Raw genomic sequence first — 282,500 nt, forward strand, 5'->3', positions numbered from 1 at the left:
TGTTTTCCTTCCTCCTCCGCCCTATCCCACAGGAAAGCTGTTTTTATTACAAGTCAGAAACCTTCACCTTCCTTTGCATATTTATCATTTTCACAATTTTCAGACCCCGCTCTTGAAAACACCTCCTCTTATTCCCTGAACGTTGGACTGATCTCTGCGACGGCCTGCGTCTGTTCTTCCAGGTCCTGGGTGATCGGCGCCATCGCCCTGCTGTGCCTGCTGGGCCTGACCTGGGCCTTCGGCCTCATGTACGTCAACGAGAGCACGGTGGTCATGGCCTACCTCTTCACCATCTTCAACTCCCTACAGGGGATGTTCATCTTCATCTTCCACTGTGTGCTGCAGAAGAAGGTACAGAGTTCGACCTCAAACGCGTTGCACGGTGTGCCAGTCGGGCGGTCGGGCTCACGGCTCTCTCCCCTCTCAGGTGCGTAAGGAATACGGGAAATGCCTGCGCACCCACTGCTGCAGCGGTAAGAGCGTGGACAGCTCCATCGGCTCAGGCAAAGGGAACGCCTCCCGCACGCCAGGACGCTACTCAACGGCCTCCCAGGTGGTGCTAAACTCTCTTCTTCTCTCCCGCTTCATTGCACTGATGACTCATTAGGGGCGGGACTTATGAGCTGACTCACCAGTCAGCAACCAGCCTGCATGCAGCAGTGGAGGATTACAACAAATGTAATTGGTTACAGTTACAAGTTTTCGGATTGAAAATGTAACTATTTCAATTACTCTATCAAAGTAATGTAAATATTGACATTTGATTAAAATTTGATTACTTTTCCAAATTTTGAGCAAATGCTCAGACTGTGATCCAGAGGGAGACAATTCAACTGGAAAACAAGTGGTAGGGCGCTCTAATTCCAAATTTGGCGGGGGAACCGATTAGAAGCATCACAATAGTGTCAATCTTTCATCTGTGGAGGGAAACAGAAAAGGTTGGTTGGTGCTCATGCCAAAGCAACAAAAATGACATAAAACCCAAACACTTTTTTGTGACGAATTAAAATCGTAATATTCCACAAATGCCACATTTGTAACTGATTACAATTGACCTTACTTTGTCATTAAATTATGTAACAACGTTACATTTAACTCGTTAATCTGCATGAAATCCGATGAGGCAGCTGCGACTATAACTTGTGCTGCGATACCCTCTCTCACTGCACGCTGAGAGGCTTGACAAATAACTGTGCAATCAAAACTTCCAGATTTGAAATCTACCAATTCTCCATTTGTGCTGAGTTGCCCTTAAAACATCTCCGCTGTCTATTGTTTAGCTGTGGGTCTTTCCCGAAGCTCAGCGAGCTCATGCCGACTTAATAATCTGCAAAATCGAATGCCGCGTACCCCCTTTACACAACAAAGTGAAGAGATTCTGAAGATGCCTGTGTAGGTTTGTGCCATTGATTTAAATGGAAAACAACCATGTGCTCGGAGAAGATAGCAGTGTTTGTCGCCACGGCGACGCTGACTTAAGCGCTGGCTCGGGCGCCGGGCGAGGAACCGCTCGCTGATGCAGATTTGTTAGTCGGTGCCAAAAATAACACCGCTCTTTGTGTAAGCGGCGCATCTCCCCATGACGCGCGAACAGATTCCTCCCACGGTGACACCGGCTATGGGATGTATCTGCTGCACGCGCCGTAATTGAACATCATATTCATTTTCCAAAGACTGTGATTTCTTCCAGTCTTCAATTATAAATAGCCCCTTATAGTCGGTGCACACCGCAGCGTTTGCCCACGATCTGAGTTCTGCTTGCAGATCAAAGCTTTTAATTATACACAGCGCTTTGACAAGATGGCGCTCACTCCGCCTCTCTGCGTGAGTGAGGACGGTGGAGGAAGCGCTTGGAGAGACGCCATCACTGACTCTGCAGCGCTTCTAGAAAAGTGACTTGAGTAGGGTAACAGTTCTCATTGGCCGTGGATGTTTGACAGGGTTATTTTAGGTTCTGTTTTTTTAGGTTTTAGGTTGTTGGTTTTTTTTTTTAGGAAAACGAGGGCAGGAGATACGTACGGTCAGGCTAAAGTTGAAGAAGATATTGCTAGGAAACAGCAGCAGCCATAACATGGATTCAGCAATGGTCAATCAATCGTGGACAGAAGGGTTCATCCAGTCACCTTCCAGGCCTCTCTTCCATCTGTCGTGGCTTCCGCCGGTTTTCTGTGGCCTCTTTCCTATTTGAACACACCAGGTAAACGCTGTGGATTTGGTAAAGAATTCCCTATAGCGTGTCAGGTGATTCCACCCGGGTGATGGCGATTCCCGGGTGGCCGCCGTCCACGCCCTTCACCGCTGTGACGATCAGGGATGTTTTTCCTCGCCAGTAGTAACGCATTCACAGCGGGGCAAGGGGTTTGCATCGGCTCCTCTCTGTTGAGCCTGGAGGTGTTGGAGACAGTCGCAGACAGTGACGACTTCACTCCTCAACCTGTCCGCTCTGTATGGGACTGCTGCATACTTTAAGGGTGGAATCTTTGGCTTCTCTGTATTTACCTGTAACTTTTGTGCTAAACTCATCGGTTGGTTGCATATGACATCGATCTCAGCCTGCAACCAGCTATGGGACCTAACCATAGGCAATTACCTGGGATAATTAACCAGAGATATTCCAAGAGCTGAACTGTACCATTAACTCATTAAGTCCTGATGCACCTCGAAGTAGAGTTCATTGATCCCCCACAGCAGACTCAGCACCAGATTAAAAAAAGATACTGACAGCACCTGTTTCTTTTCTTTCTTTTTCCTTAATTATAGTTTCTTGGCTAGGTTGTTTTTTTTTTGTTGCTGCGTTTCACTGAGTTTTGAAGCTTGAAGGAAAAAATACTTCTTCCTCATCCTCTCTGACATGTTTTGACGTGTTGTTTGTCCCTGCAGAGCCGCATCCGTCGAATGTGGAACGACACGGTGAGAAAGCAGACTGAGTCGTCCTTCATGACCGGCGACATCAACAGCTCGGCATCGCTCAACAGAGGTACCGCGTCGACACGCCGGCCCTTACCTCAATCACGACTCGCTGGCTTTCCAGCTCGTCGCGTTGTTTTCATTCTATGAGTAAAAGCCCTCCTATCCTATTGCTGAGGAACACAACAGATCAAGTCAATGACTTCGCAAAAAAGTTCCCCTCAATGCTCAGAATACTCCAAAGAGGCGTTTTTGACAGTCGATTGCCTGTGAATGCCAGAACAACTTCTTAAAGATGGGAAATGAGATGCATCAGAGCCGCTGCCGTCTGACACGCTAGTAGCTGGAGATGGTGTTTAGCGTTGCTGCCTCGTAGAAAAAAAAAAAACACTGATTTGGAAATAAAAGGCTCCGACTAAAAGGATAAAGTCCTCCTGAAGTCGGGCTGTCGCACAATTCCGATTGGTTTTGAACTGCTATCAAGTCAGACAGCTGCGAGAGAAAAAAAAGGACGTCATTTAATCCAAGCGATGAGAAAACGCTCCTGGGCAGACGGACTTTGCACGAGCTCCGCTAAGGTGCCCAGAAATATGCAGTGACCTCCATTCTCGTGTCACAATCCAACATCACCTGCTTGTGAAGCGCTCAGTCTAAAAACTGGGCACTCTCTCTGAGGTGTGGGTGGGTTTGGGGGGGGACAACGCAAAAGAGACTCGGAATCAGTCGGAACTCCGTCCCTCCCAGACCCGCATTAATAAACAATACCTCCCCGCAATGCGTTTGACAGCGGCTGCTCCAGAGTCTCTTGTGTCGCACGGGAAAACAGGAAGCTGGGCTTCCGCCGACATCAAGTCAAACCGCCGACCTTGCCGCCTTCGCCCCTTCCCACCCCCCCCGCCTCCATGGCGGGCTTTCACGTGCACGCCGCTCTCGTCGACACTAAGGCACAGTTACAATGATGGATGAACGTCGGACACAGGGAGCCCAGTGTCAGGATCTCAGTAATTAGGCACTCAGTGTAGCGCCATAAACAGACTCAGCCTTCATCCACTTTGGGGAGAGAGAGCCGGAACGGGGGCCGGGGGGAGGGTTGGAACATGTAGAGGGGGGGGGGGGGGACAAAAGTCGACATGGTTCTTCCATAAAGGCAAAAAGGCAGGATAGAAATTATTAACACTGGCGTGATTGTTTTAATCTTGTCTCCAGTCGTGCCTTTTTTTATTTCATTTTTTTTTTTATTTTTGCAATCAGGCGACTCTTACAAGAACAAGCGGAAGATGCTAACAGAACCATGCTCGGTCCAGACTCTGCCCCTCCCCACGCCGCTATTAAGGGATTATGTGGTGAGGAGCAAATATGCCCCTACAAGCCCTCCTTCCGTCCCCCCCCCGCGATCACTCCCCCTGCCGCCTCCAACGAGCTGCCGGAGTAAGCAGACGGCGGCGGCGGCGGCGGCGGCGGCGGTGGATGTGTTCCCCGCAATCGTGTCGGTCGCGCCGCATGAATAATTTATGTTGGCGGGCGAAGCTGAGTGAAGCCGGGAGGACTGTGATTGATGGAACGCCACACTGTAATCGGGGCGGCGGCCGCAACATTACTGTCATCACCTTAAAGCAACTTTTACCACCCATCGCCGTACTTGGAGCATTGTCGGCATTAAAACAGAAAAAAAAAACCCAGACAGTGCGTGAAACGAAGAAAAATAGTCGGGAGGTTTTAAAGCACTGCTGATAAAGGACATTTACGTTCTCTGTCAGCCTCCATTTTAGCTCCCTTGGAAAATAATAGTGTTGTATCATGCTGGCAAACAGGAGGGGGAGAGGGCGGTGTAAACAGGAAATGAATGCAAATCACAAATATTTTTAGCGCAGCTGCATCCTGCCGAAAGCCGGAGAGGGAATTATTTTTATTAGCACCAAAAAATAAACAAACAAGCGGTTTGGAAAATGCCGCCATTCATGTTAGAGACGGAAGCTTTGGGAATCTACAGCAAATGACAGGGCTTTGGAGCATACAGGTTCACACCTGTGTCACAGGATGCGGATGGGAAACTGATGAGTCACTCAGCACAGAAGTAATGGCCAACTTGAATGAAATTCCGAAGGCTGTTTGAGCCACAACTCATCAAGGAGTTGGACGACAGGAGTTTTTGCTGTGTGAATGAACAGACAAATATTCAGCCCTCAAGATTGGCAATGCTGCAGGCAATAATAACAGAGCAGAATGTGTTTCTCACGGCACCTGTCGAGGCTTTCTCAGACCACTCTCGGCCAGTTTTCAGAGATAATAATAGCAGGTTTTAAAGCCTTCTTTGCAAAATGGGGCGTGTAAAAGCTGTTCTCTTCTTGTCAGGGAGAAATGGCTCTCTAACGTGTGGCCACAAAGTCCCCGAAAAATATAGTTTGTCTAAAAGTTGTCAAGAGTCGGACAAACATCTGCCAGATATTCTATTATGTTAGTTATCAGTAATTTGCAAGAACGTCATCATGATGCCTACCATAGCCAGGAAAAGCTAGGTAGCTATGCATGCAAACAAACGTGATGTTTATTTGTAATATTGTCAATCACATTGAAAAAGGAGGCTTAAAATAACAGATTTTTCAGGCCATCTTGATAGCCAAAAGTTTCATAGCGAGCAGCTATTGGGCGCCTCAAAGATAACATTAAATGTGTTTACTTGTAAGCTGGTCAGCCAAACATGCTAACTTGAAGTCAGATTTGTCAATTGTATTGTTCGCAATCGTTTATGGCAACGATACAAGCTGGTGAGCTAGTTAGCCAGGCATGCTAATACTGCATTCAACATGAGAGCTGGCGTTGCAGATTGTGCTATACTGTGATGGCATTCTTTTCAGATTTGTTTTTGTTTTTTACAGTAAAAGGCTATTGTTTGCTGTCTTGTACGTGCAGAAATGTACATGTGTCGTGTTGGCCACTTCAGCACTCCTCCTCAGTTTGTACCTGTCACTCAGCACCAGTCCGCCGCCTGCCTGCGGAGCACAAAAACATACGCTAATGGCCAACGCTAGCAGCGCAATTAACACACTTGCCATGCGTCCCATTAGTCATGTCAGTTTGGCACGGCCGCATTCACGTAGCTAAAGACCCTCAGCCCCCCCCTCCCTGCGCTTTGATGACCATGTGATCATTTGGATGTTAATGGCTGTCACTGCTCTGCTGATATGTGTTGTTCTCTTGTCTCCTTCGGCCAATTTCTCTCTCTCTCTCCCTCTCCCTCACTCTCTCTCCCTCTTTCCCTCTCTCCTGTCTCTATGCTCTTGTCTCCTTTTGTAACTTCCTGTCTTGCTCTGTCTCTTGGCTGCTCCAGGGGCTATGGCTAACCATCTTATACCTAATGCACTCCTCCGTCCTCATGGCACTAACAATCCCTATAACACATTGCTTGGGGAGTCTGCAGTCTATAACAACCCTCTGGGCATGTACAACACACAAGGTGTGCAAGCTTCTTTTCATTCTTGAACATTGTGTCGACGGGGCAGTGTCTTTTAGTTCCGTGTCTGGAGGAACTGCGCACTTGCGTTGGCCCGTGTTCTCTCCGCAAGAACAGAGTGAAACGCCTCTTGATTGGAGATTCTCAAAAGTAATGAGCCTTCGCTGCGCTTAAATGTCAGCAGGCGACCTTGAGGTTTTTTTCTTCGCACGGCTCTGAATGAAAGACACTGCTCTAAAAGAAAATGTATTTGTGAACGCATTGGACCAGCTATAGCTGTATCACACAACTCCAGCAAATCAGGCTCACTGTGGAGTTTTTTTTTTTGTTCAGTTGAGGTGTGTGTTGGCTTCGCCATTCGCCTGCAGTCAGACGCACATGCGTCTTCCTGTAGACATTTTTGCAACATTGAAGAGCGGGCAGCCTCGGCAAGCCACACACACCTGAAGTCATTTTTTTCTAAATGTTGTGAGTTTGCCGTGTCTGTGGTGTGTCCGTTTTTAGCCATTCTTGCTTTATTTGTGCTACTTTTAAAAGGGGAAAACGTGTTCTCTAATAGCTCACATATTAAAGACCGTGATTGCAAAGTAAAGATTAACTCAACGATCTCTTGCATAGACTCTTTACAAAGCAGTCATTAACAATATCCTTTGTCTGATGAGAATGTTACCTTCAAGTCAGTGATATTTTTCATTATTTAATTGAAACAATATAGAAATATGAATTTGACCGTGACACCAGTATAATTACTGTCTTGATGACGGCGATGTTCCGAACGGTTCTCGCCCTCTGGGTTGAGCACTACAACTGAATACTGCGCCCTCTCTCTGAGCGGCGCAGTTATTATTTTATCCCGACTCCAGCAGCACTCTGTCTGAGGGCTGCTGTGACTTAAGTGAGTCTGTAAAAGTGAGGGAAAGTCATGTAAACGCAGGCTGTGATCAGCGGATAATTTATGTATGCAAAAAAGCGCTGCATCCAAGTGCTTGTTGGGGGAGGAGAGGGGCTGTAATTCATTTAAAGCCGACATGGCTGTAAAGGGGAAATATTTGAAAGGATGAAAATGCTAATGCATCAGAAGATTTACTGGCACAATTGTTACGCACAGTGCCTTACCCTGCTGATTGTGCACAAAGCCCTTCCTCCGACAGGCCTCAGAAAGATGTGTTGGGTTACTGTGGGAAGATTGCACGGCAACTGGAAAAACTAAAAAAACAACAAAAGAAAGTTGCATCCCAGAAAGATTCCCTCGATGCACCATCGGCATACTGTACGTGCACATTTCTGTTCTATATCACTGTTTTGCTTATTGTGTTTTCTTCTTTCCTCTCCCTCATGCTGTCCCTAAAGAGCCCTACAGAGAGACAAGTATGGGAGTCAAACTAAACATTGCTCATCAAATGTAATTGACTTTGGCATTACTTTCTTTCCATTCAATGCTGACAAAGGGCGAATGAAACAAGAGGAAAGAATCATTCCCTTTGGAAGTACCAGTTGTGTTTTAATGACAATAGGTTCCCACCATTCAAACAAACAAACAAAAGAGCTGTTCAAATGTAAAATCCTGCAGATCCTTTGCAATTTGCCCGACTTCATGCCAAGACTGTGAACGTTTCAACAGCGTTCAGGTCACAGTCACCGGAACAGTGCCGACCTCGAGCCAAATACCAAATCCATGTGTAAACTCCTCCAGCTCATGCGCAGCTAAGCAGCCGTGCCTTCGTAAATAGCCAACTCTGGGCTTTGATCGCGCTCATGCATTCCTTAAAAATGTCTTGTCAAATTTACAGGAGGTCAGACTGCTCCAATGGCCTTGGGCTAGTCTGAAATCTCGTCAAACACGGGCTTTGATGTTGATGCCGTGGCCTCGCTCTAAAGTTGGAGCTGCTGAAATATGAAATCTGCATGTTGGTGCGGCGGAGAGAGTGCAAAATCCGGCTCCATCCAGCGTGGGCGGATGTCAAGTTGTTTTAACTAATTCATGTTTTCGTTCTCGTTGCGCTCCTGCGGACAAAGCAGACTTCAGTGAATCACTTGCTTTCCTTTCTTTAACAGTCCTGCCGCTCACATGGGACAATATGGTCGGGGCTCTCGCTCCACAGCAGATGCTCTGTTTCCATTGTTTTTCTTTTGCTTTTTTTTCTTTTACATTCTCTCTCACGTCAGTTGCATGGCTTGATTGTTGCTTTTCAAAGCAACACACACAAGCGCTGTGTACGTCTGTGCGTGGTGCTGTGCTGTGCTCGTGCTCGTGCTCACTGTTGTCGTGCTTCACACGCCCAAGTTGCCGCTTTCATCACTGCAGTCAAAACAGTCCGTAAGATCCGACTGAAAGTAAAATTAGCCAAATAAAATGCAAGGTAAGTTGGAAAGTTGTGATCTTTGTGGTATGCGAAGGATTCAGATTTAAAGATTTTTCACATCCCGGGTGTGAATGTGTGTCGGTCCGCTTTCAGGTCTGGTCCCGCCGACTTATTTCTCCTCTCTCTACCCCCCCCTCCCTTTCTCCCCCCCCACACACACACACACAACTCCCCTCCCACATCCATGTCTTGTCCATTCCAGAGGGAATCCTGAACAATGCCCGGGATACAAGTGTCATGGATACTCTACCACTGAATGGTAACCACGGCAACAGCTACAGCATCGCCAGCGCAGAGTACATGAGCGACTGCGTCCAGATCATCGACCGGGGCTACAACCACAAGGAGACCACCTTAGAGAAGAAGATCCTGAAGGAGCTCACCTCCAACTACATCCCCTCCTACCTCAACAACTCCCACGAGCGCGCCAGCGAGCAGAACCGCAACCTCATGAACAAGCTGGTCAACAACGTCAGCAACGGCGGTAAGGACGGCGGCGGCGGCGGCGGCGGCGGCTACGGCCTGGCACTGGGCCTCGGCATGGGGGTGAACATGGCGCTGAGCCTGGACGACCACTCGGCCTTCGGCCCGCACCACGACGAGGGCCTGGGCCTGGAGCTCATCCGTGAGGAGTCCAACTGCTCGGCCCCGCTGCTGCCCCAGAGGCCTCCGCCGTCGCTGCAGGCGGTGGAGTCCCTCCACAACCACCTCCACCAGCCGGGGGCGCCACTCCCCCCGCTCCCGCTGACCCTCCCCCTCCCGCTGCCCCTGCCCCACCACGCCTTCTCGTCGGGCGGCGGCGCCTCGTCCTCGTCGCGGAGGAGAATCCCGCAGGAGAACAGCGAGAGCTTCTTCCCACTGCTCACTAATGAGCACGTGGAGGACGAGGGCTCGTCGCCCAGCCACGGCCACCAGAGGGACTCGCTCTACACCAGCATGCCCATGCTGTCCGGCCTGCCCGACGCCTCCGCCGTCAGCTCCACCGACGGCTACAAGGACGGCTGCGGCAGCGGCGACCCCAAGAGCCCCGAAGCCAGCCTGGACGACGTCTACTACAAGAGCATGCCCAACCTGGGCTCCAGGAACCACCTCCACCAGCTGCACTCCTACTACCAGCTGGGCCGGGGCAGCAGCGAAGGCTTCATCGTGCCGTCGGACAAAGAGGATCTGCCCCTGGAGGAGCCCCCCCACCAAGAGCCCTCGCACCTGGTCACCAGCCTATAGGCATCCCGACACCACGCACACCCACGCACACTCACACTAGTGTCATTCCCACCGTCATCTCTCGTCCCCCACAGCCCCATTGTGCCATCAGTCGTCGGCAGTGGTAGCCTTTCGTTTTTTTACTGCGTGTTCTGAAGTGGAGGCAGAGTCCCGGGTGGCGGGACAACACTCGGGGGGGAAGGGAGAAGGAGGGGGCGGGGCAGCTCTCCCTACGTGACTACCATTGGGATAGACGTTGTGGGAACATGTAGATGTTGTGTTTACCCCTCCCTCCCTCCTTCTTTTCAGACTCGTGTGGTTTTCGGTGTGCTCTGTCTCTGTGTGAAAAGGAGACGATGGCCCACATGGGATTTTCAGGCCTCTCGGATCGCAGTTGCAACAGCGGAGGGCAATTGAATAGCCCCCCGCATCTGGACTATGCTGGCCTCAGCTGTAAACTGTGACGTTGTAAGTGGACAGTAGGGGGGAAAAAAAGACAAAAAGGACTATTTTTATTATACTTCTGTATCTATATTGACTTTTTGAAAGATTTTCCTTTTTCGTGAGTTGCAGCACTTTTTTTGGCTGAAGTGTCCCTTCAACAATGAATAAAAGACAAAAAAAAAAACACAAACAAATTTTGAACAGTTACCATGAAGGAATTATTGATCGTATGCTTTAAAGCATCACTGTTCTGTTTTTTTCTTTCATTTTCTGTAATAACACTTGTTTAAAGAGAGAGAAAAAAAACAACTAATAAGAGAATTAAGAGATATTTCTATGTAAATGTACAGAGAACTAGCATTGAACATAATAGTATGCTTTCTTTTCAGTCCCAAGCGAACCTTTTGTCTCTGTAACCGTAGTGTTTAGGAGCAACTTTGTTCAGTTGTGCTGGCCTCTCTGGGTTTTTTGGTACCAGTCTGTTTTTTTCTTTTTTCTTTTTTCTGTTTTCTCGTTTGTCTCTCTCTGGAAAAAAAAAGACCATTTAAAAAGGAGAAAAAAAATACAAAAAAAACCCAACACAAACCAGGCTCTTATCGTGCCGTTATTTCTTTGAACAGCCTTCCAAGTGTTGTTTTCCAGATCTCTCTTCTTTTTCGGTTTCATTTCTTTCATTTTCGTTTTTGTTATTCCATAAAGAAATGGACCTTTTATTCACCAAGGACGTGGCCCAAAGTAGCCATGGCGAATCATCTCAACAGAGAGGTTCACGGTGCACTCCACATCTCCACTAGCTAGAAATTCGAACGTCCATGAGTCTCCTGTGTAAAAAAAAAGAAGAAAGAGCTTTTAGAATGATTTTCTTTTCTTTCCATCTCCGAGGACAAAGTCTATTTATTTATTTGAATAAACTGACAAATGGTGGTATGTTTGAAAGATTACTTTTTTAATTAATGGCTTTCATTATTCTGTTATTTATTCTTTATTTTAGTTTATTTTTTATAAAGGATTCCAAGTTGAATGGCCTCCCGAATAATAACTGCTGTGAAACAGTGAAATCCAGCAAATAAATGACGGATTCAGATCGATAATTTAGCCCTGACGAAGGTTCTGCTGTTTTCTCCACCTTTTGGAACATTTTTCTATAAGTGAAGCGGTGGACCTCTGAACAATCAATTCTTTATTTTTGTTTGAACCATCATTATCATTACTGTTAATATTCCTCATTATCCTCCTTTTTTAGTGCCAATAACATTTTTTGTTTGTTTGTTTGTTTGTTTGTTTGTTTGCCCAGCATCGGTGGATGTGCTCTGTTTGCTTTGGTCTGCTTTATGATAGAAGCAGTGATTTCATAAGCTGTAATAAATATTTCAATATCATTGCCTGTGTAACCACTGGATTCTTCGCAGATACTGTGTGTTTCGTGTGACTAAGATAAGCTAAAGTGTTAAAAGCATGTGGAGCAGAAATCCTGACTGAAGCAGTAGTGGAGGTAAGAAAAATGCAACTCTTCATTTTAAGTCCTGTTACAGCCTTTTTTTTTTCTGCAACAGTGAAATAAAAGCAGGCTCTTTTGATATGTACTGCTATAATAAAAGTATTACTATTAAAAGCTTTACCCATAAAAATGACTTTAACACAGTTATTGTGATTGTTAAGTCATGTTGATATTGCATATCATAAAGCTGCTCTTGTGTTTACGAGATTGAATACAGTATATAGGCTCCCCAGACATAAACAACACTCAAGGCAAAACAGTTCGCTAACAGCTTAGCTAACTATTTAATGCAAGATAAAACAACATAAACCTAATTATTAATATCCGCATTCTGCTTCCCCTTTAAAAGCTTTAATAAAAAATACAAAGAAATGACATTAAAAAACTCAACTAAATTTACTTTACAATAACAGTTTTACTTATCATGTGCATCTAATCAAAACTCTCTTGGCCGCATAGGAAAAGGAGTAGAATATCTTTGCCCAGTTAAGTTGTGTTTGTGGGGGGGGTCATCTTTTCAAAACTCTCTGTTGGCTCAGTTGCTCCATGCTCAGTGGGACTCCATCTGCAATAAATTCAACTGAGAAACAGGCAGCGTATTATAAACACTGTGAAATAGACAGCAAATAAAAAAAAAGATGAGGATCTAGTAAGACGACAAATAACTTAACTTTCATAACAGAGTGGTTCATAACATCCCCACTACCGGCTGCACCCACTGCAAACATTCACGATACGGCCGCCCTTTGTTTTCCTACGGAGCCACAGCTGTGATTGACGGCTGAGTCACTGCAAGAGATTTCCAGAGATGCCTTTTCATAACACAGTCTGGGTCTGGGTGGGTTGAGTCTCAGCTCTTGGCCGTGTGCCGGGGGTGGGGGGGTCATCGCTCGGAGATATGACTCCGGTTGACAGAAAGAACTCCAGCCGTCACCACTGCTTCACTTTGAATGGCAAAAAGCTGGGCCGGTTCATGAAATGGGCACTCGCGTCCCCCGTCTACTTTATTAGCGAGTTGTTACACGAGCCCTCAAGGCGTCTCCGGCTTTGACGCTGCCCAGGAAACACGCTGGTGTTGCAGGAAGCGTGCAGTGTGAGTCCCCTCAGCAGCTCACTGGAGTCTGGGTTAGAAGCTGGGTCAAAGCAAAAGGATTGAGTGAGTGGTTGGGGGGTATGGACGGAATACTTGTGATAAAACTCTGTGGAATCGCTGAGAGTTCACAGACTCGCACTTGCTCACAGTGCTGTTTGCACGGAGTAGAAACACTTCCCAAGGCTGCTTGCTTCTGTCCTCGTGCTTCAGATCTGAGGAGAGAAACTGCAGGTGGTGAAACTGCATTGGACTGATGACCTGATGGTGTTCCAGACTTTGGACTGAAAACCCGGCAGCCCCAGGTTCAACACATCCATGAAGCTGTGTTTTCTCAGTGAACGCTGACATTAAAATGAATGACAGGACATGGCGGTTGTTTCGTGCTCAGCTTTGTGTTCAAAAGCTGAAATTCTACTTGTGAAACCCAAAATGTTGGGAATTTGACAATGATAACGGCCCCTGGACGGCCCGTCTCGCCTCCTCCCTCTGTATCACTTTGTGTTTGAGTTATGCAAATCCAGGTGTGTTGCCCCGCCACCCACTGATTGGTGCGCTGCTGCCCTGCTTGCTGTCCCGCCAAACTCGATTGGTGAGCTCGGTCCCGCTTCCTCCCCTCGACCCCGCCTGCAGTCTGCCGCTCACCCAACCGCAGCGACCAATTACGGGACAGCCCCGTACTTAGGCGGCCACCTTTCTTCACTTCGGGGGGCGACTGAACTCCCTGCCAGTACGCCTCGGGACAGTGCACCGTCAACTTCGAACTTTGTGAGCGAACTACATTAGAGCGGCCATGGGCTAGATTTTTGTTATATCATCTATTTTGAGCTTAGAGCTAACTTTGTTTTCAATAGTGCCATTCATGTTAGAGGTTTTAGGTTTTAGAGGTGCTGTTCTTGTATTTTGGTTTTGTAAAATAGATAGCGAGGTTTTCTTTTCTCATTTTGACAACTTATGTTCTAATTAGATAGTTCTCGTTCTTTTTGACGAGTCTCCTTTCGTTATCCTTGTTTATTGATTTATCAGCACCAGTTGGTCACCCTACGGTGTAGTTTTGCCTCGTTCTTTTTGTTTAGGATAATAAAGCCTATTTTAATCTTTTTACACCTCCTGGTCTCCTGAGGGTTTTTATGTTACGATCCCTCTCCTTTTAACATCGCGAGCCGGTCGGACCAGTTGGCAATTTTGCTACGCAATTCATCCAAACTCCCTTTCAGCCCCTCTGTCTTCATGACAGGTTGTTTTGATCTGCATGTTTTCTCCCATGTTAGGTCTGACCTGTTCAGGGGAACAAGAAGGAGGGACGCATGATAAACTGAGAAGAAAGAGTCCAAGTCTTCTCCTCTTCCAACTAGGTCTTACTTAGAGACCACCATTTATGCAGGTTTAAGTTTGCATCCTTGACAAACCTGCAGAAGGCACTCAAAGACACACCAGGCCAGCAGTGCTGGGGTGGCCCAGATGTGGGACATAAAATAGAATAATTTATAGCCCCCATCCTTCGCTCGACCCAAGTTAAAAAATCAATGGCTAAATGCCTGGCAGAATCCCAAATGGAACGAGAATCAATGTCATCTCCAGTCTCGAGTATTGCAACAACAACCGAGGGCCTTCGCCGTGCACCAAAAAAAAAACAAAACAAAAAAAACTCTCCCATGATTTAATTCAAGATAACATTGATTCAAGATGGAGATGGGCGGGAGGCTTGAGGCGTTGGGGAGGCAGTGTTTTCCATTTAGGGATGCAAAGTGAAAAATTGGCCTTTTGTTTGTTCTCTCCCACTACTAACAAATTACAGGAATATTACAGGAATTTTTGAAGGATCAGTTTTGCAAAATTTTTGCCATCAAATGTTTCTGAATGCCCTTGTTGACCAAATCCCTGGTGATTCTTTCATATATAAGGTGATTTATCCGAACTATACAAAAGGGAGCAGTAGTTAATTCAAGAAGACAAAAACTTCTGCAAATAATAAATAATAATAATAATAATAATACATATATTTCATTCTTATATATATATATATATATATATATATATATATACATATATATATATATTTATATATACATATACATATATATGGCTGGGCGGCAGGCAGCCATCAGGTGAACTACATGCTGCTCGCGTTCTCACTGACAAACTCCATCCTGTGACCTGCAGTAACACCCGAGTATTCCCCCGATGGTGATTACCGCCTCCCCGACTAGTGCGGCTACCTCTCCTGCGGCCTGCGCCCTGAAAATGATCCTCTAAATGAACTTGCAGAGGGTTTTTGTGTCTCCGTGAATGTCCCGTAACACCACATAACCCTCCCCACCCCCTCCCGCCACTGCACCGAGGGGCCTGTTGGCTGTTTTCCTCAGGAGACGACATGCTGTGAGGCTGCCGGTAGCGCCAGTGTATCATTGCCATCATCAAACAAGGTAGTGATGGGACATGATGTGGTGTGTTTATGACCAGTGACCCAAAGGTGCAGGGCTGGGCTCGAGGGACTCACTCAGGACTAAAATTTGGGTGACGTAAATGCCAGAGGCAGCAGACGCACCATACATATACATTACATTACCTTTTCTACATTACGTTTCCATCTCCAGTTTCCTCTGGGTCTTTTAACAGCAGCTTGCAGCGGTCACAACCGTTGAAGCTTTAGGTGGGAGCTCTTCGAGATGTCTACCATTTGTTGCTCATTTCGTTCAGGGATGAAAAGTTGATGCACAATTATGGTCATTTAAAAATGAAAAAAAAATAATTCATTGATCCCAACATAACTGTATCCATAAACAATGTTTTCTGATAAAACAAGAGATTATTTTTCCCACTTTCCACCTAGCACTCATTAGTAAAACCACCTGTTGTTGGCAGCACCGAGTCCTGCAGGTGGTATTATCCAAGTGTGTCCGCAAAAGTGGAGCCGCTGTATCGGCAGCACTCAAAGGTCATTGTTTTCAGCAGGTCAGCCATACAAATTGTGCCGTAGCAAGGTTGTGACAGCCATAATGACACTGTAATTACACTCTCGCACAACTCTCGATGAATGATAAAGAGAAAAAAACGAGGCGATAGAGGTAAAACAGTCCTGTCTGGGAGCCAGATGGCACGCTGTGATGATATCTGGCCTGCACTCAAGGTGGACAGCAGACGAGCCAGTATTCTGACAAACCAATAGATTCTGCACCCCACCCCACCCAAACTCCCCCATTCATCCAACCTCCACAGCAAATCAACAGAGATAATCTTTTGAATTAAGAGGAGGGGGGTTGGTTTAAAAAAAAAAAAAAAATACGATGGGGTGAGCACTTTGACGAGATAAGTACCTTTTGTCAGGGCAGCAGTGGTATTTTAATTAAATATATGAACACACGGCCCTGCCCCAGATGCTCAAGTCTAAACAAAGATAGCATCATCTAATCAGAGCCGGGCCTACGGGGGTTTCAAGGGCAGAATTATTTTCCATTAGGGTCCTTCTCCTTGGGGATCCAGCCAATTTTCTTTATTATGATAGAATCAGCATAATGTAGATTAGCTGGGGCGATAGCGCCAGGTGACGGCCGTCCGTCCCGGATGCAACACCGGCGAACTCTCACATGTCCAAAGTCACATTTCCAATGTTTTTTAGTTTTTTTTCTGCTGTGGGATGAAAGGTAGTTTGGTTGAGAAGGGCAACTGGACTTGTTCTTGTGATCTTGAAGACGTTTAGCCTCTGATCCAAAAGGCTTCTTTAGTTGTAAAAAGGGGTTGTAGAGTCGCAGGTATTTAACCACCAGGAGGTGTGAGTGGGTCTAAACCTGATGGTACCTACTGTTAGCAAAGTGTTGATTTTTCAAGAAAAGGTGTTGAAAAATGCACAAATACTAATGCGGTTCAATCTTGCGTTTACACGAAGCCAAAATTTTCATTGAAAATGCACAGACCGAAACCGCACTTTTTCAAAAACACTCTTCAGAGCTCTAAACCCCTCCCCCGCACATGCAACCTAAGCGGCCGTGAGGTGCAGACCACCACTCATAACAACAACAACAACAACCACGTCGGGCAACTAACTTACTTCTACTAATGACCAGCCTGCAGTTTTCCCAATTAACCTCCACTACAGCAAACCTCAAACAATAGAGAATAATAACACAAGGTGCTCTTGGATCCATCGTGGATCTCATCTCAATATCGCATCTGTAATTTGATGCCTTTTGGAGATTTTTCTATCTTTCCTTGGCTTCTTTATGGACATTAATACAAATTTTTACCTGGGGTGCCCAAACTTTCGACCCCCACTGTATGTATATTTGTGTGTGTGTGTGTGTGTGTGTGTGTGTGTGTGTGTGTGTGTGTGTGTGTGTGTGTAAACACACACATATATATATATATATATATATATATATATATATATATATATTTTTTTTTTTTTTTTTTTTTTTTTTTTCATATAGCTGTTTATATGTATGTATTTTTTTTTACTTTATGCAATGTACTCTTCTGGGAAAAAAGAAAAAAAAAACAATAAACAAAGTTTGGAAAAAAGAAGAAGAAAAAGAAAAAGAAGGCCCCATCTTCCCCAAGTCCCAAGCAGCCACGGACACCGGTTAGTTTACAAAATAATGGCAACTGGTTTATTCAAACCAAAAGTTGGATTCACAAAAGAAAAATAGCAATTAAACATAGGTTGAGTTATTGGCTTCAGGGTGGACCAAGGCCAAAATAACAAACTAAAGGTATCCTGACTGACAGGCAACCAAAACAAGAGAAACAAATGACAAACAACTCACCTCCCTATTTTAACTAAACAGGAGAAAACTACATAACAGAAATGGCAGTCCACCCTGACTGCTCAGATTCAAAGCCAGAAGATGAAGGACGTGTAGCCGGTTGGGAGACGAGGAGGATGAGGAGTGCCTGCTGCCACCAGACTCCCGCCATCTTGGCTCCTTTTGTCTCTGGTGGGTTTCCTGGCTGCAGCCAATCACGGGCCAGGGTGTGGAACTTTCCACCAATCACAGTGTTGTAACGGCACGCCTATTCTAATAGTAGGTACCATCAGCCGTAGCCTCGCACATACAGCTCCTGGTGGTTAAATACCTGGGACTTTCCAACCCATGTTTAGATCTGAAGAAGCCTTTTGGATGAGAGGCGAAACATCTTCAAGATCACAAGAACAAGTCCAATTGCGCTAACTCAAACCTTCTACCTTAAGATGACCTGGATGACTGAGAACCTTCACAGACCTGTGGGATGAAAGTGAGAATTAAAAACAAAAAACAATTCTTTGTGTGCGGTCCTGCTAATAAACGGTGTTCCCTTGGAATAAGATATGCATGTATATGTATATATATATGTATATATATATATATATATATATATATATATATATATATATATATATATATATATATACATATACACATATATAATTTTTTTGTGTGTGTGTGTGTGTGTGTGGCAGTGGGAGTGTTTGGTGTAAGTGCGGTGCCAACCCCCCCGCCGAGATAATAAAAATGCATACATCTGGATCCTCTGTGGATTCTGTTGATTGGACGCCGCTGCGATCCAACCTTTTAATGAGATCTCCTAATGGGGTGCTCATGCTAATGTGAACACATCTGCCTTCATGGCGGGGACTACTGGATGCTATTACCAACACTGGGTTGTGCCCCGGATGCTGGTGAGTAGCGGCACACAGTGATGAAGTTGTTAAGAGTCGCACTTTCTAATTGGCTGAGCAGGCCCAGATGTGTTGTGAGCTGAAAACTCCCCCAAAACAGTTCCCTGCTGCCAGAGCCACTGGCGCCTGAATCAGTGTGCAATTATTAGCGTCCCCCCCCCCCTTTCCCATCATCCACCCCACTTTTTTTTTTTCCCAGTGAACATTATCATAATTGCTTTCAAATTCAAATTGTATTAATCCGACAACGTGCAAATGCTGGCTCAGTTTGTGCCACTTTTTTTTCTTTTCTTTTTTTTAATCCCTCCATTGCCGGACACATGTTGTAAAACTTGTTTCTAAGGATTTAAACTCCTTTAATTTCAGGCCTTGAACAAAAGCTTTAAAAAAAACACTAATTGCCCTGCTCTCATTGTACACCCCTAATTGGCTTAATCTTAAATCAATGGCGCTGTGCAGCAACCCAGTCCAGTTAAATCCTGCAGATTGGAGGTGGAGCAGTGTCCGTGTACATTTCAGCGTTTTTTTGTGCAATTTTACACAAAAAGTAGAATATGTATGTATATATATACATATGTATATGTATATATATACATAGACATACACATATGTGTGTGTGTGTGTGTGTGTTTGTTTCTGCTTCTAAACAAAGGTATGTAAAGTTGGAGCAATTTCTATAGATTTTTTTCAAACATTCTCATCATTATATAAAAATAACCTGAAGTATCCGTTTTTGTTTTGTTTTTTTTCCATCACGGTGGTACTGGATAAATGCATTACTCTCTGATCCACCTTCATCCATCTTTTGGAAAACAAACACATTTCTCGACGCTCAGTCACCAAACTAAATTGGAGTGGCTCAGCCAGGGACATTTTTTCCTGAAGACAAAGGGCAGCGAGTCCGATCAGTCTATCTGAGATCTGCCGGACTGTGCTTTTTGTTCCAAAATGTCATGGGGCTGTGAGTCAATAAGTCACATTTAATGATTGAGGGAGAAATTGTGTTTCCCTTTAATGAAGCAAGAAAACAGTTTATCTGGCCGGACTGACCTCAGGCAATTACTTTAAGCACATTTCTTAATCAATAAAACACTATTTATATTTATTTTCCCCCCTTCTGTGTGCCAGTGGAATAGCAGCCGAAAAAGAAATTAACTGTAGTCTGTGTGTATCTGTACACATCAATACCTTGGGTAGTGTTGTACTGTAGCGAGGTCGTCCCCTTCGAGAGTTCTGCAGTCCCCAGACAGTTGGAGAGGTGGACTGATGGGGCTGAGGGACTTTAAGAATGATCTCTATGCTGTGAAGTTAGTAAACGACAGGCCAATTGACTACTTTCTGATTTACTCCATCTGATTGATAATGTACATAATTCTATGAACTGGTTAACTGACTGGATAGGTGGGCGTAGAAAAGACCAGTTCTGTCTGGCTGTCTGAGGGAAATGAAGCACTGAGAGATCAACCGACTGCCCAAAACATAACTATCGATTGTAACCTCAATTGTTGAAGACTCTTCTTCTCTTTGGCCCTTGTTTCAAGGAGAGGATTTCATCTCAACACATTTTTACCAAGACTTTCAATATTATTTCACAGGGTTACATTGCAGTGCAGTTTTAATGTTCTCTGTATTATTATTTTATTATGCTTGGTGTATTATTGTTACATGGGCTTACCTTGTAAATGTGCTCTAGCAATAAAGTTTAATTGGATGCATGGATGAGTGGATGGATGGAGGGACGAACTTTGGTCTGCGCTGCAGCTTCACAAGGACTAAAATAACAAATCCAGGAATAACCCTGCAGATGGATATCTGCACACGGCCGTGCGTATGCCTGGCTGACCTTGCAGAGATCAGAATTCCAGATACAGTAAGGGGGAGGATGCTCCAAATTAAAGCACAGGGCAGGAAATTGAACTGTCAGACGGATGGAGCGGGAGGAAGAGGCGGCCTGCTTGTGCAAATGCCACACTTAATGGCACCCATTCTGTATACGTTGTGGTGGGAGACTTTTCTTTGTGTGCACCTGTCATCAGTGTGATGTACTGTTGGGAGGCGCGCCAGTGCTCCGCTCAGGTATTTACATTAAAGATAAACCCCGAGTGCAGCGGCTGCAAATGATGATTTCGCTGATAAATGATTCAAAGGATATAACAACAGGGCAAGGACATTTTAGTGTCACGCGTGTGCGCCAGGAAGGCGATAATAAGCGTTTATTTATGATGATCAGCTTGTTTGATGTGGGTTTACAGCAGCTGCTCCCAAACTCTTGAAGTTAATCAAGGACTCGTAATCTGACAATAGAATAGATCTTGTGCCACGCTGAGGACGGTTTAGCTTTAAGTGTTTGTGCGGTAAATGTAAATTATGTTTTGGCAGTATTCATAAACCTTGAAAGAGGATTTTATTTTTCCATGTCAGCCAGTGCTACATATTCAGCATTTTCCTCCCCTGTCCTCCTAACACCTCACTGAAACGTCAGTTAATGAGTTGTATTACTATTATTTTGCCAAGAAGACAGGAGTTTTCTTTTTAGTCTCCTGCTAATATAAAAACACCTACGTTTGTCATCGATGTCTCACTTAGCATTTATTTTTTTTTTTATATTTTACAACAACCAGCAGGTATCAAAAGTGGTTTACAGCAAGAATAAAATAACCATTACAATAACCAGAGAGCAACACATAAAAGTGGACAGTAAAATGGTAATATCAATAATAACAAAGCTTTGTTGAGACAGCAAACAATTATAATAGAGGTTTCAAATCAAATCATTTTTGTTGAATCAGTTTGTTAAAGGTATTGATGGATGTCATTTTTTTACACTTAGCATTGATATATTCAATAATCTTCTTTAAAAGTACATTGATTAAAAAACAACAATATCTGTCATCTGTCAGATATTCGAAAAAGCAAAAGCAAATCTTGATGTAATTGTTTATTATCTGTTTCTTATCGCTCAAACCATTTCATCATTGGGATTAAATCCTCCCATATCCTCACCATCTGTCCTTATGGCAGTCAGTCCTTCAGGTTGCACCTCTCCTGCCCGACGGTGTCAGTAAAGTTGCTGTCGTGCAGCCAGTGGGACTGTCTTCCTGCCAATCTCGTTGTGTCAAGTGTGAAACTAAAGGCCGAGATCACAGCTGGGAAACGGCCCAGAAGGAGGCCTCCCTCACAGACAGTTTGCTCCTAATCCCTGACAATACCAATGATTTTAGCCATGTCGATGTGTCCTGGCTGTTATTAGAAGCGTCCGAAGGTCCTTCTAGATCCAGCAGAAGACAGATAATCTCTCGGGTCATCCTGCTGCAAGCGTCGCCGCACATCTGTCAGCCTTACAGTTGGAGCATCTTCTGCGCATGATCTTGACAACCCCACCATTTCACCGTGATGTCCGACATGACCTTACATTGTCTCTTGAGATATGGGTCCCTCCTCCTTCATCCAACATAATGACCTGCCGCAGCTCACCGAGACTTATCCCAACTGGGGGTTGCAGCTATTCGTTTAGATCTGCTGCCGACTGCGTGGTGTTCTCTTCTTCCCAGGAGATGGGCTAACCAAGACAAGTCTCTCAAGCCTTTTGATGACACTAGGTATCCACTAGATCTTACGTGACTGATCCAAATGGCCTTTTCTTGGCAGCAATTTAAGGCCACAGAAGACCAACAAGATAAAAAGTCTCAGCTTGTGCCTTTCTTGCTCTGTCACCGAAGTAAATGCAACCATGCGTCACCAGAGAAAGGATGAGGAAGAAGTTGGATTCCAGGGGAAGATTGTGTGAATGGGTAAAGACGAAGGGATGATGAAATAGCTCATTTCTTTTTTTGCGTGTGGCTCCAAAAGTCTCTTTGTGTCCTTCTGCACATATTATGCTTTCAAATGATGTCTTCCAGCTGCTATTACCTTCGTCCCATCATCCTTTGCATTTCACTTGCAACAGATTTGGTGGTAGAGCAAAAGTGGCCAATTGCAAAAAAATAAATAAATAGGTAAATAAAATCTAAGGGACAGCCAGATGTTACAGTTTACCAAACTGCAGATGCTCTATCATGTTTTTAGATCTGATGTATGGAAGCATTTCACTTTCATAATGTCAAAAAAGTTCCAGAAAATGTGACAAAGCAACAGAAAACTGAAGTTATTAGGACATGATGGGATTTCTGAGTCTGTAATGTTCAAAGTCCACATCAGCTGCACCTCCGGGTTACTTTTTACCTTCATTAAATGAAAAAAAAATCTAATTGTTATCATACTGTGTTTCATCCAATTTTAGCAAAGCATTAGGATGTGACAAGGTCGTGGCCAGGTGTGGTCAGACAGGTCGTGTCCCAACAGAGTAGCACTTCTGACAGTTTCCTTTGAATGAGTGATTGCAGAAATGAGTATCCAACTAAATCTGCAGCAAGCCGCTGTATCCTGGCGGAAGCTCCGACAGGACAAATGATGGGGCTGCATTAAATTAAGTGAGCCCTCCAACGCTGTCGCATCACCCTGAGCAGCTGTATCTCTGCCTCAATAGTGGCGCAACTCTCAATGAGAGCTGCATTATGGGTCATCTACGCCACAGCTTGTTTAGTGTTGCCGCACAAACAGTGTCAATTAAGTGCGCATCTCGACGGGCCACATAGACAGTAAGCAGATTGATTAGATTGTGCGTTTGGATTAATTCTTTTTGAGTGTCTGATGTGCTGCCAATGAAATTAAAAACTAATTTAATCCTCTGGTAGGCTGGAGGTTTCTTAACACTGAGAAAGGAGTTGATGTTTGTGGAAAAATGGTAAGTGAGTGTTCTTCAGTGGAAAGATGTACATAGATCTCAGATCAGAATGCTACTTTCTAATTAGCCTTCACAACGAGCGCCAAATGCCCATGCAGGATATTCTAAGCACAAAATCTAGCATTTCCTTTGAATTTCATGTGCATTTTATTCAAAGTTGCAATAGGAAAGTTCACTGAGCGGCATAAAACATTGGTCAAATCTGGCTTTTTGGTGTTGGTGTTGGTGCCTGAGTCTGTCCTGACACGTTTTTACCCTCCTTCTTTCAGCTGCCTGCTACCCAATATTGGGGATAAATAATTAATTGTGGCGGTGTTCCAGGTAAGGTTATCGGTGAGTTCAAGGTGCCACCAAACAGACATTCAGAGGCAAGTGTCCAGCTATAATAAGTACAACTTCAGTGGATTGAGATTTGTCAGTCCTGCACCAAAAGTGGCCGTTAGAGCTAACGGATGGCTCTTTAATTGGCCAGTTGTGGCGATACTTTGTCACTCCTGATGACGGCGGTGTCTATAGCAGCTTTGTTGAATTACCCTCTCTGCCGTATTTCAATTCTGATGTTGCCATTATCATTATTATTTTTATAAGCCTCCCTTCCTCAGCTCATACCTCACACCCTCTCTGTTCTACCTCCCCCAGGATTATAGAAGATATGAGTCATGCACGAGGATTAAGGTCTGTCCCTGGAGATGCGTGGCTCTGGTCAGCTCAAAGGATTTAAGTAAGGTGAGTGCAGTTGAATATCTGGTGCTCGCAGAGCAAAAGGACCCTTTCCCTTAAGAGTGCATCAGCACTCACTCAACAGCCAGAAAGAGGATGCTTCACAATCGCGCACATCCTTGGGTTTCGCACGAAGGTCCAGTGTGTTTACTTTACAGCCAATATTGCGTGAAATGGAAAGAAAAATACATGCTTTGGTCAGTTTCAGTGTCATTTGCCACTGATGAGCACATATTTAGACATAAAGAGCAGCTCCTCATATTGTGCCACCACAGCTTCTTTTTTTTTCTTTTTCAGCCCAGACTCTGCTGAAGGCTCGACTTCCTTTTGACGTTTCTCTTAACTCACCCGCAGCTAATGCTTCATTTATATGCGACATCATGCCTCCATGGTAACTGCTTAGAAAGGTGGCTGCCAGCATGACGTTAATTATTCAGACTCCATGTTCTTTATTAGCTTAATATTTCCAGCTCAGACCTAAGCCACTCGCTTAGCGAATCGAATCGCGCTGACCAATCGGGACAAAGGAAAACAACGTTTATCTTTGTGGTGCAGGAGGTCAATGTACCAGAACAAACCAAGAATGCTGAAACTTTGTTCAGCTTTTTTTTTTTCCCTTAAGCATTTCTTAGTGGAACGGATGCCCTGCCGCTCTGTGATCGCTGAGTGCTGAGCTGAAGTGAACCAGTGACTATCATCGCTGTCTCCCCATAAAACAGGCCTAACCAGTGTGCGGCATTTTAGTCAGCAAACAGCATGCCACTGGTGTCAGATTTTGTGAACATTGCATTTGTCATTCACCGTCGCGTCTCACCGCCGAATCTGGACTTTGGTTGCACATGCACTGATGCGGGTTCGCACCTTTTGGACCATGATTGATTAATGTCAACACACTGGAGGAATGTTTTTGCTCACAGGCTGCCTTGCAGAAATGGCCAGTCATAATTATCACATGCAATTAATTTCTGGCCCATAAAAAAACGCCCGGTGAGATGATGCAAAGGGTGGGTCCTTGGACCTCCCTCTCCTGTGCTTCCTGTTGCTCATTACAATGTGTTGGCTGACGATATGCCCCAGTTTGCTGTAGAAGTGGGAAAATGTGCAGCATCGGAACACATTTCTTGGGGAACAAAGAGAAGATTCTTCTCTGGACCCCAGCCGCCAACACATTTCTCCTTTTTCTTATCCCATCCTCCAATCCTGATAGTTCCTCCTTATTTCCTCAACTGCTGCCCACCCACCACCTCCCCCTTTGCAAGCTGGACGTCGACTCTTCACAGTTCATTTCAAATTGACATCTCGCAGAGTTTAATCTCCAGAGGAGGAGACTGGGTGCATTCCATCACACAGACTGATTACAAAAAAACCCGGGCCGTTGTGAATGGACAGAGGGAGAGACAGAATAAAAATAAATAAATGAGAAGCTCAGATTGACCCAGAATACTGACAGCGAGGAGGCACAGTCGGCTGCGACTTTGCATTTTGGAGCAGCCTCCTCCTTTATCTCTTGGTCCTCTTGTTTGTCAGTCGAGACACTTGCAGCCTGCTGACTCCAGTCCGCTCAAATATTCACTGATATGATCCGGGCGCCTGAATGACAGGGAGCCAAGGGGAGGAGGAGCCCGCTGCATAAGTGCATATACACGTGCGTGTGGCTGTGTAGCTGTGCGCCCTGGCATAATGACATGTCTGTCTAAGGAGCTTCCTGACAGCTGAACTTCCTCTTTAGAGAATTAAATTGTCTTTTTCATACATGCAAAGAGCAAATGGCTTGATGGGTGGTAGCTGCCTGCAGACGTGACTGTGAACAGGCAGTGCACTAAGCAGCTGCAGTGGAGAAGTGATCCAAAGCGGTGGCTTTTTGAATCCTTGCAAGGAAGCTGGATTCCAAGCCCCCACACCACATCCATCTTTAAATCATCCAATCTCAATCCTTTTATTGTGTTATTTTGTTTTTGCTATATTTTGTTTTTTATTGTGCAGGATTTGTTTGCGTTCCGATTTTTTTTGTATGTTTTGAATGGGGCTGGCGTACAACTTGCTAAGCATTTTCGAAAGAACCTTGTGATGGTTCAACTATTTTTAAACTTCAGATTAAAAGGCTGCCTCGATGACTCATACAACATCAGTCACACAGAATCTCTGCATACACTCACTAGACAGCGTCGCTTCTTGTGATGTGACTACTGAAGCTATCTGTAACCGATACAGTGCATCAGTTGTTGCAGCACATACATTAATGCCTTCATAACTCATTTCTTTTCTTGTAAGCCCTCTTCATATTGACGCTCTTACAGTGCGGGTATCGAACTGCTTGGTGATGAATGGCTCATGCTTGTATGTGGGATTAGAGTGCAGGGCATATTATAGAATACTGGGGGCGTTGTGGTTACATATCAGCCATCGAATCGATTTGAAGGTGGATTTTGTAGTAACAAAAAACAACAACCCCCCCCCCCCCCCCTCTACTCCCCCCACTTGCTAGATTTAAAGATATAGGAGGGTACATCAATGCTGAAAACTGTTTTTTTCTTTTTAACTCGTATATGGGATGGCTGCCTAATTAAAAACAGAGCTTGAAGTGTTGAAATGAATGCTCACGCCTCGAGTCCTCCCTCAGTATCTTCCATACCAAATCCCCGACCTCGCTGGAATAATCAATTTGCAGCTGTATCCATGTTCCCCTCCGTCGGCCACTGAGCTACCTGCAGCTATAATTGTCATTTTACTTTGAGCTGCGGCAAGCCGATGAATTACTCTCCTTGGTTTGACCTTTTTTTTCGGGGGAAGGTGGGTAGATGACGGGTTGGGAGGATGGGCTCTCAAAGTACGATGGAGCCGAGCTTAGTGTTTGAATGTTTGCATCCAGGCAAAGCCACAATCAGAAAATGTTAATGGACATCTTATTTTTTAAGCAAATGCAATGAGAAGCTGTGTTTGATCTCGATAATTAGTCCACCGCCGCTGGTATAGATTGCTTGTCCACCCCTGGATCTGCAGGTTACAGCCGGCTTTAAAGCTTCATGCTTAATTCATTCTTTCATCCATGCTTAATTCCTCCCATTGAAGTGGCAGAGAGCCTCTGTATGAAAGCATAATGGAAAGAGAGGCAACCTCATCCTTGTGATGCTGCGGTCAGTCGCCAAGCTATTTTAAATTCACTATCTCACTATTCCATTTAATTTAGATAAATTATCTTGAAACAATATATAATTGTATATCTTCACTTCATTTGTCTCCACCATGGGACTGGGTTGTTACCAAGTCTGCCAGTGGTGGTAATGGGAAGTTTAGGATAATACATTTTATCAACAAATATTTGTTTCTAAAATCAGAAAATAAGGTGATTGGAATGGCTAATACTAGTATATATATATACATATATATATATATATATATATATATATATATATATATATACATATATATATATATATATATATATATATATATATATATATATATATATATATATACATATATATATATATATATATATATATATATATATATATATATATATATATATATATATACATACATAGATACAATCCCTCCAGCTAGACAAAAGGCTTTGAATTTTTCCGTCACAATTGATATCCTGTTCTCATGCAGACAGTAGAATTTTGATTTTCTTGTCTTATATTGTAGTTGTACTGGATCTTTAAAAAAATAAATAAGTAAATGTCCCACATTTTACCTTTTCATTTGTTTTTTTTATTTGTTTGTTGTTGTTGTTTTTTGTTTTTTGTTTTAAATCTGGAGCGCAATTTTGTGAGTGCTTATGCAGGGAAATTTGACTGATCGACAATCCTCGTATTTATCCCTCTCTTTAGCTGGCTGAGGGTGTTAGGTTGTGACATCACAAAAGGCAGATTTCCAGGAAACAATATAAGTAAAGGATGAACTTTTCTCCTGACTGGTCTGACTGAGATGAAGACACTTGTGCATAATACTGAGTCTCAACTATTAAAATGTGCATTTTGCACATCCTCGGCAGGCGTCGTGCAGCAGCACAGGGGCCTCTGGCTTCAGAAGACTTACAGTATGTGAAGGTGGTGCATTAAGGCTTAGTGCACTTCCCCGCCGCTCAGATTCAGCTCCACCAACAGTCATTCATTGTCACAGTCATTACATGGATCATTCACCAGTCACCCCCACCACTTTGCCAGAGGTGTCGGGCCTCTCTCTGATCCGGCCTGACGGCTAACGCGTGCCCTGACATTTCAGGCAACCTTCTCCTCTCCTGGTGGAAATCCTACTGTGGCACTGGTTGTTTTGCTGAACTGGTTGTCACAGGTGCCCTTCACCGCCCCTCTCCTTTGTCCTGTCAGTCCTTTTGTCTTGACATTTCAGCTAAAATGAAGTTCTTTGCCACTTTGTGCAGCTGAAAGGATAATAGTTTAGCGAAACAGAGAACACCCTCTGAGTAAATATTACAGAAATTGTTGATTGTTGGGATTATGGAGAGACGTTTAAGTGTATGTTTGTGATCTACGTTTCTCCACTACGCACAATCAAGCGCGTTTTGATTTAGAGTGTGTGATAAGCTGTACAGTGAGGTCACTCAGAAAAAAACACGAACACAGTCGTGAAGGAGACGTCAGTCGGCCTGGGTGTGTGCACGGCCACAGACAAAGCTTTTGGTTGCACACAAAATTTTGACTTGTTTTCAATCAGATTGAATACAGTAAATCTCCATTCTGCAGCCAACAGTGTCAGGGATGTGCACTGCATGAGCACACCTTTTTTCAAATTCCTCCCCTTATGGAGAGCCTCATTCTCAAGAAAAGCTATTGTGCGGTTCACCGTATAAAAAAAAAAAAAAAAAGAAAAAAAATATCACTGCTGGGCAAAATGAGTTTGACATTGGTCCATGGTAGAGGCAATGGAGGGTGACATATCCAATATCGAGAGACAGTCAGGGCTAAATATTTGTGTCAGCCCGACAGCTTTACTGTGAAGAGATGAGGATGAAGGGTTCATTTGGGTCTGGATTTGAACGCAGCATGCTGTGGACTCCAGGTGTTAGCTTCATTTTTTTTTTTTTTGTAGGAGGCTGTGGCACAGAAGTGGAGCAGAGCTGCAGTTAATTCCAATAAGCGTTTTATAGCCTGTGCTTTAGCTTCAAAATCAGTCGAATAAGTAAAATACTGCATGGTGTGTTGAGCAAACCTGTAAAAATGTAACTGTGGGTAACAATAATAATAATAATATTTTACCTTTTTAAAAAAAAAAAAACAAAAAACAAAAGATGAAGTTTAATTGAGCATCAGCTCTCAGTTTGCTACGATGACCTGGCAGCATAAAAGACAAATGAGGGCATAAAGGAAGACATTGACACAGATTACATTACAGCAGTAATTCAGTTCAACATGTTACACCCTTCATGAAAGAGAACACAACTTACAATATATATTGCAAGGTTATGGGTTCTGAAACAAAGCACAGACTCAGCAGAGAACAGAAATTTTAATATATGTCGCTGGTGGGACGAGTCTGTTCTCAGAAATTTGGGACACATGCATACATGCAGCAGCTCACACAACAAGAAAAGCAAAAATGCAAAAGTATCTTGAGTGCCGCACAGCAAGCTGGATGCAAAATATTGAAATCAGCAGAGCCACCAGCTGACCTGTTGTCATCTAACTCTTTTTAAAAGATCTCAAAGTTTTTCCTGCAAAAAAACTTTTCTCTCAAGTTCTGCCGGGTTAAAATCAACACAACGCAACATTCATCTTGCTATTGCTGCGATCGTTCAAGACGCTCGTCATCAAGCTCTTCTCCGCCATTTAACTACCTCTTGTACCTTGCTGCTTTTAGCCAGCCTGCTCTCTCACATCGCTCCACAAGTCAGCCTCCAGCTGAGATAAGAGCTCAGGAGCGTGTCACAGTGGAGGAAATAGCCCCTGTGAAGTGATGGGCTGGGTTTTTTTTTTTTGTATTTTTTGTACTTTTTTGGAATGGCAATCAGTCTCTGAAATTTGTGTGTGTCTGTGTGTGTGTGTGTGTGTCTGTGTGTGTGTGTGTGTCTGTGTGCGGGGAGGAAGGGGGGGGAGCTGAGCCATCTGCACTCCGAGCTGTGTCCAAGGTCAACCCTTTAAAAAAAAAATCCATTGTCACCCTGAGCCTTAGAGTTTGAAATAGTAGAAAAAATGTCAGGAGAGAGAAACACTACAAGAGTGCCAAATGGAGGATAAAAATATATTGCGCTGACCTTTTGCTTCTGAATGCTGTAATAGCTTACAAACCTGTCAAAGTGTCGTTCAGGTGCCGATGTGACGAGTGAGTTGCCGCACCGTAGCAACAGTAAAAATGTGAACTTATAAATCCTTAATGCGACATGCTAATGTTGTGAGGGTTTTTTTTATTTTTTGCAACATAAATCTAAATACATTTTTTATATGGTTTTTGTGGTGTGTATTTCATCACAAACACTTGTGGCGTGACAAGAAGCGATTATTCACACACAACTTAGTAAATGTATGCGTGACTGAGGGAGACAACTGTAAAATGTGTGCTGCTCCTTAATAAGATCCGCACACGCAGCCTGCAACCTTCCCAGAGCCGCTTTATCTTCCTTTTATCTACTCTTCTCCCTCACGCGGTGAGGTGAATCAGATCAACCTCTTGTTCTCGAATGCAGCATGAAAAGATACAAGTCAAATTTCTGTGTTTCCAGCTCAAGTGCAAGGCTGACACACCACACTGAGATCAATTTAAAATGCCTGTGTCTTTGCTAGCCCGTCCGTATTGTGTGAAGGATAGGCAGGGGAAAACACAGGGGATGTGTTGTTTTTCACCACGATGTAACAGCTTATTTGTAGTAGCGCTCTCTTGCTCTGCATCTGGAGTCTTTTTCCTGTTCCTCGCAGCAGCAGTGCGATGGGAAGACAGTGCAGGTCGCGTCCTGGAAGGCATGAAGCGATTTCACACGTCATGCCACTCTAAAAAGAGGAAAGAGGATGAAACTTGCTATTATCAAGACGAGGTGCTGACCCTGTTTGTGTGCCATCACAGCCTCCCGCACAGCACCAAGTTTTAGCATCTTGCTCGAGCTGGTGTTTTGTTGGACCTTGATGCATGCTTGGTAAGTAATGACAACAAGGAGGTGTCATCGGGCAGAACCAACAACTGGCTGTGGGTGTTGTCGCAATACTGGGACAGGTGTCAATGTCTTCTGACACAGGCTGATTTTCCCAAATTGTGTCTCGCAGCACACACTCTCACACAACATGCAGATGGCAGCTTTTGGAGTTGTTGGATTGTGTATTTGATGAGTTTTAAGGGAGGGAGATCTAAAAGACTCAGCTCCATTTTTCACTCAGCAGCTGGCGTCTCTGTCCCCTAATCTCCTGACAACAGATGACTATCGGCAATATGGTGATTATATTGAATTTGCCAAAAAATGTCAAACTATGCCTTTATTAACGGATTGAGATAAAAGAAATAGATTGGTTTGCCACTTTTTCACCTTTCATCATTTCCATGCTTGTTAATTTGATGTCTTGACTTTAACCTGCTTTAAGAACCACAAGTTATTAACATCTTTTTTTAAAAGAAGCAAACTACCTGTTGACAGTTATTTTCTGGCTCTTCCTGCCTCTTACTGCCCTGTTTACAAATTCAACAAAGATGTGCGTACTACACAAACATATTTTTGAGCGAAGCTGTGTTTTGAATTATTTTCCCGATGAGCCGCACCACTTTACTGAGTGTCATGTGTGGGAAAGGCGAAGACAGAGGTTAACAAGCAACTTGACTGCTGTAATAATTGACATTAATACATGTCCATTTGTGTCGGAGCCACTGCGGGGCTTCTCTCCGGGAACATGGCCTCCCATTAGCACCCTGCCGTTCTCTTTGATGTGCAACCGTAAACAGCAGTTGTGCCGCACTACTCACCAGATTAAAACGCTAATTCACTCTGAGGGCTTTCCAGTGCGATAAATAACGTCCGGCTCAAAGTTGTGCACAATCTTTCAAAAGGTGGCTCTTCACTGGCTCGAGCCTCAGGAACAAGTTCTCTTCACAACTTATAATTACTTCGGTTACTCAATGGACGTTTCCTTTTTAGACTTCTTGTCATTTGGATTTAGTGCATATTTCACATTGTCTTATATCAGCTGGGCTTCAGCATGTTGACTCACCAGATTATTAAAAAAAAACTGAAACAACAAAAAGCTTTGAAAGTTAAAGAAATAGGTGCTTACAGACATTACAGACACATCATTTTTAGGAAGGCGTACTGTAGCTCCAACTTCCATGAGGGACTGGGATAAAATGCAGATATTCTCATTAGTGCTGCTTTCATTTCAGTTGTGAGCGTTGAACTCTCTCTCGTGCTTTGAAATTATGAATGTTAAAAACAGTGATGCCTTACATTTGGGATTTTTATGTTAAGAAAAAAAAACATACATGAGGGTGCATATGTTCATCATTATGCAGAGTCGGCTTGCTGGTTTAAAAGTTTGTGTCCTCTGGGGATTTTCAATCAGAAGGAGCTTTTTACCAGCATCCCGTTGTCGAGGTGCTCCACAGATGTAAAGCACATGCTAATGCCTGTCACTACCTACCTGCTTTGCTACAAGGCTCTCCTGTGCAGCATGTCAATATGTTCCAGAGCAGCTATTAGTTTAGATCCCAGATTAAGCCAGAGTTGGACCCAGGATCCCACCAGACTTGTTAACAACCGCTCAGTCTAATGGAAGTCTTCACCAATCCTCCAGCTGGAGCCCAAATGGCGGATCAACACCAGCTTTTTGCAGATAATAGCGTGGCTGACTTTGCCGCTGGCGAATCACGTTGCTGGCACAGCTCATCCAGGTGGTTGTTGTGTCCCGGTGTGGCAGCTTGTGTCACAACTGGATGTGACCAGCTGGACAATCAGCCAATTTATCACGGGACAACATCAACACATTGCACCTTTCTGATTTGGTCGGGCTCACTTCCTGAACACTGCATTAACACAGACTGTTGGCTGTGAACAGAACGTTTGCAGCCATGAGCTGCTGCCATCAAACATAAACCCACTAACAGATTATTTTCATCTGTTAGGAAGACAGTGATGGCCTGATAGGATAATGTGTGCTGGATTTATTGCCAGTCAAGTCATTAGTCAAGTCATTGCTTATTCCGTTCTCTGCAAGAGACAACTCCAAAAGTCTTTACCGTACAGAATCTTGTCTGGTTTCTCCTCCACATGACGAGTGGATTTGTTGGTCACTTACTATTCAATAAGATTATTGTGAATACGGTAATATTCCAAGTTCCAATATTGCAACTAATGTTGTCATATTGTATGTATGGCAGAAATGGTGATACTTCTATTAATGTGTTCATCAATCTTTTGATGAAGCTAGAAAATGGTGGAGTCATCGATGGACTTACTTGCGTTCGCCTACCAACCTAACATTGCAATGGACAACAATGTTGTCATTCTAAAGGATTGAGCTCTGTCATCTGAAGAATCCTGGACGCACTGTGAAGATCATCATTTTTTAATATCATTATTTCTCCATTGCATTCAAAGATATAGGTCACAAGAGTTGACCTCCCAGCTCACATCTTGGACTGTGGACTACATTACCCATCGTCAACCAAGAGGTATCATCGGCCCTTCCTTCCTGCCACGGTCAGAATATGAACACACACTTATGGCCAGTCTCTGCACTATTTGCACTGCCAACTGTTGACCTGGATTAGGACATCACACTTAAAATGTGCAATTTAATAAATAATTACTGATTATCAATCACCATAAATCATTTCTGTGTTGTTTCATTCAAGGCTTATCTTATCTTATCTTTTCTTATCTGAAAATTACCACAACTACAAAGGCCCTGTTTTCACTTGGTCACTTGTAACTGTTTTGGGTGATTGGATCACGAGAACGGATCTCGCAGCATCTGTTCGCACTTTGCCATTAACATGCGTCTCAAGCGTGCCATTTGTGATCGCATTGAACGCTCTAAATTGCCCGTAGGTGTGCATGTGAGTGTGAATGGTTGTCTGTGTCTATGTAGCCCTGCGATGAACTGGCGACTTGTCCAGGGTGTCACCCTGCCTTCGCCCTAAGACAGCTGGGATAGGCTCCAGCAGACCCCCGTGACCCAGAATAGGAATAAGCGGATATAGAAGATGAATGAATGAATGAATTTCTCCATTTCTGCACATCTATGTATGTACCTGCTACATAGTGAGTTGCGATGCTCTAAACCAGTGGTCCCCAACCACCGGTCCGTGGGTCATTTGGTACCGGGCCGGACAGAAAGAATAATTCACTTCTGTTAAATCAATCCTGTTTCATTCATTATCTGAGTGAACAATTTTATTTTGAAAAATTACCGGATTCTCTCTGTTACGTCCATCTTAACGCTCAACTCTTGACGCATGTCAAGGCGCTTGTCTCGGTCATCTGGTACGTTACCGCGAGATTAAACCCACAAGCAACATGAGTGTCGATCGCCATCTCTTCCTGCACAATGACCCAGATTATAAAAAATTGTCGATTTATTAGCCTTAAAACACACTTTAAATCTATCTTTATCTCTATTGTTTACATTACATCAAGGTTTAAACATCCTCTTGTCTTTAAACTTCAAGCAAAGTTCCACAAGCACATTTTTCCAAAATTGTTTAAACCCCTTAATTTAGCTGATATCTGCATTGAATCAGGTGGGCTAAAATGTCAAGGTATTGTTTTTCTCACATAGTGTTCTTGTTGTGGTTCTCACAGTGTCTATGTTAGAATAGACTTCATGAAGCAAAAGTGTGTGTGTGTGTGTGTGTCGGGGGAGGGTTGGGGGTGTTCTTCCTTCTCTGCACAGTGTTTGTGGGCTCTGCTGGCTGGAGTCAAAACAAACACTATTGTACCAGCAGCCGGCAGTCAGTGAGAGGTAACAGCATCTCCTGGTAGGCTGTGTTTTGTTTCTCCTCAACTTTTCCTGGATTTCTGCTCCCCGGAGCGCTCCCCCTGACTGCCAGCCAGCAGGAAGACATCAGACAGAATCGAAAGTCAACACAGCAGCTGTGACCTTGTAGAGCTGCCTAAGGTGTATCTCTGCCCCCTGGTCCGTCAGCTGTCCCCTCTGTCTGGGTTAACAAGCACCTGGATATTTACTCACCTTATCAAGGGCAGAAAGAGCAACTCTGGGGAAAAATCATGACACAGGGAATACTACCTTGCCCGCCATCTGCAAATCTCATTGTAAGTTGTTTCCTTGTTCAAGACATCAATCATTTTGACTTGTTGCAGATCATTTGTCTACGTCCATTTCAATTGCTTCACTTAGAAACGCAAGCCCTTGACCGCAAGGTGGTGCTTAAACTTTGGCCCACATAAATATGTCAGTAAACCTTCTTGGTTTGAAGTTTTACTCAGGAAATTAAAGCAGGGACTGCAAAGAAAGTTTGAAGACAGTCTATTTCCTTATTTTGTTTGAGTGACAAGCAGTTTTTTTGTTTTTTTTATAATATTGATAAAGCAAATAAAGCAACAAATGAACCAACAGCTTCTATTTTCTATTTTTCACTTTACTTTATTTGTAAAAGGACAGTCTACAACTCAGTGTTGCCATTTGATGCACTGTACCAGAACATAGCTTCAAGCTAATTCTGTGGTACCGAGACAGATACAGAAAAAAAAGAAAGGAACTTTAATCTACAAAGGTTGCTAAAAAGGTCAGAGCAGCTTGCTGAAATTTTACCACAACTGAAGGGATTTTTACATTAAAAGAAGATATATAAATTACAGATCTTCTTAGCATACAACATGTTCTTAACTTTGGAAAGACTTTTCAGTGGCATGTTGTCACTGGTAAGAAGGCATTCATTTGGATGTAGAACGATGTGAGATAAAGTTGGCAATAAGTAATCTCGCGTGATTGTAAATCATTTCTACCCCAAGGCGTTCCCAGGCCAGCCGAGAGACCTCCACCTTCCAGCGTGTCCTGGGTCTTCCCCGGGGTCTCCTCCCGGGGGGACATGCCAGGAGAAGCGTGCAGCAGGCTTTCGAAACAGATGCCCGAGGCGCCTCAATGATAAATAATTTAATAATAACAATAATTTTAAGGAATGAGTATTTGTGGGAACGGCACCAGATCAGAGTTGATGGGACCTACGTAATCTCATCTGATCTAATTGTGGATTCATCGCTCAACATAACGTTCCTCCACTTGTTTAGGATTGCAGCACTAGAAGCTCAAAACAAGAGATAGTATCAACAGCAAAATAAGCAGTTTGACATTGACAAGGAAGATTCGACAAGTTTGACATTTGTTTAATTGCCATTATAAAGGGAGATAGGCTTTCTAACAGTGCGCTTTATTGCTATTTCCTCGCTTTTTATGCAGAATTGAGGTCCAAAGCATTTGGGAAGCATTCCATCTAGCATGTCAGTTTACCCCCATCTGTCTGGATGAGATGGAAAGAGTGAAAATATATTGAACCTACTATACATTTCTGGACTGTTTGATTGTGTACACTATACCATTTACCACACTATACCACATCAGACGATTTGAGACTCATTTGTGCATTTTCCCCAGACGTCACTAAAAATGTATGCACTTGACCTCGGTTAAATCTATTTTCTTCCAAGCAGACTGTCTTTTATCCCTTCATCACTTGTGCTCTTACTTTACATCTTTACATCCACCTGCAGGGTTCGGCTCCTCTTTCTTGTCACCGTTCGGTAGTAAAGGTAGGTGAGAAACAAATTTCGAGGCAGCATTTTTTTTTTTCTTCCTCCGGTGTGTTGAAAAAACGCGTGCCGCACCATTCATTAGTATTGCTGGGCGCACTGATCTGGGAACAGCAACCTGAACTGTGGTGAGCTTGCAGCCTTTGAGCTGCATCACTTCATTAGGCAGAACAATTACTTTTGGCCGGTGGTGGTTTCACCTGGGTTAGGTGAGAATTGAGAGTGGAGACCTGCGGCTGATGAACAAGTCGCCGTGACCTGCAGCCTGATTGTGAGGAATGGAAAAGTCTTTTGGAGCCTTTATTGCTGACAGACCTTGAATAAAATACAACAAATGGAATTTACATGTCCGGCCAATGGTTTCACATCTCATTTTGCTCCTCCACTTTGATGCTATTTATCTAAGATTGAGAGATGTGTGTCTTGAGAGGAAGAGCATCATCCAATGGCCTGCCCGCTCCCTGCCTGCTTGTTTCACCAACCACCCATCTCGTCTCTATAATGGTATCCTCCCAGTGCAGCTCTGGTATTATTCTTTATTGCCTTGCATAATAAACTTGTATCCCCCCTCGTTACAAAATTAAACAGCCACCATAAAATCCTCACTGGTGCGTCACTTACTTGCACCCCTCGCGTGTCACATTCTGATGATCATGAACACCATCGCTGTGGCCGGCCTGGCCTCGCTGTAAATAAACGCACATCCCATGATCCAGTCTGGTGAATAGCCGCTTCCATTGACACGCCAATGACTAACGCAATAAATAAGCCAAGGAGCTTTTTGACTAATTAGCTTCTGAATCATTTCTGCGTGGTCAACAGGTGACTGACATTTAAAAGTTTCATTCTGGAGGCGTGAAAAATCAGAGCTTAGAGAAAAACAAATAATATAATCAGTGGTGGGCTGTGCATTTCACACTGAAGAATCCATACAAAATCACATTCACACATTACCTTAGCCTCTTATAAGTGACCAAGTCAAGCAACACTTCACACTTAATCACAATTATGAGTATGAAACAAAGGTCACTGGTACTGTTAGAAATTAACCCTTTAGGCACCATGGTCGCAAAATTGCGACAAAGCGTCATTGCTGAATTAAACAGGCCATAGCGGCAAATATGGTGCTGAAAGTAGTTACTACTTTACACCAGGAGATGGCAGACACCTGTGGCTTCAATCTGAGCAGCATTTGTGGGGGTGTTGATATTCAGATTTCAAATTCGCCTCAGTCGAGGAGACGAGGAAGTGGTTGTAGTGGGAGCAGAGAGAGAAAGACAGCGAATTTTACCAAGAATACATCGCCGAGAGGTTTGTTCGTTGACGAAGTACTTCGTCAAGTAATGTCGCCGGTGCGTCTTTACGCAGCGGCAGCGAGTCGATGCGCCACGACAGTCACCAAGCAGCGCATGCTTCGCCTCAGCGTGGCCGGGGTGTAGTGGGAGTAATCGGCGAATGAGGATGAGGGGACGTGGTGGGGTAAGCAGGAGTGCTCAAAACACCGCTAATGGTGACGGAGGGCGCGGGGAATTAGTGATCAACGTGGTAGAAGCTGTGGGAGGACACGCCCAGCCAGTGCCGTGGGAGGCAGCAGGGATGTTCGCGGTCACCCTGTAAATTACAGTGATGATGGCTGAGTCTGTTTGAGATATGTGGAAAATGATCAAAAGTGGATAAAACATTTTGATGAGCCTGTGGCGTATTGTGGAGACTGACATACAGATCCCTGACATCTGAAATAATACAAAAACAAACAAACAAAAATGTACTCCTTTCACAACGTTTGGGTCATACTGAAGATTTTTCCTCAATTACAGTCTGGCTTTATCTCTAACTGTCAGGCCGGGACTTGAGGCAGGACTCAGATGCAGAGGTTTAACAGAAAAGTAAATTTATTTCACAAGCAATTGTCCTTAGATCAGAGAGATCAAATAAACAGGCTATAAGAATCCTATTCTCACTGAGCTGGCAACAAAATCAAAATCACTCGCATGGAGGAAAAATGAATGAATAACTAACAAAAGTATACTCTAATAACAAATCTATGTTTTAACAAAAAATCACTCACAAGGAGGAAAAAGGGTGAATTCCAATTCCTCCCTTAACCCTCAATCTCAACCCTCAATCTCAAAAATGCGCGCTCCCGCGATGTGCAAGTGCTGTCCCGATTCTAAGAACGTCAAGTTGAGGGCCAAGTTTAAGGGCTGTATCGCCCTCAATATTGAGATTCTCCGGCACCACCCTTGGCAGTAAGGGCTACCCAGAAGGCATTGCGTATTTTCGCCAAGACATCTTCGAAAAAGATCGCGATGTAAAAGCGAGCTACAAATGGAAGTATTTTCTTAGTTAATAAAGATATAAATGTTACGAAACCATTGTATTGTCTTAGTTTAAGACTTTTTTATGGATTATTGACACCGTTGTTGCGTAACATTTTTTTTTTTTACTTTACAAAGTTTGTCAACCGGACCGGCGGTCCCGGCTTCACGTTACTTGTGTACCTCGTTGTGTAGCGAAGGAGGACTTCTTCCTTTTTCGCCGTCTTTTTTCTTTTTCTCCTTCTTCTTCTTCGTCGTTGTCGTCTTCTTGACAGACTGGACGTAGCTTTGGCGTAAGGCCGCCCCCCACAGTCTGAAGACGTAACTGCACTTAAGGGGTGTCCCATTTCTAAGCCCTTACACTTATTTTTGAGGGCCAAAGACTGAGGGTTAAGGGCGAGGGTTGAGATTGAGGAGTTAAGTGAGGAATTGGAATTGGCCCAAAGACTAACTAGTTGGCTGTGGCTGTGGCTGTGGCTGTGGCTGTGGCTGTGGCTGTGTTCGTGGCTAGACGTGACGGGCGAAGACACTCTGGCACAAGACAAGGGGAACGCAGACTATTTGAACACACAAGGTAACAAGGCACAGCTGGAAACAAGGGGTAACTGGGTCAGCCGAACAGGTGGAACATGAGGAGAGGTTGTGATCTGAAACGAGAGGAAGTTGTCAAAATAAAACAGGAAATGACGAGACAAAACCCCAAGACGAGACAAAACCTCACCACGGTGTGACACTAACCAATTTCAAGTCAAAGCCATTTGAAATCAAAATTAAGTATTTTCTTGAAAAAAAAAATCATTTTATATGATGCGAAAAGAACAGACTATGGAGAATAACTTCATCATATTTGCGGGAAAATGTACTGTAGTTTTCGAAGTATGTATCGGTCAGCAGAGAAGATCTTGCTGGCCATTTAAGCCCCCCACTGCATTAATTCAACCTTTGTACATTCTCAAGCCAAGGCTCACCACGAGTTCCAAGGGAGCACGCTCTGTAATGCACACCGCCACCTGTGCGCTTCCTGGCTGCGGATGCATTGCTGTGGCTACAGTAGCTACGGCAGGCCCAGCAGAGGTCATTTGCATGGTTTATGACTCTGGGTAAAAGGCAACGTGAAGCTGGGAAATGGGCAGGGATTTCCTGTTTGTGTGCATAAGACAGAGGAGAGGAGCGCGAAGACTTCCAGTGTTTGGGTGTGAGAGCCAACTGCTGCCTTCCGTGTGCACCGTCCACCGACTCTGAGATGTGCTGATAGAGGGGAGTCGAACTGCTTGGAGGTACGTTGTTACGCCGTAACAGGACACATGTTCGCCTGGCCGGCCCGCTGTGATGCTGCCTTTCTCCCGTTACTCTTGCTGCCTTGCTCTTTCCTCCTGAGGCCGGCTCAGGTTTTTTTGGGGGCAGTGGCGTCCTCCGTTCCGTCTCAGCCTCCCCCAGCAGCCTTTCAGATGCACTGCCCCAAGAAGAGAAACTGCTTTTCTTACTTGAAAGCACACAATAAACTGCTCCTCAGGCTCATCTCTTGCTTTTTTTTAAAGATGGAAAATAAGAGTCGCAGGGGATTTCAAAGAATTGCTTTTTTTCACTCCTTGTTTTGCGACACAACGACAGAGCAAAATGACACAAACGCACACACGCAGATCGTTTCATTTCATTTCATTCACGTGTTTTGGTGCGTCAGTGTGGGAGGCAGCAGAGAATGTTGACCCCGGGCCAAAGAGCTAATGATTTACCCCCAGGCTTCTGCTGCCGGACGTAACAGGTGGTGCCTACCTTTGAACCGTACTGCACTTCGCTCACAGTCACAATCTTTTTGAATGACACGCTGTAGTGACGCCTTAAGTGGCTCCGTTCACATGTTTTTTTTTTTTTTCCCCCACCCGATTGTTTCCATTGTTTGCAATTAGCGGGTAATTAGCTACTAAAAGCGAGTGACAGATTGCCGCTTGAAGTTACTGGAGCTTTAAAATATTTCCTCCCTGCCACTAATTACCTGCAATGGCTAATTCAATATCTGTGATATTGCCATGACAGACTGACAGGAGTTGAGATCTGAGAAAATGTTTGGCGCTAGAGAGTTGGTGACAGGGGTTTTGGTGCATCGTTTGAGCTGTAACGCTTTACCAAAGTTGACCACGGCTGCTGTTCCAGGCTGTATTGACAGTCAAGACGCCACACTCCCCCCAAAAACCACTCCATCATTTCTTACAGGCAGCTGTACTTTCGACTCAGAGAATTAAACTGCGGGTGGTCTGGAAAATATTCAAGCAGCATCTCTGGGTCATCTGCTGGAGCTGCCACTACTGGTGGACATGAGAAATAAGGTTTAGGATGCCGCCGCCTGCTGTTTCTGCTCTGCTCTCCCCTGAAAAAGAGTTTGCAAGCAGAATGTGAATAATGATACACATGCTGAGCTTCATCAGTCCGAGGTGGCCTTTAGACAGCAGTGTGGCAATAAAGGAAGAAAAAGGGGGTAGATATGTGTATTGTGTTGCATTATTGCTAATGGTGTGTTGGCAGAAATTCACTTAGTTTTCTAAAGTGATGTTGTTTTGCTTTGACCAAGTGGAATTCACATTTAATGCAATTTCGTGATTAGTTTTACAAAGTGACCTGGTCATTTACCTGATTCACACATTTTCTTTTATATTTGTTCTTGTAATTACATCACACACATATATATACATATATATATATATATATATATATATATATATATATATATATATATATATATATAAGCAGAAAAAATGCAATTGCATTTAAAAAAAAACAAAATCACAGCCAAAATAAACTAAAATAGGTGCATGTGTAAAGTTAAGAGTTTAGAGTCAGTAAGTCACATGGTGTCAATGCAGTTGAGTGATAAAGTTCCATTGCAAATCGTTTTACATAAACTACTGCCGGCCAAAGGTGAGAGTGGAAACGGGCTCACTGGCCTTCATTCAGTCGGGACGTCCAAGGCCACAGTTCTCTTTGAACCACTTTTACGCTATCCAACGATTGAAGCCCGTGGCCCTCTGCAGCATTTTTAAAATGACCTCAATGTGCAGTGAAGAGAAGAAGAAGTGGGTTGTCAAATGGTTTGAAAGGCTTTTATGGACAGCAAGATATTTTTCAGGGTTTTTTCCCTTTACTTTGCTATTTCTGGTGATTTTTAAAGCAATAAGAGTGGGTCATCATCTGTTAATGTTCAACGTTACAGAAATTCTAAAGCTGTCCTTGATGCACTCAAAGCTGAAGTTTTTTTTTAAGAGCACAGTTATGGGAAATATTTCAGTTGTCCATGCAAGAAAAACAAATCATGTTTTTTGATGGTCACCAGCTGAACCATGACATGTAGAGTGAAGAATAAACACTAGACTGGCCCCAGTGCCAGTCGTGGCTTGGACTCGGTCCCTAATTACAAATAAAATAATTATTATTGTGGCTGTAACATAAAATGCTGGTTAGATACAAACATAATGCAGCTATTCTGCATACAATAATGGGACATTATTATTATTTATTATTATTATTATTATTATTATTATTATTATTATTATTATTATTATTATTAATTTTTTTATTATTATTATTATTATTATTATTATTATTATTATTAGTAGTAGTAGTAGTAGTAGTAGTAGTATTAATATTATTGTTATTATTATTATTATTATTATTAGATTCCTCCCAGTTGCAGCTGGCTGGCTTTCAAACTAAATCATTGTCTTTCTTCTAGACAGAACAAAATGGTGCTTTATAGCAACACTACACACTCAACACCATCAACACCTCTTACCTGGAGATCCGAGGCTCTCTCACTGATAGTTGTTATGACACTATTGCCAAAAAGACCGAATATGTTGTCTCGAGCGCCTGGCCAGGTGGGGGCACTGTATCAGATACAGGCATGTCGTTCCTCTTTTTCAAAGCCAGTGAATCAACATTATGCAATTTCATCACTGCAATCAAAGTGCAACGCATAGATTTGTTACAATGTAAAAAAAAAAAAAAGAAGAAGGAAAAAACAGCGAGTGCGATACTGCCAATATTTTATTGACCCCCCCCCCCCCCACTCTGCTACGGTAGGATCGACTTGTGCCTGGATGTGGCTATTCTTTGCTGAAATTAGGAGCAGATTTCAGTCCCATCTTTGTAGTATTGATCTGATACGATACCCACGTTGGGGTTTGTATCATTGATATCCAGATTGATGCGCCAAACCACCAATAAACGGTGACCTCTGAAAAAAACAATTACAATTACAAAGTCAGTAAAACATCAGCAGAATGGCCCGTTGAATCAAATGCCGACAGCGGCGTACAGTCACATTAGAGGAGCCGTCCCCTAACCGCTTGCAGCCGCGGGTGGAGCAAGACATGGCGAGATATAAAAAGACAGATTGAATGGAGGAGTGCAGGGACCATTAGTGCCATCAGAGGGCTAAAGTGAAACTCTGTGCGCCGTCGTCTGCTCTCTCTCTCCCTCTCTCTCTCTCTCTCTCTCTCTCTCCCTATCCCTCCCAGTCTGTGACAAATATCTGTATACGCTGCGGATCATCCGAGAGGGGCTGATATAATGCACTTTGCTGTCCCCAAACGCGGGCCATGCATCAGCGCTTCGACCCTCTCCATACTCCGTACACAGTTCCTTCCCTTCCTCTCTGCTTTCATGGGATTTTTTTTTTTTTTTTTTGAGGGGGTGGGAACTAATGGTGCTAGCTGATTCCCGATGGCCTGCAGAAGGATGAGCCCCCCAAAAAGTGACAGAAAGATCTTATTTCAATTATTCTCTGCACTGCAGGGCATATATTAAAATCATGATCTGCAAAAAAAAAAAAAAAAAGAAAAGAATGAAAAAGGCTCTTCAGAGCGCTCTGTTTTCAGAGGCTTTTTTGCTGCTCTCTCTGGAGGACTGTGTTCATCCTGTTTTATAAGGCTGCTGCTGCTGCTGCTGCTGCTGCTGCTGCTGCTGCTGCTGCAAATCACAATCACAGTCTCTCTTGTTGCTTGTTATCTCTTCTTTAAATGCAGAATTGGAAAAAAAAAAAAAAAAAGAGTCCTTGAGCCAGCCTTCTCCGAATCCCTTTTAGGCACGCCCGCACTCACTCACGCACTCTGTGTCTAAACTTAGTATAATCAAACCGCTCAAACCGCCACACTCGTGTTCGACGTACAGATGGAGAGTCTTCATAGAGATGTTGTTTACCCTTCATGCTTGATGTGACAGGCTGTCCTCTTTTTCTGAGGAAAAAAAAAAAAGAAGATAAAAGCCGCACATGTGAATGCAGTGCACACTCAACTATCCCAAAGCGTGATGGAGTGGAGCGGTCGTGCATGTTCAAGGTTTCCGTGTGAAGACGCGGGTCATTTTAATCGTCACCGTGTCTTCTCACAGGACCGGGTGTAAAGTGTTGGGCCGCACAGGGAGCCGAGGCAAATAATGAGGAGGCGAGAGGCTCTAACGTGAGAGCACGGTCAATCCGCCGCCGCTTCTGGGAAATGTCACACAATGTAGCTCGTGTTTGATGACTTTGGGAGCTCTGCAGACTGTCTTTAACGCGCCGTTTGCCCAGAGAGGTTGTGCACGGCCTGCATCTCACCACTGCTCTCTCTGCGTATTGTGGGATGGCTCAGAGCGCTCCCATTTCATCCTGTAATCGTAAATAAAACATCCGTGGAAAAGCAGTAAATAATGTAAACACAGAGGGGGGTAGAGGGAGGGAATGGGACCTGTGCAGGAGGAGGAAATGGAGCGTTAAAAAGACAGGACATTTGTCAGCATCACCTCAGGGACAAAAGGCTCGTCCCCACCTGCAGTGGCTTCTGCACACAGCCCCATTCGAAGAATCTGGCCTGTTCGAGGAGCCCTGCTTTATATTTTCAGCATAGCTGGGCAGCTTTCTTTGTCACTCTCATGCAATTAAAAACTTTTTTTTTTCCTTTTTCAATAGTCCTTCAAAAAGAGAAAATGGTCAAAAACAACCAAATACATTTGTACAACAGGACTTAAACCCTATTATCCCAAAAAAAAGAAAAGAAAATCACCTAATTTACAGGCATTTGAAAATTTGTTCCATGTGAAAATGGTCACAGATTTAAAAAGTCAGTATTTTTGCTGAGAGTAGCCAGGTAGCCTTTTCTCTCCCGCATGTAAAGACCTTCGCGGGAAATTGCGAAAGCTGCAAACACACAAGCTAAGTAGGAATTTTATTGCGTCACTCACCTTACTCAATAAATGCATTTAAAAATAAACACAGTTAAAATGCTTTAATTATCTGCAGCATTCACAGAAGAAGACTGAGCTCTGTGTAGGTTCAAAGTGCTAAACAATGTGAACGAAAACAACACGCTGAATTGTTAGTGCATATGCATCATATCCTGTTTTGTCCGGTCTCACCTGGCTACTTTTGCTTCTCACAGAAATTAAATACCAGGAAATTTTCCAGCTAGGAGAGCATTATATTATTGACTAAAAGCTGCGAAATGTACTGTTTTTCTTATCTTCAAATTTTATATATATATATATATGTGTGTGTGTGTGTATATATATGTATGTATGTATATATGTATGTATATACATATCTATATATATATCTATATATATATATATATTTTTTAATACATTTTTAATGTTTCATGTTTAATGCAATAAAAAGCCTTTTAGATCTCCAGAAAACAGCATTTTTAGCGCATCTAGACAAACAACACAGTTTTTGCTTCTTGTTAAAACTATGGATTTGTTTAGAATGTCCACATGTTTGATTGGTGGACAGGATCAAATTCTGGCTGATGCGGTTGATAATGACATGGAAGATGTATCAGAACCCTTTATGATATCACATAAGGCTAATTTTCAAAACTGCAGATTAAATGAGATGCTTTCCTTCTTTCCAGAGAATTATTGTAAGGACACTCTTTTCCCTTTTTTTTTTTTTTTTTTTTAGAAAACATTGTAAAGAGACTCTTATTTGTGTGACATTTTAGGATATAATGTATTTGACCCACTAAGACTTTGAATAACATCATTAAAAAAAATAATAAAACTCAAAGTCTGCAATAAAATGTCTTTAGAGGATAAAAGAGAGACTGCCTCTTGTCTAGCTGATGTTAAAGTTTATAGCAGAAAAGACTGTGTTAAAATGCTATGGTACTTTTTTGAGTTTATAATCTTCATAATCAGTGCTCAGTGGCTTAAACAAGAAAAACAAAACAAATATGCTTTAGTCCAACTAAAATCGGAGTTTGAGAACTCTGATTGCAGTTGGAGAACTCCGATTAAGACACCTAGATAATGCAATTGGAATTCGAATTTCTCCTTCATGTATAGGCCTTAGTCAGAGTTTAACTGGACAATGCGTGTGGCGTTTTTACGAGTTTGTGTATAACTAAGGACACTGCTTTGGGCCATAAGTGGCTCGCCAGTAGTGGTAAATCATCACTTAAAATAGGGTTTCAAAAAAGTATATGGTCCTCATAGTTTGAACTGCTTTAGTGGCAAGGCACAGAGGGCCTGGGCGGGCTTCGAAGCCCAGACTCCCGGGTAATAGTCATTCACGCTAACCATTCGGCCTAAGGGCGCATGATCAATTTGAGGCACAGTGACAAGCGTCAACTGTCACATTTTGCTACCAATAGATATGAGAACTAAGCTTATGGGGTAAATTGTATTAAAATATTTTAAATGAACATATTTTTACACAACAATCAATAAAGTGCAGGATGGCTTTTTACAAAGGAATTAAATAAATAGAGCAAATACAAACGAAAATAATAATAAGTACAACTCAGGATAGTGATGCTCCTTGTGCCACCACACACAACAACGTCAACACCGTCATGTCAAATCCTTTATGTGTCCTGCTTCTTCTTGAAAGTAAAACCCTAAAATTCTAGGTGTGCAAATCATTCAAAATGAACTGTAAAACTCTCCGTCTCCTTCTCATTGCCAAATCCATCCCCCATCAATATCTCTCCTCCACGAACAGTCATCAGTTAACACAGGTTTCTTTTTCTTCTGTGTGGAACAGTAGACCGAGGGCATAGTCAAGCTTGGCCATACAAAATCCCTACTCGAGCTGCTGGCCCTCTGGTATTATACAGCACGTATACGGCTAATACTACAAATCCCAGAATGCTCAGCTGGTATTCTGGTGCCTCAATCAGGACAGGATGTTCATTGAAGGATATTATTATTACTGAATTGATTTATTGTTACTTTATTTTCAAATCTATTTTTTGGAAAAATGCTACTGTTGAAATAAATAAAAAAGAGGCACAGGTACAGTTTTAATTTACATTTTATTTATATTGATGACTTTTTTTTAATTATTATTATTTCAAATTTCAGTTTAGCATGTGTGCAGTATTAGGTTATTTTGCTTGTTCCATATTCAGGTTTAAGAAAAACTCGTTTGGGTCCATATAAAAAGGTTCACTGTCATATCTGGAGGAAGATTTTTTCAACAAATATCAATGTTGGCCCGCTGCTTCGTCCAAGTTTTACATTTTGGCCCACTGTGTATTTGAGTTTGACACCCTCGACCTAGGGTAACAGCTCTCTTTTTTCACTGTGTTACTTCCTTTTCCAGGCATATTTCTTCTTACTTCTTGTAGCACTGAGTAGCCGTTTGTCATTCAAAACATTGCAGTAAAACTCTGAACAGAACTGTTCAAAGTTGAGAGTGTTCAAGAGCCTCTGCCATTTTGGTTTGCTGCTGAAAAGAACAAGTGATCCTTATTCTTGAGGGACGGTTGGCAACTCTATCCGGATCACTCTGAGCCACTGTGACGCCACAAAGTGCAGAATCGAAGACATTATTTTGTTGCAGCCCTCCAACAGCACACGCCGTTGTTGTCTGCTTGGCCAGAGAGTGATCAGCACATTGTCAAAAAATTCACAAATATACACATCATGTTTGTAGCTATTTTAATGAAAGTAAAAAAACAAAACAAAAAACAGTTGTCTCAGGCCAAATCAAAATGTTACCTCGATGCTGGCTTAATTTATTAATACCTGAAGAAAGCTGTGCTTGCTGTGAGTCTCGGTAGCTCACAGAGGTAGACAGCTGATAGATATTTTACTGAGTTTTTTATTTGGGTGAAATGAAGTCCAGCTCGACGCCAATTTGCGTACATCATATTTCCTTCTCCTCCTCATTTTCTTTCTTTTTTTTTTTTTAAATGTCATTAGTACGTAGCGCTCACTTCCAAGAGTATATTCGCTGAGGTAGATGTGTGTCTCTACCGTAAAATCGGCAGTAATATGTTGTGTATGTTTGTAAAGTTTTGACCTATCCGCTGACGGCACACCTGCAGCTGTTTGGTGAGGAAACTTGTTAAATTGAAGACCACAACGGACATAACACCGGCGTTGCATCACACTCCAGTTGTTTTGTTATTGTGCAACAAGACGTTACAGTTTTTTTTCCAATTGCTAAAACACAATATTGCAAACTAGCCTCGTTTTACCAAAACACTAAACACAATTCACAAAACCACACACCCAAACTGCAAAACACCTCAGATATCCTGCAAAATGAAGCACTGCAACCAAAAACTACATATAACATTATCAAAATCAATCTTTTGCACCACATGGCACACACTTCATTCATATTACCAGATTTTTGTCTAACCAGCTACACACTGTTGGGCAGAATGAAAAGCACTCTCATCTTTGGTATGCTTTGCCATGATACGATAGTAATTGTAGAAAGCTCTTAGATTGTTCACATGCACAGAAATATTTGTAGATCCACACGCATGCTGTTGAAACATTTTTTTTTTTTTTTTTTGACCAAACAAACAAACAAATGTATTTACACTGGAGTGAGCAAACATATGCTCCCAAAAAAACAGTTGACAGAAAACAAAAATTGCAGAAAAAAAAAAGGCAAGATAAAAAAATTAGGCAGCATCTTGCCGCATGGCTGGGTCTGGCCACAACGCCTCGTCCACATCACAGGCAATATCTTCCCTTGCCAGACATCGAGGGAAGAAGCGCCTTGAGTGCGTTATCCATCCTTGAATCGCACCCACATCAATTTCATCACATGCCTCTTCCATAGAATGCACAAGAGGCATGTGCACAAAGGGCTGCAGGTCGTATACTTTCCACCACCATGCCGAAAAGAACTCTTCTATTGGGTTCAGAAATAGTGAGTATGGTGGGAGGTAATGCACGATAAATGATGGGTGGTCAGCAAACCAGTTTTGGACTGGTGCTGCACGATGGAAGCTCACATTGTCCCATACTACAACGTACCGGCTTTGATGGTTTGCATCATTCATGTGCTGTGGTGGTAGTATGATGTTGTGGAGTCTGTCCAGAAATGTGAGAATGTGGGCTGTGTTGTATGGTCCAAGGATGGCATGACGGTGGAGAACACCATGCGTGTTGGAAATGGCAGCGCACATTGTGATGTTCCCACCACGTTGGCCAGGAACATCTGTAATAGCTCTGTGGCCAATGAGGTTTCTTCCCCTTCTTCTGGTCTTTGCTAGGTTGAACCCAGCCTCATCTATAAAGATGAACTCATGTGGAATTGCATGAGCAGCCATTTCCAGTACCCCCTGAAAACAAAGAACAAAATCAGTCAATATGGTGTTATCCAGTAGACTGTGTGTAGTGTACTGCAGTTAATGTTGTACTTACATCCACATATGCTCGTCTGAGCTCTTTGTTTCTTTGTGAGTTTCTCTCAAATGGTACCTTATAAAGTTGTTTCATCCTAATTTGGTTCCGCTGTAAAATGCGAGCCAATGTGGACAGGCTGACTCGTTGGATGTTGCTGAATACGGTGTTGTCCTGGATGATGTGGCTTTGAATTTCTCGTAATCTGATTTCATTCCTTTCCAAAACCAAGTTTACTGTGGCAGCTTCCTGTACCCCAGTGAACATTTGGCCCCTTCCTCCACCATGGCTGCGTCTCTCTGTCCTTTAGAGAAACAAAATGATAAAACATATAGGGCTTGGTCAATGAACAGTGGAGTAAATTGTACAGGAAACTTGCACACTTACTGTAGTGTGTGAATTCAGCCATTCATGAAGTAAATGGGTGTCCACCAACTGATACACTATGACATGAGGTGTTCTCCATAGTGTGAAAGAAATGTTGGTTACATACCTGTTCTCCAGTCTAAATGTCCAGATGACAGAGGCGACAGTAAAACGGCTCAAGTTAGGCTGCACTCTCTGTCCAGCCTCTTGCATTGTCAGCCCATGGTTGGTGACATGATCCACTAAGGTTGCTCTGATTTCATTTGAAAGTCTTCTTCTTTGGCCAGGAACTCCTCTACCAGCTCTACCCCTACCTCTCACTCTTCCTCCCGCTCTTATTCTCCCCCTCCCTCTTCCTCTTCCTCTCTCTGCAATGTCTTCCATTGTTGTAAAAGAAAAAGGTGCTCACCTCTTGGTCTTTTTATAGTGCTTACTTCCTGATTGAAGTGTTAACAATTAACCAATGAGGTGTTTGGCCAGGTGGCACATATGTTGTCCAATTACCTCATGTAGTGTCATTTTGAATTGCAGTGTTTTGAAATGGCAAACATGTGACTTTCTGTTAGGTTGTTGTGTCTTATGCAGCGAATTGTGTTCAGTGCATTTAAAAAGTGCCATTTTGAATTGCAAAATGTGTGTAAAGCAGAAAATGTGTTTAGAGTTTTGGAGAAAAGATTTTGCTCTCTGTGTGTCAGTTTAAATAACTGTGCTATGTATGTCATTTTAGTGTGCTAGCAATTGGAAAAAACTGTAACTAGAAATTAACACACTGAAAAGACTGATATCGCCCCCTAGTGTTGGGGAGGATGACACGTTCCTCGAGAATAATTCGATTAGTTTAGCTGCATGCATCCAGGGACAAGAGAGAAGTCAGATTAGAGGAGAAAACTGGATTTTGAGCGTAGCTCGATTAAGCAGCGCATGTAAACGTGTAAATTCGTAGTCAGTAACCTGATAGCTGTGTGCGTAGTCCATTAAGTAAATTGAGCTCAACGTCAGCAGTCAGGAGCCTTTGACTGGGAAGTTGCTATAATGCCATTCTGCTGCCTGGAGGTGACAGTCATTCCTGGAACAGGTGATTCACTCTGAGCCCCACCCCCTCGTTGGCAGGGGGGAAGTGAATGATTAGTGCCCCTCACCACCATCCCCACCACCATCCCCCAATATGCTTTGCTGCTTTGTATTAAAACCAAACTCTGCCTTTTATTCCCTTCAGGGTTTATTAAGTGGACCGGTTGCCATAGTGACGCGTTGGCAGGATATTGCCAGGATAAGCTGTAATGGGTCTCCTGACGCAATTCTCTCTGCTCCTGTGGAAGAATTTCACTCTCCGGAAGAGACAAAAGGTACACTTGTGCTCACTGAACCTCCTCCCACCTCTTTTTATTGTTAAAATCTGTGTGTGTGTGTGTGTGCGTGTGTGTGTGTGTGTGTGTGTGTGTGTGTGTGTGTGTGTGTGTGTGTGTGTGAGAGAGAGACTTCTCCATCTGGCAGCTCAAAGAATCTAGTCCCAGGGTTGTGTCGTCAAGGGCGGCTAAGTTATTCATAGGAGGGACAGGTAATGGGAGGGATTTACTCTGAAAATTGTCTCCTATAGGGGCAGGACGCCTCGGACTCTCCTGCATGAGAACAAGAACGATTCCACCTTAATGCCAACCAATTTGAGGTGTCACCTTCAATTTTTCCAGATATATCTCTTGTGCACTTTATGTCACATCGCCCGCGTTTTAACACTAACAAAGCCGGTTTTTGTCCTAATAGGATGGGATGGCCAGAGACGAATGTTAAACGAAGGGAAGGGCAAGGACTCCAAAACTTTAGAGCCAGTACGAAAAGTTTTTCCATTTCAGTCTGCACTTAAAAACACCAGAAGAAGAAAAGGAGGAAGAGGCTATGACAAGTTGTAAACAAAGAGATCAATTCGGATGCTACATTTGCAGCTGCTTTTGGGGAACTGAGAATCATTAATTATCACAAAGAGTTCCATTAAAAACCACTGTGCATTGTGGTAACTGAGAGAAAAGGTTTATCCACAGTAGAAGTTATGCTTCGTATCCCGGTTTTTCCTTTTGGGCAACCAACAACAATAAAACAACTAGGGTGACAGCACAAATCATCTGTCACCTTTGACTTAATAATCAAAGAGCCTGAAAAGGGAAAACTGTCATAGTCATTCAGAAGGGAGCAGCATACAAAAAAAAGTTCAACGTGTGTAAGAGCAAGATAATTTCAATTGACAATTACTTTTGGAGATTATTGTTTGACTTAAAAAGTCCAGTACCTATTTAAACACTGATTATGGTTACAGCTCCAGGTTACAGCAAAACAGTATTGTTTAAAGCATATTAAATATTCATTTGAATAACCCAAGATGTCCAGATTCGGTAGAAACTGAGTCTTAAAAGAAAATGCTTTTATTAATCACTTTTTTTTAAGCTTTTTTTTTTTTTTTTAATACGTTTCAGTCATATCTGAGACATGTCTTGAACACTTTTATTTGTCTAGTTGGTAAAGTTATTGAGGCCCCTGTCATTGCTTTTAAAACAGACAGTGCTGTGTGCATGTGATTGGCTCAAATTATAAATCTTGGGAATAATAGAGGTCACCCGCTGCTGGGAGAAAATGGCTACCGAGTTGTGTCAAAAACTGCATCTGGAGGGTCAGTGGAAGCAGTGGAAGCAGCTGTCATTGCGTATGAGTCATAGCTGTAACTAGATGGATGTATATGACCGTTACAGAGGGATACATTGTGCTCCTTGATTAATATCGCAGCAATGGAGATCAACGTGCCAGCCCCTATGTGGTTCTCATTAGAGGTCAAAGCAGGGCAGTTGTGCAGAGGATGAGATATCTTCACAAATCAGTGTTAAAATGAATCAAATTTCACCACTTTGAAACCAAACTGGGAAATCTCATTTTTAAATTGCTCAACTACTGTGCTCAACTGTCACCCTCAGAGTATTAAAGAACCTTCTGTTTTCTGTGGCCTTGTTGTGTGTGCACGTGTCTGTGTGTGTGCCAGGAATGTGGAATATTTGGTCAATGTCAACATGAAATGATGTTATTAGGCAAAACCAGCGGGAGTTAGCAAGGACAGTGTTGCTCGTGAAGGGCTCCTGGAAGTTAATGATCAATTATATGAATGCCTCACTAAGCATTTTAAGGTTTTATAACAGGCATGAAACCGATTTTATGGTTCAGCATTTCACACAATTTCATAGGAGGAGATTATCTATTCACAAAGACGCTAGTGTCCGATGGCAACTACCCGGGAAGCCAGACATTGAGAAAGTCGCCCTGATCTTTGTGTTCCCTCTCCGTGCCGTTTCTCCAGAATACATTATGATAATTCACGCTCTCAGCAGAACTGCATCTTCTCTGACATGCAGACTGCAGGGAATTAAAGGACGGAATTAGAAATTCCATCTAGCTCCTTTGAATTATATGTACCGTAACTGCCTGCAATTTTCTCATCTGTAATTCAGAAAAATATGGAAGTGGAAAGTCACTCAAGGCCTTTATGTAGCAGACTGAACTAAATGAAATGTGTCAACCTCCCCACCTTCATTGCAATTCTTCTGCAAGAACCAAACTTAAATTCATAAGGTTCCCATGGTGCTGAGGAATAACAAGCGATTTACACAGAGCTGTATGTTTTCTCACCTCTGTCTGGCCTTTAGTTTAACTGTGCACACAACCAACTCAATTCAGATGCCTTAGCCTATTATTCCTGCTGATGTACCTCAACAGACGTGTACAGTATCTCAACGTCTTACCAGAGCCGGTACAGGGAATTAACTGAGGAGCTTTGCAGCCTCTTCCTCTAAGCAGGTCACTCCACCAGATATATAGGGAGGGATGAGTGCACATGCTGTCAGGGGGGCAGCTGAGGTTAGTAGGGAGGACTGGACTGGGTCTGTGCAGCGTTGTAGAGCAATGATGCGCTGAGGGAGGAGTAAAAGCCTGGATGGCAGAGGGTAAGGGGGGATGAAGAGTCAAGGAAAGATGAGCGGCGGCATTGTAACAGCTGCACAAAACCCCCTGCTGCACAGAGTGCCTGCACAAATGGTACTTGTGTGGGTGCATGTTATCTTCACTTATATTGAAGGACACATGTTTTCCAAATTCAATATAAATATCCCTAGCAACATTTTTTTTGTCTCCCAGGAAATTAGAAAAGTCTATATTTAGCACACAATAACACATATAACAAGTTCCAGAAACTGTGTGCTGCAACACCAAGATCTGGTATTTAAAGTGTCACAAAAGGCACTGATACACCTCCCAGATTATAGTTAACACCACTTACTCTTTCCTCCCTCTTCAGCTGCCTGCTATCCAAATGCCCAGGACTTGTACACTTTTGAATGAGGCTGTACAAATGGTGTAATGCTCAGCTCTCTGAAGAGCAACACAGTTCTATTTCTTTGGTGGAGTAATTAAATGTTGGGCTGCTCCAGTGGAGTGCGTGATGAAAAGTAAACATGAGAAAATGGGTACAATGTAGGACCTTTAAAAAACAGCACCCTCTGCAGTTGCAGTTGAAGTTAAAAGATGCAGGTGTGTACAGGTGGAAGCCTGGACACTGTAGTTTAGAGTACGGATGAATGTGGTCTGTCACTTAAGTTTAAACTGGGATAATTATGGTAAAGAACTTGGCTACAATTATGGATAGCGCACATGGCTACATACCTGGCTGCTGAAGTAGCTGTACTGATGGAAAAGAAGTGGTTCCATTCGTAGAATGCAGTGCGTACATGCGTACATGTGCAGTGGATGTGGAGATCAGACAAGGCATGCATGGTAGTTTTTAAGGGTGCACGATAAATATCGGCCCGATCAGGAATTATGACGTCATACCGATAAATCCGATATTATTGAAAATGGCTCCGATATAAAAGCTCCAGTCAAGATTGTGCGGATTGCCAGTGCTGTGCTGTATGTAGTGTGGTTAGGCGGGTGACCAAATCAAGCGCTCCCTTTCTCCATGGATGTCCTACCTGTGCCGTAATCAGGGCGTGGTTTTCTCCAAAAACCTCCTAGAAAAAAATCTTGCGCGCTGCGAGCCTAGCGTGTGTGACAACAAACATGACGTCGATTGTGTTGGACTACTTTGTCGTGTCTGAAGAAGACCTTTCGCGCGCTATTTGCAACGAATGTTCGGCAAATGTTCCACGAGGGGGAATAATGTTGGGTTTCACCACAAACCTTATGAGCTCCCTCAAAAACCAGCATCGCCACGACGGTGTTTAAAAAGTCTACGAAGACGCTTGCGCAGCTAAAGAAGCTGCCGCAGCGGTTGATAAATGCAAAAGGTTGGGCAGAGACGACCCGAGGTTTTGAGGTGGACGACCACATCTTTAACATCGTTGAAGATGAGGGCTTTTGTCGGCTAGTAATCCGCTTGGAGCCACGGTTTGTACTTCCGAGCCGCCGCTATTTTTGTGTTTTGTGTTTGCCAGCGGGATACGACGCGATGGCGACGCTCTTGCATAACACTGACCGATGGAAATAGGGACATAAGCTTCTCTACTGAATTGGGGACATGTGATATTAGCCCTGTAAGCTTGCTAAATCTGACAGGATAAGGACTTGAAAAATACACCTTTCAATATGTTTAGCTAAACATGTCTGCAGTGATTCACGTGTCAGTTGTGCATTTATACTGTATTTTTGTATTGCTTAAGAGTACAATGAACCATTTCAGTTTGCAGTACTTGTTAGTGCACTTTGTGAATCTTTATGCAAGAAGAGTTTGTCGACTCCTGAATTTTAAATCAGCCTTTTGCATCCAATGCTCATTAAAACACAAGTCGTTTGTTTGTTTGTTTGAATTAATTAATTAATTAATTAATTAATTAATTAATTAATATGTGTACTTCTTGGTTTTTGTCCTTTGAGGGCTTCTCTTCAAAGGACTCCATTTCCACCTCCAGAACAGGAACCCCATTAATGTTTCCAGGAGCATCCAGATCGACTCCTTTAAGTTATCTCTTGGCATTTGGTTAGGACAAATCTACTGGTAAAATGAGTTAAATCCAGTTTTTCTTACTTCCAGGTGTGCACAGACTACAGGTGATGGTCTTGGTATCAGTCTTGAAAAGCAGGAACTTATCTGTATCGGTATCGGCTTGAAAAACACATACTGTGCATCCCTAGTAGTTTTGGCTCTGGGAGTCACAGGCTGCAGTCACTCACTAAATCCTGTAAGTGCTTTGAGAGAAAAGCAGGTCAAAGCGTACAGTCCAAGCCATTCACAGACAGGTAGCTTTCTGTGGCCTTCGCAGCAATTCATCAGCTGCAGAAACATTAAAGCTTTTGCTCAACACCTTCCCCACCCACCAACAGAAATGTTTGTCTACACAACACATGAAAATTGTATGGAATAAGGGCTGCTTGTGCTGGTTTCTATTAGGTGCGTCTGGTGGTTGAGGTGCTATGGCCTCTCTTTCTCTTTGTCATTCTGGTGTCAGTACGCTCCACCAACAAACCAATCCATAAAGGAGAATGTGAGTATACCAGCATTTCTTTTTATGTCCTTCCAAATGACCCCTCAGATTGTTTTGTTTTCCATGACACAAGTTAATTTAAACTCAAGTTAAGTTTAACTAGAAAGTAAGAGAAAATAAATGGACTGTAAGTCCAGCCAAAACAAAATGAAAAATCTTGCTTGGAAACAGAAAACAAGAAATATAATGTACACCGTTTTTACTGATGTGGTAGAAACCAGCATCATGCATATACCAAAATGTTTTTGTGAAAGTCTTCCTCAAACTGGCAATCATAGTCTTGGTTTAAAAAAAAAAAAAGAGAGAGAAATATTCGGAAGGTTTTTGCACTAAAATAAAAAAGGACAGATTGTCACACAGATGTCAGTGTTTCACCAACAGTTCATCCATCAGGGAAACAGGAAGCAGTGTTCACCTTTTGTTTTTGCAGGTCATTACCCAAATAAAGCCATGCCATCAGCTGGACTGCTGCCCTGGCTTCAAGGTATGATTTGTAACATGGACAATCCCTGTTTGAACTATCCAACGCCTGGAGAGACTCCGGGTCAAGTCAACAACTTTAACAACTCCATGTAAGCAGTGTTTTTCTCCCCTTCACTCCTCACACAGGAATGAAAGTGAATACACAATAATCTCACAATATGTTTGCCTTGACCATGCGGTTTTTATGATGTTCCTCTGCCATGTAAGGATTTCTGGGATGCTGATCGAGCTCCAAACCCTTTTGGTGGATAGATCCATTATCAGCAAGGCGCAGCGGCTTGCAGATGACATCGACCAGTGGAATTCTCTCCTACAGTACAATCCTGATGTTGGTAAGAGGACCACACAAATCTCAATCAACAGTGACATTAGGGGTGTGCAGATGTGAGTGCCTTCAAATAGATGCAATAACCGGATGGAGAAAAGAGAGACTTGTTATGGGAAACAGGCTTTGATAAAAAAAAACACCCTGCTACATCTTCATTAAGTGCCCTTCATCAAACCTGGTGTCTCCTTCACGTCGATGACAAGTTGGAGGATTTGTTATTCCCCTTTATACCTCAAATACAATGACATCATTATTTATGATACAATTTGCTGTGCCAAGCGACAGATCGTTTATCTTGATAAGTTGCTGCTTTGCATTAGGCTCATTTAGCTCGATGATATTCATATTTTCATACGCCACCTCATTTGCAAGAAGACAAAAGGGCGGTGGACGCCGCTGATCAACAAAGGACATCAGCATTTGCATGTTTTTTTTTTTGGGGGGGGGGGGGGGGTCACTGGCATGTAATATACAAGATTAAATCCAACAAAGATCTAAGACGGGATATAATTAATAGCACGAGCTGTGTGACATGCAAGCACAAAGGGTCATTAGCAGGAATGAGAGGTGGTGTGCTATATCAAACGAACAGGATGGCAGAGGCGACTGTGTGGTCCTTTCTCCAGCATGGGTTGGTGAAGACTCGGGTGGTCACTTCAGTCAGAGTGGGAAACAATGCACGTAGAGTGCCTGCAGCTTGTTCTATCTACCCCATCATCTAATCTCGCCATGGACCTGTGTTTAAGTAGAGAAGCAGGTCTCGGTCAGAATCAGTGGCTGCCGCAAAAGCAATTAATTCCAGGGCAACTGTGTGTGTAATGTTCATTTTGAAACATTTAATGTGGATACCTTGAATAAGTCGACCGTCAACCTCTCCACGTGCACGGTCACACTTCCAGGTCTTGTTCAGTTAAAATAACACAAGCCCTTCATCATCTCAACAACCTGGACATAATAAGAGGTACAGGCTAAAGTGCACTCACAAGTTCATTAGCATCACTGCTACACCAAGACAATGAAAAAAAAAAAAAAAATCAGCTGGTTTCTGAAGCCCACTCCTGTGTGCTGACCACCTGTGGGCCGCAAATCAGGAGAAACCCTGTTGAGTAGCAATTTATCTCTTTTTATACCTCCAAGGTGATCAACCCCTATCTGTGCCAATTAGGACTTTAATTCAATAGTTGCTATAATAACATGAACTCCCTATTTATTTATTTATTTATTTATTTTTTAGCCTCCAGCTGTGTTGGAGTTTTTTTTTGTCCTTTCAGTGCTCTTGGGCTTGTTTGAATTTGGCCCTCAAATTTGAAAACTTGAAATTGAAGGGAAGCAAGGGAAGCCAAGATGACCATAGACATAGAGGAAAAATAAAAATAAGCTCCTGGTTGGTACCTTTTTCTGCATGTCATAGGGGAATAAAGATGTAAGAATAATCAGAAATGAGGCTGGACCCAGAAGGCTGCAGGGTTAATGTGGAATGGGCAAACTATCACTGCAATGTTTAGTTTCTGAACGTCCCCCACTAAACGAATGTAACAAGTCTTGATGTATTCTTTCAGCTCAACCAGTCATCCTGCAGAGTCTTCTACGAGACAATGAGACTTTCTCCACTCACCTAGTTGACAATCTGTCCGTACCACCTGCAGTCGTCCAGAGCCTCATGAGAGCTGAGATTAAACTCTCTCCGGTAAGTGTGGCATCTCCACTGCGCTTGTCATATTTTTGATGAAGGACTCCATAGCTCCCCCCAATGTACAAGAATCCTTCCTGCCTGAGAATCTTACATTTGAACATTTGGTGATAAAATGTCCAGGCTAAGTGCCTCCTCTGGGTATTCCATAGTCTGACAGGCATAATCAAAGCAAACTGTGGTGTTGTCACAAGAGGCTGTGCGCGGCGGGTGATTTGAAATTGAATAATTCTGCCACGGCGATGACAGCATCTTGTCTGCCTTTCGATTGATACTGGGGTATTTACCAGGATCAGATGAGCCGAGAGGCAGTAATTATGTTTCTCTGACAAGAGTGACAAGAATACTTACACACAGTGTGTTCTGATTAATCGAAACCCTTTTGACTGTGTGCCATGCTGATGATTGAAACAGGCCTAGAAAGTAAAAGTTCATGTGTACTTCTGCATGCAGTGTCTGGAAGCATGGACAAGTGCAACCAAACTCATCTCTCCCCTCACCCCATAGAGGTGGAGATACAGTACAATTCAAGCTGACGTTAATCAAAGTATTTTTACACTTGCTGTGCAAAACAGAACAGTCTATTTTCCACGTTTTACTGAGGCTGACAGCTATCTTCCAGATGATGGCCCTCCTGACGCCAATAGACCTGAAGCGTCTGGTGTGTGAGGGGACGGATTTGGATCAGTATGTCTACTTTGGCAGCCAAACTGAGAAGGAGGCTTTCCAAAACGTCAGCTGCACCCTCAGCCCCCAGCAGCTGATTAACTCACAGCAAGTGCTGCTGCAAAACCTTCAGCCGAGGAAGGTTTTGTCAGAGGTGAGGTATCCTCTTTTGTCCCACCGTGTCTCCAAATGAAGTCTAGTGTTGGTTGGGCATCTACAAGATTAACTAACACAGAACCATTTTTCTCTATTATTCCACCCCTTACACTAGGGGTGCTCAATACGTCGGTCGCCATCTATTGGTTGATTGCGAAGGTAGTTTGGGTCAATCGGAGAGAGAGAGAGAGAGAGAGAGGGAGAGAGAGAGAGGGAGAGAGAGAGAGAGAGAGAGAGAGAGAATGTTGATCATAATGTTAAATGTGCTGTATTTTGTTTTTTATGTGCTGTATTTGACTGTGACAGTCGACACTGTTCAGATCAGTTGTCAAATAAAGTAGATATAAAGGAAATTTCACTTTAAATCTGAAACTATAATGAACAAAATCAACGTATACTTTAAATACCTGCATTTTGTGTGAGACCAGACAGTTTTTTTTTTATTTCTTTTTTTTTTTTACCCACAACGATACTTGAGACAACAGTTGGGATGGGCAAAAGAGTTTCACTGTTGTTTTCAAAACTACCTGGGTTGTTGCGCGATGTTGCAATCCTCGTGTGAACCGATCGAGTCGCAGTGCGAGGCGCCTCGCTCGTTAAAGCGGTTTGCGTGCTGCAGCGCGCGCACACTGCAGATGTGCCGCAGGTACTTGGAGCTGCTGCTAGCAAAACGTCTGCATTTTACACACACACACACACACACACACACACACACACACACACACACACCCCAACTATCCCTAACCTACGTCCCGAAAAAGACACAACGATACTGCAAAACATCTTACGTAAACATACTTTTACTAATCAAATAAAACATAGGCAGTTATAACCTAAACACTTAAAAGCGTACATGCACATGGGAACATGTTGACCCATTTAATCCTATTTATTTATTTATTTATGTATCACTGGACAACAAATATATTCATGAATTAATATGTTTTCCAAATTTATAGTAGGTGGATCTTTTTGACTTGGTCATTTTATAAGCTTGCTCGTGGGGCCCGGTTGGTTCTCTCTGATTGTATAAAGTGCTTTGAGACGCCTTTGGTTGTGATTTAGCGCTGTACAAATAAAAGTTTATTATTATTATTATTATTATTATAAGTAGTTTGCTAGTTGAAAAAATGTGTGCACACCTGCCCTCCACCATCTGTGGAATTAACACAGCTGTTTGACTTGTCGGTCGAGTTTTCTGCAATGAAAATCGCTGCACCCCCCACAGATCCAGAATCAGCAACAACTCACACACCAGAATCGGAGGGGGTATTTTGTATTCTTTTTCTTTCTTTGCACACTGTGTAAGAAATCATTTTCTTTACCGCAGTGTCCATTGTTGTTCTAAATGCCTTTGTCACAGCCACCCCTGTGTCTTCAAGTGTTTCTTTTCTTAACTGGAATGGGTGCAGTCATTTGGAAATTATTTATTAGAAACAATGTTTTCTTGACTTCTTTCAAATCTTTCAGTGCCCTGTGGGATGATGAAAGCCTGCACTTTTCTTTGGCTTTCTCTTTGAGGGAATATATACAGGACAGCAAATCTAATAAATAAGTGATAAGGCAGGATGTTATTGGGAGGGAGCATTTGAACAATCTAAGCCCATAGGCACTTTCAGACGCAGAGACACGACATGGTGGAAAAGCTCTTAAGCGCTGTGAGCAAATGGATGGCGGACGACATCAAGCCTTCACACTTGATGCTCGGCGTCGCAGAGTGATTGTGATAATGACAAACAGATAAAAGAAAGGACAAGGCCGGAAGTCAAGGTTGATCAGTGAGTTGCCTCCAAAGGGTTCCACAAAATTCACAGCAGTGGTGAAACAAATGAATGGATTTTTTTTGTGGCATTCATGTTTCTTATGCTGAACACATTTTTCTTTTGTAAAGTGAAGAAAGAAAATAAGTGAAGGCTGAAGTCTAAATTCTGGGGAGTTGACTGACAGGATAGAAACACAAATCATTATTATTGGTGAAGTTAATTCTGCACAACATGTGACGTTAAAAAGGAATTGATGCTATTCCAAATGTATTGTTGAGTCCTCTGTATTGTCGAGTCCCTGCTTGTCATCCTTGAAGAATTCTGTGTTTTATCAAAGTCAAAGTCAACTTCAGTTATGTGTATGTCAGTTCAGCATAGGCACAACGCCGGATACAACCAAGCAGATTTGCCAACCAGACGTGGCAAAATCATTCACATTCTCGACTTCACATTCACATCCTCTACTTACCCGGCACAAAATGCTTTTGTGCCGGGAAAAACTGTCCAAAGAACGGAGACGTTTGTGGCCGAGTTAGAGCATCTCTTACATTGGCTTTTATTAGACACATGCCATCGATTAGCTGATACTGTGTCTCCCTCACCCAGCCGCATACCATCTGGTTATAGGCCTCCAAACTGGTATAACACTGAAGGCCTTCAGCTGTGTATGGACTTGGAGAAAAGACGAGGTAGTTCACTATATCTGGATCTGATATTGAAGGAAGACCTGCCGGGTCATCTTTCCAAGACGAGGGGGCTAGCTCGTACGGATCTTTACCTCTTATGAACTGTAATTTTTCATCGCTGTTTCTCCCGCTGACCAAGTCCTTCTCCATATTTTTTTTTTGCAGCTTTCACACGTTCCTCTTGGCTCTCCTGTAATTTTGACATTTTCAATTACGCCAAAACTGTACTTTCAACATGCTGTTCATTGTATTGTTTACATCTGAGTATCTCCAACATGGCAGCGCATCCGGGTAACTGGCAAAAATGTGACGTCGGTGAAAACCCTCTTTTGAGGTTGGTCACTAAGCACAAGCTTGTCTCCAGTCTAGTCTCATTGGAGGTATAACTTTGACTAAATTAGATAATTGTTCGTAATGATGACTAATTACTCAAAAAAACCCCAAAACAGTTAGAACTCTTAATTAATTACTCTTAGAACTGTTAATTAGGGTTTGTTGAACTTTGATTCATTTTGACTTTTTTGATTCAACCATTTTGCATCTTTGTGTATTTATTTACACAGAGAAATTATGAACTGAACGTGAGGCTGTCCATCATTCTGTCTAATGTCTCCTCTTCTCTTTAGCTGCCATTAGGTTTTGATCTGGATGCCGCAGCTAGAATTGGCAACATCACTCAGAATGCTCTACCGCTGATTGAGGAGGTGAGTGTGTCTCACCTAAAGTGCATTAAACAGAACTCTGCGTTATCCTCCGTTTTCATTTGTTGTCTTTTGTGCCTTGCATCCAGATGGCCAGGCTGCAGAACTCGGCGGTCTTCAGAGCAGCTCGTGAGCTGGACTTCCAAAGGGACATGATAGGCAGTATCAACCTGCTAATGTGTTCAAGGGGAACCGACTCCAATTCCACTAACAGGGACGCAAGTTTGCGCTCACTTGGACAGATAGCCAACACAGCGAGGTTCCCAGTGGGCAACAACTCTGGTGGGTGAAACAGCACGTATCAGTTATTGTTGTAAATCTGTGGTGCTTCAGTGAAATAGCCGTCTAAAGCTTAATTTTGGATCAATGACACCATTAGGTTTTGCGTATTCTTCTTTGAATTAGATGGACCTGATTACTCACTTGCTGAGACTAGATCCTGCCTTTGTGCTGGAAGTCATGCCATCTCTGTGGCCTTGATCAAGGTCTGACTAAAAATGTGGGGTTATGGCTTAGCTGTGTTTTGTAGTGTTATATGGGAGTTATTTAGGTGACCGTATAGTACTAAGGTTGGTCACGATTTCAGTCTATCAGCAAAAAAAAGAAAGAAATCAGGGGCCAATTAAGGGAATACAACACATTTTCGAGTACCATTGCATCATGCAAATACTATGAAGTCTGTTTTCAGACATTGCACTTGATCTCATATCTCTCAAATGCCAAATAGTTCCCTGGAACTCAATGTTTGATTATTTTTGGTATTGTTGGATCTAGCAAATTTCATCAAGCATCGAACTTGAGGGACCCAGTTTCCGTTTCAGTAACCAAGGAAACAAGCAATATTTACCCCGTTAGCACCTCCCCTGTGCAGCTTAAAGCCAGTGCTTGACTCCAATAAGTGTCAACATGCCTTCGTTAGTGATCGGTCCTTTTAATGGCTTTATGCACCTGCCTCTGGCTTGAAAACCCTGCGACTTGGAGGAAGTTTCTGCATTTTCACACCCCTTTGGGAAGACTGGGTCTGTGGGAGAGTGTGCATTCGTCCGGCTGTCAGGATTGTGTTGATAAAGAGATGAAGGATACATTGGAGAGTTGGACCCGATGTAAATCACCCTTTTGATATCAACTTTGCGCAAACTCCTGCTTTCCCGACATTAGTGCATCAAAGTGAGCTTCTCTGTGCGTAAAACGCGTCTCGGGTTGGGGAGTCTATATCAAAGAAAAACAGGCGTGCATAAAAGATGTTTGCCATTCAGCCCACTCACTTCTGCGTCAGTTGAGATGGTTCTTGTTGACCATGTTGCCTGTGGTGTATTCTGCTATATATAGGTACACTGTCCTGTACGCTAATGGTCTTCTGTGTCTTCCTGTAACAAGATGGGTGGCTTTTGATATGATTTGTGAGTAAAAATGGTGTTGCCTGAGGCCTGTTGATAAAATGACTGACAAAATCACCTCATTTCAGGGCTCAGTTATGGTTTCTCAAGTTTATGCATTAAAACTGTTCCTGACAATGTTAAACAATGCTGTTCACTGGAGGGAACTAGCCCGGAATGATCTGTCACTGCCTTTTCAACTCCCGTTCCCTTCTGATCTCCAGCCAGCTATTTGAAACTTAGCGTTTTACCAGCTCAACAAAATCTTACAACAGATATTTTTGCCATTTGTTTTCAACCTTTCAGTACATCGTTGTCTTTTGGTCTGCACTCCTTTGCCCTTTTGCTAGGTTTGTTTTAAATTCTAAAGAACATTACTGATGATGTACAGAAGTGCTAATTCATTGAATGAAGCAACAGAAAGCTCTAATTGCCGTCTGTGTTTCTGCTGTGTAACAATAAAGACTCTGTAGGGGCCTCTCTGGACAACTAATTAATCTTTTGAATTACTTCATTTTGTAGAACCTCATTTAGTTGTATTAGTGATTTTCCAGATTATTTAAAGTAGAGTTATCAGCAACACGTAAATTGGCCAGTGAGTGTAATCATCTTCATCCATGGACGCTCTGGAACTTCGTGTGTGATGAGTGGCTCCTTCTTTTGTTTCGGCTGAAACTGCTGGCACTGTATACATTTCTCTACTGTCATCTCGATGTCACGTGTCATGCCGGGCCAATAGAGAACTTTCCTTGCCTTTGCCTTCGTTCGGTGGACACCCTGGTGTGCTAGACGAAGCTTCTCCAAAATCACTTTTCTGAAGCTCTGTGGAATGATGATTTTTTCTCCGACCATGACGATGTCATTCTGGATGTTAATGTTGTGTCACAGCGGCCAGTAGCTGTGAAGATTCTTGTCCAGGTTGCATCTCCTCGCAGGTCAACCATCCAGATGTTTCTTTCACACAGCTTGTACTACACTGTCTGCAGCAGTGGCGGCTTTCAACTGGCTGAGTGTTCCCTCACTCAAAGCATCTGTGGCCTCATCTCTGCACAACATAGCCTGTGACAGTGCATCTGCAATATGCATGTGCTTTCCCGGGGTGTAAGTAATGCTCAGATCATGCTTCTACATTTGCAGCAACATACCTTGAAGTGGCGCTGGTGCTTTGTTCAGGGGCTTTCTAACTACGGCCTCCAAAGGTTTATGATCTGTTTGTACAATCACTGGTCTGCCAAAGACGTACTGGTGGAATCTTTTCGCTGCAAAACCTATGGCCAGAAGCTCCTTTTCAATCTGAGCATATCTCTTTTCAGTGTCCGTGAGCGACCGTGAGGCGTAGCAAAGAGCCTGACCTTCTCGTAGTAGACATGCTCCTAGTTCATCTTTTGATGAGTCAGCTTGTAGTTTTTGTTAGTGGCTTCTTGTGGTCGTAATACCTCAACACTGGTGCCCGTGTGAGAGCAGTTTTCAGGGAATCTAGCGCTGTACTGTGGTGTGGACACCACTGCCATACTGCATCGTTCTTGAGCAGCTGTCTGAGTGAGCGGAGCTGTCAGCGAGGCTTCATTTGGTACGTACTGCGCTAGGAACTTTGTCATTCCCAACAGGCGTTGGAGGCTTTGTTTGTCCACTGGGGGTGGCATGTCAATGATTGCCTTGATCTTCGCATCATCAGCTCTCTGTCCTGCTGGGGTTATTATGTGCCCCATATATTTCACTGTGTCAACCCTGTACTGTATTTTCTCCTTATTAAACTTCAGATTTGCACCTTTTTGCCCTCTCCATCACTTCATGAAGGATTTTGTCATGTTCTTGTTCAGAGGCAGCAGCTATGATCATATCGTCTGCAACAATGTGCACACCCAGGATGTCGCCAAGGTCTCGCAGTTCTTTTGCTGGAATACTTCTCTGACCGATTTAATCCCAAATAGAAGTCTCAGAACGCGGTATTGGCCCCACAGTGTATTAAAGGTGCACAGTTTTGAAGATGGCTCATCCAACTTTATTTGCCAATGTCCATCTTTCTCATCCAAGGATCGTGAAGATGGTCTTTCCTGCAAGTTTGCTGCGCACATCTTCAGGTGTTGGGATGGAAAAGTGTTGGCGTTGGACAGCTTCATTCAGGTTACAAGGGTCCAAACACACCCTTAGTGAACCATTTCTCTTCTTTGTGGCAACAAGACTGTTTACCCATTGAGTTGGCTCGACAACTGCTTTTATCGCCTCTCTCTTTTCTAGATCTTGTAGCGTTTGTTTCAGAGGGTGCATGATTGAAAGATGTATGTTCCTACAGCCATGAATCACAGGGGGAACAGTTGTGTCAACATGAATATGATGCACTCCGGCAAACTCACCCAGTCCTGTGAAGACCTCAGCATACTTTTCAATCAGCTCTTGTTTGGTGGAAGGAGGTTTCGATGGCTGTGGGTTTTTTGTCATAATTGCTTCACCCCTCTTCACCAGCCCCAGCTCTGTACATGCGTCACCATCAAGGATTGCTTTGTCTGCCTCATGTGTTACATGGAACTCTACAGCGGCTGTGTGCATAGCGGTTTTACACTGCAGGGATGCAGCACCACCTGAAGGCAGGCGGGCTCCACCAAAAGCAATTAAAAACAGTCATTGTGGGCCGCAGCTGAATGGGACCTGCATCAGCCTAAAAATTGACATGGGAAGGACACTGGCATCAGTGCCAGTATCAAGTTTGAATTTTATGGGTACATCTCTAACGGTGACTGCATTAAACCATTTGCTGGCTTTTGAGTGGGACACTGCTTTTTGTCCATTACTGTGTATCATGCCGATGTACAAAGAATCCACTTCGCTCTCAATGTTATTCACAGTCTTAGTCTTGAAGTTATCTCTCTTCCCACCAACTGTGCGACATACTGTACCTTGGACAAGTGATTTCTTTTCCCACACTTGTGACACAATGCTCCATAAGCTGGACATTGACGGAGCTCATGCTGTCTCCCACATTTCTGGCAGTCAGCTGTTGTCTGCTTTTTCATTTTGTAGAACTTTCCGCTTATTTGGCTGCGATCTATTGTTATCTGCACATCATCAATTGAAGCTTCACATGTAACAGGCATTGCCTGTATTTGCGTCTTGGCGAGCTCTGTTGACCTACACATGTCAATGGCTCTTTGACGTGTTAGTCCAGTTTCACGAAGTAGTCTTTCCTTTAGACGTGTATCGTTAATGCTGAACACTAATTTATCCCTCAGCATGTCGTCTTCACTTCGGCCAAACTCACAGTCTTTACTTCTTTGACGCAGTTCGGTGACAAATCTGTCCACTGTAATTCCTGATGACATCGTATGGGACCAGAATTGATACCGTTCAAACACAACGTTCTTCTACAGACTACAATAGTTTTTGAATGCGATTAGAACATCTTCCATTGATATTTCATCACCTCTAGATGGAACAACGTGGAGTGTGTTGTACACTTCTAATGCTTCTTCGCCTATAGTGTGAAGCAAGATGGCTCCTCTTTCTGTGACGCACCTGAAGCTGTCATGTACAGGCAAAAGCGTTGTTCCCATCTGCGCCAGTTTTCAGCGACGTTGCCGGTGAGTATCAGCTGCAACGGCGGCTTGAATTGCTCCATTTTCACGCTGTAGCTGTCCGGTGCTAACTGAATGCTAATGCTTCATCTACCTTGTCTTTACCTTCCTTTAAACTGCGCACAATCCCTCGGCTCACTCCGCAACTTCCACTCCTGACACCATGTTCTAGTTCTGTGCTTTGCTGTGATTCGACTCCAGACCGAGGGTCTATATAGTTATGCTCGTGAATAATACACACAGAGGTATGGAAACGTATTGCATTCACTTTTCAGTGTAATTATTTCTGTTTTTGTGCTATTTTTTTCCATCCCTGTTTTTTGTGCTAATATTTTTGGTTTTCCTGAGTAATTTTCCCCCCTCTTTTCTGTGTTTTTTGTGCAATTTCTTTTCCGCCCCGTTTTTCGTGTCGAGAATATCTGAGTGGGCTTTCCTTCGAAACAACCGCAAAGTCCTCAGATGCCTACATAATGTTGATAAACTGATTGTAATGCCATCTATGTCACTTAAAGACAGGACTATTACCCAGTGTCTTAAACCCATGTCAAAATAGAATTTGATTGTCCTGAACAAGCAGGCCATGTTTGCTTCCATTATATTTAGCTCTCAATGAAAGAATGGATGTGATTGTTTCCGATGCTCTCTAAACTCGGGAAAATAGGACGGAAAAAAATGTGCATGAAAAACATGGCGGAAAACAATTAGCACGAAAAACAGGGATGGAAAAAAATAGCACGAAAAACAAATAATTACACTGAAAAAAAAAGATTTTTTAATTTGCCAAGTGAATGCAATACGCTTCCATACGGAGGCGAGGCTGTAACGACTAGCGACCTTTTTAATAACGCCACTTCCGGCATACAGCGAATAATCACACACAGCACCTGGAGTGGTGCAGTCCCAACAGTCGAGCACCGGCTTCTCGATCGGATACACTACACTTGTAATAGCCAAAATACGCCCAGACTTTGGACTGTGTCCAAGACTTTATCCAATACAAAGTCCAAAGCCTATACTTCCGGTTGGGGTGCTGTTCTGTGGCTGCCCTGCGGCACTTCACCCATCTCACGCTTGGCGTTTTTTAGCTGTGAAATGCCATGTGTTGTGTGATCCGCTCCAATCCAATTTTCGAAAAAATATTGCTCGCTGAACTTCCTTGCACCCCGTTTACAACCGAAGATTGTATACTGTGCATGCGCGGCTGTGTCTGAGGGACTGTTGCTGCTTTTTTGAGCAATGAGCCGTAGGTTTTCAAACCGCGGTAGTCCAACACGGACGCTGCTTGCAGCTTTAATTAAAATTTGAAACGGTAATACTAACCGTCTGACTTTTTACCGCGGTGTATCATGGGACCAGTAATTGTTCCATCCCTAGTACAAATTGTACTTATTCCAAGTTAAGAAGAGAATGATAATGTGCCCTGCATGTTGTGAAAAACTGACATATTTACGTGTACAAGCAAACAGATCAATAAAACTTTGCATGTGCTTGGCATGGAACAAATTGAAATTGACAATTTTTGGCATTGCTGTGCACACATGCTTGACATTTTCAGAATCCATTTTCACACTTGGATTCAAATGCGTGACTTCCTGCAGCAACACGCTCATTCGAGATGGGTATTCCCCTTTCAATGAAAGCAAGTTCTTTGGAGACCAATGCAAAAAGTTAGATTTTGATAAGTCACTTATATTCCCCTCAAATGAAATTCAACACCACAGTTGATTGCATGCTTGTGCCAATGCGAATTAGCAAAAACACTGTATTGCCCATATAAAATGGGTACCAGCGTTTCCTGTTACCATGCTAATGGCATGGCCGCTCCCGCATTTGCTGCGGCATCTCATTGTGCTGTATGCCGAAATGAATCTGCGATGCCTGCGTAATGGCCAATTACATCTCCTTTTTTATGTGTAAAAGTGCACTCAAAGGAGTTGTAGAATAGCAGTAATAAAGGGCAACAGTGATGTTCTTTTAATGGCTCAGCAATGTTCTGCCCAAGTAATGTCTGAGGGCAAAGTCAAACTCACAAGTGGGAAAGACGTATGTGTGGCAAATATTCTTCACTAACATAACTTCTGAATAGGCGCACGTACATGGCTTGTGTGGGTGTCTTTTCATTTCCTCCCAATTATTTGCCTTTTTTTTTTTAAATAAGTATTTCAGTTTCTAATTAACTCTAATTTATTGTTTCAGTCTTGTTCTCACCAATACCATTGTTATTTTTGAAAAAGTGTTGTCTTCCAAAGTTAATAAATTCACAAATTAATCAGTTAGTAGAATGAGGAATAAATACTTATGTTTCATTTTATTTGATTGTTTGAAATTATATTTAATTGTGAAATGTTCCTCATTTCCAAAGAAGAAATAATCTTTCCTTAACCTCATTGTGTGTCGAGTCTTATCTGATTATCTTGATTGCAATATAGATTTTTTTTTTCTCTTTGACCTATCTCAAAACACTTTTTCACATCCCTGACTTTGACACTGTCGCCCCCTGGCTGGGAAAAAAAGTAATTTGTAACGTTAAGATTGATTTCAGTGTGATATTTGCTTTACTATGTCTCTTTAATACATGTCAGAGATGATCGGAGGCAGTGTGTGTATGCTCAGGCAGCTGTTGGAGGAAAGAGCTGCAGAACGTCAGCGCAGCCTCTTCCCGTCACTTATGAGCAGCCGACCTCAGTGACATTTATTCACGCTTGTTTGACTTCCTGCAAGAATGCTGCGAAACACCGCTAGATTTGTTGTGCTTGCAGGAAATAAATGCTGCTTTACTGAAATGTAGGGAGGCTCGCTTTACACTGGCTGGTCATATCAGTTGTGTGTGTGTGCTCTGAAGTTTGCATGCAAGGCCTGACTTATGTGAACAAATCAAAATATGATTTTGTGTGTGTGTGGTACGAGTGTTCCCAGCTTTGCCTCACAGCAGTGCTGGATTGAGCTCATCTCGGGGGTGCAACTAAAATTGATTAAATTTGCCAGGTACTGTAGGTACAGGGGCTGACTGGAGGCTCCAAGCAATTACTTGACTGTGGCTAAGACCGGCATGAAGAGCAGATCCTTTTGTTCCCTAATGCTGCCGTTTTCAAAATAAAGTTCAAAGTGTGGTATAAAAGAAACTGCACAGTCCACTGCTCTTAGGAATGTGTGGCCGTGGCAGTCTGATGTTCCCTTCAGTACAAGGAAAAAACCTCTTGGCTTTTTTCTGTGTGTGTGTGTGTGTGTGTGTGTGTGTGTGTGTGTGTGTGTGTGTGTGTGTGTGTGTGTGTGTGTGTGTGTGTGTGTGTATTGGGTGAGTGCAAGGCAAGATGATATAAGTGGAGATTGAGAGTAAAACTGCCCCTGGAAATCAACGCTTTTTGATGGACACTAATTCTTTTCTCAGACAAGGTGTCTCTCAGTCTGACTTGATTCTCTCTTCTTTCAAACATATGGAAGGTCCAACAAAGTTTAAGATGTTTAGGCTGAAAGGTTAATTAAAGGCAGGGTGTAATCAGAGGGCTGAATAGGCTTTGGGGAACTGGAGATCTGCAAGACCGCACTGGAGTCCCTGAATGAAAAATGGAAAAATATGCCACCACATTTATTGTTCATCCAGTCTACATGCTGTCTTCATCAGAATTATAATAGGGTGCAAAGACAAAAAAAGCAACAGCAAAAAAAACAAAACATTAGTATAATGAGTAAGCAGTTATGTGGAGTCCAACCTACAAGTTAATCTGTGCAAAGGTACAGTACAGCCCGAGTTACAGCAGTTCTTGAAGAAAAGAGCAGAGCTTTCATCTCCTCTTGTTCTGAAGGAGACAGCCCAGCCACAAGGGGTGCTGCAGCAGATGTTAAAAGGAAGAGACCCAGTCGTGTAAGGAGGTGACAGACTGAAAAGGAGCAGTTTAGGTGCTTTGAATTATCTCCTCCACTTGATAGTAGTTGGTCCACGTGTGTTACAGTGTTCTTACAGAAAGATTTGAGTTAATTTATTTGTTTATATGTTTACATTTGGGTTGTTGGTTTATATTTGCTGCTTAAGTGTGATTTTTCAGTCCTTGTTAATTACTTATGTTAACAGTGAAAGAAAGATTACATCTGTGTTCATGCTGCTTATTTGTCTCTACCTATTAAGACTGATTTCTGTTGTTCTTAATGTCTATTTTAGAACCACACACATTCACACACACCCCAATACACAAATCTGCAAACTGCAATAAAGACCAGGAAAGGGAATCAACTGTTTGAGCAACATTCTTGGTGGAACTTCAGATCTTGCATTCAAACAGATAGAGGAACCAGAAATGAATCGATTAATCGGTGAACCACTGCAACATCTCTGGCTCGGTCCATTTCAGAATCCCTTTGTGCTGTGAGTCCAGACCTTCTAATGTCAGTCTTTTCAGGGGCCCAGCACTGTGTGTGAGACACGTTTCCTGCCTCCCAGCGTTGATTGCTGCAGGTGGCATCCGTGCAGCGTTTGGGGCAAACAGCTGGCCAGATTCAGACCTCGGGTTGGCCATTAGTTGCCTGTGCACAGAGCTCCCAGGAGGACCTGGGAGACATGGCCAGGCGTCAGGCGTGCTAACATTTAATTGCACTAGAATTGGATGGTAAACTCTCCCTGAAGCCGTTGCCCCAGTGAGATGATAGGGAGAGCAAGATCAAGGTTCTGGCGCGGTCTTGACATTGGACAAATGGGGGAAGTGGAACAAGCATTGGTGTAGCGACAGGTGTGTGAACAAAAGGGGTAGACTGGACTGACAGCACACCAGATTCATCAGTTGTCTGATTTGCCATCCCACTGCTGCACGCGTCACGTTGTCCAGGAACCAATCCAAACACATGCTTTCTTTTTTTCTTCTTGGGGCATCAGAATCAGCTTCTCACGTGACTCATTCAGAGCTTTCCCAACCTGGCTATATTCACTCGTGTTGGCAGACCAGTTAAATTAGTAATGATCGCGCTGCTCCTGAGCACATTAAGTTTCTCTTTGCTCAGCTCTGCACAAGTCTTCCATCCTTGTGTGTTCAGGGTCCTTCTGTTTTCCTCCACCTGCATGTCATTACCTTCTTATTCTTATTCTTATTTTGCAGATGTGTCCACTTTGCTGATCTAAATCTAGTGATGTATGATGAAGTTCCATGCAAGTCATTCAACCAGTATTTACATCATAGAAGCTTTTTGTGCAGAGATGGTGTGCTACGATAATGATGGCTAAGATGACGATATTAGACTTTGTTGGTGGAGCGCCTTCTCGAGCAAAATTACAGGGAAATATTTCAAGTAAACCTTAAAAGAGCAAGAGCCCCATTAGACTGACATAATTTATGGATGTAAAGCAGTATGAAAAAGAATGGAGTACAACTGTTCCCATGAAACATTCACAAAGGAGTATTCTGCCTCATGCTGAAAGTGAAGGAGGAAAATCTGAAAGTTTTGCTTTACAGTACAAACATGACTTGTACAAAACACACTTATAACACTCTCACATCTAAATCAACACTTGCCTGCCTGCTTCATTCATCAGCATATCTCCAGTGTCTACAGCATCTCAGACGAGAGGCCATTCAATCTTCATATTTACTCTCCCATGGCAGTGTGGTCACCAACACCCTGATAAAGAAGTGATGAAGTCAAGCATTTTAATAATATTTCCCCCCCCCCAAACTTGCTTATTTGATGAACACAAAGTCAACATTGGCTAAAAATGACAGCAAATATTTGCAGCAAAGGAATCAAAACAGTTCAAGTGTTTTATGATTAATATTTAATTATATTTTATGATTTTGCAAATACAAACGTACCTAGAAGTTACTAGGTTAGGAACAAACAGACTAAATAGTGCATTTTCTGTTGCACAGTGCTCATTGGCCGGTCACCTCAGCACTGTATTCCATTACATGGACTGACATGGTCAGATTCATAACACACAAAACGAGGACTGACACGCTAATTTAAAAAGGGAAGAAATTCCTTTGAAATAAGAGCTAAGAGAAAATAATAATGCAGCATAATTAGCTTAGCAATATAGTTCACCTTTACACACCTCTGCCGAAGATATATCAGAGTCATTACACATTTAATACAATTACGTCTTTCTATCTTTTCTGCTTCATGTCACTGTGACCCATGTCTGCATACAGTGTGATGGTACCACAAGGCTAATTTGAATTCCCATATTTACTCGACATGCTCATTTAGGGATTTGTTAAATCAAAAAGTCTTTAGGGTGTGTGAAATTAGACACAACCAATTTGTTAATACAGTTACTAATTTATGTTTTATTCATTTCCATTTATTTATTCATAATAGACTTAGACTTAGACTTAGACTTTCTTTATTGTCATCAGGAAAGAATCACGACAGTGGTTCATTTCACAACGAAATGTCGTTGCCCAGTTCCAGAAATACAGTAACTAACTTAAATCTACTGTATATACATGCTGAGATAAATACAAGATATAAAAATATGGGAAATCTGGAGGTAGAATGTTGATGGTACATAAATAAATAGAGTAAATGTACATCGTATCAACAGTATAAACAGCGACGAGGTGTGGTGGAGTATAAACAATATGAACAGAGTAGACAGAATAACAGTGACTAGGTGGAGGGGTATGTAGGCTGTACATGTGTAGATAGGGCTAGAATAGTGCTCTGATGCTGGTTACAGTGTTGACAGTGGCAGCAGGGAGGTGGGGGGTTAACTGGCGTTTAACAGTCTGATGGCCAGGGGGAAGTAACTGTTGGTGCAGTGCAGTGCAGGGAGGATAACAATAGAGAGAATCTTAAAAAGGGGGACGAATGAGTGCCACTAGCAGTCCGACATGACCTTTCAAAAACTGGGCTGTTTGAGCTAAAACTGTACAGGTGATCACCCTATCGTGAAATGTTATACTATTGTTCATTATTTATAACATCCAGAGTGCAAATGCAAAACCTGATTTCTGTTAAAAGCGTGTCTTTTTTTGTCACTCCCGGGGTCCCATGGAAACAGACAAGAAAACATAAGAGCAACTTTTGGGAGACCTGCACTGACTTTCTCTGTCATCTCTGACTTCTCCTTTCCATTAGACGCTTTCTGCCAGAGCCTTTTCGACATCATGGAGAACACACCTGGCCTCAGCTTCTTCTGGAACACTGTCAAGTCACTGCTGCAAGGGAAAGTCCTCTACGCGCCAGACACACCTGCTGCCCGTCTCATAGTGAAAGAGGTGAGGTCTGGGAAGAGACTAAAGTGTGGGGAAATGTGAAGGAAATAAATCATTTACAGCATAATTGTGTACAGGAGATAAACAACAATGCTGCAAGTGAAGAGGAGGCCTGGTGACCATGTGTGTTGAAGCCAGTGCATTTTCACAACGACACATTTCCAATGGTGTCATTGTGGTGACTGTGTGAAACAAACGATGGGGAGGCGGCTGCGGCACTGTGCATAACAACCTCCCAGCATGCCACCTGATGTTGGTGCCCCTCTAACGGGAGATGCATATTATTTACAAGTCAATGTTTAGGGGTAAATAACCCCATTTGCATTCCTCACTGCACCCGTGTTACGATGTGATACGTTCCCTCGAGGGATTAGCTCATCTGCATTGATGTGCTGTACCTCCCCGTACGGTTCACTTCTAACATAATTGAGGAGGCTCAGTGGGTGGGAGTGGGGGAGGTGCACTTTCAGTTATTCAGAGTTGAAATCACTCAGTATTGCATTTGATTGCAGGCAAATGGCACATTCGACGCCCTCGCCCGCCTCAAGGAGCTGGCTGATCTGTGGGATGAGGTGGGGCCATGGGACTTCCTCCAGGACAGTCCTCAGGTCAACAACTTGCGGGTAAGACAGAGGCTCTCAGGTTTAAAAGCCGCACCATTTAATGGCAAAGAGGAGAACAAAGTTGTTTAAGTTGATGATTTTTCACTTTTGAATACTGAAAAGTTTAGGACAAGGTTCACAACATGGCGGAACAAAATTAGTCCAGATTAATTTTTCTTGTTTAGTGATAATGTTACAATATATTTCCCTGGTTTCAATCTTAATAATCTTCAATTATAGCCATTCATTTAGTAATGGCTCCCTTGAACCGCCACTTTACCGCAGCCCGAGTGATCCCAGGAGCTGTGTTGTCTGGGGCTTTATGCCCCTGGTTGGGTCTCTCAAGGCAAACAGGTCCTGCGTGACAGGACAGACTAAGAGCAATTTGAAAACCCCTATGAGTAGCCACACAACAAGGACCGTGATGTCGCCTGGTATGGCGCAGCCAGGGCCCCACCCGTGAGCCAGTCCCAGGGTTGGGGCTTGTATGCGAGGTGGCCGGGCCTTTGCCTGCAGGGCCCGCCTGCAAGTGATCGATAAATGCTGTAGCAGGAATATACAGTACCCAAGACGGTCCAACTCCTTTGTGAGGCTTGACAGTGGTGGCTGGGGGAGACGTGTGCGGCCCTTGCTAAGTGTAGATGTCACTCAGGGCTTTTAGAATTAAAATAAACAAATAATTCAGAGGCAACGTACGTTAGCATGATCATGGTCAGCATTACTCTCATACTGAGTTGCACCGGCCCAACTAAGTTACTTCCAAAACATGACACTTGTGTGACGATGTGTTTAGTAACGCTTCAAAACATAACTATTTTTTGGGAGTAGCTAAATACAATCGCAAGCTGTAATTGTGTAATAACTACAACCTGAACTAGCATGCTAACGTTACCAATAAACAACCGATAACAACAATATCCCCATGTTACCTCACAAGCAATATATGGCTTCCAAGTCCAGTACCATCAAAGCTAGGTTTCCATCAGTCTTGGGGCCCTTTTCCTCTTTCAGCTTTCAGCGCCATTAAGTGGCACTGAAAGCTAAACAAGCTAAACAAAGAAACGATCCATGGGCTAACTGTTCACAGTGCCACAATACATGGAAAACTAAAACCTTTGCACACCCCAGAACAGGAAAAACATTTCCAGTAAGAGGAGTTATCACATGCAACACCAAAAATGTTGTATATATGCCTAAATGCACATGTGATAAAATCGACTGTATATTGGTAAAACTATTTGCCCTCTCAAGCAAAGGATCAGAGAGCACAAAGACGAAACGACATCAACTATCCGGTTGCTCGTCATTTTAATAATCACTCTCATTCTAACTCCTCTCTCAGGTTCCAGGGAATAGAGCAGGTTACTCTATGGGGCGGGGTTGGATCTTCATTAGCAGCATCTTCTTAACATGGCGACAACAACATAACGAGTAACATACGCTTTTTTCTTTCTCAATACTTCAAAGGCTGCTGGTTGCTTTTAATGCAAGGTGCTTGGTCTGTGAGTGGTGAAGCAGTTTTGAAGGCTTCATTGCCTCATTAGAGAGCCGGTCGCCGCATGTTAAGCAGAGCAACAGGCTTGTTGCGTAGTATTCTTCTGTCGACACAAAATCCGTGTTAGTAGTAGGACTCCTGGTATTGTCTGTTAAACGTCTTTTTCTTGGAAGTCGTGGGCTCTTCTGTCTCCTCACTGGGCCTTTTCCTCTTTCCAAAGACATTTGTTTTCACTCATGTTGCTCGCTAGCTTGCTGGCTTGTGGGTTTAATCTAGCAGTTATGTATGACATGATCGAGACAAGCGCATGCGTCAAGAGTTGAGCCATAGATGAATGTAACAGAGGGAATCCGGTAATTTTTCAAAATTAAATTGTTCAGACTCAGATAATCAGTAAAGCGGAATTAATTGAACGGAAGTTAATTATTCTCTCTATGCGGCCCAGTACTAAATGACCCACGGACTGGTACCAGTCTGTGGGTCGGGGGTTGGGGACCGCTGATTTAACTGATGTTGTTTGTCATTAACCCTGCCTGCTGGTGTCAGTGTCCTGCCTCTTTTTTTTTTTATTGGCTCTAATTAGTCACACCTGTGAGTCATTGACCTTAATCTATCCCGTTATTACTCTTTTGGAATAAGTCCGTTCAGACTCACAGGATGTGTCTGAAATCACCCCCTACTCATTATGTAGTGCACCATATAGGGAGATAGGGAGTATGCCATTTTGTAGTGTTGTCTCAATCATGAGTGAGTATTGCTATCCGCTATAGAGTCAACTCAATGTCTCACAATGCATCTCTAAAAGTATTGTATAACCAATGGTCTCTAACCTCGCAATATATCCCATTATGCATTGCGCTCATGCTGACCCAAAGGTAGAAAAGGCAAGAAAAGCTGAACATTATTTTTTAATGTGGGAAGACGCTTCGTATAATGTGTAGTTGTCACCTAAATGCAGGTGTATGCGTAAATGAATTTACTGTATATTTTTAATTATTAATCTATTTATTACCACCTGCCGACGTGTTAATAATGCGATCGTGATGATATATTATTAACTCCGCCAAGAATAGTGTCTCCATGTTTGCTTTAATTTGGCTAATGAGTGCACAGTATAGTTGGCCACATATAACTCCCTACATAAGGAGTAGGGAATGAGAGGGTGATTTCGGACACAGCCAAGGTGTTGTATTCCTTTGGCCCCTCCTAATTTAGAGAGCCTCCTGCTGCGTAGCAACTTCAAAACTCATTTAGTGACATCAATGAATTCTTTGACTTTGGACTGACACTCCTCCAAGTCCTCTTGTGCTCACACAGAAGCGCAGTTTGCTCTGTTGACCTGTGCTGGACTTACTCCTCTCCCACATAGTGAGCTCACCACAAACTGGGAATCCATCGAAAGCCACAGCAATTAAAGGCCAAATCCACCTCACAAAGAACTTATATTGAAGGTGTATTGTTTTCTTGCTCTTTGCGTGAGGTGTAGAAAGGGAGGGTGTAGAGTAATTATGGATAAGTGGGGTATGGTTTCGGTGCGGGCGGGGAGGATTATCTGCAGAAGCTGAGGACATGGACACCTTGCCTCCACCACCACCACTCCCTCTCTCCTTCCTAGGCACCGACATTACTCCAGTGTCACTCCAAATGAGCTTATAGGCAGCTGGAGGGGAGCAGACGCTGGTAGCTCCACATGGCCGCTGCATTCATTACCCCGGTCCTAACCTTTACACAAATGGGCCGCCAGTCCTCCTTTGTCTTCATTTTCTGATGCCTGGGCTCCTCCGCTCACCCACCTCTTGCCGCCCAGCCCCTGGCCTCTGCAGTTTGTCATCTGCCTAAGGTCCTTCAAGGTTGCAGACATGTTACGCCGTGATGGACCAATTACCATCACCGCCATCTTTAGAGGCGGGAGAGATGGTGTGCGGGGTAGAAGGACATAGTGTACGGGAAGAGCTTTGTGTGTTTGGACTTCGAGAGAGTTCCTGTCCCTCTGAGGTTTCTGTGTGCTTCCGGGGCTTCCAATACAGGAGCAGCTGGTGTTTACCGTGCAGCCCGAACCATTTGACAGTGCTCCTATAAAGGAGTCCACCAGTGATTTGCCTCTACGCATCCGCACAGTGAGCATCTGCCATTTGATTTCACAAGCACAAAAAAGGAATAAACCACGTGGTGTTTTCTGTCACACAATGGAAGGGAGCTTAGTAAAATTAGCTGTCTGAGAGGTGACAAGGTGCCTCAAGCAAAACTTTAGCAGGTGTGCCACTTCATCATGGCCATCCAAGTTTTTTAACTTGTGAGTGATTCATTACTTATGTTGAACATTTCTTGGGACTTATCTGAGTTTAATACTTGTCGTTGTAGATAAAGTAAACGTTTGGGGCCTTATCAGTAAGAAATCAATTGGACTTCCTTTGGCCATCAGTGTGTAAATCAACTGGAAACCTGCTGACCAGATGCCACTTGCAGTCATAAAAAAAACAGAGAAAGAATGTATATTTAAAAAAAAAAAGATAATACAATGCAATCCTCTGGAAGTGTGCACTTCTAATGGTGCTTAATTTACATTAAATTTGAAAGTTTTAGCATGGTGCTTAACGTGAATCTCTTGCACACAAACTTAGACTGTAGGATTTCTCATACTTTCATCAAGACTAGACTAATGAATTATAATGGTTTCCTCGTGAGACAAAAAAAAACAAAAAACAGAGGCCGCACACTCGTAACTTTGTGCAAATTATCGTTTTATTTAGCAAGCTTGAAAGCTTTCTAAATAAAACGATAATTCTACGATAAATCTTTCTGACCTTCTTCAGGCATAGTGAACCAGTGAGTGTGGCTGTATACAAGGGGGTTGTGGCCGTCACTTCCTCTGATTGTGTTAATGGCTGACACCTGTGTAGGCATGGCAGAGGCCAACACATCATGGGCACTGTAGTCCAACTGGGGAACTTGTAGTCCCAAAACAGGTATCACCTTGCACAGGGTCTGCTGAAACCAAGATACAAATACAACATTACATCCTGACAACAATATATCCAAACATCTTTTTTTTGTACAATATATACACAGTCAATAATTACCACACAATTTATAAATCCAGTTGTTTCTATGCAGACAGTGGGCCAAAAACCGTCATCAAGCACAGTAAAATGTAAAACACTAAGAGCAGCACCCATTTCAAAGTCTTTGTTCAGACTCAGTGGTTGTGGGGTTTCTAAATTGTGAAGTATAGCTCCCTCTGACATAATCGCCTGTCTACATCTGCCCCCCTCTGTAGAGTAACCTGTTCTATTCCCTGGAACCTGAGGGAGGAGATAGGATAAGAGTGTTTATTAAATTGACGGGCAACCGGATAGTTGATGTTGTTACCAATGTAGATTTTGTGGCACTATGCACAGTCACCAAATGGATAATTTCCTTGTTTAAGGGGAGCTTGGAGGGTCTGTCTGGGGTTGTGGTGTATACTGGTGGCTCTTACCAATTTGTTTTGTTGGTTAGGTCCTCTTTTATAATAAAAAAATCGGAGGATCTTTAAAGTGCTGGGTGAGGGCTGGGTCTGAAATCAGAACATGCCAATACTTTAGGATATTATTCTTGAACACGTGGGCCTGACAAGTACAAGTACTGATACATGTTACAGAGAAAGGTTTCTCTTTTTGGATACTCTTTGTCAATAAGACAGATCTAAAGCGAAATGAATGAAAGTGTTTGATTTCTAAAGATTTTTCCGTGTATTCTTTATCAGAATGGCAAAGACTCAGTCTCAGTCTCAAAAATTCAGTCTTAGGCAGGCCATTTTTAAGGATGGACACTGGTGGCTTGAAGGAGTGTTACAGTCAGTAGGTTTCCTGCACAGTGTGGTGATGAGGCCTCCATCTTGCAACTAAATCCACATATTAAAAGAAAAACACACGTTGCAGGTCATATTCAAGAGGGAATTTTAAATCAGTGTGAACACCATTACGAAATGACACAAATTCTAAGAGTTCTCCATTTTCCCTTGAAAAAGTCAGAACATGCAGGTATTAACAAGATATCTGTACCATTTAAGGATATATATATATATATAAGGGAAGCCAGTTCACAAATGCATTTACTGGGAGAAAAAAATCTGTGTGATCTTGGAGGTAAAAACCCAAAGCATCGAGTCCTCTTTCATGGGAAATATATTTGTACGGCTTTATAAGGCTTTGTACATTTAGACTGACCAGAGAAAAATTCTCCAGGTAGATCTTTAATTTCTGAGATTTTATTAATGTCATCAGTAGAATCGTTGATGTAGGATGGAAGTTTGAGAACATAAGGCTTAATAAAGTCATCTACAAAGTTAGATAAGAGTTGCAAAAGAGAGTCATTAGAGGCTACAATTGGTCTGCCTTTCGGTTCTATGAGGCTTTTGTGGATCCTAGGCAACATATAAAATACAGGAATCACAGGATGTTCACAATTAAGCAAGTCATACTCATCTTTAAATGGTAAATGGACTCCACTTATATAGTACTTTCTAGCACCTTCACGGTGCTACCCCAACCACTCTGCAGAAAGTTTGGGTGGCTGAATTTTCTCCGATAGGGTTAAATTTGCTCTTATTTCTAAATGCGGATTTATCAGACCTTTGCACATTAGAATTATCAAACATGTGTTTCAGTTTAATCTTTCTAAAGAAACCAAACAGATCTGATTGGATTTCAAAAGAATCAACTGTACCTGTTGGAACAAAACTCAGTCCTTTCGATAAAGCAGAGTTGATGTGTAGTCAGTACCTTGTTGGAAAGGTTGCTTATCGGGTTTTCGCCCATAGGCGAATGTTGGGTCTGTTCCTGGTGTCTCGGTTTTTTCTTCCCCCGTCTCGCCTTTCTCTTGTTTTGCCTAGGTCGTGTTTTGGTTGTGGTTTCCCCGTTGGATTTGAGAAGAATCTGAGTCAGTGTGGGAGGTCACTCTCAGCTGTCGTGGTATTATTGTGCTGAGTAATCTGGCGTCTCCTTGAGGAAGGTTTGGTGTCTTCATCACACAGGAAGTTGTAGACCTTGCCTGCTTGGTAGTCCTCAGATTTCCTTCTGTACTTCCTGATTTTGTTGGTCATCAAACCATCTTCAAAGGTTTTCAAGGTTTGTTTAATAGAATCAAGGATTTCACACCATCTTTTGGCAAAATCTTCTGATTTCTTACCAATGGTAGATGGTTTCAGTATGCAAAGGCCCTGAGGAATGCGTTTATTGCGCCAGTATTCACTCAAGGTGTAGCCATGGAGTTCTTCTTTAGGCAGATCAGCTTGGTTTTTGTCTCCTCTTTCGCCAGTGGATGATTTTCAAGGGGGTTTGTGGATGTAAAATGTATTCGCCCAGCATCAGTATGTGAGAAAGCAGAAGTTTCATCCCAGTTAAGTGTGCAGGCATTTATTTCTTCAAAAGATGTCATCTTGATCAAGTGCACAGGTCCAGAGGGCAGGTGGACAAAAGCAATTCAAAAGTATAAAAAAGCCACCGCCTACACAGGTGTCTGGCATTAACACAATCAGGTGAAGTGACTGCCACAACCCCTTTGTATGCAGCCACGCTCACTGGTCTATCGACACCCGAAGAAGGTCGAAAGGACAGCAAACCTGCTAAATAAATTGATAATTTGCACAAGGTTACAAGTGCACAGCTGTTTTTTTGGCTTCTGAGTGTCCAAGTCCAGCACCAACACCTCCCCAAACAGCTCTATCTGCGGATGAGCGATGGTTTTTTAGTACTTTATTAATGATTTCCTCATGCAAATGCTTAACTGAATCTTTTCTCATCAGTCTTTTCTTCCTCCACCTCTTTCTTTTCAGCTCCAACATCAGCGCTGTTATTACTGCAGCCATGCCGTATTATTAGTCAGGCTTTAATTCTATAACAGTACTACAGTACTATGGCACTTGAGGGCAACAAGTGGGAGTAAGAATAACTTGAGCTGCAGAAACTCTCTGACTGAGGAACTAGTTCTGAGACACAGAGGAGAGGTTATTTCCATTCCCACTTCAGTCGTCATCAATTCACAACAAAGTTTGCACCTCTAGACTGGGGAGGATATATACACATCTCTTCATTGCAGCCAGTTGAGAATCTGTAATTGACTGCAAGCAAATACTGAAATGTATAACTTAAACTTAATTTTAACCTAAGACGGTGATTTAATGTAAACCTAAAACGTTGCTAAGTGTCCAAAAAGTCCCTAATGCTAATATCCCTATACCAGTCTTCTAATGTATCTATTCTAATCTAAAGTTAATCCTACTTCTTCTAATGCTAAACACTGAGTTCTGGAAATCGTGCCTTTGTGATGTCATGGATATCTCTTCCAGTCATTGATATCTCTCCCAATTCATGGACAACGCCTCCAGCCATGTGTTGGCTCCGCCCATTGAGTCGACCTCATGGGTTCTTGTTTTTGTCCTTTTCCAAACACGTGTAAGCTACTAAAGGTTTCAGCAGGAAGCGACATTGCAGATTGTATGCAGGAATGTTGCAAACAACAAGCCAGTTTAGCTGTTTTCTAGCGATCTAATCTGGAAAGATTTTTTTTTTTTCTCACCAATGGCTAAGAAAGAAACCTGTCTCGTTTGACCCAGGCGTTGCTTGCAGACCCGACGTTTGCTGCTTCACTAGACCAGTACCTCAACAGCACTGGACTAAGCGCCGCGCTGCTGGCCAACTTCCTGTACAACGGGGAACCGGAGGAGCGGCCGGCCGGCATGCCACCCTACGACTGGCGGGATGTTTACAACGCCACGACCCAGGCCCTGAAGCTGCTCTCCAACTTCCTTGGCGTATGTAACTCCTTCATCTGTTATCTCCTGATCTTGATTTCTAGCCCGCTCGTGGAAACAGAGACTTTAACGACCTCCAGGCTTGAATGAAAAATTTGATCCAATAAGAGGGGGAAAAAGAGTCCAGTAAGAATACAATTCCTGCTGTTGAAGGGAACTTGGCAGTACATTTTCTTCCTCCCGTGCTCTTAGCTTATCTGTTGTGTGTTATTTATGTGATTCTGTAGATATTACCCATGTTGCAGCACTGGTTGGATGACAACAAGTTTCTGACCTTTAAAGTGCTTGAGTAAGAGAGACTTTCTTTAGAAAATAAGACAATAAGTGTTTCAGCTCTCTTGTCCAAGTTATGTGCTAATAAACAAGACTCTGAATGCCAACTTAAGTTGTGCCCAGCCAGCGCTGCAGCACATTATACATCATCTAATATTTATTTTTAGCAGTCTGAGCTTTTATTTATAATTTTAAGGATTAATAACACCCTTCTATCTTGTATAATTGTCCTGCTGCACTCCCCTCCTGTATCCAGCTGTTTTCAGCAGTGGGACACCTGTGGCAGAACAGCAGGGGTGCTGTGGAGTGTTAGCAAGACTAAAATTTGACGTGTCCATGTTGAGAATTGTGCTCTTTGCATCTTTGCTCTTTTATTAAGGTGTCGCCCAGATGGGCTGGAGGCTTTCCCTTTGAATCCCTGCTCCTTTTTCCTTAATGCTTATTCTCAGAAAAAGCAGGAAGGAATTTTTCTGTTTTGTTTATTAAATTTGCCCGTTGAGAAATCCTTGACATCAAATGGGATGTCAAATAAACTGACATAAACAGAGGGATAAACAGCACCAGGATTCTTTGAGAAATTGTGATAAACAGCATTGTGCTGTAGCCCTCGAGTGTGTGCAGACATCAAGAGGACCGGTGTCGCTAAATGGGAACACACACACACACACATGCACACGCTCGCAGGCAGCTGACATTGAACTATTGATCTATGGCACAGTTTGCAGCAGAGCCCCTTCTCTTTCTCAGTGTCCTGTGATAAAACACATGTACAGAAAGCCCTCCACACACATGGTCACACATTACATCAATCCACAGGAGCGTAAGCTGGCAGGTTGGGCCCTCGGGCTTTGCCACACGTGGGCAGAGACATTCCATCATAATGCAGTCTATTTTCTGCTTTAATAGAAACTCCACTGTTCAGAATAGGGCGGGGATTTTTGTTCGACAGCTTTGGGTCGTGTCCTCTTATCTGGAGGTTTTTCATCAGTGGGAAGCTGGCTGGGTGGGGGGCAGCTAGAGGAGCAGTGGCTGCAAGGCAAATGCAATACAGCAGTGCATTTTTTTCTTTTTCCTTCATATGTGCTGTTTTATTTCATTTTTAATATGTATTAGGGACATGTTGCTAGTTCTTGGTATCTAATGAAGTGGCCGGTGAACTCATATGCATATATTCATTTCCTATGGCCCCGGACATCATTAAGGCATTTTCCTCCACACAGTTACCGCTCACTGAAGTTTAGTTAGTTCGTTTTTCCTTTTTCACAGCATCCTCTGTAAACCCTAGAGATTGCTTTTGTGAAAATCCTCAGTAGATAAGCAGTTTGTGAAATACTCAAACAACCATGTCCACCAAGTTCAGTTTCTTCAGTCCCTGTTCGACATTCTGAAGCTCACTTTAAACTTTAGCAAGTCATCTTCACAACATCTACATGATTAAATATACACAGTTGCCCCTTTTTTTTTAAATAACTCATTTTGAGAATGAAAATGATTTATATAGTTTTATTGAAAAACTAAAAACATACAACCATATTTTTTTCTAATTATAATGGCAATACATCTTTTTGGAATTTGAATGATCAAATTGGGCTGATAATTGTCCACAGTTCTTCACACATAGCAAAAGTCTGCTTTGAATGACGGAAAAAAGCCAAACCGCTTCAGGATTTTGTACATATCCTCATTTGTAAATTTATATTCCCAGTTAATACTGCCCAAAAGTCTGTGTCCACTTTTATAATTGACATGGCTTCACTCCATGGTGCAGTCACCAGTTCAAACGCTGGTGGGTCAGCTCGCTTCTCTTTGATAGACACAGGCCCAAAGCCACTAACTGCTGCCACTCCTCCACCCAGACAGGAAAGCTGTTGTACGAGGGAAAAATATAAAATTGCTCATCCGAGAGGACCATGAGAGGAAGTTAAAACAGTTACAGCATGAATCAAACATAAAGTGCTGCTGCATCAACCAAAGAACAACAAAATAGGACTGAAATTGTGCTCTGGAGTGAAGCTAATAAATTAAGCTGTCAACGATTCAGCAAATACAAATAGTCAAGTGCAATTATATTCCACATATATATTCAGTATTCTACCTCAAGATATGAGCCAATATTCCCTTTTTCTCTGCTGTTAAGTATTGGTTTATTGGCAGTGGCTGCTTGATGCCTGCTGCACGATAATCAGCCACTCGCTCAGATTGTGGCACAGAGATGGGCTGCTGTTAGTCACCCAGCTAAAGACCAGCGGCTCACACTCAGCCCTTCCAAGTGTGATGCAGGCACGACCACAGCGGCCCGTAGTGCTGCTCTGCAAGTTCCTCTAAAGTGGGCCAAGATGGGATTGACACGTTATCACCTGGGGGTCAATTTCTGAGTCTAGGGCTGTTGTCAGATTGTTGGTATCAGACTGCTTTGCCTGAGCTTCCAGATACACAAAAGAGAAGGAAAAAAGTATAGGTTAGCGGGGCTGGAAAGACATTTTATTGGTCAGAAAAAACAAGTGGAAGAAAGTTGTCAATATATTGACACAGGACACTTTTTCTCTCCCAAACTTAATTTCACTGCCGTGCCATGGGGGATTGGACCACAGAACCAGTGCTTTGTTTGATTATTTAAGGCCCATAACTGCTCTCTTCCCAGCAGTGCCACAAATTAAGTAACACTCTTTGCTGTTCAGTCAGTGGCTGAGGAATGATTTTGGCTTCGTATCCATTTGTGGTCATCGGAGCAAAAGACCTCAAAAGGAATCGGACTAATGCACAGAGTTAACAGGATTCTTCAGCGACACCTCTGCTTTTTTTTCAAATTGCATTTTTATTTTTTGCCAGTGTTTGGACTTGAACAAGTTTGAGGCCGTCCCCGACGAGGGCCACCTGGTGAACAGAGCACTGGAGCTCCTGGACAGTGAGACCTTCTGGGCTGGAATCGTCTTTGAAAACCTGCAGCCCAACTCCAGCAACCCTCCTCCGTACATCAGATACAACATCCGCATGGACATCGATGAAGTGGAGCGCACCGATAAAGAAATGGACAGGTGAAACAAATAAAACGTATGATACAGTAACTCTGTCCACGTCAATCCCCACCCAAACCCCCAAAGGGATAGTTAACTCCCAACTGAAACCCTTCTTTCTACTCACGGCTGACATTTTCTCCTCCACATCACCAGTCTGGAGTTTCACAGAGTGAAATAATTCCTTGATAAATGTAGTTTACACTGGAATTCAGGGAACCAGCTCAGTTGTCTAGTGATAGAGTGTGTGCCCTGAGACTGGTAGGTTGTATGACCCAGCCGGGTCATACAAAGACTGTACCATTAGACCATTGCCTCCTTGCTTGACACTCAGTATTAAGGGTTGGAATTGGGAGGTTAGATCACCCAATGATTCCCACTGCTGCCTGACGCTACTTCAGGAGATGGATCAAATGCGGAGGGCAACTTTTGCATCCTTCAGGATGTGACAATCACGGGAACTTTAACTTTAATCCTCCTCGAAATCAGACAAGTTTTAAAAATAGATAATGTCACTAGAACAGTATTGATTTTGAGTGAGCTATCCCTTTAACCTTCCAATGTTGCAGCCCTAAGAGAAAAATGCCGCCTCCTCTGTCTTTCACGCAGGGCACCGCCTTTTCTGTGTGGCATCTCAGACTTTTAGAAGTACCTGAAGGTTTTTCCGTCACTGTCACTCGTTGCTGCATGTATATTGTCTTTGATGTGACTCTTCGGCTCCTTATGCCCGTCCTGTCTGTGCTGAGCTTTATCAGACTGCAACAGAGTCGTAACAGAGACAGAAGGAATTACAGGGGACAATTCCAACAGGCTGTTGAATGTGCCCCGAGAATGTTTTTGTCACCCAACACGATATGAGCTTGTTGTTTCACACAGTCTCAGTGTTGACTTAAATGCCTAATTTATGTCAGCCAGAGACTACACGTTGTGCTTTTTATTTTTACCTCCAGCTCTGCCATCCCAGCAGCCTGCTACTGCTTCTGTCCTGAAACATTGCTGTGTTTATAAATCCAAACACATTATCGTATTTTTTTTGAGTAACAAGGATCTCTGTTTTTCTTTCAATCAGTTTACCAATTCCCTGCTTTGTGCATATATGCCATGCTGGGACTTGGTTAGCATAGCACAAACAATAGTTTGGCCACAGGAGTCGCAGTTACAGGAAACAATGACTCAAGCTTTTACTTGTAATAAGACCATTTAGCATGTCATATAGCGATTAGAAAATATCAGATGTTACCATATGATTATTCCTTTGTCAAAAATCCAAGTTAAAAAGGTTATTGTAGTTTTAGAATAATAAATATACTAAGAGTGAAGCTTGAACCTCACAATATGTCCAAGAAAATGTTCCAGGTGTGTTTTAGTTCTAGTCCATCTCCGTTTATTATTTTCTGCCACCCTGTCTCATTTCTCATTTCTCAACATAACAAGACAAGAAGTTGCATGAAAAACTTCCGCATCTTCACAGAATTTGTCAACCAATTCTTTGCGGCACCTTGCGGTGTCTGCCACTTTAGCTCAAAATTAGATCTGCATCAGTGAGCAGAGTGCAAATGATGATGGGCAGATGGTAACTATTGTTCCCAGATTCCTCTGCATTCTTTTTATTACTGCGGCTGGAGAAATCTCATTCACACACACAAACCCACTGTCTGTGAAAGCCACAAGACACTTTTACTGCTATACCACAAAATCGACTAAATTGTTACATCCTTACAATTGTTGGATTTTAGTGCTTTTTTATGACCAAAGCGGCTGAAGCTTAACTAGAAATATGTTCCGAGTGCAGGTGTAACTTTATCTTTTTTCTGCTTGACAAATATTGATTCTGTTGTTGTCTGTATTTCAGGACGGTAAAAACAGCTTTGAAACTTGAGCATCTCTAACAATGACTTCTCAGCTTTCTTGTCGGCTTCACTTTGTTTTTTTCTGTGTATTTTTTGTTGCTCTTAGCCAAACCAGTTCACTGTGTGTTTTCTTTTCCTAAGGGTTTGGTTCCCTGGGGCCCGTGACCACCCTTACAATGAGCTGAAGTACATTTGGGGAGGCTTTGCCTATCTGCAAGACATGATCGACCATGGCATCATTCGAGTGCACACGTCTAAGAGCCAACCACTTGGTGTATATGCCCAGCAAATGCCGTACCCTTGCTACGTGGAGGATGAGTAAGTATTAGTGTTCATGTCTGTCAACTGTGTGATGAAGGGCACGGGATGTTGGCACTGCAGCAGTGAAGTTGCCCTCACTGGTGGGGAGCTGCTTTTCCGATTTTTTCACGGAGGCTAAGGCTAGCTGGGCTTGTACAACTTGCCCTCATCTTATTACCAGCTCTTTCTTCTGTGAATATGCTGTCGACAAACTTAGATTAAAAAAGGCTCCTCTGGTAGTGTGGCTATGGAGAATAAAATGTAAAATGCTGGAGGATAAATCCCTCTGAGCTCCAAAGGCTGCAAAGAAAGAAAAAAAGAAGTCAAGGAAGACGAGGCGAGGAGAAAGAGAAAGCAAAAACTATTGATTTCGGTCAAACCACAGGAAATTCTTGCATATTTGATGAACGCTGAATAATTTAAGCAAGCACCAGGAGTCCCTAACTGCCTTTCAAGGCTGTTTCATTTGCAAAATAGCCAGCATACGTGGGCACCCAAAGCCCTATCGCGCAAAGGATCACACCACGTATGTGCATATTGAGCGATGACACCAGGTCGTAGGCTGTTGGAACCAGTTACCGCTGGGACAGAAATAACCCTCCATACTCAACAATCCCTTGTCTCTTGAATATGACAAGACTCGTGATTAGAGGATGTATCTAGCTAACTGACCGCAAGGAACATCTAACAGGGACACAGAATATTTCCTGCAAAAGATCTGAAAAAGAGAGCAGCTAACAACAAGGTAACAACAAGTTTACAAGCAGATTTTCTTGAAACACCTGCTGTTTTAATGTCATTTTTATCCAGTTGCAAAGGAGCGTCCACAATGCTTATGCTTACTGTTAGATAGTGGCCTGCCTGGCTATGGGAAAGCTTTATAAAAAAAAAAAACAGCTGGAAACAGGTTGAACTAAATATAACAGCCAGTGGAGAAATTATTCCAATAATGAAATTCATAATTGGAATTTGCTAATTGTGGGTCCTCCTTTGGATTCTTGGCTGGAAAGACGCCCTAGTGATGGAACAAAAATTATGCACTATCCACCCATGATAATAGGCAACCTTTTGCTAGCCGTTTCACAATTTTGCAACAACACGCAACTAGCCACCCAGCCGTTATAATAAAACAAAACTGCACTTCCCCTTTGTATCTGTTATGGCACCACTGTGGAGATAATGATTGAAATGGGTCAATCAAGGCGTAGCTTATTTGCTCATGACGGCCCCGTTGCCTCAGTTTCACCCTCCTGAAACAAAGGATTAATAATTACAGAAGATAAATGGGAGCCATAAAACAAGGCAATACCCTCAGTCCCACCACCATTTACTCCTTCCCCGGCCCCACCATTTGGGCATTTTTTTTCATGAATTATTAACACTTGAAAACTGCAATCGCGTTAATAAATAATTGAGAGCAAAATCACACAAAGACGGATGTGCTACGAGACAGCGAGGGACAGGATGGGAGAGGGGGACCTTGATGGTAATTAATTTCCATCTCCAACCATGTAACGTTACCAGTCAAGAGGCAGGAAAGAACATTGTGCAGTCAAACTGGCACAGCTGCAGTCTGCAGATTCATAAATGTCAAATCAGTCTATAAAGCAACAATTCAGCCGCACTTAGTTTTTAATACAAGCAACTCCCATAGGACCGGTTCAAGCTCTTCATTAGCTTTAAATTATTCATGAGCGTGAGAAAAAAAACAATTAGGCAGCAGGGGTAAAGACCAGGACCCTTAACAGTGGGCGTAGCCGCCATCCGTGAGAGTAAAAGTAACAGGAACACTCATGGGAGGATGTTAAGTTATGGCGACATGCACAGAAAATGGAATATAAAAGTGAATAAAGGGAGCAAGAGGCGGAGAAAGGAGCTCAAAGCATTGCTGGAGAGACCATTAGCTTAGCATTTATCGACCCGGAGAGACTGAAGCACAAACCTCAGCCCCAGAGTGCTGTTGTGAGTTGTAAGATATAGTGCTGTGTTGATGGGAACATTGACCATAAGCAAATATATTTAAGAATTATCTTTTCAACAAACAGTAAATAGTATTTTTCTTGTTCCATTTCATGCCAAGAGATCCCTTCGAAAGTTCAAATGGACCTTTTAGATCACCCATTTCACTTCTACACTTTGCGAACTCTGAATTAGACCATGTTCTTTTTGACGTCAACTCTCCTGAAAGCAGGACTTTCCATGAAATCATGAACTTTTTTTCATTTTTGTTAGACATTCACTTTATTTGCTTCCATAAAACACAGCCTGGTTAAAGTTGCGTGTTGTTGGCATTTCAGTCTTGAGATAACCAAAAATGTTTTGGCACTCAATCTGGGACCAGGCGATGGTGCAGGATAATACCTGACCCTCTGACAGGGCCTTTAAGCACCGTTAGCTGGTGTCTTATCGGCTGCCCCAAGCGTCCTCTCAAACAAATTCCCCTCTCTGGGTCCTGAAGCTCTGCCTACTTCATTGCAAATCCTGTCACACCGCCATGGGTGGGAACTCTGGCTCCTCACACCGGTACAAAGCAAAAAAAAAAAAAAAAAAACCCAGAGTGGACTCGTGGAAATCAAGGATTTACATGTGGGATCAGTAAGCATTTCCCTACCCACACATACTAATGAACATAATTAACCCAGTGCACCTTTAGTAGCGCGAGTGGGTGAAACAGCTTAGTTCAGGGGCCACTCCTGAGGCAAAAACAAGCGGTTGTTTTCCCTACATACCGCTGCATTTAAAGCTGTGTTTTGTAGTCGTCACATGACTTTGTGTGCTTAGTTGTTCAATTGAGCAATCAAGCGGCCGAGTAATGCTGTGGAACAGAGGGTTTCATTGATTGATTGCCTCCATTAGTGTTCAGGACAAGAAGCTTTTTTGCTCTCAAAATTCAAGATATATGTGAGTGTGCATTTAAAAATATCACTGTGGAAAACAGAAGCCGAGGGATTTTGGTATCACCTAAAGCTTTTATTAATTAGGTGCTGCAGGACGTCACGCATTCTTCCCACTTCTCTTCCCAGATCTTTATTTTACTTCCTGAATGCCAGTGGGGTGGCCTCACCTGATTCGTTATCTAAACAATCTCCAAGAACACGAGCAAATTTAGCTCTCAGTTAACAGCTTCCCCTCAAAACTTTCAAAACTTTCAAAGCTTCCTGCCGAGTTGTTGTTCCGAGGGAGGAACCGACACCTGCCTGGGGGTGTGGTCATGGGCGTAGTCACCAAGTGTGTGTTTTAGCGCGAGTTTGACATCTCTGAATTATGACTGTTTTGCTTTACAGCTGCTTAAACAAACTGTGCGTGTGTTTGTGTCACAGCGATGATGCTGTCAGAAAAATAGAAAGGGAGAGAAAGCACAAGGCATATGGCTCCCTAAGCGTCCCTCTGCTGTAACCACATGCACGCTCCTCTTCAAGCAATCATTTGTCCCGGCAATGAGGTAATCCATATTGAATAAAAGTCTGCTCTCCTCAATAAACTCCTCATTTCCAGCCCGCACCGGAACTTCGCAATATATTTGCTCAAAATGAGAAATGAGGAGAGCCTTTTTTTCATCTCGTTATGTCTTTTTCAGCGCCGTACGCCGCTCTCCAGGGAGGCAGCGCTCTGCTATCGCGCCTTTTCCAGGCAAATCGGTCCTCAAGCGCCCCCAAATTTAGGTCATGCCGCCGTCGATGTAACTGGAGCCGCGGTACAAGCGAGCCGCCTGGAGTTCTATTACTTAAGCACCTTTGATCGATCAGCCAAATGCATAATTCAGGAGCATCTGGTGGCAAGGTTGTCGGTGTCAGACACGGTGTGCATGACTGATCTCTCCCCCTCCAGCGCTGGAAGTCACAGATGGAGTTAACTCACACAGGCTGTCAGCTGTTACAGAGACGTCGACGCTGGAATCTGGAACAGATAATACCAGAATTAGCATTCAACCTGACGCCGGAGCACGCTGCAAAAGGCAATGGCGCGAAAAGTTGCTCTTGGAGTTTCTATTTATCTAAATGTTGGCTTTTGTCTTTAAGCAAGTCCTCGGGATTAGTTCAAACGAGCATGTCACCCGATCCTGTTTCCTGTTGTTGGTGATCCCTCCCACGAGGCCAAGGGGTGGAAGCGCTCGGGGTCATTTCAAAGTTCTCACGTCGCCACACTTCCTCCAAGATCTCAATGGATTGAGCTTTATTTATCTCCTCCATCTGATCTTGAGAACCTCATCAGTTCATCTGTCGACAGAAATACCCACTGGAGTATTTTTGCCTTGAATGGGCCCTCTTGTCACACTTTTAGTAAATTGTGAAATTAAATTACGGCATCAAATGTGCTATGAAGAAGAATCATTTTTCAGCGTTTAGAAAAGATTAAATGAAAGCGAAAAACAAATGAGTGACTCACCCCCGGTCTCTAGCACTTATAGCAAGTAAATGTTGGCCTGAACTCTTGATGAAACCTTTAAAAAAACATACACTAGAAGTTCACTTTATTATAATTTGCTGAAATTAAACATTGGCTAATTTCTTATTATAACTCGTTCAACAGAAGAGCTCATTTTGCTTCCCTGCACATTAGCATTGAAAGAATTCACGGAGCATGAGTAACAAATGCGTGTGATGTCTTCCACTCACTGTCCGATCAGGGGAAGGAGGCGCTCTGTCATGCAGAGTGGGGTGGTATTGACATGGCATTTTGGTGGCATTATGAAGCTGCTTTAATATTGTCTGATTGTGCTGTAACACCATCAAATCATACATCATCTTTGTCATGAGGCACGCTGCTAGATTTATGACAGTTATCTTGTTGGGGAAATAAAACAGCTGGTTTGAGATTCAATCCCCTTCCAACCCTTCCTCCAAGACTGAAAAGGCCTTAGGCATTTGACGATCAAATGTTCTCATTTTAAGTTATGTTTGTGTTGTTAATGGGCAAGACATTGTTTTGAACATTTTTCTTTAGTTAACAAGCGTTGCTCACAAACTTAAAAGTTCCTGGCTTCAGAGCTCGAGCCGTATGAGTCACACATATTTAAAGGAAGAAATGTTTTCTTTGGCTCCTGACCCTTTTTTTTGGAAATGCCCAGCTTCATCTTGGGCCTTGGCGGCATGCTGCCCATGATGCTGGTTCTGGCCTTCATCTACACCGTGTGCATGAACATCAAGAGCCTGGTGCTGGAGAAGGAGCTGCGGCTCAAAGAGGTGCTGCGCGCTGTCGGCGTCCAGAACTGGGCCCTGTGGGCTTCCAGGTTCACAGAGAACCTTGCTCTGCTCGTGGTTCCCTGTGGGCTCATAAGTATCCTGGTCAAGGTCAGTGGAAATGCTCAAACGGCGAGCGATCTAAACACAAAGCATGTAGAGGTGCATTTTTAAGGCGGTTGATCAAGCCGTCCGTGTTCCTGACCAACACATCTCGAAACGCAGGAAATTCAGCTGGCAAAACTAGCTTTAGACCAAGAGCATCTGTTTCATGCTTTGTGTTTAGGTTTTCTTGCCTTCGACGATTACAACCAATCATTGTGCTGAAGTGAATGAACTACCCATGATTTCACCAATCAGCATCTACAAACAAATTAATGGAGCCTGCAGAGAAAAAGAAAAAAAACTGCAGTGGCAGAACTGAAATTATAACGATTCCGTCATTGCCCTATATTTCCTGCGATTGCATCACCTCGGCTTCAGCGTAGCGCTGTGTGTTATGTAATGATTGACACTTCCTTTCCTGTGACAGAGATGGAAATTTTACCCCCTCTTCTTTTCCACATTATAGGATTGGCAAGGCTGCAAATCCATACAGACAGGCGCTGTAGTGATTTTGCCTGTTGCACTTCCTTGCAGTTATTACACATTTTTTCCCTCCTTGTTCGACACAACCAATAACATTTTGTTTTTTACACCCCCCCACCCCGCCCCTCCATGCCGACTAAAACAGATTTGAGTGTCGCGAAACATTCCTGCTGCTCGTCGACCTCATGCATTATGTACTAAGACTGGAGCTGCATGAGAGAAAAGAAGAGGCCCGTCGTCGTGTCATCATGCCGATGATGTATGACACCCAGCAAGAGCAATCATCTAATTTGGCGAACATCATCAATCACTTGGAAATAAATAGAAAATAAATACAAGTTCAGGAGTTGAGTATGCCTGTATATACTCTATATCCTCTATACTCTATAAGATAAAAAAATACATATATATATGTATATATATATATAAATATATATATATATATATATATATATATATATATATATATATATATATATATATATATATATATATATATATACACATATATGTATGTAGCATATATATATATATATATATATATATATACATATATATATATATATATATATATATATATACATATATACATACATACACATATATATATGTGTATGTATGTATGTAGCATATATTTTATGCATTCCCCAAACATCTTCCAGGCTGTGAGGGGTTTATGAGTTGTTTACAGGCTCATCCTATGCAATCAATAGGCTGTAATCACACTGGAATGATCTTTTGCTTAAGAATCGATTTGTCGCGATGCTCAGAGAACAGTTAACCTGAAAAAAGGCTGAGCCTGTGAGCCGCAGGTAATGCAGCCCCGTGATTATTATTGGTCGCGTTAGATAGAGCACATCCGTCAGCACTGCCGTGCTCCACCACTGCTCCTAATGAAATAGAAAAAAAATGGTTGTTTCAGATGAGCCTAATCAATTTTTTGTGGTTTAATTGGAAAATGTGGTCGACAAATAAAAAGTGATATTTGAACAGCTGTGTGAGATGTAATTTCCCCATCAGCTTAATTTGTTTGCGAGCCATCGACAATTTGTAAACATTAATAACAATAAATTGAGTTTGGCGAGTGCCTCGAGGAGTGGCGACGAGCTCTGTTGCGATTGCGTCGAGACCGAGGCCTCGCTCCAGATGAGAATTTCACAGCTATTTTAAGCACATTATTAATAACAGAGAATCAAATGGCGATTATAACGAGGCCAAATCTGCTTCAGGCATGACGACAAGTGCTATTGTCGCGTGCATTTGTACGCGTTGTCTTGTCGGACTTGTTCCCCCTTTCATTACGGAGGCGCTAATGCAGCTACTGTCGGGCAGGTTGACGTATTTCCACCGCTCCTCGCAGAACCGGTGCTCGCTGAAGGCGATCAATACCAGTTCCCAAAACACTGCGTCCTTGTTGTTGCCGAGGCGCCCGCCAAATGTTTTTGTCATGTTTGTCATTAAAGTTTGATTAATTCGCTGCACACTGCCACACGGAGCAGCGGGCAAGGCATGCAAATGATGCCACTGGAGACCACCTTCACAGTTGGAGGATGGCTATTGACATCTCATCAATCACCCACTCATACAGTAACCCCAAAAAAATATATAAGTTATCCGCCTGGAACAGGATGTTGGAAGAACATCAGGTTCGCAACTCAAGTAAATTCATATAAGCTGGAAGTCTTTGCCCTATAGTACCACTTTTGCCAGTCTATATTTATTGTGTTCTGGAAAAAAAACGAAGAGAACTGAGACTCATGAACATTTATTATTGTCCCAATGTTTATCAGTCAATTGTCCAAGGATCTAGAGCATCTTGTTCTTCCCATCTTATGCGCATTGGGAACATTTTTGAACTTTCAGAATTTTGAACAACTTCCTTCGCAGTTAAGTTTGAATGCTTGCTTGATGTGGTCTATTTTGAATCAGAGCTCAAGCACTATGTTTCATGGAAACAGGAATTTCACCTCACGTGTGCTGTATATGTCTTCTTTGTTATGTTTTCTTGTTAATTTTCATCAAATCACATATTGATGGAGATGAAATGCAAGCATTTTGTTGTTCTTCTATATTCATATAAATAATAACAATCATGATCATAATGTAATATTAATTACTTGTACTTATATGGCACCTTTCAAGAAACCCAAGGTCGCTTGACAAAAGGTGACAAACAAACAAAAACAAAAATACACAGCTGGGAGAGGACCTGAGCCTAATCTGGAAAGTCCAAGGAGAACAGGTGTGTTTTAAACCTGCTGAGAGTGGGGGAGTTGCGGATCTCGGGAGGAAGAGAGTTCCAGAGGGTAAAGGCCCTGTTACCAACGTTTTCAGACGGGTACAGGGCATGGAAAGGAGCCCAGTGTCTGAGGACCGCATGTTCCTGGATGGATGTTGGTAGAGTAGGTCAGACAAGTATTGGGGGGCAAGTGAATGGAGGGATTTGTCTGTCAGTAGAAGGAGTTTGTATTGTACACGAAACTTGACCGGGAGCCAGTGAAGGTGGATGAGGGTTGGGGTGATGTGCTGCCAGGGCTTAGTCTGAGTGAGACCCCTGGCAGCTGAGTTTTGCACATACTGGAGCCTGTCAACGGTTTTACTAGGAACCCCGGACAGGATTCCATTGCAATAATCCAGCCGGGAGGTAATGAAGCCGTGAATGAACGTCTCATCAACCGTGTCAGAAAGCGAGGAACGGAGATGGGTGATGTTCTTGAGGTGGTGAAAAGCATATCTAGTGATGGATTTGACGTGGGACCGGAAAGAGAGGTTGGAGCCGAGGATAACTTCCAGGTTGCGGACCTCAGAGGATGGGGCGATGGAGCAGCAATCCACACTGATAAGAAGATCTCCAACCTTCCCGAGCAGTGGCTTGGGGGCCACAAGCATGAGCTCAGTCTGGATGCTGTTAAGTTGGAGAAGGTTTGGTCGTCATCCTGGTTTTAATGGCCTGAAGACAGTTGACCAGAGATTGTGGGGGGAGCTGATGATCAGCGTAGCACTGGAAATTAAGACCATAGTGTCGCATGATCTGGCCGAGAGGGAGTAGGTAGATGGTAAAGAGAGTGGGACTGAGCACAGAGCCTTGAAGGACGCCGTGATTGACAAGAGCGGGGGGAGCGATGGTTTGTCACAAACTGAGTTCTGTTTGAGAGATATGAATGGAACCATGACAATGCTGAGCCATTGATGCTGAGGAAGTCTGAAAGTCGTGTGTGAGCTTTAAGTAAGCTTAGCTTCATGGTTATGAAAATGCTCAAATTGTCATTGCCATGTTAAGTGTTTTCACTCTCAGATGTCTGCAAACCCGCCATTTACTGTCTTTCCTGCACCACACAGCAGACAGACCTATAGAAATAGTTGCTGAGCTTGAGCCTCTAGACCCAGGTGTTTCCCTCAGGCCAAGTGGAAACCCGAACAATTAAGGGAGGAGTTACAAACTTTTATCTTGTGTCCAGAAGAGATAAGAGCAGACACAGGATGATAAAATGCAAGTAATGGAGTTGCCTTGAGTCGAGTTTTTGGTGGCCTAACTTCTTACAGTTGGAAATTCTGCTTGTGGATCTGTCCCAAAGGTTGGAGAAAATGTTTGCAGTTTGGTTTCCTGGCTTGCAGACTGTCATTATAACTTGCTTTTTCTGCATTAAAGATCCCATATTGTACAAATGTCATTATCCCAGTTTTTCCAACAATAATTTGAGCCTCTGGAAATAACTTCATTATTTACTTGCTGTACTTGCTACTTGCTCTGCTCTTCACAAACTGTGCACCTCCTGGTATTTGTGTCCCCTTCTAAACACGTAGAAGGTCTTACAAAGCATTTGTTTCAGCAGGAAGCTAAAACTAGAGATGCACCGATCCACTTTTTTCACTTCCGATACCGATATCTGAAGTTTAGTATCGGCCGATACCGATCCGATTCCGATACAGAAAAACGGCATTGAATCACCTAACAAATTATGTCTTGTTTTTTTTTTTTTTTTTTTTTAGAAAAAACTGTCTTTTTGTGCAAGGCAATGTCAGACTTTCCTCATTTTCTAAAAACAAATAAAATGATCCAGATGAACTGAAAAACTTATGTAATACTGTGTACCAGTACAGTAATTCATAATAAACAAATGGCTTCACTAGCTTTGTCAAAGTCAAACATGAAAATAAATAAATATCTCCCTGTTCAGTCAGTGCAATTAGGAGTATAACACAAAATGTAAAATGAAAGAGAAGCTGAAACTGGGAAAAAAAAGAAAACTATAACTTAACTATCTTGGTCAAACAACATGAAAAAGGAACAAACCCTCTTTAAAATGGTTCAGTCAGTGCAATTAGGAATTCAAAGTGCAATGTAAAATAAATAGTAAAGGAGCTGAAATTGAGAAACAAAACAGTAGCTTCATTAGTCAGAGGTGTGCGACGCAGCCCACACTACGCACTCCCATGTTCATTACCTTTCTCGCGTTGCTGGCATTGTCCCTCGGAATCACATGGACTTTGCTCAACGGAATTTGCCACTTGTCAGACATATCCTTCAGGCTAGCGGCAATTGCCTCGCTCGTGTGTGACCCACGAAAGTTCGCTGCATTTAACATTGCACTGCATGGAACAAAACTCTCATCCAGCCAGTGTGCTGTTAAACTCAAAAGTAACATGGGGGAAACGTCAGAGCTCCAGATATCGGTTGTAAAGCTAAACGCTTTGACATATTTTATGTCCTCCAGTATTTGTTTGCACACTTTACTGTACAGTTCAGGTAGAGCCGCCTCGGGCAAATATTTTCGGCTAACCATGTCGTGCCGTGGCTCCAGCTGGTGAATTAACAGCCGGAATCCCTTGTCCCCAACAACTGACAACGGCTGCCCATCCATAACAATAAAGTGCAATGTCTTCTCCGTGATTTGGTTTGCCTGTACAGTATTTGGTGGAAACTTTCCCCGTCTTTCCTTCATCTCCTTCAAAGTAAGCTGCTTCATACCGCCTCCGTTTTTTTTTATTCAGTTCGACGAACTCAGCGTGCTCTTTCGGGTGAAATCTCTGGAGGTGTTTAATTAAGTTAGTTGTGTTAAAGCTAGAAGCTTTACTACCGCCTCTCGGAACATTAACGGTGCAGATATTGCACGTAGCCATGGAGTTTGATGGTTGAGGTAATGTAAAGTAGTTCCAGACGGCGGATCCTTTCACTCGCTCCATTTTGAAAACCGTGTCAACTGCGTGAACTGCACGGCCGCTGCTCTGTCGCAGACGTCACTCGCATCGCACGGCATATAAATACACTGCTTAACTGCTCCAATGGATAGGGCCATTGGATCGGCTCATTGTCACCGATACCCGATCTAGAATTTTATTCAATATCGGATCCGATACCGATCCCTGTATCGGATCGGTGCATCCCTAGCTAAAACCAAATGTTTTTTCGTAGGAAACAGGAAACAAAGCTACGAATACATTTTTTTTTCTGTCTGTCCTTATTCTATACAGCCTTCATAGCTATTATATGGGACCTTTAATAATAAAGTCATCCAAGGTATTAACTTTAGCACCTCTCACATGAGATTACAGCGCTGCTGCTCCTTGGCTTGGATAATTGTGGAGAATAATTCTTGCTCTGATTCTACTATTAGCATAATTACTGTAACACTTAATAAAACATCAACTTATGGTTTATGATTAACTGTGGTAATGCCAGTAAGGTGACCTGGCACAGAGTGGACTCACCGTCCTGTCTGATTCTGGGTCCACCCCCTTCCAGGTTCCTCATGACTCTTGCTCGCTCGTTGCCCTTGTACATGACTCTCGCCTGGATCTACTCGGTGGCCATAATCGTGAAGGCCATTGTGGCAGAGAAAGAGGCCAGGCTCAGGGAGATGGTGATGATCATGGGCCTGAGGAGCTCCACGTACTGGCTGAGCTGGGCAGTGTCCTGCATGACAATGCTGGCACTAAGCTCATTCCTCCTCACCCTTATCCTGAAGGTGATTCAACGATGATTCAGGGTGCATCCCATGCTAATTTTGGCAAGAACTGCAGTAATCGCACTGTGGTAGCACACTCGATAATGAATACGTGTATAGCGTCGTACAATGGCGCCCTCTCAAGGATTCTCAGCCATAATTGTGTGTGGCTCTGAAATGGTCTCCAGAATATTATCCAGATGTTTTTTCAAAAGTGTCTTTGAATTGGGCATGGCCGCTGTGATGTCGGTGAACAGATGAGTGTTGCTTGCCAAAATTAGAGAAGGGTCCTCTCTCACGCAGGCAGAGCACAGGAGTGACATGTAATGACTTCCACTCAATGGTTATGTAACAAACATAAAAAAAAAGGTGTGTCTGAACTTTAATTATCTTTGAAAACTCTTCTTCTCTGCCTGCTTGAAGCCAAAAATCAACACTGATAATCACAGCTCCTTGAAGACGACCTGTCAGCCTCATACCTTTATTTGCTTTATTTTGACAAGTAACTGCCTTGTCTTCCTTTCAGTATGGTAAAGTGCTGCAGTACAGTGACCCCTCAGTGATCTTCGTCTTCCTGCTGGTCTTCTGCGTGGCCACCATCACCCAGAGCTTCTTCATCAGCGTCTTCTTCTCCAAGGCCAACCTGGCGGCGGCGTGCGGCGGCCTCATCTACTTCCTCCTCTACCTGCCACACATACTGTGCTTCGCCTGGGACGATGTCATGAGTTTCCCGGCAAAGGTGGCCGTGGTGAGTCTGTCTCCAGCTTGAAAATGTTATTTTATGATAGCTCCCTTAGGCGAAATTGAAATATTTCTTTTTTGACAATTTCTTCCAAGATGTGAAGCTATTTTGACCCTCGTGTCCGTGAGGCAAAAGCACTGAATGAAGGAAACTTGCTCCTGTGCCTTCTTGTTTGAGAACCAAAATAGTGTTTGTTTTAATGTTTCTGAATGGACTTTTGGTTGATCATAAAATCTGCTCCTGTTGCCGTCGAGACAAGAAAAATCAGCAACTTGTTGCATATGGCTCTATTCCATTTCCATTTCCATTTCCGACTGGCAAATGTGTTCTTGCGGCTCAGTTTGCTTGACATGCACACCTCAGGGCTTGTGCATGTAAGAAGCGTTCTCAGCTGTGGTCTACTTTTCCACAAGTCTCACTGAAGAGGGCGGAGTGATTGAATGAGTCTCAGTGATGATAACAACTGTGCCTGTATGCCTTTATTGTGCTTCGACCAGATGGAAAGACGCTGCCGGACCCTGTAAGTCTCAGAATTGTAGAACGTTTTCATAAAAGGAGACTTAAGTGACGAGAAGTTGGGGCCATCTTCTCATCTTCCTGGGGAAACAGATAAACGATACACCATGCTGACCTTTCTGTGTGACCTTTACGGTGGCCGCTGGTATCATTTGTCGGCCAGACGCCCTCGCTGCAGACGCCAATGCGCAAAATCTTAAATCTTTATTGCAAGGCGTGAAGCCGCGACTCACTTCCAATCAGACGTTGTCGTCTGCTGGTTTGTCAGGTCGGAAAACGGCATTGCTGGTGCAGTCTCAGACAAACATCCTCATATTTCTTGGGCGGTTTCTTGGTTATGACTCTGAAAAAGGTGCCAGATAATAATATGTGTCTGCGCTGCCTGACAGAAGTCTATTCTGCTACCATCTTTCATTCCCACAGTGGAAAGCCATATACCAGCTGTGAACAATGTTTTCTTTTTTTTATAGAGGTACCTTTGCAGTTTTCTGATTCTTCCCTGGCAGAAACCTCTTCACGCAATTTCCTTCTATAAACGGCACTGAGAAGTTTTTTTGTGTGTCCTCTGTTTTACATATAAAGCACTGCGACCGTATTTAATCTCGACACAAAGTGCCGTCGCCATGTCCTCGCCTGGCACAGAGACTTCCCTCCCCTGCTTCACAGAGATGGATAGCCCCCCAGCCCTCTAATTAGCATGAGCAATGTTCCTCTGACCAAACTGCTATCTAGTTCATCTTCACACTTTATCAGAATGTATGTGTGTGTGTGTGTGGGTTTGTGTGTGTGTGTGTGTGTGTGTGTGTGTGTGTGTGTGTGTGTGTGTGTGTGTGTGTGTGTGTGTGTGTGTGTGTGTGTGTGTGTGTGTGTCCGTGTCCACAAAGGGTTTTTCTCTCTTCTTCTGCCAGCCTGGGTAAAAATATATCGTACCCAAGCACACAGTCCACTCCCCACGCTGTCCTTGATAATGAAGCATTTAATCTGAGCACACTTTGAAAAGATCACCTGAATGTATAAGGAGACTTTTTTTCTTTGATGGCGGCTGTGCGGCAGGGGAGAGCTGCAGGCCACGGTGCGACAGGTCATTTTCATAATCGAACCATCTTTCTGCCGCCCTTTCTTTTCTTTCTCTTTTACCTTTGGAATGAAATTAGGCAGAAACATGAGCAAGGCCACAGTTCTTTTATGTCCAATGGAACCAGAAATCCTTTAAATCAGTGCTCTGCTCTTTCCTGCAAAATCATTAAAAAAAAAAAATTCTGAAATCAATTAATTGATCTATGCTTTATGCAGCACCTGACATCTGCACAGGGTTCTCTGTCAGACGCCAACTCTTTTGTCAGTATAATAAATTCCATCACAGTTCCTTTTTGAGACAAGAGCAAGATTTTCCTTCAATTTTTATTGAAGGGGTGATGTGAGATTTTTTTTTTTTTTTTCGTATGACAAGTATGGAATTTGATTTTTGAAATTTCCAGGTCTGGAAAAGTAAGGAAAACCTAAAATAGTATATGGAAAAATATTTACGTTTCCAGACTATCATCACTGGTCTGGTTTCTAATATGAAATAATGAAGACTTTTGGAAATAAATATACATCTATTTTCCATGCTGTGGACGCAGGCAACCAATTGGAACCAAGTAAAATATGTTGTGATGCACCTTCAGCCCAGGATGCATTAGCTGGGAACTGGGTTTTTCATTTCGAGGGAGTCAGCGATACAAAAAAGTTATGCATCACAGATGGAGGAAACAGCATCCTCTAAAGAGAAGAGATGTGAGCTGCAAAGTCACCTAATTACGGAGAAAAAAGTCATTCATTCATTCATTCATCTTCTATACCCGCTTGTGCCAATTCAGGGCCACGGGGGTCTGCTGGAGCCTATCCCAGCTGTCTAAGGGCAAAGGCAGGGTGACACCATGGACAAGTTGCCAGTTCATCACAGAGCCACATAGAGACAAACAACCATTCACACTCACATGCACACCTACGGACAATTTAGAATGTTCAATTGACCTCACATGCATGTTTTTGGAGTGTGGGAGGAAGCCGGAGAACCCGGGGAAAACCCACGCAGACACAGGGAGAACATGCAAACTCCACACAGAAAGATCCCAGGTCCGGGCCCCGGAATCAAACCCACGACCTTCTTGCTGTGAGGCGGCAGCGCTCACCACTGTGCCACTGTGTCACCGAGAAAAAAGTCTGGAAATTTAAAATCTTAAATGTGTAGGAACCCTGCCTTGCAATTTTCATGTACTTCAAATAATAAATAAAATAAAAAAAATTATTTCTTTCACCAGAGTAAAAACAAAGATCTTGTTTCTCACAGTGACACTAAGCACATTTCTCAGGTGAGCGCATTTTCTGGTGGGGCCCTTTCCTTTTTGGAAAATAAATAAATAGAAAAACACTGGTCTGGCTGTCATTTTTGCTTTTCTTTGTTGAAATAAAGTGTCTTGCAAAATGACCAGACAGATCTGGAACCCTGATTTACTTCTCTGGTGAACAATACCCCGTGTCTGCAGGCGACTGAGTGGCAGCTGAAGTGTTTTCATGCCTCCAGTCCAGTGGAGAGAACTTACATGGCCTCCAACTTGTGAACCTCTTTCTAAATCCAAAAGGAATGATTCCTGTTGGTTTCCAATTCCACACAGCGATTAAGAGTGACTCCAACCTTTCTTGTCATTTCTCTCGCGCTGAGTCACTGTTGCTTGCAAAAAGCTGTGCAAGGAGGAGGAACGGCATAAAAACCTTCCAGCAGAGCCAGCCACTGGCTCATGGCTCATGGCTCCGATTCTTCACCTGACCAACATCAGGCATCGTCTCGGCAAGCATCACCAGATGCGTCAAATGCTGCGAGCAAATGAGGCGCAATGAAGCCGCTGGCAGGCCGACCTGGCGGTGTGGAGTCACCAGCTGCAACAGATGATCCCTCACAGTCCAAGAACCTTCCCATCAGAGATTGAACACACATTTTGGCTTTGTGCTTCAATCTTGTCAAACACTCTGTTTAAAGTGCCACACCAGCGCACGCCCTGAGAGTGACGTCTCCTCTACGTCACCGGAACAGCAGGTTCATTCATTGTCTCCTGCAATGTGAACACTTGAGTGGTAATCACGTGGTCTTCCGTGTGTGAGATGTTGAACAACTGCTACATTTTACTTTGCGTCCAATCTGAAGTTGAATAACTAGGATGGGGAAACTGTAACTTTCCCATTAACTGGAGCGTCTGTCGCCTCTTTCGTCCAGAGCCTCCTGTCGTGCGTGGCCTTTGGCTACGGCTGTGAAAACTTCTCAAAGTACGAGCAGCAGGGCGTTGGCATCCAGTGGTACAACCTGAACCAGAGCCCGGCGGAGGGGGATCGCTACACCTTCTTGCTGTCCATCATCATGATGCTCGTCGATGCCCTGTTGTACTGGATCCTCACCTGGTACATAGAGAGCGTCTTCCCAGGTCAGTGACGAACCACCAGGCAAAGTTCTAATATCTCCCTGTCCAGTCTGTGCTAAAACGTTTCCTTCCATTCATCCATCCTCTACAGGCCAGTATGGGATCCCGAGGCCATGGTACTTCCCTTTCACTGCGTCCTACTGGTGCGGTACAACAGCAGCCACTGGCCAGGATGACGACCTGCTGAAACATTCCACTGTGCAGAGCGGTAATATATTCCGGCGTCTCTCTGGTGGCCATATCTCAAAATCGCGCCCACGAGTTAATCAACATGGGTTACAAAGAAATATTAGCGCCTGTTTTGACACTGCAGGCGATAATAGAGCCCGATGGTTCGCAACTTTGTGGATAGCGTGCTAAAAAAAGCATTTCCAATTAGCATCCAGAATGTGAAATCGTGCAGGTTCTTTTCACGCCTTATTGCTCAGCCTGACACTCTAGAAAGCTCTTTATTTATCTGAATGATATTACTGGCATTCTTAGTTTATTACCACGGTTTTGAATTTCATTCTCATGTGTGCATCGGGCTGGAATACATTTGTATCTTATCAATCTTGTCCTCTCCCTGTCCTTTTGTGTCAACTGTTGTCGATGTAAAGACTGTCTTGAGAAGCCGCCTGCCAACATGAAGGCTGGCGTCTCAATCCGGAATCTTGTCAAAGTCTACAAGAATGGGAAAAAGCTGGCCGTGGACGGCCTGAGTTTGGACTTCTACGAGAACCAGATCACCTCTTTCCTCGGACACAACGGCGCTGGCAAAACCACCACGATGTAAGTGACGCCATCTGTCGTCCGCCACGCTTGGCTGGGGGCGTAACATGCCGCTGTGTACCGCAAGTTAAACAGATACATTCTTGAAGGTGGTCATTTCAAAATATTTATCCAGTTTAGGAACTAAGGGAGAGTTAGAATGAAGAACTAGGATGAAGGCCTAAGATCTTGGCACAGCCGAGTGGAGAAGATATAAGTAAAATTATTTTATACGACAACTTTAGTTTCCATTTCTGATGGATTTAGACTCTGGTTTCTTCCTGTGTTCGATGCTCATGTTGGCCAGAAATAATTTCTCCGGGTTTGTTTGTTCCACGTGCAGGTCAATCCTGACAGGGCTGTTTCCGCCGACATCTGGGACAGCTCTCATCAACGGGTACGACATCCGCACCGACATGGACGCCATCCGGAGGCACTTGGGAATGTGCCCGCAGCACAATGTGCTATTCAACGAGTGAGTGACTGCAGGCGGCTCTTCTTTATTGTCCGCTGGTCATCTGTGTAATTGTGATTTTTTTTTTTGTGAGGATGAAATAATTAAACAGGTCATTCTGCTGCAACTTAATCACATGTGTAATGAGAGCCCAGACTGGGCTCCTGTTCCAGATCAACACATGATTATCCTGCTCTCGTTCTGTGCAGCGAGGGAAACAGTGAGTGAACTTTGCTCACTCCTGAATCAAAATTTCCTTTCCCGCTGTCCTATTCCTTATTTTGACTTTACCTCTTTGTTCCAGCCTCAACAAAGTGAACACCTGCCTCACGATTATGCCTGAGCGGCTGCAAATTACAGTCATTAATTTTAATTTGAGACAACTTAGCTGTCCACGGTGAACCAAATCAGGTTAGAAATTAATTCTGCCGTGCACAAGGCTGCACGGAGATAAATAGAGGCTGCAACCACTATGCACAATATACACACATTAATTTGATTTTGGTGTTGAGTGGCAGGTGATGCTCCTCGTGGTCACCAGCTACCGCCTCCTCACCCATGTCCATCAAAACGGGTGTCATGGCGGTGCTCTCACCTTCCGCAGGCTTACGGTGGAGGAGCACATCTACTTCTACGCGAGGCTCAAGGGTTGCAGTCGCGTCGAGGTGAAAATGGAGACAGACCAGATGATTGAGGACGTCGGTCTGCCGCACAAGCGCAGGGAAATGGCCAAGAACCTGTCAGGTGTGTCTGCATTCTGATGTGCTGTTTAAAATTGCACAGGGAAGGACACGGGCTGTTCACTTAGTTAAGTAAACGTTTGTTCAGTCCCCCCCAGTAGGAAAATCATGAGTGGGTTATCCCTCCTGCGAAGAATAAAACCCCAACGATCTGCCAGCGCCCTTGCACGGCAGCTGTCTAGACGTGCACCTCAGCTCAGCTCTACCTGTGTGTGTCACAGGTTGTAATTCACTGTCAGCGATGCATTGGTGTGTGCAGCAGGGTGACACCAGCAAGTTCTGCTTGATAAATTGTCCCCAGTTGCAGATTGCTCGTGAGCAAAATCACTGAAATGACTTCCGAGGCTGATCCGTGCTGACATTTCCACTACATTAGCGGTGCACGGGGAACATCTCCAGAGGGCGGAGACTTGGATCGGGGTGCATCTGTCCTCAGCTCCCTCCACCCCCGGCTGCCCTCCCGCCATGCTATCAATCACTTTACAACATGCAAAAAGACAATTTAAGATGGAGAGGTACATCTCCACACATTTACCTCATAATCAGTCCACCAATTCTTGCACACGAGACCCTAATGTTGATGGATGGTCCACTACCAGCTGCTGGGACAGAGATCAGTATCTTTGAAAAAAAAATGAAAAATATACATCACCCATCAAAGTGGTTTTGCCTTCCAGGTGGGATGCAGAGGAAGCTCTCCGTGGCCATCGCGTTTGTTGGTGGTTCCAAAATCGTCATCTTGGATGAACCCACGGCCGGCGTGGACCCCTACGCCCGCAGAGGCATCTGGGAGCTGCTTCTGAAGTACAAACAAGGTACCTCGCTACATTTGTGTCTTCGCAATAAATAGGTTAAATAATGTTTGTTTTGTTGCTCAGTACATAATAAAACGTTTATTACTCACAACTCATGCACTCATCCATGTTCAGATCTTTGATTTTCCAGTGGACCATGATTAATTATGCACCTCTGGGTTTTAGCTTCCTGCTTTAATTGATGCTTTGTTTAATGTTCAACATGACTTGAAGGAGACAGAACAATATTATGTCACAGGGAGGAACCATCACCTGGCTGGGAGAGGACTCACTCTCTTTTGTGACATCACAAAGACCCTCCCTCTCCCCTGCTGATTTACATTTCTTGCACACACTTATTGAAAGCAGAGCAAGCAAAAGTTTTGCCGACAGGCTAGAGGAACAAATTTTGTAACATTGGCAAAGTGATATTTCAGAAGCTTGAATTATTCCATTGCTGCATTTTGGATAAAAGCTACTAAAGCAGTCTCAGCTGTCAATCACTCCAAGTGACAACCACCAAATAAAACAGTCCATCAATGTAGATGGATGATGAACTCATTTAGGTTGATCACAAAAAAGTTTTGCGTGGCAAACCAAAATACATTTCTGAATGCTGTCCTGATTGATCAGTGATTGTGTGATGTTAATATTAGAAATTAAATTAAACTACTAAAATCAAGCTTAGAATTCAATAGATTTTGGCTTGCCTTCCAAGGTTAGAGAGGAACTTTCTACGAGTCAATGTTAAGTTGAGGACCAAACTAAAACACTTCAGGACAGTGAGCCAGACACACTTTGTGAACTGACAAGGTTCTTTGCTGAGGTAATGAACAACTCTCTCTCTCTTTCTCTCTCTTTATCTTACTCCTTGATCTCTGTGACAAACCCTGCCAGAGAGAAATCTTAATTTACGCTGTTGCGCCGCGCTATGGAAGTCCAGACGAGTGGCTTTTTAATTGACATTGCTGTTTAACAGGCTCCCTAATTGGGTGCCACATCACTCCGCTCGTCTCCATCCCCATCTTTGTCTTTCTGCACCGCGCACTTGTGAGTGGCTGCGCGTTGGGAACACAAGCAACGTGGCAACAGATTCTTCTCTACAGATCAGTCTAAATGTTTAATGTACGTTGAGTGACATCCCGCACCCTCGCCATGTCTTTTGCTTCTCACTCTCTCATCAAGTCCTTTCACTTCAACCGGGGGGTGGCGACAACTATATTGAGAACACCCACATTCTGGCCACTTGGAGGGTTGCTGTCTCTCTGCAGTGTGACCAAGGCTTGTGATTAGGCAGCAACACAGGCCACGCCCTGGTCAATTTGTAGGGAAAAGACTGAGTGCTGACAATTGGACTGAACTTTGCCGTTGTTGCTCGCTCATTCAATGTGTGTGATGTTGCTCCCTTTTTTTGGGGGCTGGACACGCACACAGTGACTGGATTGCCCAAAGAGGCTCTTGCTGTGGGGAATATTTGCTTTTTCAATGTATGGTGAGTGCAAAGGAGCATGGCTTCCCTGTGCTTATAGGTTGGCCCAGACCTTCGAGGGTGAGGTTTGAATGAGCTGATGCCATGGCTTTTAGGGAGAGGTCGTCAATATCCACCACAGCGGCCTGCTCTTCTTCAGAAGTCTCAGCTCTTTCTAAGTGTTCCCCGACATCATCCGTAATGAGAGTATTACAAGCGAAGGTAAATGTTTCACGTAAAACTGAGCAAATTATGAATTCTTAATCACAGGCCATTGTCTGAGTTTGATTACCATGAAATGAGCCCATTGGTTTGCTATTGGATGATTTAATGGCTTTAATGCGTTCAGCTCTGCACTGCCTGCCCTGTGCGTTCCTGATGCAATAGCTTAGTTTTGGAAAAAGCTTAGTCTTAGAAATGGCTGATTTCTTGATCACATATGACAATTTTACAGAATTGGTAAGCTGGTGTCCTGAGTTGATTTGAAAGACATATGATATGGTTAGCATGCGTATTTACTTAGTTACACGTCGTACTGCATGGACTCACCTCGGTTCACACTGATGAAATTCCAGTCAGAGGCACATTCATCACAGAGCCTGGTTGCACTTGCATCAAACCAGCGTCAAACCAGCATGCAATATGCTTCTCCTTCAAAAATAATAATTAAAGCTGGGATACAACCACCATTGCCCTGCCATTTTGTCTTACCACTGTATGGCATGTATATATGTATATATATATATATATATATATATATATATATATATATATATATATATATATATATATATATATATATATATATATATATATATATATATTAAAATATTAAAAATATTATTTTTAATTTCTTGAAAACGAAAAAAAATAAAACTTAAACTTTCCCTGCAATAAGCAGCTTTTCTGACATGAGATCATGCCGACACTGAAACTACATTGATGTTTTTGACAAAATTTCATCTGTTACACTGTTTTTGATTGCATTAATACGAATCAGCAATCAGATGGCTTTAGAGACCGTCCTAAAACACATCGACATCAGTGCAAGCTGCATCCCAAAGGTCCAGACATTCTGGAGGCGAATCCCGTCTTTTACATCCAAAATCCATTTCCCTCTGCTTGAGTTTATGCAAAGTTTGCTGTAAAACTGGAGCTACACTTTCCCTGAACGCACTCAACCTGCGTGTATCAATCACGTTGTGCCGTGGAGCTGCCCAGCACACCATAAATCAGAATACCTTAGTGAGCCACCTGCTGCCCCAGCACAGACACATTCTGCAACCACAACTCAGAGCTCAAACTTGTTACATATATACTTGTTCAGGTCTTTATCCTTTAGTGGCAAAACTTTAACACAGGCATGAACTACAGTTTGCCAAACTGACAAATATGTTCAGTGTGTATATACCAGGGGTCGCGCTAGTCACCTAATTTAAATATTAACATGAAGGCCGCATTTTTTTTTTTTTATGACACATTGTGTTATACCTTTAAACATTTGTCTCTCCACAGCTAACAAGCAAACTTAAATTTCACCTTTATGGAATTAATTTGGTTATTTACACAGTAAATTTTAGAGCATCTTTATTTCAATCAAGGCTGACGTTTTATTTATACAGTCTATAGCAATCGGCTGGGGTTAATTCCTAAGGAGACAACATACTGTTGCCAACATAATGTTGACTTAAGACTCCAACTGAACATTGTTTTGTACACGACCCAACATGCTGCTGGCCAGCTTCCACACTGACTCACGGTGCTAAACAGCCACGTACGTAACATGGCATGAAACATTCCCCTTAACTCACTAATAGGGTTGGGTACCTTTCACCTTTGAATAGATACAATACTTTTTTCGATACCTGGGAATCGATACTCGGTACCAAACGATACCTATTTCGATACTTTTTTTTTTTAAGTTGAAAGAATAAGTGAAAACAAGTAAAAACTTCTTAATTTCAACAGTTCTTTATTAAGAACAGATTTATTTTTACTTCATATTAATCACACAAATCGCTCATTTAATTCATGCATTAAAAATTTACCTGAACCATGGGGTCTCCACAGTAGAAAAGGGCAACATACCCTTCACAACAAACGCAGTGAGTGCTCTGTGGCTTTTTCAGCTGAGGGAGAGCTGCCTTCTTGGCCAAAGTGAATGGCGTCTCTGACTGTTTGCCTGTCCCGTTACGGTGATCTAGAAATGGAAGCAGGAGTCATAGTGTTGAAAAGTATGAATTAAGATGACCCCAGTTTGTCATAATGAACAACACAAGAGCTGGTGAAAATGTATTACAACAGTTACAGTTATGTTTAGCTCCTCTTTCTAAACGGGGCTCCTAGCAAGCTAAGCTAAAACTAAAGCTAAGCTATCCCAGCCAGCAGCTTAGCTAAGCATAACTACAGTGGCCCCGTTTGGAATGAACTAGCCAATGCTGGTAAATGGTAACTATCTAACAAAGAGAATGCTCACGTTAGCAAATTAAATTATGTTAGTTACCTGACGATGTTGAAGCCGACGCTTCACTCGGTGTGAAAACACTTGCAGAGTTGTCCTCAGTGAAGACTGAGAGGAGGCGGGGTTCATCCTCAAACTATCAAGCACTTCACAGTCTTCTGCGTTTAAATATATATTGTGCTTGATGAGGTGCTTCCTATAATTTGAAGCGTTTCCTTTGGGAGCTCTCTTAATGCTGTCGCAAAGGTTGCAACGAGCGCTGTCTCGATCTATGCTGGTGAAATATAGCCACACTTTCGACCGCTTACGGCTGGCCATGCTGTCTTGAGTTTTCTTGCCCATCGGTGCAGCGTGATGGTGCGTTCAAGAGCTCCTCGTAATTTACGCATGCTCTGTGAATGTGCGTTCAAAGGTATCCAAACGTGGTATCGTTCGTTTTCAAGTGAATCGATACCGGTTAGTACCGACCTGGCTCAGTCGATACCCCAAAAAAATACCGATTTCGATATTCAAGCCTACTCACTAACACACGCATGCACGCACGCACGCACGCACACACGCACACACCTTCGCACTCAATCAGCAACACACAACACTATTGTCACAACACACAACAAACAACACATTTCCCACATGATTCCTCGCAGCTCTGAGGGCAAATATAATATGAATAGTTCACTGTGTCCTAAACGCACCGTTTCACACGTTCCTCCTGGTCTGCATGGTCTTGAATCATGCCCCCATGAGCGCAACATCAAGTTGGGCTTTTTAAAGAAACTTCTGACACTCAACTGCCGTGACCTTTTCCTTCTGGGAGGTCAAACATCAAGAGAGACAACAGCCAATTAGTATTGTAACGGTCAGGTGGACTGTGTTTTCTCGGGTTCTGTTCTGCTCTGTATTTGGGAGGTTCTTCTGTATCAAATGGTGTGTGTGTGGAAAATTTTAAGGTTATAATATAATTTACTATAAATTATCCTGATAAAGTGCATTTGTCATAATTATAAAAGGCACTCATTCATTTCAATCAGACTTTAATTACCAGTAAGATGACTTTTTTGTAAGTGAAACTGTAAAGCCTCTGAAGAGAGGCTCTCCAAACAGTGTCTGGCCTCCATGCAGCTGTTTTGTTTTGTCATCCGACAATAAAAACAGCCAGGGTTCCATGTTTCACGATTTGTTTAAACAAGGCGGAATTGAAATGCGGCCGTCGCTCCGTGATATCGCTTTCACAGCCGACATGAGCTTGCTGTGACTCCATCGCAGATTTCCCCCTCCCCCCCGTCTCTTGTTTTTGCGCTATGTGATAATTAATAAGTGCTGTCTGATGCAGCGTGATATGAAAGGATGGCAGCAACTGTGTATAACCTCGCCACACACTCTGCAGCTTTATGTCACTCCCAATCAGAGGAAACTCACTGCACAAAAGGATTGAGAAAAAGGAAAATGAGAAAAAGAATTGCTGCAGAGGAGGCTCCTGGTGTCACTTTATCTATATTTTAATTTCTGTCCCAGATACACACGCAATCACCTGCTTCATCCAGGACCATGTCACGTTCATGGTTAAAGAAAACACACAGTTGGGAGAGCAGAAATGAGATAAGGGTGGGGGCAGATCATGTTACTGGCGCGGATTTTACCACTTACCACTCATATATAGCATCTTCTGTCGCCAGAACAAAGAGAGTGCTGCTGGGGTTTTTATTTCATGATCCCCAGCCTGAGCTTGAAGTTCTTTTTATATCCAGCTTGTTTGTTGCTGACATCAAGCCTTGGATGAGTCACACACGAGGCCATGAGAAGTCTTCTTCTTCTTCTTCCTCTTCTTCCTCTTCTTCTTCTTCTTCTTCTTCTTCTTCTTCTTCTTCTTCGCCTGCTTCTTCTTCCTCTTCTTCCTCTGCTTCTGCTTCTGCTTCTTTTCTCCTTTCCTCTTTGTGACACTGATCCAGCACCTGTTTCCCAAACAGATCACACCATCATCCTGTCCACACACCACATGGACGAGGCGGACATCCTGGGCGACCGCATCGCCATCATCTCGCACGGCAAGCTGCGCTGCAGTGGCTCCTCCCTCTTCCTGAAGAAGTCCTTTGGCAGTGGCTACTACCTGACGCTTGTGCGGGACGGCTCAGAGAAGATGGCATCCCAGAGAGCCGGGATCATCCACACTCAGACTACGGAGGTAGGATAAATGCCTCAGCGTGCCAGAACATTAAACAGCTATTAGAAATTATATAATATAAAAACAAACATTGCATTATTGCCATTTAATTGCACTATTACTATGCTCCCACTGTAATCACACTTGCACTATGGTTACACCTGTACTTTTTGTAATTCAAGTTTAAGTTTGTTTTTTTTTTCAGTTACTGTACTTACAGACCAAATTCACCAAATACAAATTCTCTTTTATAATGTCTCCACACTTCTTCTCATCTAAATTAATATTCTCTGGGTTAAATTTGTATAGAATTGCCCAGAGATACCAATTCTGTTCCAGGATGGGACATTTAAAAAAAAAAAAAAAAACATAATAAAGGCAATTTAAGAGTATTTTCCACCGAATGGTGTGTAAACCATCTCTGCTGCTGTTACATCATGCCTCCATCTGATAATTAGCAAGTCACCTGGCAGAGACACCAACAGGAGCTTCCTTTGATTCTTGCCCATTTATGTGGAGGTAATCTGCAGACTGGTCTATGTCTGCACATCTCGGAAGTCGATTACTGAACACGCTCCCCTCTGACTGCACCACCCTCCCCCCACAATGATGCGCTATTAGTCTCTCCCAGCATGAGAAGACTTCGCTTTTAATCAATGGGAACAAATGAAGCAAATGCAATGATGCCAGCAGGTCCACAGCAATCAGCATTAGGTAGCAGCAGACTAGCTTACGTGAGACAAATTGAAAAAAAAAAAACAACATAACAAAACACTAACAGTGAAGAGTCACCTGCAATGGAAAAATTATCATCACATGCACAGATTTACACACACGGTCTTTTCTTCCTGAATCACAGACAGTGGAGCCTCCTTCCCGGAGCAGCAGCCTTGATGACGGCATTGGGAGCCTGAGCTGCTCTGGCCCTGCAGGTAGGAAGTGGAAATACATTGTCACCTGTGGAGGCTCTTTGCTCTTTGACAAAAATATCCGCTAAACACATCCTGCAGAGTGAAGGTTAAAGCTAGCGTGAATGAGACATTATCAGCATTTTCTTTGGGTTCTATTTGACAGATAGCAATGTCTGATGTTAAATAATTCTTATAAATAATTAATAAGAAATTGACAACAAAACAGAGGAACAAATACATGATTGAAAAACTGCCCATTCAAAAGGCAAGGAAGCAGTTATTTTTAAAATGATGGATCAAAGTAATGCTTCCAGTTAGTAGGAACATTTTATCTATTTGGTCATCATATAAGATTGATATTCCAAAACATTGTGACAAGGCTTTACCTGCAGAAGCAAAAGAAAAGAAGCATTGTGTTTGTATAAAACCATCGATGTAATTTCACAGTTAAAGCTTCTGCTGATAAACTAACAGATAAAATAAGAGTTCATGTACAGCCGACTCAATAATCTTAGATGTGCACTGTACAAAATAGCCTTCTGTCTATTAAATGCTTAAGTGAATCCTATTTCAAAAATCATTCCTGTGCTGATTTATAGGTTTACGCGTCGTATCGTTATTTGTTACTGGAAATGTGACGGAAAGCAAAACACACACACACACACAAACTGTCAAATAATGTGCCGATGCTGCTGATCTGGTCTGCCTCCATCGTGCTCTACCTTGATGCATGCAAACCAGCAGAGGTTCCAGTCTGTTACTGCCAGTTGCATCTCCTCCACTTGCTGCTGCCTGATGCCTGAAACACCATTAAAGTAATCACATCTCCACCAGTGACAGGGCATATTTCCTTATTGCCACACACACACACACACACACACACACATTAAGCGAAAGACATTCAGTGTGATGCAGATCCATTCCCGTCTTCATAAAGCAGCCTGCCATCGCTTGTTAAGCCGCAGTAATTATGTATGAGAGGTCGCCGATCGATAATGGATGCAGTGTGTTCTGCAACACTGTCCTGATTGATTCTGGCTGAGACGGCGGCTTTCACGATGGATGAGGCGGCAGAATTATGTCCGCTGCTCTGTTCCGTCGCGCTGAGAGGTCACAATGGTATCTTGGCTCAGGAGTTTATTTACTGTTTCACCTCAGGACGTTCATGTTCCAATCAGCTTTTACGATCACTTCTCGTCATCTCTGTGGCAACGATGGGATTGCTTAAAAAAAAAAAAAAAAGGACGTAGATGAGCGTGAAAGCATCCGGCAGCTGAGCTTTCTCAACTCTTTGCCCCGTTGTTTTGTGTCTGGCAGACTTGACAGCCCTGGTGCTGCACCACGTCCCTGAGGCGCTCTTCCTGGAGAGCATTGGTCAAGAGATCACCTACATCCTGCCCTACAGGGGCGCCTCAGATGGGACCTTTGCTGTGCTCTTCCGAGAGCTCGACCGGGCCATGGCTGACCTTGGCCTCAGCAGCTATGGTATCTCGGACGCCACGCTGGAAGAGGTAGGAGCTGCTCGTGTGGTATCGACACTGCGGAGGCACATACACATACACACACACACACACACACACACACACACACACACACACGTGCGCAAGCGCACACGTTGCAGGGCGCACATGCGGACAGCCAAGACAGGAAACACACACCACGTCTAGAAAAATGTTGTTGCCGCCTGTTGCTCTTCTTCTCTTTGCCTCACGAGGTCATCGCATGTCACGTTTGATCGATGCATTTGGTTTAAATTTTGCATTTGTTTTAAACTTTAAACTTTTTTAACTTAAACTTAACTTTTTCCTGACTCAATTTCAAATATATATATGTACATATATATATATGTATATATATATATATATATATATATATATATATATATATATATATATATGTATGTATATATATGTATATATATACATACATATATATACATTTGAGACACTTTTAATAGTGTAAGTTTCTGATTTTCTTGCCTATATGAAACAACTGCTTAGGCAATAATTGTAATATTTATGTGCAGTATCCACTGCTTCTCTTCGAGAGTGACCAGGATGGGAAGGATCAGGAATAAGAAGATCGGGGACAGAGATTTGGAAGATAAATCCAGAGAGGCCAGACTGAGATGGTTTGGACATGAAAGAGGGACACTGAATATATCAGTAGAAGGATGTTGAGCTTGAAACTCTCATCAAGGAGGCTTAGAGGAAGAACAAAGAGATTTATTGATGTAGTGAAGGAGGACATGAGGTTGCTGTGAGTGAAGAGAATGCAGAGGACGGGGTTAGATGGAGGCAGCAAGCGTTTGGTTGTAGCCACCACTGAAAGGAACATCTTAAAGATTTACACCATATTGTGCTTAGAAAAACACAGTGCAAGCTAATGTTTGCGAATGGCCAAAGCACATTCTTAGAAATGCGAATAGGGATTTACTGTGAAGGGATCTCTATCTCAGTTGAAAATACAGTATATTGGTTATTTTCTACTTGAGCACAAGTCCTCTTGGTCACTCTGCCACTCTTATTCCAATGTGTGAAAAACTCACACAGTGCGTTGGGTGCCAGTACGAAAGAGTGGCCATCGGTGTCATGTCAAAGTCATAGATGAGTCAGACCCTCATGGCCAAAGGGCAGTGTGAATAATTCCCTTTAAATTTATTCAAATAGTTAAATAAATGAAAACAACTCTGACACTGCAAGGTTGTCTGTACAATACTCCTGTATTGTTGTGTTGTGAGGTCTCTTTACACTGTGCTGATCCACAGCTGATGGATGGGATTTAGCCACATCACGTTTAGCCTGCGTGAGTGAGTGTCTCTGAGTTGTTCTTTTTTTCTCCAAGGCCAAATGCTGAATCAGCTGGATCAGAAAAGTGTTCAGCAGAAGGGTTTTACCTACATATAATGTATATGTATATATGTATGTTAGTCAACATATGGCCTAAAGTGGAACAAGCAGGTTTAACTGACTGTTCACTGAAAGCAGGGTGTTCGATGAGAGCCTGTCGGCCATCTCCACCGAGTCTGCAGCACTACTTGCCGACGTTCTTCACATTTTAGGAAATAAAGCCATCAGAAGACACTTTGCTGACTCTCTGCTGCTTTTGCAGATATTTCTGAAAGTGGCAGAAGACACTGGAGTGGATGCAGAAGTTCCAGGTAGGTGCATAAACCTGTAAGCATTTTTGTTTTGTTTTTTTGCTTGTGGCGATGTGCAGCAAAGCAGAGTCTCCGTTTTGCCATAACAGCTAAGATGTGAGTGATGTCACTATAAAACTGAGCTTGTGAGAGTGGGAGTGGGAGTTGCTGCAACGTCCTCATTTAAACCAAGCGTTCTTGACTACTTTTGCACATGATGGCAATTCCATATGCATTCTTAGCATTCTATAAACATGCACATGTAGTTTAGCGCCACTTATTTTAGATCTCAGTAAATCAGCCACTTAGTGAGCACAGGTGTCTGTTGCCATGTGAATACTCAGTCTTCATCCCTTAGTTTTAAAGGTCCCACATACTTCTTCCGTCTTTATAAGCTTTCTTGTTCATCGCTGTAAAAAGTCACTGATGTGTAAGTAACTAAGTCAGAAGATAAAGAACTTTGTTCCAATCTTTTGGAGGTTGTTTTTTGTTAATGATGTTTTTTGCATAAATGAACATAAATGATCAGTTCATAAATAAACTGACCAGTGAAGATGTCACGGGGCCTCCCTGGGTGTGACGTAGCTTAATTCTTACAGACAGTGCAACACTTAGTTTTGTACTGTCTGTTTGCTAATGTTGCTCCTGACTCAGAGACATGCGCAAGAATGAAAAATTCTTACATTTTAATATAAACTGTTTTGCAAACTTGTCCTTAATGCTCCCACCAGCCAACAGGAGCCTCAGTCTAGCTGCTCTGGTTTCACCCAGTTGATCCATTGACTTGTTTGCAGCCTACCATCTCTGTCAATCAATGAGAATAAGTTGACTTTTGAGTCCCGTCTTAAAATGTGATCCACTTATTTTCTGGCGAGTAAATAAGAAATATCACCTGCGTCGGCGCTTGTTACAGGGAATAACATGGTGTAGCGCAGGTCGCTATTCTTATTTTTATTTATAACCCTAAAAATTGGGTCAGGCCAAAACAACATATCTTATTTGTATTCCCACAACAACAGAGGCAACGAAGGAGAGGCGGAGGGCACGCTGCAGCAGAAAGAGCTCGGCAAAGCGGAACCGCATCGCCACCGTCCTCGGTAAGCCCAAACAAGCTTCAGCCAGGGGTGGCAAGTGCCTTTTGAATTTTATCACACCTTAGCTCTTTAAATGAAATAAGACCAATAATAAATTGTTTGTGAGTTTCACTCGGCAGTGCAGAAATGCGTTGGTTGTTGGCCGGATTTGAGGAATAACTCATTATCCCATTACCTCGTGCAGAGCTGAAAAAAACGCTGACAAATAAAGCTGAAGGCAAGAATTGGACCCTTCTTTACTATCCAGACTCTATGATAACTTCCCCGGTGTCTGTCTTTCCACTCACCTTTTTATTCCTCTCTCACGCTGCCTTCATTAATTCAATTTGACAGTTTCACCTCAGTAACCGTCTTGAAAAGACTGCATAAACAAGTCATTTTAAAACTGAATTTCCTTCCCTCTCCTTCCTCAGCGCCTTTCAGAATTCTCTAATCGGGGAGGTGGACGGGGGGGGGAAATTCACTCTTGCACAATGTGTCTTAATTGTGAAGTTCAGCCAGAAGCAGAATGTCTTCCATTATATTAGCCAGACATAAAAAACCAAGGCGGGCTGCTTCTAGACAGGGCAGATTAAACAGGATGAGTTAGCTAACGGCGTGGCAGATTTGATGGTTGAGTCATGTTGATGCAGCCCATGAACTGATGTGCACAGCATGCTTGGCAGCTCTTTTACATATGCAATGGATGATAAAGAATATGCGGGGTTAATGTCCCTCTGCAGAGTCACACCAGAGCGCCGTCACTAGTGGGAAGGGATCCAGGGTCATCGCCGGCTGGGAACTGATAAGGAGGCAGTTCCTGGCGCTCTTCATCAAGCGCTTCCACTTTGCCCGGCGAAGCCGCAAGGGAATCATTGCCCAGGTAACAGCTCAACCCACCCACACCCTTCCACATCCACCCGCCTTCACTCAGCCTGTTACACTGAGGATATAGGGGCTGCAGTAGGGCTGAGTGGGAGCATCACTGATCCTGAAAATGAGACACTGGCACGTGATTCAGTGAGCAGGTGTGGGGAAAAAAAAGAGGGAGTCACCTGTTGTCGGGCCGGTAGGTCGGTAGGTAGGGTGTGGAAGATGCAAAGCAAAGTCCTCAACACCTTTCACAGGTCTCTCCTGCTAAAACCGGTCATGTGGTTGACTTTCAACCAGCACCTGTGCCCTAAGAGGTATCAGTGCCCTCTGTGACATCACAAAGGGCTGATTATCTGACATGAATGCTGCAGGACATTTTTATTGTTTTTGCAAGACCTGTCAATGATAACTTCCATTCACTTTGCCTAATGTTTCCGAGGAACTGGGTGAGTTACGGAAACAAGAGGTAACATTTCAGTAACATCACGTCAAATAACATCAAGTGACGAGTAGCGTCTAATTTCTTTTAACACTCCAATCAGCTGAGAAACAGTCACAGGACTGTGTTTTAATCGTCATCGCAGACTGATTAACAGACACAACAACACCATCTGTTCCTGGCGGGAAGAGTGACACCATGGAATTAGGATTTCCACTTTACCTTGTATGCTAACCATGTCTTGCCATTAGCTGGCTGTAGTTGCTGCAGTGACATCACAATTTCATTGCTGACACCTTGCCTCTGTTCACCTCTGAAGCATGTCAGTGTGATTTTGTTGCTCGCAAACACCGTCTTACACGTCAGAATTCATAAGCAGACATGCATTTAAAGGAGTCAAAACCAATTTGGGTGAGCGGCAACTTAGAAAACAATTTTTTTATGATTCCCAAAACTCATGTTAACGCATGACTTCCACTCACGCCATTTGTTTGTGTGCGTGTGACAGTCAGTTGATAGTCAGTTGCGACAGCTGCCAGTTAGTGAGTTTCCATCAATCCTTTTAATACACATTAAGAACAAATTTGCATTCAAATTTTTTTGGAAAGAGCAGAATTCAAATTCCTCTGTGGGCTCACCATCTGCAGAGGAAGCTGTAGAGGTCGGGTGCTTTGTGGCACGGGCGGCAGTCGAGGTCAAGGGCCTCGACTGGTTGAGACCGGCTAGATATCCTCCTCCTGGATAATATGGGCGATAGTCATACCTTGGATTCAGGAGGAACAGTACGCGTTCCGCCCAGGTCGCAGGACACTGGACCAAGAAGAAGAAGAAAAAGAAGAATTCAAGACAACTTCCTCTAAATTTGCAATAAAGTTAGTACAGTCTTTTGTAGTGCTTTCAATCTTTTTTTCAAATCAGAAAAATTGTAACATGTTGCAGATCCCATCAAGTAACTACACTCTGTGGCCTCATTGAGTTACATCAAATTACTTTGGGGAAATGAAGCATGCACGTGTTTTATTTATCATTTTTCACATGATAATTCAAAAGTTTGCTTTATAATTGTGCTATATTTTATGAAAAATGCCCTCTGTGTGAATGAGTGTGATGCAGACAGTCAGTGCAGTTGTTCAGGCTTCTATCTGTTATCCCCCGCCCCTCACTTCTGATCTTGGATGTCATTGCTCAGCATCGTGCGGAGCCGCACCGCCAGATTGGCGAAGGCAGCAAGTCTCACTCTATTTTCTCTCGTCCCAGTGTTGTTTCTTTCCCGTCAACAGCTCCCATTGTCAGCAGACATAATTTCACAATGACCCAATCTCCCGCCATACAAGTGGTCAGAGGGAATATAAAGTAGATTATGACATGGCGCACAAAAGGCAGTGATTTATGGCAGTGTAAGTTGCGCGGTGCCAGAATCATCTTGCAGTAATTGGATGTGTTGGAGCCTCCAGAAGCAGCAGCAGATGATGTCCTTTTGTGTGTTTAAATTGAATTATTCCTGCGGCTGTTTTTACCCCCTGTGTAACGATACTTTTACTATGCCTTTTGTGGGTTTTTTTTCTCAGTGAGTGCGGTTAGAAACACCTTATTTCAACAGTAAGTGGAAAACGAAGAAGAAAATGCCAACCGAAGCAATTCTTCCCAGTAGCAAATGAAAGTGTCTTGAGCCCTGTGTCAAGACTTTGATAAAGTTGACTCTTGATGATGACGACAGATTTTGAACAACATGCCAGCTGGTGTCAGATGTCCACTAAATTTGTGCTTGAATATGAGGCAATATGTTTCTGTAATGTTTTCTATGCTTTATAATGCAAAATGTTTACTGTGCTCCATTAAATCCCTCTATTGGATTTTGATTTTTTTTTTGCAAAATATTTGACATTTGGAAACCCCTCAATTATTGATATTCCTAATGCATAGCTGCATCTGCACATGTGCTGGTGGTTTTCTTTCCATATAAACAGTCTTTTGTCAGGAGACTCTATTTTAGTTCCAGTGAGCCTTGCGGAACTGTCACATACTCTCTCTGTACACTTTAAAGTGGTTACATGATTGTTTTCAGTTTCTGTTGCTCAAGGTTAAAGCATGTCCACTCATCAGAAGCTCAATAGTTTAACAGCTGCTTCCTGCGTTTCACATGCTAAACCTTGTGGATTTCTCCTAATGACGATTATGATGGTAATAACAACGATAGTGTGTGTGTGTGTGTGTGTGTGTGTCTGTGTGTCTGTGTGTCTGTCTGATGGGTGGTCATGCCCCCACTATCAGCGTGTAGATGTGTGTAGAAGGGAATAGCATGACCTATTGCGTGTGAAGCACTTTGAGTGGTAAGTAAGCTATAATACCCGGTATTTTTTGTGCGGCCTCTTAATACCATTTCACATCCCAGATCAAGATGCATCAAGTTTGACGTTAATGTAATGTTAAACTCAAACGTAAATCTGAATCATTAGCATAAGTGAGATGTTCCAGTTGATGCAATCATCAAGTTTTCAAGGGAACGTGGTTGTCAGAAGAATCTGGGCACACAAGCAGGTAGAAACTGAGGGATTAAGTCAAACAGGCTTTGTGTCTCAGTTTGAAACCATTGTGTTTAAGTCGTGTTCTTGGTGTTTGCCTTGGCTTTTGTCCTCTTCTTTGAGAAGTTGTGCTAAACTCCCACACTGTTCCTGGAGCTGTAATGGCTTTGGCCTAATTTTCTTGTGTTTATTTATTTGCTGATCTCTTTCAGTAGAACAACCACCAGCTGTCACCTGCAATTACCGTAGAGCGAGAGACGGCGGCAGTAAAGAGAATAAATCTCTGTTATTCCTGACTCAACATCTGCCATTAAGCTTTTTCACTCTGAACGCTGCTTCTTAATTTCCCTCTCTCTTTCCCTCTCTCTCTCTCGCTCTCTTTCTCTCTCTCTGTCTCTCTGTTGATGAGCAAACCCAGGAATTTTCAATTGCAGCATTTGAATTGGCGCCAACAAATTATGTGCCTGGCAATTAATCAAGTGTTCTGCCGATCGTCTGCATCCAAGCGTGCCCCGGCCTACAAGTGATTAAACATTAAAGATATCTTGTGCTTTTTTTCCCCTCTCCCCGCTGACCTTTTTGTCAGCTCTCACAGTGGAATAAAAAGACAATTACATGGGGGTGGCCTGCAGTGAAAGTGGAAGGGGGGAGGTTAGGATGCGTCTGGATCAGGGGTGAGGAGGAGGGCGATGATGATGGGAGGAGGAGGGCAGCATCGTCAGCATTTGGTTTTCTTTCCCCCCTTTATAAACAGGAATAAGTGGAAGAGAAGACAATACAAGAAACCAATTATATCTGAGCAACCAGATGGTGGCGGCGACCGTGTTGGAAGTGTTAAATCAAACTTCTGGAGCATGCAGGGGAACCCAAACAAGTTGGTGGGAAGCATGTTAATGTTATTGCCGCTGCCCTGCATCATCAAAGTGTTTTTTTTATTTTTCTCCTTAGCACGTAGCAGCAGTGCTCGGGTCTCGGGGGAGGGCGGTTACATTTTTTTTTTTTTTTTTTTTGAAAAAGACTAGAACTGACTAAACTGAATTAGGGGAAGTTGTTCTGTGGTTCCATACAATTTCTAATGCAGATTTGTTAATAACTTGCCTAAGAAGGTTTTATGGAAACTTACAAACTGACGGCTGTCACAACTGACTATCACGCGCGCGCACACACACACACACACACATTCATTCAGCCCACTGTTTACAGCCGTCACCTAATGCACCTGGTTGTACCTTCCTGCTAAAACTGATGCTTTGTTTCTTCCGCATGTTTGGAAGAGAGCAAAACGAAGGCAGATTTCAGAGTGAAGAGAGTAACAGGGTGATGGTGGGGTTGTTATTAACTTGACAGAGGTATCAGTGCCCTTTTGTGATGTCACGAAGATTAAAAAAGACTTCCAGGCATTATCCAAAATATTAGAGCAGTGAAAGTGGACAATTCACTGACTGAATATGTGAGCATTAACACAGTAATTATTTTAGGCTGTGTAGAGAAAAATGTTTTTCAGCTTTGAAGATTTGACTTTGAATTTCTCACGACAGGTGGTCCTGCCTGCTCTTTTTGTGTGTCTGGCTCTGATCTTCTCACTCATCATCCCACCCTTTTCCGAATTCCCAAGTGTGGAGCTACAGCCCTGGATGTACGGCCTGCCTCAAACCACCTTCTACAGGTCAGTTACTTACAGGAAACTGCAACATGTCAGACTCCTCATTAACAAGCTGGGAGTTAATGGCAGGACTTAAGGCTTTATGGTGTTGAAGTGCTTCTGTATCCAGGAGGCGAGTTTTTACCGCTAGGAGTGGTCTGAAGCAGTCAGTAAAAAGGATGTTTGGCAGAGAAAGTCTGTTGTTATGGAAGTAGGGGTAGCGAATGGAAGAAAGGCGGGATGTGAGGAGCTTTAAACTGCGACAAGAAGGAAGGAAGATGTCACGACATTACTCTCTTCAACTGCAGGGATTTTTGGACAGCTGAGGTCGTCCATCTCTAGCAACAGCTCGTTACTGTTGCTCTGAGATTGGCACTCTGTGACATAATCTGTCCTTGGAGTCAGCCACAACTAAGGAGAAACTTTTCCACACAGAATATTGACTTGACGGAACCTTATTTTCATGTGGGTCTCTACTAGTTTTAAGAGGTCATTTTAATTTGAGCTGAACTTATGCAGCAGCACAAGTTTTTGTGTCATTTGGACTATTATATGCACAACTTATCTTGATACTGTATTTAAAATCTTATCATGTGATGAGCAGCTCTGGCTGTGGGTAGAACATGCAGGTATTTGGCTCCCATGATAGTGGAGAACGTCAGGATGTAATTAACTGTGTCCTGAAAACGGTTTATTTAACACACAATCCCAGTGCAGAGGTGCCGTCTGTCTGACTGGACCTTCACACTGATGTTGTACTGTTGCAGAATTTAAATCTAACGGAGGTCTGAAATGTTGGATCTTCATATTTCCCACCAGCCCCTGAGGAATCTACTAGAATAGTGGTTTTCAAAGTGGGGAATAAGATAAGAAAAAAGAAATGCAAATAAATCAATCAAAATCATTTAATTACATTTTAATTATTATAATCAAACATGGCAGAAGTTAAAACTGTTTGAGTGACCATGGCATTGGACATTTTGGGAACCCCTTTTCTGCAACGTTTAAACAAATTAAACTTAAGTGTACCACTGTTCAGAGTCCTGAAACACTCTGTCTCTGTCCGTTGTGCTGAAACATTCTGACTGTCAGTCGTGTGCAGCTGCATTTGCACCTAGTAATAAACACTTATGACAAAAAATGCAAATAAAAAAAATGTTTGATTGAAGCAACACAAAACTTGTCAGGTGTTTTTATTTGACGAACAAAGTTGTTGGTCAAATAAAAGTTGCTTATAGTTGCTGTTTCTCATGATTGTCACCAACTCAATTATGTCATTTTCTGTAGATGTTGCGAGGGTTTCCGCTAATGCTTCACTTCTTTAAAAGTACTCTTTTTAATTTCCTTGACATTCCCACTGGCCAGTTGTACTGTCTTTTCTCTTGGCTGACTTTAAAACGCTGTGCTTTACAGCAGCTGAGTGATTAAAAGTAATACACCTTCTTCTCCGTCCCGTCCTCTTAAAAGTTAATTTAGAGTGTTACTCTTTTACAGACATTCGTAAACGCCAACGAGCCTTTTAATCCGAGTGTGGTTTGGGATAATAATTGATGGAATTCCAAACTTTAAGGGGTTAAGCATAATTAATGCTGCAATAATCCGGATTATTTATTTGATTCTTAGTTAACTTCCTTTTAATGCCGCCTCAGCTCCTCCATCTATTATATCTGATTTTGACTGGATGAGCAGTTCATGAGCTCCTCTCTCGGCATGTGAAGGTCTTCACTGTGGGACTGTTCAATAGTTTTATTAGCTTAAATAACGTGCTAACCCAGCCATAGTTAATTGCAAAACAGATGGCTGCACATTTTCTTTTTGATTTTTTTTTTTAACAATTGGACCAGTGCAATGGCAGTGGTGGAGAAAATGACCCTGACCTTCATGGAAACGCTTCTAAACGAGTCAATGAGCAATGCATTATGGGAACAGTTGGCAAGGACAGAGGCCAATGGATGCTGGCCCAGATCCACTGTGATGGTCTTTACGAAGCAATGTGTTTTCCCCCCTTCTCCCCCGGTGGCGCTGAAGACAAAGGGCAGTGTGCGCGGTTCATAATGAGAACGAAATTGGAACTGAGGGGATTGTTTAACTGAGGCACCCGTTTCAAATAGGTACAGGCTGCTCAGGTAATAATGAGATGCTGCCAAGAGACACGCTATGCAGAGTCACGAAGAATCTGGAACATACTTGAAAATAGAGGATGCAATTAGGGGGAAATACCATTGCATAAAATATCAGAAGAAGAAGAAGAAGAATCTTTTTCAATGATGGTTAAAAGCAACCTCTATATCTAGAGTAATGTGTTACTGAGTTAATTATATTTTTCATGAATTCTTTCAATTTCTGAATGTTAATGCCATTGTAGAACTGCTTAAACATAAATACAAAATATATAAAAATAACTAATTGATATTTTTTTAAGAACTTTTAAAAAGCCTAGTTAAACAATTAATTCATTTTCCAAGTATTTGGGCTACTATATAAAAATGCAGGAGAGAAAACAAAAAATCTGTAAAATCACAAACATGTTTTGTGTGTGTGTGTATTTGGTCCAGTCACTTGGTTGCATGACAGTGTTTCTGTTGTTGTTGTGCGAGTCTCAGCCCGTGTTTATTCCATTTGCAGCAACGATGCTCCAGAGAGCACTGAGGTGTCCCGCGTGGTGGACACCCTGGTCAACGCACCCGGCTTTGGGACTCGTTGCATGCCTGGAGATCCGATACCGTAAGTGTGAAGAACAACTCCAGCAAAAGGTTGTTGTTGTCCTTCTGTTTGCTCAGATAAATAACTGTCAAATGTGCAAGTGTGCCCGTCAAACCATCCGCGGTGAAAGATCCAATCACTGAGAAGGCAGAGCTCGGCGTGTGCAGCCGAGCTGATCGGAATAGGTGGAATTATGCATCTGGATGAGCTTCAACACTGTGAAGTGGTGTTTGCTTTTTAGGTTGAAATGTCTCTGCATCAAAAATGCCATGAGTGGCCTCGAATTTTCCATTTTGATCGAGCCATTCCTTTGTTAAAAGACTTAAGAACATGATCTCGAGGTCCTGCAACTGTTGTCAGATCTGTGTTTTTCTTCTGCTTAATGCTCACTAACCTTAAAAGCGTACCTCACGCTGTCCCCGCACGTTTTACCACATGCAGTATTCATTCGCCATTTCCCGTGCTCTTCTCTGTCAGGACATTTCCGTGCTCCCCCACCGAATCCAGCTGGCTCACCCCGCCTGTTGACCAGTCAGTCACTGATGTCTTCCTAAACGGGAACTGGAGCATGTCTAACCCCTCCCCCGCCTGCCAGTGCAGCACGCCCCAACGGAACGTCATGTTACCGGACTGCCCGCCTGCTGCCGGGGGCCTCCCTCCACCACAGGTACGTCTCAGCTGCACTCTCTGGGTGTGGTTCTCAACTGCTGGAGTCTCAGGACCCACATCAGAATCGCTTTCTCCTGTCATTATTATATGAACAAAATCAAATATAAGGAATAAGCGGGTATAGAAGATGAATGAATGAATGAAAAATGAAATATATTTGAAAATATATAAATATATATTTTAAAATTTCTTTTTTAACAAAAAACAAACTGCCCACGAAGTTGCGACCCAATCAAAACAGCTCTGCGACCCACCACTTGAAAAAAGCTGTTCCACACGGACACAGAGCATCATTTTGAATGGACAGATGGGGGTCAACAACAATAGCGCTAATCCTACGCCACTTTTACAAGCAGGTAATTACCTGTGTTGTTGCATCAAAGCTGCAAAATTATTGCCCAATTATATATTGCGTCATATTGACCGGCACATGTGCACAGTAGCTTTTTACGACACATGACAGATATAGATACTATATAGAATGAAAAAAAAAAAAATAAATACAAGCAAAACAAAATAACAAACAAAAAAAAGTCAGGATGCAGCAGCAAAATTAAGATGCTCATCATGAAAGCTTTGTGGCTTCTGGACCAAAAGCGAGGGTCAGCATGTTTTTGATTTGAATATGTAAGAAGTAGTTACTAACAAAGGATTTGCATCGCATTGCAAAATGCAAATCGGAACGCTGCGCTCTCTTTTTAGGAGCTAGTGAGGCTGTGTAAAGAAAACCAAAAACAGATTTCACAGGAAATTCACAGGGCTGTAATTATTTTTGGTATTCCTTTTGAGAACCAAGTACTAAGCGAGCACTGTAAACTGAGTCTGGCCGCTCAGAGTTCATTCCTCTAACTGGAGGTCTTTGCCAAAGTTCATTTTCCAGAAGGTGGTTCAGCTGCTTGAACTACTGTCAGTGACATCCAGTACTATGAGTGAAAGAGAGAGTGGAAGAGAGAGAGAGAGAGGAAGAGAGAGAGAGAGAGATGCAAGATGCATGATGATATGTATATCAAAGACACACGCACACACACACACACACACACACACACAAATAGTGGGAAAAGTCTTCTGCTCAGGAATTATTCTGCTCAGGAATTATTCTGCTCAGGGCAGCATAAACAGCCACTGTCCCATTCCAATGTCCTTTCAGTGATCGAGTCCCATCATAAATCCCCCACCCCACACCCTCCTCCATACAGGTTTGTGAAATGTCATCTCAAAGGGAGACATGAGAGATCAGGGAGGAAATAGAGACCCTGCAAAGTTAATGAGGTCCATCGGGCAGGACATGAAATGACACCGTTTGAAACTGCAGGGCTCCTTCTCTCCGTCCGTCCCATTTCCTCTTCTCCACCCTCCGCTCTACAATATGTCACACTGTGTAATGGGTCATTTCGCACACCTGTATTTCCATGAAGCGGTCAGAGTGTGTCATTGTGCCCCCCCCCCCCCCCCTCCCCCTTCACCTCCCATACTGGGTCCAACTCCCAGTAATAGAGTGACAGTGCAGGTCTGGAGTTGTGGGCTGATTGTTGAGACAGTCAGACAGGAGAGGTGCCCTTTGTGTAACCTCTTCCTCTCGCTGTTGCTCCTCGGCTGCTTATGGACGACGCTGTCACAGAGTTGCCCATTTGTTGAGGCTACGTTTAAGTGTCCTTATGGTAGCCAACCACGGTCATCAAGGTCTCCCTTCTTCCTCCATCCATCTATTTATTTATTTATTTATTTATTTTATGTTTTGGCTCCCTCCTTCCTCTCCTGCCACTTCCGTTCAAAACTCAAGCCTCACTCATCAGCAGCCCCAGTCACCTCCTATTTTATGAATCACTTCAGCTTAACCGGTTTCCTGCTTTATTGTGTCACACTGTAAGTGGTGGGCACATTTGGCACATTTAGCCTCGGTGAAATAAGCATTTTACGAAGGCCAGGTCCTGCCTGTGTACCATTACTTCCACTTGCATCATCTCTCCTTTATTTACAGCATCTTATTTTGATCTGCTGCAGATCCTGTAAAAGGATATTAGAATAGACTATTTCTTTTGTGGCATGAGAACAACCCCGAGGACATAGAGTTGTTATCGTCCCTCCGCTGTCGCCGACGGAATTTTCATTGTGACTTAAAGGGGAGAGAGATTTATATGAGACACACATGTTGTAAACAGACTTATCTCTGTTTTTTTCACCTTCTTTTAGCAAAATGCAATAATTCTGCCATTTGGCAGGGCGTCCTCTTCCATTTTTATCATCGTCTGAGATCTGAGGAAACAAAACCTCAGCTGACCAACGCTTCGGTCATTGCTAACACAGGTTTTATACAAACAGAAGCTCAAAGATCTATAAATTGAATGTTAATACTTTTTCATGTAATTTTGATTTATTTAGATAGAAACAGATAATTTTTTTTGTTACTTGTTTTTATTTCTCTTTGAGCTATCGTTATTTTATTTTTTTTACATAATTTTTTTACGTTATTATGTTTTATGTGTTGTGAGCTGTGATGGGCAGCTGCAACCCACTAACTGCAGCCGTCCGTCACCCCGAACTTAAAGTTCTTGCCATGGCGCAGCTCGTTAGGCGACGTCACCGTTGCAGCATGTGGACTGCCACCCATTGCTTCCTGTGGTATGTGATGTTGTGGCATGCTGCTGAACAAGCATGTGCACTTTCGAGTAAGACACACGTGTAACGTAGCGATGAACCTGCAGAGAGTGGTGCATCACAGGGGGGTCCATATATTAATGCAGGTCCACAGCGCAGCGCGCCAAGCACACTCTGACGTTGTTTTCCCTCTGACCTGGAAGCTTCGCCCTGTTGAATAAATCATGACAAAGCGTAGCCGTTTCACGTGATTTTTTTCCTTTTATCTCTCATCCTGCCTGTGCACCCAGTGTATGCCCTTGAGAAGCCACAGAATAAGACGAAAAAGAGGATGGGGGGAGAGGGGTGGGAGGAGGAGCATCACCATGGGAGGTAGTGTGGAATCATTGTTTCCATGGAAATGGCAAGCAGCGGTGAGAGGCCATTATCAATTCAAAGGTATCGACTGCCGTTCGCTGGCAATATTTAACCTCAACAGATGAATAGGCTGCCACGCGTGCAGAGGAATTGATAAAGCCGCCGCGTTCAGCGAATTACAATTGATGTCTTTATCATTTGGAGGCCGGCCTGGCTACAGCCCGCTCCCAAATGACTCTCCTCGGCCTCATCTATCAGCCTATTGAAGTCGGGCATCGGCTTTTGGTTCAAATGAGGGGGAAGAAAAAGTAGTGATTTGTGTGCTTCATCAGGAGTATTTGTCGCAGTCCGGGAGAAGCTGAATGTTTACGTTGGATTCTCAAACGTGTAGGCATCGCTGCACCCATCAGCTGCTCCTCAGCAACAGACACTGAAGCAGGGAACCGGCAGCCAGAGGAGAACCTGTCTCATTGATGCGTGCAGCTTTAACTCAATTATTCCACAAAACAACAGCGAAAAAGTAAAAAAGAAAAAGTTCAAAAAGTATCAATCCAGCATTTCTTAAAACATTTGACTGTACCTCAGATTAGATAAAAAAACAAACAAAACAAAAACTATCTAACCAATCATTTTTGAGGGCAGCAAGCAGCAGTTGTTAAAAAACATTGTCAGTTGTTTTACAATGTTGTTACAACTGAGAGCAACAAGCTTATCGACTGAAAACGCTTTGCGGTGGACTTAAACAGGATGGATGTGTTTTTGCATCCAGCTGCTGTTTTGCAAATCACGCATATTTGCAAAACAGCAGAGAAATGATAAACTACCCAAGTGCACGACTCGCCATCCACACCAAGATACCTTCTCCTGGCAGGTGCAACAACAGATTCCGCTCAAGAAAAATACACTATTACTATACATCATGTGGTGACACAAGTGACACCTCAATAAAAACCCTGCCCTTTTAACCACAGAGAGATTCCTCCCTCCTCCAAGTTGCTCCTCTTGGCCTGCGCCATGTCAGAATATGGCTTTTTATCTGTGAGCAGCGGTGGGATACAAACAGCACCAAGATTAATATGAGTGCGCCGCAGTCTCTTATCTCCCCTGTGCTCGAGTGTGCGAGCTCGTTCAACAGATTTGATTACCCCTTAGTTTACATTTCCCTGGCCCCTGTTTGCTTCCGCCCAGCTATCAGGCTACCCCTGCACTGTGGAGAGCTGATGTTACCGAAAGGATGCCAAGCACGCCGGCGTCGTCTGCAGGTAATGAGGAGGAGACATATTAGGCATTTTGAAGGCGGGGGTTGTATGGAGCGTCGCCAAAATAATTAGGCCCACACTAAATGCACGCTCTGCAGTGCACACAGCGGAGTGAAGGAGCTCCTATTTTGTTTTCCTGTGTGCATCTTTGTTTCCAACTTCCTGTGGCTCTCTCAGAAGAGAGGCATGTTTGTTCAGAGATAAGCCAAGGTTGCAGCGCTGTTCGTCTTCCTTATCTCCGATTCATAAACCAGATGGGTCTACTTTCTATTCTGTCTCCTTCTGTTTTTTTTTGTTTTTTCTGTGTTGTCTTGTGATTTTGGCTCCTCTGCTTTTTACGTTATGTTCCACCCCATCCACTACTTCTCCGCTTTGCTCTGCGACTTGTTTTTCCCCTTTATCTGCCCCTTTTATCGTCAGAGTCTACTTTAAATGTGTCACTTTTCCTGCACAGAATCCTACCAAACACCTTCCTGATCCAGGTTCCTGCTGCACAGTGGAGTGGTGGAGAATAATTTTGCCACACAAAAATAACTGACCTGCCCCTTTTTGTGGTCAAAGCTCATATATTCGGCCTTTTGTGCAGAAGGAGAGATAGCACAAACAAGAGCTTACAAGAGAGAAAAAAAACAAAAACGGTTGCAATCAGGCTATTAAATTTTGCCTTACTAGGGATGGCTCCACTAATTAGCTTAGTGTTTGTTAACTCGCAGAACAAGAAAGGGATCGCAGCAGCTTGCCACCACCCTGAGCGAATGTGTGCGTTTGCAGCAAAAGTCTGCACGTGGCAAAGTGAGTTCATGCTGCCGTGTCGCGCCCTCCCACTAATTGGATGTTTGAATGTACCCATTTATCCACAGACGGGTAGTATCTAATTAGGCTGCTTTGACATTAGACACTTCGTTCGCAGCTTTGGTTGGGGGTCTCGCTTTTGGAGCAGACTGTCCACTTTAATTTACTATTATCACAGATGTTCAGGAAACCTGTTTCACTGACTTGTGAGTAGTTGTGAAAATGTTCAGTTTCCAAAATGTTGATTTATTGTGCATCTGGTTTTTGTTTTGTAATGGATGGCCAAGTCACATCCCTGCCTGCAGTCTTCTCTGGTGTCCAAGAATCTGGTGATAATTTGCGCAAGCACAAGGCAAGGAGCTTTAAAATGTTATTAGTTCATTAGAAAACGAAAAGTGGCATTCCACCTCCTTTGCATGAAAGTGATGAGGGTCTTCTGACTTTTTGATGTCTATTTTGTTTCTGGATCCCATTCTTGAACTGAAACATGTTTTTCAACATATTCAAGCTTTTGTGATATTTTTGGATATAGTAGCTTAAAGAACTTAAAATAAACATGTTGCATTCTTACACAATTAAGGGAGTATACAAGAGAAAGCAGATTGCTTTTAATTAATTGATCTTTTTTCTTTCTTTCTTTTTTTAACAGAGGGTCCAGAACACCACAGATACACTGCTGAACATGACGACACTGAACATGACAGACTTCCTGGTCAAAACCTTTGAACGTTCTGGCAAAACAAGGTAACATCAGTGCTTTTGGATGAATATTGTGTAGCTCTTGTTCGCACAGTTACTATCCTGGAAAATTTTCAGTCTGAAGCAAATTCCTTTTGGTTGTGACACAAAACTGCTTGTGTTGCTGTTTCACTGGTTGTGAGTGACAGGACCACACAAAAGGACTTAAAACGAGTTGTGTTCTTTGCTGCTGGAGTAAAAAAAATCTCATCTTTTGTCAAAATCCCCTTTGAAAAACATCCCTTCGTCCTGCCATGCAAAGCACTTAGAGCTGACTGACGGTGACAAGGAAGATTTGCTTTTTAGCGTGTTTCCCTCTGCTGATGCTGAGTTTGGCCTTTTGTTTCAAAGGTATGGAGGGATCTCTGTTGGAGGGGTCAACTCTCAAGTCCGTCTCACCGACGAAGAAGTCCAATCTGTCTTCACTGATTTACAAAAGCTTTTTGCTGCATATCAGGTAGGTAATTTTAAATAGAAAACACCTCTTCCGCTGTTACCTTTTCCCTGCAAATGACCAGGTCAAAGTTTCATTCTGCCACTAAAACCTGCAGCACACTGATGGAGTTTTTTTTCCCATCAGTTTTTCTCCCACCAAATGTTTTGAGGCAGGTTTTGTGAGTGAAACGGTGGTTGAGATTCCCCCCCCCCCCCCGCTCTCCCTGTCAAGGCCGCAGTTTGCCAGTTGTCATTCAATAGAGCGAGCTGCTCCTAATTGGAGAGTGGCGTTGTTTGTTCCCTCGCCTTTATGTTTGGTGAACAGGTGATGGAGAGATGCTGCAGATGCTGGGACCCTGCTGGATTCTCATGCATTTTTTTGAAAGGAGAAAGGTTGCAGAGAGGAGCAGAGTCTTAAAATTTTTTAAATCCGTTTTTGTGGAGTGTCCATGGCAACGAGCTGGAATAGCCTCTGTGATGTCTGGGAAGGAAAAAATACAGTAGAAATGTGGGATCTGGGTCCTTGCTACACGAACACACTCACACACGGTCCAACTTGCTGTGCCTCCACTCACTCACCCCTGTTTACTCTTTGCCTCTCGAACCTTATTGGAACAAGCCGCTCTGCCTCCGTCTCTTTCGCATTGACACACTTGCTCCTTAACATTTTAACCCCCCCCCACCATCAGCAGAGATCAGCACGGCGCCTCAGCCTCAGGTGTCTCCTCGGTCTCACCGCTGCTTCTTACCACCACTGCTTGGGCTCCCTCCACTGTCTGCCTGATCTCCATGCTAATGTGACTGTAATTGGCGTGGCAGCGATGATGATGTAACCCTAATGGCCGGGCATTAATGCCACGGCTCTGCCCTGTTATTAAAGTGCGACAGTGTCCTTGGGATGAGTCTGGCCCACATTCTCTTACCTCTACTGACATTGTGACGTTGGGGTCTGTAGAGGACGAGGAGGAGGAATTTGTGTAACAGCATTTAAATTGTCTGGCAGTTGCAAGTAAAACAAGAGGTGAGAGGAGACAAGTAAGGCTGACCTTGCTAGACGTTTATCAAACCTTAAATGTTCCACATTATGCAGAATTCACTTTGCCAATGTTTTCCAGCAATAATCAGTTTATCTGACTTGTCAGCAAACTCGTCAGAAAAAGGCAAAGTCTCTCCTTCACTTTTTGGCATGCTCCACTTCTCAGATAGCGTGTGCTACAGCACTCGGCACTAGCAGTCAGACTAACTGCTCACTGATGTCTCTGTCTGATTAGTGACACCTCTTTTGGCCTGCGTGACCTCACGTTTCATGGTGACCTACCTTGGCTCCTTACCAGTGGAAAAGCAAACCAACAACCAACAGAGCACCGGTTCAAGCACCAGCACTGATTTAGCATGGGTTTGTTTTGGTGGAAAAGGAAAATCAGCCAGTTGTTGCTTCCCCATCAGCAAAAGGTAAACTTTTGGAATAATCTCAGCCACTCAAAGTGAATCGTTCAACCGCTGAACTGTGCGCGCATGTCGTTAGCAGCAGCACATGCAGCTCTGCAGGCCGAACTGGCCTCTCCTCATTGTCCTTGAGCAGATGAGTTTACCAGGAATTAGACTCCACCACCCTCTTCTTATCTGGGTGCAGCCGTTGCAAATCCTCAGGGTGGGGGCACCTTCTGGCGAAGAGAGGAATCAAGTCAGTGGAGGTTTCCCTCTCACTACCCTGGGGACAGGAGCAGGAGTCGTGTTCTCAGCCTGCCTTGTGAATAGGTAATGAACTGGAACACAGGATGTTATTGAACACAAACACTCCCTGTCAGCCCGGATGGTCGGGGTGCTGGTGGTGGTGGTGGCGATGGGGGGTTCTCTTGCTCCTTCATGGAAAAGAGAGTGCGAATAAATGCGTCACGCCAGAGAGGAGCCGACTTTATTGTGACAGAGCAGAAATCCCTCCACTGGCTCCCTGTCCCATTCCGAATCCAATACAAGGTCATCCTCCTCGCTCACCAGTGCATCCACGGACAAGCCCCCCAATACCTCAAGGAACTTCTCATCCCCCAGACTTCTCCATGCACCCTCCGATCTGCAAGTGCAAACACCCTTTAAGCCCCCAGAACCAAGCTCTGCACCATGGGTGACCGGGCCTTCAGCTCTGCAGCCCCCAGACTGTGGAACTCCCTTCCCGACCACCTGAGGGCCTCGCAGACTACTGATGCTTTTAAGTGAAACCTAAAAACCCACCTTTTTAGAATAGCCTTTAGTTGAACTCTCTATTATTATTACTATTATTATTATTATGTGTTTCCAAGGCTTGTGAATGAGATGTGGGCGGAGTCAGAGACTGCAGGGGGAGGAAAGGTGGTTTGATCTCCATCTTGGTAGACGTCTTTTGAGCTTTGTTTCCCCTCACAGACAGGCGGGAGCACTGTGCACACTCCTGCAATCGCGGGACGTCCCTCTTGATTCTTCACCTCTTATATTTTCACCGCCCTTCTCCCACCTCTCTCCCCCAGGTGTCACCTATATTTTTCCTTTCGCAGCCAATCGGCCAGACGCCACAACCCCTGCCTCCCCCTCTTCACCCAGAGAATCTTTTATTTTTAGACTCATTGTGAAGAAGGCAGCGTCCAGCAGGAGGTCCATTTGCATTTATATCACACGTGTAATGTGCTGCCTGCTCTCATAGCTGGGCTGAGCAGCGTGCGATCGGCACTTTACACTTTGGAAATGGCGTTGGCCATCATCGTGAGGACCCCATCCCAAGGCTCATTTCACAAAACCACCACGGAAGCCCGGCAGACATTCCACTGTGTGTCTGTCCATTCACCAGCACCAGAAGTGGTGCTCGCCTTATTAGACCTCATCCTCTGGTCATTTGTGGCTACATTCTAATTTAAGTTAATGTGGTATTGAGTGTGACAGGAGTGCTAGGGAGGTTCTGCAAGCTGCAAACCAGGCAAATTCTTCATTCGCGACTGCCTCATGTTGAGCATTTGCATGTGAAGAATGGGTTTTCTAAGTGTGTCCTGGAACTACAGCTCGGACTATTTTTTCTAACGTCTGTTATTTCTTTTCTTCTCCCCCCTCCCACCTTTATTAGGATAACACGACTGATAAGTTGTTCCAGAACGCTGAGATGCTGCTGAAGAATCTGGGAACAAGAGAGAATGTGAAGGTAACACATTCACCTGGGTTTTGACTCAACTGGTTGAGATGTGTCAGTCAGTCATAGTCAGTGAATCAGTCAGTACCTTTGCATGCAGTCTAGAAAGTGCATGTAAAGGCACTGACTGAATCAATGGACCTCTAGAGTGTCAGGGCCACACCTGACCCAGTCACTGACAGATTCAGTTCATAGGTTCATATTTTGTTCATACTACACTGTACATAATCGTCAATGTTTCGCAGGAGGGTTTAGTGAGATTTTCTGATCTGTACAATCATCCTGGATATTTGCAAATATAAATATTTAAATACATTTATATTTTTTATATCAAATAGATGAATTTTATTTAAAAAGTTTTATTTTTAATTTTATATATATATAATATTTGATCAATTAAAAATACACATTACACATACACATTTTGTGTATTGTGTTTTCGAAAATGTCACAGGTGACAGAGGTCCAAAATGGCAAGAGCAGTGTGATGCAAAACAGTTCTTTAAAAATTTGTATGCAAAACCCTCCTTCATTTGAATCTGATGTTGAAGTTCATATTTTCCACCAGCATCTCCAGCTGAGACTGCAATCTGTTCTCTGAAGAGCTATTTGATGCCTTAAAGTAGTTTCAGAAGTGGAAATAAATCCCAGTAAAGCCAAGTAATCTTGCTCATCTTGGTGCCTGCTGTTTTTACTGTCTGTTATTCCAAATGCATCAGATAATTTAGAAGTGGGTAACCCTTTTTTAAAAAATAAAAAAAAGTCATTTGAAGGAAAGGGAATGTCTAAGTTGCCGTTTAGGATTGTGATTTTTTTTCCTGTATTTTTTATGTGTCTGAGAAAAAGTACAAAGAAAGTCGCAGAGGAAGAGAGGAGGTGTGTGTGTGTGTGTGTGTGTGTGTGTGTGTGTGTGTGTGTGTGTGTGCATTCCAGTCTGTGAATATCCTCCTCTGTGATGCGCCGTTATGTTGGGCTGACACTCAGACACCATCCACTCTTAATTAGCGCTGCACTATCAGCGGGGTGTCCTCTCCCACTCCCACTCCTTTTCATCAATTTCTCCTCAGCCACGGCCCAGCAGCCGCACAGATTCACTTACACCAGAAAAAAAGGCTGCAATTTATTTTTCATTCTTCCTGTCTCTCCTCTTGCTCTGTCTTTGCAGCTGGAAAGCCAGGCCATATCAGGATTTGGCAGTTGCAGTGCGCCTTTATCTGCTATTAAATGAAAGAAGTAGTGGCCCACGGTTCCTCTGCTTATTGTGAGCGAGCGGTTTGTTGCTGTGGAAAATGTCTCGAGTGATAATTTGAGCCCTCTGAGAGCTAGCGCTGCTAACTAGGTGGACACAATTCCACTTTCCTTCTAACAGTAGTTAAGGTTGCCACGGCATGCATTATACACACACAAAATGTCGCAGCGTGTTGCACGAGTGGCTTTATCACAGTTTGATTTAACAGCAGCACCACTGGCAGTTTTCACTTGCAGAGTGATTTCAAAGCCATTCTCTTGGACGCAGCTCTCTCGACGAAGAGACTCGAAGAAATATTTTGGTATGGCAGGTTGGCAAGGCTGGAAGCCAGACTGCCTCAGAATGAAACAGCCACGTCTCGACTCCGTCTCCATCCGCTGCTTTTCTTTCAAAACCTCCTCTTTCGGGTGTTTTACTGTCCTTTCTAATTGGGCAGGTGTGGTTCTACAATGTGGCGTGGCACAGCATGGTGTCTTTCCTCAGCGTTGGCAACAACGCTATCCTGAGGGGAAATCTTCCGGAAGGAGAGGACCCTCGTGTCTATGGCATCTCGGTGTCCAACTACCCCCTCAACCTCACCAAGGAGCAGCTGTCCTACTCTGCCATGTGAGTCACCCAAAAAGAACAGCGGCTGCAGACCAGGGCTGCTGAATGTCAAGTATTTATTGTATTTTTTTCAAAGACGTGCCATCTTTGTCGGTGGCCTAAACTTTCTGTCACGCTGGCTGTCCCCGCAGAGGAGCATGCTGCAAGTTAGAGCAAAAGAAGTGAAGAACAGATGAACGAGAGACAGTCCAACACAACGTGTGCGACACAAACTGCAGGTGCTTGGTGTGAGGATTTATCACGTTGTCTCCTCGCACTTTGTCCTGGGGTTAGCGCCAGCCTCGCTGCCCCCTGGAGACCGGCAGATTAACGATGTGCTGAAATCAAAACATATGGACGGAGCTGCTTTTTGTGCGACTGTGCAGAGGCTGCCCTCGTGACCCGAGAGCCTCCCCGCATTCGCCGTCCTTGGCTGCTCTGCAGTGATTTGCCATGGGTTTCCAAGCTCTGATCAAAAGCCTTAATGGAGAGCAGATGTGGCATTGAATCACCATTCAGCACCAAAGCGCAACTCCAGACATTGTTCAGCCACTTAAGTGGTTAATACCAATTGACTCTTGCAGCCGTCTCTATTTATTTCATACTCTGCTGCCGTCCTCCAATCAGGTATTTATGTAGTGATCAGGTTGACCTGGAGTCGCAGCCTCAGTCCTCACCGGGGTCAGGAGATAATTATATTGAGCTGCCTGTACGGCGCTTTCAGCCTCTTCTCCTCTCTCAGTGCAAGAGGAAAATTCATAGAGTATGGCTACAAGACTGGATGGAAAACATATTTGCCCTGCGAATAAGAGAGCAGGTTGAAGTGAGGCAAGAGGGGAAATTGCCAGAGGGCTCTTGAGCCAGTGTCTCTGCACATTCGCCTAACATGGCACTTCAGTTCTTTTATTTTTGGACTATTAGATAAATTCAGGTAATCTGGCACAATGACAACACAAACGGAAACAAGAAGAGAGGTGGAATCCATTTGAATTTGCAGCTCGGCATTGTAGCATCGTTAAAAGGGGTTTGCATGTTTTGTTTCAGCCAAAGAAGTGAGATGGGAACAACAGTGCGTGATGGTTGGCAATGTTTTTCACCTGTGAATGGTGAAAAACAGGAAAACATTTTCCAGGCTTCATACCCAGTGGCTTCATCCACAGAATGTACTGATTTGCCCACTGCTCCTCAGACAAGGGAGCAAATTCCATGGTGCAAGACTGTGTACCTGTGACCTTTTAATGTAACGGCAAATTTTGGAAATGGTAAATACGGAAAACATTTCTTCTATTGGACTTCTTATTGTTTTTAAAAATTATTAAAACATTATGAAAAAAAAATCTTAAATTGATCATTTTAGAACATTAAAAAGGACAAGGCCGGAAACGTGTGACATCGCTTCAGGGATCTTTCAGTTACCTCCAAATTTGCTTGTCCACTGTCACAAATGTGCCTTTCTGTTTCGTAAAAAAAGGTTTGACATCTAAGATGAAACATCTGCGCAGTCAAATCAGTTCATCTGATAAATTAATCAACAATCAAGCTCTAATCAGCCTCTGAATTGCCGGGTTTAAAGGGGCAGTTCTCTCTAATTCACATCGCAGCCTGTTTTTAATGAGAGATGACGCCACGTGTGGCACAATCCTCAGCAGATGTTCAAACCAGACATATTATTCTGCTTTCCCTGAAGGAATGTGCGCCCTTCACTGCTTAATTCCCGTCTGATTTCTGTCGCAAATTCTGACGCTGAAGTGTAATTGAGGTGCAATCAGTGCCTTAATGTGAGCCCCTTCACATTCCTGCCTGCTGTCAGCAGAAGCACACTCCTTCCTGTTTCTTTTCGTCAGTGGCAAAACGTGCCACGGCATCATCTACATCATGCGACTTTATTCAAATAGCGACCCAGGCGCTGCGCCTGCGGCCGCCCATTATTGTTATGTTGTTACTGTTATCTCACGCTTTTTAACATTTCAGGCCATTTCCCTGCAGCTCTGTGAGGAAAAGGAACACATTGCGAGAGGCTTTTCTCCCCTCTGCTCGTCCTCCCTGCTCCTCAATTATTAGTTAATTAGCAGATTGCTTGTCCTCTTCTTCACAGCAATTAGGCAGCGTCAAGCGTTTGGGGGGTGAAATCGTTCACAGCTTTACCCTGTTGCAAAGCCTCCCCACCTTGAAACCTGTTGCTTTATTTATGCCTTCTAATTGCATCTTGTCGGCGATGGTAAACACGGGCAGGGCTGGGATCTTTAATATGCAAATGACACAACAGGAAGTCTTGTGAGAGATTACGGCAGGCCGAGGGCGAGGGGGTTAAAAGGCACGGTGCCGTTTTCATCCGCTGGTAATTGAGCAAATGAAACCAGGGGCTTCCGGGTGGCTTGCTCCAGAGAAGTGAAGGTCCTGGAGGAGAAACCAACAATTTGTTTCCAACATGGGCAGGGAGACTAAAGCGCTCGAGCCGTTTCAACAGACACCACTCCCTGCAGTTGCCAAGAGAACAGGCATGGTTGTGTGCGGACGACGATCTTTAAAAGCTTTTTTATTATGGACACACAGCATTGTCGGTGCTTTTCATTTTTTATTATCGTACCCGTTGCTCCGTCTCATTAAGTCATCAATACTGGCAGGTCGCAAAAGTTGCATTTCTTCTGGCACAGGTAACAAAAATGGGTTTAAATGCGCTCGGCTATTGCAAAGTAATAAATGCTTTGTGCTTATTGCATTACAGGAGATTGGTCGAGTCGTTGGGCTCATTCCATAGCAACAGGAGAGCCAATCCTCGATGACCACGCTTCCTTTTCACATCTTTTAACCGTTCAAACATTCCTTTATCTGTGTTTCTCAGGGGCACAGCGCTGAGCTTTTTCCTCCTTTTATTCTCATTCATGTACATGCGTGTGGTCATGGGTAATATTTTTGGCCTTTAGAGTGAAGATTAAAACTGCAAACGTCTTTCTGAGGTTTTCACTCAGCTGAAGGTCTGCGTCTATTGTCTGTTTGCTTTTCGGCTTTTGTTTTAAAATTCTGTGCTGCTCTGCTTGTTTACTGGCAGGAGGGCGAGTTCCTCCGATGTGGTGGTGTCCATCTGTGTTATCTTCGCCATGTCCTTCGTCCCCGCCAGCTTCGTCCTCTTCCTCATCCAGGAGCGGGTGAGCAAGGCCAAGCATCTGCAGTTTGTCAGCGGCGTCAACCCTGCCGTCTACTGGCTGGCCAATTTTGCTTGGGACATGGTGAGTGACGGTCATCCTCACATTTCTTTCACCCCTGAAGAAAATCGAGGTGGAAACTACTAGAAATGCATTTTAACAAATCACAGACGTCTCCGCAGCAATTGCTCGCCATGAACGAGGGAACTCGCCCATGTTCTATTGTATTTGTGTTGCATGTGTTTGGACAGGGATTTTACCATTTCGCGTGTATTTCGGTACATGTGACAAATAAAGGGGTCATTCAGTCATTCATTAAAGTTATATGTCTGACTCCCATTTTCAGCACCTCCGGCCTGTATTTCACTGCTGTCCTGACTGTTTTTCCTCACTTCTGTGTCGCAGGGAGTCCTCTCTGCTTTAATTGATATTGTGGCTGTGATGCTCGCCATCCACTGGGAGAGGCATAACATTAGAGGCCCAAGCCTTATTACTGACATTGTCTTCTCCCTCTTCGCCTGCTGGGTGTCCGAACCCACGCGACAGGCTAACCTCAGGAAATTAAACCCTCTCTCTGAAGGCTTTTTGCTAAAGAGGCATCCTCCTGATGCAGGTGGCTCTGGCAGATAAACGCTGTACAGGTGAAAGACAGTTGCACCTGAGGGAGTCGGGCTGATGATGCTCACCTCGGGCTGTCTGGTGGACAACATTCACTTTGAAGCTCCTGAACTAAACTTTGGCTACAACTGAGGAACAAATGTGTTTTTTTTTTTCCATGTGCTCTTAAATCTGTAAAGGTTCTAATTACAGAGGCAAAAAAGTTATTGTTTTTCTTTACCTTTGTGGTGACAGTGCAACTACCTCATCCCCTGCCTGATTGTGATTACCATCTTCCTCTGCTTCCAACAACAAGCCTACGTTTCCCCCCCGAACCTGCCCGCTCTGATCCTGCTGCTCGTTTTGTATGGGTAAGTCCAACCCAAAGACTCAATACTTCCAATAATTGCTCTGTCTTACCTCATAAGCGTTTCATTTCCTGTCAATTTAGCAATTAGAATGGTCTATAATGATGTGGTTAAAGTTTCACTCATTGGGCCACCTGTCTTTCCCCTCCACGCTTGCCACACTAAATTCTATTTGCATTGCGCTTCCTCAACACACTCTTTGAGGTGCATGTTGGAGAGTGTAAACTTGAGGGAACGGTAGTTATGGCAAACAGACGCTTCTCTTGTATGTCTAAAAGTCATTACACACCGGGAGCGAATTCACTTGCCGAATAATTTGCGTTATTTTAAAGCCTAGTGTTGAAGTTAATGGCACCGTACACACTGGCAGCGAATATTCGCGGAGCAAAAAAGCAACAGTTATTTTTTCACTCCTGTGTCGAATTTTTCGCAGGTGGAAAATTCATCGACCATCCAATGACGTTGGATGGTCACGTCGACAATGCTCTCTCCGTCTGCAAACGCGGAGCCAGTTGACGGAGCAATCTTCCAAATTGTCCGACGGACATTCTGAAGTACTGGCCAAATTGAAGCTCCTGGATGGTCGTGTTGAACTCATCTGCTCTTAAGTCATACTTTTAGAAAGCGGTGGTTCGTTTTACGCAGGTCACCAAAAAAAAAAAAAAGAAAAAAAGAAAATCATATTCTTTTATTCAATGGTTTAAATCTGTTCCGAAAAGCTTTCGAAATGATAAAAACATACAAAGGAAAATTAAAAAAATATTTTATGACAGCAGGAACTTAAATAACATGGTCAAAAAATGGTTTATAACCACCGCTTCTTCCACTTGCACCGCCACGTATTCACCTGACCTATATATCCACCTGACGCACACGACACGCCCTCTCAAGACACAAAAAACAAAATAATAATAATATAGTATAATAATTTTAGCAATACAACAAGCAGAAAACACATGTCAACTATAAGGTAGGCAGCATAAGAAAGTCATTCACTTATCGGCTGCAACACCTCTCTCTCAAGAACAATATTAGGTGAACCCAAATACTTCTGTTATTTTTCTTTTTCTTTTTTGATTCAACCATCACCAGGACATCATCACTTGAGGATGTAGTCGACTCCATTGATTCTCCTTCGGCGCGACAGAAAGAGCCCCAAACTTCAGTTGCTTAGTGCATTTTAGATGCATATTCGCGTTGCGCTTGGTGTGGATAGAAAAAAATTGATGGCGAAACATTCGACTTTTCGCATCGCTTATTCGCGTCGCTTTGCCTTTTGCCCGGTGTGTAAGGACCTTAAGAGTATAAAGTCGTGTTGGCAGTCAGAAGACAGCAAAAAGTAGTTATTCCATTTTATGTAAGACCACCCAGGACCATAGATGAGTCATTCTGGGAGTCTCCAAGAATCTCACCATTCCCCCTTAATTTTAGGACTGTGCCATGATGGTGGTTTGACTAGCTGCTCTATAATAATAATAATAATAAGAAGAAGAAGAATAATAAACTTTTATTTGTACAGTGCTAAATCACAACCAAAGGCGTCTCAAAGCGCTTTATACAATCAGAGAGAACCAACCGGGCCCCCGGAGCAAGCAAGATGCGACAGTGGCTGGGAGAAACTCCCCTGTGGGAAGAAACCTAGGGCAGAACCAGACTCCAGAGGGCGATCATCTGCCTATGCGTAGTTGGGGTGAAGTAGAAAGATAGAGGAGAGACAGAGAAAGAGAGAAAGGAGCAGAGTGAGCCAGGGTGGCAGACAGGACAGAGTGAAAAACAGATACACCAACCAGGCAAAACGGATATAAACACAAAGAATAGGAACTAATTCAAGGCTGCTGTCCATGTGGAGTGTAAGTGTCCATGCGTTGGAAGGCAAGAGCCTAGCTCGATGGACAATCTGCCGATGATCTGCTCTATGACTGTCAATGACAAGTTTTTCAAATCTAAAGTTTTGACAGGGAAAAGTCTGAAACCTGTTGTACTTCAATGGTGCCCACAGATTCTTCAGATCTCGTTTTACATCCCAGTGCAATGGTGTCTCCTTGTACCCTGCAGGTGGTCCATCACCCCCCTGATGTACCCGGCCTCCTTCATTTTTAGCGTGCCCAGCACAGCCTATGTGGTGCTGACCTGCATCAACCTCTTCATCGGCATCAACGGTAGCGTGGCCACCTTTGTCATGGATCTCTTCGACGACAACGTAAGTGACGCAGGACAGACACACTAAGGGAAGCACTATTTCAGCAGGTGTAACACACCTTGGCTCTTGCTGTGTTTGGTTATTTGGAAGTTGTAGCTGGGGCTGGATAAGTGGCTTGACTGATGGGAGAACACCATGGGCCAGATCCACACCAGGGCCTCCTTCTCGATGGTGGAATATCGCTGTTGATGGCGATTCAATTTCTTAAAGAAGTATGCAACAGGCCTGTCTACTCCTGACACATCAGTCTGTAGTTGCACCGCCTCCACTCCCAACATCACAAGCGTCCACAGGGAGTTTAAATGGGACAGAGAAGTCCGGAGCAACCAGTACCGGTACACTAGCTAGGATAGCTTTAACCATCTCCAGAGCCTTCTCACAATCCATGGACCAGCTAAGCTTCATCCCCTTTTTTAACAGGTTTGTAAGTGGTGTTGTCACAGTTGCAAAGTTGGCAACAAATCGTCTGTAGAACACACACATGCCTCACAGGCGCATTAGTTGACGCCTCGTTTTTGGAACAGGCAGGTCTAAAATGGCCTGTAACTTGGCTGTTCTGGGCCTCGCAGAACGCTGACCAACCAGGTGACCCAAGTACGTCACCTGCCCCTTTTCAATCTCACACTTGGGCAAGTTGATCACCTACCCAGCTTGCTTAAGGCTTTCGAACAGCTGCCTCATGTATATCATGTGATCGGACCACGAGGTGCTGTAGCAAACCACATAATCCAGATGTAGTTTGCTACAGCACCACAGTGGATTGCATACAGTGTTATGCAATCCAGAGGTTAACAAATTTCTTAACCTCTGAAAGGTCGCTGGTGCATTTTTCATGCCAAACGGGAGAACCTGACAACGATACAAACACTCTGGCGTCACAAATGCAGACAAATCATTTGCTATCTCTGTCAATGGCACTTGCCAGTAGCCCTTCAACAAGTCAAACTTCGACATGAACTGTGCATTGCCTATCTTATCGATACAGTCCTCCAGTCCAGTTACAGGACAGGGGTCGGCAACCTTTACCACTCAAAGAGCCATTTGGACCCGTTTCCCCCAGAAATGAACACACTGGGAGCCACAAAACCCTTTTTAACATTGAAAATGAAATAACACTGCATACAACGTTGTATCTTTTTTTTTTTTTTTTTTTTGCCTTTATTCTATGTATAAACCAGGGTTCAGTTACCTTCACTATATAAAGAGCCATTTTGCCCCATCTGCCATCAAATAACCGGCTGAGCCGGGGGGCATTATACAGCTCCTTTAAGAAGGTAATGGAGACCTGAGGCTGTGGGGATTTTTCCAACTGTCTCTTTCTTGGCGTGAGTTCGAGGAGAAACCCAATGTGCATGTTATTTGACAGCAAGTAAAATATAGTATTCCGTTGGAAATGAAATGTCCGGTGATTGACGTTTGCACCAACGTTACAATTTCTGATGATCTCGGTCACAAAATACGGCAGGGTTACCAGGGCACAATTTGCACTTCTGACTCGTCACATTTCTGTGCGTTTTGCGCCTGCATATAATGAGCGCAAAAACCTTTGTGGGTATGCCGCAAAGATGGCGGAGATAGTAAGTAAGTAACTCGAAGCAGAAGTTCAACTTTGTCATCTATCCACACCATCTTCTTGCGTGCATTCTTTGCCGTCTTCGCAGTTAACAAGCTGCTTCTTCCGTAATACACCGGTCTCCAGGTTTTCTTCTTCTTCCGCCTTCAGGGAATAAAACCACAGCGCCACATAAGGCCGCGTAAGTAGCGTTTCCATGTACATGCGGATATTTTTGGAGATGGCTTTGTGTAATCACTTTTTTTTCAAATGCTTTTCTTTACACGCTCGGTTTCAAAAAATGTTCTCTCCTTGTAAAAGGGGCCATAAAAATGGCTAAAACGTATTTCCATGTTATTAGGTTGTTTTTTTTTGTTTTTTTACAACACTAAAGGGAGCCACTGCAGAGACGCAGAAGAGCCGCATGCCGCTCCAGAGCCGCGGGTTACTGACCCCTGGCGTGGGATATGCATTTGTTTTGGTGACATTATTCACCTTTCGGTAATCAGTGCAAGGTCGTACATTTAAATCAGGTTTGGGGACTGGGACCAAGGGAGAGAACTCCACTCACTTGGGCCTTGTTCAATCACTCCAATTTCCTTCATGTAAAGCAACTTTGGTTTCACGAGAGCCCATTTTTATGGGTTTATCTGGGATGGATGTTGTTTAATGGGAGTTGCCTCACCAGTGTCAATGTCATGGGTGATTACGGTTGTTAAGTCAGGGGTATCTTTAAAGTACCATACTCGTCCACTGGATGCACCTCATCCTCCCTTTGCTCTGTGGTAAGATGACTCAGTGAGTCTCTGAGATTGGCAAAGGCACTGGAATTCTTAAGCTAGCAGTAACTGGCTCAGCTGCCCCCGCCTCATCATCCTCACTCTCCTCATCCTCCACAGCAACCTGAGATGTTATAAACACAACGGGCAAAGCATCACAAGCATAATAAGGTTTCAAGAGATTGATATGACATAGTTGTGTTGCCTGTCTCCTGTCGGGTGTCTCAGTGGCATAATTGCAATCATCCACTTTCTTGACAACCTTATATGGACCATAGAATTTCACTCCAGCTTGTCTCCACCCATGGGCAACAACACCAGTACTTCTCTCCTGTGTTGAAAGTACACTTCACTGCCCTCCCGTGCCCTTGAGCTTTCATCTTCTCCTTAGCTGCTTGCAAGTTACTCCTGGCCAAGTCACAAGCTGTATGCAGCAGGTCCTTAAAGGATGCCACATACTGCAGAACCCCACACACACCTGAAAACACCAGCCACAACACACAGCCGTCAGCCAACCAGCATGCTATTGTTATCGGCTATGACAATACCCCTGTATTTCCTCAACACACGCGAGTAATGCACTCAATAATCTATCTGACGAAATATTGCTTACATACACAACAATTTGTTTAGTGAGAAGCTAACACCGTGCAGCGTATCTGCGCGTAGCCGTATGTCCGTTGCCTATATCTAAACCTAGCAACACATGGCTTTTATCAAGCCAAATACAACTCAGTCGTGCTCCTTCTCGCAAACAAAATGCTTGGATGTAACTCAATAACTGAGTTACAATATATATATTCGAGCATTAATCCTTGAATAGAAATCCCGGACCAGCCCCCAATTTATGTTATGGACAAGACAGGTCTAGGGATTTAAACGCTCGTGTAGCAGTGCTAGTCCTAACCTGGAGTGTGATAGAAAATGAAAATTGAGGGGACTGAAACAAAAAAGACTGGTTTGCAAGGAGAGAACGCAAGTGAGGAGGGCCAGCTTACAAGGGCCGCAGGATAGCTGGATAGTTGCCGCGACTGCGGGTCACTGCTCCCGGTGAGCGCCTAGTTCCGTCTGGGGTTGATGTTCGAGTTTATTTTAAAAGGATCCGTGACTGAACTTAAATGGAAAACGTGGCTCCTCTCAAGAGTTTGTGGCGTCTGTGGCGTGGCGTGTCGGGTCCTCTTTGGCAGCGTTTCAAATCTTCCATCAGCTGACCCACTCTGACACCTGTGTCTTGACAGATTAATCAAGTACAACCGGTGCATGCGCACCTCAGTGACATACCCCGCCCACAGCTTAACCACACCTCCTTATTTTTCTTCATAGGAAACCAGTCACAAAACAAAAATAAAGAAATGGGAGAAAGGAGAAAGGAACTATAAACCCCTATCATTCCGAACACTGGGCAAACATGTTATATTTCCCCTTTCAGATGACGGAAGAGGCCTGGAAAGGTGTGTGCACCGTGGGGACATTCTTGGCATGAGTTTGGGAGAAAGTCAATGTGCATGTTTATTTGACAACAACAAAAATGAAGTATTCCGTCAGAAATTCAAGTTCGGGCAATTGAGGTGTGCACATTATAATATCTGACGATCTATTGCGCGGTCAGGTTGCTAGAGCACAATGTACGCTTCTGACTCCTCAAGTGCTACATTTCTGGCCATTTTTGCGCCTGCATATCATTAGCAAAAAAACCTTAGTGCATACGATGCAAAGGTGGCGGAGATTACAGCTGTAAAGTCGCTGCAAAAAATGCCCCATTTACCTCCATTCTAATTGGATCTGGACCCATGTTTTCCAAGGAGAGGTTTTCTTTGCTATATAGAGTGTGGACCCACCTGCTGTAGGTTTAATATATTTCCTTTATCCACCCAAGGATTGTTTTAAAGGGGCTTCATCTTTGATTTTTAACTGTTTTGCGGGAACTGGATCTTTGGGGAACGTTCTTCATCCATCTTTCAAGTGTTTATTTTTACCGTGAGCTGCTCGGATCTCCAAGGGACGAGAAGACAAATACAGCGACAAGGAGTTTGCTCTGTAGGCTCGATGGGGCGGAGCTGTTGACTGTCTGTCAGCTTCGCTTTCAATTAGAGTTCAAATCACATTTCATATCAATAAAGAAGGGAAATCGTGAATCTTCATTTTGGGACTGTTAAAGTTATGACCCACTCTTCTCAGCGCCTCTCTCTTTCCCTAAACTTAATGTGTCTGATTAGATTTGTAGACTTAATTGTTGCTCCATTAGCACACCGCCCACATTTTGGTTGCATTTTAACAGATCACTCATTCCTTGTCAGGCGGCACAACAGCGTCTCAGTCGGTGACAAGCCGCGCCTCAGGTGGATGGGTTCCCCAGCTCAGCGCTATCAGGCGTGTGAGAAACTTTGGTACATTTCCTCCCTTCTCAGGGGGCCCCCACCCCTTCCCCCTACACCACGCCCACTCTTTTTGTCAAATAACATCTCTTCATTAACATAACAATACCATTTTATTTTTCATCAGTTCAGGTGCCATTATTGTCATTGTTTTTTCTGTCTCTTCCAACATGCTGCCATTGTAATACACCCATCGTGAATTTTTTGCATGTGATGTTGTACCACTGGCTGCATATCCCCAGATCTCCAACTTCAGTACTAAACACTTAATACTCTTGAATCAGGCAAAATATGTCCACTATTTGAGTCTAAACATGCATAAACCATGAATAAGAAGTGAAAAGAATGCTTGCTTGCTGGCCAATGTTAGTATGCACCAGCAAATGTGCTGGATAATTAAATGGGAAATTAACATTGGTTCCTTTTCCGTTAGAATCTTTAGATGTGAAGTAGTTGAACAGGAAAAGTTGGTTGGAAAGTGTCACTTTGAGTTTCTGTAAAGCGGTGTTATGTGATTTGGTACAACATTTAGTACAACCCATGTTGTGATTAGTGTTTATTGGACTGTAGCGTGCTGGATCAAAGCAGGCGATTTGGGACACAGCTACGATGTTTCTCTGGGTCTCTACAGGGGGACGGCTCCATGCTAATTTCAACGCTATGTCCTGATTTTTCCTGCTGACAAGCAAACCCAACGTCAGTTGGTAACTGTTAAATCTTTTGTGCCTTTCCACGTGTATGCTCAGTGCACTTATCTGTACTGTGCAGACTGCAGCAAATGCAGGCACAGCAAAGCTCCAGTGTGCCCCCCATTGGCAGGTCAAGTATAATAATAATAATAATAATAATAATAATAATAATAATAATAATAATAATAATAATAATAATAATTATTATTATTATTATTATTATTATTATTATTACAGATTGTATTTATTACACCCTCCATTTGTGAGCAAATCTCAAAGTGCAGAAGGGATAGCATGAAAGCCAGCCTTTTTTTTTCTTCTTTGTCTTTGACTTCAGCGGCTCTAAACCAGTCTCACCATTTAAAAGTTTTGCGGTGGTGAAACAGTGTCACTCCACAGGTGTCAGTGTTCTCTTTATTTTTAAGCAGAATGGAAGTTCAGATGCCTTTTGGACAAAGCAGCGAGTTTCTGTACAACAGAGTCACTGCCCCAGTTTTGTCTTGATGTCAGCAGGGGTTTTTGTTTCCCTTAGGATTGCCCTGTGGGTTGCACCCAGTCCCAGCCTCCTGCAAAAGCTTAAAGCGAGTCCATACTTCCCAGTGTGCTGCTCACAGATAACCACAGGCGCAGATAGATTAGCCAGGTTGAATCAGAAGATGTGGAGGTGTGGCCAGGTGTCAAATGTTGTCAGTTGGTTCCAAGAACTTTGAGCTCTCCTTTGGAAAAAAATCTCTAACTCGGTTTCTTATGTCTTTCTCGTCTGCTCTCTTTGCAATTCTCAGTGTTATGGATGATGCTGAGCTCTAGGAATAAACACAAGCTGCAGATGTAGGGCAGATGAAGAAATGCCTCTGCAGACTGCCCCTTCTTCAGAAGCCATTTGAAAATGATTTATGGTCATATAGCCACAACGCAAACGGGGGAAATTAGAGACTCTTAGATCCCCTTGATGAACACACCGTCAGGGTTAGACACGTTATTTCATCCTCTGTTCTCAAATTAGATCTGGCTTTGCGGACAGCGTTCAGGGCAGTGCCAATAGGCTGCTTTCAGTCAAGGTCACATCTGCTGATTGTTTAAATTTGTGTCAGACTCTGCGCCCAACGCAAGGAATGCATATGAGAAGAGAACTATATATGTGTATTAAAGTAGGAGTGTAAAGGAGTGTTTATCATATGGATATGGATAATGAATATCCTTTCATTTTACTATGTGAGCTCGCACTTGAAAATCTGTTTGTTACCTGCAAGCTTGTGCAGAAAAAAAATAAAAAAAATAAAAGTTGTTGTTGCTGTAAAGCTTGCAAAGGCTGAAAAGAAGTGAGATCACACTGTATGAGGATAGATTATGATGAACTTCACATTAGAGCATTGTGTACTTATCTTCAATTGTTTGGAGTGAGCGCTAGTCCCTGTCCACAAGGACCGAGAAGTCAGCGTGAGATTGTAGTAAATTGGTATCATCTGCAGAAGTGTCATAACATGCTCGTCCCCTTAGAGTGTTTCAACAGTCTACAGCACTTCACTGGCATTGTCTCCAGCATCACACATCCAACGCAATAAGCACTGATGTACTCATTTCTAAAAATCCATATTTCCCCACACAGCGGTTTCTGCTGTTATGAGTTTTCCCTCACGTACCTTGGGCAACTTTTCCATACGGAGACAAAACGTGCGAAGGCAATGGGAAGGAGTTACATTGCCACTGTTGAGCACATTGCCGGACATCTGAAGGTTCTTTCTTTTTTTTTTTGTCCTCTCAGACAACATGATCAGTGAGTCCTTTTCAAGGCGCTCTTCTGTCTGCCAGACAGAAACTGGGCCAGTGACCATCACACAAAAAGCTGAATGTGGCCACGTTCAGATGCTCCACATCACTGTGTTTTCTGCCCACGGTGGGAGGAAATTACGCTGGATGGCTTCCTCCTTTTTGAGTCATATTTTTTTCTCTCGCTGACCTGTAGCTGGAGATAAACTTTGCGTTGCGAATCTGAACACGGCATCTAATAGAGGGTCATTCTGCTTGCACTGGCAGGGACGTATAATTTGGAAGCTCAATATGAAGTTAACAAACCCCACCAGCCAACAGCTTTAAAGCTCACTTTTTAACACACATCGACTCCTCGGCACAGAACCTGAGGAGCGCTGCCAACATTTCTGTTGGGAGGCACAAACGGCAGAGATAACGTGAAGTGGGTAACAACATGTAGCTGATGATTTTGTTGTTGTTGTCAAACTGAAGGCCAGAAGCACGAGCATCAGTCAGTCAATCAATCAATCAAGCAATCAATCAAGCAAGCAAGCAATCAAGCAAGCAATCAACTTTTATTGTTACAGTGTTCAATCACATCCAAAGATGCCAGAGGGCGCTCATCTGCTTTGCCTGGTTGGGGTGAAAAGGAAATACAAAAGTGTAGAGAGAGAAAGAAATTAAAGATGGCGTATCACACTTTGCCTATCTTGGCATCACTTCCAGACTTAAAAGGTAGACTGCAGCACAGGAGTTTTCTTGCCATCCTCTGTATAATTGCCTTAGAAGATGGTGCACTCCTTTTGTTCTATGCAGTTCACCAAAAATAACAGGATGTAGAAAGTTCTGATTGCCCTTAAAACATACTAGTTGTGAAGATGATCCTCAAAAAAAAAAAAAAAAAAAGAGGACATCGCATGTCACTGATGGGTGATGTAGTGAGGTTAAATCCTGGTAAATGGCTGATGGCTGCTGATGTGGGAAGGGACGCCTTTCAGACAGGTGAGCAGGGTTATTATTGCGAAACTTTCCAAAAAAAAACCAAACACAACTAAACCCTCCCCACCTCCTCCTCCGCTGGTGCCGTAAGGTTACTGCTGAGAAAAAAATAAGATGATAAATTGCTGCCCTCCTGCAAGTGTGCTTCCTGCATACGTGGCATAGAATCTTAGCCAAGCTCAATGCATAATGTATGGGCTTGCCTTTCAAGCACCGCAGTAATATTTTGTCTTGTGTCCCGTTCCGGCCTCCTCCCCTCTCTGACTTGCCGCGGCTCCGTCCATCGTGTCTTGATCCAATTAGATATTCTCTGCCGACTCGCAGCCTGAGGGGGGAGGACGGCGAGTAAAGTATGGTACAACTATGCGGGGGAAAGATAAGTAGCGACCAGGAAATGCTCCGTCAAGATAAGAGGAGCCTTTAATTTGCCTTGTGCTTTCCCTTTTTTGTGTGCTTCTACTCCTCTTTGTTCATGCGTGTCACATCAAAAGAAGCCATTCGGACACACACGAGGTGTCTGCGGCTGTTTTAACATGTTCTACCTCTGGGTTTACATTACCTCTTTTCTCCTTTCAGGACAAGCATCTGCTCACCTTAAAATAGCGTGTGCGTGCCACCTCACCGATCACACAGCAGGTTCCACGCACACAGTGATTAAATGTGTTTACAGTTTGCTGGTTTGGTTTGTTTTTTTGGGTTGTGGTTATAATAAATAGTATAATAAATAGTACACATCTTATTGTTAAGTCCCAACATAAATAAAAATAAAAATAAAAATGTCTCACACAGTTAACCCTTTCGGCACCATGGTCGCAAAATTGAAATTAAACAGGCCATAGCGGCAAATATGGTACTAAAAGTAGTTACTACTTTACACCAGGAGATGGCAGACACCTGTGGCTTCAATCTGAGCAGCATTTGTGGAGGTGTTTATGTTCAGATTTTGGAGTACAAACAGAGAGAAAGCCCGCCTCAGTCGAGGAGACGAGGAAGTGGTTGTAGTGGGAGCAGAGAGAGAAAGACAGCGAGACAGCCGAGAATACATCGCCGAGAGGTTTGTTCGTTGACGAAGTACTTCGTCAAGTAATGTCTGACTCAGACTCCAAGGAGGAATATTCGCACTCTGACGATGATGTTCAGTCGCCACGTGAGAGCGAGTCTGCCGGTGCGTCTTTACGCAGCGGCAGCGAGTCGATGCGCCACGACAGTCACCAAGCAGCGCATGCTTCGCCTCAGCGTGGCCGGGGTGTAGTGGGAGTAATCGGCGAATGAGGATGAGGGGACGTGGTGGGGGAAGCAGGAGTGCTCAAAACACCGCTAATGGTGACGGAGGGCGCGGGGAATTAGTGATCAACGTGGTAGAAGCTGTGGGAGGACACGCCCAGCCGGTGCCGTGGGAGGCAGCAGGGATGTTCGCGGTCACCCTGTAAATTACAGTGATGATGGCTGAGTTTGAGATATGTGGAAAATGATCCAAAGTGGATAAAACATTTTGATGAGCCTGTGGGGTATTGTGGAGACTGACATACAGATCCCTGACATCTGAAATAATACAAAAACAAACAAACAAAAATGTACTCCTTTCACAACGTTTGGGTCATACTGAAGATTTTTCTCAATTACAGTCTGGCTTTATCTCTAACCAATTTGAAGTCACAGCCATTTGAAATCTTGATATCAAAATTGAGTATTTTCTTGAAAAAAAATTCTGGCGCTGAAAGGGTTAAAACACAGTGGATACAGGTAAAAATTCCACGTTTAGTTTAAAGGCACACTCAGTCAAAATCAGAGGTCGTGTTAACCAGATATTTTCCATCATTGACTTTTTTTTTTTTATTTTTAACGGTGACAGAAATAGTTGATGGCCGTCTCTTATTTTAACAGACTGCAATTCACACCCCTGACCACCTGGTGGCAATGAGCGTTTTGTAACGTCCCCTTATGACAACCTGCGCAGTGATGTCAGACATTTGCTGTGTCTCAATTCAGGTTCTGCGTCCTTGAAGTGCGCATTTTGAAAGGAAGTTGCGTCATAGCAGTGCGCGAAGGCTTGTCCCAAATCCCAAGGGTGCTTAGGACGCTCAACATGCGTACTCGGAAATACGCACTCGTTTTAGCCAATTCCAAGGATGCACCGCTACTATCCTTCGCGTACTTATGTATCCCATGATGCTTTGCGTGCTGCTGCAAAGCATCGTGGGATCCTGGGAAGTCAGCTGAAATTAGCGGCATGTACTGGTTAAGACACGACATAGAAATCTAAATATTGAAGTTTCACATAAAGTATCCAGTTTTTAACGTAGGATTTTACTTATTGGATCATCCAACGGCATCGTTTGATGGCGAACCAATGGTTAGCTTGATGCTATAAAAACGTCACTTCCGGGGTTGGCCAGCCGGAGGGAACGGCAGTGACGAAACGAGGAAATACGCCGAAGGCTAGACCGTCCCGAGTGGTTACCGGGGAGGCGGGGTTTGGTCGGTCCTTCTAGGCTGGGTACTCGAACAACGCTTCCTTCAGACGGAGGACACTCGGTCTCAAGGGTGCAGAACCTGAATTGAGACACAGCATGTTGCTTTGCGTGCATCTGCGTTCTCACTTCTACACTCTCACACACCCACACCTGACCTCGGCCAATCACAAGTGTGTTGCCTTCACTGAACAGCGTTCAACACCATTAACATCAAATAAACATAAAGCAGAACAGAACCCAAGAGAGCAAAGTCCAACCGACCACTACAATACTAATTGGCTATTGTCTCTCTTGAGGCGTGACCTCGGTGGCTTCGCTCAGAAGGATAACGTTGCGGCAGTTGAGTGTCGGGAGTTTCTTTAAAAAGCTCAATTTGATGACGTGCTAGTGGGCACATGATTCAAGTCCATGCAGACCAGGAGGAAGGTGTGATCGGTGCGTTTAGGGCACAGCCGGTCAACTGTTCCTTTCATTTGCCCCCACAGCTGCAAGGAATCATGTGGGAAATATGTTGTTGTGTGTTGCTGTTTGACTGTGTGTGTGTGTGTGTGTGTGTGTGTGTGTGTGTGTGTGTGTGTGTGTGTGTGTGTGTGTGTGTGTGTGTGCATGAGTGCGTTAAGGGGGTTTGTTTCATGTACGTTACGTGCCATGACACGTTTGTGGCCGTTAGTCAGTGTGTGGACTGGGTTCGAGATAGAAGCTGGTAACGGAATAAACAATGCTTGAAGGAGTAACAAAAATAACAAACAATTGAATTATTAGGGAATACAATTTTCTTAGTTAGCAATTATTTAGATTCGTTGACTGACATCATTGGAGCACAAAGATAATTTCATGACTTTACCGGTCAAAATGACTGGTTGTGAAAATGTCTAGACCCACCAGGTCAAAATTATCTTCATATATGCACCTCACAACACAGATTTCATTAATCAGGTTGTGAGGGTTAAACAGTGGGTACTTTCAAAACATTTATTTGCCTTGAGCTTACTCTGCTTGTTTTTCAATCTCCACTTTCTTTCCCCAACAGAACGTCACCTACATCAACGGTATTGTGAAGAACGCCCTGCTGATTTTCCCACATTTCTGTCTGGGCAGAGGCCTTATCGACATGGCCAGGAACCAGGCCATGGCCACCCTCTTTGTCAGTTTTGGTGAGTAAGAGGCCAATGCCACCTTAAGCCAGGGGAACCCTCTGAAATTTTCTAAGCAGACAATTTGTCTTTTGGGGAAAGTAAGTCAGAATGTTTGGTGCTGTGGATTTTCCATCTGCAGTGAACGAAATGAGCCTTTAAGTTTTTGTTTGAGAAATTAATTTTAATCAGCACCAGTTTGCGTCTCCACCTGCCTCTTACGTGTACTGGTCAGAGAGATTTCTATTCCCTTATATCTGTACTAACAGAAATGCACGACAACATATTGTATCAGATCCCTCTGTAAAATTTCTATCAGCTGTTGCATGAAATCACTGATATGAAGTTTTTCAGGAAACACCGTTACATTTGCCTTTAGAGCTTTGCGTGTCTGCATATGCAGTCCTTATTGGCGACCATCCGTCTCACACACATGTAAATGGATTAGATCATTCCATCCCAAATTATAGCCCGGCGTCCCTTCCAGCAGAACAAAATGTTTGATTTCCGGCACTCGAGCTGCACAAGAGGAGGAAGGTGAACCAGTGGAGCTGGGCGCCAAAGGTAGAGAAGAGGAGGTCATCGAGAGGAAAAGGGGCCCGTCAACGAGGTAGATGGGGGGGGGCCTTATCTGCGGAGAGACGGAGCCGGAAGAAGTGGCTGGAGGAATCATTTGGCGGAGAAGAGCAAGAAGAGAAAAGCAATCAGAACGCTGGAAGGGTCTGGCGTGGAGAGCGGCTATTTAGAACGAGACTGAAAACACTCTGCTGCCTCTCGTCTCCATACTTGGCTCCCTCAGGCTCCATCTATGCAGGAGCTGACGAAGGAGGAGAAGGAGGAGGAGGCAGCTGTCAACAGTTTATTTAGGTGGTCATTAGCCAAAAGAGGCTTCAACATGAAAAGTACAGGACATCAGTAGTTTTCATACAGGACGGAGGTGGCAGCTTTTTCTTTTTCATTTTCCTTTTCCATTTTTTTGGAGGCTAAGTGGCACTTGAAACTGATTTTCGCCACGAATACGTCTAAAAAGCACTTCAAAGAGCTGACACTTTCCCGCTCAGTAACAACTTTTGACAAAGATATATTTGGCCGTGTCTAAAAGGAAAACACATCTGGTAATTCCTTTTTGTTTTGACAGTCTCGCCGCTAAATCACACCCTGAGCTTGTAGATAAGAGCAGAGACGAGCCATGGATGACACACAGGCTGGATAGCAATGCCTTTAATTTCTTCCTTTGTTCTGTGTTTTCTCGAGAAGGCAATAAAAGCGAGAGAAAAAAAAAATCCATTTTTCTTGATGTCTGTGGAATTCAGCAATCTCTTGGTGTTTCCCAGGTGAGGACCGTTTTCAGGACCCTCTCAGCTGGGACATGGTGGGCAAGAACCTGTGTGCCATGTCCATCCAGGGGACAGTCATGTTCGCCGTCACGCTCCTCATCCAGTACAAGTTCTTCTGCAAACCGAGGTGAGGGTCAACAGATTCCCTCTAATTATTTCCTAAAACTCCACACCCCACTGCTTTGTCTACGTTTAAAATAGCAATGTGTGTTTTGTAAAGCCTCTCCTCCTGTTTGCACCAGGATGCATAATGCACACCTCATCTCAATTTGATGAAAACATCTGCTCCGCCTCAAAAAAACGTGTTCATTTACTCCACGGCTGAACTTTCCGCGCTTTAGCGAAACCCATTGGTTTTGCTTTTTGATGGATGGGGTGCTTGTTCCTCCAACTTTTATTCTAATGATGTGCGATGCCGACTGTGCCAGGCTCATCCCAGTGAAGTCGCCGTCAGCTGAGGAAGAAGACATTGACGTGGCGCGGGAACGTCAGCGGGTGCGTGACGGCCGAGCTCAGAACGACCTGCTGAGGATCTGCGACCTCACAAAGGTAGCACACTATTTTCTGCCGTGGTCCCTTTAAAGGTCCAGTGTATAACTTTTGCCATGATTTTATAGTTTACTATATTTTATATGAGCAAAAGCTTAGCTCATAAATACATTAATGAATGTGTATACTCGCAGTACAATGAAAATAATTTGGTTTGCCTACCCTTAGAACAGTTCTCACATAAAAATATACATAGAGCAATAAGAGCCTTGCTCATAGTTAGCTGCCATATTGCACCGTCATTTTTAAGGAAGCCTGGTGTTTAAGGTGGCCTGCCTGACAGTGCCTTGGACACAAAACGCGCTGTGAGGCGGTCTTCCTTAAAAATTTTACTCACTGGACCTTTAATCTAAGTAACGATTGCTATTATTCATTAACGGCTTTAACGTCCATCTGTCCAATCCACTGAGAGCTGCCCTGCGGTTCAGTGCCCACAAAATTCTGCAGATCTGCAGAAACAGCATATTTAGCCCTCTGTTTACAGCCTCTTGCCAAAACACTGACATTTAACTTTATAGTGCTTAAGTTCCGTTTTTTTAAGTGTTTCTTTATAGTTTGTTCATTTCTAGTGTATGGAAGGTGCACTCGTAGGGCAGGGAGTGGGGGTTCTGACAAGGGGAGATTTTCTGTGAGCAGTGTGTGCTTTGTTTCTTTAAAGTGGAGCAGACAGAAGATGGCAAAGGAAGGCGGTGTTGTCATGCCTGCTCAGTTCTCTGACAGGATAGAGACTCATGTTAGCGTCTGAAAACGCTCGGAGAGAGAACTTTCCTGAACGCCAGACCTTTAGATCACTCCCAGCTGCAATTCTGCCCATTGTGTCGTTTTGTCTTTGACTTTTCTTTCTTCTACAACCGTTGTTTGGCGCATGAGGAGCACTGCACTTGGAACCAGAGTGTAAGAATGCGAGTGCCTGCACACCCATGCCGCCAACTCCCTCCCCTCCCTCCCTCCCTTTATGCGTGCTTTGACACCGCAGAGATCAACACCTGTCCAATGATGCCCCCCCCACACCCCCACCCCCACACCCCACGCTCACAGTGCGGCAGCCCACATCGCTGCTCGGGTGCCAACAGCTGGATACTCCCGCACCCTCCTCGCCGGGCCCCTCGGTCTCACCTCATCTATTTTTTCACCTTCTGCTCACGGACGCAGCCGCGCACCCTCCCTCGGAGTAATTACTGAACAAGCGTCGAGTAAAGCAGTCGCGTCGTGAAGCAAAACATCTGGCAAGCTGAGAAAAAAAGGGAAATTGATTTATAGCCAAGACTCGCACACATTCAGAATTTTATTTTATTTTTATTTATTTTTTTGAGATATAAAGTGGCCTGTGCAGATTTAAATGACATTTGGGTGATCTGGTCGAGTTTACAAGCTGTTGATAAAAAAAAAAAGAAAAAGTTTTGCCTCTGTGCACCTTGGCGGCAAAGTGACAAAGGGTGCAACATCTGACAGAAACAAGCCTCGCAGATCCTTTTTTTGACTCCCAACCGCAGCTCATTGGTTACAGGCTGCAGATAAGAACCGGGCGATGAGCGCGAGGCTTTGAAAGCGGCGCACCGCAGCGGCCAGAGCCCCAGAAATGCAGGCGTGCCTCCACGGCGATTGACAGACCATCAATCATGTGTCACGGCGCCGCTTCTCCCCTTCCTGTTCCCGCCGAGCTGCAGATCTGGCTCTCGCAGGGGCATCACACCTGCTGGCCTCCGCTGAGCTGCCTTGTGATCGGAGGAGGCCGCGGTGACAAGGGCTTTGTCTGTCTGCGAGCACTGACCCGGCACTGTCACTTTCATTTGCCGGTCACTCACTTAGTTGATGTTGTAACGTTTTTACTTTCCCGAGTGGGGAAAGGCAGTTTGGCAGCACACTAGGGCAGAAATTGGACAATAGTTTGTTAATAAACAATGCAATTTAGTCAGTTTAATCTGATTGAGTGGATAATGTGGTGCATAATAAACAAAAATTGTATACCTAGTAGTAAAATAAATGATGGTACAACAGGTTATGAAAGCTAATGATTTTTTTTTCAAATAGTCAAAGGGAAGTGCTGCATATCACATTAAACAACAGCTGCGCAGAAAATTGTTTTCAGTGTGACTCAGTGAATCTAACGTCTGGAAAAAATACAAAACAATGTCAACAAAGTACAAGCCCACATCTTCTTACAGCCTTATTGATGTAGCTCTTAATACTAATGCAGTTCTCTTGCTGTAGCCAAATGCAAACAAAATTAGCAAAAATTCAACGTAAAGCAAGTGAAATCACAATATGTCTTTTTTCTCTTCTCTTCACTGTAAATAATAACATGAAGTTTCAACAGTTTTGTATTAACTCAATGAACTTCAAGCTATCAGAAGGAAATCAAATCATAGAAAGAAAAGAAAAGAAAAAACATTCATAATCCAGTTGTATTCCACAACATTATAACCAGCTTGAGGTCAAACATACCTTAGATCGAACAAACTATTTACTGGCCGGGTCTACTTCAAATGGAATGCAAGTGTTGAAGGTGAATGTTGAGCTGCCAGTCAAACAAAAACAAAAACAAATAAAATAGAATAATTAAAATTACTTAAATATGAAGTATTTTTCAAGAACTCAACAAAGACGTCCAGTTAACAATTACAATTCATCTATTGTGTCTCTGAAGTCTGTTTCATGTGTGGAAGGTGTCTGAAACTTTGCACAAGGCTTTTCACTGCTGTTCTATTAAACTCTTGTGTTTTGGGTCTCGGTCACTGTTTTATCTGGCGTGAGATCGTCAACTAACAGTTGCTGCGTTTCCATTACAGTTTTTCGCAAAATAAAAGCATTATTTCTAAAATTTCAACAAAATACAATTGCGATTTGCAGCCGTTTTCATTGAATGCCGTGAATAACATAAGCTGTAATTCTCGTAGGGATGAGATTTTACCAGAATTATGTTTGCTTTTGTTTGTTTACATTTGTTTGCTGTCAACGATGGTTGTTATATTTTTCTCTTTGATTACTTGTACACAATATTCCGTCACCTCCTCCGTCCAAACATAACGCGCCTTTTTCACTGATCAGTGAACTGGTCACGTGACCCCATCCGTCACATCCGGTGAGGTGTAAATGTGAAAAAAGTGTTTCCGTTACACTTATGCGATATACCTCTATATTGATACGTCTGAAAAACCACCTCATGAGAGTGTAAAAACCTGTTAGCGATGTTTGAGAGGTTTTTCGAAGTTTAGGTGTTTCCATTATCATTTTTTTTTATTGCAATATTTAGGTTCTTCGCAATTCTAGGGGTGTTGGACACACAGCGAGTGTCATTATACTGGAAACAATCAAAATATGAAAAATCTCATTGGTTCCGACAAATTCCAATGTTTCTGGGAATAGCGACTGTGTTTTGGTTTGCCATTAAACCTCTGCTATCTGAGGACAGAAATTCATTCCTGTTGAACTGAGCAGTGCTGGCTTTCATGGTTTACTGTCTCAGCATCTTCTGCGTGTTGATTTTCTGCCCCGAATCTACATTTCAAGGCTTGCGCAACTGCCAGCGTCACATCTTTCCGACTGCCTGATCAGATTAGACGTAAGCGCGCTTATCATGACAACTGCTGCCGTGCTGCAGTCAGGAGGGAATGATCCTTTAAATGCCTTCCTCCTCACATGTGTCTGCCACTTTTGGTGCAATGTTAGCTCTACAAACTATCGGTAAAAAGCAGTGTGTGTACTGTAGGTTGATAAGTACTGAGTGTGGCAGTGTCATTGTTTGTCCGTTTGGAAGTGGCAGCTTCTAAATGTACTTTCCTGATTCTTCAGCAGCGCTTTCAATGCAGCCGACTCTTCTTGGATGGGGCGTTTGGTTCTCTTCACAATGCGAAAGAAGGCTGAACAGGCTAACTTGACAAAAATAGGTATTCTATTGAAAATATAAAGACAATTATTTATTTTTTTTATTCATAGTTAGAATCCAAGCCTGGATTCAAAGGGACAAAAAAACAGTGATGGGGTCCCTTAGGAAAAGTCATAAAATTTCAAGTTGGAAAAAGATAGTTTAAGGTATTTTTTCTACAGCTAAACATGGTAATGGGTCACTTGTGACCTGCAAGACGACACAAAGGTTAAGAGATGCACGATGTTTTCAGCGAACCAGCATTTCAGGGGTGCCCAACACATCGATCGCAGAGAGAGAGAGAGAGAGAGAGGGAGAGGGAGAGAGAGAGAGGGAGAGGGAGAGAGAGAGAGAGAGAGAGAGAGACGGTCAATCCTGTTTGTATTGTTATATATTATATTCGTCATAATATACAATTTGCTGGATCACACACACCCACACCAATTATCCCTAACCTACCTGCTGAAAAAAGACAAAAAGATACTGCAAAAGATCATACTGTAAACATACTTTTACTAATCAAATTAAACATAGGCAGTTATGACCTTAACGTTCTTAAACCGTGGGTTTGCTGTGCAATGATAAGCGTACATGCACATGGTAACATGCACATGACCCATTTAATCCTATTCATTTATTCATGTACCAGTGTACTACAAATATATTTATGAATTAATATGTTTTCCAATTTTATAGTGGGTGGATCTTTTTGACTTGGTCATTTTATAAGTAGCTTGCATGTTGAAAAAGTGTGTGCACCGCTGTCTTAAAGCAAAGACTACTTTTCACGTAACTTTTAACATTAATTGGCTTCCCATTTCTTCTGATATTTCTACCACTGGCTGCCCTATTGCCAAGGGCAACTGGGTAAAATAATAAGGGGCATTGTGAATTTGGAGGTGAAAAGCATCAAATGACCAAACGTTATTTCTCCACTGATACTTTCAAAAAGATCTTTCATTCTGAGAAACATTCGCTGTCACTTCCCCGTTGAAAACCTTGTTTTCATTGTTTCAAGCATCCGACAGTTGTACGTCAGATCCACACAGAACTCTTGTTTTTGGACTGCTGAGAAGCCGGCAACAGTATTTATGCTCTCACAACTTCAAGGGGGTGCCATGCTGTCCTTGACTTTTGAATACTGGGCTACATGTCTGGCCTTCCACACTCGGCAGCAACAACAAAGGCCTTGACTTGTCTTCTTGCACCGGGGCGAGACAATACAGAGCACTTTGAGAGCATGTCCCATGGCTTTAGCACAGTCTCTTCCTCGATTGTTCCATTTGTTATAGATTTCTGTTCCTTCCGAGCGTGGCAGGTTCTTCTCCCCCCTATGGAGTGATTTACTGACGTCAGGGCCTTAATGCAGATATGCATGTATGCGAGCCATTCAGCAGGGGAGCACGTGGATGCAGTGAGGAGAGATGAGAAAAACATCAATCATCTTTTCGTTTCTGCCACCGCTACACTATCGTAGTAAGGAGGCCGCCGCACAACGTGAGAAGTTTCATTCTCGTCTTTGTCGTGAGAGATGGGTTTCTGCTCCCCACGGCATCCGGCTCCCGTCTTTGGCCGTGCTGTAAGCATTTGTCAATGTAACTGTTGTTCAGTGTGAAATGCCTCACAACCATCTGCGAAGATTGTAGTTGACATTGTCAGAGTGACCGGAACAGTTAATTCTTGGGTTTTTCTTTGTTTGTTTTTACTGAACTAAAGATAGTCAGTTTGAACCCGTCCACATGGTCTTCTGAAGTGGTCCTCTGTGCAATTTCTTGTTTATGCTCCCCTCCCACTGTCTAAATAGTATCTAAATATGTAGCTGTGGTCAACACCTCTTCACTCACTACTGCCAGCTTGTTTGGTTGTAACATCAAAATGTGTGGCTGCTGTCAGTTTGTTTTAAACGTTCTGTAATAACGCCGATTTTTCCTCCTGAATTGCAGCGGAGCGTCCTCACACAGTTTATTTTCTGAGAACAGCGCATCTGTCCCTCCTTTTACGGCCATTTACTGCTTCACAGAATGCTTTGTTTAAACCCTTATCAAATGGTGGGGTGCCATCATGCTGGAGATGTTATATCTGACTTGAGAGAGGTCATTATTCTTATTATACTTTTATTTACATTTGAGTGCTATATTTCACGTTTGAAGGTGTGGCAAGGATTGTTCTCCTTACTGGAGAGACAGGCAAAATACACAGGTTGTTAGACAGCACCGGTTAATTGGATATCGCAGTGCAAAGGCCTTTGATGTGTCCTTTGAAATGTTTGCTAGCTATTATCCGTATCAGTTTTAACCGTTCAGGACAGGATAGGTTTGCTAAAATGTTTTTCAAAAGCACAGTTAATATAAACCCTCTGCAGTCTGCAGACATACGCAATTGCGACATGGTAATCGTTGCGATGCTGGCATTAAGGTAGCACAGCCTAATGTTTACGTTGAACAACTTTCACCGTGCAGCAATTCATTTTTCCAATCCGACAGGTGTCTCTTGAGATATATCTACCATTGTCTGTTGTATTAGTTTTAACTTATTGAGTCAGTAAATATGGCTTGTAAATGTAGGTAAGCCTCCACTGTTGAAGTTCCGCTCGATTTCCAAATGTGTTGAAAGCTGTTGAAGACCCTCCAGGTAGAGCCTAAAGACGAGACAGATTTCCCAGTGAGAGCACTCACACATTTTGATGTTTACACCTTCATCCTCTGCAGTCTCGGCCTTTGTTGTGAAGTTTTTATATCCCTTCTCCCATGTGGTCAGCTCTTGATGTCGTCTAGCCTGTTTGAAAAGCTGTCCCTCTCAGTATTCCGCCTTACTGTGCTACCTCATACCTGCTCCAGCCTTATTTGCAGGTTCTCTCATGACCTCCTTTCCCCCCCGTCACTCTCGCTGTTCTCCCCACCCTCCCCGTCTCCGACCGGCCAACTGATTAATTGTCTGCTGTCTCTGCAGGTCTACCCTCGGAGGAGCGTTCCTGCCGTGGACAGACTGTGTGTGGGTGTACCTGCTGCAGAGGTGAGCTGCGCTGCCGCCCAATCACACAAGCTTAGGGCTCACTCAGATGACTGCGCTGTTGATGCCGTTCACCACACACACACTGATGAGACCGCCAGCTTACTAAGACTTTGACAAAACAATTGGACATGAGCTGGATAATTAACACAAAATATTGATGCTGATACATGGAAAATCCCTCCTCCCATTAGGCTCCTGCCAGCAGAACTCGTGCTGAAATTCTATCAGCAGACCAGCAGGAAAATCCCTGTTAGGGTGACGGAATCCATCAAACTGAGGCACAACGAGTCAGGGATATTTAGAATACAGTGGTGGAAAGAAGTTTTTGGACACTACCTGCATTTGTGATGTACTGTATTGCGCTATGAGTTAGTTTTAAGTCTCGAAGTCCAGTTCATTTAAGTGCAGCAACATGTCACCAACATTTACCCACATGCTGCATATGCACTGTTCTATCCAGCTGAGAACTGGATGTTTCAGCAAGATGACCTCTGCAAGACAAGAAGAATACTAATTTAGTTTTCTTATTATGTCTTATTTAAAATAAACAGCAAAATAATTTCTATTTGTTTGCATGTCTCTGATGCAGCCAAACCTTTTGAAATAGTAAAGTAAACAGAGTAAAATGTTAAGGATGTCTGAAGACTTTCTTTTCCACGACTAATGCATGAATTTCAAACTTCTGTATGTAGCATGCTTCCGTCTCACGCTCACACACGCACGGTCTACCTCTGCAGGCGCCTGATTTAAGCATAATCCCAAGTGCTGGCAAGTGTTCGTGTCAACGAGGCTTTCCGCCAGCATCCATCCACTCGGCTGGTGTTTACCCAAAGCCCAGTGTAAATGCCATGTGTGTGTCAGTCACACGGCTCCGCTGATCACACACACACCGCACCCCATGCATTATTTACATCAAGCTTAGCCCCCCCATCCTCATGCATTTACAATCACAGGGATTCAAACAAGAGCCCGTGGATCGATCAGTGAAAGGAATCAAATCATCTTGACCGGGTCACTGGGAACACCTAAGGCAGGTCATGCGACGCGGCGGGCAAGGGATGGGCAATTATTTATTGCAAGGGACCACATGAGAAACCTGAATCGTGTCCGAGGGCCGCGGAAGTTTCCTTGGCCGGACAGGGGCACACAAAGGGACGGATGTGGCCCGCGGGCCTTACTTTGCCCAGGTCTGCTCCAGAGGGACTTGAGATCAGCAGAGACAGAGTGTATTTGTTGGAATGAATGAACTGTTTGGAATCGGCTCGGCCGTTCGCACTGTTTGCTCATGCCTGTGGTGTTGATTCAGCGCTTGTTGTTTTGCCTTTGCACAGAAATAAAAAATCTGCAGCCTTGCATACCTGACAAACTATGAATCGTATGTCGAGCGCAAATATTTAAACTGCTGGGAAACTTCATTAATTGGTGATTTAATTAAAACAAAAATAAAACAGACACACACTCACACAGACTCACACAAACGGTATGTGTATTGTCATGCGGTCTCTTTGTTTACTCATGAGGCTCTTGTCTGCACTCAGTTGTAACTGAGGCTTACTGTCCTCCTCCTCTGTCCACACTAGTGCTTCGGCCTGCTGGGAATCAACGGCGCCGGGAAAACCACCACATTCAAGATGTTGACGGGAGACATCCCGGCCTCGAGCGGAGCGGCCTTCCTAAATGGATTCAGGTGAGTGCAGAAAGTCCCAGCAGCGTCGCTGAGCTACTCATCATAATTAGCCACCCAAGATGGCTGCTCTGGGCCCGTAGGCAGGATAGTTGCTATATATGCACTGAACAGAATAATAATTTCTCTCAAATATTGTTCACAAATCTGAGAGAATTATTTTTTTGTAGACTTTTTTCAGATACAGACAAAAAAAATTACAAAAATGGTAATGATAAATAATTACACTTCTTAAGATCTGAAATGGAATAGGAGGAAGCAGAGCTTTAGTCCTATCCCAATATTAACATATATCACAATTACAAATTATAGAAAAGAAAAACAAAACATTTGAGTTTACATTATGATACATTTACATACAAATAAATCAAGTCAAACCCTCAGCAATTGGCGCATTCACCTTCTCTTATATATCTTGAAAAAAATTGAATTTTTGTACATCTTTTTAAATTGGTCTACCTTTATTGCTCGTTCCATGTTTTCTTCAAGACCATTCCACACACCACACCACAAATCGAAATAGACATACTTTTCATATTTGTACGAGCATAGTGCCGTTTTATGTTCCTTTTCCCCTCTTAGCTTATTGCCCCCTGTCTCTCCGTGAACAGTTTTTGTATGTTACCAGGCAGCATTTTATTTTTTTGCTTTATACATGAATTGTGCTGTTTTAAATTCTACCAGGTCTCTAAACTTTAGGGCATGCACATTTAAGAACAGTATGTTGGTGTACCCTACGTTATTTACTATCCGTATGGCTCTTTTTTGTAGTCTGACTAATGATTGTGTATTGGTTTTGTAGGTAGTGCCCCATACTACACAGTAATTCAGATATGGCAGAACAAGTGAACAATACAAAGTATACAGTGCTCTCCCATTGCAAAACATGCCTTGCTTTTCCCAACACTCCAATGTTCCGTGCCACCTTTGCTTTTGCACATTTAATATGAGGTTTCCAGCAGATTTTGCGGTCTAAAAGCATGTTTTCATACTCTTTCTCTATTAATATTATTAATCATCAGTTTTACCCGTGAGTTTATTTTACGGTTTCCAAACAGCATACGTTTGGTTTTGTTCAAATTTAATGATGATTTAGACAAGTCAAATCAAATTTTAATTTACTCATTTTTGATGTGACCATCTCCAAAAGCTGCTGCAGTTTTCTTCAGAACAAAAAAAATATTATTATCATCTACAAATAACACACATTTTAAGATGTTTAAAACCTTACATAGATCGTTGATGTATAGAATAAATAATTTGGGACTCGACACTGACCTCTGTGGGACTCAACAGGTCATATCTAGGTATGTTGATCTGCTGTCACCTATCTGTGCAAATTGTTCTCTATTACTTATGTAACTTTTTATACAGCTCAGTCCAACCCCTCTGATACCATACTTCTCAAGTTTGTTCATTAATAAGTGATGATCTATTGTATCAAATGTTTTGTTTTGTTTTTTGTACAAAAAGGAGAGCTGAGGGACTCATGAGGGTGATATTTAAAAAGCCTTTATTATATCTTGGCTAATCCATTTAAAATTTGCCAACGCCTTTCGGCCACACTGGCCTCCGGCAGGGCAAAGATAAGAAAGTTTGACAGGCAGCTCAGTTCTCCCTTAAATACTCAAATATGAGCAGGCGGGCGGTCACATGACCTGATCAGCGGAACCTGCCAATGACAAAAAAGGGGTGAGAGACTCTGTACAAAATTAATCAAAGAGGAAAATGAAAGATAATAACACAAAAGATACTATATACGTATGTACAACTTCACAAGAGACAGAGGGACCATCATCGTTCATCAAAGACAACAATGCATAGCAATAGTCAATCACCAAAATACTGGAATTCAATCACAAAAATGGAGAGAGATCTAGTTCACCATTTAACCCTGGATAGATGGTAGCTTTTAATGTGTAAATCCAGTATGACTCTCTTTGTCGGAGTCTTTCAAGTTTTTTTTGTTTTTTTTTAATTGAAATATTTTTTTTTTTTTTTCTCAAATAAACTATGACAGACAACGCAGTCAACAGGTCATTACAGGGGTGTGGCAGGATATATACACATGTATATACAGAGATATAAACATCAATTAAAAAGAAGGGCAATGTCATTATATCCTAGTCACACTGCATGTATCAGTCCAAAAGGCAATACAAGTAGAACGAATGGCAATATGAGTAACTCGGAACAAATATAGTCCCACCATCTCCCTCCTGTAAATCCACCCCTGGCCACTGCCAGTGTATCACGACAATCCAGAACCTGCACTAAATAAGTAATAATTGAAAATGAAGCGAAAGAGAGGAAGAAAAAAAATAGAAAGCGTCCCTACGTCTTTCAGAATGTTCCCTTTAAAAGCTGAAGAGAGTATCTAATGTCCTCTAGTTTTAAACAGGACATAATGTATTTTGCATGGGTTGGAGGTAAAGCATCCTTCCCCCTCAGCAAATTGCTCATCTTGCAAGGAGGGAGGAAAAAGCTTAGATACAACACTTTTCTTTAGATAGATGTATCCTCCCTTCCCTGTCCCCAAAAAGACCACATCAATGGGGTTGGTTCCAATTTAACCTGTAACACTTGCGATAGTGTATGAAAAACTTTGTTCCAATATTTATTATGACAGGGGCAGAATCAGAACGGATGAATAAGGGAAGCCTCGGCAGACTTGCACCTTAAACAATATGGACCTCTGAGTACATTGGGGATAATTTCACTCTGGAGGTATGAGCCCTGTGTACCACCTAATTGGATAAGACAATGACGGGCTCCAGTATAATGTTATATAAGTTGGAGATGAGCCTTTTCTTAAATTGATTGAGAGAGAGAATTGTATTGACAGCGCTACCATCTGGTGAGATTGTCAAGCTTGGAGACTGAGAGAGAATAAAATGCCAGATCTGAAGATATCGGAAAAAGTCAGACTTGGGGAGGGAAAATTACTCACTTTATTGCTGGAAGGATGCCATGGCATTGTCTAAAATATGGTTCTTAAAGTAAACAATACCCTTCTAATGCCATATTGCTGAAAACAGGGTCCAAGAAGAAGCTGGTTTAAAGAGATAATTAGATATCATAGGACTTAAAAATGAGAAACTGTAAAAACCAAAAAAAGAATTCCTGAACTGGGCCCATATACTCAATGAATATTTAACTACTGGATTCTGAATGGAATTAATTGAGGAAGTGGGAATCCAAGAAAAGCAAGTGTGGAAGTCTAGTCATTAACCTATGGCTCCATTGTCACACAGTCAGGGCAGTTTGGCGTAGTAAAAAGGCAAAAAAAAAAACAAGACGTCGTAGGTTGGCTGCCGAGTAATAAAACCAAAAATCTGGAAAAGCTAGACCCTCAGCTATTTTGGGTTTTTAAGGTTGAGTCTTATTCAAATGCAGTTTTTTTATCTTGCCATATGGAAGATGAAATAATTGAGTCGAGCTGCTGAAAAAATGACGCAGGTATAAAAATTGGGAGAGCTCGGAATTTGAGGCATTTTGGTAAGATTTACATTTTAATTGAGTTAATACGGGCAACAAGAGACATTGACATGGGTGACCACCCACTTAATATTAATTTGGTCTGATTTAATGTTCTGATAAAGTTTTCTTTGGATAGATCATTATAGTATCTAGTGACTGAGACACCCAGATATGGAAACTTGTTATTCTCTATTTTAAATGGCAGACTGGAAATATCTAAGGCTTGTGCTCTCTGACTAATAGGAAAAAGTTCAGATTTGGTGAGATTTAATTTGTAGTCTAAAAGTTCACCAAACTGGTTGAAAGGGGACGAGGGGGGGTAATGACATAGTTGGTTTAGAAATAAATAAAACAAGGTAATCCGCATCAAGTGAAACCTCATGCTCACTCTTGCCTCTCCAGATACTTGACACATCCTTATTTGCACAGAGTGCTAATAAGTACCCAGGGATAACCGAAAGGGACGGGACTTTTGCAGATTTGTTAATATAGAAGCGGTCGAGTGGGAGTAGAGCTGTTTCATCCATGATGTAAACATCGTACCAAAACCAAAATGTTCCAATCCAGAGAATAAGTAGGCCCATTCCACACGGTCAAATGCTTTCTCTACATCGACACAAACTATACACTCCGGGATTTCTTCGGAGGTGGTGTGAATAACGGTTAGCAATCATCTGAAGTTGAAATAAGATCGTCCCCCTTTTAATAAAGCCAGAATGATTCTTGGATATAATTGCTGGTAGGGCAGTCTCTACTCTGTTTGTTTAAAATTCTGCTGGGAATCCATCAGGGCCTGGACATTTTTTAGATTGTACTGAGGAGATGGCTGAGGCCGTGTCTGTTTGAGATATGGGCTCCTCCTGTCTTTTGCTAGTGTCCAATGAAATTCTGGGGATATCAAGACCACTTAAGAAGTTAATGATTGTATTAGTATCCGCCTGAGATTGTGAAGTGTAAAGCTGAGAGTACATTACATTTTTTTGTCAGATGTTACTATAATATACTGATGTATAATTACAAGCATTTCATAAGGCTCAAAGGCTTTTATTGACAATTACATTAAGTTTATGCAAAGAGTCAATATCTGCAGTCTTGACCCTTCTTTGTCAAGACCTCTGCAATTCGCCCTGGCATTCTGTCAATTAACTTCTGGGCCACATCCTGACTGATGGCAGCCCATTCTTGCATAATCAATGCTTGGAGTTTGTCAGAATTTCTGGATTTTTGTTTGTCCAACCGCCTCCTGAGGATTGACCACAAGTTCTCAATGGGATTAAGGTCTGGTGAGTTTCCTGGCCATGAACCCAAAATGTTGATGTTTTGTTCCCCGAGCAACATAGTTATCACTTTTGCCTTATGGCAAGGTGCTCCATCATGCTGGATAAGGCATTGTTCGTCACCAAACTGTTCTTGGATGGTTGGGAGAAGTTGCTCTCGGAGAGTGTTTTGGTAACATTCTTTTTTTAAAGTGACTTTTGATTTTAGGAGCTTCCATTTGCACTCCCTCTGGTGTGATGACGTGTCCCAAGAAGCTCACACTGCTTTTATGCAACTCACACTTCTGTGCCTTTACGTAGAGTTGGTTCTCCAGCAGTAACTGAAAAAACTTGCATACATGTTGGATATGCTGAGGGACGGACTGGGAGAAAATCAGAATGTCATGGAAATACACAAACAAATACTTGTTAAGCATATCACGTAGTACTAGGCCTGGGCGATAAAACAATTACAATAATATTCACGATTAAAAACTCCACGATAAGATGATAAATGCATGAGCTGTTATTTCGATAACCCAACCAATTCCACAGGAGAGAAACAAGCGCATGCTAAATGAACAGCCAATCCCAGCAGAGAAACAACGGCATGCTTCCTTCCCTCCACCCGCCTCCTCTCGCTCACAACAACTCAGATGGGAGACACACACAGCCGTCCGCTAAAGCTAGTTATAGGAACATGTAGAAATGAGCAGCGAGGAGCAATCACAAGTCGAGGGAAGTGAAGAAACTGTCCAAAATGTGCCTGAGAACTGTACCCCTGACACCGAGGGTGAGGAGGAATCTGAAAGCCACTTCGCTGAGACGGTTTCTGACAGTTTCTGCACCAATTGTTTCAGCAGCTGGCCGGGTGGCTGGTCTCAGACCATCTTGGAGGGGAACATGCTGGCACACCTGTGCAATTGTCATGCTGTCTAATCAGCATCTTGATACGCCACACCTGTGAGGTGGGATGGATTATCTCGGATGATCTTAGATTTAAATCTCAGATTTGTGAACAATAGTTCAGAGAAATGGTTATTTTGAGTATATAGAAAAAAAGTTTTAGATCTTTGAGTTCAGCTCATGAAAAATGGGAGCAAAACACATAAGTATTGCATTTATATTTTTATTAATTTTATGTATGTATATACGTGAATATATACTTTTTAAGGCGCGATTAATGCCTGGTTCACATCGGAGGCGGAAGTGCCGCTTTGCGACGCACCTACAAAAGTCGCGCAAGAGCCGCAGCCCTCTTGTTAAGACAACTCCCTCTACTTCATGCGTCGTGCATGCTAGGCCGGGTTCACACCGGCCGTGGAAGCGCTGTGAAGCACCGCGAATAGCCGTCTCCTCCGTCTCTCTGCCGTTTCAACTCGGCTTCTCTCATCTCTCCTGGCTGAGATATTCTCAGTCTCCTTCTACTGCTCTCGCCTATATCTCATTCCTTTTTACATCTGTACCTCACTCTGTTGTCTTGGCTCCTCCTCATGGAATCAGTCGTAGAAAAATCTTTGTACAGACCGAGGGAAGAAAAAAAACACCTTGGCACCAGCCGATACGAGACAAGCGAAACAACAATTTTATTTTTAGGAACAGGAGGGAGCAGCACACAGCCAATCTGCATTTGAGCTCTTCTTTTTCTGATAATCGAGTGTGTGTGTGTGTGTGTGTGTGTGTGTGTGTGTGTGTACATGTGCATGTGTGTTTACGGTGGCCGACAAGGGCCAAACACAATACACCTGCCTAATGCGCCTTAGTTGGTGAAAACAGTTGCAGGTATATAAACGACGCAAATTCACAAATACAAACACAAGTCTAAACAAGGCACAAAAAGAGGATCATGGTGCAAACGAAGAAAACGTGCTGCAAGACATAAAAACATATACTTTATCATCAAATGCGCCGCAAACAGAGAAGCGATGCGAAACACAACAGATGCAAACCAAGGAAACACATGCAAACAAAAATAAATGCTGCAAACCAGTCACTACAACAGAAGTGCTCCAAACCTGCAGGGGCGCTCTTAGCAGAACAGCTCAATGGAGAGACACACAGGTAGACCAAGAATGGCTGTGAGACAAAAGTGAGGAGGCAAGCATGCTGCAGCGCTGATGTTGATTAATGTGGGTGATGGAGATCAAATTGAACATTTTTGAGTCCTTCAGGGAAAAGACATGAAGCTGTAAAGGGAGGAAAAGGGTTATAACACCCACACTAGTGTAATGATGACGCGACAGGGAGGAACAGAAGCAGGACCGTCTGGCGTTGTCTCCAGCTGCATCTCCAAATCTGCACTTGTGTCCAGGAAGCAGCCGGGCAAGAAGCCAAACCACAGGCAACAGGGGCTTGCTGGACACTGTTTGTCACATGTCATACTCAAAGCTCACTTTGTTACGCTGATTCATATTCTGTGCAAGTTCAAGATGAAACTGTCAGTCTTTGTGTTTATTTGCATTAAAAGGGTCGCAACAGGATCACCAGCATAAAGCTTCGCTCCGGCACATAAGCCCTCCTCAAGACATGACTTCTCATTTAGACAAATTTAGTGTGCGTGTGCGTGCGTGTGTGTGTAATGATGCGTGTAATATGTATATCAAAGAGCCTTAAAAGTGCTCGTAGGCAGCTTATTGTACAAGCCACAGAAATTATCTTTCCTGCCCAGCAGAGCATCAACTTCTCTGTAAGTTACCAGAGGCCAGTTTGTAGCTCAGTATCCAAACGTGTGAAATACACTGTTGCCGCCAGATATTTCAAACATAATGCAATTCAGGCATTTAAGGGGAAACAGAGGGCAAGCAGAGCATGATTAATGATAGGTTGGAAAAAAATTGAAGAAAGCATTTTTTTAAAACCTGTCCCCTGCATTGCGAGAAGGTGTTGACTATTTCTCTATTCTTATTGCATGATGCATTTTATTATGCAACCAGAATTCTACCAGAAAGTATGCTTTATTTAAAAAAAAAAAAAATTAATGCCAGTTTGAGTAGCATAACAGATTTTATTTATTCCCTCTGTAATCTGAGGAGGCAGTCTTCGGAACACTTCTGTAAGTGATCCAGAGTGTTGAATTCCAAGTGCGCCTACTGTTTTTTGACAGCATATGTCCTGCATTTTCCATAATCCAAACATTGGACCTGAAGGAAAGTATGTCGCTGTCTTGCAGCATAAGAACAGAGATGAGGCAGGTGCACCAGAATTTGGGCTACTGTCCCCAGTTTGATGCCATCGACGAGCTGCTGACTGGCCAGGAGCATCTGGAGTTCTACGCCAGGCTGAGGGGAGTACCAGAAGACGAGGTCTCACTGGTAACCAGAACACTTTTACATCACTTGTCTCATACACATTACTTGAATTATTATTATCCCTTATTAAAAAATATTTTCTTTAAAAAAATATTTTTTTCATTTTGATTTCAGACTCTCCAAACAAAAGATGGCAAAAAATAAATTTCAATTTAGATTCAGGCTGACTGCTTCATATACAGCATCTATTCCTTTAGCCTTATTCTTGTATAGCAGTGCATGTAGGGCAAGCTGGGGTGTTTCTGTTCAAGTGATAGGTAGCCTCGGCTCTACATTATTCACTATGCCCAGTGGTGTGAGTGGCCCTGTGCGGCCTCGATGTGCTCCTCGCACACTGCCGGCCTGTGCAGCGGCTGAGATCAAACGAGGAGGAGGCTGGCGGCGATCGCGGCCCCTCAGACCAGGCGCCAGGGCTTTGATCTTATTCGTTGCGCCGTAAAAGGGATCCAGCTTGGCGCTGCTTGCACAGCTCTGAAATTTACCGTGGCCCATTGTGAGGTGCCTTTTGATCCAAATTTAGCCCCAGTGGGCCTGTATTTGCATAAACATTAAACAGAAATGTCCACGCGTCAGAGGAATGTAGCGCAGGCAAAGAGACTACGGGCTGCATTTTACTGTTGCACCAAACAATCAGCAATCGGCAACAATGAGCAATGGGCGATGCTGCACGTGGATGGCACCGGACATTGTATTGTTTCAGACATGCAGCTGCCATGTCCCGTCCCTCTTAAACATCAGAGCGTAAAACACCTCGGGGATTGAATGTCTTTCCTTGAGGAGAATTTGGTAAGGGAAACAATTCTTGACTCCTCAGCCAGTTTGGTTTTGTTTTTTTTGTTTTATTTTATTCCAAGGTGGCCCAGTGGGGGAGCCAGAAACTGGGGCTGGTCAAGTACATCAACAAGTCAGCAGGGACCTACAGCGGTGGGAACAAACGCAAGCTGTCCACAGCCATCGCCCTGATCGGGGCCCCCCCTGTCCTTTTTCTGGTAAGATGCAGCTTCACGGCCATGCCACTGTGCAGCTGGAATATGATGTGATGTGCTGAGTGTTACCATAAATCCGCAAGTCGCTGCTGATGCTGAAACATGGTTAAGCTGCTCGCAGTGTAGTGAAGTGAGGCTGAAGAATTAAAAGAAGAAAAAAAAAGCGGTGGATCCACTGAGTGAATCCTTTCTTCCCCTAGTAATCACAAAAATGTAAATTAATGAAATAGTGCTCCAGAAAACCTTCAACACTCACTTTACAAAAGATTTTCACACTGTACACAAAACACATAAAGTTTTCAAACATTTACCAAGTAATGTCCAAGATTTTGTAGACCTATTGTAGGTGAGAAAAAAAAAATTGTTTTTATGTTTTAGTTTAGTGTCTGTGTTGGTTAAGCATTGCTTGAAAAAAAATTGCATTTATATCACTACTTCTCCAGCACTGAAGGAAAAAGGCAAATGAGAGCCAAGGAATGGTGATAAGAGAAGGAGCATTTATCCTGGGTTTAGTCAAGACTTGAGTCATTTTTACTGTGCTCCTTGGTGTGAAGTAAAAATAGGCATAACTGTGTTTGCTTATATTCAATTTCCCATTCATCAACACTCAGAGCTGAAATATAAAAACATGACTAAGGAAGTAATACTTTCAGTTATCAGTGGCTTTAATGTCCTTGAGGATGTTGTTGCTGACGTTGTTTTGAGTTATGTTACGTTCTTAATGAATTTTAAAACGTACATTATTTAAAGGTCCCATATTCTTCACATCTTTCCTTTCCATCTCAAACTCCAGTGGAACAGCCTCACACGACTGATTCAACTAGTGAAAAATAGAAGAATGAATGGACTCATTTTTTTTTGATTCAGCAGTTGAAAACATTTTTCACATAAGACATTCTCGCTTTAAATATTTTAATTTTCCACCAGTAAAATAAAAAAAAAGGCATTTTGCTGCATGGTTTTATTTGTGCCATTAGGGCAACAAATTGAGTAATCCACAATAAATTACATTTAGAAGATAATCCTTTTAAACTGGCCCCTGGCTCCACACAGCTTCTCTCCTCCAACCCTGATCCTGGCAGCTGCAGGGACTCTGTGTGAGCTCAGACGAGGCCTTGAGGCTATGCATGTGTCTGAAAGGGAATGCACTGAGCATGGCTATAAAAAAAATACATATATAAATAAATATATACTTATATTTTAAAAAAACAAAAACAAACCCTCCCTTCTTAGGATGTCAGGCTGTGTATGTGAAGGAGACGCCAAGCTGGAAGCAAAAGCAGCTCATGGACTGAGTACTGTCAGTGTAATCATGCGTGGACAGAGTAGCCTCGAGGAAGAAGACCGTGTGTCTGTGTGTTTGGCTATTGTTGAGAATGCGCCTGTTTGTGTGTGTGTGCGTGTGCATTGTGTGCTTCTAGTTAAAATGCCTGAAAACATGAAAAAAATATCTACACTTTTCTGTATAATAATGACGTTTGCTATTTGATTTGGTCACCATGCTTGTGGATTTTATACCTTTTTGCTCTGCATTTTCCTCTAGTTGAAGCTGTCTTGGTTCGCAAGTAATCTCTCTGAACCAATGTTTTACAACAGTGTTGTGTGTCTGTAGCACACATCACTGTGTCCGTGAACTCATCTGATTTTAAATTGCAATCTCAATCTCAAAATGTGAACTTCAGGCTAAGAGAAGCTGATGTCCTTGTTTAAATGATTAAACAATTGGCTTATTTTAAGACATCTTCTGAGATAGTAACACTCCCAGTCCAGTGTTGGTTCCACTCTTTTTGTTCCCATCGGAACATGTTCAAGGTCCTACAAAGCACCAGTTTTTGCAGGTTGGACGTAAAAACAAAAAATATCCTGTTTTTCTGATAAAAAAAAAAAAATAGAGGGCCGCTCCATTGGAGTCCACCAATGAAGACTAAAGGTTTGGAAATCAGTGTAATATTCAGTATGACTGTGGCTGTTGTATGTGTATAAGAGGCTGTTGTCTCTGCCACTCATGCAGGAAATGCATGATGGTGATGACTGTTGTAATGCAAAGAGCCCTGAGAAAATTGCCTTCCACTTTGTTGTCCATTTTTCGTGTTGCAGGATGAACCAACCACTGGGATGGACCCAAAGGCTCGGCGATTCCTGTGGGACTGTATCCTGAGCATCATCAAAGAGGGATGCTCGGTTGTTCTCACATCACACAGGTGACTTTGACATATTAATGTATTCATAGTTTTAATAGTTTTTTTTTTGCTTTCCAACTATTAAAGCTTCAGGCCAGGGTCTAAATATTTGGACTCCAGGCCCAGAAAAGCAGCCAAAGTGTCCATTAAATGTGCCGTAAATTGCAAACATTTACAGTGCTTGTCCAGAAGGATTGTTAAGTTCAAATCTATAGTTTCCTGTGCTGTTGTTGATACTGGCTCCCAGAAACATTTAAGCTACTATAAAACTTTCATGAAGCGTCAGTGTAAATTTACTTACTGGCACTTGTTTTTTTCTTCATGCAATGAAAAAAAGCACTCAATATCGATGCGGGAGGCTGTTCATAATAATTCTTGGAGCTAAATTAGTTTCCAAACTTTTCCTTCCTTGCTGCAGGCCAATTGTAGGTTTGGTTTTGAGTAGGAAAAAGTTGAAAAGCCAATGGATAAAATCTCATGAAACTTGATAGCTGGATCTATTTGTACTAAGTCAAGAGTCTGTTCATATTCCTATTTGCTAGATTGCCCATTTTCTACTCATTTTTGCTCCTGGCAATACTTTGAATGATCTTTGTTGTTGCTTTCGCTGGAATATTTGGGGCTGCTTTCATGTCAAAATAAAAGCGGTTGATGTTGTCCCAGGTGGTGCAGCCAGTTGTTTGTGTTTGGTTAAGTGGTAATTTTCCCAGGTTTTTACCAAGTCCTAATCCTAATTGGGCTATTGCTCAGGAATCCCATCACAATAGCGGCTCCTGCTCCAGCCATAGAATGAAACTGAGATAATCAGGGTGCAGATGGTTCCTTCCTTTGGTGGTGACAACCCAGTTGTTGTCCATTTGAGGGTCAACATACATGAGTAAGACTTCTTTGACAACATTTAAATTAAAATAAAAAAGCCAAATATGTGGGTAGCTTAAAAGCATTTAAACCCAAGGTGGTATAAGGTCAAGTGAGGTGAGGCAAAACTAGAAGGTCTGAGCAGTCACAGACGTGTTTGGGGAGAGAGTTCCAGAGGGTGGAGGTGGCGATTGAGGTCCAGTGTTTGGTTCTGAGTGGTGGGGACAGGAGGTTGGCATCAGAGAAGCGGAGGCTGCAGGAAGGCATGTGGCAGTGGAACATGTTTGTGAGGTAGCAGGGGGCCTGGTTGTGGAGGGCTTTGTTGGTAAGGAGGAGGATTTTGAAATGGATGCGCTGAGGGACGGTGAGCCAGTGGAGCTTCTTCTGGAGGACTTGGGTGATGTGGTCACTGGAGTGGGCGTGGGTGAGAAGCCGAGCGGCAGAGTTCTGTATGTATTGAAGTTTGTTGAGGACTCTAGAAGATGAACCATAGAGGATGCTATTACAGTAGTCAAGTCTGGAGGTGATGAAGGCATGGATAAGAGTTTCAGCAGAAGATAAGGAGAGTGACGGGCAGAGACGGCCAACGTTTTTGAGGTGAAAGAAAGCAGTTCTTGTGATGTGTTTGACATGGTATTTGAAGGAGAAGTTTATTGTCGAGGATGACTCCGAGGATGCAGATGTGAGTGGAGGGGGACAGGGTGGAGGTGTCAACAGTGAGAGTGAAGTTGTGAGCAGTTTTGTGAGGGATTTGGGACCGATGATGAGCATGTTGGATTTGTCACAGTTGACTTGGAGGAAGTTTGTGTTCATCCATGATTTTATTTCACTGAGGCAGTTTGTCAGGGTGTAGTGAGTTACAGTAGTGATGGATTTGGTGGAGATGTACAGCTGGACGTCATCAGCATAGCAGTGAAAATGAACACCATGGCGGCAGATGATGTTACCGAGGAGGAACATGTAGAAGATGAAAAGTAGTGAACCAAGCACCAAACCCTGGCAGACGCCTTGTGACAGAGGATCAGTGGAGGAGGTGGAGTTGTTGATGCTGATGAATTGTTGACTGTTTGTGAGATATGACCTTAACCAGGAGAGGGTTGTGCCAGTGATGTTTGAGGGAAGATTCCAGGAGAGGAGAATGGTGTGGCTGATGGTGTCAAAGGCTGCTGTGAGGTCGAGGAGGAGGTCGTTGGTGACTTTGAGGAGTGCTGTTTCTGTGCTGTGACTTGGGCGGAAACCGGATTGAAATGGTTCGAACAGGTCATTGGAGGTGAGGTGGGTGTTGAGCTGTGTGGTGACAGTACGTTCCAGTATTTTAGACAGAAAAGGGAGGTTGGAGATGGGCCGGAAGTTTCTCATGGTGTCAGGTTAGAGTCCAGGTTTTTTGAGGATGGGGTGACAGCAGCCAGTTTGAGGGTGTTGGGGACTAAGCCAGAGCTGAAGGAGGGAAAATGGCTGGGAGACAGTCCTTGACAAGTGTGGATGGGATGGGGTCGAGAGCCCAGGTGGAGTATTTCATGCCTACCTTGAGTTTGGACAGCTGCATTGGGCAAACCGGTGGAAGTGGAGGGTGTTGAGGAGGTGGTCAGGTTAGTGTAGAAAGTGTTGATCTTGTTTTGGAAAAAATGATAGAAAGGCATTGCACTTGTTCACTATAAAGGAGTTGGAGATGTTGTCGCTGGGTTTGAGGAGTTTATTTATTGTGGGCCAGAGCCAGAGTGTATGAGGTTGGAGTAGTAGGCTGAGTTGAGGGCATCGTTGTGTTAGTGGACGTGATCATCGTAGGCTTGGTGATGGACAGTCAAACCAGTTTTCTTGCAGAGCCTTTCCAGTTGACATTTGAAGGATTTCATTTTGTGGAGTATATGTTTGTGTATGTGCGTAAAAATACAAAGTACGGAATTTTAAATTGAATTATGAAAATGTATGAAGTGTGAAATGGATCAAAATCGGAATACAGATGAAATGGCCACTGGCTGTAACATAAAAAGCCTTATGAGACCCGAATACCTGACTTTTTGATATGGAATAGGTTCCTTACTCATCCTGTGCTTTTTCTCTCTCAACAGCATGGAAGAATGTGAAGCGTTGTGTACCCGCATGGCGATCATGGTGAATGGCCGCTTCAAGTGTCTGGGAAGCATCCAGCATCTGAAGAACAGGTGAGGGTATTTCGTGAGTGTTGCAGAAAATTTTTGATAAAATCTCTTATGCTCTTTGAAAATGAAAAGAAAGAACTCACCATCTCTTGTGGAAATGCTCTCTGCTACATTATTTGTACTGCGGGAATTGATAACATATATGGGTATATTATATTATTATAATGATGTCGAAAAAAAAAATGAAGGGAGAAAATTGTGAATATACTTTTTCACAATTATTCCTCAATCAAAATGAGTCAAGTTTAACACTTATTTTGCACTGTACATTTTCTTCACCAAGTAATTAAAGGAAACAAGGACTATTTCTAAATTGCTGCAACTACAGAAACAATTATCGATTAAACCTTGGTTTGTCATTGAACATGTTTGGGAGGAGACAAAAAGAAGGTGACTTCTCTTCAACAATGGAAGAGGCATCAATAGCACACAGTTTCTAGAAAGTGGTGGGAGAAAAACTGGACTTTCTTTCAATATTAGTTCTGTGATAGATTGTTGAAAAACACTTTTCAAAAATGTTGGACCTTGAGCAACTTTACCTAAGAATCACACTTAAGATCAGGAAGTTCATTATCATCATCATGATTCATTAAGTCTAGCGTAATCCGACATGTCAGCCAAAATTCAGTGTGCTGAGGCTCGTCGATGTGGCCACATTAATTCCACAGGGAAAAAGATCCATACATGTGGTGAATGTGCAGACTGCAGAGTTTCAGCTCAGTCTTACAAGTCTTTCACCCAGTTATCCTAGTTTCATGTGCATCCCTCTGCAGAGCCATAAGTTCTCTCTCCATCCCTGTTCTCATGCATACCCATTCATAGGCTTTGTGTGCAGTTCTTAATGTGTTTGGCGAAATACATTAAATCCTCGCAGTCAGGTGTTGCAGCCGTCCGCTGACATTTCCCCAGGTTGACGCTTGCTTTTCGAGCCCTTAGTGTAACAGCAAGGCCATTTATTATTAAGTGCCAAAATTATTGCAACTCGGCTGTATGATCTTGTAGAGAGGACGGACTCTTGGCTCGGAGGGCTGAAGGGCTGGACGCAACGTTAAGAAAAAGATCAATAGAGCTGGTTGCAGGGGTGGGGCGAGCCTGTGGGGGAGAGGTGTGGAGTGGGAGGGCAGCAAGGAAGGTGGGGCACATTGTTAAGGATATTCTGCTTGGAGAGCGTTATTGCCGTGTCATTGACCACCTGCACGATGGGAGAAGGAGAGTGACCCACTCGCTCCATCAGGGACATCTGCGGTGGGGGGAAGCAGGGTGGGGGGTTGGGCAATAGACTGATCCCTCCCTGACAATTACATCCTGTCAGTTGGAGTGGGGTGGAGGGGGGGAGGGAGGGAGCTTGCAGGCTGTTGTAAATAATTTATGAACCCACACAGGACGGTATTGGACTGGGGGGAGGTGGCGGAGGAGGGGTTTGCGGGGGGTGCAGGGTTAACACGTGTCCTACTTCACTCGACGTGCTATCAGCCAAACAGGGACTTGACGAGGCGGCGCAGATAAGCTGCGGCGTCCGCGCTGACTTCTGCGGCGGGCTTACTTTAGATCCTGTGCGCAGACGATTTACACGGCGCCGAAACGCTATCGCTCGGCTCCCGCCACGCGGTGAATAATTTCTAATTAAGCGTCCCTATCTCAGCCAAGCTCGGTGTAATTAATGTTTCATGAGGTGTGGGACCCTGTTAATGACCAAAAGGCAATTAAGGACCGTCTTCTCTGTTTTCTTTTCCCATCTCCCCTCCTGCCACATGTTTGTGCTGCCACGCTGTCCCGCCACGCGCACACGCAGACGTGCATGCACACACGCTTGGCCACCTGTGCTTAAATTAATCATGCAAGGTGTGAACTATCCGGTCTTTGGAGTCCATAATGTGTAAATGAAGGATCTGATTCCTCGCAGGAAAAGGGCTCCATCAGGTGGAGGGCGACTTGGGCCATGGTTGGGTGGGGCAGAGGGGTTGACATGGCAACAGTGACAGGTGGCGCACACAACCAATGTCACATGGCATGAACAGCTGACCCTCCCTCCACCTTCTACCATCCCCTTCCTCAGCACCTCCATCTCTTTCTCATCACAAGCCCCAGAAAAGCGGTTGTCTCAGCGGGGGCGGCTCGCACATTCTGTGCCCCCACCCCACCACCCCACCACCCAACCCGCACCCTGCCCCCCAAGTGCTTGTTAGTACTGTCCCCTTTAGTTCAGCAATGACCCCTGTCTTTATCAGTAAGACTCCCTTCTGCTGCTTTAACAACCCGCCTCTTTGTTTCGATCATGGCCCCTAAATGAGCCAAAATAGCCCATTCACACTGTTAGATAGACAGGCAGCCTGCAAGCTTTTAATATGGGCGGTGGGCTCTGACAAAAAAACAAACAAAAAAAAAGAGAATTGTAAGACTACTTAGGTTGGCCCTTCATTATTGCCCTGCAAGCCTTTAAAAACACACACACACACACACTCCTCAGCTGTCCAGATGCGTAGATCCTCCCATCAGTCACACTTGTAAGGCAGACGGGGATTGGGAGGAGGCGATAAATGAGTGATAGAGTTGTGAGGGGCTGTAAATAGTTGTTGAGCAGCAGAGCAGTGAGCTGCAATGAAAGTCCCCAGGTGTTAAGTCAACTCAAATGAAGTGGAGGAACCAATAAAAGCAGCCTCAAAGCTCGGCCCTTATAATCTTGTCAGTTAGGAAGGACGTCCACGAGCCATTGCAGGATTTCTCCCTGATTGATATCATTCACTTCCCCCTTTTCATATATATATATTCTATGCTACCTGCACTAAGTCCTTGCCACAGTCCCAAGTCTTATTCCTCTCAGCTCGGAGCACATCGCTATATATAAAAACTAGTCTGGGGGTGAAGTGCCTTTAATGCATTAAGGTAATGCAGTGTGTGTGCAAGAGAATTTTTACAAGAGTGATGTCTGAAAGTTTGGATCAGCCACCCCTCATCCCCACACCCCCATCCATCTAAACCCTCTCCAAGCTGACGAGAAGAAGTCCAATAAAGTTCCTCCCATGACAACCCTCCAGGTGCTCCATTAACTAAATAGTTTATCGCTTTTAAGTACTGGCCACAGACTGGGATGGATGACAACATAATTCCCTTAGTAGTTTAAAGTGCATCAGTGACGCAAGTGTACACAAGTCTCCAAGAAGCCAGACAGAAACAAATCAGTGTTTCATATTTATACAAAACATCTATACCCTTTATGATTGGAAAGGGTCTAATTTCTTTCTCATCTTTTTCATTTGTATTTGCTGGGATTTGTTCAAGGTCTGCACAAACTGCTGGACAACTTCAGATATTTTTTTTATTACATTATGTTCTTGTTGAACTTGGTGAAACAGCCCCAGTAATAACCTTTACAGGGCCAGATGATGGCCATCATGTGAGATTAATGTTGAGGCACATTATTGCTTGCAGTCACCTTGTAAATACCTTGCTTAGTAAGTAAGCAGTCTGTCAAAAACTAATCCCGAAAAACTTTAAGCAAGGACGGTTTTATTTGTGTAGGAGAAGATGTACGCATATTCCCTGATTTTTATTTGATTTATATTTCTACATAATTGTTCCCTCTCTATAATGGTCGGCTGATGGTGGCAGTCTTCAGGATGCTGCCACCATCAGGGTATTCATAACCAGGATACTACTCTAGCAGATGACCCCCAATGCAACCTTGGATGCAACATAGAATGTTGAAAATGGAAGTAGAAGAGAAAGTTACATATTTGTTTTTTTGTTGCATAATGTAGTCCAGCAGATGCTATAATCATGCACATTTTTTCAGGGCGTGCAGATCGAGCTACTTGACACTGTGGGATGTGATGCACATTCTCAAGCAACTTGACGATCACACGTGGAGTAGAATAGAAACATATTGGCAGAAGGCAAGAGGCATCAAACCCGCTTAAAATGATGTGGTGGGCCAGATCTGGTCCTCTGACCTTAAATTTGACACACAAGGTGTAGATACGAGCTGGACCGGGGAAACAAACAACATTAAAGAGGGCCTCATGACACTTGAGCTGCTCTCTTCATCCACTTTCCCTTTCCAAACAACCCTTATGAGCTCTTTTCTAGATGCGTATGTGAGTACAGTTCAGCTGATTAACACCCGTCCATCTGTCGTGGCACTTCAATAACTGCTGCACATTTCCTGAAAATCCATCAACTGACCGACCGTGGCAGTATTCCTTCACTACCAGGGCTTAAATGGTACACAAGACAAATGTGTCTTGCAGCCAAGCAAAACCCACAAAAACAAGACAAGACTTATATTGAACAGCCAGACGCCTGCAGGGAGCGTGGGAGACCTCAGGCTTTCACCATTCCATTTAAATGCGGTTTGAACATTTTTCGCTTGTCATGCACGTGCTTATTTGAAGACCCCGCCCGCGTCACTGCAAAAATTGTACCCATTGCCTCCGTGCTTGGCACTGAGTATTCAGGGTTGGAATTGTGGGGTTAAATCAGCCAATGATTCCTGGGTGCGGCACTGCTACTGCCCGCCGCTCCCTCAGGATGGGTAAAATGCGGAGGACAAATTTTGCATCCTTTGGGATGTGACAATCACTGGGACTTTTCAACACCACCTACTTGGGTTGGGGAAAAAATCAATTTCGGTCCAACCTACGAGGGCCGCCTAGGTTAGATCGGCAGCAGCAACGGTGACCTTTCGGAGACTCCCTCAGATGAAGGAAGGCGGCAGAATTATTTTCTGCTTGTCTTGGCCTTATCTAAGTTTGGCTCCGGTTTGTTTTAAATTACATGGAAGAGCAACTTTGCAGGGGTTCGGGGTAGGAGAGGAACGAGGCAGACAAATGGTAAATGTAGGAGTGTTGCAGATAATACAGCGTCTCGTACGTTGAGCCGCTGCATTGAATTGATGATGTGCAATACTGCAAAAGGATTATTTGCGACATTGTATTACAACCATGACGCTGTCATTTTATCTTGAGACCATATTCAGCCCCAAATTGCATTTTTGTTGAGAAGGTTTATTGTTGCACAAGGGCTCTTAAAACATGCTTAGCCCTACCTGTCTACACCAGGAGCGCAGCTGAGAGGAACCAAAACTGACAGCAAATCAAAAATTAAAGAGCTTGTTTTCTTGCAAATTTAGAGGCAGAGTAAAATTGAGGAATATGATGGGAATGTACTTTGTCCTGAAGGTTCTCTGTAGCTGCAGAGGCAAAGAGAATAAAAATGTATAAAGAGAAAAAGAGAGGATGAGTGAAGTTAATTGATGGCAGATTTTGCAGTCGCTGTCAGGCAGCATTTCATTTCCAGCTCCAAGCACATCGGACCTTTCAGTGGATTGTAGAGTAAACATTTGTGCAACCTTTTCAAGTTCGGTATGCCTTGGACAACAACAGTTCCCTGAGCCTGCAGATTCAATGAACTAAAGGAGATGGTGTGTAGAGTCTTGAATGGCTGGTGATTTGATATCAGTGTGTGCTTTGTGACATTGTTTTGATGAGTCTGATTAAAGACCGTTAGTCGGCTGTCTCATCAACAAACATCAGTTCTCTAGTAAAAGCGGTATTCTGGCTGCACATAACATAAAATATGTGCTGTGGACCCACAGACTGTGGTTCAGGGATTGCAAATCAACATTGTTCATTGTTTGTGCTGGCACTTTAGGTCCACATTTATCACAAACAGACGCCTGACTTTGTGACTGTTGGGGATTTAAGGCTGGAACTGTAGCCATACAAGAAACAAGGTTGCACTCCATTCTCAGTTTTATTCTCTTTCAATCAGGAATGCTGAATTGGTGACAGAAGTCGATGAGTGTAAATGGTTCTATATGGATAGAAATAAATTGCAATATCATGTGCAAAGTATCAAACTTTAAATTAACTTAAAAATGTATGTTCAGTCAAATCATCAGCCATTAAATTCAACATTAACTTGATACATAATCATGATAGATATCCCCGCAAGAAAATATCCTCCACAAAAAATAAAACTTGAGTTACATTGGAAAGACTTCAAAAGACACTTGGCACACATCACAAAACGGTGTCCAGCTACATGGTTTGGGGGGCAAAGAGAGGAAGTCTGTCCCATCTAGGTCTGTATTTATACCTGAGGCAATGATTGACAGGTAGAATGTCTACACTTACAGTAAATCACCTTGTGGAGCGGCGGGGAAATGGACTTTGTATGTAGTTTTTGGAAAAGTAAAGTAGTTTCTCCCAGTGATGGCGTGCCACAAACTATTAGGTGCTGTCCTGTTGAATGGAGTGCTATGGCAACAGCCAATTGGACATTAACAGGCCTATCAGCAGGTCCCAAGTCCGATTGTGAATTTTCCTCAATTATTGTGGTCATTTTACACACTATTTCATTGGCAAATACGTACTGCATCACAATGATATTACACTGGAATATAGTCATGAAAATGACAAATTATGGGGTCTGAATACTGACTGAGTGGAGAACACAAAGAAGAGCTGCGCGAGTGCAATTCGCTTTGTGCACTGATGCCGGAGTCGTTGACGAGACCCTGTTTCCTCTGATGATGGCTATTATGGTTTTGAGTTAACGAAGCCGCGCGCTACATTTGTCGAAAGTATTCCGCTGCAGTCCCGAGCAGGACCGCGGCCAGTGTAATGGAAGTGTAATTTGGTATGGTCGAGGGGCTGTCCAAAGGGCACTCGCTTAATGAAGTGCTGACACGCTGTTTCGTGCAGGACACCCACAGCTGCAGCCTGGTGGTGGTGTAAAACATAAAAATCCCTCAGTTTCAGGATGGGGCTGCATTTGATCGTCCACCGGGTGCAGTCCCTGGGGAGATCAGAGCTGCTCCTCACTGTTCCAACATTTTGACATCAATGGTCACGTCGGGGTCTACCTGTAGACTGTCGCATCGCAAAAACAGTGCACGGCTGAAATACTCATTCTGTCCCGCTTCATGCTCAAAGTAGCAAACAAAAAAAACTCAGAAAGTAATTTGGGTTTTTCAGTGACCGGTGCTGCTGTTTAGACAGCAGTTAGGCGTAATGTAAATTCAATGTTCTTCGGGTTTTCTTTTCTTTTTTTGCATTTGGGGAATGGAAAAAAAACAAAAAAAACAATAAATGAGCAATGAACGAGTAAACAGACCTTAATGAGTGCATAAGTATCTGTAACTAAAAGGAATGCCCCAGGTGTCTGTTTTGTGTTTGCTTATTAATTTTAGTTAATTCGCAGACCAACTGATTGATCAGTCGACATCTAATTCAAATGTCCTTTCTCTTTTGTTATTTAACAACAACTAAATGTCTCCCCGACATACCTCACGGTCACAGATTATATGACACACAGCTTGTCATGTGACGCTGCAGCACATTTCTTGGAAACGTCCTGCTGCTACCTGACTGCAGGATGCTTTCTGGCTCGTCCAATCAGAATGCAGGAAAAACAACTCTTCATGGTTCATGGGGCCATATCATGAACTGATTCTAGTAGCACTGTACAGTAGTGCAAGAGGGACACTTATGCATTCTTCACAGAGATGACTTGATTTATGCAAGTACACTATTGTTGAACCGCATCTGCTTAATGTTATGCATCCAAAACTAACATGCTCTCCGCTGCCCACCCAGTCCATTCTCTCAGGGAGCTTCACTTACACTCTCACTCCCTCTGGGATCATGCGCACCCGCAGTTTATTCACCCATATCTCTAATTGCCACTGAGGGAGCCTTGTACTCCCACTGTATACGCTGCTGCATCAGCCAGCAATGGACATTTCCTTGAGTAAATCCAACATTATGGGATTAATTAGGCTGAAAGCAATGGGTCATAAGAGTGCTAATGACAGAATAATAAGACACAACCACACAACCAGGATGACGCAGAATGCTAATCAGCTCTCGGGGACAATCTGATCTGTAACAGTATTGAATGTCGTGGGGGTGTTCCACGTTTTACAGTTATGTGTATATTTTCACACTTTGGCTACTTTGTAAAACACTGACCAAACCATTCTGTCTTGAATAACATGTATATGCCATTGATTATGTGGGTTTCGCTTATGGATTTAATGCAAGTCCTAAACTAACTAAAGTAGTGATGTGCAAGTCCTGAATGAATCGTTTAAAACTCAATAGCTCATGACTACACGAATGAGATGACTCAAAAGAAGACAACTAGGATATGTCTTCCCTGAGCTATTATGTTTGTGATTTGCATATTAGGAATTTGCCAAAGCGGTTGGTTGAAAGAAAGCAATTCAAATAAACTTGATTGCAGTCCAATTTTGTATGCTGCCTTGAATGTTGTGTTAGGTGCCACTGATCACACGGGGCACATGTCTGCGTCTGTATCTGCTAAGTCTCCAGTCAGTGCAGCGGTTAGGGTGACTGAGGCCAAAACAATCCAGATGCAGTATTTTTGCTTGTCCATCACATTGGATATGTTCTTAGCTTTACTATGGCACTTCTCCTGAATGACTTCTTGTGGGTGCCAAAATCAGCTCCTCACCGGTACATCTGGTGGTCACACACCATCTACAGTATGTGGCGTGTGGACTCGTGGTTTTACTGTCTGAGCAGGAATCCATGTTTCCCCTCTCAGGTTTGGCGATGGCTACACGGTGATTGTCCGGGTCGGCGGATCTCCCCCTCTGCTGAAGCCAGTCGAGGATTTCGTCCAGAAGACGTTCCATGGCAGCATTCTGAAGGAGAAGCATCACAACACACTGCAATATCAGTTCCCTTATGCGTCGGGAGCCTTGGCCAACATTTTCAGACAGTTTTCCAGCCAGCAGCAGAGGCTGGGAATAGAAGACTACTCTGTGTCCCAGACCACCCTGGATCAGGTGAGGCCCGAAATCTGGGAAAGTGACAGAGCTCTATTTTGTTCCTTCTACGCTTTGTCAATAAAACCTAAGGTGCCACTGGGACAGAGCGGAAAGGGATTTGATATAACATAGCGTGGTGAGGAAGTGTTGCAGGAATAAATCAAGGTTAAAAATAATGTACACACAAACATCTGATTTGCATCTCTCTGATAGAAACAACAGTGACAGTCAAGTTGTGGAAACAGAAAAAAAAATTGATGTGAAAGTGTTTTTAGGTGAGTTTTCAAAAAACTAGCTGCTTTAAAGTTCATAAGCAGACAGCATTAAATGATTTCCCCTTTTCAATCAATATTCCATGGTGGTGTTCCCTACAGTAAGCATGGAACAGAATAAATGGAAATCTGCCCATGCAGCTCAATGCATTGAAACTTTTAATGAAGGCAGGCAACATATTTACTCCAATCTCTCCATCTTCATCTCCATTCTGACATCAAAGCATTTCTCTTAACAGGAATTACCAACAAACATGGCTAAGGAAACTTCCAAACCATAATTTTTATTGAACACTTGCAACTTATTGTACTGTGTCCTGCTGCAGTCTGACAACACCAAAAAAAAAAACTTTTTGATTTTCATCTGAAACAAAATGCTCCTCTGTCTCCTTCTGTATGCTGCATGTCGAGTGCACTGGCCAGTCCCTCAGATTGGTGCGATAGTGTGAGCCCAGCATGTTGCACACCAGCCTCACCTTGTGTTTTTCCACAGCGCCCTCTAGACCCCATGCAATCAGGCCCACAGAGGTGAGCGTGGACATGCCCAGTCTTACAAGGCAGCCATTAGCTCGGCAGCAGATGACCGTATAGGAGGTGAACACGACCCCCATGGGGTCCGCAGAGGTTGACGGGCCGCGCAGACATGAATGAATGACAAGGACTGCAGTCAGGTGGCAGGGTTTAACAACAGCCCAGACAGAGACGCCGTTGTCTGTGGATTTGTTAGCGACGCAATGCGGATGTTGTATTTTTGCTAAATTAAATTATGTCATGTAGAGAATACTACAGGGATGCTGAGTTTCATTAATGACGTGATTCTCTTGTGAATAACTCTGAATTCCACATGACAGGAGATCTTCTTCAGCATTATTTAAGAGAAATGTGTCCTGGAGGGGGCAATTAGTTAGCCGCTTTGACGGCTATGGAACTTATGAGAAGCCAAATTCTCTGGGTTAGTGTAGTTTTCTTGCAAATGTTTTTTGGGGCTGAGCCCGACGAACGACGGGGCTCGAACGTGCTTCGAGCCATGTCTGTCACAAGGGCGAAAGACCCATTGTTTTTGGGAATGTTTTCTATTATTATTAATCTTATTCATCTTTCGACCCCTTAAACACCGTTCAATTTTGATTGAAATTCGGCACGCATGTCAGGACCGGTGAATTTTTTTCTTAATGCAACAATGACAGCTGTAGGTGCTCCATAGCGACACCTACAGGCAAAAAAACCAACATCCACATGAGAAAAATCCTCACAGCCAGTACGAACGTAGTAGAATCGTGGGACCAAAACCCACACATGTGATCCTCAGCTACGTTTCAAACACTCTAGCCGAGTTTCTGTCTTCAACAGAAAATACGCAATTTTATCTTGTTTGCAGGTATGAGCAAAACATTAAACAATTCTTAAATGTTTTGCGTCCAAAACCGCAAATGTTTTTGGTGTGCCATACATTGTATGACATAGCTAAGACTGTGAAGATCAAAAGTTAATAAAAAAAAAAAAAAAAGCTTGAGATCCCCGTAGCAGTTTTTTTTTTTTTTAGTGCGTATTTCCGTATAGGGTACATGCACAAGTGAAAAAATGCAACTTAAACTGCCCATGTTTCAAAAAGGAAGGGGCTAGAGTCACGAAAAAAAAAATACTGACGTGTACTTCTTATCAAGGTCACCGATTTAGTCATGCAGTTTTCCTCCTCACATCGAAAGAAAGTGTCCAAATAAAATCATTTGATGATCCAAAAATGTCATAATTGAATTTCTGCTCACACCTGACCCCCATTTTGACCCCTTTAACCTTGATCAATTTTGATTAAATCTGGCCCACACATCAGGACCGATGAACATTTTTTTTTTCATGCAAAAATAACAACTCTAGGTGCTCCATAGCACCACTAACAGGCAAAAATGTCAGAAGCGGATTCCTGCACACATTTGACCTCCAAAACTTGTTCCAAATTTCATCAAATGGGAATGGCAGGCGTCGGGAGGACGTAGTTGGGTGTTTTGGGGGAGGGGGGCGCTTCAGGGGATGGCAGGGGTTGGCAGAGGTGGACAGGCGTTTGCAGATTCTGAAGGGGTCAGTAGGCATTGGTGGGCGTCAGAGGGGCGGTCGCAGCGATCGGGCTCAGCCCCATCAATGCTGCTTGCAGCTTTATTTTTTTTTATTTTTTTTCCCCCAGAGCAGCTTAGTGAAGTCTCTTTCTATAGCCCTGCCTCCGTTTGTTTGCACTGGGACTCCCGCATCCTTCACTGGTCAATATTTACCACATCAGAGGCTCGAAGAAAACCATAGTGGGAGCAGGAGGTCAGAGTATTAAATGCAGGGAGCACAGGACTGGAGAGACCGCGGACACCACAAGTGTCACCTCTCAGCTGGTGACTTATAGAGATGAGCCTCGACCTTTGTCACAACACTCGACTCTTCTTGCAATTAATATTGATCCATAAGGCCTGGAGCCCGACGTTTAGCGGCGGCAGACAAGCTGTTGTCGAGCAAACAGTGAGATGATGTCCTTAAACGAAGAGAATCAAAGTATTTACAGTTCTATCCCCCCAAAACATCCATTCATAGCAAAATAGAATGTTCAACACCGCCACAGACACTAGGTGATAGACAATCACCTCTCCGAGAGTTGTCTGCCTCCGGGGCAGCCCTGCTGAGTTACTTTCCCCTCTTTTAGCAAGTAGCAGTCACACAATTTCACTTGTGGCATTTGTGCCCCATCATATTGCCTCCTAATTAATGTAAGATGAGACACAGCCCTTTACCGGTGTCTGAATAATAATTTTCTTCATTTAAAATGAATTCGAAAAATGTTAATTATAGCTAATGATGCTTTCAAGTCAGTGTGACTGTCTGCTTTGATTTTCAACTATTGATTTATGTTTCACAAAGTTTCAGTCAGTTAGTTGATTTAAGGAGTCTTTTACTTCTTCTCAGATCCGGGCAGAATTGTTGCTTTGTGATAGTTTTGACTTGAAGTGACTCTGTTATTTTTTTTTCCTGTTTTTGCTATTAAAGCAATGATTCTGAGACCAAAAGACCAAATGAGATTTTACACACTGGGCCTCATTGGCCAAGTTTCCTGAAACCTGCTTGTGTTTCTGGTCCAGTTGTCCTGTTGCTGAAATGTAATAAGTGGTCATCTAGCAATCATCATAGCATGTCAATGGAAGTGAAAATAGCCATTTAACATTCTGCAATAGCCACTTTGGTGTACAGCAGAGGTTAATTGAGTGATTGGCTTCCTTGCCCATCTTCGTTCCGCCTCAACGGGCATCAAACAAACACCCAGATGGAGCCTGGGTCATGCCATTAATGGCTGTGTCCACCTGTCATTACGAAAATGCCACTCGGTGCCACTTGGTCGATATAATAGGTAAAATATAATAGGTAGATGTAATATTATATCTATATCTATATATGATTATCTATCTCTCGTCCGCGATGTAGTTTGTCCTAATAGAGTTGCTGTATGTGACGTTGCCGGCGGTCAATGACAGAGCCCGTGGCCGCACAGATTTTGCACTTAAACCACATTCGTTCGGTCAGGTGGCGGACATGGCAGCAGAGGTAGATTTTACCACCTGCCTTAAATCACGAAATATACCCGACAGTGTATGTATCCCGTGTACTACATAATATGTTTACGCGCTCGCGTAAAAGTTTCACGCGCTCGCGTAAAAAACTTTTACTTGAGCGTGTAAAACATACATACAAACAAAATATCTGAGGGAAAAAAAAAAATCTGCGTCCCTTTTAGGGGCTCCATAGAACCCACAAAGTAGATCACCCCTTTAATCTCTCAATCTATAAACTAATCCGGTTTTCTATTTTTAAGAGCTCATGCAGAAAGTGTCGACTCAAAGCCAACCAGGCAAACACAATCCATGGTTCTGTTTGCGGCGTGAAAGGGGAATCACAGAAGGAAGATTATTTTATTTTAGCTCTTAGCTGGTCACAGACATCAAAGTGGCATTCGCCCCGTGAGCCGAGGCGCCTGCTTAATGCTATACAGGCCTTGTCTTGCAACTCATTCACATGCACCCACCATCTCCGGCGTCACTTCTGTTTGTTTCAGAGACAGAGCGAGGCAGCAAAAAACGAGATTGGGAGAGAAATTTCCACAGGCCTCTTCTGCGCTCCTTCTATTATAATTTTTCTATCATGCATTTGCCATTAAGCACCCCTCTCTTTTGTCCTCCTTATCGCTATTCCAGGTCTTTGTGAATTTTGCGAGGGAGCAACACGCGGAGGAAGGCTATGAAAAGCCTGTGGACACTTCAGATGAAATTCCACTACAATCAGTGATGACCCTCCAGGAAGAGAAGTTCTAATGGCCACCCGCAAAGACTCTCTCTCTCTGCATAGAAACTGCAGCAACCTACCTCTGTTTCAGCTGGTGTGGAATGGAAGAAATAAAATAAATTAAATAATAATTCATCTGACTCAACCAGTCAGTGGAAATACTACAAATCAATCTGTTTAGGTTTAAAAGCACTGTCAGCCTAAAATAGTTTATTTTAGGTAGAATACTGTCTTAATGTTGTGACCAGTTTTGTCAACTGTGACATTTATTTTGCAGGGCCCAGCGTATGTCTGATGCTGATATGGTGCAATGTAAGCCTATTTAGAAGGACATATTTTGGGGAGTTTGAGCACCAAAGTTTAAATGCAGCTGAATAATTAGGATCACCAAGAGATGAACAAATCTGTTGAATGTTGAATTTTCTTGTCTGATTAAGAGGAGATTTTTTTTTTCATCCTCAGCACTTATTGTTTTGTATCATATTTCACTGCAAATGTTCCTATTAATGTATGTTTATGTTTATTCACAATGTTTTCTCACATGGACCCTTTCCATGGTTGATTTGGTAATTGGAGGCAAGCTAGCTAGCTTTCTGGCTTTGCCAGCTAACTGTGCTGCTGCTGTTGGCCCTCAGGTGAACTTTCCGTCTCTTCTTCACTTCAAGCTTTTAACATGATTTGTCAAATATTGTACTCAACACTTTCTAAAAAAGGCCACTTTTGTTAAATGGGGAATTTTAAGTGAGGTAAACGGCAATAAAAATCTGTTTACATTTGTGTTGAGATTACCTGACACACCAAGCGATGTGATTTATCTCAGGGATTTGAATGTGTTTTTTAATGCAGTACCATCCACTCCTGAATCATGATCATGAGCGGCTATTGTCACTAGCAGTTAAAAATCCAAAACATTCTTGCCTTACTGTTATACATAATGTTAGACATTGTTGCTGTTGCTTTTTTACAAAATGGGAACACTTCTTCTTTTTTCGTCTCATCACTGCTGGAGTTTACTTTGAGAGCTTGACGTCATTTGTTTGTTGCGTTAAGTCCCTCAATACCACACCGTGCCGATTTGGGGAATGACAAAATCCTATTTGTACGGAATATTGCTTGGTGCCAAGGCAAACGATTAAACATTTGCACAAAACTATGATGCTCCTCTGACTTTAGATTTCAGCGTGCCGACTCTGCTTTTGCCTCCGTCATCTCCTCCACTCAAAGTGTTTCTCTTCAGTGTGAGGCTCATACCTGTTGGGCCTCACACTCTCACACTCGTCCAATCTTCAGCACAGACCGCCGGATGCCAGAAGGCGGTAAGCATTTTATTTTTCCATTTGGGAGAGCAACTTCTTTTCAAAGTGTGAGACACTTTCTGTCAGCCTGTCTGCTTGAGAATAAATTCATTTTGTTGTCACATGACCACACACACAAACACACATGTACGCACACAATTTATGATGTTCTACTGAAGCTGTTAAGGTTTTACAACAAATTTAAAGTCAGAATGCCAGGATGGAACAGCAGTTGCCTCTGTCATTGATTTTCATGAAATACATGACTGTCATTTCAAACCAACCTGTTCACCGATAATTGAAAGTGTTGCATTTCTCTTTGTCATCAAAACAAGAGCAACAAAAAACTCCAGCTCTACTAAAGTCTAAATTGGACAAATGAGGCAGCTGGATTTTAGTATTTTCTGTTACTTACAAATGTGAAAGATTTCTGTCCATTCATTTTTGTTGAGTTACTCCAGAAAACAATTTAGCCAGCCCACCTGTATCTACGCATCCTCATTAAACAGCTTCCTGGCCTCATGCGTTGTTCATTTGGTGGCTCTGTAAGCTCCAACGCAATGCTGTCTCCACTCACAGCAGCTTCAGGAGTTACTTCACTGTCAATTTGCTGCACTTTTGAATATTACTGGGCTTCTTATTGAATTAACGACATGAGACTTTTACTTTGAAACATGAAACTGACCTTCCTTTGTTTTGCATAATTTGACTGACTGGGGAGTAATCACATCAGTTTTAAAGTCTGTCCCTGATGACCCGCTGCCAGTCAGAAGTGTTGCTGAAAATGACTTCTTTTAATGGTACAGCCACTCTCTCTCTCTCTCTGCTAAATATCTTCTAAATGTTCCATTTCTTGTCAGAATAAAGGAAAAAAACCTTTGAATCAGCGTTTCAAAAGTCTGCGTTGCTCCTCGGTAGTGTCCTGCAGCAGCCACACCAGATGCCCAGCCAGCCAAAAGAAATGGTAAATGGACTGCACTTATATCGCGCTTTTCCAGCACCTTCACAAAGGCCTCTCATTCAGCCATTCACACATTCATACACCAATGGGTGGCTGCTGCCATGCAAGGCACTGCCTAGCAATTTAGGGTTAAGTGGCCAAAGACACAACGACGGGCTAGGATGGAGCGGGATTTGAACCGCCAACCTTTCGCTCATTGGACAACTCGCTCTACCTCGTGAGCCACAGTCGACTTCGAAAGAAGCTTTGTGCGACATGTCCCTCCTCATGTCTCTCCTGCTCATCAGCACACAGCTGGAGGCCATCAGCCTGCAGAGCTCCACAAGGACCAGGGAGTCGAAGTGTTCAGGTAAAATCACCTGTCAAATCCTGCTCAGGCCCCAAGCATTAGAAGAGGCCTCTAGTCAAAAGTTTTAAAGTATTTCTTTTTTTTTTTTTTTTTTTTGTGCTGAAGAATTATTACTTGTCAAGAGACAATAGTGGACAGATGATTGTGTTTCTACCAAGGTTTCTATTCAAGTATTTTGTCTGTAAGAAAACCAAACTGGGAGCTTTCACTTTTGCTGACTTGTCCTTGTGTTTCCTTCTCGATGCATATCTCACATGAAGTGGCCTTCGCCCACAACTCTTTCACTCTACCAGTCCTGCTGCGAGAGTACAATAAATGGGGAGATCACAGTAGTCTGAGGAGACTGGACGGTGTGATCGACAGGCGTAGCTTTTCAAAAAGCACCCTTACAGCTTTTAATCAGCCTTTGTACTCTGACTTTGCTCATCTCGCTTTGGGCTTCCTGGTTTATGCTGTCTGCAGTCGGTAGTAATTGGCACAAGGTACCCGTTCATCTCACTGCAGTCACACCACGATAGACACTTCAGGGCAACTTGGGCTTTTGGTACATCTCTAACAAGTTTTTGTTCTCTATTTTAATTTCTAATAATTAATTCACATTTCTTGCCTTTGATAGCTGGTTAAGTTTGTGCCTTATGCTGTTTGTTTCCACATTGAAGTTCAGTAAAGCCCTTCTTATAACGTCGCACTGCTGATTTTTACCCAGATCTTTACTTTAATTTTGCTTTAAGTCAATAGTAACATAAAAAGTGTATGCAATTTTAAAACCTTTTTTGAAATTTCAATTTAGATTTAAATTAAAAAGTTGCATAAATGTATAATGTGTCAAACTATATTTGAAAACAACAATTTAACCATTTTTGATGATTGATGACTGTAATTCTCTATTTAATTAGATCGTTAGCCATCTTTTGCTATATAGTTACACTGTTGGTGACGCTTGGTAAAGGAAAAAAAAAATTCAGAATTTCCCTTTAAGGGTCACGTGTGTAACATTTAACGGTAGCTGTTGGCATGAAGTGGAGCAAGACCCTCAAATGCTGCTAAACCTTTCATACATCAACTGCTTTCCACCCCCAGAAAAGGGTTGTCCTGTTTTTGTTTTTTCTTGTGAGGGAATAAGTCATGGAGTCAAATTATTCAGGCTTTTGGAAATCTACAGACTGTTTTTAACACGAAAAGTAGTTTAGCCTGTTTGATATGTCACCGTGCTGCTGTGCTGCAAACTCAAGCTGTCAGATCAGGTGAAATGTTCTGTCTATCTATCACGTTGTCCTCGTTCAGAGAAGTTCATGTTAACGTGAGTCTGTTTTTTTTTTTGTTGTTTTTTGTTTTTTGTTTTTTATAATTCCACGTCAACAGAAACAACATCTTGGACTCAAATTCTCTATGTGTGAAATTAGATGTGTATGTGCATGTGTGCTAGTGCGTGTGCGCATGTGTGCAGCTTTTAAAATAAATGTCAGCATGGAACACAAACGTGATGGTAATGGTGTGTTTATCTTCCCCCTGCACATCTCCCAGGTAGCACAACCCAGTCTGCAGACACTGTTAAGAGTTGCTTTGCCCTGCTTAAAAATGCCCCCGCCGCCACCGCTGCCCCTCAAGTTAATTGCCTTGACATTTTCATGCATACACACCAAGAGAAGAAAACCTGTGACATGTTGGGTTTCACAGATGGAAAAAAAGTCCCCCGTCTTCCATGTCCTCCAGTTTCAGATTTGGACTCAGCTTCTGGACATTTTTTTCTCTCAACGTATTTTTTTTCCACCAGTAGTCATTGTGGCCACGTTGGCTCTATGAAGTTATCCCAGTTATTTATTCGCAGTTATTTATTGTACATATCCTTCAGCGAAAGAGACCATAGGAAGTGTGGTAGATAATTTATTTATGCTATGAATAAAAAAAAACAAAAAACAACAACCCTAGACGGATTGTACAAACCTGCTGTAGATCACATTCAGGGTGGACCAATCAGATCGTCTCACTGCAAGTGAAGCTAAGCAGCAACAACTCAAAATTAGGCTTTACACGATCATGATTTTTGTACCGATCACCGATCACTGATCACCGAGTTTAAATAAACCGATAACCGATCACCGATCCGATCACGCGAGGAGCAATATTTAAATGACTTGTTTATGTACACCCCTTGCCTTCTCACTTTCCCGACTATACGGACGAGCACTGTCTAAAGTTGATTGCTTTAGCATCCGTTTCGGAGTTTGCTTTTCTTTTTTTTTCTCCGCATTGTGGGTCTTGAACTCGACATGCTCCTCCGAGGGTATCTTTTCCAAGTGCCTGATTAAATTTGTTGTGTTGAATTTTTTTGCCGAAGTTCCCCCGCGAGGTTCAGTAGCGTTGCATATATTGCAGATAGCTCGTGCTATGTCTGTTTCTCTCACTTTGAAAAACTTCCACACCTCCGACATGTTTGTTTGTGTCGCCCATGTGGATGTTGCTGTCGTGAAGATTCAAAGAAACTTTATTGTCCGTCACATAGCGACAGTACTCAAAACAGGAAGAGGCACGAAGATGAAAATGAAGGTTTTTGAATCATGAATCATTAGCTCTCGGATACAAACAAATAAACATGTCGATGCTGTGAAACTACTTTGGAGTAAATGAGACGGATGAAAAAAGTTTCAACACGACCATGACGTCATCGATCGGATCTGGGATTTATGACATGACGCCCGATCACGAACATTTCAAAAAATGCCAAATATGGGCCGATCCGATATAGCCGATATGATCGGTGTAAAGCCTACTCAAAATGTCCTTCCTTTTTGACACGTGACTCCCTAAATGTGTCACGATGCACATTGTGCTGTCGTGCTCACCCAAACTCTGTCTCAAATCTGTTTGAGCAAAGCATTTAATGTTCCTTCCCTTCTTTAAATACCTCACAGTTAATCTGTGGTTGGCTCGCGGACACATCCTGTTATTTGATGTGATTCTTTCTTCTTCGACTGGTTGCAGCAGCAACCTTCTGCTTTTGTCACAGCTAAACGTATGCTGATCGGTGACACAATATTAAGATTGATTGCTTGAGAGACTGATTAATGGATTGATTTCATTTTTGAAATGCAACAGCATTCCAAGGTAGCGATCCCGAGGCATGAAGCACCTGGGGCCTCATTACAAAAGATACTTACGCACGAAAACCCAACGTACGCACGTTTCCACGTTCATGTTCAGATGTACGAAACATTTTTTGATCGTGGAAATGTGCGGTGCTTCACGTCAAGTCTTTAAAGGTGACCTATCATACTAATTTCCAGGCCTTTCTATTTGATTTCTGGCCCCTCCAGAGCAGCAACACACGATTACCCCGCACTGAAATCTTTGTAGATCGGTGTATCTCGCTGCTCGCTTCCTCATATTTCCTTACCGTCGTGAAGGCTTCACCCTTTAGCAGCTGTTTAGCGGCTAATCCAGCTTCGTAGGGACCCAGCGCGGGCTGAGTTACGGCCGCAAGGCGGGCCGAAGGTCCCTGGACGTTTTTTGTGCCTTCCGTGTCCCCGTAAATATATTTTACTTTGTGTACTGACCGTGCTTTTGTTTTGTATTTTCGTGAGACATTTTAATAGGGCTTAGAATGATTTGGTTTCATACTGTTGACTTGTATCAAAACACTGTCCTAGCAGAGAAAATATGTACGCTGAAACGATCACTTCAGTCATAGAGTCGTTTATTATTAGACAAGAATATCTGCACAACTTACGTCCACACCAAGCACAAAGCAGGAAGAGCTCTATACAACCCATGTTACCATGCTGGCAGCGTGAACATCGCTATAAGGAGAGAAACTTGCGAGTCAAACTCGCAGCCTCTTCAGTTTCACTGCCAGCGAACACAACACAACACACAAGCAGAGCACGCAGTTAGCGGTGGTGGCTAACAGTTCATCAACACCATTCAGTGGTTGTACGTTGCAAGTAGTCTTAAAACTAATGTTGCTTGAGGTCACAGTACACTCACAGTCCTCATACATGTTTTCAAATATTGCCGTGGCTGACTATTCTCTCGTCGTCCACCAGGGGGCCGAGTCGAGCCCGTCTCACTCCCGTTGCCGACCGGGCAGGTGTTCCATGGCATCCGCATTAGGCTGAACAAACCTCCAACATTTTCTCTGTTGGTTCCACTCCGACGGTTGTGGCCCTTGGTGCTTCGGTAGTCGCTCTGTATTTTTCTTTTTTTTTTAATTTCCCTCACACTGAAAAAATCTTTTTCTTGGAGCAGCGCTCAGCAAAATAACTTCAATAACGTCAATAAGTTCCATTGTTAAAAAAAAAAACAAACTCAGTGAACAAGAGCGTTCAGAACCATGCCCACCAGCATGCAGGGCTCACGTCCAAACGCATGAACCTCATTATTTGATGATTTAGCATTGTTTGACACTAGGATTCAACATTGTAACAGTATTTAGAGCTCAGAAAAATTTTGCACATCATGTCGATTCTAATATGCTTTTGTTTAATCGACCTGGGTGACCGTGCTTTCCTTTGGAAGACGTTGCTGATGACACTGCGGACTGACGGAGCACAGCTGAGAATGGAGATATGACGAAGCCCATTAGTCAGCTTTGTCTGCGAAGATATTTACATATCTTTCCGAGTTTCTACCTAGTTTCGAAGTGTCCAGCTTATAGTCAATGAAGTTTTTCTTTTTCATCCTGAGATCGATTGCAGAATGAATGAAATTCCAATCTGCAAAGTTAATTTCGACCGATATGCATATGTATATGGAAGCGTTCCGAGGGAGGAGCGGGGCTCGCACTCATGTGCGATCAATTCCACGATGATTGGTTTGATAAGGTTTTAGGATAAAATCCACGTTCGCCTTTGTACGTGAGGCCCCTGATGCGCAGCGACTATTTTCATAAGTTTCCGAGCTTCTTCTCTGTCCATGCAGCCGCTGGGCAGATGACCCCTGCGGAGGCTGAGTTACCAGGGTGATGACACACCGACGTCCTCCGTCGGTTCTCCGTTTCATCAGGTCTCTCATCTCCGACGCAGTGAGGGTGAGGAAACACAGGCCCCGATTACTGTGCCGTCTTTTTGGCCACCGCTATTTATGTTCCACTGTGTTTGTTATACCAGACACCTTTTTCTTTTTTTCCACGCCACCCGCCTCTATGGGGCCTCCCACTGAGGGATGATGAGGCTCTGACCCTGCTGCATTGCCGGGCCTCGCTTCCCTTTTGATTGGTGTTCATTTAGTGTCTCCCGCAGCGATGAACGCTGCAGTGCTGCAGCCAAGCCACACACATTTTCTTGGAACATTGCAATGATTCTTTGCCCATCCAAGCGCCGTCTTCAAACTACTGCTCTGACTTTGAAGGTTTTGGAGGTGTGGCCTGCTTCCATCTTCTTCCCTGAGGGATAAATCAGTGCAGCAACCAAATTATGACCAATTTTACATTTTTGCCTGTTTGAGTCACTGTTGAAATCAGTGCTGAATTACTTTCTTTTCACTGGTTCTTACATCAGGTCTCCTTTGCACTTGCAGGATTAGAAAACCTAAGCAGGTGCTCCTCTTTCAGAAGATCCAGCTGTGACCTTAAAAGACCACATTTTACAGCAAACTGTTGGAAATAGGGTGATAATATGTGCTACTGTGCCACTGGGGACTGTAATGGGAAGTAATGCCCTCTTTGAGACTCTTCCTTTAGGCAGGCTTTGTGATGGATGGAAATCTGACAAACAGAACAAAACAAAGGTTTTCCTAAATTTGCCTGTTTTTCATGGAGTTGCTGCACAAAACTGTTGAGCCCTGTTTTGTGACTTTGTAGCTAAGTTTGCCTGTTCAAATACGTCTGTCCTTATTTTGACTTTCAAAATAATGTAGAATAATTTCCAGCATTTCTGGTGCAAAACAAGTCAACTCTCCTGCCGGTTGATAGATTTTGCTTATTGAGTCATTTTCTTTGGAATGCACAGGAAGGTCGCAGTGAGGCCACCAGTTGATTAAAAATGGCAGTGTCGAGTAGAATCCCAAGGCCTTCTCTTCGTTAACTGTGGACTCTATGACAGAGCTTTGGTACACAGTTGGCTTGTTTAGTTTTTTTTTTAATCTAAACGCAAGAGTTGGTCTGTTTTTTTGTTTTTTTTGTTTTTTTTGGTGAGTTCTTTGCTGACATCTGGCTTGGCTTTGTTTTGCAATGTTCATCCTATTATAGTAGGAGTGGTCCTCGAAGTCTGAGCAGTGGTCAGGGCCCTTGTCTGTAATTCTGATGGGAAAAGTGATGCGCTTGCTTGACAGGGTGCCGCTGACCTCGCCGTGGCGAAATAACGAACAGCCTCTCACCACGTCTTACCACTTCAAACCCCGGCTGTCTAATGGGCTGCTGGAGAAGCTTGCTGTTTATTCCGCCTCTCTTCATTGTGCCTCGCGGCGCTTTCCAGTCTGTTTTCTTGGCCCGCCGTGCCACGCCCCTCCCTCTCTGACAGCCCCTCTACCCCGGACACACCTCTTCTCTCTCCCTCAGCAGCCCTTCCAGACTTCATGCGCCAGCCAACATGGAGCTGATGACCAAAATGCCACGGAGCCTCGTGGCCAGGGCCGCGTGGCTCCCAGCATGCCTTGCCCTCAGTGCATCACCTGCCTGGTGTGGTGGCGGTGGCTCGGCCTCGGTGGCCGCCTCATTATTCACACTGACAGGCTTTCATGACCCAGCGGCTCTGTGCAGTCTTGTTCGAGGGGGAAGGTGAGCAGATGCTTTATTCTGCAAACTTCCACTGCAAACAGGCTGGCAGCATAAATGTATAGTAAGAACTGGAAACCAGATTGGAAATATGGACGTGGATATTTTTCTAGTGGCCACACGAGGTACTGAAGCCAAAAACCTCAAACACCCCGTCTTTTTCAATAGACCGCAATGCAAAAGAGAATTTCCTGTAAAACGGCTAACAGGACGACAGTGACCTGAAACGCAGTTCATAATTCATTGTTCATAATCATTTTTCTATTGTAGATTTTTGAGTCATGGACTTTAAAGATTTCTAAAGAAAGAAAAATGTATAAAGCTAAAGTAAAATCACCAAAAATGGAGTTTATTCCCTGCGTGATGTCACGGCACCCTACGTGTTGCTGTGTCTCAGCTCTTGCTGATTGGCCGATGCGTCCTGATGTATCACGTGTTGCAAAGGCATGATTGGAAGTGACATTACTGTGCATGGCTCCATAGGCTCCATAGTGCAGAAGCAACACAGAACCCAAAACCCCTCCTATGCTGCTGGGTGAGCAACTGCATTGAAATGAATGGGTGGCCAAATTTGATCCCGGGGGCTTGGCTGGCGGACAGGGTGGGAGCTTAAAGGGGTGTGGCCTGGTTTTGCCCAGTTACATTTGAGAAACGTGCAGCCGCTTGCAGAGCCGGTAGTTAGAATAGAATAAATGTACTTCATTGATCCCATATTGAGAAACTACACTGTTGCAGCACTAAAAACAATACAAGTAAACTATACAGTATTTACAGTAAGTTCAAGAAAGTTTTCAAACGCAGGAAAAACACACACTGGTGTATAAAATGATGAGCAACATATAGAAAAACAAAACACTGCACAGGAAGACTCAATAAACAATAAGCGGCCTCACTCATTATTCACCGAGGCCTGTGTCCTGACTCACCTGAAGCCCCGCCTCCGTCACAGGTGGCAGCTGCATGACGTGTCACTGAGGTTGGCGCCAAGACGTGCTCTAAATTCTCTGTCTTAGTTTTTTTTTCTTTTTGTCCTCCAGTGTATTTTTTCCTCTTGTCTCCAACCAAATGAGGTCTGACCTTCCTTCAGCAGAATACAAAGCGAGTCTTACCGAAGGGCTTCCTGTTGGTGGGACACTGTGACTTGGAAACTAACAGTATCAGCACCCTGCGCCTTGGCCATACAAGCGCAGGCATACATATGTTTACCATCCCCATCTCTGCCCTTTGCTGCATCAGGGAAAATACATTAAGGACAAGCAGAATGAGTGACCTTCAGAATGCAGCAGCAGCCTGGACTAATCATATTGGCTTATTTTTCTTACTCTGGCCACACAACCGAAGGATTCTCTGGATTATCGTTTTCTTTATGTGTTTTATTGTTGTTGTTGTTGTTGTTGTTGTTGTTGTTGTTGTTGTTTGGGAGGTGGAGGGGAGTCTTTTGTTCGCTGTGGTAAAAAAACAAAAACAAAACCCAAAAGCACTTTTTTTGAACACAAATAATTTGCTGCTTTTAATTGGAGTCAACATAAGTGGAAAGGTACTTTTAAAACGAGGCGTGAAATAAAGTGTAAACTGGTAAATTAAACTGAACTCAAAGTGGAAAGAATATGAGAATATAGCATTGTCTTCACAGGTCTGCAGAAATTAGTGTGAAATAGCGTTAAAACCAATTATCTGCAAAAAACAAAGATGGTGTGTGTGTGTGTGTTAGAATCTTGTGAAGCAAGAAAAATATCCATTGAAACCCAGTGCGGTCTTTTAAACCCAGCAAGGTTGTCTCACAGTCAATCAGTGTGTAATGTAATCTTTCTAAGAGGTATTTTCAGTGAGGGAAAGAAGAGAACAGGAAATTGTCATGTTTTAATGTTTAACACAACAAAATTACATTTTTGCAGGTAACATCTGTGTTTGCTTGGCTCTTTTGTGCTTGTCAAACTTCAGCCTCGGAAACACTAAGAACACTAATCAGTGCATTTTTCCAAATCTAATGGAAAGGTGTCATTGTTTGCCAAACCCAACTTCTGGCTTTTAATTTGGGAGGCCAGAGAGAAGGAAATGAAAGCGGACTGATAATAGTGGTGCCGCTGTGACTCGCCTCTTCACAAAGCCATTTCCGCAGTGTGACCATGAGTACGGCGTCAACATGGAGAACAACATTCTGATTTGAATTGCTGCTCAGCAGCAGTAGAAATGTGTGATGTAGCTGCCTGGCCTCATTTGGTCCTTCTGATTTTGCTCTGCGCGTCACATGACCTTCCGACGGGCAGTACCTCAAAAAAGGTCCCCAAATGTGACTCAGACGAGCTACTGGGACACTGCGTCCATCTGTCTGGCTCGCTGTCATCGCCACTGCGACGCCGTCCTAGAGAGGACGGAGCATCTACCAGAGCGAATCAACGGAATATGTATTAAACTGGCAGGAGGCGCGCGGGCGGTGAATGGTAGTGGTGGCCGAGAGTGTTGCTGTACAAACAGGAAGTAGGCTGCTTATTGCTTTACGAGCGCTGTGGTCTCATGGGTCGCTGTCATTGCGTCTTGATGAGTGCACGTACTTGTTTAGTGGCGTGTCTATTAAATCTACTGTATCTCACTTTTTTTTTCTCCTCTTTCATGTTCTCAGTCAAGTGACTGAGTGTCCTAAAAAGCGCTAAATAAATTAGATTTATTATTATTATTGTTGTTGTTGTTGTTGTTCTTATGAATAATAATAATAATAATAATAATAATAATAATAATAATAATAATAATAATAATAATAAATATTTCAGAATAATGGGAGAGAGAGAGGCTGATGTGGTGCCCATGCTGCTCCGTTTACCTCCTCACTTCTCCATCATGTGTTGTCTCCTTGTGTGCCATGCATGAACTTCATCACCCTACCATGCCTTTCTTTTGGTTCATTTCCTATCTTGAGGTCGGATTGCATGAACAAGCAAACTGAGACCCGCAATTTTTGCCGCACCAAGGTTTGTTTGTTGGGTTGGCATCAGGGTTTGGATGAGCGGTCACACCTCCACAAGTTAACTGCACTTTCTAACAAGACCATAGAGGTCCAATGTGTGTATGTGTGAATGGCCATATTTTTGTTTGTCTTTCTATGTGGCCCTGCGATGATCTGGCGAATTATCCAGGGTGAAACAATGCCTTTGCCCCATGCCAGCTAGAATAGGCTCCAGCAGAACCCTGTGACCCTGAGTGCAGGACAAAGCGGGTATAGAAGATGGATGGATGAATGGATTTGTTTTAGCATTCAAACTATTATTGTGTAGGTGTGAAAAGGTCCCCCATACACATTTACATGGGTTTTAAATACAGTAATAGTTTTGTTGTAGTATTGTAGTATGTTGCCCCAGAGATAAAAATCTTCCTGGTGTGAGCCATTACATAAAGAACTTATCCCAGTCCAGGACGGAGCCTAAATTACCCTGTGTCTTTCATCATCGTATCAGTGGAGCAGTAAGCTGGCAGAAATCTCCCTGGCTCAGTCAGCTCTCCTCGCTCAGGCCACCGAGTATCCACTCCGGAGCCTCTGCAGACGGGATGAGTTGTGGCAAATGCCATCCGCAGTTCCTCTGAAAAGGCAGTCAGCAAGTCAGCTGAAGCAGTTGAGGGCAAAGTGCAGGACACACCCAGACCATCTTCTTTTGAGGCCCGGAAAGGGTCGCAGGAGGAAGTGACATCAGCTTCCTGTCCACAGACTGGGAGTGATGAAGTGATTGTAATGTCTTCTTGCACGACTGCAGGTGAAGGACAGGAGGCAATATTTTCTATTTGAGACTCTCACTTATTTTTACTTGTTTGTATTATTGTACAGCAAGACGAACGAAAAACTGTTACAGGACTTTCCTTCATGACATTGCATTGTTCGGTGCTGCACCATTGCAGTGACAGCAGCAGCAGCTGCAGAGGAATGAGTAGAAAATGTAGTTGGTGCAACAAGGAGCTCAAATGTTTTAACACAAGAAACAGTTAAAGGCCATGAAACAGCAAACGAGTGTTGCGGTGTGAAAACAGCAGTGCATTAAAGTGTTTTGTCCACATAAACAAGCAATTTTATATTGGCGGGACGCGGCTCTTTGTTCTAGTCGCTGGCTCTGGTGTCATCTGACAGCAAACAGACCACTGCAGGGGTGTCGATGTGTCGCATCCCCTGCCTCGTAGACGCCTGTCTGGGTTTCCTGTGGCTCAGAGCTGCAGCCGCACCAGAACACCGCGACAACGCGAGACGAGGGAGGCGACGCTCCTTGCGGAGACGTCGCCTGGGACGGCAGGGAGGCGACTGAAGTTGGAGATGCTGGGCTGTGCGTGGTGGCTCTCAGCAGGCCCCGGAAATAACACGAGCTGGGGCCATTGCGCATCTTGAGAACTGAGGTGTTCAACCGCTGTGTGTTTGTCTGAGGAAGAAGAAGAAGAAAACAAAATGCTAATTTCCTTCTTAGTGTGCGTTTGAATGCAAGTCCAACAGCAGTGGGAGCACTCTGAGACGCAACAAATTCCAAGAGCCCCACCCGACACGAAACCAAATCTGATTTATTTTCCTGTGAGCGAAGAATTCCGCCTTCTGCCTTTCTGTTTATTTCAAGCCAACAGACTGACAACAGACAACAAATGGGAAACGACCATCGAGTCTCATTAGGAGAGAAGTGTGGATGGAAAAGTGCAGCGGTGAAGCAGAATCCTGCTGAGGGAAGGTCAGTGTTGGTCGGTCTGACAGGCGGAGTTGTGACATCAGGTCTTGTTAGGCCTCAGTGCTGCTTCGCTGCAGAGACCACTTCCCCCAAAAAGAGCCAAATCAGTCCAGGCCATTTATTTTTCACAGCACTTTCTTTTACTGCTGTACAATCCACATGCGCCACTGAGTGTGGGGCTCGTTTAAGTAAAAAATAATGACCAACCATTTTCAGTATTACAATCCAATTCAGCCATTAAACAAAGAATGAAATTATCAACAGAAAAATTACACTATCGCAATTTCAAGTGACCTCACTTCTGCGTTGAACTGTTCTTGCGCCACATTTTTGTCTTTTCAGTTTCGACTTCACGCCGACTCATGTCACTGCATCGTGCTTGAACGACCTGCACACGATTCAAGGTCTTCCATCTGATTTCACCTACCACTGGTGCGCAAAATCCTGGCCCCACCAATTCACAACCAAATATTTTTGATACAGCTCAGTGGGAATCCAAACTAAATACCTCACGCTGCCTTTGCTGGTTGCTGGTGGACGGAGGCACGCACGCGTGTCTGTGTGTGTTCCAGTTTGACCGACGTATTTGCAAATTATTTTCCAAATGCATAATGAGGCGATTACGCCTTTGAGACCCTTCAATATTCAGCTGAATTGCCCTTTCCGACCCGGTTGTGTCCTCAGGGCGCAATGATTGTGGATTCCGGAAGGACAGGGGAGGGCGGGCGAGTGGGGGGCCGGGACGAAGTTCTGAAACAGATGCAGAGCGTCGATTATGTTTTGCCCTCGAGACTCTGCAGCCACATTTCCAGACGCCGCAACCACGGCGGTGAGATTCCTAGGGAGGTGACCAGTAGCTCAGCCTCATCTGAGGGGCAACCTGCTTTCAGGCTGCACACACACGTTCTGCACATACACACATACACACACACACACACACAGCCACCATGGTGCCACATAATGAGGGTCATTAACGTCTCTGAGCAGAGCGTGTGATTGGCAGGTGGCTGGGCGAGCTGAGTGGCAGGTCTGCTGTGCACAGGTGGGCTTAGAGTCACTCTCTGATGATGACGTGTCAAAGCCTTCACCTGATGTAACCGAGCCATCGCACCAACACCCTGCCCACCGCCCCTCTGAAATGACTTGGATGTGTTTATTTCCTTCTAAATATAAAAAAGTTTAATGAGCTTTTTCAGCTTTTCTGACCCTGCTGTTACATTACTCATGGCATTTTTTTTAAGTTCATCTCTGGCGGTGGGTTTAAAGTACTGTCACGCCGGGATGTGATTATCCCGGGCCTTTTCTCACGAGTCTCTGAAGTCGGACGGCTAAAAAAAGCACACACACACACACACACACAAAACAAACTTTGAGTCGGACTTCAGCGCACCTGAAATTGTTGTGGAAGAAAGCCGTCATGAAGACAGATGACAGACTTGGCCCTCCTCTGAACCGCACTCTGTATAATTGCTGTTTGTGGACGGCGGCTCGTGCATTGGCTCTAAGACTAAACTAGCGAAACAGGTCAAGTTGAATATCGATGTCCATGTCAAACCCGGAGTGGAAATTGAAGAAGGGAGTAATGGTTCTCGTTTGTCTTTGTTGCGGTTTGCAGCAGATAGAAACAATCATGAAAACTGATCAAATAGGAGCTTTGCTTGTCTTGCTGGTGACATTCTGTCTCTATACTAAGACCCAAACAGCCCACACAGTGTCCAAAATGTTGTCAGCACAGACGATTGGCTGAAATGAAACCACCCAACGGCAGACTTTTTCAGTAATTCCTCTTGCATGAGAATCTTCATCTTTCCGCTTTATTAGACGAGTAGATGGATGGCAATGTGTTGCGACGGAGGCTCCACCTGAACTTATCATGCTGAGTCTCCAATGACAAGCAGCGGACGCATGTCCTATCATGTTTACAGTTGCAGATGAAATGATTGAGCTGTAATAAATCACATTATTGCAGACATTTTCAACATGTCTGTTTTTGTTAGTTTGTTTGTGGGTTTTTTTCTACTTCTTTCCATCAATTTACGAGAAAGTGGGAGAGCTAATAAAAAGAAAATGGCGGGGCAAAATCAATAAGACCACAAATATTGGCCCACATTTTGGATCCGGATTGTTGGACCATTTCAAACTCGCAGCCAATTTCAGCTTTTACCTCATTTTTACAACAGAGCTGTGAAAGCACTTTATGTCTTTCATCTGATCCAACAGGTTGGAGGACAGAGCTGTTAAGATGCCTTGTAATTTATTTAAAAGTAAAATGCTGGTCGTAATGAGAGTAGGAAAAATTCACATCAAAGTAAGAATGGATAAAGTGCTCTTCGAACTGTGGTATGTAGCTGCTGTTGATTTTAAAGTCAACGTGTTTCCTTACAGAGCAGCACAACGAGAGAAAGTAAAGCTAAATATGTGTTTCTCTGTGAAGTTCGATACTTTTCAAATCTGTTGACCTGCAAATTAACGGAGGAGGTCTGCTGGTCGCGTAGAACAAAGGAGGAAGAGTGTTTCAGTAAGCTCGCAAGGTGTTGCTGTGAAGGCTGAATTTCAAATAGTGACTGACGACAAACCAATACTGTTGTCACCCACTCTGTGACACAGATTTGTTTCCATAGAAGAAATAAAATGCACGCTGAGCACATGATGTGCTATCAGACTTTTCTTCTTGGTTAAGTCAGTCAGAAATAAAAACGTGTTCAGTTTATTCTCTTTTCTGTTTCAGTAGTGCATCAATATTATAACCATTATTTATTTCTTAATCCAAGCCAACACTAAAACATGTCTTAAAAGGAGGAGACTGATACACCCTGGCGTATCAGGGCCTTTTGAGGCATCTCAAAGGTCTGATATCCAATACTGTATGTTACAATTGAAAGAAGCTTCCTTTTCGCACCCTTTCTTACAGCTAATTAGAGATACAAGGGGAGAATTCCGACTGCTGTTCCATTAAGTGCCACGTTGCTTCACTTCTCCTCCTGGCCAGCAGAAGTCATGGTGTCCTGGACTCAGGTTGGCCTCTGAGGTCACATGACTGACTTATACTGACCTCTGCAGTCACAGACGAAGCTCCAAAGCCGCTGGAATTTTACCTTTGCACGGCCATTAATAGCAAAGCTTGCGTCAGTTCTGCCCTCATCATGGCACTTCCTGCTGCCAGGGAGGCATTAATCTGGCAGGTCGTCCTCCGTTCACCTGCTTTCTACTGTTGACTTTTTGCTGTGACATTCTGCCTGCTGAGACGGGCTAAAATCACAGAATCAGATCCCCCAGTATATTGCCAATGCTGTTTCCTCTCCTCTGACATTTAGCAGTTGGGGGAGAAAAGCTTGTTAAATGGATCAAAAACATTTATCTCACACTCCCTTGGCTCTCGCTGCTGCCGATCGTCAGCGGCCGTTTAGGAGATCCAGGCCGAGATGCTGAACTCGCCCTGCCTGCGTCCACCTGAAGCCCTGCTCCACTTGTCTTCTTTTTGTTTTTCTCACTCTGTCTGAAAGCCTGTGGCGAAATTAGCTGATGAGCTCATGCTGGAAACTAGGGTTGCTATAGAAACTTCAATACTCATGTAGGACTTGGGCCTGAGTTTGTTGCCACAGAGAGAATCAACAGGGCCACAAAGAGAGAGAGAGGCACAAAGGTGGAGCCACTCCTCAATGTGAACACTGTGTGTATGTGCACGGAGGGCGTAATGGTCACTAGTGTTACCCTTGAAAGCATCATCATCATCATCATCATCACCTCCAGCTGAAGACCTGCCCGGGAAGCTCTTCTTCATGTTGCACCGGATTGGGTCATAAATATTAGAACAGGTTCCATCATGTTTGTCTCTGAAGAGATTGACAAAAGCTTTTCCCCCTGTGCAGACTGTCAGTGTGCTGCTGTATATCCCACGTAATTGCTGTGCAAGTGGCGTGTTTTGATTTGGTCAGACGTCTGGGTGTGAGCCACCAAGGAGGCGCCGCTGATCAAATGCTCTGTTACTGGCCCCTAGTGGTCCAGCTCAGCAGTGAGGCTGCAGTGTGGACCTGTTAGTTTTCCTCCTCTGAGTCACACAGGAGGGGAAACGGACCAGGGTGGTCCAAAGCATGTTGAGAGATTTGAAGGTGGATATGTTGTGCATGCTTGCAGTCGAAGCCAAGCTGTTTTGAGTCCATGTGCATGCAGTCCAGCCCAGTCCAGTTCTTTTTAGAGGTAGCACAAGAGAAAATGTATGTCTTAGTTAGATCCAGGGAAATAATGTCAAGAGTATACACACTCATAGACTCTCAACTATACTAGTCAAGGCACATCATCACCACCCACTCTGGTAGAAGGACAGAATTGTGCTAGATTTGTTGAAGAACACTGTTCGCGTCACATCGGAGGAGTGACATGAGCTCAATCAAACAATGTTGTTTGGACCTGAAGATGGGCACACAGGGGTTTTTTGACCTGGAAGTTGAGCCACACAATTCACTGGGCAGTCGCACTTAATTTCTGTTTTACAGTTTGGAGGGAGCAATGTTCAATTATCTCCCTTACTGGTCCAATTTCTTTTAGAGGTTTTGGCATGCAGGGTGGCACCAATTGTTACACTTCTACCTTGTTAGCATTGTTGCTAGAAAGCCAACACGGCCTAACCTCTGATTGGATTGTGTAGTGTGTGCACATGTATCTTGAACTTCAGCTTCCAGTGGTGAACGGCTGAATTTAACCAAATTATCTGTTCTTTTAATGACATGCGACCCCCTGTTGACGTTACCAAGGGAACGCTGTTGAGGATGAGCTTCTTTGGGGTCTGTATGTTCGACAATCTGCCCAACGACTCAGTCATTTCGATCCAATTTCAGGCCGCTCCACTGGCCACGGGTGAAGGTCTCACTCGCGTTTACATGGCACTAGAGAAATTCGAATTATTGCCTTAGTCCGATTATCATTGGAGAACTCACGTGCATGTAAACACCTTAGTCCGATTATGATCGGAGTTTGAAAACTCAGATTGGAATCGGAGAACTCCGACCGAGACACCCAGATAATGCGATTGGAATTTGAATTTCTCTGCCATGTATACGCCTTAGTCGGACTATTAACTGGACAATGCGAGTGCGCACGCGTCACGCCTCCCTCTCGCGACTCATGACCGCACAACTACGTCGTCTAACAAAACAGACGGCGCGAAAAATCGGAGAAACAACCTGGCAAACGCGAATAAGAATGTTCACATTTGGAGAGAGGATGAGACTGGGCTGGTGCTGTCTCTTCTAAAAGAGATGGACATATTAAAATACATGGATGGTCGGAAAACGCGCAACGGAGACCTTTTAAAAAAGGTGGCTCAGCAAATGCAGGGCTGCGGCTTTGCGTGCACCCCTGAACAAATACGTATTCATTCGTATTCATATTTCTACCTTTTTGTTCACATTTTTGAAAGTTATAAGTTTGACTTTGTAAATAAAAACACACCAAAAAGATGTTTTTCTGATTTGTTTTTATTTTGGTAAATTCTTATTCTGCTGGAAACGGCGTGCAGCGGCACAAGCTTCCTCCACGGTCGGCACTTTAATGAGCGTGTGTATAAGTGAAGACACAATACGACCCTCTCCCACCAGTCTGTGCTCCAAACTCGCATCCAACAAGAACGAGAGTTTCGGGTCAGTAGCGACGGCACAAAGCGTAGCATCGAAGTGTTGTTGTAGCCCTCCAACAGCAAACAATGTTCTTGTCTGCCTTTTAAAATAACCAGGAGCACAAGAAATAGGGTACACCTTATCTGCAAAGTAAGTAACACGTACATTATGTACTATCGTTCCATATCGTAATGATGTAATATGTCAAGCAAAAGCAGCTGACCGGCTGAAAAGACTCACTCCACCCCCTAGTGTTGGGAGGAGGACACGTTCCCGTCAATAATTCAAATTTCTCAGCTGCATGGATACGGGGACCAAGGTGAGAACTCCGATTGGACGAGAAAACCAAATTATTGCTTACTCCGATTAAGCTCTGCATATAAACGCAGTGACTTTTAACACCTATCACTTCTGCAATGCAGGTTTAAACGGGGAAAGTCACGGACAACGGCAGTGGCTGCAGAATTGTAGGGCCCAGCTACCACTTGATACAGGCGGTGGAGCTCGTCAGACTGTGACAGCCGCCGTGCCAAGCTGTCTCTCACTGTCTTCTCCCACCAAAACTCAGCCCTCATTGTTTCTGTGTTGTTGTAGTTGTTGTTGTTGTTGTTGTTTTTTCCTCTCAGTTCAGCACCGTTCCTGGGGCCTGATTCTGGAGGGAAGCTGTGAACGCTGTCATGATGGGATGGGCCCGTACATCTCTATAAACCCTGTGGAGAGGCTTTTTTTTGCAGGGGGCTGTGGGTTTTATTTTGAATGTCGAGGAGCGAATGAGCTCACAGAGGCAGTTGTTCAAAGTGGCACGCTGCCGATGTGAAACTCCTCCTGCTCCTCTCCAGCCTTGTAAACAAACACAACAAAACATCTCCACTTCCTGTTTTGGAGTCAGCGGTGGCAACTGCCTTGTGCCGAGCTTTCTCAGAATAAACCTCAACCCGGAGTTTACACGAGTTGTGACCAAGAGCGGCCAAAGTTGGAATGTCACCTTCTGCTTCGGCACCTCAGCTAGGAGGAGGAGCCTCGGAGAGGTCAACGGCTGCGGCAGGGGCCCACGTGACCCTGAGGCTTGGGACAGATGGCGGGTTTGGGCCATCGGACCTTTGCTAATGAGCGGGTCATGCCAAACGCTGACTGATACAAGGACACGGGTGAGGTTGCTCCATCTAAACCAGGAACTGCTGTGTGAGTGGGCGCCAGGCCACGCCCACATTCTCACCGACAGATGGTTTGAACTCGTCTGGGGAAAATGATTATAATTAGAAACAAAACATTAGCGTATATTATCATCTAATGCTGCGATGGGACATGAAGTTAAAATAAAAAGCAAACAAAGAATCACTGTGGTTGCATAATTCAACAGACATAAGGTTGACTTCCTTTGTACTTTTTTGTTTACAACCCTTTCTTGTTTTCCCTCAGGTCATCAACCGCACTATCCAGTTCAGATATAAACATTTTTTTTTCCCATTGGCTTAAGGTGCTTAAACATTGAACAAATCCCAAAAAGTCAAAATTTGCTTTGTTGATGCGTCCCTATGGAATTCTGAGTAAGTTAATAAAGTCTTGCTCGCTTTCTACTGTTTGTGTAAAAAAAAACAGGATGGTGCTTTAAAAAAGGAAAAAGATGAAAAAATAAAAAAAAGACTAAGTGCAGGCACGCTTTAAAAAGGATTTCCAGAACAATACATAAGCTATTTACAGACGCCGTCTGGTTAAAACAAGATATTTGAATCATTTTTACAAAAATCAAGTTGTTATTATCAATGAACATAATTAGACTTGGCCAAAAGAGATGCTGCTAACTGATGTGGGGCCAGGAAGTAGTAGTACTAGTTCCTCATTCCAAACTCCAACTCCAACAAAAGCAGCCTCCGAAGTTCCTATCCCACTTTGTGACTTAGGGGGGAAGCGGTTCTCCTCCAAGCTGCGACACCTCCTGTTGATTGTCAGTCGATGCAAGCCAGCAGTAACTAGGGAGGAATCTGGTTAGAGAAAAGCTAAAAGTTATTGAAAGCCACTGGAGGCAAATAAATCAAAAACAAATGTGTCTGTCTCAACACCCAGACCCCAAAATGATGACCATATCAAAACATTTACTGTTGGAGTAATGTGACTGTGGCAGTTCTCTCAGGTCATTCTGTCTTCCTCCCATAGTCCCAAGGCGTGCATGTTAGGCTAGTTGGCATCTCTGTATTCTCCAAACGTAGATTTCTCTACGTGGCCCTGCGATAAACTGGTGACTTGTCCAGCGTGTAACTCCACCTTTGGACAACTGGAATCAACTCCAGCAGCTACAGGAGAAGTGGTGACAGAAATGGATGGATGGATAGGTAGAAGCCCCTGTCTTAGATATATTTAAGAAGAATAACACATGGCTGAATACTGTATTTCCTCAAATAATGGCATGTACTCAAGTCAAGGCCGGGTCTTCATTAATGGCCATGAAAGTTGTCAACACGCTACATATAAAGGCTGACCATCAAAGATTGGCTGGGGAAAAACATGGACTGTACACCAGTGATGGAAGGGTTCACGGCAAAATTCGAATTGTTAGGGGCCGCTATCTTGGTTCAGTGTTTGTACTGTTCCTGGTCTTTGCAAGAATATTCTTTCATGCGTTTGTTCTGCAATAACAACGGTGAGCATTCTCCTCGATTCGAATGTCTTCTTCGTTGACTTCACTCTGTTGACCAAATGCATATTGCAGTGCTTTCTGTATGGTTCTCTCTGATATAACTGTTGCTCCAGAAATTGGATTTGATTTTCCTCAGAACAACTTTCATTGAAATTGTTGAAAAAGCCATGCTGCTGTAAATGAAATATAAGTGAAAACTTGCCTGACATAGCAACAGTAACTATGGGGGATGGGACTTTGTGAAGAGTGAATTGATTTACAGGCTTCAAACTCACCCAATATTATTGACTGTCTATATACAGATGGACGGTGTCATTGTGACATCACCCACTGATTTGCAAATACTTGTTTGCAAGCCAAGAGGTTGGTTTCATGGCCAGTGCCGTCTGGTTCATTTTGAAACCGGAGGATTCCATATTTGGATGTGTGGGTGGTACCGGAGGTAACCAGTGATTGGAATGTGAGTGCAGAGTATGCAATAACACCCACCCACCACTGGTAAGCCAACTACACTTGGCCACTAAACTGTGGCCATGACCACAACTATTTTTACTCGAAATGAGACTAATTTGAATAAAAAGGGCCTTATAATCAATTTTACATTTTCTAGCAATTCAGACCAACCAAACTTTTTAACTAGTTTGTAAAACAGTAAATTTTTTGCTCCTTTCTGGAATGACAGCCAGTCATTTTTGTTCTTTTTGCAATCATTATTGATGGTCCCTGCTGTCCAAATGATAGAATGCAGTTTTTTGGCACTTGTGGTTTGGACTCCTTTTTGAAAGCCAAATGATGTCTGTCTTTAATTGCAGTTACTCTTGATAAATTCAGTCCAATCTCTTTGGAAAAAAAATAGTTAAAATGCTTCCCTCATATGTAAACCTCCTTCATATAAAGTGTTGTACCTCAATGGGTCACTCTCTGTGAAAATACTGTAACTCAGGAAATAAAGCGCATTCTGTGTATCATAGTTTGGTACAATTTTATTGTAAAAAAATAAATAAATAAACAAAATAGAAAAGTGCAGGATATTGAACACAGCAGTAAAGATCCAGTTTTAGGGGAAACAGTTTTGCACCTTCAGCAGCTGCATTTCACACATGGGTGTCAGTCGGGATGGACCTTCAAATTTTACACTGTGGTGGATCCGAATTTTGATTGGCTCCATGCAGGCAGCAAAAAAACACAAGAGCACCTTGTACTCTACTGTACCCTGGTACCCCATGCAGTGCATCCAGTGCATTGTTACTTGCACTTTTTAAATTGAACCCTAGTCTTCTTTTAGAGGCAACGGTAACAACAGTTTTAGCACCTTTTACTGAAATTTTCAGCTTGCTCAGATGCTCTGCCACCCTCTGGAGTCACCCACACCTGTTATTGATCTGACCGCCAGGCTCACGCGAAGCTGCTTCGTCTGAGCAAGTTGTGCAGAAGTGCGTTAATATTGTTGGCAGAGACAGGCGGCACCATGGGAGCTCATTTGTAAAGAGCACAGCTGTAAGGAGAGGCGAGCAGACAGGAGGTGGCACACGGAAGACTGTTGACGGAAGAACATCAATGGTTAAAGCATCAATGATGGTTTGCAGTTTTTGGCGGAGTTGAAAGTAATTTGGGGACGATGTGGGGCCCACACCTGGCGCTCTTCTTTGTCACATTAAGGAGGCATGATGCGTCTGAAGCATTACTGACGGGCACAATCAGTCAGCGGCTGCTCACTGGAGGTTATTTTTGTTCCTACAAGCGACGAGCTGAATGGCGGCTGATTGACGGGGCGTGACAGTCCCTGGTCTCGCCTCTTTGACGTTGCCCTTTTTGTGTGCTTGTGTGTGTTTTCGTGTAACCTCAAAAAAATCCTGCTAACTTTTACCCACGCTGCATGTGCCCTTTTTTAATTTCACACACCTTCCTAGGATCAGACAGTCTCCTCTTCTTGTCGGCTCCATTAGACCATTGCCATTTGTTCAGGTCACCAGTGAAGCCAACAGGAAGGTCACGACTACTGCACAACGTATCGTTGTGCATTTCCGTCGCATCTTACAAGGTGACATTTGACCAGTAACATTTTAGTATATTTTTGTGCAACTCTTCTGTCAGTCCAGTTTGCACCACCTTCTATGAACTGTGGTGCCACATTAAACAACTGGGTTTTATTTTCCAGGACCATTTTATGAAATGACAATAAAACAGGGAGCAACATGCTGGAGTTAACAAAGATGAAACGATAAAACATTGTGACTGAGGGGGGTCCCACTTTGTGAGGAAAATAGTATTCCCTTCTAGCACTGAGAAGATTGTTGGACGCTTGAAATCTGTTGGAGTTTTCCTACATCAGGGATTAAAAGTATTTGGAAGTGATGGTGCCAAAAAACACAACACTAATACATTATGGAGAGAAGTATCTATTGCTGTAAACACATCGCATTTGTTTATGTCATTAGAAATTCATTTGAGGCGCAGTTTTCCTGTAGGAGCTGCAGAATTACTCTTCCAGTGCTTGTCACAGCATGACATCATACTCATGTCGGATTGCCGCCACAATATTGTTTCTGGGCATCTGAGAATGCGACCGACTCTCGTCCGAGGAAACAGTGCCATCCAGTGGTCGCCGTTGGAGCGCAAATCCCACACTGGAAAATCACATCTTCCTCCACACTAGCGCGCGGTGTTTGTGTGTTTGCATAACGCTGTAAATGTGATTCTCCCTCAGTAACTGCCTGTCTATTTTCATGAGACCTTATTTAGATTTCCCTCATAAAGACCCTGCAAGAAGCGAGTGTGTAAAATCAGCAAGGACATATACCGTCATTTCCGGACTATAAACCGCCACTTTTTTCTCATGCTTTGAACCCTGCGGTTTATACAACGGTGCGGCTAATCGCTGTTGTTTTTTTTTGTTTTTTTTTTTTACAGCTAACGGCCACTAGGGGACTTTCTCCACTATGGATTTTTGTGTGGGCTCGGGAAAGAGTGAGACAGGCAGTTCGCGCGAACAACGAAAGCAAAAGTGGAACCAAATACAGAACGAGAGCAAGACAGTTTGCGCAAAGGAAGTTTTCATGCACAAACCCTCATTGTGGAAAACGAAGAATTGCATATGATGCAGCTTTTAAGTTAAAGGCAGTCGATCTGTCTGCTTTTAAGTTAAAGGCAGTCGATCTGGCTGTCAAAGAAGGAAATAGAGAAATACTGATCATTTCTATATCACAAGAAAAGGGTGAACACAGAACAAGTCAATCAAATAATGTTTCTGAGCACGGCGCGCTCGCGCTCTCGTCTGTATGTTCTCTTGTCTGGTCCCTGCAGGATTCATATATATATATATATATATATACACTTTGATGATGTTAAGGTGTTGAGCTTCTTTGAGTGTCTTGCCTGCATGTAATTTTAATGCACTTTAAACTTGCTTTGTTTTAAGTTTGCTTGCATTTGGTCGGTTAAAATGTTTGATTGAACACATAGCTGATATTCTTGCAAAAACTGAGGAAAGACACACATGAAGATCTCCTTCAACTGCTCTGAGTCTCTCTCTCGCACACCAGGCAAAACGAAATCGGCTCGGTTGGTTCCCCAGTGAAAGTAAATCCAAACGAAGTATAACTTTCATTGTATTGTTTTGAGCTCACCTTTTTTTACTTTCTTCTGACCACTACTCATGCTTCGGCCTTCATTTGGGTCAGAATGTTCTTCAGGACCACATGGTCCTGATTGAGTTATTTTTCTTTTTAAATATTTATCCATTGTGTATCACTGCCACTGTCTCACTCGAAACCTCATGTAAGCCCATTTCCCACTGGCCAAAAAACCCTATTTAAACCCGCTAAGAATGGGCATTTGGTGGCAGTGGGAAAGGTTCACCGACTCGCGTCAACAACCCTGCAAGCGACCCAGGTTAAAATTGGCTCCAATCGGCTCTGCTTGCAGTGGTAAAAGCAGACATCACACCTGTTAGCTGCCGCACTTGATGACGTTGAGCGTTATGTGCGCTACTTCATAATATCGCGGTGTATATCACGTACCAAAGCAAAGGTGTTCGATTACGTTCCATTAGCGCTCGAAAATTGGTCACTGTCCTCTGGCTTTTTCAATCGCGGCTCGCGCACAAAATAGACCAGACACCAAAATGATTGCTGCATGGCACGAGCCGGCCACGGAGGTGCGCAACTTTGAGTCTGACGTGAACGGCACCATTCGCGGAACGATTCTACAGTCAAAAGTGCCCAACATCAAAGAACACTGGCCCCCGCCGGGCTATTGTTTACTCTGCTGTTTGAGCAGCAGCATTCAATTGTTCTGCCTGTCACTGCATGCTGCCCACATAGATAGACGTACGAAGACACATTATTTGCATTGAATAAATAATAATCGGACCAATTAGGTGAAATTGGGCATTTCTCCACGGCACAACTGATGATCTCTCACGGCACAGTGGTTGGGAAACACTGCTCTAGTGGTTACCAGGAAATACTGTATAGTAGGTAAAGCACATTGCCTTGCATATACTGGCGGTCGGTACAACATACATGAACTTGATACAGAGAACACTTATAGTGCAACACAATCACCTGCAATGAGTAGTTTGAGACACACATATGTTGTTAGCACCTCCACTGGAATTGACGTCCACAGTGAAAATAGTATTGACTTCAGTAACAAAAATAGACATTGAATGAAAAACCAATACAAAACGAAAATACACTCAATTCGCATCTCAAATGTTGTTACATGACTGTGCATCTTGCAGTCGATCTCATGTTAGCTTTACAGTACGGAATTCATACTTTACTAAGAATATTTTACTCAGAATATTTGCACTCATTATGGTGCAAACGTACCGAAAGCACAGACTATATATACTTTAGTAGGAATTCCAAAGCTATAAACTCAGTCTTTCTTCAACCTGTTACATACCCCCCCCCCCCCTGAATTTCTGCTAGTGCAACTCTGAGGAAAAAAAACAAAAAAACAAAAACAAAATTTATTAGCAATTAAAATTAGCAAAAAAAAAATGTGCAAATACAAGGAACAAAACTAAACTACATGTTGGGTCAAAACCTCTCCCTAAAAGGACTGTGCAAAGAAAGAAGGCTACAACCCCTAAGTAAACACAGACTCAAAGATGCCTGCTACATAACGAAAAAAAAAGTAAAACATTTTCCTGTAGCTCCAAGTATCTTTGAAGACACTCTTCAGGTCAAATACTCCCATAACTCTGATACTTAATCTGAAAGCACATCTCTAAAGGACTGAAACAAAGAACTATCTGAGACCGTGGACACAGAATCCACATCTACTACTTAATCATTCATCTCACAAACAAGGTGTCTGGGACGAATGTCAACGTTTGGACAGTCTGTGTCTGGAATGGCTATCTCAGGGGCATCAGCATCTGGGAATACTGGGCCAGGAGGGACGTCGTCAGGCGGGGCTGTGTCAAGGTGGATACCACATCAGGGGAGCCAGAGTCTGTGGTGACCACATCGGCACTTCCGCACCATCGACTACAGAGTGGGCAACATCACGTTGACTGGATGACTTGTTTGACTGGATGTGGTGACTGTGAGAGAGTCAGACTGTGCAATATTCAACCTCTGGTCAAGTGGGTCATCATCCTCCCCTGAGCTGACTACATCATCGCCGGTCTGCATAAGCCGGGCAGCACCACATTCTGAGTGTGCAGATCCACTGTCCAGATGTCTCTCTTCGTGTTTCTTGAAATACTGAATTAAATTAGTTGTCTTATAGGAAGTTCTATTGCTGCCACCATGTGAAACCATTAGCTTGCAGACTTTGCATTTTGCTGCGGGCCTGCATTTGTCTTCCAACCTATAGAATTGTCAATCGGCCAAGATAGTTGTTTCGTCAGGTCCGTTCGGAGCACGGCAGTGATGACTAGTAGAGGGCACAATTATTTACAGATCGCGGACTATTGTATATGTATATAATATATGTATATATGTATATAATGTATAATGTTATTGATATATTTCAGGATTTTCACTTTAAAAAGAGGTTTTTAACCTCAATAGAACTTTCCTGGTAAAAGAAAGGTTAATAAAAAAAAAAGATCGGATCGGGGTTTTTGAACGCAGATCGGCTGATAATCGAACTAGTAAAATATGCTCGGCATGCCGATCCAATCCAAAGATTGGGGTCTGACCCCCGCTGATCAAAAAACGGTTTGTAACCACTACTTCTTAACCAAATAACTTCCATTTGCACCGCCGCGTATTCACCTGATCTGTATGTCCACCTCACCTGAAGGTCCTTCCATGGTGTGTAAGGACTTAGACTTAAATCCATTGCTATAATTTAGCTACTGACCAACTGTAGCCAACTGAGCACTTTGAAAATAATTAGAAAGATATATCTGAGTTACAGAGATGACGCTTGAGAGGCTGCTTTAGTGTCCCCTTATGGCAACTGTTTTTTTTTTTTTTTTTTTATCACAATATGGTTTGCAGGGTTTCAGTTTGGAAGAAATAAAAATGTTGTGCTGGGAAAATCTAGGGGCAATCTCAGACGAGAAAGAGGTGAGACTGAAAGCCAATGTAAATTTCTCACAAGCAGGAGCATAAAACAGAGCAGATTAAGTCACTGAATACCTGTGTATGTCTTTGTGTCTAAGGGAAGAAGTGATTGAATCAAGACAAATAACCAGCCCTGGATAGCCAGTAAGAGAAGATTTTATCCAGAGGATATTTTAAAATGGATGCATTTCCATTTATTTCTGTTCATTTCATTTCCTCCCCTGAAGGAAAGACAACAATGTGGACTCCACATCTTGCCTAAAATAAAACTGAATGTGGCATAAACCAGCTTTGTGATAATTTGAGCAGGCTCCAAGAATAGCCAGCACCGGGCGCTACTGGAATGTTTGTACCGTTATTCAGGCAGGTCTTCTTCGCTGTGTTAATAAAGTACGAGTTGATGCTAAGCAGCACGAGCCTCCGTCCATGCTTGATAAGTAATAAAACCCACACTTCGCATGGTGTCAGAAGTGAACACAGCGTTTTCGGAGCACTTTCGTTGGAGATTAGCGGCTGGAGATTGCGAAGTTTTCGGCGCAGGAGCAGTTTGATTTTGCCAAGCCGGAGGAATGGCCGAACTGGAGGCAAAGCTTTCTGAGATACCAGGTCGCCACGAAGCTGGCTAATGAGTTGGCCGACATCTAAGTGAGTGCGCTGTTACACTCCATGGGCCCAGAAGCAGAACAAGTGCATAGGTCATTTAACTTGACGGAGGATGAATGATTTTGACTATGTATTGTAACTTTTTGAGGAGCACTTTGTACCAAAGCGAAACGTGATTTTTTTTGAGAGAGCACGTTTCTACTCACGGACCCAGGGGGCAGACGAGACCATTGAACAATATATAAGGCATCTATACGAGCTCGCTGCTCACTGTAATTTTAATGAGAAAGAAGAGGAGATACGTGACAGGCTTGTCATGGGGATCGGAGACTAAGATCTTTTCGTCAAACTGTGTGTGATTTCACATTAAAGAAAGCTGCGGATATGGCCAGGCATTTGGAGTTAGTAAAGCTCCAGAACAGTGAGACCGGTGCTGCAGGACATGTCGATGAAGTGAAGACAAAGCCATATAAAAGTAAGTGGAAAAACAAAGTCACAGGGGCTACAGGTGGGCACAACACAAATGACAGAAGAAAATGTGGCAGGTGGCACTCAGAGACCAGTGCCCAGCAAAAAATAAAGAATGTAATAAATGCCACAAAATTGTCAATTTTGCTGTCAAATGCAAAACCAAACAAATTTAATAAACTGGACTGGGCTCGGAACACCGATGCCCTTTTTAAAACCGGCCAGAGCCGCCTCTACTTCCATGAGGAGGCTCAGGTCATTTAACATCTACCGGACTATGCTGAAAATGTTTAATGAGTCTGTGGTCTCAAGTGCTATCTTGTTTGCTTTGGTGTGCTGGGGCAGCAGATTGAAGGTCGCAGACTCAAACAGACTCAACAAACTCATCCGCAAAGCTGGTGACGTCATTGGAGTGAAGCTGGACACCTTGGAGTCAGTGAGGGAGAGACGTATGCTTCAGAAAATGCGAAGTATTCTGGAAAATACCACCCACCCCCTCCATCAGTTCCTGGTCCAACACAGAAGCACACGGACCAGGAGACTTAGACTTCCCACCTCAAAGACTGAGCGCCACAGAAGACCTTTTCTTCCTGTGGCAATTAAACTGTACAATCCCTCCTTGTAAAATCATTGTCTGCCATATACATCCACATGCATTCATCCAGAATTTTACAGTATTTTATAGTTATACGCTCTTTATTTCCCCCCCCCAAACTGTTAAATTTGCACTTGGCACTATGCCAATTTTTTTCATACTGTCAGCTTTGCACTAAGTAAAATAGCCGGTTATTCAATTTTCAATTGTTTTTTATTTTTTATTTTAGTTATTGCATGCTTCTATATTTTATGTACATTACTCAGTTGACTGGAGCCCTGTTACTAAAAGAATTTCCCTCGGGATAAATAAAGTATTTCTGATTCTGATTCTGATTCAAGAAGTGACTGATGAGATCTCCAGCTTATTCTTAGGCTCTATAAATGAGACCGTTAATCAGAGTAAAACGAAGTCATCACCGACACAGAGCCACCATGGCGTACTAAGATAGTGATGTGCTGGATAAGATTGATTCTGGTGCAGACACCACAGTAATAAATGAAGCAACATACACTGCCCGGCCCAAAGAAAAAAAGTTGCCACGAAAAATAAAGGTCACACACTCTAATATTTTGTTGGACCAACTTTAGCTTTGATTACGTCACACATTCGCTGTGGCATTGTTTCGACAAACTTCTGCAATATAACAAGATTTATTTCAATCCAGTGATGCATTAATTTTTCACTAAGATCTTGCATTGATGATGGTAGAGTCTGACCGCTGCCCGAAGCCTTCTCTGGCACATCCCAAAGATTCTCAGTGGGGTTCAGGTCTGGACTCTGTAGTTGCCAATCCATGTGTGAAAATGATGTTTCATGCTCCCTGAAACACTCTTTCACAATTTGAGCCCGGTGAATCCTGGCATTGCCATCTTGGAATATGCCCGTGCCATCAGGGAAGAAAAAAAATCCATATAGGAATAACCTGGTCATTCAGTATATTCAGATCAGTTTAAAAAGAAAGAAAGAGAAGGATTGATAAAATAATGAAATAAGGGAACTTGTTAATTTAATAGACTTGAAATTCAAAGTTACTATTCAGAACATGTCTCAAAAGTAAGGGCACTACTAGAATATTTGTACTGTTATTCAGGCAGGTCTTCTTCATTGTGTTAATGAAGTACAAGTTGATGCTAAGCAGCACAAGCCTCCGTCCATGCTTATTAAGTAATAAAACCCACACTTCACACTGAGGACCCGTTGAACCCTGTGATTTATACAGCGGTGCAGCTTATTTATGTTTTTTTCCAGGCTCACGGGCTTGTGTTATTCTAGGGACTAATTTGTGTAAGTTTACCTGCGCACTGATTCGGATTCTATCTGTGCGCAGAGTGTTCACAGAAAAAGGAGTTCCGGACGATAAGAGAATCAATGAGCTGTGTGTATGTGTGTTCGGTATAATAAAGAGCCTCGATAGATAACACTGTCATTCATTCAATGAAAGATAACTTCCACATGGTGTCAGAAATGAAGCGGCTTGCATGCGGATCATGGCCAAGTTTAATCCTCCCGAGAACTTGGACTTTTCTTGACCCGAACAGTGGCCAGAGTGGCGACAACGATTTAAACGGTACCGCATGGCTATGAAACTGAACCTGGAAGCTGGGGTTGTTCAGGTAAGTACGCTGCTCTATGCGCTGGGCAAGGAAGCGGAGAAAGTCTTCAACACGTTTGTGTTTGTGCAAGGTGAAGCCGATGATGACTACGAGACCGTGTTGGAAAAATTAAACACCTACTTTGTACTGAGAGTGAACGTCATCCACGAAAGGGTTTGGTTTTGACCTCAGAGCGCAAAAGCACAGCGAATCGGTGGAGGAACATATTCGCACCCTCTATGAGCTTGCCAATACCTGCCAATTTGGTTCGGGATAAACTGGTTATTGGGACTATGGACAAGGAGTTATCAGAAAAACTACTCATCTCAGCGAAGTAGCGCAACCACACATAGCTCCTCCTCAACAGCCCTGGAAAAGGGAAAAAAGACACAGGAACTTCCACATCGCGAGTCCAGGACAACGTGTCGGGAGGGGGAAACAGAATAAGTGCTTCAGGTGCGGTAAGGACCACCCCAAACATGCAGCGTGTCCAGCCAGATATGCACAGTGCAGACATCCCAGGTCTACGGAGGTTCGTGGGCATGGTTCATAATCTGGGGAGATACCTGCCCAACCTGTCGGAGGTGATAAAACCCCTCAACGACCTGCCGAAAGGTGACGCTGCATGAACGTGGGACACAGCACAAGTTGAGGCCTTCAACAAGGTAAAACAACTCATCTCCACAGCACTCAGTCTAGCACTCTATGATGTAAACAAACCCACAAGCAAACACGAGCAACTTTGGGCTGGGTGGTGTACTACTACAACGCCATGCAGAGGGATTGAAATCGGTAGCTTTCTGCTCCAGAACGCTGACCGATGCAGAAAAACGCTACGCACAAATAGAGAAGGAGTGTTTGGCAGTCGTCTGGGCCTGTGAGAGATTCTCCACTTACCTGTACAGGCTGGACAACTTCGCAGTACACACAGACCACAAACCGCTAACCCCACTGATCAATAACAAGGACCTTGATGCAGTGCCCTTGTGGTGTCAACATCTGCTCGTGCGTCTGATGAGATTCAACCCCACTGCAGAGTATGTACTGGGGAAGACACTGATGCACTGTCCAGACAGCCACGACCAGTGAAACAAAGTGAAATGTCAGAAATTACCTGTTGTGATGTTTCAGATTTCGAGGATGCAGCTCACACCGCATGGCCAGTGTCACCATCCAAACTAGATTGCATCAAGCAACAGATGAGCACAGACTTCAAACTGCAGGTGGTCAGCAAACTGGTGAAAGAGGGATGGCCAAAGCATGTAGGTAGCGTCCCAGTACAAGCCAAAGTGTACCACCAATGGGCCAACAGTCTGTCAATCTCAAAGTTACTTCTGTTATATGGAGATCGTATCGTCATTCCACACAGTATGAGAAGCGACATACTCCACCGTTTACATGATGGGCACCAGGGCATCACCAAGTGCCGTGAAAGGGCACGCATGAGCGTGTGGTGGCCCGGGCTGGAAAAGGAATTTCAAGAGGTGGTGAAAAAGTGCCCTGAATGCATGGAAACAAGATCGACACAAAGGAAGGAGCCTGTGATGACAACACGACTACCTCAAAGACCATGGCAGAAGATTGGGGCCGACATTTGTGAATATGCAAAGAAAAACTATCTGGTTGTCATTGACTAATCTCTCGCTATCTAGACATAGCGCACCTACCTGACCTGACTAGTGGGACCACCTGTGCGCAACTGAAGAACATCTTTACCCGGTGGGTGTGTCCAGATGAGCTACACATGGACAATGGACAACAGTTCTCAAGTCAGGAGTTTCAAAGCTTTTCTGTAGCTTATGACTTCAAACACATCACCCCCAGCACACATCACCTCCAGCCCTCGCTATCCTCAGTCCAACAGTGAGACTGAGACAGCAGTTCAGACGGCGAAAAAGATCCTTCTGCAAGCTGACCCATTCTTGGCCCTCATGAGCTACAGAGCTACGCCGCTACAAGCCACGGGTGCCAGCCCTGCCCAGCTTATGTTGGGTCATCAGATCAAGACGACTGTGCCAACAGTCGACAAGGTTCTCTCTCCAAAGTGGCCAGACTTCACGACAGTGAAGCAGACGCCAATGCCAAAGAGACCTACAGGCACACTTACAACAGGTGCTACGGCATCAGACCACTCCCACCTCTCAATCAAGGGGAGAGTGGTGGTGAGATTTGATGGAGAGAAGGAATGGAAGACAGCAGGGACAGTCAAACAGCTACACATAACGCCAAGGTCCTATCTGATCCAGACACCGTGGAACACTGCGGAGGAACAGGCAGCATCTGCGTCCAACCAGCCTTCCAGTTCAACAGCCAGAAGGGACAGAGAGCACACAGGCGAGCGAACAACAGCCAACACCCATGTGTCCACCTTCAGATTCACCGGTCAGAGAGACTGTTACAGCAAAACCCAGAGGTCATCTCCAGGATCAGGTTCAGGTGACTTCCAGTGGACGAGTCGTCTGTCCGCCTGACAGGTTTAAGGGCTTTGTACTCACTTTACACATAGTTTGCCATCAAATGGAGCAGAGTAATCTCCAGTAGCTATGGAGGTGAATGGGTAGTCTACCCCATAACCTCAGGAAAAAAAAGTGAAGGCTGATGGTTATGTCAGTGTATCGTGATTGCAATGCTGCAGTGTTTCCTGCCTTGTTTACAAGAGGATAACATTTAAAGTGGCATTTAATGTGTGTTCGAGCGAGAATTACTCCAAACTGCTGTTACCTTGTCCGACGAAAGAAAAGTTGCTATGTTGGTTGTTGCTTACATACCTTTGTTTCATTTAACTCAAAAGAGGGCAGATGTCATGGAGTGTGTTATTCTAGGGACTAATTTGTGTAAGTTTACCTGCGCACTGATTCAGATTCTATCTGTACGCGGAGTGTTAACATAAAAAGAGGTTCCAGACAATAAGAGAATCACGAGTGGTGTGTATGTGTATTCCATATAATAAAGAGCCTCGATAAAGGATAACGCTGTCATTCATTCAATGAAAGATAACTACCACAATATGTAAACAAAAGCCAAGCACAAAGCCACTGGATCATTACAGAGATGAATAAGCTCAAGTCTGAAAACATTGATAAAATCCTCAACTACTTTGTTTAAGTGCAAGCACACAAACCACAGTGACATGAGTAAATGTAAGTTCTGTCCGTTCGTCTTTGTAATGATCAAGTGGCTTCGGGCGTGGCTTTTGTTTACATATGATTTAGCGCATTTTAACATCAGTTTACATCTGCCGTGGCAAGAGCAGCCGACAATAGCAGCATTGCAAGCACCAAACCTGCGGAGGCAAAGAAAGATTTGTGACATAGACAAAAGTGTGAGCAAGATTTTAGCTTTTTCAAATGGGACCACGAATGTTGAGAAAACGCCTGCACGGGACACAAATGTTACCGCACCCACGGCGACGGCAGAATCACTTCAGAGTCCGTCAGCCATGTGCCAACGTTCCTTCAAGCAGCTGGAGCTCCTGGAGCTGGAGATGAGGGGGGTGGGGGGGGGGTCCAACAAGGCCCTGATGAAAGACAGCAATTGCAAAGAAGCCCAGTTAATCCAAAAGTGTCAAATATCTGTATTGTTAACATAATTCACATATTTATCTTCAAAGATGTTTTATGTTCTTGCTTCATGTTGGAATAATTTATTGAAACAAAAAAAAAAAAAAAAAAAACCTGACTCGCCTTGGGTTCATTCATGTTTTTCTTCATTTGGTCACTAGATGGCAGTGTATAGCTACCAGGTGTGACGGTGCTTCTGAAAACGTGACAATGTGACTGGAAAGAGAAGTGGACCCAGCTGAACGCAACACGTTCTAACTCCTGGACGGCACAATACTGACGTTGTGTCAGAAACCCACGACGGCACATAGTGCCTTCTTCGGATGCCAGCGACGTCATTTTGTGCCTTCCACGGTCGCTCATAGACACTCATAGAGGTCCAAAGACGGCAAACTGCGCCGTCTCTGGCGCACACTTTCCTCTCAATGCAATTGATAATGCGTTGGCAATCAAAATAGTTGGCTAATAGTTTCATTTGAAATACACTAAACCACGCGCGAGCACGCACATAAACCTGTAAATATTATTTGCTTTTCCATATTGCTTGGTAATTTATTTGATGTGAATTTTTTTTTTTTGGAGAACGTGACCATTATTTCACGTCTCCAACCTGTGACGTCACGTGACATTCTTTCCGCAAGCTTGACATGATTGGTAGAAGTAAATCTGATATCTGATCAAAACTCTTTTTTATGTAATATAATAGATCTATATAACAAATTCGTTCATCCATAAATTAATGACAATTTAATGTTTAATTTATGAAAATTCCATAAATAGGGTTTTGTTTTGTTTTTTTGTAAGTTGATGGTTCCTGGCTTTCATTTAGTCTTCAAGAAAGTCACTGCATTTAGAATTTCACCATGTGCAAATCCATGAAAACCAACGCAATGTCACCGTACCCGCTCTTGACTCAGACATGTTATGATAGACCCCTTTCCGTTTTTAAATGATTTTGTGTTGCTTTTAAAGATTAAAAAAAGGGAGCAATCTTTTGCATATGTTTTGTAAATAAATAAATACATACATACATACATACATACATACATACATACAAGCATGCATGCATATATACATAAACTGGATTTATGTTTTCTTAAAATAGTCTCATGTGTTTTGTTACATTTAGCACAGAAATATTCATATTGGTTCTGGAGGGTGTCGATATTGTTGCTGATACAAGCGTCACGACGTCTACGTCTAGCAGGAATAATGTTGTGCAGGTGGAACTACATGCAGTCTAGGGTCTGACCTGTAGGGGACAGAAATATTCCGCATGGCACCTAGTGTGCCGTAAAGGTAGAAGAAGAAGAAGAGGACGCCTTCGCCTTCTCTTGGCGGCTTTTCCCATGATGCACTGCGATTTACCTTCCATCCTAGCGCGGTAAGGCGTGTCATAGAAATCGATTGAGATGTATGGTTTATTATGCATCGCAACTGAATCGTAAAATGACAAAATTTAGTTATTTCTAACAAGTCAGGGTGTGTAGCAAGTTGCAAGTTGGTATGTCTGTATACGTTTAAAGCTGTTTTACTGTGTCCATATTCCTAAACTAATTTAAACTACAACCACGTGATCTTTGTGATGTATTTACCTCCTTATTATCTTATTATTTTCTTCTACTTGGAAAAACTTAGTAAACTTAGTAGTAGTACTGCCATCAGGGCCTATTTGTTTCAGTATACTGTCAGTTTATCTCTGGATTACAGTGTATGGAGATCGTTCTGTTCAGTTTTAAAATTATGAATCAATACATTTTGTAAAGTTCATGATATTTTTCTTTCTTTCAACAGCATAGAAATGACGAAGAGAAGAACCGTTAAATGCCCCAAATGCCAGGCAATGACGGAGGCCAGGAAGAAGAAGACCTGTGGGGAGTGTTCCTCGGCCCTTCCCATAGGTTTACCAGCTGTGGCAGCCAAACTCTCGAAATATGATCAGGAGTGGGCCGAACTCCAACGAAAAAATAAAAATGTCTCACGACTTATTAAATAATGCAAGAGTTGCCGTAAGTATTCAGGTCCTTCTAAAAATCATAAAAAATTAAAAAGAAAAGACAATTTTAAACTTTCATATAGTCTTGATTCATTGCACAGAAAGTGAAGTATTTAAACCTGCTTCTTTAAATCTTGACCATGGCATTTACCTCATAAAGAATAGATTATAAAATAATTACTATAAAATATCCATCTAGAATAGAATAATATAATTGCAAAAGACCAATCATAAAAACAATTTACAAAATAGAAATTTTAAACAACTTTAAGTGATTAAGTCAATTTCATCTGGACTCATTATTTTAGCTTGGTTACTTTAAAACAAATCATCGTTGTGTTAGGGCAAGGGTGTCCAAACTTTTTTCATTGGGTGTGCTCTTTGACACATCAGTCTGGTATGGCCGTTTTAACATATTCAGACTGTTTTGACTTTTATGTTGTTATACCTTACCAGGATAAACAATTTACACAATTCATATCTGAAACACTTCAGCTCCATTTATACTTCACCTTATGACAAAGTTGGACTTGGACACCAAAAATAGTACATATACTATTTTCCAGCATCGATCTAAATGGGTTAACTCAATATGACTATCATAATATGACAATCGGGTAAGAAAGAAGTTGCAGGAGGTTAATATGCCACCGATGTAAACAAGTTCTCCATAACATAGAAATAGGTATGCTATTCTCAATGTTTTTAAAATATGCTGAAGAAGCAATTTCTGTCTATAAACTGTAATAAAGAGAGGAAGAATTTGTGTTGTCAGATATTACATAATTAACATATGGCCTTACACGGGAATACGCTTTGAGATACACGACTGCAGTATTTTCTTTAAGATAATAATCTAAATATGCCAGTATTCATTTTCAGCAATTAGGTGTATTTGACTTGTATAAAATGATTTTTCTTTTTTAATTTCAGATGGCCAAAATTGGGGCTTTGAGATTGAAGCCAATCCTTCTTTTTGGTGACCAATCCCGTGGGCGGCTGATTGCTGACCACATGAAGCATATTGACCACAATGATGACCACATGAGTGTCTTCAAGAGTATGCAGACTGCATATGAATACCTCATCAGCATGTGTAATAAAACTAATTGTCCATGGGTGTGCATGTGAGTGTGAATGGTTGTTTGTTTCTATGTGGCCCTGCGATGAACTGGCGACTTGTCCAGGGTGTCACCCTGCCTTCGCCCTATGACAGCTGGGATAGGCTCTTGCTGACCCCTGCTACCCTGAATATCTTCACATTTTAAATTTTAATTCCTTATGTAACAGCAACTGTACCAGTTATGTGTTCAGCGGCAGCTGAGGCGGAGGAGGAGGTTGCTGATGAAAGTCAGGATGTTGATGAGAGGTAACTACATCAGTCTGATCAAACCAACCAGATGAGGTCTTGTACAGTCTTATTGCTGCAGGCAGAAAAGATCTCCTGAAGCGCTCCTTCTCACAACTTTGGACTGACTGTTATATGTAACAGTCTGTCGCTAAAAGAGCTTTTCTTCACTGCTACCCTGCCACAGTACTACGTAACAGGGGTCATCAAGACATCCGTATTTGTCCGTGGCAATACGTGGCAATCATTTTCTTATTGTTCTCATAAGTCCAAAATACTGTATGTGAAGTACCCAGGTTTTATTCAGAATATGTATGACACTTGCATATTACGAGTCAACTATACTAATTGTTCTCAGCTGTTTTGTGTGCAAGGACCCTCATATCACTGAATGCGTACATATGGAGCCAAATAGACCTGTTATTGTCATTCAGGGCTATATCTTTGTGTTTCTGGTAATATTATTGTCATCTCATTTGTATGTCAGAGGGAAAACAATTTAATTATGACAATATGTCCACCACAAGCGAGCATGGTGATAACCCCTGCTAGGAAGGAATGAGGGGGATTGTTCATGATGGCTGAGAACTTGGTGCTATTCCTGCTATTGGTCACCTCCTACTTAGTATCCAAGGTGGTACCAAGAAGAGAACTATCTTTATTCAGCCTCCTGCTGTCGACTGCCATGATGTTACCCCCAATATACCACCGCATACAGTTGATAAAACGTGTTCAGCTGATTCCTACCAAAGGAGCTAAACTCCTCCAAGATTTAGAACTAACTCCAGATCCTCCCACTCAGTGGAAATGGGAGACGAGGAGGAAGCCACCAACTTCCTAAAATCCAACTATTTTAGCAGCGTTTAGCAATAGATGGTTCTGTTTACACTACTGATCAAAGCTGTTAACCCGTCCTTTGTGCTCCGTCTCTTAACCTCCACGGACACATTCCACAATAGCTGCATCATCCTCTGCATTCATCTGTAAAGGACAAGTGGTTGATTTTATACAGCTGTTTATTGCTATTCTGTGTTATATTTTTTAAACCATTTTCAACCTTAAATTAAACATTGTTTTTTAATTTACTTTTTTCTATTCTTTTCTATTCTAGTCCCAATGAAGAACAAACTATTTTCCTTCAATTTGTACTCCTCTCTACCAGAGACCCCCCTCCTCTCTCTGTCTCCCCTCCAACTGACCTGACTCCTCTCTCTGCCCCCTCCCTAACCTCTCTTTCCCCTTCTTCCTGTCCTCCCACGCTGCCCCCCCGTAAGCGTGGGAGAAATATTAAGGCCGATGATGCGAATGGGGGCCCTTCTCAGCCATCTGCCCCCCCTGTCTGTCCTCCCATGCTGCCCCCCCGTAAGAGAGGGAGAAAGATGAAGGCTGACGATGCGAGTGTCCAAAAAAATGAAGAAAACAGGTACGTTATTTCCCATAATGATAATGATAATAATAACAATAATAATAATGATATAAAGTCATTTGTGGTGTTTGGAGTGTATTATCTGTAAGTGGTTACCTGAACCCTATATACTTAGTTTACTGACATCCACAGGGATTTCTGCTTGACTTGACATTGTTTTACTTTCACTTTATCACTACAGCATGTTGAAAATAGCCCTGTTCTGACGCATCATAGAACATTTTCTGGCTGTTAGATCTGTTGTTTTTGTTGCTGTTATGCTCATTACCTACCAAGCAGTTGGAACTTGTAGATGCTTATGGTGTTTTATTTATACACACATACACACAGAGATTTTGTATTGTGTCTGGGTAATGATGGGGTGCATTCTTTACAGTAAGACATTAGGACGTGAAGATTGTTTTGGGAAACTGAGTTTCATGTGGGCTATGGGCATAAACACAGACACACAGAGATTTGACTAATTTATAGATGCATAGATGTAAAATACTGATGATATTTATAAAGCATCATGTCCTAATGAACTTGTCTCTATCCTTTAAGGATGCAAGGAATGTAGCCGGAATATATATATATATATATATATGTATATATATATATGTGTATATATATATATATATATATATATATATATATATATATATATATATATATATATATATATATATATATATATATATATACATATATATATATATATATATATATATATACATATATATATATATATATATATACATATATATATATATATATATATATATATATATATACATATGTATATATATATATATATATATATATACAGCACCTTGCAAAAGTATTCACCCCCCCTTTGCTTTTATCTATTTTGTTAGATTTCAGCCTGTAATTTAAATGTTTTTCATCTGAATATTTTGTGAGATGGATCTGCACAAAGTAATCTAAGTTGGTGAAGTGAAATGAGAAAAAAAATATATAAAAGAATAATTTAAACAAATAAAAAAGTGGAAATTGGCATGTGCATATGTTTTCACCCCCTTTGCTATGAAGCCCCTTAAAAAGTGCTGGTGCAATCCATTACCTTCACAAGTCACAGAATTAGTTCAATGAAGTCCACTCGTGCTCAATCTAAGTGTCACATGATGTGTCAGTATAAACACACCTTCTCTGAGAGGCCCCAATGGGCTGCAACTCTACTTAGCAAGAAGAATCACATCATGAAGACCAAGGAGCTTTCCAAACAAGTCAGGGACAAAGTTATAGAGAGATACAAGTCAGGACTGGGTTACAAATAAATATCTACATCTTTGATGATCCCCCGGAGCACCATCAAATCTATAATCGCCAAATGGAAACAACACGGGACCACAACAAACCTGCCAAGACAGGGCCGACCACCAAAACTCACAGACCGGGCAAAGAGGACATTGATCAGAGAGGCAACACAGAGATCAAAGGTAACCCTGAAGGAGCTGCAGAGTTCTACAGCAAACACTGGTGTGTCTGTCCATAGAACCACAATAAGCCGTACACTCCATAGAGCTGGGCTTTATGGAAGAGTGGCCAGAGAATACCTGTCAGTGTTAAAAATAAGAAGGCACGTTTTGAATTTGCTAAAAAGCATGTGGACAACCCCCTAAATGTATGGCGGAAGGTGATCTGGTCAGATGAGACTAAAATTGAACTTTTTGGCCACAAAGGGAAATGCGATGTCTGGCAGCAACCCAACACTTCCCATCACCCCAAGAAAACTGTCCCCACAGTGAAACATGGTGGTGGCAGCATCATGCTATGGGGATGTTTTGCAGCAGCAGGAAATTGGTCCGCATAGAGAGGAAGATGGATGGTACTAAATACAGGGACATTCTGTAGAAAAACCTGTTTCAGTCCACCTGTGATTTGCGACTGGGACGGAGGTTCACTTTCCAGCAGGACAATGACCCGAAGCATACTGCTAAGCTACGCATGAATGGTTTAAGGAGAAGTTAAATGTGCTAGAATGGCCTAGTCAAAGCCCGGACCTCCAGTGTGAACCGGGCGTAACAACTACTATTAATTCCAAACTGTGTCACAAGCTCGTGACGACTGCCGTTTTAAAGAAGAGACATGCCACAAATGTAAGCACAGAGGCCACATTAAAACAGCATGCAAAAATAAAAGGAAAACAGAGAAAAATAAAGAACCAGTGCACGCAACTCAAGGAAGTGACAGTGATTCTGATAATACGTTAATTGGAACCATGGAGTTAAACACAGTGTCAGCAGAAAACACCAACATAATATGGGTGACGCCAGAGATAGAGAAGACACCACTGAAAATGGAGCTGGACACAGGGTCACCAGTCTCTATTATTCCAGTAACCACGTGTGAGAAGCTTTTCAAAACCAAGAAGCTGAAGACGAGAGATGTTATACTCAAGACATATTCAGGAGAGAAACTGAGTCCCAAAGGGATGTTACATGTGTATGTCAAATATGGCGAGAAAACACAGGAACCACCACTGTATGTAGTAAATGGAAACGGCCCCCCACTGCTTGGAAGGGACTGGCTGACACACATGAAGCTAAACTGGAACGAGATAAAGCTGCTGAGAACCACAAAGATTACAGAGACGGAGACCCACAAAAGGCTGGAACAGATACTGAAGAAATACAAGGCTTGTTTTCCAGGATCAGATGGGAACAATAAAGGGCTTTGAAGCAAAACTGGTGCTAAAGGATACAACACCCACATTCTGCAAAGCCAGGCCGGTGCCATTCTCCCTACGCCCAAAGGTTGGAGCGGAAATAGATCGCTTGCTGGAGGCAGGGATCTTGTCAAAGGTGGACCGGAGTGAATGGGCAACCCTGGTGGTGCCCATCATAAAAAAAGATAGCTCGGTAAGGCTGTGTGGGGATTTCAAAGTATCGGTGAACCCCAAGCTGCAGGTGGATCAATATCCCCTGCCTCATGTCGAGGATATCTTCACAGCGATGGCTGGAGGACAACACTTCAGCAAGATAGACTTGAAGCAAGCGTACCTGCAGCTCCCTCATTCTTTCACATGTCCTATCAGATGGATCAGAGAGGCCTGTGGCATTTGCGTCAAGGACATTGAATAGTGCAGGAAAAAACTATTCACAGATTGACAGAGAGGCATTGGCTCTAGTCTGGGGAGTCAAGAAATTCAACACATACCTATATGGGAGAAGCTTTACACTGGTAACAGACCACCAGCCATTACTGTCCATCTTCAGCCCCCGAAAAAGGATCCCAGCAGCGACTGCTGCCAGACTACAGCGGTATGCACTCTTCCTGTGTGGTCATAGGTATGACATTGAGTATAAACAGACATCGCAACACACCAATGCTGATGGTCTATCGAGGCTGCCATTGGCCAAGGGCAAGGAGGAACGGGTGGATGCAGTGGAGAGTTTCCATGCGGCACAGCTGGAAGCCTTGCCACTGACCAGCGCAGTGGTTAAACGGGAGACAAGACGGGACCCAATCTTATCAGAGATGTATAAATATACCATGACTGGTTGGCCGGCCACATGCAGCAAGGAGGTAGCACCCTACCGACAGAGAAAGGAGGAAATAACCGCACACCAGGGATGCTTGTTGTGGGGCATGAGAGTGATCATATCCAAGAAATGCCAGAGTCAAGTATTACAGCAGATCCACGAGGGCCACTTGGGAACAGTAAAAATGAAACTCCTGGCCCGTAGCCATTTTTGGTGGCCTGGAGTGGATGAACAACTCAAAAAGATGACCAAGAACTGTAGTGGGTGCCTAGAGACACACCACATGCCTCCCCGAGTCCCGGTCCATCCCTGGGAGTGGGCAACAGAACCTTGGCAGAGAATACGTGTGGACTATGCGCAAACGCCAAGTTACCGCGGGACAGGAAGTCATGGTGAGAGACTATCGGAGGGGTGGGAAGTGGGCGTACGGAGTAGTACAGGCCCAGACCGGACCACAGAGCTATGAAGTGCAGGTGGGTCCAAACATGGTGTGGCGGCGACCAGATACATCCTACAGGGGGACAAGCTGCACCAACAAAGTCACCGGTAATACAACATCAAGAAAAGGGCAGAGCTACAGTGGAAACTGCTGCAGTCACACAGGACACCGGCAGCACTACAGCTGAGACTGCTGCAGCCACACAGACTATGGCAGCCTCACAGGACGCTCTGCCTAAGAGCGTTCAGAAAGAGCAGGACAGTAATGCAGGGGTGGTAAGGGAACCTGAAAGGATAGTACTGTCCAGATATCCCAAGAGAGCACAAAATCCACCTGACAGATTAAATCTGTAGGCTTTAGTTTATGGTCACCAGAATTTTTGGACTATTGCACTGAATTTGTTTTTTTTATTGTCATTGTTTAGCAGATAGGTTCAGAAGATCTGCAGTGTTGGTTTATTTTGTCCATACTTGATTGTAGAAGGGAGGAGTGTTCTGGTTCATGCCCCTTTAAGAGTCTCTGTGTAGACGTTATTGTTATAGGTACGTGCTACGTCACGAGCTGGCCAGTTCAAGTTTGTTTTCAGTAAAGAACCATGAACCGCTTTCTCTGTGGTCTTATTAAAGAAACAAGAACAGGACAAATAGATATAACCACATAGCCCTTTAGCGAACTAGGACAACATTAAAAAAAAATGAAGAATGAAAAAGATACAACTAAGCACATTTGTAAGCATCTTGAGCCGTCTTAATTATAGACTACAACATACACTGTAAAAACTGTTACATTGATATTACTCAATAAAATGAGTGCAACATTTTCCAAGCATTTTTTGGTAGTTTAGTGAACTAATTGGAAATTTAATTTGTACAACCTAATAATATTACTATTTATTTATTTATTATTATTATTTCACTGTCTGATTTAATATTGATTTGATTCAAAGACAAATCATGAAGTTCAACCAAGTCAAAAATATATATATGTTCAACTTATTTAAATTAAGTAACACTGCTTTGAATTTAATTGATTAATTACCTAATAATGCCTTTCGTGAGTTAATATGACCATAATTGTGAAAAATAAAATAAGAAATGTACCCATTTTCAGCCTTTATTTATAGTTGTTGACAAACTGTGGCATTGTGGTATTGAATGCAGAACCATACATCAAGTCAGTTAATTAAACAAACAACTGACCTCGCACATGTCAAGTCAATAAGACATAAGCGTCAGTAACAGCAGCAGCAAACTTTGGCATTGAATGCACACATCAAATCAGTAAAAAAAACAAAAAACAAAAAACATCTGATGTGCGCTTACAAGTTCTACGATTCAAATGTACTTCGGATTATTTTGACTTTACCTTAACAGTGCATCGATCTAACATTTGTAAGAACTGTGAATGACATCAAAACATAACGCCCAAACAATTGTAACGACATCATAGCAGTACAAAACAGCATTCAAAAAAGTTGCTGGTTAGACAAGAAGCTTGTTCTTAAGGTTTGTGTACCTGCTGCTTGGCTTTGGGCGCAGTGTTTCAAGCCCAACAAAAAGTCCTTGAAAGACCTCAAACGACCTGACAAGTTTGGAGGGATATTGTAGGTCAAGGGCATATGTGAGCCCAAGGAGAAGGCTGCATGCTCTGGCCAAATTGCCAAGACCACTAAGCACAGGGATTCCTTCGATGATGACACCTGCTGCATCTGGCTCGTAGCATACATAGATTTTCATGCTCTCCGTTTTCATCTCCTCGTGCACGCTGGCCTCTGCTCTTCCCTTTATGATATAGGGAAAAAAGAATTAGGACAAAAAATAATTCAATGACGACTATGTGACACTGTCTTTGATGTTAATTAAGAATTGTTGATTTTATGAGGATCACTAAATAATGAGAAATTTCCCTTTAACACAATGTAACATTTCTCCCCAAAGATAGAACTTGTTCATGCAAATGTAATCACACATGTGCACACGCGCAAGCGCGTGCTCACACACGCACATGCACACACACACTTCAAAAAATACACTTACACTGTAATCAGAGATGAGATCCTGGTGATTCTCTCCCATATATTCAATAAGACATTGGAGAGTTATGTCTCTTTTCTTTACCAAGCAGGTGCTTGGGTCCTGGATTAAAATGAGAACAAAGAACAAATATATCTTCCATTTTATACAAAATGGTATAAACAAAATACGTGAAACCATTTTGCAAAAACAAAACAAGCACACAACAAATGCATGGATGAGCAGGTACACTAAAGATAAAAAGACATTTAAGGTCCAACCTTGATCAGTTCCATGAGCAAAGTCTTTATGCGCTGACCAACTGCTCCCCCCTTCGCACTGAACAGCTCCAATAACTTTGCAGAGTACTTGTCCAGTGAGAACATAAATGTTGACTCCAGTGGAACTGCAGTACACCTTTGGAACTCCTCATTTACCGGCAAGACAGAAAATTTGCCTTTTAAGTATTTTTGCATCGCAAATAAAATCTAAACATTTTTTTCTGATCTGTTGTGATTACCTGGAATGCTTCGAAGAGAGCCGGCCATCTTTCTAGAAAATGACAAATGAACTTAAATATAACTATTAACAATTTTAAACTTTTAGTTTTTTACTACGAAACAAAAATAAAAAGTATAATATATAATATATAATATATATATAATATATATAATAAAGTCAAACAACATAAGCTTATGGAAACTCACACAACAAAATATAAATTAAAATGTGTAAAACAAAAAGAAAAAAAAAATCAGCATTCAGATAACAGTTTTGTCCTTTAGTGAAGATTGACTTTGACGTGGTGATGTCCCGCAACTTATCAGCCTTTGGTGGCGGTGGAATCTGCTCTCCGAGCCGCGCTGTTGCGCGACAAAACGGGTCAAACAACCCAGCAAGCGACCTGGGTGATAATCGGCTCCGATCGGCTCCGCACCGATTGGCTTGCGATGGAATTGGGACACCCGGGACAACACCACCTTTTTTACCTGCCGCACTGAATGACGTTGAGTGTAACGTGCGCTAAATCATAATATCGCGCCAGTCGCGGCAATCAAATGCGGCATGGAAAGAGAGAGAGAGAGAGAGAAAAGTCAGATGGGAGCCGGCTCCTGATTGTCGTTCGCGTCAAAGAGCCGGCTCTTAGAGCCGTTTTGTTCGCGACCAACACATCACTACTGCCCACTAAACTAGGGCCTGTCCCTGACACCTGCCCGTGTAGGTGTTTTTCTAATGCGTTCTTACTCTTCACTCTGACCCTGGCTGCTCCCAAAACATTTACTTTGTGTCCTGTATAGGTTCTAAGTCTGACTCTACATGGCTGTGATTCTGGTACATCTCCTCCCCATAAAGCTGTGTACACCGTATGGTTCAACACTGTAACCCCACAAACGGCCCTTCCGTTGGTATGTCCAAAACATCTAGTTTGTAAAGTGTGAACATGACCTCCTCTGTGTCTATCTCATCTCTTTCCTCAACCCCTTAACTAACATAGTTAGCTCCCTGAGGTTTAACAAATGTATTTGTCCGTTTAACTCCACCCTCTTTTCCTTTTGGCGGCCTGTTGACCTGCACACTTTCTGGATATGGCCAGTCTTACCACACTTGTGACAGGATTAATTTGCAAACCTGCAGTCCCCAGCCCTATGTTGCTCACTCCCGCACCTGTAGCAATTTTTTCGTAGTTGCATATCCGAGCTCTGCCTCACCACCATCTTGTGAACAGTCTGTGGCATCCTCTCGTGCCTAGTCGCAGCCTCCAGTGAATGCAAGTCTCTCACACCCTTACTGGCCATCTCAATAGCCTGGGCCAGCTTCAGTACCCTGTCAAAGGTCAGGTCCGGTTCCGACAACAACCGACGTTGTATCCAGTCGTCGCCAATTCCACAAACCAGTCTGTCACGAAGCATCTCTGCCAACTTTTCTCCGTAATTACAATCCTGTGCTAATTTCCGTAGCACGGCGACATATTCCATCACTGACTCATCTGGCTACCTGGCTCTCACAATCTCGCTGGGTCTTGGATTGAAATGGTCCATCAGCAGCTTCACAAGCTCTTCAAATGACTTGTCTCCCGGTTTAGCTGGGCTGACCAAATTCCTCATTAGGCCGTACGTCTGACTGCCCACTGCACTGAGCAGAATCGCTTTCTGTTGACCCACATCAGCAATCTTTTTAGCCACAAAAAAATGTTGGAGAATGTCACAATATTCTTCCCATGTCTGGGTTCGGCTGTCTAACGGTGCCGTACTTCCAACCATCGCCATTGCCATCCTTTATATCAGCGCTTCCTTAAGTTATTGCAGTCCAACTCAGTCTTCGTGAACTTCAGAAGAATCAATCCGTCGGGAAAAAAAACAAACTTTGTCCTCGTCGCCAAATATGTAGTGATCCACACGGAGTAGAGGGTTTCACAACAGGGTTTACTGAACAGCTTGGTAAATGAACAGGGTACACGACATCAGTCTTCAAGAACACACACTTCTTCTCCAGGTGCACACATATAATTATTGCTGGTGTTTACTGACACCTGATGGACTTTTGCCATTACTACAGGCATGTAAGAGAAATGTGTGAAAAGTAAAGAATTAACTGCACAACATCAAGGGAAAGAAACTGATGCTACGTGTGTCCAAGTCTAAATCAACCAGCCAGAGGCACTTCCTATTCCTGCCTCTTGAGGGCACTGTTGCTCCACCTGAAGCTCCAATGTACTCAGGCCTCCTTCAGGATGGAATCGTGGATTGGTCAAACCTTGTGCTAGGAAGGCCATTCAAAGTCCATTCATGCTTTATTTTCAACAACAATTGCAAATTCATGAGTTTGAAGTGTCTCTGTGGAGGAGAAAATACAGTTTTTAACATTGTGCAAATGTGAGTCCCTCACGACCACCTGGTGTTGTTGTGCTCGGCAAAGCGGAACCGCATCGCCACCGTCCTCGGTAAGCCCAAACAAGCTTCAGCCAGGGGTGGCAAGTGCCTTTTGAATTTTATCACACCTTAGCTCTTTAAATGAAAGAAGACGAATAATGAATCGTTTGTGAGTTTCACTCGGCAGTGCAGAAATGCGTTGGTTGTTGGCCGGATTCTCGGAATAACTCATTATCCCATTACCTCGTGCAGAGCTGAAAAAAACGCTGACAAATAAAGCTGAAGGCAAGAATTGGACCCTTCTTTACTATCCAGACTCTATGATAACTTCCCCGGTGTCTGTCTTTCCACTCACCTTTTTATTCCTCTCTCACGCTGCCTTCATTAATTCAATTTGACAGTTTCACCTCAGTAACCGTCTTGAAAAGACTGCATAAACAAGTCATATTAAAACTGAATTTCCTTCCCTCTCCTTCCTCAGCGCCTTTCAGAATTCTCTAATCGTAAACACTCTCGCACAATGTGTCTTAATTGTGAAGTTCAGCCAGAAGCAGAATGTCTTCCATTATATTAGCCAGACATAAAAAACCAATGCGGGCTGCTTCTAGACAGGGCAGATTAAACAGGCCCATCGTACAGGAAAACCTGGAGGTGACAGACCCAGAGCCATAGTAGTAAATTTTTTAAGATACCAGGATAGATCAACCATTCTTCAACACACGACGAACCTGAAAGGAACAAAAATCTACATAAATGAAGACTATACTGATGTAGTGAGAAGGAAGAGGAAAGAACTAATGCCAGATTTGAAAGCGGCAAGAGCGAGGGGAGACATTGCTTATCTAAGGCATGACAAACTAGTTATCCATCCTCGCAGCAGTACTCCAAAATAGTGAAGAACAAGCAAGTCACCGGTCAACTAGGTATGGGTAATCACATGCACTTTCAATGGCAGCAAATACAGCCCAGAATTAGGAATTTTGTACAAAGGATTACTGAGCATGAGGACCTAAAGCTAAACCCTTCTCAATATACTGAATCATCCACATGACATAGAAAATGACATTGACCCAGAAAACACTTTTTTTCTAAATATCAATAGCAATTGCCAATATTATACTGATGAACAGTTCACCAACAACATCAAGACAGGAAACAAAATTTAACATTAGAAGCCTGTATGCAAATTTTGAAAACATAAAATATTTTCTAAGTCAGTTTATACAGCCTTTTAGCATCGTTGCTGTATCTGAAACGTAATGAATAGTGAAAGAGGTATTACTTTGAACTGGATGGATATGAACTGGTCAATGTGAACAGACCCTTAATTTCAAGGTTCATGAAAATCTGTCAGTAGCAGTGGACATTTTTTTGAGTGTGTTACTATTGAAATATTGTTGTAAAAAAAGAAAGATATTATTGTGAATTGTATTTACAGAACACCTGGTTCAGACATTGATTTTTTTGGGGATTGGATAGAGGAACATTCCTCAAAAGCAAGTCAAAACAAACAATAAACCCAAACAAACATTAAATGACATAATCATTTATCAACACATTATACATGTTAAGTCTATACCCTAAAATTATTAGACCTAGCCGCATTACTTCCCATAGTGCTTCACTTATTGATAATATCTTTACTAATCAAATAGATAATAGCACAGTAAGTGGACTGTTAGTCTATGATATCAGTGATCATTTGCCAGTTTTCACAATTTATAATAATAATTACAAAAACATTCAACAGGATAACAAACTGAAATACAGAAGGGTTAATACAGATGAGTCTATAGATAAATTAAGAATGATTTGATAGCACAAGATATTCTTATATAAAGAAAAATACATTAATAAAGCAAATTATGAATTTTTAAAAATATTTAATGTACTTTATGATAAGAATTCTCCAATCAAACAACAAAAAACTAAAAAACATAATCCTAAAGATGGGCGACACGGTGGCACAGTGGTTAGCGCTGCCGCCTCACAGCAAGAAGGTCGTGGGTTTGATTCCGGGGCCTGGACCTGGGACCTTTCTGTGTGGAGATTGCATGTTCTCCCTGTGTCTGCGTGGGTTCTCTCCGGGTTCTCCGGCTTCCTCCCACTCACAAAACATGCATGTGAGGTCAATTGAACATTCTGAACTGTCCGTAGGTGTGCATGTGAGTGCGAATGGTTGTTTGTTTCTTTGTGGCCCTGCGATGAACTGGCGACTTGTCCAGGTGTCACCCTGCCTTCGCCCTAAGACAGCTGGGATAGGCTCCAGCAGACCCCCGTGACCCTGATCTCAGGAAGAAGCGGGTATCGAAGATGAATGCATGAATAATCCTAAAGATATTCAGTGGATTACAAAGGGACTTAGAAATGCTTGTAAAAAGAAAAATACATTATATAGAGAATTTCTAAAATATTGAACAAAAGAAGCCGGAAATAAATATAGGAAATATAAAAATAAGTTCACCAATATTATAAGAATACGTAAAAAGGAATATTATAAAAAATTATTAGAAGATAATAAAAACAATATTAAAAGGATTTGGAATATTTTGAATGGTATAATAAAAAATGGCCCTAGACAGACTAATTATCCTAAATATTTTATCGATAATGACTTGAATATTGATAATCAGGAGGAGGTGGTTGACAAGTTTAATCATTTTTTTGTTAGTATTGGACCGAACCTGGCGGAAAAAAAATCCCTGAACCTCAAAGGACTGGTAGTAACAACGAGGAAGTTATGGAAAGGAACCAGTTTACTATGTCTCTTAGAGCAATAGAAGAGAAAGAAATTCTAGAAATTGTTAATAAATGTAAAAAATAAAACTTCAATTGCATTCCAAACTGGGCAATTTCCAAATAAAATGAAACTAGCAAAAGTAATACGGTACCTTTGTTCAAGACTGGCGATCGTCACCACTTCACAAATAACAGGCCTATTTCCTGCCTCAGATTGCAAAAATTCTGGAAAAACTTTTTACATTCTTTCATTGAAAAACACAATTTACTTAGCAACAGGCAATACGGATTCCGACCAGACCACTCCACTATAACTGATTCCATAGACAAGAAACAATATGCAGCAGTATTCATTGATCTAAAAAAAAAAAAAAGCCTTTGATACAATTAACCATGATATACTGTTTCATAAATTAGAGCAGCATGGAATGAGAGCGGTTGTTTTGAATTGGGTGAAGAGTTATTTAAAGAACAGACAATTTGTGAAGATGGGAGAATGTTCATCAGGATGTTTGGATATTGTGTGTGGTGTCCCCCAGGGGTCAGTGTTGGGACCAAAATTATTTATTTTGTATATAAATGATATTTGACCCTGCCTTCGCCCTATGACAGCTGGGATAGGCTCCAGCAGACCCCCGTGACCCTGAGCTCGGGACTAAGCGGGTATGGAAAATGAATGAATGACTGAAATGATATTTGCAGAGTGTCTACATTAGTTAAATGTATTTTATTTGCAGATGACACGACTATTTTTTGTTCTGGAGAATTTGCAAAAACTTCTGGTTAACATTAATTCAGAATTAAGTAAAATAAAATTATTGTATGATATAAATAGAACATCACTAAATCTAGATAAAACTAAAATTGTGTTTTTTGGAAACCCTATAATGCACAATCAAGGACAAATACAGTTGTGCGGTGTCAATATTGACATAGTAAATGAAAATAAATTCCTAGGAGTGATTATAGATAATACAATTTGTTGGAAACATCGCAACATGTCAAGTCCAAATTGTCTTGCAGTATTTCAGTCCTGGCTGAAGGGAAACATGTCCTTGATCAAAAATCACTTCAAATTCTGTATAATTCACTAATTCTTCCTTATTTAGAATATGGCATAGAGGTATGGGGGAATACTTACAAAACTACACTTCAGTCACTTTTCATACTGCAAAAAAGAACAATAAGAATTGTTCATAATGTACATTTTAAGGCTCATACAAATGACCTATTTTTCTAATTTAAAACTTTAACATTTTTTGACATGGTTGAGTATAAAACAGCTCAAATAGTATATAAGGCAACAATATCCAGAAAATGTTTCATGAGAGAGAGTTTTGTAATTCTCACTCAACAAAAAAAAGTTTCTGTATCTCTATATGTGGAGTAAAATTGTGGAACAGACTGACCACTGAAATTAAAAAAAAGTTTAAGCTTAATTCTGTTTAAAAAGAGATGTAAAGAAATTATTCTCCACAGATACTCCTCTAATTAATTAATTGATTAATTAATTAATAATGGTGGCTAAATCATACAGTTCTACTGTGTTAATCATTGAGATATACTGTAATCAGATTCACAATAAATCTGTTGTTTATGTATAGTTTTCTGTAAAAAGGTTAATATTAATTCTGCTATTTCTAAAGCAAATTACCATCAATGGATTTATAGTTTAATTGTTATTTTCACACTGAACAACTGTAAATTCACAAGACCTTCATGATTAGGATACAGACACAGAGATTCAGAAAAAGAAAAGAGTTCCATGAACCTCTGTGATAATAGTAAATTAAATTTGGCAATCTGCTGCAAAAGCTAGACCCCAACCAAAGCTGCAAACCATGTGTCTCATGACAAAGCAGCCTAATTGGATACCCGTCTGTGGATAAATGGGTACATTCAAACATCCAATTAGGGGGAGGTTGCGACACGGCAGTGTGAACACACTCTGCCATGAACAGACTTTCACTAAAAACGCACACACACACTCAGGGTGGTGGCAAGCTGCTACGAGCCCTCTCTTGTTCAAAGAGGCAACAAACACTAAGCTAATTAGTGGAGCAATCCCTAGTAAGACAAAATTTAAAAGCCTGACTGCAGCACAGTTTTTTCCCCATGCAAGCTTGTTCATGCTAGTTACCCTCTGACTGCACAAAGGGCCGAGTGTGTGAGCTTTGGCTAGATGGGGTGCAGGTTAATTATCTTTGTGTGATGAACATATTCTTCAACACTTCACGATGCTGTGCAGGAAGCATGGATCCAGGAGTCATTTGGTGGGATTATGTGTAGGAAATTAGACTAATTTCAAGTAGCACAGGACATTAAGAGGGATGGATAAGGTGAAAATCCAGTTGGGAAAGAGAGTACAGAAGAAGTGGAACGGATGGAACATAAGGTGAAAAGCAGAGAAGCCAAATCACAAGAAGGCACACGGAAATCCCAACTAGACTACAACTATCTGGTTTATAGATGGGATATTCTGGCCTTTTTCTTAATTGAATAAATCAGCAGGTAGAAGTTGTGGTGGCGATGAATGTGATGTTCTCCTTTGCCCCCTGATCCAAACAGGGTCTCACTGAGAATATTTGCATTCCGTATATATTGCTAAACAGCTTGTAAAATACTGGGATTGACTTTTTAAAGGGGATACACGAGAACTTCCAGGGGCTGATGAGAATGCCAGAAGAAAGTGCAAAGTTCTCCGAAAATATGTATTGTCCATTGAGCCCAATAAAATGTCCATAAAGGTAACAAGCAGATATATACTCTCACCAGCCACTTTATTACAACTATACAGGTACATTGTTCACTTGCTTGTTAACACAAAGAGCTAATCAGCCAATCAACAACTTGTTGGTAATGTGATGATTTGATTTGATTTGAATACTTTATTTCGATCATGTGTCACACTGCGGTGAGGTTGCGTCTTGTCTTGGTGTTGTCTTGTCATTTCCTGTTTTATTTTGACACCGTTACTAACCTTCCTCTCGTTTCAGATCACTTCCCCCTCCTCATGTGCCACCTGTGCGTCTGACCCAATTACCCATTGTCTCCACCTGTGCCTCATCACCTCATGTGTTTAAATAGTCTGTGTCTCCGGTGTCTTGTGTCATCACGTCTAGCTCCCTGCCACAGCCCAAGAAAATGCACAGTAAGCCGGTTCATCCTCGAAGACGAGTGATTTTTTTTTTTTTGTTCTTGAAAGTTTTTTGTTCTTAGTCAAAGTTTAGTTAATTGTTTCTGAGATTCTGTTATTTAGCCCCTCTTGGAGAGTGATTTTTCGTTTCAACTTTATTAGCCCTTTTGCATTCCTCCCAGTGAGCGCGTTTGGTTTTGATCTGTTTTAGTCTTGGTTTATCCTTTAGTTATATGTAGCTTGCCCCGTTTCCTCCGGAGTGATTTTTAGTTTATCCCTTGTTTTCCCCCATCCTCGGCCCTTTATCCCTTGAGCAAGTTATATCTTGCCCTTTTTGTTTCATAGATTAGGTACTCTAGGAGTTTCACAGCCTGGTTATGTTGATCACTTGGTCTAGAGGTGTATCGCGTGTCGGGTACAATAAAAATCTTTGCCTTCTCACTACCCTCTGCGTCTCAGTCCTGCCTTGAGTCCCAGCCTGACAGTCCCCCAAGGGAAGCATGTGCAGATTAAAAAGAACCGGACCTAAAATTGCCCCTTGGGGGACCCCACATCTAATTTCACGCATTCTGGAGGAGCATGTATCCATTCTTGCAAAGAAACATCGATCTGTGATGAGAACGAAACCAGTTAAAAACAGTACCGGACAAGCCCACCATGTTTCTGAGTCTATTTAATAAAATGTGGTGATCTACTGTATCAAAAGCAGCGCTTAGATCCAGTAGCACCAAGACTGTCAGTTTCTGAGAGTCTGCGTTACACCTGTAATCATTGATGATCTTTAAAAGGGCTGTCTCAGTACTGTGGTTCATTCTAAAACCAGATTTATGTTTCTCTAAACTATTGTTTGTATTTAAAAAAAACATTTGGTTGGTTAAAAAACAGTTTTTCTAAAATCTTACTTAAAAATGGTAAGTTGGGTACAGGTCGGTAGTTATTAAAAACGTTTGGATCCAAGTTGCTCCTCTTCAAATGGGGCCTCACCACTGCCGTTCTAAAGGCAGCAGGGAAAACACCCGTCTGAAGAGAGCAATTGACAATATAGAAAATCTGCTCCTGAAAGAACCCATGAAATGACTTTAAGAGTGATGTGGGAATTGAGTCTAAAAGGCAGGTAGTGGGCTTTACTTGGGAGAAAACTCGACCAAGTGTCCTTGCGTCAACCACAGCAAAACTATCACATAACAGTGTTTCCTGAGATGAAAGTGGTTGTCGAGATGTGTAAAGATTTTGATGAGTTAAAATATTGGAGCTAAGGACCTCAATTTTACCTACAAAGTGGTCTGCAAAGACCTCACAGAGGGCATCTGTTGGTGTCTGTGCGCCCTTATTAAAATTTGTATTGGTTAAAAGATTGAAGGTGGAGAAAAGAAATCTAGGGTTTTTATTATTTGTGATGAGGTTAGAGAAATGGGATATTCTTGCCCGTTTGACGGTTTTATTGTAAGATTTGAGTAGATGATGAAATATTTCGTAATGGACTGTACTTTTTCTCCACCTTCTCTCTGCACTCCTGAATTTTCTTTTTAATTCTGGATATGTGTACTGTTTATATATAGTGTATAGTACTGTAAGTGTGGAACCCCACCCCTACTGGGTGTCAGGGACACACCAATGACCGTTCCTCCCCTACTTTCACCAGTACCTCCCTCCCCTTGCTCCTCATTTTTCTCTTCCTAGTCCTCCTCCTCCTCTGTCTCCTCCAACTGCAAGGCCATCCAGATAGTGTAATTAATTGATAAAGTGAGTGATTTGTTCAGAACATGTTAACAACACAATAAGCTTTCAATCAAAATAAAGCATTTACTTGACTTTATTGACTTTGCCATGGCCAAGACAAGTGTGGGCTAAGACAGAATGCCTTTGAGTATTTTGGGCTTGTTATGAGGGTGCTTGTAGAAATATTGCCTGAGCTGCATGTGCACCATCTCTTTATCATAAAAAAAACTGCATCACCCAAAAAAACCTTTTGATTTTAGGATTAAAATAAGACAATGATATTTAGAATTAACGGATTCACTTCAGAAAAGGGACACTGATATGTTTTCCAATGAAATTTACAATGATACCTCACATGTCCATTTCTACTGTGGAACCTCATGTGCTAGAAGCCCCAAATTTGGCGTGGGTGTGTCCTGGAGGATCCTGATGAAGCAGCAAGTGGTCCCATGTCTCTAGGACAAAGTTGACCTTTGACCCTCATAGACTTGTATGGCGTTAGGGTTAGCGATAAGGCTGGAATTACAGTGAGGGTTTCGGGTTTCCTCAACTACTAGAAGCCCTAAATTTGCGTGGGCGCTTCTTGGGGGCTCCTGATGAAAAAGCAAGTGGCCCCATGTCTCTAGGACAAAGTTGAAATTTCACTCCATAGAGTTGGATTGAATTAGGGTTAACGATAAGCCTGAAACTAGGATTAGCTGAAATCGGGGTTAGGGTTTCGGGGTTCCTCAAGTACAAGAAGTCCCAAATTTGGCGTGGGCGCTTCTTGGGGGCTCCTGATGAAAAAGCAAGTGGCCCCATGTCTCTAGGACAACGTTGAAATTTCACCGCGTAGATGAATAATGGAGAGCAACATGGAAGCGAGTCCGGCGGTTCTTTGTTGTTGGGCACTTTTGACTGTAGAGTCATTGTGCGAATAGCCGCTGAATGATGGTGTCGTTCACACCACACTCGAAGCAGCGCACATCTCCGTGGCCGGCTAGTGCCGATCGTTTCGGTGTCTGGTCTATTTTGTGCACGAGCCGCGAGCGAAAAAGCGAGAGGACAATGAACAATTCTCGAGCGCTCATGGAATGTAATCGAATGCCGGCGCTCTTCGCCATCAGCCAGAGGCTCCAAGTTGGCAGACCGACCGAAACCAACCAGAGGTCCCTAGTTGGAGGCCCATCCGACACCTGACCCTGGTTCCCGGTCGGAGGCCCGTCCGATGTCAGCTCCTCACTGCCCTGCCTTGTCCTGACTCATTTCCGGCAGCCCGCCCAACACCCGTTCCTGACTCGTCGCCTGCGGCCCACTGGACGCCAGTTCCTGACTTTTTGCCGGCGGCCCGCCCGATGCCTGTTCCTGACTCTTTTTTTTTTTGTCCCAGTTCTTGCCATAATGTCCCTGTTTTTTGCCAAGTTGTGTATTTTCAGGTGGGTTGTTTCATGTGTTTGTTCCTTTCTGCGGCTTTCTTTTGTACTCCCCTTGTCTGTGCTTTGTTAAGTATCCCAGAGAGTTTTTGTTTGTGGTTTACCCTCATGGACACCCTAAGTTTGGTTTTTGGCTTTTCGTTTAAATAAAACCCTTTTTTCTGCAACCTGAAAATCCGCATGTTGGTCCTGCCGCCATGCTCCCGTCGTGACTCTGCCACATAAGAAACTGTTGTCTGCCTCTCACTGTACACAAATGTATTTATTCAGTCATACTGTTTTTGTTTTGTTTTATTTTTTACTTTCCAACTATTAAAGTTTCAGGACAGGGTCTAAACATTTGGACGCCAGGCCCAGAATAGTGTCCATAAAATGTGCCGTAAATTGCATTTACATTTACAGTGCTTTTCTATTAGGATTGATAAGTTAAAATATATTGTTTTCTGTGCCTTTGTTAATACTGGCTCCCAGAAACATTCAAGCTATTATAAAACTTTCCTGAGGTATGAGGGTAAATTTACCTAATGGCAGTATTTTTTTTATTTATTAATTTATTTATTTTCCCTGCCATGAAAAAAAGCACTCAATGTTGATGGACACTGTTCGTAATAATTCCTGGAAAAAAATTTGTTTCCAAACTTTTTCTTCCTTGCGGCAGGCCAATTGAAAATTTGCTTTTCAGTAGGAAGAAATAAAATAGCCAACGGACAAAATCTCATGAAACTTGATAGCTGGATCTATTTGTACAAAGTCAAGAGTCTGTTCATTTTCCTATTTGCTAGATTGCCCATCTCTTGCCTCATTTTTGCTCCTGGCAATGCTTGTGAATGATCTTTGTTGCTGCTTTCGCTGGAATATTTGGTCCTTATCACCTGGGCTGCTTTCATATCAAAATAAAATCAGTTGCTGTTGTCCCAGGTGGTGCAGCCAGTCATTTGGTTAAGTGGTAATTTTCCTAGGTTTTTACCAAGTCCAAATTGGACTATTCCTCAGGATGCCTATCACACAGACGGCTCCTGCTCCAGCCATAGAATGAAACTGAGACACAGGGTGCAGATGGTCTCTTCCTGGGTAACGAGCCAGTTGTTGTTCTCTTGAGGGTGAGCATCTGAAGAACAGATGAGGGCCCTTTTTTGTGAGTGTTGCAGAAAAATTGAGAGAAAACCTCTAACGGTCCTTTGAAAATAAAAATAAAAAAGAACTCGCCATCTCTAGTGGAAATTTTCTCTGCTATGCTATTTTTACTGCTGGGATAAATAACATGTATGGGCATTTTTCATAAAAAGATGAAAAGAAAGCTATTTCGAAATGATTTTTGCAGTGGCTCATTCTGGATGTCACGTGCAGACAATTTACACGCTGCTGAAGTATTATCGCTCGCTCTTGCCACACCCTTTAAACCAATTAGAAATTAATTATTCACTGCGTGGTAATTTCTAATTATAATTATTTCTAATTACACACACTTTATCTGTGTCTCATAATACTTACCTGTACGTACAAAATTATTCATTTCATGGTGGAACTTTTCTGGTTGACATAGCAACAGAGGCAGGTGGAATATACACATGGTGTGACAGGGTGTGGACGGCTGACCCGCCCCCGCCCGCCCCCCTCCGCCCAATACATGCGCTGGGTCAAATCCTCAACTCCTCCTCCTTAAGGCCGTGATGGCTTCGAATTTGGCTGTCCAAGTGCTTGTTAGACAACAACAACAAAAACACACTCCTCAGCTGTCCTGATGTGGAGATTCTCTCATTAGTCATACTTGTAAGGCAGACGGAGATTGGGAGGTGGTGATAAAATGAGTGAAGGAGTTGTGAGAGGCTGTATATATTTGTTGAGTGGAGCAGTGAGCTGCTATGAAAGTCCCCAGGTGTTAAGTCAACTGAAATGAAGTGGAGGAACCAACAAAAGCAGCTTCAAAGTTCCCCCCTTATAATCTTGTCAGTTAGGAAGGACGTCCACGAGCCGATGCAGGATTTCTCCCTGACTAAATTCATTCACATCCCCCTCTTCATATACTACCTCCACAGCCCTGTGCCTTATTTGCTCAAAGCGTGCAGTGATATGAAGTGAGTAGCAGATAAAGTGCCATTTACGCAATTGTTTATAACTTCCAAGTGCTGGCCACAGACTGGGATAGATGATTTTTAATAAAGTCCCCGTGGTTTAAAGTGCATCATAACCTTGTGCAGAAACGGATCAGTATTTTGTATTTACATAAAAATATCTTTAGCCTGTATGATTGGAAATCTCTTTTATCCCAATTTCTGGTGCCTATTTGCCAGGATTTGTTCAAGGTCTGCACAAACTGCTGCACAACTTCAGATATTCTATTATGTCCTTGCGGAACTTAGTTAAACATCCCTAGTTGTGACGGGTCTGAAAAGGATCCACGTGCAACACAAGGTGGGTAAGGAAAGAGAGTTTATTAGCGTGGATTAGCACTGGCTGGCTGAAAGCGGCTGCGCCGGGAGCAGGCCGCAGGTGGCGAAGGCAGGTCGCCGGTTGGCGGGAGGCCAGGTCCTGGATGTGGCCTGGATCTGGTGAGTGAATGCAGGTGTGTCTGATTAGGTGGAGGCATGCCTCAGCTGAGTGAGAGCTGAGGGCACACTGATGGCAGCAGGCATGTCTGACCGGCGCGCGTGACACTAGTGATAACCTTTAGAGGGTCCAGATGATGGCATTCATGTGTATTTAAAACTCAGCAAGTATTCAAGATAATGAGGCTGTTGTAGCAGAGGAGCTTTGCAGTGTTGCCAACTTGGTGACTTTCTCTCTAAATCTCTCTAAATTTTATGACTCCCTATGGCAACTTTTTTTTGTCAAAAGCGACTGGCGACAAATCTAACAACTTTTCCTGTTATTGGAGACTTTTTTCCTCAGCAGTTCCTATTCCCAGCAAGCAGTGGGTGTTGCCGCGAGCCCCTGCAACACTACCCCCACCATGGATTGGCAATTAACACTAATTCCAGTCCGTCAAAACAACAAATGAAGCTGGTACACGATCTCTATATCTGTAGGCCTAGACAATATGGGAAGAGGTAGCTGTGTCCAACAGATTACACAAATCAAATAGGTAGGTAGTATAACAAGTGCCTACACAGTGGTAAACTTAGCTCAATTAGCAGTAAACATGTGAGTGAGTAAAACATGGAAATGCAATTGACCCTCATTGAACAAAAGAGTGCATTAGACTTTGACACCTATTCTCCGGCGACCAGGTGAGATACTTACTGATCCTGCAATCAAATTAAATACATTCAGAAGGAATAAAGTTCAAGTGTATAAAAAACATTGTCTCTTCAGCTTTTTTTTTTTTTTTTTAAACAATGAAAAATTGCTTCTTTTTTTTTTTTTTTTAGCAAAGGCATAAAACTTAGTAAACAAGACTAGAGTCCAATGTGACCCATAAAGCCTCTGAACGAAGAACAATTAGAAATTAGTGACCCAGTCCCCTCTGGTCCCCTGTGCTGACGTCCGGGCCGGGAGACGTACTGGGCCTGTTGGTGTGGTTCTCCTACTGCACCCCCACCATGGTCAAGTATCACATGGGAAGGAGTGGATGGAGGAGACCCGATTGAATCATCAGTAGATGGAATAGACGGCTGGGAGCCGCTGGGGTCATCCCCGTAGGGAAAAGAAAAGAGATTGTGGAGACCAGGGTCCTGGTCTGCTGGGTCCTTGTCCACATCTGGTGGCAGGATCTCCGAGGGCATCCAGTCCTGGGCTTGGTCCAGGACCCAGGTGTTATCGAAGGGCTCCCGGCTGCGGTACTTCTTCAGCTGATCATGGTGGACAACTTTGGTCTTAGCTCTGGGGCCCTTCCGAATCCGGTAGACTAAATCGTCCAACTGTCCCATAATGAAGAATGGTCCTTCATAAGAGGGGAGGAACTTTTTGATCTTGTTTTTGACATGACGTGTTCCCTTGACAAGATACCACACGGCATCGCCAACTTTGAACTGGGTGTGACAGGCATTCTTGTCATATTGTCTTTTAGCGCGGGTGACTGACTCACCCAGGGCCTCTCGGGTGATGCTGTGAGCCAGTTCCAGCTGCTGGGGCAATTGTAGCACATATTCTGGGGCTGAAGTTACAGGATCAGAGTCTGGGGGCAAACCAGCGTTTGGGGGCAGGGTATAAAGGCATGAAGACGTCTCGTACTCCCGCGGCGCCATGACCTTGACTTCCAGCTCCGAGAAAGGGATTTGTAGAGGAAGACGAGGCGAGGCTGCCGACCAGTGTCAACGAGTCCCCTCCATTAGCATCCGTGCTAGCGGGGCTTTCGTCATGCAGAAAGGGGTTGTAAGGCTTATGTTTTCTCTCCGCCTTGTGTTCATAAGCATCCACAATATCTTGTTCCTTTTTAACATGGAGCAGCGGCACAAAAGGATCGGGGGGGCGTGTTTCGGGTTGGTAAACATCGGGAGGGTAGCGAGCGGTTGCCATTTTAGTTTAGCTGCCGTCACTATTACATTGCAGTCACTCGGCTCCAGCCGTCAGATGTTCGTTTAACGTACTTAAACGTTCGGCGCTCACCACTCTTTTCACAACGTGAGGGTCCCTTCGTGGTCGCCAGTGTTAAGCGTTCCTGCTTTCGTTCCGGACAGTGGTCGGGAGACCCAGGGGAGATTTGTCTTCTCCAGGGCCGAAGTACCGTGCTTCCTTCGGGGTTAATTCCCTTAAACAAACTATGACCCCCACACTTGTTGAAGCGGTGGCACACACAGAAAGGAGGAGGACGTGTTGCTGATGAGACAGGGGTTTATTGTCTTTCCGCACTGTAAATCGCTCGCTACCTGTCCTGGTCGCCGCTACCATTCATGCACTCAGCCGCGCTCTCGCGCGCTGCCTCTCCTCCTTCTTCCCGCTTGGGCGAAACGGTGGCGCGAGCACCTCTGCTGGCTGCTCGCAGCCACGCACACACGCCCACTCACTTCCAATCACACACTAAGCTGCCTATGACACACACACACTCAGAGACGCATCCCACAGCAGCGGTTACTGCCTCGAGAGTCGAGCTGCGCATTGCGCGGCACTCTTGGGCAGCTGCAGTCAGGAGAGGAGTAGAGAGGAGACCCTCAGAGAGGAGACTCTCACCACTGCGCGTCCAGACAGCACTGTAAGTAAATAAATCACTGCATTTGACTCACATAGTCACCTCAGTCACTTACTCACCCTTCCAAAAACTAATTTTAAGAACTTATGGTCCAACAACAATCCTCTTAAATAAGGTGGCCAAGACCAAAAGCTAAAGATATGCGACACTCATAAAAGCAGCTGTGAGGCTCCGACAAGCCAAACCTCTTCAGTGATTAACCAGCCAACAATACTGTGCATTGAAACACAACTGAACCTCTTTTAGACACAATTCCAGAAAATTTCAATAATATGAAACAATACTATGTTCATGAAAGCAATATTGGGTAGGATTGTAGTAAATATATTTAATATAATGAAAACATTTATTTATATAATATAAAAAAAATAACCTAAAACATATTTAGGTTGTTTTTTTACTCTTTTTGTCTTTCCAACAACATTATTCTTCTCCTACAGCCTCCATTGCAATCAAGTGCAAATGGCCAATTATGCAAATTAGACGATGACGTCATTTGGCGACTTGGTAACATGGCTTTGCAGCCAATTGTCATAATATTGTGAGTAAAGTTTTTAGTTTGTATATTTTTACTAGGGTTGCAACATTATCACGCTAATTCAATAATTAATGCTAAAAGAAAAATGACGGCTTGAATTTTATTTCATACTCTAGACCAGAGGTGGGCAAACTACGGCCCGCGGGCCACATCCGGCCCGTTGGTCTTCTTAATCCAGCCCTCCGAAGACTGACAGAATTACGCAAATCATATAATTATGACTGCATCCATTTGAACTTGTCCTGTACTGCCTTGCATCCCACTAGATGGCACCACGGTCATCGGAGCTGATCGCTGCCACTCACGTCTCAGCAGCGTCTCTCCGCACCGCAGTCAACCTGTAGCAGCTTTATTGTTGACGGAGCTGTTGCTAAATCCCGTCAAACTCAACAGAGCAGATCGCACCAGACAGGAAATCCCAAACAAAATCATCGTAATATATTCAATCAATCAATCAATCAATCAATCAACTTTTATTCCTACAGCACTAAATCACATCAAAAGACGTCTCAAAGCGCTTTGTACAATCAGAGAAAAGTCAACCAACTGGGCCCACAGAGCAAGCAAAGTGCGACAGTGGCCAGGAAAAGCTCCCCTGTGGGAAGAAACCTGGAGCAGATCCAGACTCCAGAGGGCCGTCATCTGACTATGACCAGTTGGGGTGAGAAGGAAATACAAAAAATGTAGAGAGAGAGACAGAGAAAGAGATAGAAGTAGCCAGAGTGGCAGACAGGCCAGAGTGAGTTGCAGGGTTAAAGCTCTCACAATAAACAGTAGACGCAGATATATAAGAATGAATAATTAAAATATGTATATAAGTGGATGTTTCTGTATCATATAGATCAAAACATTCTAGAAACTAGATAGGCCCAAATGTTGAGTGGTGGGGTGGTACAGCCGCTGTCCATGTAGAGTGTGTTAGTCTGTGTTTGCTGTCCATGTAGAATCTGCTTGTTTATGTTTGGGAGGGCAAGAGTCCATAATTGTCCATGATCTGCCATGAAATCCAGTCCTCGTCCTGATCCTGGTGGCAAAGTTGAAGCAGTGGCACCAAAACTCCAAGGACCGCACTCTCCAGCTCCAGGCGTCGTGGTCATCACCTTCCAGAGACACACAGAGACTGTGGCAGTATCATGCAAATAATCGGTACTACAGGTGGAGAGGAAAAAGCGGTAGAAGCACCAAAGAAAGATCTCCCTCAGCGGCCTAGGCCTATAGCAGCACAACTGACAGTGGTAGATACTAACTGTAAGCTTTATGGAAGAGGAAGGTCTTAAGTCTACTCTTAAATAAACTAACGGTTTCTGCCCCCCGCACCGAGGCCGGAAGATGGTTCCTAAGTAAAGGAGCCAAAAAGCTAAAACTCCTACCCCTGATCTAATTGTAGAGACTTTATGAGCTACCAAAAGTCCTGAATCCTCAGAGCGAAGGGCTCTTGGAGGATACGGTTCAATAAGTTCTTCATTGTAGGAAGGACCCTGAGAGTGAAGAGCTTTATAAGCAATTAGCAAGATCTTAAATTCAATTCTAGATCCAACTGGAAGCCAATGTAAAGATGCTAAAACTGGTGTAATGTGCTTCCTCCTCCTCGTTCCAGTTAGTAGACGCATTCTGTGTCAATTGTAAGGTCCTAAAGGGAGATTTTGGGCACCCTGATAATATGGAATTACAGTAATCTAGCCTAGAAGTAACAAAAGCATGAATTATTTTTTTTTCTGAATCTTTGAGAGATAAGAAATTTCTAATTTTAGAAACATTTCTTAAATGGGAAAAAGCTGTCCTTGCTACATTCTGAATATGGGAGTTGAATGTAAAGTAGTGATGTTCGATACCACCAATTTCCTTTTCGATCCGATACTGAGTAAAATTCAGACTGGTATAGGCGATACCGATCCGATACCGATATTCTGAGCAAATGCATCTTAAGTGCCTGATAAATCTAAAAAAGAATAAAATGTCGTGCATTTAAAATGATAGCTTAAAAATACAAGACATAAGACTCACTTATTTAGCAATTTATTTTAAACTCAGAAACATACTGAGGTAGTGGCTTCATAAACAATATAGTTGAGCTATTACAACAATAGAAAAAACAGACTCTTTGAAAAACTTGTTTTGAACACTGAAAAAGAGCAAAAGTAAAATAATAAAACCATTAAAATAGATAAGAGAATAATTAACAAAAATAAGAACCAATAAAAAAAATGAAAGCTTGCACCTGTAATATGAACCTTCTAACATTACAACAAAAGCATCCAACATTGATACTTTAATTCACAAGTTTTTGTTAAGGAACAATAGCATGTTTACTGTCTTTCCCTTCAGTCGGTTCCTTTTTTTGCTCAGAACCTCTCCTGCCTTTGAGAAGACCCTCTCTGACGGTACTGAAGTAGCAGTAATTCCTAGGTAGCTCACAGCTAGTTTGCTCAGTACTGGGAATGTTTGTTCATGGTCTCTCCACCAAACCAGTACAACCTTGTCTCTGGGTATCACTTTTTCTTCTGAGTACCGACGTACTTCAATGAGCACCTCACTGGTAGCTGACCAGTGATATTGTCCTGACAAAACCTGCGTGTCAAAATCAGTCCATATCCCTGCTTTTGATGCACCTGAACCATAGGGGGCAGGACTTTCGGTTGGCCCTGTGGCAGAAGGCCCTGAGATAGAAGGCGATGAGGTAGAGCTAACAGTAGCTGTTGAGCTTGGGGCTAAACTGGGAGCTGTGTGTTCTGTCTGATAGACTTCCTGCAATTCAGAGACTAGATGTTTTTTCACTACCTCCACATTACCTTTGTCTCGAAAACCAAGATGTTTAAACCGAACATCCAGAAAAATACTGGCAGCTAGACAGTAAATGGTCTCAATACCCCTAAATCTGCGTTGACATTGCTGTGCCAGTTGAGTGGCAAGGGAGCTGCCCTGAGACTGAAACATACTTTTCAGCTGAAACTTTGCATGTTACTTCTTCAAATGGTTGTAGTGAATCGACTGTTTGCTTGATGAGGGAAAATTCTCCCTCATCTAAGCACAGTGTGTTCTTCCCCTAAAGGCAGAGGGCTGTGCTAACAGTATCCTTTTGCTCAAAGAGCCTCTGCAGCATATAAGAAACTGAATTCCACCGAGTAGCTACTCACTGGAATAGCTTGTGCTCTGCCACTTTCAATTGTTGCTGAGTAGCCCTGAGCTTCTCGGTGGCCTGTGTGCTGTGGTGAAAAAAGGAAACAATCGCAGTACATTTTTCCAGCAATTTCACCACTTCCGGGACACTTTTTAAACTGTCCTTTACAATCAAATTTAGTGTATGAGCAAAACATGGCTGATGCCTCCATCCAGCCTTGTGCACTGCAGCAACCATGTTTGCTTATATTTTGAGTCAAGAGCCCTCACAAATGCTTAGAAACCCTGGTCCTCCACTATGGACAAAGGCTGGAGATCCTTTGCGATCATCTCTCCCAGGCATCTTGTCAGTGTTGCTGCTCTTGGGCAATCATCTTTGAACAACATAAAATCACAAGACAAAATTAACGAGGGGGCTACTACTCTGTACTGAATTATTAATCTTATTTTGTTTCAACTATGTGTGAATGTATGTATGTATCTATGTATCTATGTATGCGTGAGTGTGTGTGTGTCTCCAAATAGCCTAAAATAAAGGGAGATACAAACACTTGCTGTTTTATAATCCTGGTGAATCGACAAACGTGCAAATATTGCGGTATGTACTTCATTAATTAGTTTATTTTTGATTCACCAGGATTATAAAACAGCAAGTGTTTGTATCTCCTTTATTTTAGGCTGATTTTTTTTTTTTCAATCCATCTTCTCCAGTTGGATACATTTTTATAACTTTGTACCGTGGGTGTTTTATCACAATTGCTCTATATAATTTGATGACACCTAGTTTATGTAATCAACTTTACGATACACATATTAGGCTTTGGCTTGCTCCAAACTGAACTCATACAGCTATTTGTTGAAGCACTTGCTCATTTTCGTTACTTATCTAATAAACATTTATTAATTTAAACACAGTGCTTAGCAGCGCTTAATGCTCCGCATTTTCTCTCTGTACCTGGATATTGCCTTTCTGCCTTGCCCTGCCTGGCATAGTCTGCCGCTGCTCATCTTCTGTCCGACTTTGCACATATGAGTCATATTCAGTTTTGGGGTTTGCTCGTAAGTGTTTCACGAGGTTAGTTGTGTTGCCACAACTCCTCACAGCTCTCCCGCAGATGTCGCAAACTGCATCCTGGCTGTTTGTGAAATAGCTCCACACATGACTTCGCTTGCACTGCGCCATTGATTGCACACACACCGACAGACTAATTGAGCGATAGCGAGCAGCAGTGCACAGCAGCGTTACCAGTGCGCTGAGTGCGCTACGCATTCCCAGGCGGAAGGAAAAGTAGTTCCTACCAGGTCATTTAGACAAGATCTCAATAGTTTACATAGTATTCCTGTTAATGTACATCACCACAAAACACTGAAGTATCGAAAGTATCAATATTTTCATTTGAGAATCGATTTTACAGCATAAAGATCTAGTATCGGAAGTATCGTTATTTCAGGATCGATCCGCACATCACTAATGTAAAGTCCTGATCAAAAATGTCTCCAAGGTTTCTTTCGGCATCATTCGAGGCAAAAGTGGTATTGTTTAAGCTAATATAACCATTGCAAATATTGTCTCTAAGCTTCCTTGGGCCGAAAATAATAACCTCAGTTTTGCTGGTATTGAGCATCAAAAAATTTTGTGTCATCCAAGTTTTGATGTCGCTTAAGCAAGTTTTTAATTTAGCAAACTGATGTGCTTCATCGGCTTTCAATGACAGATATAACTGTGTATCATCCGCATAACAGTGGAAACTGATGTTATGCCGTCAAATGATATCACGAACAGGTAATATGTAAATGTTAAAGAGGAGTGGTCCAAGAACAGACCTTTGAGTGACTCCATGTCTAACCCTCTTACGTTCTGACGAGTGATTATGGACATACACAAATTGAAAGCGGTCAGACAAATAAAATCTAAATCAATTTAAGGCTTGATCTTTAATGCCAATAACGTCCTCAAGTCTTCTAAGAAGAATGCTGTGGTCAACTGTATCAAATGCAGCACTGAGATCTGGAAGAACTAAAATAGAAAGAAGACCACTGTCAGATGACATCAGGAGGTTGTTACTCACCTTTAGCAATGCAGTCTCAGTGTATTCCCGTCCCTTTCAAAAATAAAACACTATGCAGGTCATATATAGCCGATCACAACTTAAAATAAGCATTATGTCATAACGGGCAACACCAGGTCAACAGGCAATTGATTGAAGGGTGACTGAGTAGCAAACATATCCACGGTGGATAGATGCTGCAGTTTTTCCATGTAGGAGATTCAAAGTAAGCTGCTTGTTGTTGTTTTTTTTATTGCGTGATCTCGTAGTTTCGCGTGAATACGGCTGGAACACCAACAAAGCACCCCACAGATCTCAGTTGAGTGAGAACACCTCAGATCTGTTCTGAGACTTGCCACAACAAAACTAAAACCAGACTCTGATGCACTCGCAAAAAAGGTGATCAACAACACTGTTCCCACTAAAAGTGAATGTAAGCATTAACACTGTCCTTTTAAAATTTGTTTTTTATTGTTCAAAAAATCAAAACAAGAATAAGAGCTGATGTTACGGCCGTTGTGAAACGGTCGACAATGTGTGCTGCCTCTTCACCTCTCTCTCCTCCAAGCTGGCTGCCTGCACCCTGACACACCGTGCATCGCCGCGCCCCTTCGCCAATCTGATTGGTGCGGCGTCTGGGGAATTCAGTCCTCCACCCACTGGTACCTGCTTCCTGATTGCTGCCCAACTCCGGCCACTCACCAGAGACCAGCACCTACAAAGCCTTTTGCCAGTCATTCAGTCGGTGGCGGCTGTCTGGCAGTGATTGCTTGCCCTTTTGTCTCCTGCATTCGTAGCATTCGTAGCACTTTAACTGCTGGCCCCCTTTTGTTTTGTAGCCGTGTGGCTGTATTTTATTTTCTGTATTAAAACTGTGGAGTGTGGCCAGGACTCTCAGATTCAAATACAGATATTTGATATTTGATTTCTTTGTCCCCTGGTCAGTCTTTTAGATAGAGAACATCCAGTTGTTCTTGCTGGCGTGCTCAGATTACATCCTCCTCTGATTGGCTCTCTGGTCTCCGCATCCCAGCCTCATTGGATGTTGCTGCTGCCTTTGTTCCCAGATGCAGGCTGAGGTCCGAGGTTGAGATGCTTGGTAGGGAGATGCTGGATCCTCTCTCGGCCTGGTATTGCAGATCACCTAAGGTCACTGTTTTAAGATGGCCACATTCCTGTGTCCTCTCTTAGGTATCATGTTACTCTGCACAAAGCTTACAAGGCATGTTATGCATACATTCCCCCTCTTATGAATGGATTAACTGACTGGATTAAACATATTCATATCAATGATTATATGATTATGCATATTTAAATCTGTGAGTATATGATTATGCTCAAGCATCTAGATTAAAACATAATGTTACCTTCAATAAGTAATGCAGGATTTACTAATGGCTGGGGACTGCAGTGAGGGAAGTCCAGAGTATCTTGTAGGACTGCAACTCTGTTGCCTGGTCTCCACTCTGGAGCATCAGTGAGTGGAAGCTAATAATTTAACTATATTGCTAGACAAAATAGCTGCCCCATCCCGGGTGGGATGAATGCCGTCCCTCCTAACAAGACCAAGTTTGCCCCAGAAAGGCTTCCAATTATCTACAAAGCCCACCAAGTTATTGGGACACCATCCTGACAGCCAACTGCGAAAAGATGACATGCAACATCATCACTGCTAAGCGATGGATTAACAGCCAGGTTTTCCTCATGCTGCGTGCATTTACGTAGATCAGGCAATGAGACGGAGTACAAAGTGGCCAGGTGGACTGACAAAAGCCATCACTGTGGCAAAGAGAGAAGCTGGACAGCCTCTACTTCTCTGCTGACTCCAGGCGCATGTGGCAAGGACCGCAGCACATTACAGACTACAGGACCACCACCGGCACCATCAGATCCACAGACAGCCTGCCGGATGAGCTAAACGCCTTCCACAGTCACTTTGAGACCTCCAACCAAAGCACAGAGAGGAGGCATGCACACACCAAGACCACCACCCAACCCCACCCCCCCAAACACACACACACACATACACCAACCGTCTCATCAGGCCTTGTACACAGAGCTCTGAGCAAAATTAACCCCCGCAAAGCAGGAGGACCTGACAACATCCCAGGGCAGGCCCTCAGAGCATGTGCCCACACTGACTGACGTTTTCACCTCCATCTTCAACTTCTCCCTCAGCCAGAGCACAGACCGCTCCTGTTTCAAGACCACAACCATTGTGCCCATTCCAAAAAAGAATGGGCACAATGGGCCACCTCAGACGCTATCACTGCTGTCCTCCACAATTTCTCCTCCCACCTGGAAAACAAAGACTCCTAAATCAGGATGCTCTTTGTTGACTAAACCTCTGCCTTTAATACGGTCATCCTCCACTCACTCACAGACTGTCCACTCTTGGTCTGCACCCCACCATCTGTGACTGACTCCTGGATTTTCTGACTAGCAGACACCAGTCTGTCAGGAATTGGGAACAGGACCTCAGCCAGGATCATCACTAACACTGGCACTCCACAGGAATGTGTCCTCAGTCCAATACTCTACACCCTGTTCACCCACGACTGTATCGCCTCCCATAAGGACAACATCATCCTGAAGTTCCTGGATGACATGGCAGTGATAGGATGCATCACTGGCAGAGATGAAGCAGCCTACAGGATCGAGGTGACCTGTCTGGCAACATTGTGTGAGGATAATAACCTCACCCTCAACACAGACAAGACAAAGGAGATGAAAATGAACACGAGGATGAAGATTTCACCTCATCAGCAGCTGTACATCCGGGAGCTTGAAGTGGAGAGGGTGAGCAGCTTCAAATACCTGGGCATCCACATCTGCGAGGACCTCACGTGGACACTAAACACCACACACCTGGTCCGGAAGGCCCAACAGCAGCTGTATATTTTGAGGAGGCTGAGGAAGTTTTGCATGTCGCCCAAGATCCTCAGCAACTTCTACAGCTACATTGTTGAAAGCGTACTGACCAGCTGCATCAATATGCGGTACGACAACACCACTGCTGTGGACCGCAAACTCCGGCAGAGAGTGGTGAAGACTGCAGAGAAGATCACCAGGACCCGCCTGCCCTCCCTGCAGAGCATCTACCAAAGCAGGGTTCACAGCAGTCGCCTCCATCCTCAAATACCACACCCACAGCACGGACTGTTCACATTTCTGCCCTCTGGCCAGAGGGACAGAAGTGTCAGATGCAGGACCACCATGCTAAAAAAAAAAAACTGTTTCATCCCCACTGCAGTCAAACTCCTAAACAGCAAATAGGAGTATAATCATCAGGGACTACATTCCTCATAACTGCACAGTTTACACATGCTCAACTGCACTGTTTACATCCACATTTGCACATGCACAATTGTCTGTGTACATTTCTGTTTACATTTGTCCTTTTTAAAATTGCATTGTTTTTGCAATATATATGTTATTTTGTTTTTATTTTCTTTCCTTTACTTAGTCCCTTACTCTGCATTCTGTGGACAGCAAATTATGAATTTCATTGCATAGGGAAAAAATAAATGCTTTGTATCTCTTTGAATCTCTTGAATCAGGTCTCTCATCTCTGACACAGTGAGAGTGAGGAAACTCAGCCTCCCATCACCACATTTTTCTTACCCCTATTTATGTTCCACCATGTTTTTTTTGTTTTGTTTTTTTTATTATTATTTTTTTTTTTATATACCAGATACCTTTTTTAGTCCACGCCATCCACCTCTCTGGGACTTCCCACCTTGGGATGAAGCTTGAGTCTAGGCTTGCTGCGCTGCAAGCAAGCCTAGACTGAAGTAGGAGCTTGTTACATCACCTTCATCATCTTCTTTGCACTCGTAGATTAGAAAACCTGAGCAGGTGCTCTTGTTTCTGCTCACAAGCGCGCGCGCGCGCACACACACACACACACACGCACACACACACACACACGCACACACACACACACACACACACACACACACACACACACACACACATACACACACAACCACCGTTGTGCCGCGTCATGAGGGTCATTAATATCTGAGCGGAGCAGAGGGCTTGGTTGCAGAAGCGTCCCAGAAGCGTGAAACCGTGTTGCCATGGTACCGGTGCCAAAAGAGCGCTTCTGTCTTCTCCAGATTTTCATTGGGAGCATGGCCTGTGACAGAAGCACGTTGTGTCATACTTGAAAAGAGTCCGTGCAAAATGTGAGCTTTAAATTTAATTCAACAACGCCTCGAGGCAGATGAAATTTATAATCAAGTTATTCAAATTATTTGGCGTTGTTGCATCCCTAATGTCAAAGCCTTCACTGATGCTGCCATGCCATTGTAGCAACACAAATTGCTTGGATATTTTTTACTGAATATAAAAGATTGAAGGAGTTTTCCTCAGCCAGGTGCAGCTCGTCTCTGGCAACAAGTACTGTCACGACTGAATGTGATTGTCTCAGGGTTTGTCTCAGGACTCTCAAAAGAGACACAACAAAACATTGATTGGTGGAGCAAGTAAAGTTGGATAGAGCAAGAATTATCACTTTCATGTCAAACCCAGATTAAAAACAATCAACAACAGTAAAGCACAGATAGGGCGAATTCCAATTCCTCCGTTAATCCTCAATCTCAACTCTCGGCCTTAACCCTCAATCTTTGGCCTTCAATCTTGGCCCTCAAAAATAAGTGTAAGGTCTATCTTGTGACATGGGACACCCCTTAAGTGCAGTTACGTCTTCAGACTGGGGGGGGGCGGCATTACGCCAAAGCTACGTCCAGTCTGTCAAGAAGACGATGACGACGAAGAAGAAGGAGAAAAAGAAGAAGACGACTAAAAAGAAGTCCTCCGTTGCTACACAACGATGTACACAAGTGACGTGAAGCCGGGACCGCCGGTCCGGCTGACAAACATTGTAAAGTAAAAAAAAAAAAATGTTACACAACAACGATGTCAATAATCCATAAAAAAGTCTTAAACTATGACAATAAAATGGTTTCGTAATATTTATATCTTTATTAACTAAGAAAATACTTCCATTTGTAGCTCGCTTTTTCATCGCCATCTTTTTCGAAGATGTCTTGGCGAAAATACACAATGCCTTCTGGGTAGCCCTTACTGCCAAGGGTGGTGCCGGAGAATCTCAATATTGAGGGCGATACAGCCCTTAAACTTGGCCCTCAACTTGACGTTCTGAGCAGGGCCGACCCAAGCCTCCGTGGGGCCCTAAGCAAAATTTGACTTTGGGGCCCTCTATTTCAGCCAATATTGATTCTTGATCATTCACACACCTACAATGAGTTCAATGCAGCTCTGGCAGTGTTGTTTACATCCTATTGACGGCCTGACGTGTCTTTATACATGTATGTATTACACGTTGAAATTATGCTGTTGCTGTTTCTCCAAAGGTAAAATGATCAGAAACATCAGTAATACCAATGCAAACTTAATACGAATAATTTCAATGAATGCATCATGGATCACGTCCAGGGTGCCACATATGGTTTTCAATCTCAAAGGGTAGCACATCCAGCTACAAGAGTGTCCTGGGGTTGATTTACACAACATTCCAAGTGATAAAGCACAAAGTGAGGTATATCATCTAGTCTTACTGAAAGTAACAAAAATAAACAGGTAGACAATGTTCTTACTGTAAATGTGTCATCTGGTTTATTATTTTTGGTTTCAAAAAAGTGCAACAGCAAGGTGCAACAATAGGTTGTAGTGCAAGAACAACAAAAACGTGCAACAACAACAAATAACACTTATATAAAAATAATAAATTCAATTGTACAAAAACAGACAGAATAAAATAGAAATAAACAATAAATACCATGCAAATACTTAATGATATAAATGAACAGTTACTTGAAACAAGGTAACACAAATGGTCTAAAAAAACAAAACAAATATAGAGTTGAATAATTAGGTCTTAAAGCACACACTCATAAAACCTGTGCTCCTTGGCTTTTCTAGAGGTAAAGTCACTGTAAGAAATCTGATGGCCAACTTTGTTGTTGATACTAATCACTGCCAGTCCACTCAGTCTTTCTTGTGCCATGGAAGATTTTAAGTTGTTCTTCATCAATCAATCAGCGAAGCTTTAGCCACAGGGGCATTAAGAATCACTAGGTCTACATCAGCAGCTGCACTCTGTTGAAAGTGTGTTTTTTTTTTACAATAATATATCTTTGATCATATAGAAATCATCATTTATACATGAAAATAAAATAAAAATTTTTGATTGCTCTTGGGGCCCCCCTAGTGGCCTTGGGACCCTAAGCTGTCGCTTACTTCGCTTATGCCTTGGGCCGGCTCTGGTTCTGAGAATCGGGACAGCACTTGCACTTCATGGGAGCGTGCATTTTTGAGATTGAGGGTGGAGATTGAGGGTTAAGGGAGGAATTGGAATTCACCCATAATGGTTCTTGTTCTGGTTTGATCAGTTTTCATGATGTGAGACTGGGGAGTTAATAAAAGAAACTTAAATCAAAAGAAAGAAGAAAGTGCTTTTCTACATGTGTTGTGTCGCTTCTGTTGATGTTGTGTTTACTTTGGTGACAGAGTTGTTGCAGACTTTTGAAAGGTTGTTTTGCTTAGCTTTAGTTTAACTTCAGTTTAACTTCTTTGTAGATTTTCTTTTTTCCCTCAATGTGCCGAGGACCTCCCTCCCCCACCCGCTACCTTGCATGTCCATTGATAACAAGTTTTTTTGTCGGATTGTATTGTAACTCACAAGGCAGTTCCTGAAAAGCTTCTCCTGACTGTCACGGAGATACAAGGGAAGGCCCTTTAAAGCTGCAGTTTGTTGATGTGCAGTGATGTCAGATGTCTGAAACAAGAGTTGCATGAAACATGGCAAGAAATAGATTAAACATGCAGGCAGATGTCCTCTTCCATATCCAGAAAAATTCTGTTGATTGCATTTCACAGGTTTACTCATTTAACAGGTAATTTCACATTTTTCAATTTGGGCCTTATGATTGCTCACTGTCAAAGTGTGTCCACTGAAAGTGCTTTTTTCATCACTGACGGGCTAATTCTCATTATCAGTGTCTGACAGCATCATAAAAAGGACACAGGACAATGTCTTTTTTTTTTTTTTTTAAAGATTAAGACAGTATTTGTTTAACGAGGAAAAAGTCACTATTTTTGAGTCATTTTATGAGTAATTTTATGCCTTTCATTAACTTGAATTGGTTTACTTGTTTACTTGTCTTTCTCACCCGGTAGTCTGAAGAGCCTTGATGTGTGTTCATGAAGGGCTTCTTTGAAGTTGTCCATAAGGTTCTTGTTTGTGATCCGATAAAACTCTTCCCTAATCTGTTGAAAAAAGATGAACATAAAATTTGTTCTGACCTCAAGTCAAAACAATTAAATTTTATATTTGAGTTAAAATGGGCATTGTGACCAATACACTTTCAAAAAAGACGAAACATAAAAACAACATAATGCATTCTTAATTCACCTGCTTACCTCTGCCTCACAGAGACTCACAGAGACTTGCTGCCTCTGAGACCATAGGCTGCAAGTCCACAATCTCCCTGCGCCTCAGGGAGAAAGTCAGCTTCATCTTTTGTCTGATGAGTGCAATATTTTTATTCTTCTCCTTGAACTCCTCAACCAGAACCAGTCTTTCATCCTCCAGTGAGTCATCATTGTAGTTTTCTGGATGGTCAGGGACATGGTTAATCTCGCCTGTCTTTGCTCTCTTCAGAGAATGACTTGTACCATCATCTTCCCTGCTCCTCTTTTTCCAGCCTGACGCAGCTTAGACCTGTAATTGCCAAGTTTGTATTTTATGCTTGTTTTCCATCCCTCGCACCCTCTTTCACTGCCTGGTTCTCTAAGGCAGGGGTGTCGACTGATGAGAGCAGAAGCAACTGACCCAATCTGGTCTTTCACTTCAAAAACTGCCTGAGCAATCTTGTCCAAAATGTCTATCTTCATGTCTCTTGATAAGGTGATACCTTTCTTGGTACGTTCATATTCCTCATTGCCTTTGCAAAACTTCAACTCCACATCGTAGGAGAAGGACGGGATAGAAAATGGTGAAGGCCACTCTGAGACACTTGGCAAGCTGAGGGACTCGGGACTGACTCTCTGCTGGATACACTGGCTGTGTCCATGGAAGACTCTGAACCAACAGTCGGACTCTTGCTGAGCAAGTGGAGTTGTCTCATCCCAAAGAATGTGCAATATGGCACGCTCAGGTGGCTAATCATGGATATCAATCAAATTACACAGAGCATATTAAAGTCTGAGTCCTCATATTGTAGCGTGAAGCTACCTTGAAGTTGAAGTTTTTCCTTAAGAATGTTTTGCAACTCTTCAACTAATTCAGGTACTTCAGGAAGTGCCACTTTACGGGACATTCTTGGGGAGATTTTCACCAGTAGCAGCATTCCAGCCTGTGTTACAAGAAACAAGGATAAAACACTGAAGAGTTAAGTTGCAAAGGGTATAAAAACAAAACAAGTTACATTCATGAACAATGTAGCAAGGTGTTAGACAGTATTAGTTGTATCTGCAAAGCATTATATTATTAGAAATTTATATGTTCTGGTAAGCAGATCAAATATTAACACAAAAAAAAATGTCCATAAGCAAAGCAAGCTGGTGGCAAAAACAAAACAAAACATATACCATATACAAACAGGAGACTGGTAAATGAAACAAGACACAGGTCAAACTAATCATGAAATCAACTCAGTATTTGGGAGAAAGGGGTGAGAATGAGAGTGAGTTAGATCAACATGTAATCAGAGTTCACTTACCATTCTGTGTCACTTCAATGGAGCAGGCACACTTTTGGAGTCACCAGCACCTTTCCTCCCACTGTGTACGCAACCAATGGATGATGGTTGTTGAGAGCCTGAGGATCAAAAAATTTCAATGTCTGCATAGATGCTCTCCACGAGCTCAACATACCTCAAATGTTCAAGGTAGTGTAGCAGGAGGAACCCAATTAGTGCGTTGATTGCCCGTCCTGCCATTGGTGGCAGTGACGGGCCAAGCCGTATAAAAACGCCTATCTTCGCCAGCTCTTCCTTCTGCGCCTTCTGTCATGTGGACGTCATTTCCGGTCGGGTTTTAGTTTGGACGCTGCAATTGAGCCCTGCGCATGCTGCCCGGGCTTTGTGAACTTCTGGAGCTCCCGGCGGTAAACGCCAGTGTTGGAGATTGTCCCCTTCCTGCCTCCTCCTGCATGTGCAATAGAACCTTACTGAGAGGACTGGCTGCAATCAGCCCAGTTGCTGCTGCTCTGTCTACCGTCTTGTCAACTGTTTTTGTCGACTGCTCCGTCGAGTCCTGTGTCCCGGCACTGCTGCTTCGCCGCCGCTGCTGCTTCGCCTTCGCCGCTGCCTCGCGCTGCACGAACACACACACGCACGCGCGCGCGTGCGTGTGTGTGTTCGCTTTTATTGTATTTGTTTTTTTCTTTCTTTTAGTTGTTGGAGACTGGTGGTGGCAGTATCAGTGTGGTGGTGGTGGTGGAGACCCTCCACGTTTGGTGTGCTGTGTCTTGGGAGTGGTTTCCTTGTTTTGTGCACGAGTATAACTTTAGACTTTGGTTTTTTTGTTTTTGTTATTTTCAGCTTCACCCCTCACACTGGTTCATGACCATTCAACCAGCTCCAGCTTTTGTTTGTTTTTACTCAAAAAATGATTTTATTCACTGTCTCTTGTATTTAATAAAAGTTGTAATTTTCAATATCTGAGAACCACGTCCTGTATCCGTTACCGGGTAGCGAACCTGTGTGTCTTTTTAGTTTAGTTAATCCCTGGGTGAAATTCCCAGGGTGGCGTTGTCGGTCCCCATTTCTCTTTTGTTAATTTATTTTACCATTAGTTCTGTTCAGTTCACCCCTACCCTCGCCACAGTAGCAAGATGTGAGCTTTTTGGCAACAAAGGCAACTTTTTCAGGGTTAACTAGGATGGTCACGATTTTCTGGAATTCTGGCAGACCACTGCAGTATCCAGATGACAGAATCATACCCTCCACATATCGGGTCCCATGAAAATAAATGTCTTTAGAAAGTGTTGGTTTGGTTCCTTTACCTAATATCCTGCTACCAAACCGTGTGTTCGTTTAATAATCTTAATCTTAATGAGTTTTAGTGCAAAGAAGAACAAGACATTTGTTAGAGAGATCTGATGGAGAGATCTCTGGAGTCCTGGCCGTCGCTGGAGTCAGACTGACTCCTTTCTCCCAAAAAAGTCCTGAAATGCAAAGACAAACAATCTGACTCCTGATCTGAATGTCTTCTCAAGTGTCGTCCTCTGATTGGCTGTCCATTCTTCTCCCTTTGGTTGCTGGGTGTTAGGGCGCGTCCCCATAGCACCGCCTCGCCACGGTTCGATTGTGTCCCCACAGCCCCGGGTCCACGAGACCGTGGGCGGAGTCGACGCGGTAAAGCGGGACAATGTTTTCGACGGCATTATTTCTGTGCGATACACAACAGCGCAGCGATGGACAAAGTACAGGTTGTTTCATACCTGCTGCTCGGTCTGTGGTTGCTTTTCTGTTAAAGAAAGAACAGTTTCCCTCACTGAAATCAGTTAATCATTTATGCAGGCAACATTTATAATTTCTGGTTTCATTTTCTGGGAGAGTAAAGGTGTAGTTCAACCTTTATATCTACACCAAAAGTAAACACGAGACAGATACAACGGGAAATAGCATTTATTTAAAAACAAACAGACAGTAAACACGACTCCTTATTTGAAATAGCTGCCCTAGCGAGCCAAGGACCACTTTATGCCACGGTGTTCGAGGCTTCCTTGCAGCGAAGAGCCACGTCCTCTCGACCAATCCGTATTTCCTCTCGTCGCTTCGCCGTTTGCCGCTCGCCGTTTTCGCGAATATGGTTGAACACACTCACGAACACGGAAGTTCTGCCACCTATGCTGCCCTTTTCAACATTCACTTTAGAAATTGCCTTTGGTTTATTCACCCTTTCAGAATATTTGTATGGAAATGAATTGATTAGGCTATTCAGTCTATCCAAAGTAATATAGCCTTTTGAATAAAGTTTTTTCAGACACAATAGGGATAACACCTTCAAAAAAATCATTTAATATGTCTGTGGGGAAGCCAGTGACAGGGTGAAAATATGACAGATGGCTTACTTAAAACACATTCATTTTTAACACCGTTTCCATGTGCAAAATTTTCAAGAGAAAGTTTTAGCAGAAATGTATCGTGCTGTTCTCTGGAGCGTAGCTGAAAATCTGAAATTGCAGTAGTTGCTATGTCACCTCGATTTGTTAAACAAAATCTACAAACATTCTTAACATTGAAATGTTCCTGAAAGCCAGCAAGTGCATGAGCTCCTAAATTGTCTGCACACAAAATACAGAACCTTTTACATAGCTGTCAAGATTTTGCACAAAGACCCCCCGTTTGTTCTAGTGACTTTAAATCCTTTATTAAAGGACTGAGAAACTTTTCAAAACCAAACTGCTTCACATCACATCACAAGTCTTTCCAAGAAGAGCAAGATGAATTGAGTGTAAAGTGGAAGGAAACTTTGAGGGTAAATTAAGAATAACCCAATAAACAGCTGTTATTTTATGAATTTTCCTCGACGTGCCTAACGGTTTGCACAACTCAAAATCGTCTATGTATAGACCTAATGAAATATGCAGCTCATTTTCTCCAAAAGTTTTCCTTAAAGTAAGAACCATCTTGAAAAGTCTTGTAAAACCCTTTTTTTTTTTTCAAGAAACATAAAGAAAGGCTTTTCTTGAAGTCCGGTCGTACAATAACTCAGTTGGTTCAATGATGGAGAAATGCTCCCTGAAATCTCTGTTTCTCCTATAATCTGTTGATAATTTACCTTTTTCGGCTGTGGTAACAAGTACTGGATTACTTTTTTTTTTAACACAGTGTTACTTATCTCTTGAATAACCTCCTCCTCAACTTCATTATTATGTTTTGCAAAAACCTCTCTGAGAATTTCAGTTGTATGAAATTTGGAAAGGGAAGAAATATCATTAAATTCATCTCTGTATTGCATGTTTTGGCACACGTAACAGACACTGCGTTCGAAGAAAAGGGGAAGCTGATCTGTGCTCAAGTATTTCAGAATCTACATTATGTACACAATCCAGTTCAATGAAACTCCAGCTTTAGATTGATTGATAGATAGATAGATAGATAAAAACTTTATTAATCCCGAAGGAAATTCAGTCAGATTTAGGATCAACATTACATGCCTGCTCTGTGTTGTTGGACTGAGAATCACTAAGAACCCTGGCTGGTGTCAAAAAATCTCTTAGATTATGTTTTTTTATGATTCCGTGATGTATGTCCAGTAAAACTATGAAGATGATTAGTTTCAAAGCTGCACCCTTCAAATGGGCAACACACTATTTCTTTGTGTCTACAGTGATTATGCAAATGAATTAGTACTTTTTATTTTATTTATTTATTTATTATTTTTACAGCAAATGTCATTATATTCACACAACCAACACTTACATGTTAAGTTCTCTTTCCTTTGGACAGTCCTGTGCAATCTTGAAAGATGTGATTTCAATGCACTAATGGTCTTAAAAGTGCAACAGCAGTCCGTGTGGATGCAAGGCCAGGTTGCACCTCGGTGATGCAGTCGATAGTGTTTCAGCAGAACAGATTCAATGGCGTGGGTGAACTTGCACTGCATTAATTCCAATCTGAAAAACAAAGATGGCAATTTGCTGGGGATAAGTAAAGCAGTCAGTAAGAATTTTAATTTTAACCATTTTATCTGTAATTTAATGACAACCATGTAAACAGTAGACTAGAGATTATAGTTGTCAAGACTGACAATAAACTATTGTCAAACAACCACAATCACGTAAGTCAGCAATCAGTATAAAACTGAGTCAATTACATGCATTTCAATCAATTAATCACAGATACACAGTAACTGATGGGTCTTGGTGTAGTCTCCCACCGGTGTCTCCCAAACAGCTCCGTAAATATTCTGTTGCTTCTTAAATTATATACTAGATCGCGAGGAATTGCGCTAACATCCCACAGTATTTCCGTCGACGGGGGGTGGGGTTCGACAAACGGCTCCCAATGAGGAGAGCCGCCTCTCTTCGTTCACTTCAAAGAGCCGGCTCGTTCGCGAACGACCCATCACTACAACTTGACAGTTGACAGGGAACCCCACCTCCACCCTCGGCCATCTCTCTACAAGCGCACCCCACACACACACGTGCGCACATACACACAAATGCGGATGAATGAACAAGTCATGTTTGGCCGCTAATAAACGGTTAATGCGCTAATCGCGCTAGTTGTACAGTGCTTGAATTACGGCGAGTAGTAGTAATCTGTGTACTAACAGTCTACAGTTGTCAGTTGTCAGCTAATGTTGGGACCACAATTTTGAGTTAGCATGAATAACGTTACCATAATGGCTAGCGAACATGACTTAAGAAAATACCAACCAGTCAGAAGAGAACATGCCATCCTGGTTAATTAGGATTTGCCCAGAGAAGTTAATGTTAGTGGTTAACTGCTACAGCCCTGCTAGCATCCGTTAGTGCTAACTGCACTCTGTGGTTAAATGCTTAAAATATTGTGTAGGTTGCTTTCTCCACTACGACGAAACTAAAATAAATAATTTATCGTTAAAATAAATGAGAGGTTTTTTAAAACTTACCTGTGCGGACTCCAGCTCGAGGCAGCAGCACGACAGGTCCTCGCAGCAGCACACAGCGCCAACGAGACTAGAAGTGAAAAAATGCCAACTCGGAAAGTTGGCTTTCCCGCATTTCACAACTCGCCAAATTGTTTTGGAGCATACAACTGTCTTACTGTGCTGTACTTACTTAGGTTATTTCCTTAAATGTCAATACATTTATATTTTCAAGTTTTACCAACATGTTAGCCCAAAAAATACAAGTCAGATTTTTTGCAGTGTAAATGGATCGAAAACATTTATCTCACACTCCCTTGGCTCTCGCTGCTGCTGATCGTCAGCGGCTGCTTAGCAGATCCAGGCCGAGATGCTGAGCTCTCCCTGCCTGCATCCACTTTTCTTCTTTTTGTTTTTCTCACTCTGTCTGAAAGCCTGTGGCGAAATTAGCTGATGAGCTCATGCTGGAAACAAGGGTTGCTATAGAAACTTCACCTCTCATGTAGGACTTGGGCCTGAGTTTGTCGTCACGGAGAGAATCAACAGGGCCACAGAGAGAGAGAGAGAGAGAGAGAGAGAGAGAGAGAGAAAGGTGGAGCCACTTATGTGAATACTGTGTATGTGCACGGAGGGCATAGTTGCCACCAGCGTGACCCTTGAAAGCATCATCATCATCATCATCATCTCCTGCTGAAGACCTGCCCGGGAAGCTCTTCTTCATGTTGCACCGGATTGGGTCATAAATATTAGAACAGGTTCCATCATGTTTGTCTCTGAAGAGATTGACAAAAGCTTTTCCCCCTGTGCAGACTGTCAGTGTGCTGCTGTATATCCCACGTAATTGCTGTGCAAGTGGCGTGTTTTGATTTGGTGTCAGAATCAGAATCAGTTTTATTGATTTTACAATTATCTTATTAGTTTTCAAATGTCTCAATGGTCTTGGCCCATCTGATCTATCTGACCTGCTTTTATCATATCAGCCCTCGTGGAACCTGAGGTCTTCTTCTGGCACTGGCCTGTTAACTGTTCCACGAGTCAAAACAAAAACCCCCGGTGAGGCTGCATTCAGCCATTATGGTCCTACTCGATGGAACAGCCTGCCAGAGAGCCTCAGGGCCGCAGAGACTGTTGATATTTTTAAAAGGGGGCTCAAGACGTATCTTTTTAATCTGGCATTTTAAGTGACTTCTTTTACTCTTATCTCTTTTACTTTACTATTCTTATGCCTTTTATCACATTTAATGATTTTTAGTCTTTTTTTTTTTCTTCACAATTTTTGTCTGTTTTATCCATTTTATTTATTCTGTTCCATAACAGATTTTTTTTTCTCTTATTTTACTATTCTTATGCCTTTAATGATTTTTATACCTTTTATAATGGCTGCCTACTTTTATCCCACTGTTCAAATCTTTATTTTTTTTATTATTATTGTTATTATTCATTCATTCATTTTCCATAGCCGCTTAGTCCCGAGCTCAGGGTCACGGGGGTCTGCTGGAGCCTATCCCAGCTGTCATAGGGCGAAGGCAGGGGACACCCTGGACAAGTCGCCAGTTCATCGCAGGGCCACATAGACACAGACAACCATTCACACTCACATGCACACCTACGGACAATTTAGAATATTCAATTGACCTCACATGCTGAACAGGGGTGTGGTGTGAACCCAAATGCAGCACAAACAGCGTAGTAGAGATTGCAATGAGGGGGGAAGGTGCTGGATCAGGAGCAGGCCCGAACCAACAAGGGCCAGGGAACAGGCAGACAGACACCAGAGACGCAGAGGCTGTAGACGTGGTCGGGGGCAGAAGGCTGGTAGGGTTGCCGTGGAGCTGGCGGTCGAGGCTGGTCGGGGACTGAAGGCTGGTCGGGTTGCTGGGGGGCAGGACGTCAGGGAAAAACGGGGTCGGAACCGAGAAGGCAGGAGGCGGATTACCAAGAGCGGAAGCGGGCAGGTCAGAACACCAGGGAAATCCAAGCAGGATCGGGTCAGGCTCGGTCGGCAACGGGTCAGGCAGAGGCAGAGGCAGAGGCAGAGGCAGAGACCCGCTGGAAGGTCTTGCATGAGGACAAAGAACAATCTGGCAAAGAATGGGTGTGGAGCAGGAGCATATATACTGAGCTGATTGCAGATGAAGAGCAGCTGTGAGCACAGGTGGGTGGAGTGGCTGATGAGGTGGGAGTGGCAAAGTACTATGACGCACTAACAGAACTGTGACACATGCATGTTTTTGGAGTGTGGGAGGAAGCTGGAGAACCCGGAGAGAACCCACACAGACACAGGGAGAACATGCAAACTCCACACAGAAAGGTCCCAGGCCCGGAATCGAACCCACGACCTTCTTGCTGTGAGGCGGCAGCGCTAACCACTGCACCACCGTGTCGCCCACATTATTATTATTGTTTGTGTTTCCCCATGGGGGCATAACTCCACGTTGGGAGTTATGCCTGGTCTGCCCGCAGGGACGTTGTTTTGGGTCTCTTCGACGGCGCTCCCTGTGGCTGCAGATCATGGTGCCTCCCTGTTTCCTGAGTGCCAAGCTATTTTACTAATGTCTGTGTGAGTACGGTAAGTATGGGCGTTTGTCTGTGTGCGTTGGTGTGGAGGGGTGGGTCCATATGGGACGGGGGGAGTGGAGCGTTTATATATTTTTATCTTTACTATGATTATTGTTGTTGTTATCATTATTATTATTTTCTTTTTTGTTAAGCACTGTGGTTTGCATTTCCTTTTGCATGAACAGTGCTATATAAATAAAGTTTATTATTATTATTATTATTATTATTATTATTATTATTATTATTATTATTATTGGCCAAGTTTGTGCATGCCAAACAGGGAATTTGACTCCGGTTAATCATCGTTCTCTCTACTTAGCTTAAAAACAAAACAAAACAAAACAAGACAAGACAAAACGAGAAGATAGTCAACAAAAGTAACAAAGTAAACAAATGTGCAACTCAAGGTAAAATAAAATAAAAATATATATACAAGTATACATTATATATATATATGTGTGTGTGTGTGTATATATATATATATATATACATATATATATATGTATATACATATATATATATATATATATATATATATATATATATATATATATACATATATAAATGTATAATACATACAAGTATACATTAACGAGTGCATTTTTTAAAAACATGTCCCTAAAATATAAAAAATATATACATAGGTGCAGCAGTAGGAGGTAGACCATGGTCGAAGTAGTGCAGTATAAGCCGAAGGACAGGTGACAGACTGATGGTTATTGCACAGCGATTGTGATTGCTCTGAGTCCCGAGACTGTAGCTGCATAACGCTCCAAACTTAAGGTTTTGTTTCATGTCCTGTGTTTTATCCCCGATCTTGTTTTCCCTCAAACTGCATACAGTTGAGATAGAAACATTTATTTGCATTGGGCTGAGAACTGAGGGTGCTTAACGTGGGAACAAACCCCAAGAATAAAGAGTCTCTTTATTGATGCGTCCCCATAGAATTATAAACAGAGTTATTGAAGTCTTGCTCACTGGAAAACAGGATGGTGCATTTAAAAAGACAAGAGAAGATACACTTAAAAAAAAACAAACAAACAAAAAAAAAGCTACAAACATATATCGGCTATTTAAAGACACAGCCGGATGCAGCTGGTTAGATTGGCAGAAACAAGATATTTTATCTTTTTGCAAAAAGGAAATATTTGCAGAATTGTTATTATCTCTGAACATAACTGTGGTGAGCTGTTTTTTGGTTGGGTTTTTTTGCTGATGCATTGCACTAGGATGAAAATCTCATTGAA

The 282,500-nt window shown here is 43.1% G+C and overlaps 3 protein-coding genes across 8 annotated transcripts in view; 2 read left to right on the top strand and 1 right to left on the bottom strand.

The window, feature by feature from the left end:
• The window catches only part of LOC142894212 (adhesion G protein-coupled receptor L3), a 172,285-nt gene extending 160,538 nt beyond the window's left edge, over positions 1 to 11,747 (top strand). For 2 of the 6 annotated variants that reach the window (XM_076035476.1, XM_076035479.1), the window contains 6 exons: positions 183 to 351; positions 428 to 553; positions 2,881 to 2,977; positions 6,236 to 6,361; positions 7,709 to 7,726; positions 8,924 to 11,747. In XM_076035476.1, the coding sequence (XP_075891591.1) occupies positions 183 to 351; positions 428 to 553; positions 2,881 to 2,977; positions 6,236 to 6,361; positions 7,709 to 7,726; positions 8,924 to 9,945 (1,558 nt within the window). In that variant the 3' untranslated portion in view covers positions 9,946 to 11,747. The remainder of the gene's footprint in view (positions 1 to 182; positions 352 to 427; positions 554 to 2,880; positions 2,978 to 6,235; positions 6,362 to 7,708; positions 7,727 to 8,923) is intronic. The other 4 variants (XM_076035478.1, XM_076035482.1, XM_076035480.1 and 1 more) reach the window with 2 other exon arrangements.
• A 28,463-nt stretch (positions 11,748 to 40,210) lies between these two features.
• Positions 40,211 to 198,222, top strand: LOC142894320 (phospholipid-transporting ATPase ABCA1). Its single transcript, XM_076035585.1, has 50 exons — positions 40,211 to 40,413; positions 51,339 to 51,468; positions 56,538 to 56,631; positions 57,062 to 57,203; positions 57,322 to 57,446; positions 59,002 to 59,129; positions 59,755 to 59,952; positions 63,030 to 63,107; positions 63,194 to 63,386; positions 75,115 to 75,254; positions 75,764 to 75,874; positions 83,944 to 84,141; positions 87,244 to 87,449; positions 89,420 to 89,596; positions 94,647 to 94,869; positions 101,818 to 102,039; positions 105,803 to 106,007; positions 106,096 to 106,212; positions 106,604 to 106,775; positions 107,098 to 107,229; positions 107,813 to 107,952; positions 108,626 to 108,763; positions 114,639 to 114,853; positions 115,692 to 115,764; positions 117,061 to 117,254; positions 118,855 to 118,903; positions 119,614 to 119,642; positions 119,862 to 119,979; positions 120,699 to 120,838; positions 125,328 to 125,455; positions 128,057 to 128,155; positions 128,612 to 128,801; positions 134,456 to 134,550; positions 134,896 to 135,001; positions 138,068 to 138,142; positions 139,816 to 139,985; positions 143,014 to 143,191; positions 143,960 to 144,075; positions 146,128 to 146,272; positions 157,920 to 158,043; positions 159,357 to 159,486; positions 159,788 to 159,908; positions 166,723 to 166,785; positions 168,366 to 168,472; positions 176,375 to 176,516; positions 177,368 to 177,502; positions 179,597 to 179,700; positions 182,607 to 182,699; positions 191,268 to 191,511; positions 195,986 to 198,222. The coding sequence occupies exons 2-50, from the start codon at positions 51,403 to 51,405 to the stop codon at positions 196,100 to 196,102; spliced, it is 6,705 nt and encodes a 2,234-aa protein (XP_075891700.1). The 5' UTR covers positions 40,211 to 40,413; positions 51,339 to 51,402; the 3' UTR covers positions 196,103 to 198,222.
• A 63,696-nt stretch (positions 198,223 to 261,918) lies between these two features.
• On the bottom strand, positions 261,919 to 263,273 carry LOC142894282 (uncharacterized). Its single transcript, XM_076035546.1, has 2 exons — positions 263,052 to 263,273; positions 261,919 to 262,837 (listed from the first exon to the last, which is right to left on the bottom strand). The coding sequence occupies exons 1-2, from the start codon at positions 263,271 to 263,273 to the stop codon at positions 262,193 to 262,195; spliced, it is 867 nt and encodes a 288-aa protein (XP_075891661.1). The 3' UTR covers positions 261,919 to 262,192.
• Between the last annotated feature and the right edge of the window lie 19,227 nt (positions 263,274 to 282,500).

Source organism: Nelusetta ayraudi, unplaced genomic scaffold, assembly GCF_046127955.1.
Source record: "Nelusetta ayraudi isolate G7.1 ecotype Tasmania unplaced genomic scaffold, CSIRO-AGI_Nayr_v1 ptg000042l, whole genome shotgun sequence".
NCBI classification, from domain to species: domain Eukaryota; kingdom Metazoa; phylum Chordata; class Actinopteri; order Tetraodontiformes; family Monacanthidae; genus Nelusetta; species Nelusetta ayraudi.

Coding starts and splice junctions, on each gene's coding strand:
- LOC142894320 (XM_076035585.1), top strand. CDS start 51,403: ATGGGTCTCCTGACGCAATTCTCTCTGCTCCTGTGGAAGAATTTCACT. Junction 84,142..87,243: donor TGCTCTCCAACTTCCTTGGC/GTATGTAACTCC, acceptor ATTTTTTGCCAG/TGTTTGGACTTGAACAAGTT. Junction 108,764..114,638: donor GCTTCTGAAGTACAAACAAG/GTACCTCGCTAC, acceptor TTTCCCAAACAG/ATCACACCATCATCCTGTCC.
- LOC142894282 (XM_076035546.1), bottom strand. CDS start 263,273: ATGGTTGCTGCAGTGCACAAGGCTGGATGGAGGCATCAGCCATGTTTT. Junction 262,838..263,051: donor CAGAGCACAAGCTATTCCAG/TGAGTAGCTACT, acceptor TTTCAGTCTCAG/GGCAGCTCCCTTGCCACTCA.